Raw genomic sequence first — 288,358 nt, forward strand, 5'->3', positions numbered from 1 at the left:
TTCACTGATTTTAATCAGGACCATCAGTGGGATCATGGGTGTGCAATGGCTGTTTTGATCCCAGAAGATAGCATTTTGGATCTCTTTTCCAGATCTTCCAGCTCCTACATTCATCTTTATGCATTTCTACAATCTTCTCTAAGCATTAGAGCAAGTAATTTGAATCTCCCGTTCAGTGCTGAACATTTAATAGCCATTTTTATAAGCATCATTTGCAGCCATGAGTCTCTGCATTCACCACTGTTGATGGTAAAAAAGAAGTTGGGTCATTAACAATGGGAGTAGCATTTATCTGTATGCACATGTTCTGGTATCTTAGTCATTGTTGGTTGGCTGTGATGGGTTACATGACCAAGGCAACTCTTAAAAGAAAGCATTTAATTGGGGGCTTGCTTGCAGTTTCAGAGAGTCAGTCCATTGTCATTATGGCGGAGAACATGGTGTAAAGAATGGTACTGAAACAGTAGGTGAGGACTATATCCTGATGTGCAAGGAGAGAGAGAGAGAGGGGGAGGGAGGGAGGGAGGGAGGGAGGGAGAGAGAGAGGGAGAGAGAGAGAGAGAGATAGGGAGGGAGAGAGAGAGGGAGGGAGAGAGAGAGAGAAAGAGAGAGAGAGAGAGAGAGAGAGAGAGAGAGAGAGAGAGAGAGAGAGAGAGAGAGGGAGGGAGAGGGAGAGAGAGGACTGGGCCTGACATGGGCTTTTGAAAGCTCAATGCCCACCTCCTAGTGACATGCTTCCTCTAATAAAGCTACACCTACTCCAAAAAGGTCACAGCTCCTAAGCATTCTAATCCATCTTAAATAATGCCACTCTCTGATGACTAAGCATTCAAATATATGAACCTATGGGGTGAGGGCATTCTTATTCAAACCTTCACAGTTGGTGTCACATTAATTTCATTTAAAAAATAGATTTTTTTTCTGGATTTTTGCCACATTGGATAATAATGATATCAGGCCGCTTGATCTGAAAAATACAATTAGTGATCCATTTGTAATTTTTAAAAGATGCTAATTACTGAAAATAAATCTAACAACTTTAAACGTGAAGGTTTCCTAGAAAAATAAATGTGGCTCTGGAGATACTGCTAAACCTTTAAAAGCTCTTGCTGCTCTTGAAGAAGACTGGAGTTCCGTTCACCCAGGAATTTGGGTGGCAGATTAGTTGTATGAGCAGATATGGTTGAAAAGCAGTTGCATCACCAAAAGCCTACTGAAGCATGGGTAACAGCTAGAGAAACCTGAAAACCTGGAGCTCACTGCACAAACTGCAGGTAGCTCAACAGGTTGGAAAGAGTCTCTATCAGACAGCTTGGGAGTCCAGCCACTGCCAGTAGATCTCTGCCTCTTCCAGGAGGCTTATCTTACCTGAATCAATTCCTGGACATCTCTGCTGAACTGAATCTCTTCTATGCACCTCATCCAGAACCAGAGACTCTCTCAGCAGGTTTTTGCGTTTATATGTGTATGGGGAGGGAGGAGCCTAGGAATCTGGTCACTTTCAGGAACTTCCTAAAACAATAGACATGTTAATTTCCTAGCTTAAGGATCTCCCTGCAAGATGCACCTTTTCACCTGTTTACCAACCATCTTATTGTTTCCTCCCTTTTAACATTCTTTGACTTAAGGAGATTCCCTGCAGTATGGGACGTCACACATATGCACAACACAATCCCACCACACATACACCCCTGCTAGAACATACTACATCATAGGGAGCTTTGCTCCAAGATGGAATGTTATCTCTCTGAGGAAATTGATGTACAACTGTTGGGCCCTGACCCCCATTCCTTGAGTAGCTGTTGCCTTGCTTGCTGACCTTGATCAGATGTCCTCCCTATGCTAATACCCTGCTGGCTTCTTTCCTCCTAAAACAGCTTACCCGAGGTTCCTTGTTTGTGTATCCTGCTTTTGGTGTAAATAGCTAAGATGCAAGTATGTAATACATCTGTAGTGAACATCTGCACTCCCGGGTTCTCCTACTGTGCTGTAAGCCTGTATTTAAGGCCTCCTCCCTCCTTTAATAAATGGCATTCGGCATTCTACTGAGACGAATGACCTGCTGTTTTGTTTCTGCTTTAATCCTCAGCCCCTTGCTCGGACACGGTGAACAGGTGGTAGCACAGGCGCTACACACAACAGCATCACTCAGAATTAAAAGAGAGTCTGAAAGCTTTGCCCCATAAAATGAGCAGTGGTTTTATTGGGCACATGCAAAATTAAATAAAAAAAATGTGCCTAGCTAGTTAAATATAAATGACTGACTTTTTGACTTAACTTTAGTTTTTATCTTTCTAATTATAAATAAACTACTTTAGTTTTTATCTTTCTAATTATAAATAAACTAAAAAATTATAATTTGATATATTAAAGTATAAATGACAATACCACTCATGAATACAGTGTGAAATAATTATGTCATGCTGAATAACATCCACTATCTTGAACATTTGTTTTTGTTTAGTAATTGACTTTTTCTTAGCCTTTTTGAAAAGTACGTTATTATTTACTATATGCATTTTGTAATGCAATGTGCTCCTATTTAACCATGAACTGACTGAATCCTGAAACCCGTTGATCATGAACTTTGTATTTACTATTCCCATTATCCTAGCCTCTAATTACCACCATTCTACTATCTGACTCTTTGAACTCAATCGTCCTAGATTCCATATATGAGTTATAACACAGGGTGTCTTTGTGTACCTGGAAGACTTCACTTGACATAATATTTTATAGTTTCATCTATATTGTCATATTTTAAGCCCAAATAATATTACATAATGTACATATAAAACATTTTCTGCATTCCTTCATTGGTTGCTGGACACACATATTGATTCTATAGCTTGATTTTTTGAATAATGCTAAAATAGCCATGGGAATATAAACATTTCTTGATATACTGACTTCACACCTGTTTATTAACTAACCAATTGTGAGTCTTTTGGATCATGCTGTCTGCTTTTATATTCTTGAGGAAACTCTATATATCTCTCCATGACGTTGTAGTTTATATTCCCACCAAGTCTTCATGGGGCTCTTCTTCTCCAAATGTGTATCATCAATTCTATCTTTATGTTTGTTCTTGATGTTAACCATTTAGTAGGTGTGAAGTACCATCTCATTGTGATTTTCATTTAAATTTCTCTATTAGTGATATGTGAATTGATTAGTCTTAGAAAGAATGTATATCAAAACTCAAAACATGAAGTAATAAATCTGCCTGGCTAACAACATATATAAATGAAAAATTGAAACCCTATCCTACATTTGGAACAAGGGTTTTCACTCTCACTACCTATATGCAACATGGCACAACAAATCCAACTAAAACAACTGAGTAAAACAAAAATTAAATGGTCCAGATACAACAAGAACAAGTGAAATAAAGACTATTCACCAATTTCATGATTTTTGTGTCGTGAAACATCAAGGTTCCACAAAAAAAAGAAAAGAAACAGAATTAATAAATAAATACCTAAAGGTCCAGGATACAAAACCAGTAACAAAAAAACAGCAATAACAATAAGATTTTTCATGAAGGAAAGTGATCTGTAGATTCAGTGCAATCTTCATCAAAATTCCAATGTCATATTGCATATAAATAAGAAAAAGTCCAAATGGATTATAACCATAATATTATACTAGCAAAAGTAAGAAAGCATCACATTTTTTCTTCAAACCCACTACAAAGTAACGGAGGTCTGACTGAAAACCCAACAGCAAAGGACCAGAATAAGAATCCCATAAGCAAACCCACATCTGTGTGGCCAACTGGCTGTCCATCAAGTTTATAAGAATACAAAATGGAAAGGCACCATCTCCTCAACAAATGATTCCAGAGAAACCATGCACAGAGGAAGCTGGACCTTTATATCATACATACAGAACAATCCATTCAAAAGAGATTAAAGATTTAAACAGAAGATCTGAAACTATAAAACTACTCTAAGAAACAGCAAGGAGAAAACCATATGACATTAGTTTAGGAAGTGAGTTGTTGTTACTAGTAGTAGTAGTAGGAGTAGTAGTAGTAGTAGTAGTACTAGGCACCAAATATTAAACAAATATAGCAATAATAGGCAAATTTTATTATATTTTATACAGGAATGGAAACAAATAGCAGAATAGAGAGATTGTTTATAGATTATAAAAACATTTGGAAGCTATTTGTCTAAAAATGAATTGACATAAAAGATATATAAGAAACTGGACTCTATAAAATTAATAGTGTTCTTGTTTAAAAAATGGCCAAGGGACCTTAATAGACATTTTTTAAAGGAACCATATCACTGCTATTAAACCTTTTGTGATGAGCATTTGCATGGCCAGTTCCATTGATATTGTAACACACAGTTAATTTGGTCAAGCTGATAGCATTTGGTGTCAATAATGTCACTGCTCCTTTTTAAATCACCAGGTCTTTCCTCTGTCACATTCTCCAGTTCCAGACAGTATTTCAAGTCTGCCTTTTCATTAGAGTCCAGGGAGTCTGAGAATCTGTGATAGAATTTAAAAGAGATGAAGAAATGCTCTCAAATCTATGACAAAGTCATTTCTGGTCTTTTGAAGCTAATTTAGAGTAACCATCATTAAGAAGAACTTAGAGTTCTGATCTTTCCAGATGTTCAGGTTTTCCTCTGAGATCTTGACACACTTATTTCCAGGAATAAAATGAACTATTACAACAACAAAAGGCTTTGATGCCAAAAAACCAAAACAAAATGAAAACAAACCAAAATGAAAGTGCATATTCTGGCTTATCATTCTGGTTGGCCCAGAATTCACTGTGTTGTTTTTGGGAGGGGAGGGTGCAGGTCGGAGGGGCCATGAACTTGCCATGATCCTCCTGGCTCTGAATATGGACACTCCAGACATGCATTCTGAAGTCCTTCTCCAAAAGACGTAATTTTGCAAAAAGGAAAACTTCAGATAGAATAAAACATGTATAATTTAATATCACTTTTAATTTTTTAACTTTAGCAGATACTCTTGCATTCCGTGATTAGATGCATAAGCAGGAAACCATGTTAAGATGTTTGGAAAGTTGTTCTTTTCATTTGGTCCTACTACAGTTGTGAAGAATACTTTCTACCACTGAGAATGCAAGTTTTCCACATTATAACTGGGGAAAGCTTTTGTAAATCTATCTTAGAATCATATACTAATTTTGTTCCTTTTTATCTAAAAAACCATGAGATGAATAGAGAGGACAGATGTCTCTTTATTTTTAAACAAGATTTCACAGCACTGTAGAATAATTAAACTAATGAGACTGTGGAACTAGAAGAATAGATCTTATTGTAAGTAGTGAGTCTCTTCCTATAATAGTCATATCATTTGTTAAATTTATATCAGTGTTATTCAGAAAATATAGCTCTCATGGTAATGAGGACTTTATAGGTAACATTTTCTAAAAAGATCATTTTTAATTTATTAAGCTAGTAAAACTTAGTAAAATTGAAACCCATTGTACTGCAATTTGACTCAATTTGGTCAGTGTGTATTAGTTATTGTGCAATTCTGTAGGAGGACAGGAAAACAATGAGTAAAGTCCTGATTCCAAGGATCTCAAACTTTCATATAGGAAAAACCAATCAGTTTAAGAAATGTAATCAATGTGATACAAAAATTGGAAACACAGTGAGAGTTGCACAGATCACTTCCAAAACCTGATCTTGAGAGGCCACACAGGTACCCAAAACACCAGGTAAGCCCCCAACCACAGATTGCCAACATTTTCTCAGAGCCCACCCAGCCTTACCCTAACACTGTCTCCTTGTCACCATATCCCATCCCACAACTCTGACAGAAGCCCCCTGCTTTAGCAGAGGCTGCGCTTACTCCAAAAAGCCCAGAGGTCACTAAGGCCACCAGAACCCAAGTAGGCATCTTGCTGGACCAGAGGACATGGTGGCCACCAGAACCTCAGGCCGCAAAGGCCAGAAGACCAGAGAGGAAATAGAAAGCAAAGTGAAAAAGCACCCATCCAACAAAGACAAACTCAGAAATCAACACATAAACCTAAATTACCCCAAACCCAGATGTCTAGACACCAGCATAAGAACACAATCAACAACAGCCAGGGCAATATTAGACCACCAGAGCCCAGTTATCCTGCTACAACCAGCCCTAAACATTCCAACAGAGCTGAAGCACAAGAAAATGACCTTAAAACCAACTTTATGAGGAAGAAAGAGGTCCTTAAAGATGAAATGAATAAATCCTGTGAAGAAATCCAGGGAGGCCGGGCAGTGGTGGTGCATGCCTTTAATCCCAGCACTCAGGGGGCAGAGGCAGGTAGATCTTTGTGAGTTCAAGGCCAGCCTGGTCTACAGAGTGAGATCCAGGAAAGGTGCAAAGCTACACAGAGAAATTCTGTCTTGAAAAACCAAAAAAAAAAAAAAAAAAAGAAAGAAAGAAATCCAGGGAATGATAAAAGAAAAAAATGGAGGAAATAAAAAAAAAATCCCTAAAAGAAAGCCAGGAAAACACAAGCAATTGGGGGAAATGAAAATAAATTCATTTTTAAAAAGCCAAGAAAAAACAAACAGGTTAAGAAAATAAGTAGAACTTTTCAAGACCTGAAGATAGAAATAGAAACAATAACCAAAACACAAACTGAGGAAATTATGGAAATGAAAAATTTAAGAATGTGAACAAGAACTACAGATGTAAGCATCACCAACAGAATGCAAGAGATGGAAGAATCTAATGAGTAGAAGATACAATAGAAAAAATGGATTCATCAATTAAAGAAAATGTTAAATCTAAAAAATTCCTGACACAAAACATCCAGTAAATACGGGATACTATGGAAAAACCAAACCTAAGAATAGGAATAAAAGAAGGAGAAGAATCCCAGCTCAGACTTAGAAAATATTTTTTAACAAAACTACAGAAGAAAATTTTCCTGACCTTAAGAACAACATGTCTATTCAAGCTTCAAGAAGCTTACAGCACACCAAAAATATTGGACCAGAAAAGAAATTCCCCTCACCATATAATAATCAAAACATTAAACATACAGAACAAAGAAAGAATGTTAAAAGCAGCAAAGAACAAGGCCAAGTAACATACAAAGGCAGTCTTATTAGAACTACATCCAACTTCTCAACGGAGACTAAAAGCCAGACTGGCCTGGACAGATATCTTGCAAACTCCAAGAGACCACAGATGCCAGCCCAGACTAATATACCCCACAAAACTTTCAATCATCATAAGTGGAGAAAAGAAGACATTCCATAACAAAGTCAAATGTAAACAATATCTATCCATAAATCCAGCCCTACAGAAGTCACTAGAAGAAAAACTCCAACTTGAGGAGGTTAACTACACCCATGAAAAACACAGTAAATAAATAATTTCACACCAGGAAAGCCAAAAAAGGGAAACACACACACACACACACACACACACACACACACACACACACAAATATGCACACACAAACTACTAACAACAAAATAACAGGAATTAACTATCATTGGTCGTTGATAACTCTCAAAAATCAATAAATTTAATTCCCCAATAAAAAGAGGCAGACTCACAGAACAAATGAAAAAATGGGATCCATCCTCCTGCTGCATACAAGAAACACATCTCAATATCAAAAATAGACATTTCTTCATAAGAAAGAGTTGGAAAAAGAGTTTCCAAGCAAATAGACCTAAGAAACAAACTGGTGCAGCCATTATAATAGCTAAAAAAACAATTAGACTTCAAACCAAAATTAATCAAAGGAGACAGGGAAGGACACTTTGTACTCATCAAAGGAAAAATCCATCAAGATGATCTCTAAAGTCCTAACATCTATGCCACAAATATAAGGGAACCCACATTTGCAAAAGAAAAACTACTGAAGCTTAAATCATTCATCAACCCTCAAATATTCACAGTGGGACACTTCGATGGCCCATTCTCACCAACAGAAATCAATCCAGAGAAAAACTAAACAGAGAAATAATGGTGCTAACAGTCATTATGAATCAAATGGACCTAACAGATATCTACAGAACATTTTACCCAAACACAAAAGAATACACCTTCTTCTGAGAACTTCATGGAATGTCCTCAAAAATTGACCACATACTCAGGCACAAACAAGTCTCAACAGCTACAATAAAATTGAAATAACACCCTGCATCCTATTAGATCATCACAAATTAACACTGAATTTCAACAACAGATAGAGCAGAAATCCTATAAACTTATGGACACTGAACAACTCCCTATTGAATTACTGCTGGGTCAAAGCAGAAATAATGAGAAAATTAAAGACTTCCTAGAATTCAATGAAAATGAATAAACAATATGCCCAAAGTTATAGGATATAAAGAAAGCCATGCTAAGAGGAAAGTTCAAAGCACTAAGTGAATATATAAAGAAATTGGAGAGATCTTATACTAGCAACTTAACACCACACCTGAAAACTCTAGAACAAAAAGAAGTAAGCTCACTCAAGAGGAGTAAATGCCAAGAAATAATCAAACTCAGGGCTGAAATCAATAAAATAGAGACAAAGAGAATACAAAGAATCAATGAAATGAAGAGTTGGTTCTTTGAGAAATCAACAAGATAGACAAATCCTTATGTAAGCTATCTAAATGACACACAGAGAATATCCAAATGTAAAAAATCACAGATTAGAAGGGGGACATAACAGATGCCTAGGAAATCCAAAGAATCATTAGGTCATACTTTAGAAACCAAAATCCACAAAATTGGATAATCTAAAACAAATGGATAATTTTCTTGATAGATACCACTTACCAAAATTAAATGCAAGATCAGACAAACAACTTAAATAGACCTATAACCCCTAAAGAAATAGAAAAAGTCATTAATAGTCTTCCAACAAAAATCAGGCCAGAGCCAGATGGGTTTAGTGAAGAATTCTACCAGACTTTCAAAGAAAAATTAATGTCAATCCCCCTCAGATTAATCCACAAAATAGAAACAGAAGGAACAATACCCCATTTTATGAGGCCACAGTTACCCTGATACCCAAACCACACAAAGATTCAACAAAGAGAGAAAATTATAAATGAATTTCCTTAATGAACATAGATGCAAAACCACTCAATAAAACACTCACAAACCAATCCAACAACAAATCAAAAAGGTTATGCACCATGATGAAATAGACTTTCATCCCAGAGACGCAGGCAGGGATGATTCAAAATATGAAAATTAGGCAATGTGATCCACTATATAAACAAACTGAAAAAAATTATCATCTCAATAAATGCTGAAAAAAGCCTTTGACAAAATCTAACACCCCTTCATGATGAAAGTCTTGGAGAGATTAGGGACACAAGGGACATACCTAAACATAAAAAGGCAATTTACAACAAGCCTATAGCTAACATCAAATTAAATACAGAGAAACTTAAAGCAATCCCCCAAAATCAGAAGGAAGACAAGACTTACACTGTCTTCATATCTATTCAATATAGTAATTGAAATTCCAGTGGGAGCAATAAGAAAAATGAAGGAGATCGGGTATACAAGTAGAAAGGAAGAAGTTAAAATATTGATATATGCAAATGATATAGTAGTATACATAAGCAACCCAAAAAAATTCTACCAGGGAACACTTACGGTTGATTAACACCTTTAGTGAAGCAGCTGGGTACAAGATTTACTCAAAAGAAAAAAAAAAGTAACCCTCCTACATATAAATGACAAATGGATTGAGAAAGAAATAAGGGAAATAGCCCTTCACAACAGCCACAGATAACATAAAATATATTGGGCTAGTTCTAACCAAGCAAGTGAAAGTCTTATAGGACAAACACTTCAAGGCTTTGAAGAAAGAAATTGAAGAAGATATCAGAAGATGAAAAAGTCTCCTATGCTCATGGATCAGTAGTATTAACACAGTAAAAATGACCCTCCTACAAAAGTAATCTATAGATTGAATGAAATTTTCATCAAAATTCTAACACAATTCTTTACAGATCTTGAAAAGACAATACTCAACTTCATATGGAAAAACAAAAAACTCAGGATAGCAAAAACAATCCTGTACAATAAAAGAACATCTGGGGGTATCACCATCCCTAATTTCAAGTTGTACCACAAAGCTACAGTAATAAGAAACTACATGGTATTGGCACAAAAACAGACAGGCTGATCCATGGAATCAAATTGAAGACCTAGACATAAATTCACATACCAATGGACACCTGATTTTTGATAAAAAGCCAGAAATACACAATGGAAAAAACAACTTCAATAAATGGTGTTGGTCTAACTAAATGTCTGTAGCAAATTAATCAATATCTATCACACTGCACAAAACTCAAGCCCAAGTGGATCAAAGACCTCAACATAAAACCAAATACACTGAACTTGATAGAAGAGAAAGTAGGGAATAGCTTTGAAAACTTTGTTACAGGAGAAAACTTTCTGAAGAACACCAATAGCACAGACACTAAGATCAACACTTGGTAAATGAGAGCTCATGAAACTGAAAAACTTTTGTAAGGCAAAGGACACTGTCAATAGGACAAAGCAGGAGCCTACAGAAAGGAAAAGATTTTCACTAACTCTACATCTGACAGAGGGCTAATTACCAAAATATATAAAGAATTCAAGAAACTAGGCACCAACAAACCAAATAATCCAGTTAAAAAATGGGATACAAACCTAAACAGAGAATTTTCAACAGAGAAATCTCAAATGGCAGAGAAACACTTAAAGAAATATTCAACATCCTTAACGATCAGGGAAATGTAAATCAAAACTATTTTGAGATTCCATCTTATACCTGTCAGAATGGCTAAGATCAATAACATAAGTGACAGTTCATGCGGTTAAGGATGTGGAGCAAGGGGAACACTCTTCAGTTGCTGTTGGGAGTACAAACTTGTACAGTCACTACTCAAATCAATATGTCAGTTCCTCAGAAAATTGAGAATTGGTCTACCTCAAGACCCAGCTATACCACTCGTAGGCACATAACCAATGAAGCCTCATTCTACCACAAGGACACTTGCTCAACTTTATTCATAAAAGCCAGAAACTGAAAATATCATAGATGTCCTCAGCTGAAGAATGGATGAAGAAAATGTACATTACAAAATGGAGTATTATTAGGCTTTTAAAAACATTGACATCATGAAGTTTGCAGGCAAATGGGTGGAACTAGTAAACATCAACCTGGGTGAGGTAACCCAGACCCAGAAAAACAAGTATGGTATGGTATGTATTCACTTATAAGGTGATGTTAGCTGTTAAGTAAAAGTCAATCACGTTACAATCCACACACTCAGTGAGGCAAAGTAACAAAAAGGACTCAAGGCAGGACACATGGCTCTCCCTGGGAAGGAGATATAGAATATATTTTGAGAGTGTACTGGGGGAAGATGGGAATGGGAACAGGAGGAATTAGGCAGAGGCACTGAGAGGGACACACAGAGAGTATTGGGAGAGACAACTGGAACCAGGGGTCACTTGAGGTTTCTTCTTGATGTAGAAACCTAGTGCAGGGGAAGCTCCCTGGAATCTATGAGAGTAACCCTAGGGAAGTCTCCTGATAATGGGTTTATACGGAACCCAAACTGGCCATCTTCTACAACCAGGCAAGACTCCTTGCAGCAGGGCTGGGACATCAACACAGTCACAAAAGCTTACACCTACATTCTGCTCTGGCTGCAATATTGGCTGGGGCAATGGTGGCACCCAACTTGTGGGTGTGGCCAACCCATGACTGATCCAACTTAAGGTCTAAGGCAGGAGAGGGAGTCCATGCCTGACACTGCCTGGATGGCCAGGAACCAGAGGATGGATAGATCAGAGACCCGGGATAGAACCAAACACAACTGGAAAAAAAAATCAATGAAATGATTCCTAATGATATTCTGTTATACCCATAGATGGGTGCCTAGCCCAATTGTCATCAAAGGGTGTCATCCAGCAACTGGTAGGAGCAGATACAGAGACTCACAGCCAAACTCTAGGTGGAGCCAGAGGAACACTGCAGAAGATGGGGAGAAAAGACTGTAGAAGTCAGAGGGGTTGAGCACACCATGAGAACATGGCCCACAGAATCAACTAATCAGGGCTCATAGAGGCTCAGAGACAGAAGTAACAAACATGGACTCTGTATGGGTCTGAGCTAGGTCCTCTGTGTATAGCTTATGGTTGTTCAGCTTGGTGTTCTTGTGGGACTCCCGACAATGGGAGTGGGAGGTATCTCTCACTCTTGCCCACGATTAAGATCCTTTTCCTCTTACTGGGTTGCCTTGATATGAGACTTTGTGCCCAGTTTATTGTATCTTGTTTGGACATGTTCAGTGGATATATCCCTGGGAGGCATTTTATTTATTTATTTTTTTAAGGGAAATGGAGGAGGAGTTGATCTGAGGGAGAGAGGAGATGGGGAGGCAATTTGGATGAGTATATGAAGGGTAAACTGAGGTCAGGATGTAATGTATGAGAGAACAATAAAAGTTGAAAAAAAACAAAAACAGATCTATCGTTCTTTGAAAAGCACAACCACAGCATAAAATGTGGCTTATCTGTGCTCTCTCTAGACAACAGCTGAGGAAGTGCTTCATAATTCCTGCTGTCTGGGGTGCTTTCCTCTTGTCTTATCCAATATCATCTTGATCTCATTAAAAGTCCGTGGAGCAGAAAAATACACATGGGAAAAGAATGATCTTTAAAGTTGCTGTTTTCGTAATGCTCTTTCCTGGAAGTTAGCACAACTCTTTGTTAAAAAAACAAAACAAAACATTGTAACTTGTAATAATTAAAATAGAGCTTGACTTCTGAATTTTCATCCTTTTTGTAGCACAGTTTGCTGACTTCCTTAGGGCAGAGCTGCTAAGTACAGTAACTGTCAATCATCTTCCATGGCAACTATAAGGGGTTTTTTTTATCAGTTATTCTTATTTTGTTTCTTAGTAACTGTATCATTGTCTTTTTCCCTCTAAAATATATTAATGCCTTCAGTTTACAAGTTAATTATAATTTACTCAAAAACTGACTTGTTTCCAAAGCTTCCAGTTTCCCTACAGTTGTCACTACATAAGTAAGTATTTAAATAAGTTTGATTCAACACATTGCTCTCAAATGAAGTTTGGCAAAGACGAGCCAGTCAGGTTTCACATAGTTTCTCTGTTTTTTAAGATCAAGTTCACATTTGAAAAGGAAACGGAAAATCCACTCTGGGATCATTTTTGACAGGTTTCTTTTCTGTGGATGTCTCAAGAGCTTTAAAGATAAAACTGTTTTCAGTTTCTAAGATGTCATTTGACTCTGATTTGTGTGTGTGTGTGTGTGTGTGTGTGTGTGTGTGTATGTGTGTGTGTGTGTGTGTGAGTGGAATCTACCAAATTTTCAGGAAGCTACTGCATCATAACTTAAAATAAAAATTCAAACTTTTTGATCAAATTTCATACCAAAATACAAAATCAGTTTGCAGTGGGATGTTCTGTATGTAAAAGTGTCTCTCTGATTGGTTAATAAATAAAACACTAATTGGCCAGTAGCCAGGTAGGAAGTATAGGCGGGACAAGGAGAGAGGAGAATTCTGGGAAATGGAAGGCTGAGTCAGAGAGACCCTGCCAGCTGCCATCATGAGACGATGTTAAGATACTGGTAAGCCACGAGCCACATGGCAACTTATAGATTTATAGAAATGGGTTAATTTAAGATGTAAGAACTAGATAGCTAGAAGCCTGAGTCTATGTGTTTATTTTATAAGTGGGCTGCAGGACTGCCGGGACTTGGTGGGAGATGGAGAGAAACTCTCCAGCTACAAACAGTTAGTTAATGTAAAAATAATTGGCTGGTTTTGTTTTAATTTTTAACATTTATAATTATATGAAGAATTGCAATATCAAAAATTAAACTTATGATTATGTGTAGCTAGAGTTTTCCTGCCTGGCCCACAGTCAGGAAAAATTTCTCTCACCTGCCAGTCCCACAGCCACTCAGACCCGACCAAGTAAACACAGAGACTTATATTGGTTACAAACTGTATGGACATACCAGGCTTCTTGCTAACTGTTCTTACAGCTTAAATTAATCCATTTCCATAAATCTATACCTTGCCACGTGGCTCGTGGCTTACCGGCATCTTCACATGCTGTTTGTCATCGTGGCGGCTGGCAGTTTCTCTCACTCAGCCTTCCACTTCCCAGCTTTATTCTCCTCCTTGTCCCGCCTATACTTCCTGCCTGGCCACTGGCCAATCAGTGATTTATTTATTGACCAATCAGCAACACATTTGCCATACAGAACATCCCACAGCAATTATGTTTTTAAATTATGCCTAATATTTGCATTACTTCTTTGAGAATTTCATACATTGTATTTTATCATAGTAACCCCCTCACTATCTCCACCTACTCCACACCCTACTCCATACCTACCTTTTAAATTCAATATGTAAATTGTAGATCTATTCCTCTTTAGGTGGACTTGCTTCATCACAGACATCATGGAACCTAAACCTACTTTATATTTCAAGACACTATCTATAAAATTATAAAAATGTTTGTCTCACTAGTCTAGGACACAGGATGTGAACTGCAAGCCTACACAGATACATATCACATGCACTAACTACCTTTTTTAAGAATCCATCAAAACATGTTTCCAAGTAACAGTATCCAACACCGCAAGTAGAAAACCCAAACTCTAAGGTGATGTCTTACTTGGGTTTCAACTGTTTGATAAACACAGTGACCAAAAGCAACTTGGGGTGAAAAGGACTTATTTCAGCTTATAGTTGCAGTAAAAAGAAGTCAGGGAAGGAACACAAGGCAGGAACTGCCACAGAGATTGGGAAGGAACAGGACTTACTGACTTGGGCCCTCTGGCTTGCTGAGTCTGCTTTCCTACACAGCACAGGACCACCTGTCCAAGGATGGCATTGTTTACAGTGGGTTGAGTCTTTCCACATCAATCAACAATCAAGACTACAAGCCAAGTTAGCATGCACAGTATTTCAGTTGAAGTTCCCTCTTTGCAGATAACTCCAGCTTGTGTCAAGTTGACCATAAAACTAAACAAAACATGTGGAAAACAGGAGGAAGGAATTGCACCTTGCAGCTTGGAATTCTAGTTTTGAAAATTTTATGGCATACCTATGTCTTCATTTGTGAGTATGATTAATATTTAATTCTGTATTAAAAGTTATAAAAGTTAAAGGCCACATGATGAGTTGTATAATACACACATAAAGTCTCACATAATATATTCATGCCAGCTGTCTATTTTTCTCCTTATTTTAAGTATTATTTTGTTACCTACTGTAGAAATGAAGTCAGCCCTTTGTTATAAGAACAGCCACAGAACCCTGGAGGGCACTTCTGGAGAAAGACTCTTCTGGTTCTAGTGTTCTGAGGTTACTAAAGGCTTCATGGCCTCACAAACCCCATGAAGGTGGTTGAATTGGTTTCATCAACACCAGGCAAGAGTACAGGAGGGTTGCCACACTGAAGGGTGGGATTGGCAATCAGTAAGAAAGAATAGCCTCAAGTCCTAGGAGTTGTCCAGCACAGTTCCATTTCTGTGCACTGTGGAGGAATTCCTGTGCAGTCTGTCCTGCTGTTCGTCTCTACAAAGAACTTCAAATGTTCAAATCATGTAGGTGTGATCATGAGGGATGCCCTGCAAATGAAAAGCTTCATTTTGACACATTAAGTGATAATTGAATATGATCATGGGTTTCAAGTGTTTCGGTGTGGATCCTAACAAAATCTTCAATGTATCAATTAATGGTGTTTGATTTGTTTATTTCTGAGACAGGGTGTTCCTACGTAGCCCAGGCTGCTATTGAGCTAACAATCTCCTGAATTACCCATCTCAATATATGCATTCATTACAGGGGCAATAGTCCATACACCATTACTTTTGATTTATATTTACAAAGGTCACCTATTTTCCAACTTAAGAATAAACAATTTAGATGATTGAAAGTACAATGATTGAAGTGAAAATAACTATTTTTATAAATCATCTGAATGCTTTGTTGTAAAATCCAGGCTAAGGAAAGAATATATGTTAATGTTGATCTCAAAATAGGATCTACGTTAATTTTGAAATATCACCAAAATGGTACTAGGTAACATACATTTGTTTTATTTTTATACTTTTCACTTTGGGGATTATTTTTTTAACAAACACGTCTCTCTAATTAAAATTTAAACTTCGTCAGAGGAGAAATTGTGACTTATTTTGCCTTAAGTGGAAGCAGCCTGTTTAGTACTTGGCACAGAAACAAGCATCAAACAAATATTTGTTGACTGAATAAACAAATAGAAAATACATGAACAAACAAATATGTAATATATATACATATATATATATATGTATATATATATATGCCTTTTGTTTGGGAAATAATGTGACTTACTATGCATGATCATTTAATCTCAAGAAATTCGAACAGCTAATAAATAAACAGTACAAAAGTATATTTGGCACATTTATTGGAACCATGCAAAAAAAAAAAAAAATCTGTCCTAAAAGGTACTTAAGGTTTTAGTATAGGCCTCTAAGAATTGCCCATTCAGTTATTTTTAGAGTTGTTGGGTTTTTTTGTATTTTCTTTTACAGATGTGAAATTTAATATCTATGATTCTTTCACTTCACTTGCTTCTAAGCAATCATCCCATTTTGATAAACTTGAAGAAATTTCTTGGAATAAGTCCTTTAAGGCCCCAGACTCATTTTACTAGTGCTGGCTCATGATTTTGTTAAGAACTAATTCTAACATAAAAATACTATGAAGGAATATATGTTCACTTTCTCATCTTTATTGAAAATGTTCTTTAATTTTCTCCAATTGTTTTGCCAAAACAATTCTAGCAACACTTTGGACAGATCCATTCTTGGATTAGTTATGAAACTAATGACTGATATAACCATCCTTAGTTCAACGAAAGCACCACAAAATGGCTTTCTAATATGATTTACAAAATACACAAAAGGATAAATGTATGTTTAAGCTAGTGAATGTTGGTGTGGTACAATTAGTTGTTATTTTTATTTAAGATGAGTATAGGCTGAAACTTTGGAGTGTTAAAACACATGAACCTTCCAGCTGTGTGGATATTACAGGCAGGCAGAGCAAGGTGAGGTCAGAAAGACTGGAAAAGTCACTGCTTGTTTTTGTATAAAAATGACACAGAACACAAATAATTCCACCACTTACATCACACTGTACTGTAGCACCACAAAGCCAACTGTGAGGACTGCATAGATACAGGGTTCATTTTGTGTATTGATATCTTTAGTGCTCTGTTTTTAGGTTCAATTTATTTTAAATTCAACCATATTTCCACAAGTGTTTAAAAGTTGCAGGTCAGTATATGTCCTGTTCTGTTCATTTCTACTTCAATTATTAAAGGAGGGAGAAGTTATGTTTAGTGAATTATACTCAGGGCCCCGAGATTGCTTTGAATTCCTGCATTAGGATGTCATGGTGGGAACATGATTATCATGGATTGAGGATCAGTACACTGGAGATAAATGATGAATGGTCAAGTTGAAGGTGGGCAGTGAAAACAGTTGATGTAAGAGAACTCTTGGAGACTATGATATTTCACATTGCATTAAAGCTAGCCTTTCTATCACTTGTTCTTATGCTAATGACAATGTTTCCAAATTACGTATTAATGGTAATTAAGGTCCAAAGGTTAATATCTTTGGGAACCATTTACTCTGCCTTAAATCCTTAAGAAGCTCCAATAATACATTAGCAGAGCTTTTGTCTTTGTGATAAATTGATGTTATATGTTTGTTCTGGTAAAATAGAAAGCATTTCCACAATTTAATTGATAAATATTTAGGAAGGAATAAATTTTTCTGCTTTCCTTATTCCATGCTCTTTTAAAAGCAGAATCAAAGGTTTTCAAAAATTCAAGTCATCGCCATTAAAGCTTCCAGTTATTTTCATAATTGCTTTGGGTAAAAGTTATTTTAATGTAATACATAGATGTAGTTCTAATAAATAAAAAATAAAACTTATTGGAGCTTTTAAAAGTAAATTTCAACAACATGAAAAAAATTATTAGATACTACTGAGATTTCTACATACCAGAAAAAATGACATTTAAAGGTTACTGTAAAATATCCCACAATTAAAAGACTCATTAAAACAGAACAAGTTGTTATTCTAAGACCAAACATGGAAAAAAATTGAATGTGACACCATGCTGCATTAAAAACATTAGCACAGGGTAACACAAAATCAGCCAGCAGAGGTATGGACACAGAATTCCTGCTTCTCCTCTATTTATTGCTTTAAATATTTTATAAATATTTAGTGTGTGTGTGTGTGTGTGTGTGTGTGTGTGTGTGTGTGTGTGTGCATGTGCCTATTTGTGCATGCATGTGTGCACATATAGGCACACCCATGCCTCAGTGTGTACGGGTAGAGGACAACTTTTAGGACTCATTTCTCTCCTCCCATGCCATCCTCAGAAGCCAACTTACATCCCCACTTTTGGTGTCCAGCAATGCTTCTTGCTGGCTGATCTGATCAGCCCTCATTTATTTCTTTTTAAAATGTTGTTTTGTACAATTATTTGAAGTCATGATTGGATTTCTCTTTGTAAAAAACATAAGGAAATCATATTTTAAAAGGTAGTTTTCTTCTGTGTGCAATGACAATTATAAGGTATTCAGAACCTTGGCAAATATAAAGCACAAACAACATACTGTAAAGGTATAAAATAATTTACAAAATTAACTTCGTAAAATGTCTAGGACAATAATACTTTTGAGCAAAACAACAATGATGGTGCTCTATTTTCATTTAACAGCACATTTAAGGCAAATGTTGAATTACTTTAAAAATAATATGTGGTACTGTCTGATTTCTAAAACAAGATACAATAAAAATTAATATCTATGTCAATGAACTACATTATGATCACAGACTTTCTACAATTTCCTAGTTGTCTCAAGCTTAGTTTGTTGTGACTTAGTTGGTATCAACTGGAGTGTCTGGGCTATTTCTTAAAGTAGCTACATTTTCCCCATCATGACACTTGAAATAATTTAATATATTCACTTTAATAAGAAGCTCAGTAACACCAAACTATAGGGTTGTTTTAAATTTTAGTAGTATTTTTGGTGCATAAAGACATCTATGTGCAGTTGACATTCTAGTTTTCATGCTGTTGCTGAAAGAAAAATGTTGTCATCAAATAGTAACTGCCTAATTCATACCTGAAATTTGCTTTGTGTGGAAATGCTTCATAATTAAAAAATTCTACTGTTCATGTGCATCAAAATTAAATCTATTGCATGTCGTAGAATAAGCACAGATTTCTGATAGCACACAGACTTACTGAGTTTCTGCATCTAACTTCATCTGTTACCCTGGAAGCCACATATCACTAGGTCTCATGTTCTGCACTTCATCATCTATTTCAGCTGAAGAGTAGCATGCATGGAGTTTTAGGAGCTATTTCACACCTACACAAAGCCCTGAGCAGTGCACAACACTTCCAAGGTAAGTGCCTTTTTTTTTCTTTTCTCTTCCTCATTGTGGGCATATCTTGGCTAGTTGAGGATGAGTGATAAAATATGGAAGAAGTTACTGAGCAAATCCTTTCCATTGAGTGGCTCATGTACATTACAGGCAACACATTCATATTTTGAAGGCAACATTCAATGAGATCCAAACATTGGTTCAAAAACTGTATTTATACTTTGCAAGTTATAAATAGAGAAAGATTGTTCAAGGGAAAATTGAGAAAAAGAATAAATTGTTATATCTAGATGTAGAGTTTAATTTTGTAAAAATAAAGAAATATAACCTCCCCCCTTTTATTTCCCAGACAATGGGTGTTTGTGGACAATTAAGAGAAAAACACTCATTTGCACAGCAACTCACGTCAACAACAACAAAAAATAATTCAAAACAGATTGTCTAAGAGAAAGAGCCTTTCTTTGATGGGATCGATGATAATTAGAACTCTCCATTATATGCCCATGAAACTCTAGTAGGGTGCTACTTCATACATGGATCTAGGACAACTTGGTACACAGAATTAAACTTGTCAACCACCCATAGCATTTACTTTCTAGCAGACACACTCATTCAATGGCTCACATATACATACGTTAATATTAAAAACATACAGGGCTATAAAGCAAAAATTCATCCTAAAATTACATTTCTACAACAAAAGCAGTTTGGGATGTACACATGTAAATGTATCTGTATGGGGCGAATGTCTCTGTTATAGAAATGGATTTCCTTCTTGGAGTTGCTGATTAACATATGCTGTGATGGCCAACATTTCAAAAGGCGTGTCTTTAAGCAGATTTGTTTGATTATGTGCAAGAATTCTAAGGCATTGGAAGTATTTGTTTCATAGGACAAGATTTACCCTTGCCGTGATACACTCTTGATATATTTAACAAGTCTTTAGTTTTCTTTGCCTGCCGCATACAGGGAGGCATTCATAGTATACAGCAGGCATTTGGCTCAAAGGTCAGAAACTTGTTGTTGTTGCTGTTTTAATGTTTATGGAATAGCACCATAGGAAATATTTCAGAAACAAATCATTTGCCACCCAATATTGTATTTTTTAAACTGAATCTCAAGAAGAGAACAAAAAAAAGGAGAGATATTTCATGTCTCCCAAACTCCACTTCCACTTCATCTGATCATTTTTAAATACAGTAACAACATCAATAACAATAACCTTAACAATAATACATCAACACATTAACAATAAAGAAAGATCATAGCAGCAGTAGTAGTAACTGGAAGAGGAACCATCAGGTAGTCATTTGGAAGACGGCTGCACACACCTCATGGGAGTTTTTCTTAAAGGTTCATAAGACATAATGGGTTTCATGGATTTGGTGTGACTATTCAGCACTTCCTCAAAGAGAAATGAATTTACTAGTAAACTGGATATTTTCCAGTAATTAAATATGATATCAAGAGATTAACTGCTTACAGACACTACAGATATTTCAGACTTCTCAAGATACAGATTCAATGAAGTGGTCACAAAATCATTTGTGTGAAGAGGTTAAGCTGGCTGGCATTTGAAAATAATGAAGATGAAATATTCCAGTTTCCAAACATAAACACACACACACACACACACACACACACACACACACACACACACACACACACCTACATTTAAAGGACAAACCACCTTCCAAAGACCACTATTCCACATCTCCTTACATGGATTTGGTTTACATTGCATCTGACCTACCAAGTCTTAAGCAAATGTGCTAAGACCCAAGAAGTAGGTTTCCAAGTTTTGATCTGTTTGATCATTATATGTCCCCAGATCTTGAAAAAGTAGTCAAGAAATCACTCCAGAGACTCATAGCCCCTGAAGTAAACTGTCCAAAATATGAGGCATATATTTCAAGCTGTTAATCTTCCTTGAAACATGTGATAGCTGTCCAACACCTTTATTAATCATCAAGCATGACTTTCAAACATCCTTGCAATGCCAATCCAGTTTTCTGGAAAGTTCACTTTCATTCCAGAGATAACTCTAGTCTTGCAGTTCTCTTTTGTTCACTCATTATATAAAACATTTGTACTAATATTGTCAATTTTAAAAATGTCTTCTTTCCATATGCACATTCCTTTCTGTTCTGAGGGAGGATCTGCATTAGTTCTCGACATGCATGGTTTCTGGGTACCTTATACTTTTGTATCTTATATAAAATCCTTTCTTGTTGATAGTGTCATCAGTGTGAAAATGAATTAAAACTGCATCTCCAATTGAATAGATTTCTTCCGGTGGCTGAAAGAAGAAGCAAATGGAACATAAACCAAATGACCAGTAGACTGAGCCATTGTTTCATCAATGTCATGCACGTGCTCTAGTAATTCAATCCACCCAACAGCCCAGAACAGTGGTTCTGTTGCATCTCTTTTCACAAAGATGAGAAAACATGAGATTTAGGGAAGAAATGCAATACTGAAAATCTCATAAAAGATATTTTAGCCCACTACTAAACTCCAAAATTTCCAATAAGACTTGGTCTTCAAAACTTTAATCCACATTCCTTTGATTTATATGTAAACAAAGGAGATTACAGAACAGTGAAGAGATAGTCATTTCTTCAGTGGTTATTCTGAACTGGACCACTTGTGGAATCCAGATCTTCCATTTCTCCCTCTTTTATTGATCAAAAACATTCTAAGGATTTCTTTTGTTTCAAGTGTTACTTGGGTAGAAGTTTGATATTATTATTATTTAATTCCTAGATAAGTGTTGACACTCAGAAAGTTGGGTTTATTTTCATCTCATTTAAAATACACATTCAGAGTAGCTTCCATTTGACTGCAGTGAGTCCTGGGGGAAATAAAGAAAAACAAAAGTGTTTCTCATTCTAGTTTCTCACGTGGCCTCCTCACTACCTGTCCCTGAACTCCACCTGTGCATGTGGAGCAGTGATAGCTGGTCCCGGTGCTCTGACCGGAGGGATTGATAATAATACAGAATGAATAATTTTTTCAAGAATATTTTTCAATTTGTAAATGTTATATACACAAACCACTAATTAATGGGAATTTTCATTAATTGGCCATGGAATTCTGTTGGCATACTTACCCCAGAGCCACAGAATCTACCAAGACCCACAGCTTTTGAATTGAGACCATCAAAGATTTCAACATAATCATAGCCACAGTCAGCTTCTTCCTCTACTTCAAACATTTGGAAGGACAATTCAAGTCGAGAGCCTCGTTCTGACACTAGCAACCATTCACAATCAACTTGTCCTGGGTAGTTATTATCACCAAACTGAGCGTGGGAGTACAGGTCTCTGGGTTTGGGCTCTGCCTTCAATCGACCACCACACTCTGTCCAAGAAAAGTAAAAAGAAATGAATAAGCTTGGTGAGCTCCACAGTCCAGCCTCCATTTCAATGGGGTCTAAGCAAGTTCTGACTCCTGTTTCAACATCCAGTATTCAGGATGTGATTGTGATGGAGAGTCAGAAACTGTCCGGTGTACAGGCAGGAATGCCACAGTCTGTCTGTCTGGTTTATGAACTCAGCTTAAACATCTAACTAGCTATGAGACTATTGGCAAGAAAGATCATGCCTCTGATCCTTATTTTCCCAAAGGCAAAATACATATGATGATGGTACCAATTTTTGTGAGTTTTCAAAATATAGTAAAAAAAAGTCACTTGGAAGAGTACCTGTCAGATAATTGGCTAAATGGAATTATGGGAGATACACCTAATACTCTTTTTAATCTCAAATCATTATTTTCATGGAGAAAACTTAGAACTCAGTAACCAAAGGAATAAAAATAACTTGAAGAAATAGCAAAACATAAGATTCATGTGTGTATTTGCTGTATAGCACTGAACACTATATAATATTTTTGTATATATACAATAATATTTGAGTAGGAATATTACCTCACTTGATCAGCATAAAAAAAAAAACAATTCATCACAGAAGTTGTCCAGTTATAATTGGTGTATTTGCTATAATAAAATTTTAGTTTCATGCTTTAGAGAGATACAAATCAGCTCTTCTGTGTACTACCATAATCCCCCGTGGAAAATACATCAAGGAAATAGGGCTGTGAGAACCAAATCTCTTAGCTTGTCTAATTTAAAGTAAAGGGTGTTTCCAAAACTTTTTATAAGTTTATTGTGGTCATAGCCCCCAGTTTATTATAACAGCTATTAAAGAGAAGCCTCCAGAGGCTAAAATGGTCTGCCAACAAATTCACCCGTAAGCATAGTGATAGAGAATGAGACATGAAAAGTTTGGGGGAAAGTAAGGCGTTTGCCAACATGTGAGAGGTTTCCCAGTGTCTGTCACAACCCTCAGAACTAAGGCTAGGAAAATCTGCAAGGAATACATTTCTCCAAGACACTGGGTATGAAGACACATTCATAATACTGTCACCATTGGTCATAAGAAAACACGTAGTGAAGATGGACTGGGCAGCAGGAATGCTTAAGAGGCTTTTCACATTTGTGTTGGTGAAAATACAGCGTGCTTCGGTGCTTTCATTTTCTATTCACTTTGTGTGTGTGTGTGTGTGTGTGTGTGTGTGTGTGTGTGTGAAGATGCATGTGTGCACACACTGTGGAAGTCACAGGTAGACACCAGGTGTCTTTCTCAATCCTTCTCTATCTCATTTTCTTAACACAAGGTCTTTCACTGAGCCTGGATCTCACCAATTTGGCCAATTTGACCAGAATAGCTGGTCAGCAAATCCCAAGTGCTCTCTGTCTCCCAGTGCTTAATCAGAGAGCTGAGTACTACAATGCCTGCTATTCAACCTGAGTTCTGGGGTCCTGGGGATCTGGACTCAGGCCTTCATGCTTGAGAGGTAAGCAAATTACTCGAGCCAGAAATCTGCTCGGTAATGATTTTAGATTAATAATTCTGAAACTGCTGTGAGAATCCTGTATCTGCATGTGTGGTGTCAACCAATCCTTAGGCTTTATCCCAGTGCAGCCTAAACAACTCCCAGGAAATATTCTCTTCTACCATGTGATAGCACTTCAAAGTCATATTACCTAGGTCCAAAGAAAGTTCAGTCTCACTCTGTACAAAAATTCTATTATTTTTATTTTTTAATATATATTTATTTTACTTTACTTTTATGTTTTCTCTGGTGTTAAGGATTGAACAAAAGGCATTGCATGCAAAGTTTGTACCCTACCACTGAGCAGATGTAAAATTTAATGGTACAAGACTCATAGCTAAAAGCTATCTTAAAGGATTCATTTAAGCTATGTGAATACATAAAACTATTCAGGTGCTTTATTGGTAGCTACAAAAAAAAGAAGAAAAACAGCTTTAAAAAGTATTAATTTCTATCAGAAAAGGAAAGCGATACCTTTAAGACCAGTAAAACATCATGTGAAAAACACATTTGATTTGGGGCTCTAAGTGGCTCGGTAGTTAAGAGCACTGGCTGCTCTTCCAGATGACCTGGATTCAATTTCTAGCATCCACAAGGTGGCTCACAACCTTCTGTAACTCTAGTTTTAGGGCATCTGATGCCCTCTTCTGCCTTGCCCAGGCACCAGGCATGCATGTGGTACACATACATACATCGAGACAGGGTTTCTCTGTGTAGTTTTGATGCCTGTCCTGAATCTCGCTCTGTAGACCAGACTGGCCTCGAACTCACAGAGATCTACTTGCCTCTACCTCCCAGATGCTGGGATTAAAGGCATGCACTACCGCCGCCCCACAGGCATCTGATTTCAAGGAAGAATTATGTGAACCAGTGGGTTGAAGTTCCTGACTTTAATAACTACCTATTCTCAAAGTTTGATGCAACTGCTGGATTGACATTGCTTCCAAGTTTAAACCACTGTCAGCGCTTTAACAACAATGACCCCAGGGGTCAGGAAGAGCTGGGGCACTGGTGGCACAAGACATGGAGGGTGCTGATTTGGAGTGCCTGCCTCAGAGCTACTCCTCTGTCCTCCCCAGCTCGGATGGAGAGTCGAGGTAGGAGTGAACTAGTAGCACAAAATGTGGAAAGACACTTAAAGATTTATGAACAAAGTTTGCCAATGCCTGTTTTTACTGAAAGTCTTTTGACTTTAGGTTTGAGAGCATTCTAGAATGTTACAAAAAGGATTCATTCTTGCGCACCAAGTTTAGTCATTCCTTGATGCCCATAAATCTCTGTTCATACTAATAAATATAAAAATAACGTTCTTATCATTAAAACCATAGAGGAAGTGTTATCCACCGGGTGATAGCTTTAAAATAAATATTGGATATTATGTACACCGGTGGAGTCAAATTTATATTCCCTGAGAGAAACCCCACATCATAAAATTATATATATCATGAGGGCAATTCATTGCTTTTTTTTTTTTTTTTTTTTTTTTTTACTTCTCCTGGTTATTCAAAATCAAGTCAACATAGTATTTGACAATTACCTGGAAAATACTATTTGTATAGTTAAAATATTGTCAGTGAATAATTTATCAATAATTTAAAAAAATATCAAGCCTAAATGTATAAAACCAGTCTTCAGCATGCCAGCAATAGTTTAACAGTGCTTGTAGGGTCCCCACGGTGGCTTATCTGTACTTCTGAGAAATTGAAAATGGAGCTGAGTAGACTTGGGAAGAGATATTATGGGGTAGATTTCATTTCAATCTGCAAAGACGTATTTGTTTGTTTCCTGGTAAGCATTAAATTCCAGAAGACATCCTGGAGTTTGACCTATAAGTGCTTTTAGTGGCACTTTCTAATTCAGCTGAACTACTCCATGTCATTAAATCTCTCTGGAAAGGGCATGATAACATATTATTAGAATTTCAAATGTCGCTGACAAACCATAAAATATTCGGTACTAGAGAAAAATCATACAAAAAGTCAAAACCATGATTTAAATCCATTCTCTCTGTCTCTGTCTCTCTGTCTCTGTCTCTCTCTGTTCTCTGTCTGTCTGTCTGTCTCTCTCTCTGTCTGTCTCTCTCTCTCTCTGTCTCTCTCTCTCTCTCTCTCTCTGTCTCTCTGTCTCTGTCTCTCTCCCTCTCTGGAGACACACCATCTGATAGGAAACACATTTTTTCTGCAATTTTGTTTCTTTCAATTACCTGATTAAAACAAATCAAACTTGAACTTGAACCAAGTGTCAAAGGAAAATAAAGTTATCTTCCCAACAAAGTCCACATGTAAATGGACAGCACACTTTGTTAAAAAAAAAAAAAAACCTGCATTACAGCAACATTGCAATTGGCTGTTTTTAAAACTATTTTTGAAACAAAATTAGCATAGTGCATAAAAAATAAATTTACTTAGTCAAAATAAAGTGTTTTAGTTGAGGCCACAAACTTGTTGCGTTTGTCCTAGAAAGAGGGAAGCAATACAAAAATGCTTTGGCACACACGGTGAACTGAGCAGATGTGATCCTGGCTTGGGCTTCAGTTTACCCTATAATGTGAGCTGTCAACAGAGGGCATTTTCATTGTCCTTTTCCCATAAATCCCTGAGTTGGTTTTCTCTAAAGAATGCAAATACCAAAACAAGACGTTGATGGAAAGTTATGGAACAATTGGACTGTATAGAAATGATGATGCTCAAGAAGACGCACACAGCAGGTGCAGCAGAAGGCGGGTTTATGGAAAAGGGCCGTTTTGCAACAGCACAGAAGAAATCCAGCCAGAAAGTTCCAAGATCACACATTATTTGAGAGTCTAAGTATATAACTGACAGGACAGGCAAACATACTGCACACCAAGAATCGTATCGCATACCAAATACAAGTTAGCGGGGATTGACAATCTATTGGACAAAGAAATAAGCCCCAAAGTCCTTAAAAACACAAGTGCTAAGGCAAAAGCCAGCTGAAAACAACAGCAGCCATCCTGATCAGAGGGAGTGAGCAGAGGTGGGAGCAAAGACGCTAACGACAGCCGTCACTGACTTCTCTGTCACTTCGGCTGGCATGTAACTTTAGCTCCAGATTTCTCATAGTTGAAGTGACAGGGTCAAATGAATAACATCCAGAGCCCATTTCCACTCTAACCTTCTGAATGAGGTTAGTCATTGGATGCTTGAATAGATGGGAACTGAAAAGAGGATGAGAGAGGCCTGCCATTACATTTACATAATTTAAACACAGTGTCCGGTCTTCACCTGTTGCTTCCAGTAGTAATGACAGCTTGCTTTCATGTCTGTCTTAATTCTAGAGTTTTACATTGATAACATATTCTATAGAGGAGTAGATTAGCTTTAGAGGTGGTCAAAATGAGAGTATGTCTATGACATAATTGTTGCAAATTTTGTAAATTAATTATCGTCCACAAATTCAGTGTCTTCTGCACAGTGGAGACAGTGTTGCTGATCTCAGGTAGCTTGAGAGATTTGATGTAAATTGCAAACACGGCAAACAGTAAATAAAGAAGGGACAAGGGTAAAAGTCACAAACTACACCGGGGTGGGTGTCACAGGGATTGACAGCTGTCAATAAACTCAAGACGTGTGCACACACACACACACACACACACGCACACGCACACGCACACGCACACGCACACGCACACACACACACACACACACACACACACACACACACACACTTTATCATCAGGAAAATTCCAAAGAGCTAATGGGACACCAATTTTTCCACATCTTGACTATTTGACAAGTTAACAGGAATATATCTAAAATAGCAAACGTACAGAAAAATAATAGGAAATATCTATAGTCTTATTTTTCTGAAACCATAGTATTTATAACTGCATGAGGAATAATTAAATAGTATTATTAAGAATTGAATAGTTAATAATGTATAGCAAACCACTATTTTACAATTCCCTTTCTCACAGACTAAAGCACAAATCGACTAAGCAGTAAAATAAAAACACAGAATGCAAAATATTGTCCAGTGAAGTAGTTAACGCACATAGATTGCTAAAGGAAAATTGAGGACAACATGACAAATATTGTGTTAAAATTATTTTGGGAATGACTCTTCTATTGCACTATACAGTCTCAATCCTTCAATCCTCAGAAGGGCCACAAGGTGTCAGTATAAGCTCAATGACTTCACAAATAACTGATTTTTTTTTCCCCCCTTCAGAAACTCTGAAAGGAAACAAGTTATATTCTTTAGATTATTTTATGGACCATATATTTAAATTGGCCCCGGGGTGCAAATAATTTCATCTTACTTAATTTAGCTTTACATATTTATACTTTTCTAAAGTTAAACTTTTCCCTAAACAGCTAAAAATCAGGATTAGGGAAAAGAATCATATTGCATACCAAATGCAAGTTAGGGGGAATTGACAAGTTAGGGGGCAACCTGAGGCAAAGTAGAATCACCTGGAAGAAAGTCTCAGCGAGGGATCGTCTAGATCAAACTGACCCCTGGGACTGTCTGTGGCGGATTTCTTGGTTATGTTAATGCCTATGGGAAAACCCAGCTCAGCCGCACCTTTTCTAGACAAGGAATCCCGGCCTGACTAACCGTAGAGAGGGGGAAGGCTGTGCATGAATGAGTATGTATGCATTTATTATCGCTGTTGTTGAGTAGGAATGTAACTAGGGTCTTCAAGTTCCTGCTTTGACTTCTCAGGAATGACGGACTGCACCCTGGAATTGTGAGCCAATGTCTCCCCAAAGTCGCATTTTTTTGCGGGGGAGGTGTCACTGCCTTTCATCACAGCAACAGAAATGAAGCTAGGACACCAGCTACACTTACAACCTCATGTAATTCTATTAATTCTATCCATCAACCACATCTACATACCCAACCCAAAAGAGTAATAAAAGAAAGAGCAAAGTACAGCAACACGTGCCTGTGTGTGTGTGTTGAAAACCATTAGTTTATATGCAAATTTAAAAATGAATTTTAAGAAAGTATTTTCTCAGAAGAAAAGCATGAAGGTAAGTTGCTGACCTGTGGAATGGGTGGCCTGAAAGCCTTTTCTTTGAACAGAGGCATCAGAAATAAACCGAACAAACATCTGATTCCCGGTAGCCATGAGGGGATCTGGTATCTTGCTGCCACATAGTCGGCCAAGGATTGGTGACTTCTCTGTGTCTCCATCAAAAACTTCCAAGTGATCATATGCACATTCTTGATGTTGCTCAACTTCAAACTCATTAAAGGCCTATTTAAGAAGAAGGAAACTTTTTTTTTACTAGCAACAAAACATTCAGAAACTTCTCTAGAGGATAATAAAGTATGTCCATGGCAAACACAGGGATTAAGCCAGAGAACACGTCATTGAAAGGGGAGGTCACATGAGGGTAAAGACAAGAAGTCCATGTAACTGTTATGCTCTCTAGAGCTCAGGTATCCTACAAAGGCTGTATGTCACAGATTTCACCCCAAAGACACAAATTGGTCTGTGGTGGAGATATTAGAATAAATGAGTCAATGGGAGGCCTTTAGGTCATTAGGGACATGTCAGTTCCTTCAATCCCTCCTCTTCTTCCTGACCATGAGGTGAGCAATATTTATCCTATAAATCCCTTGAATCGTGAACTCCTATCATGAATTTCTCTGTCACAAACCAAATAATACAGCCCATCAGTCATGGACTCACACCTCAGTAACTATGGACCAAAATAACTTTTTCTCTTTAGAAGTTCATTACCTCAGCATTTTGTTAAGTTATGGAAAGCTGACTCACATGATCTGAAATTACTAAGCAAGCTAGCAACATATTCGACTGCTAGAACTGTTTTTAATTTTATAAATTTATAAAATAAACTTGCAAATAAATAAAAACATTGCACTCCACAACTAACCAGACTGGGCATTCAGAACAAAAGCTGTGGAGCTTTGCATTAAATTCTATATTTTCAGTACTGAAGCTCTTTCATATGTTTATCCACCACCAAAACCAAAAACTCTATGGCAGAATTAGAACTAGAAGAACCATTAGCTTTTCATCCTCTTTCATAACTGGTGACCATTGCCTGCATTTAGTCCTTCTGCACCTCTTTGTATTTTTCCCTTTTCTTTGTGTTATCTTTAACCCACATACAGATTTGTTTACATATATGCATATGTTATTGGCTAGATTCTACATATGAGAAAGCATGTGCTTTTTTTTCTTTCTTTCTGAGATTGTATGACAGAGCTTAAATATCCCACACTAAACTAGATTCCATTTTCTGCCTTTGGAAAAGAAAACATGAAATAAGCAATTATACTAAGTAGGAAGTAGGAGAAAGGAATGGAGTTACTGAAAAGATCAATAAGAGAAGAGAAAGGCGACAATCTCTCTCTATACCATCCCATTGCACCCTGTTTGAAAGATTAATAAAAATATGGATGAAAATGGCTTGTTTTGATCACCATGAGTCAAGAGCAATGCTCACTTCATGCAACCAAAAGCAGTAGAAAATACAAAAAGTAAGAACAACTGTAATGCTAAGAATCTCACTGGAAATCACTACTGTGTAGGAAAATGCAGTGAATGAGGAGTCAGTAGCAGACATTATTTATCCTGGAATGCAGTTTGCAAAGCAGGCATTCACCTAGAGGGGACATGCTATGAACTGAATTTAGCAATCTCTATAACCCAGGGCTTGAGTACAATAAAGTAGACATAGTGTATGGGATGCAGAAGAGCTCAGTTGGTGTCTAGATGCTTGATTACATCCGTCAATTCATTCATCTAACCACCGTCTCATGTTTATAGACAATCTCACCCTGAAATTTCTTGTTCATGTAGCCAATCAAACTTTCTGATTTCATGCCTCTCATGAGACATTATTCAATTAGCCTGTTACAACTGGGCACACGTCCACATTCTTAGTATCAGTGTGGAACTGGTAAGAAACCACTAAGAGAAAAATTGGCTCAACTGTAGTCAGATTCCTTATTAAGTGGGAAACTACTCCTCCAAATTGCAAGAACAATGTTACTGTAGGAGAATAAAACATTATTTAGAGAAATCAGCGTCTGAAAACCATTCCGTGTCGCACTGGTTACTTTTATGTCCACTCGACACAAACTAAAGTGATTTGGAAGAAGGACTCTCAGCTGAGAAAACGCTTGGACGTGACTTGACTGCAGGCAAATCTGTAGGACATTTTCTTGATTTCTGATTTCTTGATCTCTGGCCTTGAACTCAGAGATGATCTGCCTGCCTTTGCCTCCTGAGTGCTGGGATTAAAGGTGTGTTCCACCACCACTGGCTCAATTAATTTTTATGATAATGTCCATAACACATAATAAGGAAACTGGTTTATTTGATAAATAATGCTAAAAAAAAATTGGATATATGCATGGAAATAGAAAGTAAGCCTTAGCCCATTCCAGACAGACAGACAGACAGACACACACACACACACACACACACACACACACACACACAGTGGATCAAAACCAAAATGGCTCAAATGGATTAACCTGGAATTAAGTATCCTTGAGCAAAATATAGTAGAAAAATTCCATGGTAAGTCACATTTTCTCTGGAATTAAGCCAGTTTGGCTACTTATAGAAAGGACATTTTTTAAAGGTTCATATTTCTGGGATTGACTGAACTTGTAACTATTTTTGAAGATGAGATCTTTATGTAGATAATATAGGTAAAATGTAGTTAAAAGAGTATAGCTTCTACTGGCATTGAATAGTCATCCTTGGAAGAAGGTGAAGACAATCCACAGCGTCTCCCAATGAAATAAAGAGAAGTGATGTGAGCTGAGCTGAGGGCTCAGGGTAAGGGCACGTGCTGCACAGGCATGAGGACTTGAGTGCTAATAGCCAGAACACATTAAAAAACCAGATGCAGTAATGCACACATTATCCTCATGGGGGATATGTAGAGTAGAAGCAGGACAGTCTCCTATACCTTGCTTGCCAGGTAGCTCAGCACACACAGTAGCTAAGAGACTGTCTCAAAGAAGGCAGAAAGGCAAGGACTGATACCCACAGATGGTACTCTGATCTTCATACATGGACTGTGTGGCACATCTCCAAATCCACTTTCAAACACAAACAAGCACATACACATAATAACACATCAGGTATATTACACACACACACACACACACACACAAATAAACAACAACAACAACAAAAGTGTGTGAGGACACATCAACTTCAAAAAGGTAGGCATTTAAAAGACAAGAAGAGAGGCCAACCAGATACCCACATAGTAGGGTGCCAATTTGACCTTGGATGTTATATCTTCATAACTGTGAAGAAATCACATTAATTTTTAATATCTGAGTTATTCAATCTATGATATTTTGTTATGGCCACCCAACAGACTAACAGAGGTGTAAACTATAGTCCCGAGTTAAATATGAATACTACAAAAAATAGTAAAACCAACAAATAGTGCTTAATAATCTTTCCAATAGATAAAGAGAAATGAAGAAATAATTATTGAATCAATACAAATCATTCACATTATACTCAGGTCAGTGTCTTATTCAGTCACTATCAGAGATGTTTCCTCTTGCAGTAGATGGGAACAAATACCAAGATCCACAGCTAGAGAATGTGTAGACAGTGAGAGACCTGGGCAGAATACTCAGTACTCAATGAGATGTCTCCATCAAACCCCTCCCCTCAGAGCTCAGAGAACACTAAGGAAGAAGAGGCAGAAAGACTGGAAAAGCTAGAGGGGATGGAGGACACCAAGGAAACAAGGCCTTCTAAACAGGACCGAAATACTTGTGAACTTACACAGGCTAGAGCGGCATACATAGGGTATGCACAGGCCTGGGGGACATGGGTCCCAGCACTAGGAGGGAGTGTGGACACATGCCTCCCATGCATAACGCAGAAGCTATCTCAACTTAGCAACTGCTCACAAAAGAAAATTGAGATTTCTCCAGTGGAGTGTCACGGGGTATGCAACTACTCTTAAGGGCAGGACCCATGCCCAGCCCTGTAGTGGATTGTCAACACCAAAATGAATTCAGTGGAATTTTTTTCGAGTTTCTTTGTCTCATAATACTTTGTCAAGACATTTTTAACTGTACAGGTCTTTTGCATACATATTATAGTTTCTGGTTCTGTGTTTTTATGGGATTTCCCTGTATGGGAACATGAGTGTCTGCTCCTGTATGTATTTCTGTGATTTTTTTTCTTTGATTCTTTTTCTTCTGTTTGTTTTGTCCTATTCTGGCTTCTTTGTTTTTTTGCTTATTTTATTTTGTTATCATTTTCAGATGCCTGTTTTCTACTGAGAAAGAGAAAGAAGGAGTGAATTTGGATTGGAAGGAAAATAGGGGAGATCTGGGAGTGGGGGGAGGGAAAAGCATAATCAGAATATATTGTAAAAAACATATTTTCAAGAAAAGAAAAAATATCATTCAAGCTGAAATGCAAAACCAATCAAGTGACAAAAATTAAGAGGGCCCAAAAGCTGTGGGATAATATAAATTATGTCATTTCAATCACAGATAAAGAGACATGGTGTTACAGAAGAGTTAAGTGAAGAAATACTTGAATATAATGGCAGATGCCACAATACAGATGAAAGAAATTCAGAGAAGTTTGTAGAAAATGCATATCACAAAATAAGAGGAAGTTGTTCTCTCTTTGGAAGCTTCAGAGTTGGTCAGGTGAGGTTATCTGGTGGCTTTCTGTATTTCCCTGATCTCTCTAAGGCTTTAACTCAAATTTCTGGCTCCGTATTTTTTTATTTAATAAGACCATTTAGAAATTCTTCTACACCACTAGCTGAATGGCTTTCTATTAAGCCCATCTGGGTTCAAAGAACCATTTTGTTAATCAGCACCTTGGACAGGAGTAGGACAATAAGTTCAGTAGAACACAGTGCAGTAGAACACATGGTACAGTAGAACACACAGTGCAATAGAACACACAGTGCAGTAGAACATACAGTGCAGTAGAACATGCAGTGCAGTAGAACACACAGTGCAGTGCAGTAGAACACACAGTGCAGTAGAACATGCAGTGCAGTAGTACACACAGTGCAGTAGAACATGTAGTGCAGTAGAACACACAGTGCAGTAGAACACACAGTGCAGTGCAGTGGAACACACAGTGCAGTAGAACACACAGTGTAGTGGAACACACAGTGCATTGCAGTGGAACACACAGTGCAGTAGAACACACAGTGCAGTAGAACATACACTGCAGTAGAACACACAGTGCAGTAGAACATACAGTGCAGTAGAACACACAGTGCAGTGCAGTAGAACACACAGTGCAGTAGAACACAGTACAGTAGAACACGCAGTGCAGTAGAACACGCAGTGCAGTAGAACACACAGTGCAGTAGAACACACAGTGCAGTAGAACACACAGTGCAGTGCAGTAGAACATACAGCGCAGTAGAACATGCAGTGCAGTAGAACACACAGTGTAACAGAACATGTAGTGTAGTAGAACACACAGTGCAGTAGAACACACAGTGTAATAATAGAATATGCAGTGCAGTAGAACACACAATGCAGTAGGACACACAGTGCAGTGCAGTAGAACACACAGTGTAGTAGAACACACAGTGTAATAATAGAACATGCAGTGCAGTAGAACACAGTGCAGAAGAACACACAGTGCAGTAGAACACGCAGTGCAGTAGAACACACAGTGCAGTAGAACACGCAGTGCAGTAGAACATACAGTACAGTAGAACACATAGTGCAGTAGAACACACAGTGCAGTAGAACACAGTGCAGTAGAACACACAGTGCAGTGCAATAGAACACACAGTGCAGTGCAGTAGAACACACAGTGCAGTAGAACACCCAGTGCAGTAGAACATGCAGTGCAGTAGAACATGCAGTGCAGTAGAACACACAGTGTAACAGAACATGCAGTGCAGTAGAACACACAGTGCAGTAGAACACACAGTGCAGTAGAACACACAGTGTAATAATAGAACATGCAGTGCAGTAGAACACAGTGCAAAAGAACACACAGTGCAGTAGAACACACAGTGCAGTAGAACACATACTGCAGTGTCATGCTCAGCATCTGACAGTCCTTCAACAGAGTGGCTGAGAAATGATCATTCTGGAAGGTCTCTCATACATGTGGCAAGGGGAAAGAGCTCCATGATAGGAATATGACATTGTTGTCACCACCTCTGATTTCATTACAGTGCCACATTTATTTATAGATAAGACAAAATAGAAAGAGACTCACTGATGGGAAGAGTCTAAAGAGGTGAGTCTACAGTAAATATTTTAGCTGTATTGGCCCTGTGAAATATCTCAGATCAGTAGTCTCTTTCTTATCTACTTTCGCTCTTTAACATAGCACCTCCTAGATTGTGATCGAAGTCTTGTGAGCTACCTCTATGTCCACTCTGTAGGCAAATACTTACTTTGTGATATGCTTCATTTTTTAAATTTTCTTGGTGTTTTCAGAATCGATGCTGTATTAAATAAACCCTAACATGTACTATCATCAGGTAACTAGGTAAGACTTGACAAAAATGGGAGAGAAGAGTAACTTACAGTCATTATTTGAATTAGTCATACAGAGTAATATTTGGCACACTTACAAGGATAATATAAAGATCTAAGAGTTCTATTGTCAAGAGATAGATTGTGTAAATTAATATCCTACACACCACAAGGCAAAATTAATCTATTTTCTAAATGTATGCTTTGTCTATGAAGCAAATAGAATTGATACATTCAGAATAATACATTATACTTTTTTAGGTGGAAGATTAGCCTATTGTTTTCCAAATGAATTTCTGATTTTTTTTGACTCCTTCATTTATTCTCCCATTTGTAAATATAATTGCCAGGAACATTAGGCTGCAAATCCTAAAGTTTATAGCAATTTTACTAACACCTTGCAAAGAGGCCTTGGGATAACACAGCTTTCATCTTGACCTGGGAAATCAAGCATTTATTCTGTGTAAGTAGAAAGGAAAGCGTGGAAATTTGACTCCATTCAGCTAAAGAACATTCTTCCTCCTTCTCTTCAGGTTAGCCAGGAAAAGACGTTGACAATCAGCTGAATGAAAGGAAGGGGGTCACTTACTAATTTGATGCGGTGGCCAGGAATGGCACTGATCTCCCAGGTGCACTCTTTCCTGCTTGGATACTTGTCTGGCCAGTTGGGGCTGGTGATGAGGCCACTCGGGCTGTGGATCTTCTGTTCACACTCAGCTGTGCCAATAACAATAGTGTCAGTTGGTATGGGAATCCAGTGCACGATTGGGCCAGAAAACAAGCAGCCTATTTGTCCCCTGCTCTGCTGAAATATGTCCCTGCATGCTAGCAAACATCACACCAATCACTGTTACCATTTTCATCTGCTTTGGAAAATCTGTTGCTGAACATAATCAAGCAGTGTTTGCAGTCTGAATCATTGGAATTATATGTTTGCCACAAACCACGCAAGTGCCTAGAAGAAAAGCAACTTCTATTTTAAACTATTGGATCAGAAATTTCAGGCTTCAGTAAAGCAACATACGTTGAAAATCAACCATGTCAACACTGATCTCGGCAAAATACGTAGTATGTCACCACAAAGAAAAGTCAATAGGCTGCATCATTTTCCATTCTTTTTCTTCTACCAACAGAAAAACCACTTATAGATAATTAAGGTTATCAAACCGTTCTATGACTCATGTGTTTATATTTTCTCTCTCCTATAGTTAAACATATACTTGAATGCCTACACTACCATTTTAGCTAGAAAATAAGTTAACCTCCATGTCACTTGGTGGAATGAAGCACTAAGGTGAAGAATAAGGAAATTGCTGCTAACCCTGAAGGGAGCTCCTGAAGACACTCCAGTAAGTGTCCCAGTAAATTATCATCATACGTCATTATGTTTCTCACAGTTGGTGTCACTTTGGATCAGATCACTTGATATTGAGGAGATTCTTTCTTACATAGATAATACACTTGTTTCACTGCAGGACTCCTCTGAGTCTGTCCCCACACTGAATAAAGATAATTTCTGTTGCTGTTGTGACAGTTTCCTCCTTAGTCACTTCTCCTTGTCACTCTATGTTCTCACAGGAAGATTTAACTTTTCAACAGAAGAATACAAAAAGAAGAGAATAAGTATTATGCAGCAAGAAGGTAGCTCTAAAACCTCAATGGTAGAGCACATGCCTAGCATTCACGAGGCCCATCACTGCAAAAAGATGAAATTTTGGACTGAGTCCTGGCTTCCATTACCCATGTTTGGGTCTTCTCCCATGAAGTATAGCATCTGCAGGATCTACAACTGTCCACAGCAAAGTTGGATTCTCCCTGCTAAGCAGTGCAAGGCACATACCGTACAACAAACATCAGAAAACTCAGCCTCTTTCCTGTGGTTCATCCTGTACAGATGAACTACAATAGAGAGTATCTGGAAATCATTCCATCTAATAGGAAGTTTTCTATAAAATAAGTTCCAGAAAGCTACTGTCAGGAACAGATTTGAGCAGGGATTCCACACATAATCTGTAAAAGCTGTTTTCCCTTTCTTTGAATTACTTTACATGTCTATGAAATCACTGGGCCTTTTGTCCCAGTCTTTGATTTAACAGCATGCTCCACCAAGTTATAAACATCCCGTGCATAATGTAGAAAGCAAAAACCCTCGCTTGCATGTAATTCTGCACAATGCCATTATCTTAAAGGAAAAGAAAAAAAAAATGTCCCTGATATGTAATTCTGTCTGAAAGGAAGGTCCATATGGATATCATGTATCATTCTAAAACACACAGAAACCTCCTCGCGGGGCTGTGATTATAGACCAATTTTTCCAACCTACACAGACTAATGATGACAGTTACAAAAGCTGTCTTAATAGTTTTCCTTTTAAGAAAAGCTGGCCTCCAATCTAAGTAGGCAGTTCCACACCAGTGCCCCTAAGAAGAAAGAACTACATAACTGCCTCTTGTTCCCACCTAACTCACAGTAGCCCAAGTTAAAATCACTTAACTAAATCCTTGGGACAAAAAAAAAATCTAGTAAGTTATTGTTATCCTAGTATGCTTTTCCCCCTAAACTCTTGCTTAAAATTCCAAATGACACAGAATCTACCATTTGAGTTTGATACTTCTGATATTTAGAGGAGCATGACTCATGTCTCAAATGTATAACATATTCAGGGAGGGATATCACACCAAATGTAAACCATTTTGGAGGGGTTTATGTGTGGACAGTGTAATGAAGTCTTTCTACAAAGACCTGGAACCATGTGGTGCAGTTTCGTCCAGCAGATGGTACCGCAGTGGCTTCCCTGTTATATAAAGTTAAGTCAAATGTCATTGTATATGAAGTGCAAAACTTTAGCATCGTTTAATGAGGTGCCCAATAGCATCCTGTGAATCTCTAAACACCACACGCAGTTCCTTAGTTGTATCTTTTTTTTTAACTTTGGGTGGTCAGCAGCAGTATCATCCACTGATGTGATTAGCAGCATGGAAGCTGGGCTTTCCTCAATCCACGTGAGAGTTGCGATATCGTCAAGAGGAGATTATGTCTTCCCATACCTTCCTTGCAGTCATGTTTGTTCTCGTGCAATACAAATCCATTCCGGCACTGACACATGTAGCTTCCCATCGTGTTGACACACTCGTGCTGACAACCGCCATTATCCTTTGAGCACTCATCCTTGTCTAGCAAAGAAATAAAGCCCCATTTAGTGAGTAGTTTTTAAATGAAAGGATGTCAAAATAGATTCAGTTAGTTGTGGTGAACTCTGACAAAAGATAAAATGAGCTACACATTTCCTGGTTTCCAACATGAAATAAATACACACTTATGGTGCCGTTGTTTAACTTATCTCTTGCTTAGCTTGAAGATTGAGTTATGGACTGTGTTTCTGAAAAGTACTGGTACAGGGAGGGTGTGGACTGAGGGCTGAGAGTATTGGGGTTGGGGCATTTGGCAATCTCCTATGCTGGAATAGAAACTTCTGGTAGGAGAAAGATGGCCTTTTCCAGCTGATCTTACCATTCCAGCATCCATTACCAATTTTTCAGAAATTGTGAAATTGTGACTAGTCTGAATTAAGACAAAAGGTATAGGAAGGCAACATCACAACCATGACAGAAGCTAACCAAGTCTCCATGACAGGCGTGGAGTCACTCCTAAAAACTGCTCAGTAATATTGTGTGGTTGTTTGGGTTTTTTTTTTCATTAATTTTACAGATGTAATTAATTACTTTGAGTATTTCATAATATTCGAAGATAGAAAAAGGCATCTTTTGTCCATTCTAAACATGGGACTAAATTGATGTGTTTACAAGAGAGTGTTCTGGCAGATCTGTTTATTAATAAGGCCTCCCTTAAATGGCCTCTTGGTGTGTGAGAAGTAAGACAAAGGTTAGAGGAGAAATGAATAGAAACTTTTAGAAACAGCCAACACATTCACTCCAGAGAATGAAGCCAAGCTGGATTAGCAAGGAGTCAGCACCGCGAGAGCATCAGCTATCACAGGGTGTGACTGAGCTGTCATTCCAAGCCCAGAGTATCCATGTACATCAAACTGGAAGGTTGGTCCTGACGCATGTACAATGGCATATCACTCAGATGTTCCTTCCACACATGAGAATAAGAACGGCACAGTGCACTGCTTCCTCAGGTCAGGCTGAATACATAGTCTGCACTCACAGATGCTATGTCCAGCAAGAGCTAGTTTTTTCTGATTTCAATCTGATCAACACTTTCCCTAAAAAAGTGGCTGAGGGGAAATATATTCATCAATAATCTGAGAGCACTTTTAAAATACTTCACTTAATATTCATACATATTATATTTAGGTCAGATCCACCCCATTCCCTTCCCTCTTATTTCTCCTATATCCCATCACCATTTTCATTCCCAACTTCCTATGCTCTCTCTCATTTTAAATGCCCACTGAATCCACTTAATACCGCCAGTATGTTTATGAGTGTATGGACATCCACTGGAGTATGGGCACACTACCAGAGGCGGCATCCTTGGGAAAAGCTGACTAGCTGTCATCATTTGCCAACCACTCCCCAGGGCAGGTAGGGCTTTGGGACCACCTCCCTCCACTATGCTGGGACTTTGTCTGGCTTGAGTTATACAAGTCGTACACATTCTGTCACAGATGCTGTGAGCTCAGATGTACACCTGCCCTGTTTTGTGCAGAAAACAGTTTTTGTATACTTCTCCACCACCTCTAACCCTGACATTTCCAGTCCTTCTTCCTGGATGATCCCTGACTGTTGGAGTGGTTATAAGATGTCCCATAGAAATCAGGAAAGGAGTAAGGGTCCGTGGAAAATGTGGTTATCCAAGGAAGGAAAGTTAGAATGAAGGTGGTATAAAGGGAGGGAATGGGGAAAAATGGAGCAGAAAGTTTAAGTGAGTGTGAGATGGGAAAGCAGAGTACAGGACAGAGTATGAAGAGAGATCACTAACACTAAAGATCCTTGGAAAAAAACAGAAAAGGACTATTGTAGAAGCTTTCTAAAATATGTACACGCACACACATAAAAGGAGTTCAAATGGAATTACCCTACAATGAGAAACAATGGCTTTTCTAGACATGCATAGATTTATCAGACAGAAAATCCATTAACTTACAATTTTTTCAGACTAATTTCTTATAATTACCTAGAATTGATACATGAAAATGTGTTAATTTCTCTATCACAGCAGTGGCAGTAACCAAGGATGTTAATTTCTCTGGTAAGTTTCTTTTCTAAAACATACCTTTTATTCTTCCCCTTAAATATAAAAGCACACATTTAAAAGCTACAACTAAAAAGAACTAGAATATCTGTGATTATTTTATTAGGTATATCAGAACTAATAGTATGCATACACTATTTTACTGCACATATTAAAATTTGAATACATTTGTTTGTCTTTACTCCTGATGGATCCTTCCTTGTAAGAGAACTAAATTTTTAAATAGCTTTCCTTTCTAAGTAATATAGAATAAATAATAAAATTTATTTTTTCCTAATAAATATTAAGTTCTCTAGTAATTGTTATTGTAAAGCATATAAAATAACTGCATATATTATAATCTTGATTAGAATTTCACAATTAAATTAAATTAAAATTCATAACTTCTGAGTTTCAATAAAAATTTCAAACAAAGCCTTGATTAAAAAGAAACCTATCAATATGTACATTAGAGTAGCATGCATATTTAATTTCCTATAATGAGATAATTCAAAATTAATTCAATTATACTTTTATCTTATACTAGTATTCAACTAATTAAAATCTATGTAAACTGTAAAATTCTTTCGCTTTCAAAGAGGATAGTCCATGAAGTAATGCTTTACAGATTTAGGAACATTTTGAGTAACAGAAAAGCGTGTGATGGAGGAGTTTTTCTTCTGACAGTTTCTTTATATTTAATTCAGAGAAGTGTTCCTTGAGGACAATCGTACAACATCAGACTTCATAACATCTCTACCGTAACACAGTCACTTTAGGCACGTATAGACGGCAGCTGCCACGTTTGCACACACATTTGCTTCGCTACAGGCACAAAAGATGTGTAGGATTATACCCAGATCTCCACGCATAGTCTATAATCTACAACTTTTTAGATCATGAACTCATTAAACAACTTTAGGATAGAAAGGATTCTACAAGGTACATTTTCTGTCACTTATTTACACTTCCTACTGTCATGCAATTATCTCCATAATGCTACTGTGAGATCCTTCTTTCTAGTTTTGGGATAGTTCATGAAACTGTCTCAAGACTGGGAATTCTGAGACAGAACGTTTTCAGTGATTTGATTCCTATGGTCAATTTTTTCTACAGTATTTGTGAAAATATTTCCAGGACTATGCTTTAGCAAATCTCTAAATTAAAAAAAAACAAAAACAAAAACTTTCAATTTTGTAGAAAGCCTAGTATGCCTATAGTTTTCATACTTATCTTTTTAATAAATTTAGTTATACTGAACCACTTAACACACCATTATATACTATTGTATACACTATCATGCTCACAACACTATGAGAAATCTAGATTTTTTTTTTCAGTGCAAATACCCAGCAATCGAAAGGCACAAACTCCTGTAGTTTAGCATCTGAAAGATTGTCAGTCGGCCGTTCAGTCCCCTAACTCTTCATCTGCTGCCATCCCTTTTTTGCACCGTATGAGAACAGCTTTTGTCAAATACATCTTTACCTTCCTTCCTAGAGCAAACGTACTACGTAGCTAACAGAAAGACCCAGGAATCTAGGTGCACAGTAGATCTAATCACGCACACAAACCCAAAATGTTTTAAACCCAAATCTGACATATTTCTAAGAACTTTCATTGAACCCAAAAAAGAACATTGGTATTTTACTCTCTCTAATGATTATTGGGGACTTTACCAAGCGGCACCCTATCAAGGAAACAGAAAGCATCCTTTTCCCCTCATGTCCTAAGAGTGCTTACTGTAACACATTACCAATGCCAATTGTCAAGGTCATGGCTGACTCCTATGGTTAAGCAAATGGCTAGCAGACCAAGATAAAGTAAGGAGTAGATGCACTGTGACATGGGGCAATGGAATTAACTCCTCAGATGTCTCTATTCACAAATGAACACAATAGCAGAGTAGGGGCTGTAGTTGCCTTTTGATGTTCATTAGTCAGTATATTCAGCAACATCACTTCGACGTAATAATCTTGTCTAAACTTTTTTCAAAATTAACTAAAATTTATATATACTGGTTTTCACCAGAGGAATGATATCAACACTAATATCAGGGTTGCTTCTGGAACATAATTTTATCAAGGAACTTGCTTCATAGCGAATTAGCAATTATGGGTGCTGCCAAGGGATGTGGTCACTTCACAAAGCTCAGAGAGCAAATACGATTGTGTGTGCCGGATCTCGGGCTGTGTGCCTTCTTACATGCATGTTATAGGAGTGAAACAAAGGCAGTTTACCCGTCAATGCTGCTGTTCTTACAACATGTCTCTCCAACTTGTAAAGCCTTGCCTGGCCAAAAGTAACGATTTTAAATTTGTGAAGAATTTATACAGTAAAAGATACTTTGGAGTCAGGATCTGTTTAATAAATCTTTTAAACAATTTTTAGATAAAATGTACATCTAAAGTAATGTAAAAGATTCTAGATGCTTTGAATAGTTTACAGAATTCATTCATTTCATAAATTCAACTTTTATAATAAATATTTAGACAGAATTAAGGTAGGCAGAGTTATCTCCACCTAACCTCTAGATTGCTTAAAAACTTCAATGTATACAACATTTGCAAAATGGATGGGAATGAAATTATCTTCCTTTTATTAGACTAGGACATTAAAATTATACTTTGAATAATATAAGTCTTAAATGAGTGATTGAAAATAATTTTTAAAAGGTCATTAAATTTGAGCAAAAGGGTGGAAGAAGAACAAGGGAGCCAAGATCTCTTGCATTTTGAGTTCACTCTGACTTGGAACTCATGGAGCTTATGAACCATTAACTTCAATTACCCTGTACACTGCGAGGGAAAGCTGGACATTGTCAGTCTCATTCATTTTAAACTGAGAAAAGGTGGCATAAATAGACTTTAAATGAACTCAATCCAAATGGCACAATATTAAAACATAATTGGGATTCAGTTGTGTTAAACCGGTTATTAGCTACACAGGCACAATAGATTTCTATGGTAAGGTTTATTACAGCCCGTTTTTGAAGGTCAGAAGAACAGTTTTATAAAAAGTGAGTGAAACTGAGAAAATAAGATTTACTCATGTTTATATATTTGCAAAAATTAGGGAGTATTTTTATATTTCCACTTTTTATGTGAAAACGCACTTTTAATTAATTTAAGGTCCACTAACAGTCACAAACCATTAAATGTTAGTTATTGTTATATCTATATGAAACATAATTTAAATTACATTTCCATATTTTTATTGAAAGCTGTATAAAATTATACATGATATAAATTATATATTTTTATAAGTGCATTTTTCCATACTTACTATAATAATTTATGTATAAACAAGACAAAACTTGACTTTGATTTCAGCCTAATATATTAAAGAAATATAAAATGGGAAAAAATTTAGTGCTCAAATGAGCTCACATTCTCTGAGGTAATAAATATTATTTAGAAAATCTGCCAGTTTAGAGAAGTCTGGTGTCATTATTACCATATACATGTAGGGAATAGTCAGTATGTGAAAATGTTGTAGTCCTTGTACCAGAATTTGCTACAATATTTAAACTTCTATAAGAGCTATTATTTAGGGACAGCATTTCATCTGGGTCTGTATTATTAATATACTAACACTGAATTAATCAAGCTGTTCAACCTAGTCCAGGCATTCCACACACCTCTCACTTACAGAAAGCAATGAAGAAGTGATAGCAGTTAAAATCAATGCACACTGAAAGAGAGAAACTCACGTACATACAGCATGTGCACACTTATACCTGAGAAAAAATGTGCTTTAAAGCCCTTCTTGGATACAGTGTTGTCTGATTTGAATTCAATCCTCATGTTGTTGAAGTGGGAAGTGATCACTTCAGGTACGTCAGCTCCACAGAATTTGCCGTGCAGTTTAGACTCAGAGGAAAGGCCGCTCCAGATCTCCACAAAATCATATTTGCAAACCTGGACAAACATGGTTGTCATGATCACCAATTAGAGAGAGCCAGATGATTGACATTTGCGTTAGAAACCCACCATGGTTTTCATTCAGTAGCCCATGGTAGTCCTACTGGGATTAACACATACAAAACAAGTGCAGCAGGAGTCAACTGTGAGCAGAAAGCACAAAAGTTCTAGAAGTTCACTGTGGAAAACCTCCTGAAGTGGCACATGCCCGCGTCAATTTCCTTGTCTGATTCATAGTGTGTGTGTATCTTTTACAAAAATGCCGAAATACGAGGATGATTAAGATGAGCATTTGTCCAAAGGTGGTAGCGATGAAAAGAAGATAAGCTATGGTTGCTGCCCTCGTTTGATTTTTATTTTAAATTTCAGGATGAACTGTGACAGCATTTGTCAAGTCTTACCTAACACCAAAGACAAAAACATAAAATTCCGTGCTACATTTTTCCTGGAATGACCACTTTCAATAGAAGTCATCCTTTCCATTTTGGTGAATAAAAAAAAACAAAAAACAAAACAAAAAACAAAAACAAAAACAAAAACCCTATGTTCAGAGATTTTCAGAAAACATGTACAATGGTATACTTACTACAGGTGTTTGTACTTGACTAACAGTCTCAAGTTGGGTTAAGAATCCCGAAAGCATGATACCAAACAGCACTGATTGTAACTCCAAGGAATAGCTAGACAATTGGTGTGTAGTAATAAAATCCTGTCTTTAAAGCTTATTAGAAGGCTCTTGTTTCTTCATTTCCTGCAGGGTTAGGTACTGTAAGCTATTCTGTAGGACATCTACAGGACTGTAAACAAATGCTAAATCTCTTCAGTGGAATAAGCCATGGATTTGTTACAAAACGAAGTAAGATCATCTGATTTATTTACCTAGCATCAAGAAAATGCAAGAAGCCAACTGAATGCCAAGTATTCTTAAGCAATTTTATAGCCACTAGCAGATGTTTCCACAGTACACTTTTCCCAAGCTCTAACAGAGCATATTCTGCAGAATGTATCTTGCGTGAACAACTTTATTATATAAACGTATAATTAGCAAGGTTTAACAATGCATACGATTGAACCCTGGGGCATGATCTGTGCTTTGAAATATGTCAACTCAAATCACTAGAGTTTTTTGTGATATTAATTAGGTGCTAAATAAACAAAATGCTACTGGGAAGAATGAAGTAATTTTCTGCATACTTTTTTATACTGTGATGTTTGTTGAAAGAGAACTCCTTTTTAAAAGAATGTTTCAGATTCTGAGGTTTTTTTGCAATTGACTTTACAGCCAGATGTTCTGTGAATAGTGGCCATTACAATGTGAATAAGGCTTCCTAAAACACAAATCTGCATTGTACAAAACCACCTCTGTTCCTTCCTCCTGCACACAAGCTCCTTTGCTTCTCACACCATAAGTCAATTCCAAATGACTCCCCTGTCACAACTGATAACTGCAGCAATAATCATGATAGTAGAGCTGATTTAACACTCAGCCAATATCAACTCAAAGGCTGGGAGAGAAATCTCATTTCTGAAAAGTGTGGATCATATAAAAGCTTTTCTAAATGTATTATAAAATTAATGTTTTCATTTCAATATTACCCTGATTTGAGATAATTGTTAAAGAACATTATGGTGTCTGGGGATTAAATATGTTAAGAGGTTTAATTGATGCCTATCCTGTCATTATTCTTGGATATGACATTAGAAAATAATCATGGTGGTAGTGCACGCCTTTAATCCCAGCACTCGAGAGGCAGAGGCAGGTGGATCATTGTGAGTTCCAGGTCAGCCTGGTCTACAGAGCAAGATCCAGGAAAGGCACAAAGCTACACAGAGAAACCCTGTCTCAAAAAAACCAAATAATAATAATAATAATAATAATAATAATAATCTAAATAAATCTACTGATGTGTGTGTGTGTATGATCTTGTGTGTATCTCTAGGTGTGTATGCACATGTATAGGTCAGATGTCAACTCAGTTACCATTTCTCATGAGCTGTCCACTTCCTTTTCATGACCCAGTGTTTCATGACACCTGAGGTCCTCCTGTCTTAGAGTCCCCAGTGTTGGGACTACAGCGTGTGCCACTGTGTCCTGCTTTCTGGGCAGGTGCTGGCTATGGAACCTAGATTCTCATATTTGCATGACAGGGACTTCCCTAAATCAGCTCTCTCCTCATCCCAGCTGATCAACTTTTGTGACTCTACAGTTCCCCCAAATACCTACATTTACCTCCTGAAAGCCATCCTCCATGTTTAATTCAAAAACCCTGAAGGATTTTTTTAATGCATAAAGATACCTTTATCATTACAAGTTGCATTACTGAGGAAAAGGATATTTAAAAGAAAAAGAGAGGAATAGGGACAAAAAGAATCAAGAGTCAAAAATAAGTACACCAGAGAAGTTGTGTATAAAACCTGCAGAAAAACCCCAATAACAATGGCCTGGGGCACTTATACATTACATTTCTGATCCCAGGTTTTGCAAGTTTCAGTAGGCATACAGAAAAGGAAAGATAATTTTCATTAGTTAAATTTTCATTATACTCAGTGGAATTAAGTCATGTTGAATTAAATACAAATGTGGAAATAAAAATCAGAAGAAATGAATAAAAAAAGGTTTTAATAGAAAAATGAGATATCACAAGAAACAGGTACTTCTAACCATATCTCAAAAAATAATCCAGTGAAACCAAAAATCCAGCTGACATTTTCTAGCTGTTATCACTAAGCATTGATTTACAACTGAATTTGGTGTGTTTTTGGATTGCCCACAGACATTCCAAAGAAGTGATTTCTAGAGTTTCAATGCGGTCATGTGTTAAAAAACTGAGCCTTCAGTTTAGTAAGCTATATTTCGAAAAGAAATAATAATGCCACCTAAGTTTATATTTCCTTAGATTAAAATTAATATTTTGGTATGTGAACCATGAGCACAGTTCAAAATGAAAAAACTACATACATATGAAAATATATCAATTTCCAAAAGTAGAATATATTGCATTCTCATAAGTGGACACTTTGCTCTGATTTAATAATTGTTTGTTTTTCACTTATTATTTTTCTAGAAATATCTATGTTATACAGAAGCATATCCTAAATACTCTATAGTTATTTAGTTAATTGTGAGAATATTGGATATTAAGTTAACTGAAAATCCCTCAGGTAACTTTAATCTCCCATACAAATATAAATCTCACCCTACAGCAGAATCATAAGAACTTGCTGGAAAAAGCAGTGGAGTAAAGAGGAGGACATTTACATGAATGTATCACGTTCTCTTCCTCCTTTTGAGTTGGTCAGATTGACTTGGGCACTCTCAAAACATGGTAAAGATGGTGTAGACCTTGCTTACTTACTTCATTGCCTTCCAATTCGAAAAACTCAAACTTCACAGAGATTCTGTACTGACTCGGCGCGATCACTTGCCACACACAGTTTTTGTTGGGAGGGTACTCTTTGGGCCATCCGGGAGTGGTGATGGTGCCATTGAGCTTCGTAAGAAGTCCTCCGCAAGCAGCTAGAAGGGAAAAGGAAACAGTACTCCTCAATGAAGGTGCCTCTTCTCAGCACCTCCCCTTCAACACCCACCATATCAGCTAAATGTGAATCAGCTTCTAGCTGTCAACTCGAGAAGCTGCACTCTCAGGTTTTAGGTTTTAGCAAAAGAACTTTATCATCAAATCCCATTCATAAGCTGTTAACCAGAGGTTTGGGAATGAAGAAAATTATGGCTGAAGTACATTTTAAATCACTTCAAAGTTTGAGTGAATAATATGAAATCAGGTACAAGGTTTCTTCTCTTCTAAGTGAATGTAAAATATTTTACAGTATCTTGATGACTGAAAAGTTAAAATAAAATTATGTTTATGAAATTAATAAATTTGTAAGGAAAATATATAGAGATAGATGATAGATAACTGATTGGTTGATGATGGCTAAGTAGACAGAAATAGATGATTGAGATACACACACATGCATACATACATACATAGAAACACAGATGGTTATAAATAGATGTTGATGACAGATGATAGATAGATACTTAGATATGTAGATAGCTAGAGATGATAGATATATAGAGGGAGAGAGATGATGATGATAGATTTATAAAGAGATGGATAGATAGATGATAGAGAGATAACATAAAACATTCTGATAAAATAAGGCCAAACCCACGTTTTAAAATTCCCCAACTTTTTCCCAAGGCAAGTAAGACCATTTAGCCCACACTAGCAAAAAAGCTGAAAAAACAGAAAGAACATACTATTCCAAAGCATTTCAACAAGCACACACTGCACATAGCTCACAACTGATTCCTGGGATGTTCAACAGTGGTCTGAGATGACTGTTTTGTTTACATGCTTGGATAAACATAGGTATTGTGTATTTGCTACTGATTAGTAAATATTCAAAGTGACTGGTTCACTCATTTTTATTGGGTTTTTGATAAATGGCTATGAAGGAAAAGATTTATTTCTAGGAGTCATGTGTAAGGAATAGTGATATCAATCTTGGGCATGCAGCTGAGTGGTACAGGACCTGCCTATGACATGCCAGGCTTTGGCTTGAAGCTGCAGACAGCAATAAGAATCCTTAATAAGAGTCACTTCCCTTCAGGATTGGTACCAATGTGCTCTTTTAAAATACTTCACCTTCTTTTTAACTATGCCTCTTTCTGTATCTAGTGCAGAGAGGAGGCTGGTAGTTAAATATGTAGGATGGAGACTTAAAAGCCAAGTATAAATTCAAACTGTTAAAGAAATAAGGAGGCAGTGTCATTTAAAAAAAAAATAAGCCAGCAGGGGGCACAGCATCAAACATAAAGCAAATACTTATACCACTTATATATAATCACAGCAGATAGCAAAAGGCTCACTTTCAGAAGACTTACATTTTGGTAGTGAAACTCTGAATTATATGACTATAAATTGTAAATTCTGTGAAGATGAAACAATGGGGGGTCTTGAAAGATAAACTGATGGGAGGGAAGATCAGCCAATGCACTCTGCCTTTCCACAGAGGGATGAGGCCTGTATGAAATGGAAGAAGGAGGCTTGGGAAATGGCTCAGAGCTTAAGGGAACTTGTTGCTCTTGCAGAGGACCTAGATTGAGTTTCCAGCACCCAGATGGTGGCTCATAATCATCTGTAACTCCAACTCCAGAAGATCTAACATCCTCATCCATCTTCTGATGGTACCAGGTATGTAAGTGGTGCACATATATACATGGAGGCAAAATAGGTACATACATGCAATAAAATAAATGTTTTTAAAATGTAATGAAGAAGAATTAAAATGAAGCAGCTTTAAATAATTAAGAAAGGGACTATAGCCCCTGGTAACAAAATATTGTACGTAAATCCTCATGTGAGATTTCAATGAAGAAATGTCGGTAACTGTGACTAAGATGCCATTGTATAATAAATTTTAACTCAATAGATAAAAACAATAGATATAGGAATGTGTAGCTGATACATTCATGTACAAAGAATGGAAGAGAGTGAGGTGTGTACAGACACGAAGAGGGCTGGAGAGACACCTGAAGGGAGGATGAGGGACTGGGTGGAAGGAAGCATACAGAGCTGGATGGAGGTGAAAGGAGAAACACATACAGGTCCCATAACCAGAGGAGGAGAGGATAGATGCTAGTAACAAGAGAAGAGGTGAGAGTTTATGTCAAGGTAGAGAGAGAGAGAGAGAGAGAGAGAGAGAGAGAGAGAGAGAGAGAGAGAGAAAGAGAGTGGGGGTGGGGGAGACAGAGGCAGACACAGAGAGACAGAGGAGAAAGACAGAGGCAGACAGACAGAGAAGGAAAGAGACCGACAGAGAGACAGAGGCAGACAGATGGACAGACAGGAAGAGAGGGAGAGAGACAGAGAGCGAGGTCCCACCTTCACAGCTTCTTCTGTCTGGCCCCAGTTCATAGCCAGGCTCACAGGCACACTGGTAGCTGCCCAGCGTGTTAAGGCACCTCTGCTCACAGCCCCCTCGGTCAGGTTTGGCACATTCATCTTCTTCTATAAGGTGAAGAGAAATACAGAACAATTAGAGTGTTTAGTCTCTGTTAATGAGAATGTAAAACCTTTTAAAATGTGGTGTTTAATGGCTCTGAACAAAACAGACAACTCATTCCTCAACAAAGGGGTTCTAATGAGTAAGCCGTTGCTGTGCGACCTGTAGGAATGCATGGTGTGGCAACCTAAACCATAGAAGAAGAGAGGGACTAGAAATCTACCTGCTTCAGGGAGAACTGGAGGTCACCTTGTCTCGCACACAGTATGTGTTATTTCTGAACTTAAGGGAAAATGGGGATTACTAAATCCCAGAGACATTTTTGGAATTAAGTTGAAAAAGCACAGCATCCCTTACTGATTTCACAGTATAATTTGTTAAATATATCTCTTAGAAGCTGGAGACACACACAGCTGAGTGGCAGAATATATGGTTTGCATATGAGAAACCCTGGGCTTAATTACCAGCACACATACATACATGCACACTACACACACACATACATACCACATGCACACTACACACACACAAACCACATGCACACTACACATACACATACCACATGCACACTACACACACACATACCACATGCACACAAACATACACCACACAAAATCCTTAAACAAATACCATCAAGAAGTAGATTGAAGTAATTATAAATTTAAAACATAATGAAATTTAGTAGATGACTAGATCTTTTAACGCTTTGGTGTTTTTTATAGAGATATTTAGACTAAGAACATGTATTTACAGAAATATATGCACTGTTTATTGTATAAAATATGTGTATAATATGCATCAATTACATATAATGAATAAATATTAGTACATAATAAACTCTAGTCCAATTTTTCTCAGACTCATATAATGTACATTATTTTTAAATGTACAAAGACTAAAACAAGGTACACCATAATTTTATCCTTCATAAATAAACCAATGTGGGTTACACAAATACAAGCACCTCGCGGAGACATGTACCCGCAAAATATTAAGCACTTTGACAACTAAATGCATGATCAAAGAAATAATATGTTTCTACCATTGTGACAATTGGACAAAGCCAGAAAAATTCAGCATGTCAATGTATATTTTAATGAATTTATATAGCTAAAGTGACAACTCCCTCTGCCTTTCAATTTACACAGTCAATTTCTGAGCAACTCTTGCTGAAAATGAACTATGCTATTTAGATAATGGAAACACTTAGGTAACTATTGGTGAATTTTGGCATATGTAAATTAGCCAATTTATTTTATAAAAGCCCATGCAGAGAAAAACCTGTTCATTCTTCCTACTAGATATTTTCATTCAAATATAATACACTTCGAATAAGTGCATATAAATTTCTTACATGTAAATTTGATGGCACCCTTTGCACTAAAATATCTTTCATTTTTCCTATTAATGAGCACTGCCTACAGAACATAAGAACACACTTAACCTCCAATGAACTCCAATTCAGTCTGTCGAGACTCGAAGTTTAATTTACCCCTGAACTCTATCACCACCAACGACAACAAAAACCCCTCAAATTTGTAAGCTGTTGCAAGTTACCTTTAAAAAAGTTAGCGGCAAACCCTGCCTTGTTCACGGTCCCATCAGAAACAAACTTCATCCACAGGGTGTTGGAAGTGGATCTTATGTCTTCAGGCTTGTCATAACCACAGAACCGTCCTATCAAAGGGCTGTTCTCACTGGTTCCGTCGCGAACTTCTAGGTGGTCATAGGTACAGCTGTCATGTCTTTCAATCTACAATGGGGAGATCGTAAAAAAATAATCCGCTCATTAAGAGACGTTAGTGAGACAAGTGCAGTGGGAGGGTTGCTGTGTATCCTTAGTGGCACAGCACTGACTGGGTAATGTGAAAAATGACACAAAGGGAGACCCGTGAACACAATGACAGCAGCAGCTCTGCACACAGAGGAACTCAACCACTGATTAAAATCTGTGGAGTAGGGCATCAACATAAGCCTGAGTTACCAGAGGGAAATGCATTGATTAGTTGATGGATTGGGGATTGATAGAGCCGTACTGTGTAGCCCAGGTTATCTTGGAATTTTTTACATATTCCACTCTGGCTTCAAATTCAACATACTCACTACTTCATATTAAAAGTCGCACAGATGAAAATTTAGCAAGGTTAAAAAATCAAAGAATTTTAATGTTAGGTTGGCCACTGTTTTCAAAATCATGGTACTAACCAGGATGAAACCAACAGAGGCATTATTGAAAATTCAAAAATAATTGTTTCTGTGCTTAAGAAATGATCATTGATTTTTTTACACTGTTGACAACATTTACTGTGTTCTTTTAACTGGATACAATAAACTGCTTAAATTTTTTTAATTTGTAGAAAATTCACTGCTTATTTAATTACCATTGGAGTTTAAATACCTATGTGCACAAATGTATATTTCCTAAGGAAATGCATAAAATCAATAATTTTATGATATTTTCATCAGTACCCACTACAGATTTGACATTATTTATATACTAGATAATAGGTATCTGGTACTGACAAATTATCTAGAAATGTATCATCATAAATGTTTGTAATCGAGCCTCTTAGCAAATGGAGTTTTCCTCATGTATATAAATCTACAATATTCAGAAATGCTTCATCCCTTCCCAACACCAATCTCAGAGACATTATCAGTGAGTGGAATGCTGGTGTTTACATACTTTCCCAGGTTAAATCTGAGTGTAAAGCCCGTACAATGAATCTCCTCCGCCGATGCTAATTACAGCTGTACTTCATGGACTTGGGGTAACAACATCAATCACAGGTGGAAATTCAAGTTCTTCCATCGACATCATGTGCTCAAGATTTTCCAGCTATATTAGATTACTTTACTGACTGATATTTTGGGGGAGGGTATAAACATGACTAAAGTTAAAGACTGAATTAAGAAGATGGAGAGATGGCTCAGTGGTTAAAAGCACTTGATGCTCTTGCAAAGAACCCTGATTTAGCTACCAGCACCCACACAGCAGCTGGTAACTGTCTGTAACTCCAATTCCAGGGCACCCACCTCCCTCTTCTAACTTCCATAGGTTCCTACAACTTTGTGTGTGGTCCACGTATACTCCCAGGCTTACCACATACATCTAAGTTTAAAAGAATAAATATCTAAATCAAGTTCATGGATGTTAAACTAATAACCATAAGTTTCCATGAAAGAGAGGAGAAAGCCAATGATATACAAAAGCAAGAGAGAAAGAAAGAGAGAGAGAGAGAAGAAAAATGGCAGCTTTTTCTAGAGTTAAAGCCTAGACGATTCAAGAGCTGGGCACTACTAGATGCAATGTCATACACAATTGCCATAAAATGAATACGTTTTGATAATAGAATTGTTCATTGATTACAGACTTTGAGGTAACCAGAGCATAAGCTCTCCATGAATCTGGCAAGTTCATTACAAGGTAAACAGATCTAATATCCATAGAGACCACATTGAAAGTAAAAGTAAATGTTGAACATGTTTTCAAGAGCTGGTATTTGACTGGCCCTTGAAGAAGAACACACAAAGAAGGGATAACAAGTTCAGAGTCTCAGCGGGGCTCCGTGCTTCGTGTTCTGACTTAGAAAACTCCTACTTTCAACAGCTGCTGAGAGGAGAACCCAGAGAAAGGTGAGTGTTGTCTACTTAACGAGAACTAAAATAAAGTAAATTGTACCATAAGTATCAGGACTCACCACTCTTTCCACAGTTTCAAGGTGATTGCTTATAGTGGGACTTAGAGGAAGGCCAGACCCTGACTCAAACCTATCCAGCCACACAACACACAATACCTTGCTGCACTATATACATGCTCACACACACACACACACACACACACACACACACACGTGTGTGTGTGTGTGTGTGTTTACATTTGCATGTCCATGTTCAGGGCTAAATGATTAAATGATTGACAATAGCCAAAACGTGTAAATAATATCCACCAATTGATATATGAACAGACAAAGAAAATCAGACATGTAAATAGAATGAAACATTATTTGCTGTTGAAAGGAAAATCAATTTTGATATGCACTACATTATGGGTGAAATTTGAAGATCCTAGGGTAAGTGAAATAATCTAAAGGTAATTCTGAATTATTCTACTTACATGGGATACGAGATTACTCAGTTCATAGACAATGGGGAAATGGGTGTTATAAGGGGAATGAGGTAAAAGGAAATAGTAGTTGTCATTTACTGGCTGCACAATTTTACACTGCAAGATCAAACGGGGTATAGAAATTGGCTTCAAGGCCGGGCGGTGGTGGCCCACGCCTTTAATCCCAGCACTCAGGAGGCAGAGGCAGGCAGATCTTTGTGAGTTCGAGGCCAACCTGGGCCACAGAGTGAGTTCCAAGAAAGGCACAAAGCTAAACAGAGAAACCCTGTCTCGAAAAACCAAGAAAGAAAGAAAGAAAGAAATTGGCTTCAAAACGCTATGAAGAATTCTCTTTTTTATTCTTTATTTTTGAGATTAAAATTTAGGTACAGGATTTGTTCCTTCCCTTTCACCCTCCAAATCCTTTCATATACCCTTCCCAGCTCTCCTTCAAATTCATGGCCCCCTTTGCTCTGATTGTTATTGTGTGCATATATGTATGTACATATGTACTCACAAATATAACATGTTTAATCTGTATAATTTTGTCTATATGTTTCCAGGGCTGAATAGTACACCTTAAATGATTATGGGGGTGAATGTTGTATTATATATACTCTATTATAGTAAAACAATCTCATAAATGTCATAAGTAAATCAAGGTCTAAAGTATTAGTTCAATGTAATACAAGTAACACAATCACATGTTAGTATTTCAATCACAAATGATATAGTATTATAGATAATAATACACTTGGCAAAACATTAAAAGCATTTTTGCTTCCAAAAAATGGTAAAGTAAACTACAATTAATAATTAGCCAATTTATATTCTCAGTGGAACACCCCAAAACAGTAAGTAAATGACTAGCAGAAAAACAACCTAATTAACATCGTCCTATCCTGGATTACTAGTACATTCGCAGAGCATACTTATTTATTGTATGTAACTTACTTTTAGTAAGTTAAACATGAAAAGTGCTTAAAGAGACAAAATGTTTGCTTTCTGCCAGGCACAAGAGCAAGGCAAAAACTCACATGAGTGACTAAGAATGCTGAAACATATCGCAAGGATGGTTAAGGCTGTTACACATCTCTGGCTTACATAAGGGCAGTATCAGCCCACGGGGTGCGCAGCCATGCTGACAAGTACCTCAAACTTAATCCCACTTGAATTAATGCATGTGGGGATTTCAATCTAAACAAAACTAAGCTCGGAGTTTATTTTACTTCTTTCTGTTTTGTTGGCATTTCTTTGAAGCTGTTCCTGTAAACATTTCCAGTCTCCCATTTTCTTCTCTGCTATAGAACTGCATGCCAAAAGTCCTCAAATAAAATAGTACTAGAAGATCTTTTCCTGATAGTGCTGCTGATGAAAGGCGTTTCAGTGGTACAAATGAATCCCATATCGCATACAAACTTACTTTATTATGTTGGTGTTAAGAGGCAATATATTCAGTAGCAGAAGAGAAAACTCCCAGTGTTGGTCTGTTCAGGATACAATTAAAAACAAAAAAAGGCCATAGACCACAGACTGAATGGCTTTTAGGGAATATAACTGTGTTTCTCTCGTGTCTGGAAGCTGACAAGCTCATAGTTAAGGTACTGACAGATGCCTCAGTGATGATGTGTTTCTTAGAGGATGTGTACTCTCTGTGTCCTCTTTCTATACCTCTTCCACATGAGCCCTGAGCCCATTCATAAGACTCCCCACCTAATCACTCCTAATTAACCCAAATCTTAATATCAGCACGGAGGGGGTCTCAAGCTATGAATTTTGAGAGCACAAGCTTACAGATAGTCTCACTCTCAAAGTGATATGACTAGTGCGCCTCTCTAATATCTCTTCCGGTAGAAAGCTACATGAAGTTCATTAATAAAGAAACATGTCCAGTTTTTTCCATATTTAAATAATAAAGCAAGTAGCAAAATGAACAGAAAAGGTATGACACACACTGACTCCAAAGTACAAATGATGGCCTATGAGTGAGTGCTTCACAGCAGATGTCAATCAAATATAGGATAATTTTATCTCAGCAGCCCTTTACCTGAAGGAAAAATGTTACCTAGATAGTGAAAATACAAAACCAGAAGCACTTTTGAAAGGAGATAAAAACTAAGCTAAATGAATTTGGAACTGTTTCATTAGATACAACAACAACAAAAAAAATGAGAACCAATTAGCTTGTTTTCTATAATTACACATTTTCAATATAAAAGACAGAATATTTGTTGGAAAGTAGAGGAGATGGTGAACAGCCCTGTCTAGTTCCTGATTTCAGTGGGATTGCCTTAAGTGTGTCTCTGTTTACCATGATATTGGCTGTGGGTTTGTCACATGCTGCCTTTATGATATCAAGGTACATTCCGTCTGGTCCAATTCTCTCTAGGATTTTTATCACGAAGAATATTGGATATTATGAAAGGTGGTTTCTATATCTAATGAAATAATTGTGTGTTTTTTGTCCTTAAATCCATTTATGTGATTTATTATATCTAGTAACTTAGGTATATTGAACCATCCTTGCATCTCTGGGATAGGGCCAATTTGACCTGATCATAATGAATGGCTTTTGTTTAATAGTGTGCATGAATTTTACTGAGGATCTTTGAATCTTTATTCATCAGAGATATTGGCCTCTAGTTTTCTATTTTCATTGAGTTTTTACATGATTTTGATAGTAGGGTTATACCTTCATAGAAGGAGTTTAAAAGTGTTCCTTCTATCTCTATTTTTTTAAATAATTTAGGAAGTATTTGTTATAGTTCTTTGCAAATCAGGTGGAATTCTGCTGTGAATCCATCTGGACCTAAGCTTTTCTTAGTCAGGGCTGGTTTTTTTGTTTGTTTGTTTTGTTTTTTGTTTTAATTTCAATCTCCTTGTTAGTTATGGGCTTCCTTAAGTTGTTGACTTCTCCTTAGTTTAAGCATTGTGGTTTGGATGAATCTAGAAATTCATTTGTCTATTTTAGGTTTTCTATCTTAATGGGATGGAGGGGTTTTTTTTCTAATGTATTCTCTTATAACGTTATGAGTTTTTTTGGTGCATGTTAAATGCTTCTCTACTCATCTCTGAGTCTGTAAGTGCTGGAAGCCCCAGGTAGAGCAAAAGGACAAGAGAAGTAAACTAAAGGGATACAAATGGGCAAAGAAGTCAAATTATACCAATTTATAGATGGCATGATATTACACATAAAGAACCCAAATATTATGTCAGAAGATTACTAGAAATGATCAAAACTTTCAGCTAAGTAGCAGGATACAGCATCAACTTATAAAGCTCATTAGCCTTCAAACTATATGAATAAAAAACACACTAAGAAGGAGATCATAAACACATTCCCATTCATATTAGCCTCAAAATAATAAAACATCCAGAAATTAACTCAACCAAAAAAGTGAAAGAATTCTACAATGAAAAAAATGTAAATCTCTGAAGAAAGAGATTGAAAAAGGCATTGGAAAGTGAAAAGACATCCTATGTTCATGGATTGGTAGAATTAATACCATGAAGATGACCATTCTAGAAAAAACAATTTACAGATTCAGTGTAACCACAATCAACATTTCCATGGTATTCTTGGCAAAAATGGGGGGGGGGGCGGTGCTAAAACTCATTTGGAACTACAAAAGACCCAAGACAACCAAACTAATCCATAGCAAAACATATGACGGCAAAGGATTGGTACACCAGGTTTCAGGCTTTATTACAGAACTATAGTAATAAAAAGAACATGGTATGGCATAAAAGGAGAGACATAGATCAATGGGGAAAAAATACCCAAGCACAAGTTTACATAACTGCAGCCTTCTGATATTTGACAAGGATGCCAAGAACACACAGTGGAAAAAAGTTGACAAGGTCAAGAAACGGTTGTGGGGAAACTGAATGTCCATGGGTAGAAGAATAAAAGTAGACTTCTGTCTATATCTGGTAAAGGAATAATATCCAGAATATACAAAGAACTCAAAAAACAAAGACTCAAGAAAACAAATGATGCAGTAAAAAATGGCCTAGGTGTTTTAACAGAGTTCTAAAAGGAAGGAAGGAAGGAAGGAAGAGAAAGAGAAAGGAAGGAAGGAAGGAAGGAAGGAAGGAAGGAAGAAAGAAAGAAAGAAAGAAAGAAAGAAAGAAAGAAAGAAAGAAAGAAAGAAAGAAGTTTAACTAAGAAATATCTTAATAATTGTTCAACATCCTTAACAATTGGGCAAATTCAAATTACAACTACTCTGAGATTTCATCTCACCGTATTCTGATGGCTACATTCAAGGAAACCTCTAACAAGAAATGCTGGTGAACATGCAGGAAAAGGGAGCCTTTGTTTACTGTTGGTGGAACTGTAAATCGGTGCAGCCACTGTGGAAATTAGTGAGAATTCTCAAACGTTAAGTGTAAATCTATGATACAACCCAGCCATCCCACTCCTTGGCATATGACATCCTAGTACACAGATCGCTCAGCCATGTTCTTTGAAAGTCTATTCACAATAGCTAAAAGACAGAAACAACCTAAATGCCAATTAAGTTGATGAATGAATCATGGAAACTTTGGTATATGTAGACAATGAAATTCTAGTCAGCTGTAAAGACAATGAAATATCCAGGTAAATAAAATTAAAAATATTTTACTGAGTGAGTTAATCCAGGCCCAGAAAGATAAACATCACAAGTTCTTTCTCATCTGCAGACTGAGTTCTGAATCTTTACATCGGAGTGTATGAGCTTCAGTGACCTCAGACCAGGAAATTGAGGGCAGAGGTGGGAAGGGGGCGGGAGATGAGCTGCAGAGAGACAGGAAGTGCTATGAGTGGAGGTAAACGGGAATAAGGAGGAAGCAAGGAGGTTGAAGAGGACAGCAGATAACACCAAGAATGTTTGATAAAAACATAGGGAAACATTTATGAGTTTACTTTAGATATATTATAGATATGTATGTATTTAAGTGATGTTACACCATATGAAGTGATGATACTTCCCCCAAAAGTCATGCATCGTCTGACATAAATCCATGGAAACCTCCCACGAGTTCTTTTTCAGAGAAATACAAGAGACTCCCCAAGCAATATGACCTATTGCCATTGTCCTTGGTTGCCTTTCTGAACCTGGAGGTGAGACTATATTGCTGAAGACAACACATACCCAGGATTTGAAGGAACTGAACTGAGACTGACTTGAAAGCCTACTCCTAGAGGACTGGGTCTCAGGTATCAGAATGTGCTATGCAAGTTACCAAGAGAGAAGAATAATCAGTAGTTCTATCTAGCTGTAAAGTCTAAAAAATAACAATAAAAATCCGGCTAGCAAGATATTCTCAATGCTACAATAGTGGCACTTTTATCTCCGGGTAACCAGAGGCCTTTTAATTGTATTTAAGGTCCACTCAATAGGAAGGAATTCAGGCCTAAAACTATAAAGCTAGCCAGTTACCTGTGACTGGAGAGGTCATGGTCTTGAGAAGAAAACTGACTACCGTCTTTCTCCTTAAACCAATACAATTTCTGGCTATATTCTAAATGTTTGTCTTTATACCCATAGGTATGTGTAGATCTTAGCCCTCATCAAAGTTTATTTTTGCAACAAGTAGAGACTGTTACAGAAATCCACAACTGGTCAAAATGCAGAAACAAGTGACTATGCAGTGCCCAACTCTAACTGATATTTTGTCAATACAAGTCCTACACCTAAGACGAGGAGAATGTTTTATGAAAGAAGAGGCAGAAAGATTCTAAGAATCAGAATCCCAGGATGCCTGTGGCTAGATAGTGTCCCATAGGCACTACAGGAAAAATGCAGCTGTGAAATCACAATTTGATTGCCTAAACAAAACCAGCATAATGACAACATCAGTTGATATGCCAACATGGAGAGAGGACATTCCATATGGTCCCAACCCTTAATGAAGGCTGTGGTGGTCAAGGGCTGCTGAGAGAAGGAGAATCAGTTTCCTCAAGGAATAAGTTCCCACATAGGTTGCCCAATCCCAAATAGTTATCCCTAGATACATATGCGTACATAAAATTAATGCTAAATACCCCCTAGTAGATTGTGTATACATGTGTGCATATGTATGTATATATGTATATGTATGTATATGCATGTGTATGCAACAATCATAACTAAATAAGAGGTCATGAACTAGGGAGAGAGAGGGAAGAACATTGGAGTAGCTGGAAGAAAGAAAAGTAGTGATACAGACATATCACTTATGTTTCAAATGAAGGCCTCAAAAACTAAAATGAATAAATTTGAAAACAAAAGATACAATCTTTATCTTGGAAACATGGTATTTAAGCATTTTTGTTTCAATTTGATTTATTTTTATTTGATGTGTATGATTGTTTGCTTCCATTTAACACCACATGCATGCACGGTGCCTGTTTCTGACAGAAATCTGCAGTTAGAGAAAGCTATGATCTGACATTCCAGAAACCAAACGTGTGTCTAAACTCCAGCCCCAAAGAAATATATGTTTAAACAAAAATATATCCCCATAAACAGATAATTAAACAAATTAAATTAAGTGTCTTCTAGAACAGCTAATGTAACATGGTTGATCTTTTTATACTCACAGTATTGTAATTATGTTCTATAGAACTGTTGAGAACATGTGAATTAACACGTATGGATCCATTGCTCCTTGGCAAACACAATGTTGGTCTGTGAGATTCTAGTCACAAAATATTTTATCAACAAATCATTGCACAACCTTGTTTTAAGTGTATTTCTATTTCAGGATATTTTAATTTATATTGTCAATTCATTAACATGGAACTCACAGCCAACAACGCTATGACTCATGCCTGAATGAGGCTTATCTAACTCACATTCTCTTAGTAAGGCACATCACAGCTTGTAATGTGCCTGTTAGGTGCTGAGTATGTGCCTGTAAATGATCTAAATAGAATATTGATTTGAGGCTTCCATAATTTTTTTACTGAGTAGGAAAATTAGCAAGTAAACCAGAATCAACTGTGTGTTTCATTTTAATTGGTAAGGAATTCAGTGAATGACCCAGGCTTGGGCTCCTCCCCTAGGAGACTTAAGGTTGGACCAGACACCTACGCCTTTGCCCTTTCTGAATGTCTTAGAACTCGGGACGTCTAGTCTAACTTCAAACAGAAAACACACCAAGTCTTCCATAGTCTAAATTTAACTTACCCGTTTATTCTTAGTGCCTCCGCACTGAGACTCACATACTTTTCCTAAGAAAGGTTGCTTCAATTTAAACCACCGAACACCAGGCACTCTAACGTTTATATCCATACTTCCCATTATCACAGAGCCATTGGTGTTGAAGATACAGTGACTCACAACACAGGCAATGCTTCTATTCTTTGTGATCATATTTTAATGACAAACATAAACCAAACCCATAAATACATACAGGTCCTTAACTTAGATTCAAGTAGTCATAATTTCAGTGAACAAAATTGTGTGATTGTTTAGAGATAACTGTGGGTAAGGGAATGGTTTACTCTTATGGAGCTGCCAGGCACATATATTTTAAAGAAAGAAAGAAACAAAGATATGAGTAAGGGTAATGTCTAGAGACATAGAATCAGAGGAACACTGAAAGCAAAACCTGTCTTGTGGGAAAAGCTTCACAGTTGTGCAAAAGATAAGGAAGACCCTAAGAGTGGCTGTGAAGGAATGAGAAGGGGCATGGGTTGAATCACAGCAACTCAATCTGGATTTTATTTTAGACTCGAAACCCTTTGGGTGATCGTAAGTGATGTTGCAACCACACACTACACAGAATAGAGTTAAGGGGTGAGGTTCTCAACATGAGTTCCAAGCAAAAGGGCAGAGAAGTGGTTAGACATTTGGTATAAACCATGTTGTATTATTGTTTAAGTGAAGGAGTAGACTTGAGGGTACTATTTGGATGAGTGTTGATATCAAGTGTTAAAATGAATAATAAAAGGAGTGGGTTTAGTGTGTAATCGCGGTAGCGGGGGGCGGGACGCTCTGGTTTAGTCACTTAAGAAGCTTAACACATATTTAGATGTGTTCAGCACATACATGGAGGTGGAAACAATAGAAATAAGGTAAAATGAAGAAACAACATTAGAGATAGTAATAAAATGTTACATCTGCCAAAGTCAATCCCAAATGCACAGTGATCATTGCGTCATTCCTCCAATCAACAATAATTAAATGGCTAATATATATATACAGTTGTGAGTGCCTGAGATGAGAATATTTCTCTTTATACATCTTACTTTTGAACAGTTGCTACTACTAAATTATGCATCAACTTCTTAATTGATGAAAAATAAAACTGCAGAAGAGCTAAGCCACTCACTATTCCCAGATATCTCAGTGTTTATACACCATTTCTATAATAAGAGAATTTCATTGAACACATACTGAATTATGTGTTTAATGGTGGTTCATCTCTTAGTACTCAATATATCAGAAAATGGCAATAGGACTCTTACATATGTAAATTTTTTAAGATTTTTTAAAAAATTTTATGTAGATGTGTATAGTTCTGAGTTTATATATGTGTACCATATATATGAACCATGTATGCATGTTGCCTATGGAGGACAGGAGAGGGCATCAGATCCCCCAGAGAGAGACAGGTGATTGTGGGTCACCTTAAAAGTGCTATAGAACCAGACTTGGGTCCTCTGCAATATCAGCAAGTGTTCTTAACCACTGAGCCATCTCTCCAGCCCAAGGCGTACACATTTTAATCAGACACTTTAGTTCACTCTTCATTGTAAGCTAGTATAGTTGATCTATTATTAAAATAAAAATAACAAAATTCTTCTGTGAATCCATTTCAAACCAAGGTTTCCCAATTGCAGAGATGCCTGCAGTATAAAACACAACATCATGGTCAAAGCAGAAAGGGCTTATTTGTCTTGAAGAAAGGAGATATATGTGGGCAATAAAGTAGCAAGTGCAAGACAAGTATCAAAGATGAGTCACATAAGCCTGTGGGTGAGCTGGGAGAGGCTCTAAAGGCACAGATGTCTTCTAGATATCCCTGATGCTGTTGCCATGGGAACAAAGACATGACTACTGTCTCTGCCCTCAGTGCAAAGAATGCCTCACCAGTGACTGCATGGGTGCCTTCAGAAGGCTTGGACACTGGGTTAGGCTTCTTCTTGTCAGTAGAAAAGTACTCAGTCATGACAGCTGGATTTCCAACTCTTACTTGGACCCACCACACCCACTCGTTTCATTAGTTTGTCCCACATCACCTTGAACTCTCACTTTCTAGATTCTTTGGCTGATTGAAGCATGCCACAGAGACTTTAAAATTATCCCCTGTGTCTTCACTTGGAATTGCTTTCTTTCTTAGTTCTTATTTTACTACAGTTAAAGGAAGGGAGGAAGGAGGGAGGGAGGGAAGGAGGTAGATAGAGGGAGGGAGGGAGGGGAGGAAGGAAGGGGGAAGAAGAAGGGAGGGAGGAAGGAAAGAGATGGAGAAAGGGAGGGAGGAAGGAAGGGAGGGCGTATTAGCCATCTTGGTTAGTTTCATGGTCAGATTTTGGTCCATAATTCTGATTGGTCTTTGGTATATTCCGATTTTTTGTATGGGTATGTGTGTGTGATTATCAGCATGTGTATTCACATGTGGATGGGCACTTGTGTGTTGGGGTGTGTTTACATGTAGACACCAGAAGTTTTTGTCAGTGTCCTTTCCAACTTTTTTCCCACTTTATTTACTGAGGCAGAATCTCTTGCAATATCCAGAGTTTAGGGATTCTGTGTAGTCTAGCAAGTCAGTTTTCCTGGTGAATACCCATTCTCTCCTCCAGGCATGCTGGGATCACAGGTGGCCCCCCACACACCTGCCTAGCTTTTATGTGAGTTCTAGGGATGAGAACTCTGGTCCTCAGGGGGGTGCTTTATCCAATGAGCTATCTCTCAAAAGCATCGACAAATAATTTTTGATGAAGTTAAAAGCTTCTAAGAATGTTTATAACGTTATGTTTGATATAAATGATTTTTGCAATCATATAAGAACAAAATTGTTTTCTCCCTCATACTATAAAAAGAAACTCCAGAGGGGAAATAAAGGCTCTACAATTTAATGGGCCCTCCAAGAAGTCTACAATAGAAGCTCATGCATTTGCTTTTTTTTTAAAAAAAAAAAAAAAGGCTTCAAAAGCTATTGTCAACACTTCAAACATTCTAATTCAAATAGCACAGTTAATGTAAACTCACTTTAATCTTCTTGCAAATGTCTGTAACAAGTGGAAAGGGAAAAAAAATCAACCTTCTCTGCTTGATGTTACATTTTATAGGCTACCCTCTGCTTCTTCGCTGATTAAAAGGCTGATTCTCTGCCTCTCCGCTGACTTAATGGGGAGTCCTGTAAATGCCGCCAACATTTATAGAGCATATGCCCCATGAAGTTTCCCGAGAAGACTTTTTACCTCAAAGGCCTGAAAGGTCAGTCCAACATGGTAGCCCTCGGACACCATTATTTTCCACACACACTCTTTCATTGGCCGATAGTCATCTGGGTAATTGGGAGACTGAATCTGTCCTTCATTTTTTCGTATCTCACCTCCACAAATCGCTGAAGAAAGTAAAAAACAAGCAAGCAAATAAGCCCTGGCACGCCATTTCAGTTTACTTTTCTTCAAAGGCAGCATTGATGGCCAGTTCCTATGAGAATGCAAAGACCATGTTATAAAGAAAAATCAAAGCTGGACAGTGGTAATGCTGTGAAGATTACAGGATAAACACAGTCATGTGACTGTACACATGAGAGGATGACCAGACAAGGAGTCTAGAAGTTTTAATTGTTGTGATGTCTTAATCAGAACTAAAATCGCTTATTTTTGTTTTTACTTGTGGGATCATTGTGAGGGCATTGTGTGAGTTTGCTCTGTGATTCCCTGAGATACTTGCTTGGGTTTTCAAACACAGGTAAAATAGCTCATTAGCAAAGAAGCTTTACTCTAGGCAGAACCCCTGGGGTCTCTGACACTAGTTTGTGTGCCCTGTGTGCGGGCATCCCTGGTTCTGTCCAATAATCTGCTCCTCCCAAACCAGGAGGTGAATCGTGGAAATAAAATGTTCCCATTTACTCAACGTTTTAAGGGAAGTGGGAATCTCCTGTCCTGGAAACTATTTAATCTCCTGCAGTGGGGAGGGGCTTCTCTACCCAAAACCTGCCAAGAAGGGGCTGTTTTACAGCCAGGAAGCATGATGCAGGCTCATTGTCTTCAAGAAATACAGAGCAAAGCCTGTAATAAATTCCTCCTCACTTGCTGACTCTTCCATTTAGACAAAGCGTGCTTCAGAACTGTGCAAGTCACTCCCTGTGCGGTTTCCTAGAATGGAGTGTTTTACCACCACAAGGGTCAAACAGATTTTTAAAAACTCAGTACAAAAACAAATACTAATTTCTCTTAAGATTTCATAGCATCACAAACAAACTTCAGAATGTTTTGTCACGCCATTTCATTGCTGTATCACTTATACTAGAAAACCTGTTGCTCTTGCCTTTTAAGTTTATGGAGTTATTTTTATTAAAATCATCCTGTGAACATTACCATATTGGTTCAGAACATTATGTCATGGCAAAATAAGCTTTCCATATTGTTTTAATGAAACCAAAGGAAACAGCATTTCTGTTGAGAGACTGGGGGTGAAATGATGGCTGAAATTTAATGTGACTTGCCTTCATAGACAGCTGCAAACCCTTTTCCTACCCAGTTACTGCTGCTGCGAAATTCAATCCACATCCTGCTGTCTGTAGACGTAAGAACTCCAGCCACTTTGTCCCCACAGAATCTACCTAAAGGAAATAAAAAGATAAAGAGAAGCTCCTAAATATGAGTATGTACTATGCTCTGTTTGTGCTCCACACTTTAAATATATTTATATACAGATATAAATATATATAGATATAATTATATATAAGTACATATTCATATATATAAATTATATATACATGTATATGTATGCATATATATACATATACAGATACATCTGGCTCATATTTTTAGTGATTGAAGTCGTAACATTGGCCTAATAAAGGTGAAAAAATAAAGCAGTCTCTTTAGATCCACTTCAAAATTTTCAATAAACTGACACCAGTATCACTATCATAAAAAGAATTAAGAGTTAACCCCTAAACTTCATAAAAGATCACATGAGGCATCAAGGCAGTGCTATGACTCCATGGGAAACAGAAAAAGTCTCAAGTTGTTGTGAGAATTCAGAGCAATTACCAATCTGATCACTCCTATAAGAGTACAATTTGCTCCAGACACAAAGAGAAGTTTTTCCCCTCACCAAAGTAATGATAATACCTCAGAACAAAGAGTGTAAGATGCCCCTGGTATCTCACATTAACATATGCTCCATTAGAGGAAAAGCTATGATAGTCCAGGGTATTATAAGCAGAAAAGCATTATCGAATTTATTCTGAATGCGAATCATATTCTATATGCATGAGTTATTAACAGCAAATAAAGAAAGTAACCAAATCAGACCTTACTTGGCACATAACCCTTCCACCAATTCATTGCTCACTTCTTGTTACCCTGAGCTTCCATGTGAAACAAATGTTTAAACACACTATATATTACAACTCTATAATCATACTACATATATACATATGTATATACAATACTCTGTAATCACACCATATATATCACAACTCTATCATCATACTATATTGTTCTCCATTCTAATAATTATTTTTATTTTTAGATTAGCACACAGCTACTAAATATCCTTGTGGAATTTTTGAATAAGGTGTGCTTAGTAGCTTTTCCTTCTGTCTCATCTTACTCGTCCCTCCCACCACCCTTGATCTTCCTGTGTAAGCACACTCCTTTCAGTCTATTTTTCTTTCCTATAATCTCTGTGTCTTTATTCCAAACCTTGTTCTCCCCAGTTACCTAGTTTTACTTCTTTTCTATTTTTTAGGCTTTACTCACACTTAGCCACAATGTGTGAGCATGTATACACTGTAGGCTGGGTCAGCATATGAGAGAGACAGAAACTGTCAGCATTACTATGTAAGTTTATGTAGTGCCGGAAACAATCATATACATAAATTTAAAGTAAAACCTCACAGCTAATTTGAATAAAGAAAACTCATAGTAAGGGTCAACCAGTAAAGCAATGACTTCCAAAGCTGCCCATTAAATTCAAAAGATGAGACAAAGGACAGTGATGTGTTAGCTGTCGAAGGCATGTAAACTAGCAACAAGTCTGTCCAAATGTGTCCTGCAACTTGAGTTTCTTCAAACGCATCCTGGTGAGCTGAGTTTCTGCAACTCCTTTCCTGGTAAGTCCAAAGCTGTCTATCTGAGCCACTCCATTCAGAGCTAAGTCTTTCAAGAAATATTTAGGGAGAGATTTTCACAGGTTGTCCATGTCTCACTGACTGGGTCTGGTGGACCACTGGGCACTGAACCAGTGAAGCTGAGGGTGCCATCACACAAAGTGCTTTTCAGAGTGCAGATTTGGATCGGATTCTCCAACGTGAAGCCACCCAAGTGCTTCTGGGATTCCAGCTATACACACAACACATTATTTTATCTAGGTTGAGAAATTAGAAGCAGAGAACAGATGTTTTCACATCAGTTCAACTCTTTTTGGTTCTTGTTTTGAAATATTTCCACAGATGGCTCAGACTTATGAGGCTGTTAAAACGATGTCCAATCAGCAAGTTTTAGATGTTAAGAAAGAAGATCAGTCCTGAATTAAAGTTCAACTAAGCAAAGCTATGACTGAACGTGAAGGAAAGGCCACAGTCTTAAAGGAAGGAGACAAAAGCCGAGGAGCTGCTGACCTGTAGTTAGCTCACAGCTTCTCTCACCTATAAGCAGAAGTTCAGTGCTGAGAGCAGACAGTCATGGACACCAGTCTGAGCTGCAGCTCCTGACACAAACTAAAGATGCCCCTTCTCAGCCTCAAAAAGATTCTCCAAGAAACAAGACAGATGTCTATAGTAACTATAACAATGCCTGTCATAGTGAGCCAGCTAACGAACATGTACCTGGTGATTCACTCTGATGCCTTAGGAAAGAGACCACACATACACACACACACACACACACACACACACACACACACACACACACACACCATATACATATGTAATCTATCAAAACTATTATCCTTAAATTTCAAATGCAGAAATAAATGCTGGGTTGAATCATAATAAGCATAATCTTTGGGAAGCTATGCTCAATCATTGTGTTCAGATCCAATAATCTATTCCATATTTAAGTTACTTTAAATCATTGAATCAATCTATTCATCTATTTGTCCTTGAGCAGTTTTTGGTATGTTTGGAAAAAAACGTACAATTAAAAATGTAAACAAGTGCACTCATTTGGAGTCAAATCCTCGGATAACTCTTGGAAACACCATCTGCTTCTCCTCTGGATAGAATATATATGCAGCCCCAGAGAAGATGAGTTATCTCTTACCAAGGAGAGGCGACTTCCTCCAGTAACCATCTCTTACTTCAATGTAGTCATACCAGCACAAACTACTCTTGTAGAGGTCCATTGTGGTAAAATTTAAGACAATCTGCAAAACACAGGGAGTAAAAGTGACGTTTAGTTCACAGCTGTTTGATTCCAGGAGAAGCAAGACAATGAAAATAGACTCCTCTTTTCCTATATTCACATTGTCCATGTAATTAAAAACTTGGAACCACATTTTCTTATTTTTCTTAGTATTGTTTGCCTCTTTGTGTGTGTGGTGTGTGTGTGTGTGTGTACTCATGTGTATGAGTGCATGGAAGGGTGTGGGTAGTGCATGTGTATAGCACGTCTGTAGAAGTCAGAGGACTACCTCGAGTGTCAGTTCTCAGACATTGTCCATCTTTTTTTTTGGGGGGGGCGGGGAGGAAAGGTTTCTGAATGGCCTGGAACTTTGCCAAGTCAGTTAAACTGAAAAGAGCTTATAGAGAGACCTCTGTCTCTGTCTCTCATGGCACTTCTGCTGGATGTGATTGCCTTGTCTGACAGTTCACTCAACTTTGTAGTCTAGAGGTCTGAACTCAAGTGAGCACTCTAACAAGCCAGCCACATCCCAGCTGCATTCTTATTAATATGTAATAACAGTAACAGCAACTCACTTAAATCATTGGGAATCATAACCATTTTAGCAATTAACCTGAAAACTACGTCAATTTGAGCAGTCCTAAAACAAATAGGAACACTTATTCAAAAAGCTTATTTTAAATTTTTCCTAAGATAAATGATTTGAGCCATGAATAATTCCAATTTTCCATGAATGACTTCTTTTTAATAATTTATTTCAAAGACAACCATCAAGACAACTATAATTACGTTAAAAATAAACACCATGTGTTATATTCCCAGAACACAATATCTTTGTGTGTGTTGTAATGTTTAAATACAGCCCTAGCATTCAGATTTATTCCTCTGAGTGTAATTAAAGGCAGATGGCACTGTAGGTCTCCAGATCCAAGAAGATATAGGCGAAGGCTTCCGAGCTAGACAACCTTGTGCATGACTCTTTCTTCTCTTTGTTTGGAATGATGCTGCATTTTATAAAGATAATGCAAGAACAATTTCATAAAAAGATGATTTTTTTCTTATGTTTTCATAAGAGACTTCACTTTTCAAATCACTAACTTCTTTATTTTTACTTGGTCATATGAAATGTAGAATGGAATTAGGAAAAGACAGTTCTTCTATGATGTCTAATTCATTTGGAAATCATTTCGTGTACTCAAAAGCTCATTTCAACCCTCTTGCACTTTAAATACATCTAATTGGTTTACTGGTCACAATAATTTTATTCTTTAGAAACTGAAATGAATGTTAGCCAAAAGCAATAAATTATGAAATGCCTTAGTATAAAACTATAATCTGTAACAATATTCAAAGAAACTTTTAGTTATAGTAGAAAAGCTGGATAAGAGAATAGGAGAAAGAGCGAGAGAGAGAGAGAGAGAGAGAGAGAGAGAGAGAGAGAGAGAGAGAGTTTAGCCTTCCTGCATCCATATTCCAGAGCAGCCTGTCAACTCTGATGAAAATATATGTGCCTCTCTTTTCTTATTTTATTATTATTAATATTAATATTTAGATCTCTGTCATATTCTGATGAGAGAGAAGGGGAAAGGGTGTGGATTGGGGTGGGTGGGGAAGTGGGTAGGGTCCGAGAGTTTGGGGAGGGAAAACCGTGATCAGAGTACGTCATATGAAAAAAAAATCTATTTTCAATAAAAAATGAATATTAAGGAATGCTCATAGCACTAATCATGCAAGAAGTGCAAATTAAAACCACAGTGAGGCACTACATTACGCCTCTTAGAATAACTCTTTCAGAAAGACAGAAACCATCAGATAAAAAGAATACATATAAATGTGGCAAAAAAGAAACTCCGTATACTGATGGGAATGTAAATTGGTACAACCACTATGGAAAGTAATGACACTTTTTTAAGTAATTGAAATTTGAACGCTATAATATTCAAAAATCCTACTTCTATATATCAAAAGGCAATTAAGACAACTATTTTAGAGAAAAATAAGTAAAGGAAAGAAAAGAAGAAAATCACTCACTGGGTTAGAGGGTTAGCACGTTGGATAAAGAACTTGTAGCAAAACCACGAGGACTGGAGTTTGGGCCCCAGTACTCACTTAAATGCCAGGCAGCCATGGCAGCCCACCTGTCATCCTAGGGATTCCTGGGATACAAAGACAGGGAACATTTTGACCAAGCTGACTAGATAGATTACCCAACTGGCAAGCTAGAGAACAATGGAGGAAGACACTTCACATGAAAGTGCACATATGAATATACTCATGCTTCTTCTCATATACATGTGAACACAAGTGAACACACCCACACACATATACAACAAAAAGAGAAAATCAAGCACCAATTATAGTCAAAACGCACCGTGAGCTCACACCTTTGCAGTGTGAAGATTCAAGGTTCCTCTAAATAAGCCTTATACATCTTATGTCTAGGTACCATAATGATCACTGATGAAATTTTACTACAAAGTTGGTTTCAATGGTCTACATAGCTAGCTCATCTGTCATTTTTGTTTACTAAATGATAAAAATCTCCCCAAAATGAGGCAGTGGAAATGTGTTTCAAAGATGTAATCCATTTCCTGACATAACTTGGTTTTAATAAACTCACCCTTTGGTTTTTAATCTTCCCAATTTGCACGTTCTCTCATTTTTCTTTTCCTTTAATCAGCTCTATTACCCCAAATATTTTCAGGAAAAATTTTTTTTAATATCCCCCAAATGTCTAAGAGCAAAGTCCTGATCATCCTTTTCTTCCTCTCTCAGTCACTCTCTATATTTGATTATAAAACGGTCTTATTTCTGAATTATTCGAGCCACTTTCGCAAAGCATGTTCTATGCCACAGAACCTCAGACTCTTCTTCAGGTACAGCTGGAGAATAATTTCTGGACTTCCCACCTTAATTTGTATTTCACTTGTGCCTGCTAAAACAGAATGAGAGGGGACCGGTGATTTCACTATACTGCAATTATACTCCCCCGACAACTTCAATTCCACGGGACCCCGTGAGAACTCCTCTGTAAGATGTAGAGTAGAGACACAAGGAGATAACTGAGGTTCCTGTGTGGCCTCTCTTAAATTCAACTGGAAATTTTATAATCATGTGCAAATTGTTTTAATTCCCCGCTGGATGAGGAAAAGAAATCAGCTAAATTGGAAGTACATTTATCATCAACTTTCACTCCAAACTGAAAATTATGTGTTTGGACCACTAACAGTTAATATGTGAGATCTTAGAATGCTCTGCTCCCCCCCACACACACACACACAAAGATCCCCCCACACACACAGAGAGAGAGAGAGCTGAACAGGGGATAATTCCCAACAGAAGAGTTTCCTATCTTGTTTTTAATCTTCTAGTTTAAGAACCAAGCACCGTGGAGGAACAAAACCGGCCTGACACTAATATGAAACACAGAATCCTTTAGAAGTAGAAAATGTAATAAAGATAGGTTTTCTAAAATCAAATCCTAGGGTTATGACTATAGATCTGGGCCTTTAACTAATGCTGCTAGAAGAAGCCATGGTTGAATTACAAATCAAAAGCACTTGGTAAATACTGGTTTGCTTTGTATTATACTAGTTATGTATACATATTGCATCTTTAAAGAATGATAAATGAGAGCTGAATTAGAATAACCATTTCACTCTTGGTGGTAATAAGCATCAATTTGAAATTAATTACAGCTCCTTCGGAGCTCAGGATGGAGAAAGAAAGCCAAAGGAAGTTCTCGGGTTTCCTGGTCTGTGAGGAGTTTCATTTGCGAAGTTGAAGTGAAACCGTTGCAGCTGAGTTTGCTCATTAAAGACTCTGTTTGACAGTGCTGTGGAGTGAAGGCTTGAAGAAAGGCAGATGAGCTGCTCAAGAGTCTGAATATCTGCAAGTCTCCAGAGCAAGGATGAATGAATTCAGCACACTCAAAACAACACTGACCACTTACACAAATTCCATAGCACTGTTAAAAAGCCAATTACAACAGCATTTACGCTTTTGAGAGATAAAGAGAGGGAACCTAACCCATTTAGTCAACGTTATTAAATGGCTTTTGGGGAGAAAGATATTAGAATCAAAAGCAACAGGATAAAATAGATTACTGGACTCTGGCCAGAGGAAACCTAGGGAAATCTAATGCACTGTGTTTGTTGACTACATGATTTTTCTTAGCATAAAATTCAGAAGTCACAGATCAAATCAATAAACTGTATTCTATGGGCAAATCCTGTCTGAAGTGCATTTTCATAAATAAATAAGTAATTGTAACCATTCTCTACACTATTGTCTGTTCAGTTTGGGCACTTTATTGTCAGAAATGAAAGGTAAGACTATCTAATGTATGTCTTTGTAATTACAGAAGCTATTGACCATTAAGATTAAATTCAGATAAAACTGGCTTTATACTACAGGGGAAATATTCTATCTTCTCCTGAAATTAGAAGCTATTCTTCATAGTACATCAAGAAACTGGGGTTCAAGTTCAAGCCTTAGATTCTCAGATTTTCAGTTCACTTAAACTTACAGATGTTGAATAAAACTTTTGAAAAGGATGTCATCAGATCAAGTTTTCATTTGCATAATTAAATTGCAAAGTTTTAATTGAAGGTTGTGAAGTTAATACAACTAGGCAACCCTAAAGCCCTGTGAAATGTTCATGTGTGTATCATCATCGTGAACACTCAAGCATCCATCATAACATAAGCCTTAAAAGCAAAGGTAGCATCAAACACAACTATTCTAAAAAATATCAATAAAATTATCCCTAGTGATACTCTGCTCAACTCATATTTAGTGCCCTGTCCAGTTGTCTTCAGAGAGGTTTCTCCCAGCAGTAGATAGGAGAGGATACAGAGACCCACAGCTCAAGAAATAGTCTACATTAGAGGTTTCCATAAAGTCCCTCCCCTTGGAGAACTGGGAAACCCACAGAAGAGGGGGAGGAAAGATTATAGGAATAGAGCAGATGGGGGACATCAAGAGAACATGCCCCTTGGAAGTAAATAAGCAGGGCAAATATGGGCTCACAGAGAATGAAGTGGCAAGCCCAGGGTCTGCACCTTGACCTCTCTGCAGAGGCTGTTAGCTGGGTGTGTTTGTGGGACTCCTAAGTGTAGAAGCCATTGCATCTCTGACTCTTTTGCCTGCTCTTAGGACTCTTTTCTTCCTGTTCGGTTGTCTTATCCAGCCTCTGTGTGAATGTTTTTGCCTTGTCTTAATGTAGTTTTTTGTTGTTGTTGTTGTCATGTGTGATTGTTGTCTCTTGGAGGCCTGTTAATTTCTGAAGGGAAATGGAGGGGGAGTGGATCCAGAGGAGAGGGGAGATGGCAGGTAGCTGGAAGGAGTTGGGGGTAGGAAACTATGGTCGGGATGTACTGTAGGAGAGAAGAATCTATTTTTGGCAGAAAACAAAAAGGAAAGAAAAGTAGTGTAAATAAAGGAAAACATCAGTTCATTTGTCATAAGTCAACAATGCTGTGAAACATTTTTAAAAAAACATAAATTTTAAGTTTCTTAAGAAAACCAACCAATGACAGTGAGGGATGTAAAAGAACCTAAGAATGGATGAGAGACCTTGAAATCTTCATTGAAGTTTTTTTCCATACAGTTTAGGTTTCGTCAAGTAGTCAAATATCCCTTAAAGGTCAATTAAATGGCAGATGCGGGAAGGGAGTGGGGATTGGGTTATTAAAGCAATTCTTCTTCTTAAAACTGTATAATAATATTTGCATTTTAAATTTTTGACCTTACACTGCCTGGTATTAATTATGTGTTTTTTACACATCTCTCACCCCCACCCACTTCACTTCTTTAGCTAGTGAAATGACAACTTCTACATACAGTGAAATCTCTAAAACCGCTGCCTTCCCTTCGAGCTTTTACATGGAAAAGTGTTATTCTTTGTTTCCTAGATGACACAGTAGCTTCAGAATTTAGTGCCCTTTGGCTTTTACTTTGATGTTTCTCCAGTGTTTGCTGTGCTCTGTGGCTACATGCATTTTTAGTAAAGCCTGGCTACCATCAGCTCATGAGTGTCCGAGATTCAAGAACTCTGATGACCGTTTGCTGGCTCCCATTCATGATCTCAGACACGTTTACTCCTAACTAAAGAAATACTGGTTGTGAGTCCTTTTGTGCCCTGAAAAAGCTGCCCTGTGTTAGGATCCATTCCTTGAGGTGCACGCAGGTCTGCCCGGATGCCTCCTGTCCCCTTCCCATTTTCTGAAACTCTCCATATCCCAGTCTCTCTGAAAAGCTAGCATCGAGTCAGTCACCTTCAGACCTCCAATGAGATCTGAGTGCTACTACACACCCACCAGGAGCTGCATCTGCTTTCCTCTCTTATTTTTCAACATTTGTCAATGATATTACTGGGTTGCAAGATTGCAAAGTTATTGACAGCAAATTTTGTTTTACATACCAGAATATACATCCACTTGAATAGAATCAGAGATGAATGTATATACAGTCACTAAATTTACATGATGCCTTTGGCAATATAAATGCTGGACTGTGACTTGTCATACTGTATAAGGCACAGATGGATGATTAAAAATAAATGTTTGCAAAAGGAGAACACTTGAATGACGGCTTTTAAATGGGTGATACAGAAAGAGGGGGAAGACTATTCCAACTCTATCTGAGACATAAGCAATCTGCCCTTGTTCAAAGGTCAATCAATTACAAGTGACAAATAGATCAATACTGCCTTCTGCCTGGTCACCACAGCTAAATTCTGAACTGTGCATGCTTAACGGTTAAAACACCAAGAATCGGCTTAGACTGAATGGGAATCTCTTTACCTGGGGAGACTGGATCCTTAGAACATAGTTGTGAACTGATGGTCTTTGGTTTTGATTATGGGAAAATGTAATAAAATCCAACTTGCCATTCTACCCACTCTGAGTGTGTAGTCCTATAATATTAAGCTATCTTCACATTCTTTCATAATTATGACATTATTTTAAAATGAATATTTTCCCATGTAAAACCAATGTATGCATAATGTAGGAAATAAGAAGGACAAAATACAATCTATTTATGAGCTCCTCATTTAAAAATACTCATCAGTTTGACATATATCTGTGTGATTTTGTCTCTAGTGCATGTGATTTAAAAGTTAAACCATTTAGACATACAATGCTTAACTTGGGATTTCCTTTTCTCATTATATTGTGAATGTTTTCTTCAAATTCATGGTTGTTTGTCTTGTTTCATTTCCAACTTTTCACTGTCAGAATGTACACAGATCAACGTTCCAAGACTGTTATTAGTGATAATGCAGGTATTGCATCTTTCAGAATGTAGTACAAGTTGCCAAATGTCCCCATAGAGATGACTTCAGTTTCTTCCTCCTAGAATTTGAACCCTGTCAATCAGCTGATAATATAATTCTCTTCCATCTGTGAAGGTTTGAGAGGTGAGGTGTGAGATATCCCTGTGGTTCAAAGAGCATCTCCTTTATAGAGTGACAGCTAACGACTTCATGTGGTAATGAGTAGTTAGCTATACTTGTAACTCAGACGGGTTCCTGCTGCTTCTGTCATGTGCTTCTGTGATGTTCATCTTTACTGGGGGCATTTAACAGACCTGGTGTCTGAATAACACTAACATTCTCTTGAGCTTCTGGGCTGTAAGCGTCCATTTTAATTTGTATTTGTATTTTAAAACTTATGATAATATATGTTTGATTTTTTTTTTAATTTCTAATTCAGGTGCTTGGTACTTTTCTGTAAATTTAAAGAATCATATTTTCTTCATAAGAATGATATATGATACTACATAAAATTCTTATTTTACACATCGTTATAAATTATTTCAGGATTATTTATTGAAAAAATATTTTTTTCAAATTTATTTAAAAGTGTTCTTTATCTGGGCGTTGGTGGTGCATGCCTTTAATCCCAGCACTCGGGAGGCAGAGGCAGGCGGATCTCTGAGTTTGAGGCCAGCCTGGTCTACAAAGCGAGTTCCAGGATAGGTGTAAAGCTACACAGAGAAACCCTGTCTTGAAAAAAAAATGTTCTTTGTCATGTGAATGTATCAGAAGTGTCCAATGCCATCAGGCATAACTATTGCCCTTTTATTAGTCCATTGATAATAGAAGCTCTCTTGGCAATGCCACACACTCTAGATTTGAGAAGCTTCCTCGTGTCTGTCTACTAGGTTCAGATGCAATTCACTCAGCACCATTAACACTTTGGCCAGTGTCTCCTTGCTTATGCTAACATTCCACATCTTAAATAAACTTTAGGAAAAAAAAAAACTTGGTCTGGTTAGCCAACAAAAATCTATTGGGCTGGGCGGTGGTGGCGCACGCCTTTAATCCCAGCACTCGGGAGGCAGAGCCAGGCGGATCTCTGTGAGTTCGAGGCCAGCCTGGACTACCATGTGAGTCCCAGGAAAGGCGCAAAGCTACACAGAGAAACCCTGTCTCAAAAAACCAAAAAAAAAAAAAAAAAAAAAATCTATTGGAAAACTTGTTTGGAATTGTATTACATTTTTACATGAATTTGGAGAAAACTGTGCCTTTGTAACCCTACAGCGCTACATCCTGGAAAACACTGTGTTATTCTGCTTATTTGAGTTGCATAGTAAGGTCTTCTATTTCTAAATTTAATTAAGTATTAGTAACATTTTTATTTGAACACCTCTGGAGTTCTGGTTTAATTATTGCCTGATTTGTTTGAATTTTTCTTTAACATGAGGAAAAAACAGGCATGAGAATGTTTTAAAAAAAGGATATGTGCAATGCAAATAGTCCTAGTTAATTGGAAAGTGAGAGTTATGGCTGGAGAGGAGAGGGCATATTATTTATCTAATCTGGAAAGATAAGAAGGCTGGTAAAAGGAAGGTATCAAATAACAGAATCCGGATTTTAACACTCAAAGTTGTGAGGGAAGACATACAATTCATATATAAGAAGGATCAAGAAAGGAAAAGCAAAATTGGAGAACACATACATGTGCAGGTTAGATATAATAGCAACAATCACAATAATTATAACTGTAATTAGAATTGCAGGTAAGGAAAAATGTCAGTTTACAAGATGATTGACCACATAAAACAGAACATGTGCACACCAGCAATTAGTCAAAAGAAAGTGTAGGTGTCTCAGTATTAGACCAGAAGGTTTTAAAATTCACTTTATTTATCTGTTTGTCTGTTTCTTTCTTTATTTATTTGTGCTTTGAGACAGGGTCTCTTTATGTAACCTGAGCTGTCTTGAAACTCACAATGCGGATGAAGTTGGCCTTGTACTCTGCCTCCAAATGCTGGGATTAAAGGCATGCACCATCATGCCTGGCTTCAGAGTTTTACACTAAACCCTAACTAGAGACAGAAATCACCTATATAAGTAAAATCAGAAAAATCTATCATAAAGATATAATATCCTAAGCATGCAGTAGTCTATGTATATGTACAATAACATTTAAATGTACCTAAACATTTAAAAAAATAAAACTTGCGCGATTACTTTACTTGAAGACAACAAAAATATAAACGTTTAAAGTGCAATTAATACAATTACAAAACAATGTTAAACATTGGCACAACTCTGTATTATCAAATAGGCTAAAAGCAACAGTGAAGAATGGCAGCCATACAATTTAAAAGACCAATGAAACAAAAATTCTGCAGGCATCATTGAACACAGTATATTTTTAAAGCAGAGATTATTCTTTATAAATATTGGTATTGGCCAAGGTCACACCAGGCAGAAACTGTTTCATACAATGAAGATTAAAAGAGAAAGCAATAAGAAAAGAATGCTGGAAAGCATATTGTATAATTAGAAGGTAAGGGGCTGCTTAAAAATTTTAGGTTGAGAAAAACAATGAGGCAAAGTAATTTTAGTGTAATAATAACCAAAATATGCGGTATCTGGTTGCTGGGACTAAGATGAAATAGACTTGAGAGACACTGCAGTCTCCATTGTTTGTGTTGGAAAAACTATATTCTCAAAATGACTGATACAAACTTAGCAGTTCAGAAGGTATAAAAAAATCACATATTCCTGAAAATGAATTAATATTCTTCACTGCCTGTTTGTAACAATTTAATGTATCTATCTGTTATCATAAATAATATAAAGAAAAATAAGATAAAAGATAATACATTTGTTGATTTCTCTTGAGAAATTTTGGAAAACAGTTTTATTGGTAATCAAATAAGAACAGTGAATTAATTTTGAAAACTAATGGTATGAGGCGTTTCAAACAAGATTTGAGGGGGGAAATGCCAATTAGTCATTATTGTATTTTGATTAATTTTATTACTCTTGCTCCAAAACTTTTCAAATTCTAGAAGATCTTTTTAAAAACTATAGTCACTTGGATGACACAGACATATAATTGCAGCGTTTGTAAGCAAGAGGGTTACCATGATGTCAAGGCTAGCCTGTGCTACACAGTGAATGCCAGGCCAGACAAAGATACTTGCAAAACTATCCTAAAAAACCACAAAGAAAATAATTGTAAGTGTGGTTTTTATAACATGGAATGGGGCTCATTAAAATAAACTACACAGAAAGTGACCAAAACATATAACCTTATTACAACAGACATGTAATAATTAAAGAACAAATAACTATATGAACTATGAGGGCACTCACATAATGAGTCAGTAACTTTTTGTGAGAAAAATTATTTTTATTCCATAAGTACTTTTTCAAAGAATTTTTGCTGTGACTATCGTAAGACCCTGGACAGCTCCGTATCTATGCTATTTCTTAAAATTACCAAACGTCTCTAGGAAGAGCCAAAAATGCAACAGTTAATGGGGATGTTTAAGTAATTCTGTGTGAATTAAGGAGACAAATTTCAAACAATAACTTGTAGAGATTAAATTAAATTAATATTAATTATTAATTTAAATGTTAATAAATAATAAAACAGTCACTATTATGACAATTACAGGCATGAAGTTTGTTTTTTAACACAGAATCCAGGAATCAATACGTTCATTGATTCCACTTCTTACCTATTTTTAATTCAATAACCTAACAAGACTAATATAACAAAGAACTCTTACTTTCTTTTTTATTTTTATATATTTATTTTCATTCTTTTGCCTTAATATGCAGGCTATAATTTCCTAAGATCAATATTTTTTAAAAAATGGAAATATACTATAGTTCCATTTTCTACCTGTCTGAAAATAAATAATTTTTAAATTTCCATAATAAGAATGGAATTTTTAATAATAATTAGGAAATATCTTCTCTGCTTTCTTTGCCTGGGGTTTACTGTTTTTTTAAAATCATTAATAGAATTGTTCCCTGGGTCAAATGCACATTAACAGGTTGTATCTACACAGTACATATAGACACACAAGTACATTTATGTACACATACAAGCATCTGAATTTGTTTCTGCAACTAGAGCGGTAATTTTACGCCCCAAGTTTCATCTGACTTGGGGGAATAGGAATCCTTTTCTTCACTGTCCATATTAACATTGATGTTAGTAGATAGGATATTTTCTTTATGTGTCCTCTGAAAATAACTATTGGGAGGAACTCACAGATGAAGGCCATTTGATCCTGAGGTTTCTTTGTTTTTTTTAAAGAAATAAAAAAAATATTTAAAAATAACCACAATTGCACAATTTAAGTATGGACATGATGTTCAAAATACACACTTATGCTCATTTTGTTTCCAAATCATGTGTTTATGATCATCTCTTTAGAAAGTGTCTTTCTCCATTATTAATCTTTCTTGATCTCTTTTCATCTATTTTCCTTTTGAAAACCAGTCTCTTACTATTTGGAACTTTGTTCAGACTTCCTGCCATTTTATTTTCATTTTATTCTGTTAATTTCCTGCTAATTACTGCTTTAGCTGCATTTTATAGGCTTGGTATTCAAGATTTTTATTAGACTGTAGTTTCAAATAGTTTCTAGTTTTCCTTGTAAGTTCTTCTTGGCTAACGTGGACACTTTTTTTTTTAACATTTTAAAATATGGGAATTTAATTGTCTCATAGCTTTCAAGTGAATTTCATTGCATCTGATTACATGATTTATAATGTATCAACCATTCTAAAGCATTCTAAATATTTTAAATTAGGGTTTCCAGAAACTTCAAATTTGAGCAATTTCCATTTTAATTGAGTAGTTGAGTAATGAAACAAAAATAAAGCCGTGCCTGATAATACAATCCCAGCTATAGACTCAGCTGTGTGACAGGCTGAGGCAGAGGGATTATGAGTTAAAGGCCAGCCTGGACTACAGACTTAAAGACAGGTTGGGCAAGTTATAAAGACCCACCTCAAAATAAAAAACGGAAGAAAGCTGTAGCTGCACGTCATTGGTAAAGTGTGTGCCTAGCACATTTGAAGCTCTGGGTTCAATTTCCAGCATAGCAAAAATAATAATAATGAACAATAACGGTAAATAAACAACAAGCAACATACAGTTTAAAGCTTGGGAAATGTTTTACTTAGAGGAGGCTAGAGGGGACTCCTGACGGCATTGACTACCTTTTCTCCTGGGGTCACAGACACTCTCCAGATGCAGTGTGTGTAGGAAGGGTAGCCATTTGGGAATCCTGGGGAGGAAAGGTTGCCACTGGATTCTTGGAGGGTTTCTCCACATGCTGAAGGGGAAAAGGCATGAAATTATTTACTAATCATTATGAAAGCCATGAACACAATAAAAAGAGTGTTAGATAGTAATATGTATTTTTGTTTCTTTTCTTTTTCTTTCTTATTTTCTTTCTGTAACCAGTGCTGACCTCTAACGCCAGGCCTTCCAACTGCAGCCTCCAGCGTCCTGGGACTTCAGGAATGCATCACCATGCCCTACCCCAGACTGAGTACCCTGAGAAATGAATTTCTTTTTATGTCTCTCTTAGAGAACTTCAGCATGCTTACTGGTGTCACTAAAGATAACCATAAACCAGACAAGAAGCAATAAATAATTTAGCATATATAAAGTTGCCTTCATGGGAACTTCTCTCATTCATTCTTACAGCGGGCAATTTCAAGGACATCCACATTCATTCAAGCTGGAGAAGACCTATGTTTGTGTTACTGGAACCACAAGAAACTTTCCTTTCCTTTCTATGAATATAATCAATGTGAATGAAGTCTATATTTAACAGCAAATTGTGGCAACTTTAAATAGTAATTTCATAGCAAAATTATGTATTATGTTAATATTTTAAAATTCTTAAATGATAACTAGTAAATATCCAATAAAGATAACATAAAAATGTCATATACAATAATTCATAATAAAAAAGAAAAATATTATGAAGAGGCAGGAACAATGGCTCAATGATTAAGAACACTTGTTATTTTTGCAGAGGACATAGGTTAAGTCTACAGCACCCACACCGTGGCTCACAATCCTCTGAACTGCAGTTCATGGGTCTGATGCCCTCTTCTGGTCTTTGTGAGTACCAGGCTCTCACATGCATATGCATATATGTAGGCAAAACACTCACACACCTAAAATAAAAATAAATAAATCTTTAAGCATCATCACAGAAAATACTCATTTTCTAGAATGTCCTATAATATAGTTTCTCTGCTTTTTATTTTTCACTTCTTCACTAATACGTAAAGATTTCCAGAAGAGTGATTAAATAGTTTTCTCTTTCTAAGTTTGTATTATTCTTTGGAAATAGATAATCACATGAAATTGTAAATTGTCAGCAACAGCGTTTCAAGACTTGCTGTACACCAATGAACACAATCCCATTATTTTTCCCACGACTTTTGCAAGGGGCATGCAATGCACCCTGTGATTCTGGATGGATTTATTTGAGTCTTTAAGAATTTCTTCCCCGCTGGGCGGTGGTGGCACAAGCCTCTAATCCCAGCACTGGGGAGGCAGGGGCAGGCGGATCTCTGTGAGTTCGAGGCCAGCCTGATCTACAGAGTGAGTTCCAGGACAGTCAAGGCTGTTACACAGAGAAACCCTGTCTCAAAAAGAAAAGAATTTCTTCCCGACTTCAGCCAACCATCTTCACAACCTTCATTCAGTCATCTGAAAGCACAGTGTCTTCCCGCCCCGCCCCCCTCAAGGATGCTGCCCTCAAAGCTGAGACATTCCCTGGATCTCAGGCACAACTCTCAGCATGTGAAGTCTCATCTCATCAAATGCTCCATCAATTATAAATGACTCTGCATATCTTGTGTTAAATAAAGAAAGATAATGACTCTGAAAATGTAAAACAGAGCCATAAAACCTGTCTGCGACGATATAAATATTTATATCATCAGCAAAACAGATACTAAGTTTGCACAACAAAGTAGGAGTGAGCAGTGCTGCTTCTGACGAGCAAGACAGATAAAAAGAATCATAGAATAAAATGAAAACGCTCAAGGTCAGAAACACACAATTTAATATGGTTACTGAACAACCTAGGGTTCTTGAGACATGCTATGTTGCAAGGAGACCTAGAAGACTCTGTTAGCATTACACCATATGTTTCTAAGAAAGATGTGTTTAGATATTAAGTAACAATTGGGCAGTTGAATGTGTTTTATAAAAAAATTATATTTCTCCACTTTTTATAAAGAAATTCCATGGCAACTCAGAGCCTCTCCTAGTCAAAATGAAACGTAGGTTGTATTTCCTACAGTAGAATTAAAACAATAGAAAATCTGATCCACAAATCTATACAAACTATACTGTTCTGACTAAAAAAAAATAGATTCTCCTAAAATATAAACCAAAATATAACATAATTTTGAAGTTATCATTCTATAAATTACAGCTTGATTGCAATGGAAGAATGTAAAAGCCTTTCAGCTGAGGCTTTACTCAGCATTTGAAATCATTTTTCAATAAGCACCACTGTCTTCTGCTCACAGTCTCGACCTACCACTCCCTTGATTGATTTATGCTCAAATATAGAAATCAAACTTTGGCTGGTATGGTAGCTCACATCTGCAATCTCAGCTCTCTCGAGCCTGAGGCAGAAAAAGTACCTTGGGTTGGGTGCCAACCTAAGCTACAGAGTGACACCCTGTCTCAAAATAGCATCATTTAAAGAATGGGGGAGAAAATGACAGATGGTACGATTTATTCAAATACTCGTCCATTAACAACAAATACAGGGATGAGAAGACAATTTTAATTCCAATCTTGTTACTTAGTAATCTCAAAATAACAGCAAGTTTCAAAAGCTTTCAACCAGTTTTCTTGCCTGAGAAACATCTACATTGCTAATCAGGTCTCATACAGTTGTTTTGTTGGGGTAAAAGAAAAGGACATGACATTTTACATCTTACATACTTCCACTTATAATTAGGAAGACTGAGGGATGAGAGTATGGATGTATATGTGGGGATGACAGTGACTGCTTCAGTAATAATTGGGAAAATGAAAACAATGAACTATAATGAGATACATTTCTGTTGTAGTGCGGAGTATGAACCTGGGCCCTTGGGCATACAGGGCAAACACTCTATCACTGAGCTGTATCTTTTTTTAACGAGTGGCAAAGCTGGCCTTGAACTCATTCTGATCCCAGAAAAGATTTGAATTTGCAGTCTTCCAGCCTCAGCATCTCAGAATAGTTAGGATTGGAATATTGTGCAAAATCCCCCAAAAGACAAATATTATGATCAGTGTTCCAATAAAATCAAACATTAAAAATAAAAATCTTTATCATATGGCCCACTCACATTTGAATTAGATATTCCATATGCATCCTCCTTCAATATAAAAATTCTAATTTGATACTATAAAATGGAGTAGTTTTTAGAAATTATAGTCTCATCTCTTTTAATAATGAGGCTAAACTTGCAATGGACTATTTATTCTTCGACAAATAGTTGTCCTGTCAAATGTCTAAAGTTTCCAACAAATATCAAAATCTCCCTTTCTCCAAATTTTGTAGGAATAAATTTATATTTTTACTCAGGTAATAAAAAGAATAAGTCTCTAAATAATAAAATTTTATTTAACAACTTAGGGTCCCTTGATGCCTTTAAATTATCCATTTTCCTTCAAATTTTAAAATTTTGGATTTTTTTTAGATCATACATGTTTCTCAAAAAAAATGATGTTAATGGCTGCATACACAGCTGAGTGAGTGAAGCGCTTGCCTAGAGCTCTTGAAGCCCTGCCCACAAAAAACAACATGTGTGTAGACCTAACCCATGGGTGAGAGAGGCAGGAAGATCAAAGCTTCTGCCATCCTCAGCTGTGAAGCAAGTTTGAGGCTGTCTACAAGAGACGATGTTTGCATTTGTTCCCCCAGGGGATTCCCCTCCCATGTAGTGTTACTTGAGTCTATATTTGTATTTTCTTCCCTGTGTCTGCAACATCCGATACAGTAGCTTTCACATAGTGAAGCTGGCTCATTCATTCATATCAATGAGCACCTAATTTACAGCACGTTTTAACATCAATGAGTTCCTGGGAGATCTCATAGTCTAGTGTGGGAATTAACAGGTAAAGTAACAATTATGAGATTAAGATAAGAGGGCCACAGTCAGTGTTTCTGCAACCATGGGGAAATGGAGAGCAGGGATAGTTGACCTGGGAAGATTTAAAGAGTTGGCAATTTTCAACGCTCTCAATTGATTAAGATGTCAAAGGGAATGATGTCATAGTTCTAAGGGGAGAAGGGAACAGTGAGAGGCAAGTTGATAGCAGAAATGCCTTTGAAGAGGCTGAGAAGAGAAACAGGACAAGTTTGGAAGAAGATAGCTTGAAAGGGAAATTAACCTTTGTCTTCAAGATGTGAGAAGAATGATTTGCATTTTGAATGTCCCTTGGACAGCAGCATTGCTGGAGAACAGAAGATACAAAGATAATGGGAGAAGGTCAACTGAAGATTAGCTACTATTAATGCAGTGAGAGGCTTGAACCCAGATGTGAATGCACAGCTGCAGGCTAAGAGCAGGAATCCGAGAGCCAGATGACTGTGTAGAAATGGAGAGGAAGAAGAAAAGTGAGAATCTCTCTAGCATTCTGGTTTGGGCTATTGGGCAGGGTATGTTACTTCCCACTGAATGAGGAGAAGTGTTCTGGGTAGAAGAATAAATGACTCCATGAAAAAGTGGGAGAAGAATGAATGTTGTTGATATGTGTTGTCAATGTATTTTAGGTAAGAAGTTAGTGTGTGTGTGTGTGTGTGTGTTTGTATGTGTGCATGCATGCACACGCGTGTGCAATTACAAAATAATATTCTACCTGAATCTTGGAAAATCACAAAAGTACAAAAATGTATGAAATGGGAAAGGGGTTTTTGTTAACTTTAAGATTAAAAGTGTTAAAACCATTCAAAATTTGTAGTAATCAAATCACAAGTATATTAGAATGGCCTTCTATCCCTATAACTTCCACATAAATATAAGTCTGTATGCACATGCATTATACATGTATGCTCTTTGCATAAAAAATTAGAAACACATAAACTTGTGAACATATATTATTCATATATTTGTATTGGTGTATGAACACATAGGCCTTCTCACATGATAAAAGGCATTCAAAATATTCAAAAACTAATTAGGATATCTATTTTATATTTTTCATGACTTTCCTATGTTATTTGGTCCTAGGGTTCAGAGTACAGTACTTTCTCAAAGTCCCATATGGCAAAGATTTTATCCCATAGGATTCCTACTAGAAAATGGTCAGATCCTGAAGACATAGGTACTCATAGAAGAGGACCCCAGCCCCCTCTTCAGGGCAGAAGGTGTGCTCTGTCACACACTTCTGCTAGGAGGTCATGCCCTGCCACCATCTCAAAAGCCGTGAGGGCAGTTGACCATGGGCTGGAACCCCAATGTCAAAAATTAAATTCTTAATCTTCATTAAATGATTGTTTGAAGTATTTGTTATAGTAACAGAGATCTCAAATACTTCACTGACTTAGCTGAGGGAAATTCTCTAAGAAAATATCAGTGTTAATATTATAAGGAAAATGGTTATAGGATTACAGAAAAAAATGAAGACAAAATGCATGCAAAGAATATTACCTGTAACCAAAATCTTCAATTAATCATTTTAGAAAGAAAGTAAAATAACCCTAAGATTACAGAAATGAAGAGAATATATCTGAAAATAGGAGAATGATAAGAAAAGGGGCTCAGAGAGAGAAACAATTAGAGAAAATGCATAATTTACTAAGGTCAGGTATGCTGTAAGCCACATGTGCTAAACACACTTGCCTATGGACCAACTAGCAATTACTGGAATAAAGGTAAGGTGAAAATTAGCCACAGAGACCCAACCCTCCAGCCCTAAGTGGTCAATTTTTATCCTGACAGTATAGAAGACAAGGGGAATAATAATAGTAGTCAGCATTGTGTGTCCATTAAGAATTCTCAGTGCTTGGAAGAATAGCAAGCCATCAGGCCTTTGGGTGATAGAGCTTGGAAATCTCCCAATTGCAGTGTTGAGTGTCCCTAGCCTCCTGCCTCACAGCCCTCATCAGAATCTATGATACGGCCAAAAAATGAGTGTATTACATCGGCAGGGTTGTTGGGACGTAAAGAGTCACGTTCATTCTTCACGCTATAATACAAAGATTTTTCACCTGTCTCTAAAACTAAGAGCAAGAAATTGGAGTGAAAATAATTCTAAACTCTAAGAAACTCATCCTTTAAAAATCAAATTCTGCTGTTACATTAAGTTTTTTTATGATGAATATGCAATGGCTGTACAGAGGTAATTAAAGTGCCATGTACTAATGTGTGTGTGTGTGTGTGTGTGTGTGTGTGTGTGTGTGTGCTCATGAGCGTGTGTGTGTGTGTGTGTGTGTGTGTGTGTGTATAAATACAATAATGGATTACAAGGCATGGATTGAATATGTACTACTATAAAATCAGATTACATTAATTTGAAGAAATTAACAGTATATGCATTGTATATACTGTTTGAATATTTTAAACTATTTTCTGTATTTTGTATTCTGAAAGCAATGATGTTTGCAGCCAGCTTACTTGGAACTTGTCCTTTTAGAAGAGAGTACAATAATCATAGACCGAAAAGCCACAGCCTTGTGTATCCAACCACCTGCTTTACCTGAGTAGTGCTCACTTCAAGCATTTTTTTTTAACTCAACGAAATTGTCCTATAACATGTAGACAGACCTAATAGACCTTTGGAGGAAAACTGACTGGAAAAAAACAAATGTTCGTGTAAAAAGTAGCCAGATATTTTTTATTGGCTTTATTCACCAATACAGTTTTAACAAGAGAATAAGGCAAACTCAGTAAGATTGTGTAATTTGACACATGTCTTGTCCCTTGTGATACAAGAGCTGTGAGGGGCAACTCCCTTTTCACACAGCCTTAAAAACCCACAGCAGCTTGCATGAACAATTGATCTTACTGCGTTCATCAAAACTATCAGTTGTGCTTCATTTATGGAGTGTACCCTAGTGAACTCACAAGTGGAAGCTATATCTAATTATAATTCATATGAATAGGAATAACTTAAATATGTAAGGAGGACAGGCTGATAATCATAGTGTCACAAATTTACTTCCAATTCTTTTTTTTTTTTTTTTTTTTTTTTTTGGTTTTTCAAGACAGGGTTTCTCCGTGTAGTTTTGCGCCTTTCCTGGAACTCACTTGGTAGCCCAGGCTGGCCTCGAACTCACAGAGATCCGCCTGGCTCTGCCTCCCGAGTGCTGGGATTAAAGGCGTGCGCCACCACCGCCCGGCTACTTCCAATTCTTAATGATGTCTCTCTAATTCTACATTCAAATGCATCTCAAATGTGATTGCAAGTGTGATATATACATGCATGTTGTCTAGAGAAATATGCAAAGTAGTTTCGTACATAAACTACCCATTTTGACTGTTATTAACTATATAATATATCAAATGTCAAAAGGCTAATTAGGTTTGTCCACAAGCTTCTGTCACACTAGTGTCATTGTCTTCTAAAATCTTTGCTATGAAATTAATGACAAATATGAGAATAAAATAATGCCATATGCACATATGCAATTCCCATTTATGCTTTTATCAGCTTATTTCAGTATCTTGATTGAATCTAGGGCCTTGACATGCTAATTCAGTCTTCTACCACTGAGCTAAATCTCCAACTTGCATCTTTTTTTAAATGGGTGCCTCACCAAGTTTCCCAAGCTGACATTGAGCTACACCTCTGCCCAGACATGTTCTGACTTTGTGATTCTCTTGTTTCAGCCTCCTAATATCAGGGATTCCAGTCCTGTGCCACAAGATTATAAGACATTTTAAAGGGCATTCATTCAAATGTAAATCTTACTTAATGATCATGAAATAAATTAATTAATATGACATTATGTAGAATAATTTTTAGTACAAGTGAAAATTAGATAAGCAGATAGCTATGTTTATAATGAAAATATTAAATATTAAAGTTTGCTTTCAATATTGAATGATTAAGATACACAAGGTTATAAGTACAAATTTAAATTGTAACTATATAAATCTTTTGAGCATTTACTTTAATATATATTTTAAGAAACCTATATATTTAATATATATTTTAAGAAACCTATTACAACAATATTTGTATGAACACTCTTAAAATTTTCCTCCAGAAAATTTGATTTTGACAAATGAAACCTCTGGTCTTAGAAAAGGTCTAATAAACTTTATTGTTTCAAATCAGTGAATTAGTGTCATTAGCTCTACTGAATTATAAACCTCCTAGCCATTCCCTGGGATTAGTCAACCAATTCACTTTTTTCTTGCTTGTACTCTTGGGTTTTTTTTCCTTTTTTTATACTCTAGTTTTCAATTTTTTCAAAGAGTCTATGCCATATGTCCATGAGCACAATTTAATTTTGTAAATCAACCAACTTATACTCTCATATTTCCTAGAAAGAAAGCATCCATGACCAACTCCAGAAGCCATGGCAGACTTAATGTAAGAGCTCCTCAATAATTTAGTATATGAATAGTTTTTAATAAGTTTTGTCGTAAAATTTTGATTAATGTATCTATCAATCCTCAATTTTCTGCAAAAATTATTACTATAGAAGCCAACTGAAACTTTCCTGAGCTATGTGACTATCTGTGAGTTTAATCATCAGTCCAGTTCCCAGAAGTATATTCATCAAATCCATACTTGAGTAAGAGAGCCTTCAACAAGCAATCTGAGGAAAGCTTTCTAAGCATCAAACATGCTTCCTTGACAATGTTAGAGACTAAGATGAGATATACATGAGGTACATGCAATCTAAAACTTTCTAGTTTGGATTACAGAGGGTTCTTTCCTTGTTCCATCAAGGCACTGGTGTTCCATGATTCCATTAGGACATTTTTGGTGGGGATTCGGGGGTTGAGACAGGGTTTCTTTGTGTAACAGCTATGGCTGTCCTGGAACTTGCTCTGTAGACCAGGCTGGCCTTGAACTCATAGATATCTGCCTGCCTCTGCTTGTTGAGTGCTGGGATGAAAGGTGTGTGCCACCATACCCAGTGCATCAGTGCCTTCTAATTAAGAACTTTCATTAGGCATCCTATGCAATTTTATTTGACAGATCCCTAGTAACGTGGTTAACATTTACATTTTGTAATATATTTCTAAATCCTTACTAATAAAAATTTTAATTTATGTTCTATTGATAATGGTCTTTCAAATGCAGATAATTCAAAATCTGACTATGGAGGAGTACTGGAATATACATCCATATGAGTGTGTGGGTTCTACCCATGTAAATATAGAGAAGCCAAGAGGAAGACACCAGACATTTTCTTCTACCAATTTCCCTCCACCTATTGCCTTGAGACAAGGCCTTTCACTGTATCAGAAACTCCTGAGTGGATGGGCTGGCTGTCCTGCAAACTTGAATCCATCTGTCTCTTGTCCCTCCTCAATGCTGGGCCTATAGACACACACACACAGCTTGCTCAGACATTTACGTGAGTGCAGTCCTCTTACCTATCAAGCCCCTTTCGCATCTCCCAGAATCTGATTGTGAAAGTAAGACTATTCTTCTTAACGTTGGCAAGGACACAGCATTTGACTACAAAATTGTCTGACTATTTAATAACGGTCAGCAACTCTGTTTGGTGCTTTTCTGATGTCTGGCAGCTTCTTTCGTTTTACAGCTATACATATTCTAAAGGTTCTTTATATTCTTTTAAGTTGTTGAATTTGGAACATGCATGCTCTTTGTGAGCATAGAGACAGACAGGAGAGCCGTTGAGGAAACCTAGGCCTGATTATCTGGAGACGCTCAGGGACACATACAGGTCTCCTGTGTCTGTTGTTCAGTACCTGGGCATCGATACAGCTTTCTTGCTTGTGCAATATCTCCTTTGCTTAAGCGGGTCCGTTGACCAATTGCAGGGCGGATGCCATTGTCATCACGGGAAGGGAGGATAGTGTCCAGAAACATCCCCCTGAAAAAGCAGAAGCAAATCATACCTAAGTCACCAAATTAGAAGTCACATAGCCATAACAAACCTAAGGGCCACTTTCCCCAAATTTAATCAGCAGTTATAGCAGGGTGAACTTAAGGTGGGACTTGAGGCTTTCAAAACCCTCTAATCAGAGCAGGGAAAGGGTGTGTGAAGGTGTTTAGCTTCCAGAAAGTCAAGGATACTTTTTTTCCCCCCTTAGATGTGTGTTATATGTTTTTAAAAATAAGGTTTATTTGACAATAACCCACAAAGGATGTTGTGGCTTTTGTTTTATTCCCCCATATTGATCCAAGAATCCTTTAAATCACCAGATTGCAAAATAATTCTTACAAAAAATAAAAATAAAAAGGCCACCAGCGCAGGCAATTTTGAGGTTACCAAACAATGCGAGGGCAAAAAGTTAAAGTAAAATTTTAGTTAAAACTGAAGCTAGCTGTTCTTAGATTGTAAGTATTACTGCATCTTATGAGGAAAGAATAAGAGTAAACAATGACCAATTATACATTACAATGTGAATCAAATGCACATATCATTTAATTTTTTCAAGATAAAAATCAATAAGTGATTAAAAAAAAGTTATTGATGGCTTATTAAATATTAGCCACACATAGAGTTCTTCTAGACTCGAGGTTGTGGTGAGAACTTGCTATTTTCCTAATATACATAATTTAAAATTCTGACTGCAATGCACTAAAAATACACGCCAACGTTGCAATATAAATCAAACATTTATAACTCGGAAGAAATGGTGAATGGGCTGGGAAAGTCTTCAAAGGGGTTAGAAGTCTGGAGTGTATACATGAATTTTTAAGGAAAATCCAGAAACAATAGAAGATTTTTGTACTTTATCTTTTAAATTAATGAATGAAAATACTTTAAGTTGAGATAAGCAAAGAGATATTCCATCTCAAAATATGAAACTGAATATATTGCACTAGCATTGCAGGCCCTAGAACATCATTTTCAGCTCCACTTCCTCCTTCCACTAGAAAACATTTATGAAGCACAGTTCTCAGCCTGAGTTTATAACAGCAAATTAAACAAACTGGAGTTCTGCCCTTCGTAAAAGTAGTCTAATGTGAGAGGGATGTAAAGCAAAATTACAATCCTCCCACCCACCCTTGGTTTGACTCTTACTACCAGGACAACACAATCCAAAAGGCACTTGGGAGGCCTGAGAGGATGGAGGTCTGTGTGAGACTTGCTGGGACGCAAAATGGTGGAAGTCAAAAACTAAAAGTCAAACTAGCCTGTGACTTTGCGTTCCAACTTCTTGGGTTGACCGAGAAAGCAATGGAAAGGAAGAGCTCTCAGCTATAGCTGAACACCCTGTTCACAGCCGTGCTACCTGGGTCACCAGAAAGCAGAAGCAACTCCAGGGACCTAGCAGGCCGAGTGTCCACTGATGCGCATGTCTGTGTTCATGCGCGCGCGCAGCGCGCGCGCGCGCGCACACACACACACACACACACACACACACACACACACACACACACAAACACACTCGATAATATTATTCATCTGCATCGTGGAAATGAATCATGCTGTGATAAGTCTTAAGGAAATAATCCTAAACGTAACATACCAGTTACAAGGGAGAAAATACATATGATTTCAATTACAGAAAGTATCCGCAATAGTTCAATTCATAGAATTTGGCAACAAAGGGATACTGAAGTTGCTGGGAGGTTAAACGAAAAAAGGAAACAGAGCTGTCTAATAGGTACACCGTTTTTATTTTGAAATATAAATAGTTCTAGAGATGTGTTTTTTAACAATGAATATATTTAACACTATTAAAGCGAACACCTTAAAATGGATGAAATGATAAATTTTATTTGTATAGTTTTAACATAATTAAAAACAGTAACTTCAAATACTTTGGCAAAATTGTCACTTCCTGAAATTATTTGTTTAAATATATTATTAAGCAATATCTTTACAGATTCAAACTAAAATATTATGAATTAGATCAATCAGATAATTATCTTTCTAATGGCTAGATACTACCTCTTAAATATAGATTTTTTTATGAAAATGTATAAGATGGGTTTTATTGTTTGAGAATTTCATGTATGTATATAACGTGTTTTGGTCAAATCCACACCCATCCCCTCACCTCCAATTCCTCCCATACTTTCCCTCACTACTTTTCCTTCTCAATTTCATGTTCTCAGTAAGTCCAGTTAGCACTGTCAGAATGGACATGGGTTTAGTAGGGTGACCTCCTCGTCTAAGAACAGCTCATTAGATGCCACCCTCCTGGAAAAATGGCAGATCATCCCTCTCCAGCAGTCATCAACTGCCAACAGTTCTCAGGAGTCCTGAGACTCTGCCCCATTCCACGCAGGGATCTTCGCTGCTTTGACCTTGTGCAAGTGTGCATACAGTCACAGTGGCCAGGAGAGGCATAGGAGAGCTTTAAAGCAGTAAGAATATTCAAGGCTGACAGACCAAGACAACGTGGGAGAAACAGATCACAGGCAGCAAGCGCATTGCTGATTCATGGTGAAAGCTGCAAATAATGTATGAAGGACAGACGAAGGGGAAACAGACAGTCCAAACTTAAGATCCACCATCTACGAAGACTAAAAAGAATTTTGTTGTTACTGTTGTGCTCCACAGCGCCTCCCATATTCAAAAGAACTAAACCTCAGGTTAATTCTAAATAATTCAGCTTAGAGCCATGATAGAGAAGTCTTGTCTCAACTGAGACCCACACATCAATTTCTTACTTGTTTCTATGGAAAACTTAATTCAATTCCAAGTTCTAACCTTACAATAAAATTTTATAACTCTAATTTCAGCCCAGATTTCTGGGTGTATTTTTACCAAAACTTAAATTCCAATTCCAGGAACAATAAATATTTGAATGTTGCTCTGTTTAGCTAGATGTATCTGTGAATAAATGTGTCTATTGTATGTACTTTAGAAGAGAACCCTTTCCAAAGGCTGCTAATACTCAACCCCTTTTAAGGTTTAATTTTTCAATAAAGGAAGTTTTAAAATGCACTCCCGTTTAAGGGCTCAATAGCATACTGTCATTTAAATTTTCATTTGAAAAATAAACCTAGGAATAAATTTGACTTTGTTCTTTCTTTGTGACACTGTTTTTTTTAAAAAAAAACAAAAAACAAAAATAGATGCAAATGAACTGTGAAATGGACAGAGATGAATAACAACAGCAAAAAAAAAAAAAAAATCAGTGAGCAAATGGACATGCAATTCCAAAACGAGCATCAGTGATTTGGAATGGAGAGAGATGGAGGAACCTGGTGTTCAAATTTCAGCTTCCTTACCTGAGAGCTGTTTGCTCGGTAGAATCATCTTTAGGATGTAGATCAAAACCCAAACTAAATAAGAAAGTTATAACTGACACAATCGTAAGTAGATAGTTGGAGTGTAACTATCTATTGCAAACTGCATGAAAGTAAGATATCTTCCTAACATAGTCTTTGAGATTTCATCTACTGAAACCAAATCTGTGGTGTAAGTGGTTCAAAAAGTGAATGCACACAACCTAAAACACAGGTCAACATACGGTATGGCATTTCCATGCAACCTAAGAACCACATATTTGACTTGTGAATTCTCAAGTTTTATTAAATAATGTTTTGCCAATTTAACATGCTGAGTGGTTAGGTAATTGTTTTCACTGAATATTTAATAACTTGAGGATATAAAATTGCTTACACAATCTATAGCATTCTCAATATCACTTTCAGTTTATGCTTTTAGTAAGAACTATTAAAGTGTGTATTAAACATCTTTTACATGAATATCTGCTGTTACTATGAGTGTTCACCACTATTTCTCTGCTCGATTTTTTTTTTGGCCCCAGGGCAGTGATATTTGGAAGTGGTTCTAGCACTAAAGATAAACACAGCTTTGTGGGGAGTCACATAAAAAAAGGAATTAAAAGTCAAAAGGTATAACCTGAGACTCCAACCTTGAGAAGGTGTTCCTGGCGTAGTGCATGATACTGTCAAAATCATATCTTTCCCCAAGAGAGTTCACTTCTCCAGGCTCCATCTTCAGAAAATTGTACTCTTGACCTAAGAGTCCAGGAAAAACATCAGAGAAGACTTGTAAATGAAAGAAAACGGAACAGAAATCTAGGACCTACTTTGGGGATTTGCTGAGTGACTGGTGTTATTATTGCTTGTTTTTGTATACATATCCATTCCCATGCAAAAAAAAAGCAAAACCAGATGTCCTTACTCTATTGTCTAATTAGAACATGATCCTGGAGTGGAGCAATGACCTGATTTCTACAAAAGAAGATAAAAAAAAAGCATATTGTTCTTCCACATGCTCTATTCATCTCATACTATTTTTTTCTTTATTGCCGTTGGGGGTGCTACACAAATAATTAAAACTTTTAATAACTATTTTAACCATAGTCTAACATAAATTCAAATAATCAGGTCTTCGCACAAATTTCCTTTTTATCGTAGCCACCTACTTTGCATGTAAATTTAGAGCCAAAGTTTGTGCATTTTAGACATTGCTCTTGAAAAACCACCTAATCTCAAGCTTCTGAGTCACAGCGAGCACAAACAATTAATCTGCAATGTGGATATTTTCAGCCTGGAATCTTCCCTCTGTGGTAATTCCAGTCAATCAGGAAACTTCATCCAGTAACTGTTCTTTTTCCTGTCAGCCTGAATGCTTGATCAAAAACAGTATAATTTTCTAGCACTGCCTATATTTACTTATATATCTATTTTTATTATGCTCAGATTTCTTCCTTGCTTTGGTATCTCTCTATCTTGAATCAGAAATACACTTAGGAGAAGGGACTATTTTCAATTATATTGCCACCCTTATAAGTTTGTTTTGTTTTGTTTGGGTCCACATGATAAAAATGATTGACAGACAGAGGACAATACCAAGATGGTTAACAGCAAACCTCACATCTACTTGGTGCTTCCAAGAAGTTTCAGAAATATTACCTTGTCTTTATTTCACTCAATGATATAAATGTAAAATAAACACTGAAAACTTTTTCAAGTTTCTAGGTATTCCTCCTGGTCATATACATTTTCTTTGATTTTGGTCTGCTGATTACATCATTCTAGAAAAAAGATTTATTCGCCTGGTTCTGGGCATCATACACCACGAATTTGCTCTGAATTCATAGATGCTACTGCTGTCTTTCCGAAGACATTCTGTAAGTGTCACTTAAGTATTGCTTCTGTCCATCTTATATATGCAACCTTTTTTTTTTTTTGCTGTTCCCTCAAGTTGCCCTTAAATAGTGAAATCCACTACTAAAGGTTTGTCTTTAGATAGTCTTAGATACCCAATCTTATCACTCCTTTGCTACTAAAGAGGATCATCACAGGGTTTTTCCAATCCAGAATTAGGCTAAAAGAATTGTTTGTCCTTTTTCTTTCCCAAAAACATTGTGTTTATTCCCTGTGTCTTGTTCCTAGTACCAATGTTTGTATTGTTGCTTGGAATAAAGCTTTTGAAGATCTCCACTCATGTTCCCATTAAAGCATTTTTGAGACTATTTGCACATCTTCTTGCCCTTTCCTGCTCAAATACAGAGAAGCTACTTATGCCGCAGAAACCATTTGTGCAGGATTCTGCTAGTTCTCCAGGTCTTTTAGCTTCAGCCTCCCCACCCCAAGTTAAAGGTCCCACAGCAGGTAGAGCTTTCCAAATCAGAGTTTGTTTACAGTCCATGATGGTTTAAATGAGAATGGCCCCCAAAGGCTCGTATACTGGAACACTTGACCCTCAGTTGGTGGAATTGTTAGAAGAGTTGTGTCATTTGGGGTGGGTTTGTGAGGTTTTAAAAGTCTACATCATTCCCATTTAGCTCTTTCTTTCCTGCCACTTACAGATCAAGATGTAAGCGCTCAGCTACCGCTCCATTGCCAAAACTTTCTACCTGCTGCCCTCCATTGCCACGCCTTTCTGCCTGCTGCCCTGCTCTCTGCCATGATGACCATGCATTCCAACTCCAACCCTCTAAACAGTGAGCTCCAAATAAACTCTTGCTTCTATAGAGGGCCTTGGTCAGGATGTCTTACCACAGCGAAGAGAAAAGTAACTAGGACTCAGTCCTTCAATTATTCCCCAGTACAGGGCCAAGCATCCATTTCCAAGACCTGTACAGATGATTCTGATTCTTGGTTATCTAACCTCCATGGGCAATTAATAATTAATAACCAATCCTCCACTTATAATTTGCCATGGAGCAGCAGGACAGAGCTAAAAAGTGTTATGAGGTACTGCAGCCTAAATATTTCACCACCTTTTAAATTCACTGTTTCCTTCTTTTCTTTTCAGTTTTTCTCAATTCTAGCTTTGGTGACAACGGTTTTTATTCACCGAAAGTAACATTCATCATGCTTTGCTTAGACCCTGCAGTGTTTTCAAAGCGTGCCCCAGGATTCCCTTTTCACACATGCGCGTCTGTGTCTATCCACAGAGTTCACAGTGAGCTTTGGATTTTTCATAGCAGTATCTCAACAAACTAATGCTGTGGTAACTAGACTGAAACAGATGAGGAACAAAGACATAAATGCTACTTATTACAGAATGCCCTCAGAAATTCAACATTGTCCTTTAATTGACTGTGAATGAATGAGAAAATAAGACCCGTTATGACTCTATTGATGTTTAAAATACATAATACCACAAAATGCCAAACAAGACTTAGAAATTTTTTCAAATGAAATGTACTGGTATTTCTGAATATGAGAGTTGAAAGAAATATAAACTTTTACTCACTCACAAGTCTCTAAGAGAAAATTAGATTTTTACCATAAATTATATTTCAACGAGTGAAAATGTTTTTAAAAATCTTTCTTTAGTATACTCATGTCTAAGAAGAAAAATCTCCAAGAAACTATTAAGGTTATCTCGAGAATGACTCACTTCACTGGAATTTTCTCCAGAAATTATACCTGGCCCAGCACCAGTTCCTGTAGGTATAGTACATAATGGCAAGCCCTGAACCCTTTTTAAGTCTATACAGCATAAATCAAAGAACTAAGTATAAAAAATGTTTATTAAAATGATTAAGTCTTATCAGCTTATTGCTCAAGAGCTCATACCCATTCATGAAATGCATCCATATTTAAAATAAAATAGCTCTATCTTAGGAAAGAAAGCTGAGAAACAACAAGTTTTAATACAGTAAAATGTTGACTATACTACATTAAGAAAGGTTTGCATGGTTTAGAAATGTAAACTTGCAGATCCCCAAAGCTCTCACCTGGCTGGATATTCTCTCTTATGATGGTAACATGGTTGTCTCGGTCTGGGCGGGTGTGTTCATGCCAAAAGCCTATCACATGGCCCAGTTCATGAACAACGATTCCAAACTTGTCACAGTTCTTCCCAATAGAGATGGCCTGAGGGCCATTCCCCCGCCGACCAACATAGGAGCAGCATCTATAAAAAGTGGACAGCAGAGAAAGGACTTGTGAAGAGCAGACAACTAGACATGCCAGCATGGAACGCCCAGAAAACAACAATGATCTACTATAGAGCCCGCCACATCCTGAGTCAGGACAGTCTTTTATTAGTGAGTTTAAATTCTTGAATGATCAAACTCTCCCATAATTAAATGCCTGGCAGTTACCTTTATATTAGAAAGTAAGCTTTGACATGTTTTTACAGTGTTCAGAAGTTAGATCAGAGACAACTATGATAATGATGACATATAATGTTTATGAAAGATATGTTTACCCTTCAATATCTGCATTTACAATCACTACATTATCAGTGTAGTTATCTGCCAATAATCCAATACTACTTTATTTTAAATTAGAATTTGCTTTTATCCTTTAGAGAAAGAGAAAAAAATCTATCTGTGAAAGACATTGGATAATCAAAATATAAATTAAACTTCTTACTAAAGGAATTATTCTGAAACAGAGAAAATGCTTTTTTAAAAGTTAATTAAGGGGTTGGGGACATAGCTCATGGGTCAAGTGCATGCCACTGTAGATGTAAGGAACAGAGATCAGATTCTTAGAACCCACGGAAATGTCATGGGCCTAGAAACCAGTGTAATCCTAGCCTCTGACAGCAAACACCAGGAAATCACCAGAACAAGCTAGACAGAGATACAGATTATCCAATGGGCCACTCTGTGTTTCAGTTGAGAGACCATGACTCAATAATACAGTGGAAGAATCATTAAGGACAGTTCCCAACATCAACCCAGACATCTGTATGCACACACACACACACACACAAACTAAAGTAGATACAAATGTTAAATGGGGGGGGGGGCAGACAGGATGGATGAAAAGATCAAGATTTCCTCCAGTCCTGAATGTATGTGGTTGATTCCTAAGACCCACATGATAGAGAGAAAGAGGGCCCACTCTGGGATGTTGTTCACTGATCTCCAACTATGTGCCATGACATACACACCTACACAGATTAACACACACATGCACAAATAAAGGTGATATTACAAAAGTTAAGTATAGGTGAATTCCCTACAGTTAGTAGTTAACTGGAGGAGGAGGCTCAATCTCAATGTCTCCCCAAGATTCATAAATCTAAATGTAATCCCTAATGAGCTTTTGTTTAAAGTGTGGCTTTGAAAAAAATGGACATGAGTGCAGAGTACTTACTAGTTAGATTAAAGCCCTTAAGAAGAAAGCTCTAGCCACCTTCCACCTTTCTACCATATAAGGACACAGCATAAGCACCTTCATTTAACATCCAAAGAGTATTTTCACATCTCGATGTCTCCCCAAGATTCATAAGTCTAAATGCAATCCCTAATGAGCTTTTGTTTAAAGTGTGGCTTTGAAAAAAAAGTAGACAGGAGTGCAGAGTCCTTATTGGTTAGATTAAAGCCCTTAAGAAGAAAGCTCTAGCTACCTTCCACCTTTCTACCATCCATGTAAGGACACAGCATAAGCACCTTCATTTAACATCCAAAAAATATTCTCACAAATCCAGAAAGCTCACAGTGTATAAGCTACCTAGACCATGGTGCTCAGTAACATAGCACTGTGTGGACTGTGACAACTTATGAAGGAGAATCACGAACTGACAGCGGTTGCAAATGTTATTAGACTTTTATGACCTCTGTCTATGGATCGGTTTTTAATATTAGAATGCAATATTTTGTACAACTACTCAAGGAGTGCCCTTGATGGTCAGAGAGAATGTCAGACACTCGAGAACAACTTAGTGCACAGTTTCTTCAACTTATTAATGCTTTTACATACTTGATGTTTTTCATCCAGAATAAGGATCCATTTATCCATTTACACATGCTATGCATGCACATGTGTGTGTGTGTATGTGACAGACAATCTTGCATACATTTACAAGAGCAAGCACACACAAGATATCTGTTTTAAAGTAAGTTTTAAACAGTATTATTGTAGTCATAAGTGCAAATAAATTTCATCTGAACCATTAATAATTACAGTTTACATCCAAATAGTTTCTTGGACTATCCTCTACAGTAGACAATAGCAAATAGTTGTTCTTGAAGTTGGGAATCACAGGGCACTAGACACTGTCAAAGGCCTTTTTGGTTTATTAAGTTTTCAATACAATAAATTAATTACTCAAATGATGTGAAAGGATTTTATTCTTTCAATTTCACTCTTTTCAGTTGGACAGTCTTGTTAATTTTCTACAAATATAAATCTTTATGTAGTCCCTCATCCTCTTATTCTTTCCTACTTAATTACGTGAACTTCAAATGTCTCTACATTTTTAGTGCGTGCTAAGCCAATTTGAGATGTTAATTTATACTCATTATTTGTCAGTGCTATATCAACTAATTAAGGTTAATACATCAAGAACAGAAGCCTTGGATAACTGGTAGGGGGAACAGTGATATTAATGATTTATCTCCTTTACCCCATGTATGTTTTATAAATAATACATGCAATCCACACACAGATGCTTACTACATACTAAAAAGTAACTGCTCAAGTACTCAAAATTTACTTCATTTAGAAAATGATTGTTTTTTTCAAACTTTGGAGATTTAAACTAAAATATTTGCTGTTTTAAAGCAACTGTAAGAAGACAGAAATATCTGATGATTATATAGCAATTAAGCTACCCATGTTGAGTCATTCTTGCTGGTTATATCCAGAGAACACAGCACTCTGCAAAAGGAATTCTGAGGGACAGAAAGGCTGTCTATTTATTTAATCCTAAAACACCCTTTTTGGCATAATTGAACCCAGAGCAATTTCCCATAATAAGATGGGTTTCATAGTGGAAAGGAAAAACAGATTTCATAGTGCCTATTTCATAGTGCTATTATTTTCAATGGCCCTGGGAAATAAGAAAAATGTGGTACTTTGATCCTTGACTAACTAAAGCTCTTAGGAACAGGAGAATTCTAGACATTAAAGTTCATTAAATACATGCTTATACAAGTATAAGGCATGTGATGACAAGGTAACATGAAATTCAAAAATGCACGACTTAATCAACACACTGTCTTAGTCTCCAGTGAAATCAAGTTTGATGCTATTTTCTTCTATTTGGTTCTTCTCGTTTCATGTCTAATTCATTTGTCGTTTCTTACATCAAAGGTTAACCTGCCCTCTCAGAAAAAAAACAATTTCCACATATAAAAGAGTTTCATTTCACCTTAAATTATACAAAGTAACCAAAATCTCCTGTGCCTGGCTTTCGTTTAAGGTTTACATACCAAAATACCATAAAAGTTTTCTTTCTGTCGATCCATAACCTAGGGTTCCTTTTACCTTTTTGTGATTCCTTTTAAATTACTTCCAATTATTTCATTTAATCACTATATGATCTTCACTAAACTGACTCAATTTTTTAGTTAGTTTCTATTTTTAGAAAGTCCTAGACCACAAAATTTCAAGTGCCCCATTAAAATGTTAAATACAAGAGGTAGGGAGACTCCACTCATTTTATTCACTTACTTAGCACAAACATCCCAAGCAAGGTGCTTACAGAAGACAGTATATATTGCAGAGCTCTCTGAAATATCCACCCATCTTCCTCAGCTTCTCTACATCAATGAATAGTAAATATCTCACTGAGTATCTCCCCAGTTTAGTTCTTAATCAGTGGAAGAATAAATAAATAAACCACCTCTCCACACACTGGTTAACTCATCCTGGTGAAAACTGATGGCAATTTTAATCTTCTTTGGCTTTCTCAGTTCAAGGACCAACAGTAATCCCGAAGCCTCCCTTTCTTTCTAGTTGTCAATCCTCTTGGCTATACCTTTAAGCTAAGCCCAGAATCCATCCACCTCTCGTGGACTGCAATGCCAGTGCCCTTTTCTAATCTATCATTTCTTATGTGGCGTGTTGGGTTGTCCAGTAATTACTCTCCTGTTCTTTCTTACCTCACTTTCACCATGTTTCATTAACATCATGATAGTTTTTATATGTCAAGTCCGATTATGCCATTATTCAGCAACTCTGTGGTAAATTGTGTCCATGCTCAAAAATACTCATTCCCCATCTCTGGCTGATAATTACAAGTCCCTATTCCACTAATTCTGGGTTTCATTACATGGCTTACTCTGGACAATATCACAGAAGCCCAAACTGTCATTTCTGGAGAAGACAGTTAAGAGCCAACACGTGGCTGACCATGTGGTTACCATTTGGTCTGCCATAAGAAGAACTATGACCAGAGCGAGGCACTTCCATGAGACTCCACATAGGACTTAGACGGCCATATGTTAGTAAACAGCATTTGTTGCTCTAAGCAACCGAGCTAGAGGGGCCATTTGTTTTGATGCCTTCTAAATGATCTTCATACCCATAATCTTCCCACATATAGCTCATCTCTCACCACTGTCCATATTATCACTTCACTATATCCATACCCTGTGCTCTGCCTTGGACTGGAGTTAACTCATTCCTCCTTGTCTTTTCCTATCTATCCCGTCAGAAATTCAAACCTTCAAGAGAATCTCTCTTCTCTACTTTCTTCAAGTCTTTGCACAAATTTGACCTTCAATCTTCCCCATTTACCTTTCCTCTAAGAATTTATCGTGGGTTTTTTTTTCAGTTATTTTTTTTTCCTTTTATGCCTTTTCTAGAATCTGAGCATTTTAGGAGACCGGACTTCCACCAGCTCTAGCTCACAGAACAGAGTCTCAGATGTGGCAGAGCCTCCACAAATATTTCATGGGAAATGAGGTTACCTAAGTCAGGAAGGGGAGATGAGACTCCCGTGGTGACAGCAGGTAGAGTAGTGGTTAACAGGACTCTTTCTGAGGTTCACTCATCAACCTGGCTCTCCAGTTTTGCCTCAGTATAGTTCAAGAATTCATTTAAAACCAACTAATAGATTGTTTGTCATTAAATTAACTTGTCTCTGTTGTTTGCACACAAGAATCTGGGCGAGTACAATCTTCGAAGTGAAATTATTCTCTTGCAGAAAGAAAACACCTTCTGTTCAATACTGTAACCCAAAATATAGTATGAAAGTGGCACAGGATGGCAGAGACTCAAAATAAGCACAGGATAAACTCACTACTGTCTTAGTGCAAACAGTCAAAATTCAAATATTGAAATAAAACCTAGAAAGCAGTTAAACAAATTAACTTGGTAGTTGGTTTTTTTTAACAGCTGCTAAAGAGAATTAGGTAGACAAATATTACTGAAGAAGGTAATAGAGAAGTAGCAGAGATAAAGGACATTAGACTAAATTAATAAATTTAGTGACAAAAATTTCTCACAAAAACAAGTTAAATAATTTCCATTAAAAATACTTTACAGTTAATTGATAACTTTCTTATAATACTTACCACTATTATAACAGCCATTCATTGAAAATTGTAAGTTCTCAGATTAATTTTTTTCAAACATGAAAGGGAGATTAAATTAGTTCCTGCTGAAAATGGTTCAAAGACAATTACATTTATATATGGCACTCAGAAGTTGGATTTTCACAGGAGTAGCATATGGACTCCACAGGTTATAATAGGAATATATATATATATATATTGAAAAAGGAGGCTATGAATTTGAAAGCAAGTGGGGAAGGGTTTGGAGGGAGAAAATGGAAGGGAGAAATATAATTAAATCTCAATAAACAAAAATTTTTTAAATGTAAAATGTCTGATTTTTAGAAACACAGATGAGTTTTAATGATGTCTGGGTAATTTGCAACTCTTTATTTTGATGTAAAAGATAAATTCTCACAGTGTTTTACTGTTTAAGAAATGTATGAGGCTGAAATAATGGTGATATTATCTATACTTTCATGGTCACCTATATGTAAAACAATATGTGGGTGCCATGAGGGACACCAAGGTAAAGTGTATGCCCTAGTCCTTGACAAAGATAAATATATTACTTGAGCAAGCTGAAGTAAGGTAACTGTGACCACTGCATGTGGAGCAAAATCCCACTGTGGGCATCTAAAAATGGATGACTGCTGTGGGATGTATGGCAAATGTGTTGCTAATTAATCAATAAAACACTGATTGGCCGTTGGCTAGGCAGGAAGTATAGGCGGGGCAAAGAGGAGAATAAAGCTTGGAAGTGAAAGGCTGAGTCAGAGAGACACTGCCAGCCGCCACGATGACAAACAGCATGGGAAGATACCGGTAAGCCACGAGCCATGTGGCAAGGTATAGATTAATGGAAATGGATTAATTTGAGCTGTAGTTAGCAAGAAGCCTGCCACGGTCATACAGTTTGAAAGCAACATAAGTCTCTGTGTTTACTTGGTCGGGTCTGAGAGGCTGTGGGACTGGCAGGTGAAAGAGATTTGCCCTGACTGTGGGCCAGGCAGGAAAACTCTAGCTACAGATGACAACAAAGTCTGGGGAAAGAATAAGGCAATGGTGTTTCATCTTATTTCATTTAAAATTCATTTGCTATTTTATTTATTCAGTTTTACTTAGTTGCTAATTTTGAACTGTTAGGAATCAAACCCAGGGCCTTGCAGGGCAAGTGTTTCACAACTGAGAGACATTACTATCTCCTGATTATTTAATTGACAAATAGTAACTCTACACATCTGTGGGGACTAATGTGACATTTCCATGCATATATTAATGTTCATTTCTAGAACTAGAAACTAAGCAAAATGGAAGAATGAGCTAGTTTGAACTTGTTTGCCCAGGCTTCTCCTGTGGAATCTCTAGGAGCATCCATCTTCAACTCTCCCATTTTTCTCTTCTTTTTTTTATTTAAACTTTTTTATTTAAACAAATATTTATACCTTATATCTCGATATGTTTTCCATTCCTTCAATTTCTCTCATATGCAGCCTCCCCACATTCCTCCCCACTCAACTCTCTCCCTCCCTCCCTCTCTCTCTCTCTCTCTCTCTTTCTCTCTTTCTCTCACACACACACACACACACACACACACAGAGAGAGAGAGAGAGAGAGAGAGAGAGAGAGAGAGAGAGAGAGAGAGAGAACCAAAAGAAAATCAAAATAACAAACAAAAGATTAGTAAGACAGAAAATTCCCAAATCATCAGAGACAAAAAGTCTACAAAAATATCCTTGAGTTCATTTTGTGAGAGGGGAAGTGGACACAAGCTCCCATCCCTAACCAAGAAGCAGCTGTCTGCAATTGATATTCACTGGCAGAGAAAAAATGAGTCTCCTCCAGTGGAGTCTCACTGGGTATGTTAACTGCATCTCAGGATAGAGCCCCATGGACAGGAGCACTTGTCCATTATACCCCTTTTGAGGTCTCCACACCGTCACCATATGCTTTGTCATAGGAACGAATTGTCTTGTGCCGAGAGACATATTTTCATATTGTCTAATCTATTTTCTTCTTTTACATTCTAAACATAGCACCTACCTCAAAAGGGCATTTAAAAAAAACTATGAACAAAATCAAAAAGATGGTGAGTGGGGAAAATTGATCTGGAAGGATGAAAGTGAAATGAGAAACTTTAAAGAGAAAATAAAATGTATGTAAATATCAATGTATTACAAACAAAAGCAGAGCTACACTTTATAAAGTTGAAGAATGGGAAAGAGGAAAGATGTGTTGATCCATGTAACACAAATATTAAAAGGTCTTATTAATTTAAAAAAATCTGAAGCCAGATATTGGAGTGAAAGCTGAAAGATCAGAGAAACAGAACAAGCCACAGCCAACCTCACCTTACCAACTCCTCAGCCTCCAGAGCGAGACTTTCTGTTTCCTCATGCCTTATATACACCTTTCTGTGCCCTGCCATTTTACTTCCTTCCTAGTGCTGTGATTAAAGGCATGTGTGCTTCCCAAATACTTGGTAGCAAAGGCATGAGATCTCAAGTGCTGGGATTACAGGTATGTGCTACCATGCCTGGCTCTCTTCCCAGTGTGGCCTTGAACTCACAGAGATCCAGACGGATCTTTGCCTCCTGAGTGATAGGATTAAAGGTGTGTGCCACCACTGATCTTTCTAATTTAGTGACTGGCTCTGTCTTCTGATTCCCAGATAAGTTTATTATGGTACACAATATATTGGGGTACACAATATATCTCCACAACCCAAACACATTATGTATTTAGAAATATATGAACTGGGTTGTGATTGTTAAAAGTAGACAGTCAGAAGGAAGTACAGAGATCTGGATGTTTGAAATATGAAACAAATACAAGAACAAGAAAGCGCTTCAAAGGTAACTGAAAATTACCCTGCCAAAACTCAAGCAATTTGAAGGAAACATTACTCAATTACTGAACAATAGATAATACTTTATGGTACTATCCAAAAATATCTGGAGACAATGATGTTTAACTTTTCTTAACATCATTCAGGCCAAAATTGAAATCCATTACTTTTTAAAGTCAAATCATCTGGAAAACCATGGGAAAAGTGAAAATAATGTGATAGACTCCCTCCTATACTCACTGAAATTATGTAAGTTTCCCTTAAATAGGAAAGGGGGCATGATAGAGCGAGTATTTCCTCCAAAAGAATTAAGTAACCATTTTGACTTTTGTATATGAACACAGAGTACTTAGATAGTTAACACAGTTAGAAAAATACTTGTGTCAAGAAGAGTTTCAGGTAATAAATTCAAAATAAATGAAATAACATTAAAAAATCAACATTTTTGTTGAGAGCCTTTAACAAATATTTATTATTATTTTTTAGACCATTATATAATGAGAGAGTAAAAAAGAGTGAGGATCCAGGTGGGAGGGGACGTAGAGAGGACCTGCAAGGAATATGGGAAAGGAGAAAACTTAAGTAGAATATATTGTATGAAAAAACTCTATTTTCCATTGTAAAAAATTACATTAAAAAATAAAGAAATCTAGAGACTCTGAAGTGGTTTAACTACCCATGGCCATAATCATTGTTCTTTAGTTTAATAAAAGGACAGAAGTTTTGAAGTAAAAAAAGAGAAAAAAAGGAAAATCAACACTTTGTAATGGTGTGGATGTTCACGATGGTTGGGTTTCGTGGCCACAACATCTCTCTACTGACTGTTAGGAACATCATAAATGAGAAAGTCCAACCGTGTGTGCCTTCTGGTCAGAGGGAACCAAAAACAGACAGGACCACTACCAAGTACTGCTAGAAAACAAATCGAGCAATTTCTAGATAGAAATGGAAATTGATTCCAAACACAGGAGAAAAGTTTGAAGAATTCCAGGAGAGGACACTTTTATAGAGTTTTTTTTTTTTTTTTTATTGCTTCCTTAATCCTGTGTATATGTGGGTAGGGGGCATGCCCACAAGAGGGGGCAACGACAGAGGCTACAGGCATTGGATTCCCTAGAACTAGAGTTATAGGCATCTGCAGGTTGTGCTGATGTGTGTGCTAGGGACAAAACTTGGGTCCTCTGGAAGAGCAGTGACTTCCCTGAGCCACTGATTCATCCCTCCAATCCAAATAGAAGGACTTTGGAAGTGTTTGTCACTACTTGGAGTGCTGCTACTATTGTAGCTTGAAATATGAGATTTGGTGGGGACGTGAAGACAGACACAGCTTATGTGGCCCTTACTCTAAGTCCTCAATGTTTCTTGAAGGAAGTTGGGATTTTTCTTTTACAAGTCAGGCATAAAATGTTCTGGAATATAGCCGGGCGGTGGTGGCGCACGCCTTTAATCCCAGCACTCAGGAGGCAGAGCCAGGCGGATCTCTGTGAGTTCGAGGCCAGCCTGGGCTACCAAGTGAGTTCCAGGAAAGGCGCAAAGCTACACAGAGAAACCCTGTCTCAAAAAAAAAAAATGTTCTGGAATATAAATGAATATTCACTTATAAAGAGAAGAGTACCAGTTTTCCTATTAAAGAAGTTTAGAAAATACACTCAATTAGTTAAATAACAATTATGGCTATTGGTACTTCTGCTGTAGAAGTAACTACTAAAATATAATCTCAGTATTTACAGAACATTTTTAACTGAAAAATGTTTATATTTATTATTCATTGTGTCAAGGAGGAACTACACATGACTGGGTACACATGGAGAGATAAAGAGGTCAACTTGTAGGAGTTGATTTTCTGCTTACAGCATGTAGCTTTTGGAGACCACTTGAGCAACCAGGTCTGTTTGTACACACATTCACTCTCTGGGACATCTTGCCAACTTCCTAAAATTATTATCGATTTCAATGTAATAGTCTATAATAATTTCATATATGCATATAAATCGATCCAATTTACCTCCCACTTCCTCCCCAACTCCTACTGAATCCCCACACCTTCCTCTTTAAATGCTATGTCCTTGTTTTATTATTTCTTTTCCTAAAATAATCTTTAAGAAAGTATTTGTTATCTTGTAAGCACATTTGGGAAACACTATTGTAGGAAAAAACACCAAAGAATCTCAGAAAGTATAAAATCTTGCTCTCCTCAGCATGCTTGGAAGGCTCATGGTGGTAACGGTAAATTAAGACAGGAGAGCAGGTAGATTGGCCTAACGGTCTGAGATGCTACAGGGAGGAACTTGAGTCCCAACATAGGATCCAGCGACCAAATGACATGATGGTCAACCGTAGTAGAAACCAACTGCTTAGATTTCCCAGGGAGACTGGACATGGACAGTGCAGTTTCTGAACACAGAAGGCAGAATTCTAGAAAAACTGCTGTACCAAGAGAAATGACCTGCAAAGGGGTACACAGCCCAGTGATCATAAAATACCTTTGTCTGAATGCAAATTTTCTTATGCAAAACTCAGGCTGTCTCTTGGCCAACGCACGACGCAAACAGGAAGAAAGGGATCCTACCTATCAGCCTTCCCCTTTTAGTCTTCAAAACTGAAGTCCATTCTCTACTTACCCACAAGGCCTATAGGTGAACACAATGTAACTCTCTTCATCACTTCTCTCAGTGAAAGTCACACATGTGTGCTTTTCCCAGTGTCTCATGGCCTGCTTGAACATGGCTCGCTGGCTGCCTGGAAAAATTCATGACTTTAATAAAACAGTGTGGGCTTTCAGGGAGGCGTGTTTTGTGATGGCTCCCCCATCCTGGCTGGCAGTCAGGGCTCCAGCCAGCACTGAAGTCAACATTGCCTGGTTCACAGCACCACACATGAGTCATTGCTCAGAATCCACACTCATTTTATAATCAGAGGGTGAGACCCACTAGCTCTACAAATATGTGCAGACAGACTCTAGGGATGTGTGTGCATTCTTCCTGTCACCACAGAGACGCTGCCTTCCAAAGTAAATTTCAAACAGTATAAAATCCGGCACAATACTTTAGACCCTAAAATGAAAGACTAAAGATATTTTACTTCAAATTCAGAGATGTTACAAATTAGCAACCCAGGTTAAATGAGCCCATTTTTCCCCCCATGTTTGATAGTATACTTTCTATAGTAATACTCTATAAAAACACATGACCTATATAATAGATTTCCTTTAACACACACACACACACACACACACACACACAGACACACACACAGACACACACACACACAGACACACACAGACACACACACACACACACACACACACACACACACACACACACACACACTGGGAATGTCTTACCAGTAAAGTTTCCTCCTATGACATAAGGAATAACACCTCCAGGCCATATTCTTTCTGTTCTTGACGTAGCAGCTCTGGGAACTCGATTTTTCTCATTTTGCTCTAAGAATTTTGGAGGTGCTTTTGCTTTAGTGGTCTTATTTTGCTCCAAGCCTGTAGCGACATTTAAAACATCTGTCAAACAGAAGTCACCTGTCAGAGAATCATACTTCTCTTCAAGGATAAAAGTTCAACTATCTTATATATTATTTATTTTTTTAATTAAGAGATTTTCTATTCATTTTACATATCAATCACAGATTCCCCTGTTCTCCCTCCTCCCACCCCCAGCCTTCCCCCCCAAACCCCCCCACATTCCCACCTCCTCCAAGGCAAGGTCTCCCATGGGGAGTCAGCAGAGCCTGGTACTATAAATATGCCCAAACTGCATTAAAGGAAAATGGCAGTCATTTTATATACTTTAAAATATATAGAAATATTTAAGTATATCGTGCCCCAATATCATTTCTCAGTGCCCTATGGATGAGTCATGATGAATTTCCATATTTCAGGCAATAGGATATAGAAGTCTGGAAAGAGTATAAGGTCATGGAAAAATTGTCTTACACTGCTTATCTTATCAGCCCAGAAGCTGTTCATCACAGTTGATAAAACAGATACTGTTCCGTGAGAGAGCTCAGTTTTCAATATTACTTCTTTAAATTATTCTGGCCAAGTACTCAATCATTGAAATCCAGGTTGGTATTCCAATAGTACAAGGTAAAGCCATAAATGTTACATCATAGACATAGTTAAGAAAAATAAACTGCTGGCCATAGGCTCTCTCCATTCCTACCTTCTCTCTTCATCTCCAGCTATCAAGGGGAGCCAGCGGCTGCCACAACATAGTAACAGAGTAACAAAATGCTGCCTGTTTAAAGAAAACTCCAACTCAGGAGTCTTATTTTCCTTGTCTTTCTTGCAATTTTTCTTGCTGTGTTTGCTTTTCATGAATGTTCATGACTGTTCTTTTCATTCATCAATCAGCGTTGCTGTGATGCCCCTCACTATTAAATGCTCTATTGTGATAAATACTGAACATAGACCCAATGACCAAGTCTGGAGTATGTCTATCCCTTCAATGTCCTTAAGCAAACATACTGTCTTTGCTTATGAAGATCACTTCTGGAAAGCGTGTTCACTGATCATTGAATCATTAACCTATCAATTGAAGCAATATTAGGACATTAAACCTAAATAAAGGACTTTACAAAAAGGTTTCAGTGCTATGAATGGTAATAAGCTTAATATTATAGGCATTAACTAATTGTGAAACCAGAATAAAGTTTTTATGAAATATGTACATGCATATATAACATGTTAATATTATTTTGTTTTATTTTAGTGTTTTGGTTGTTGTTTTAAAATTTATTTATTTTCATGTATACAGATGTTTGCCTGCATGTATGTCTGTGCACTACATTTCTGCCTGATACCTGCGGAAGCCAGAAGTGGGCATCTGGTACTCTGGGACTGGAGTTTCAGTTCTGAGTTGCAATGTTGGTGCTGAGAATTGAATTGAGGTCCTCGGCATGAGCATCCAGTGCTCTTAAGGACTGAAGCAGTACTCTTAATTTGTTTTTTGTTTGATTGTGGTTTGTTTTAATTTGGGGGTTTGTTTGTATGTATGCTTGTTATTTGTTTGTTTGCTTGTTTTGAGACAGGGTCTCAGGTATTCCTAAAATCCATAGTGTAGCTCAGGCCACCTCTAGCTTATGGCAATACACCTTAGCCATGAACCACCATGCCTGGTCCAACTCTTTTCTAAACTGAAATATCTTTTTGTCAAAATAATAAAGATGGCTTTCATTTAGAAACAAATACCACTCTGATTTCTTTTTCATTTGACAAAAATTGAGGCAGCCCCATGGCCTATAAAGTATTTTGGTATGGTTCTTAATGAACTAAAAATAAATATCAACAATTATTTAATACTTATCATTTTATATAAGGAAAAGCGTAAGCTAAGTCAAGAGAACATTTCAGTTTTCTCCAACTTAAGTTCTAAATACCGGGCATGTATTATCAATTAACAAATTACAAAAGGGACTCTTTCTCAGTATATCCTTTACCTCCTTTACAGAATAGTGTCACCCTGATTTTAATAAACTGGATTTCTATGGATATCATTTTTACTGTACATCAAGTCAAGAGTCTGCAACTTTAAGCATTGATATACCAGAGCCAAGTCTTCTTATCCTGTCTATAAGTTGATAGAGAGCCCCTCGTTTCTTTGGTATGCCGTGGTCTCCAAATCCACCTAACAAATAAAGGAAACATATTAAGTCTAACGCTGCCAATCCTTCCAAATAAACAGTAGCAATACTGCTGGTTTCTGCTTGGTTGGGTTTTTATGTGGAATTAATGTGTTAGAAAACATTATCCAAGAATCTTCGTAGAGGGTAAAGTTTCTACAGGAGCACATGCTAGTAGCTAAGAATAAGGAGGTGGGAGAAACTCACCAGCAACCTAAATGACTTTATTTGGGCATCATGACAATTGAGTTATCTATTGATAATCTGAAACATTCTTCTTCTCTGTGGCCTTGACACCACCTGTTGCCACATAACTATGCTATGCAGAATGTCAGGAAGTCACAGAGCCCTATTGATGGCTTCCCAGCTATTTTCCCTATGTAAACTGAGTCTGTTCAGATGTCTTGCCCATAAGTGGAAATCAAAACACTAAAGGCCGGGCGGTGGTGGCGCACGCCTTTAATCCCAGCACTCGGGAGGCAGAGCCAGGCGGATCTCTGTGAGTTCGAGGCCAGCCTGGGCTACCAAGTGAGTTCCAGGAAAGGCGCAAAGCTACACAGAGAAACCCTGTCTCGAAAAACCAAAAAAAAAAAAAAAAAAAAAAAAAAACACTAAAAGAGCAGGCTTGCAGGGCAACTTTTGTTCCTAAACTTTGAAATAGCGGGTCAATTTTATAATACATTCAGCTATATCTTGAGAGTTATTTTCCCTAATTTATATAATCAAGAAAAAGTCACAAGGTCAGTACCCCAATGCAATGTTCAATTGTAAAATGTGTTACATTACATTATGTGATTTGCAAGATTTTTAAAAATAATGATAAAATGGCTCAAGGATGTTCCAGAACATAAGGAAGAAAAGAGGAGAGGATTAAGGAAATCTAACCTCTTAAAGGAGAAGCCAACGTCCTTATAAGGCAAACAGTGGGAGCAGGGGCTAGTAGTCTGCTTAATTATTTGCATTACATGGCCACATTTTTTTCTGTGCAGCTTGAGAAAAATTTTTAAAATTTTTCAGACATTTCAGAAAGATGAGATCACACTCAAATGTGCTCATTCCGAAGCAGTCACTTGAAACCCTTTTAAAGTATGGGTTCTTTTTTTCAGCAACCATGATATGGAAGCTTTAGTTATATTCTATGGGGCCAAAATGCATGTAACTAGATCTCTTAAAGTCACCTTATGAAAAATAAACACATATCTTGGCTACTATCAAGATAGTTCTACGGATGTGAATCATAGAATTGAAGGTGATGTTCTAAGCCTATGGAAGGAAATCGCACTTGGAAGAATAGTGGAGCAATTTTGAGTAATATTAAGAATAAATGAAATAAAGTTTAACAATAGAATAAACGGAATAAAGTTTGACACTGGAAGCTTACAAAACTTTAAAAGGGTTGTAATGTTGTCACTTGTTCCAGACTGCAATGGAAACACACAAATTAAGAGTTTATTTGTAAATATAACTCAGACATTTTGAAATTAGAAGAAGGGAAAAATAAGAACTCCATATAAAAAAAATCACAGGAAGCAAAATAATGGAGTAAAATCATAAAATACAGGACACTTAAATGATCTGAAACTCACCTCTAGAGTGCAAGTGACAACTGAGCTTTCTGTCCTGTGTGCTTGTCCACATGGACTTATAATGTTGCTATTATCAAAATCATATTGTGTTCTGTACTCTATAAAGAGATATTATTTTCTCTCCAACTATGTTGTCTCAAAGCCTACATTTAAATGAAATATCAACATTAAATGGTAGTGTTAAGTTTTTTTAATCACAGAAACTCAATGACTCCTAAACAGTATGGGAAGTGAGACCTAAGAAATGGCCTAAATAATACTTAGAGCGAAGGGTAACTTGAATAGAAACTCAAAACGTAGTTTAATGAACACAGGGTTTTGCAGAGTAGTGTCAGTTCTTTATCGTCCAGAATAAATTGCCCCATAAAAGTTGGAGGAAGAAGCATTCTGTGGAGGAAGGTGCTGTCCAAATTCCACGCTAAGCCTAGCAGAGCCTAGCAGAGGGGTCTTGGAAAGAGAGCCAAATATGACTAAATAGATATGAAAATGTCATGAGGAGACCTGCACCTTTCCTGGTGTGTGTGTGTGTAAGAGGTTAAAGAAAATTGATGCCTTTGAAAATCTGAGTTCACAGAGCAAGTTCTGTGGCCTTTAGTTGTGCAGTATTTGGAATGCACAGCCCAAAGTATGTACATATGTGAATCACATATAGTTCTCAAGATATCCTAGCATGAGTTATGAATATGTGATATAGATTACCTACGTATTTGTATTTGCATATGTACATACAGTGCTCCAGGTTTCAGGAAAGATTGTCACTCTATATAACAAAGGCCAAAATATAAGATTTTTTAGTGAATTCCTTAGGTCTTACCTTTTGTATTCCTCATGCAAGACTTTCCTTAGCTGCGATAATGGTATTTTAACTCAATAAGTCAATGCCCTTATTTTAGAAACTGCTTGCTAAAACATATAATATGGGAATGTGATGTGGCATTTTATACATATTTTCTGTAATTAATTTCAAAATGTTTTCACACATTTGCATGTGCATGTCTGCACACACACACACACACACACACAGCAAACTGTTAACATCGGCTGCATTTAGGAATCATACCACTGGCACCCTCTGCATTATCATACAGCTTTTCCATATGTTCGAAATTTTCTGAGACAAAAGCTTACTAAAACAAATGAGTTAGACAAAGAAATATTGATGCACAGTAAAATGTCTTAACTCTAAGACAGATTTACTTGCTGGATAGCAGAGAGGAATTGTACACATATTTACTATTACATAAGGCTAGGACAGTGGTTCTCAACCTTCCTAAGGCTGTGGCCCTTTAATACAGTTCCTCATGTTGTGGTGACCCCCCCAACCCAAAATTATTTTCATTGCTACTTCCTAACTTTAATTTTGCTACTGTTATGAATCAGTTAAGATCTGATATGCAGGATATCTGATATGTGACCCCTGTGAAAGGGTCATTTGACTACCCAAAAGGTCATGACCTATAGGTTGAGAATCACGGGGATAAGTAAGAGAACGTCAAACTAGCAAAGGGAGAAATTCAATAAGGTAAAAGGAATGCATCAAACCAATGTTTTACTGCCTGGTGTGGTAGCATTTGATTATAACAGCACCTGGGAGGTGAAGGGAGGAGAATCGGAAGTTGGAGGCCAGTGTGGACTGTATAGCAAGGGTGAAGCTAGTCTAGGCTGCATGAGACACTGCCTCAAAAATTAATAGATAACAAATAAATAATTAATTAATTATCAGCTATAACTAAAAAACAAAAGTTCATCCTTTTAGTCTTACCATCTCCTCCAAAATGAAACTCAGAATAAAAATCATACTAAGAAATTATAAAAGATATTTAAACCTTAAAAGACAATATTTTAAGACTCTGGGTTTCCATATAGGCATAATTCCAATGTGGTCAAAACAACTAATATTGAAATCACCTCCAGGGGTTTCCATAAAAGTTACTGGTGCAGAGCCAGGCATGGAACATAAGTACCAAATGGGTCATTAAATAAAATTATAAGTGAAAGCTACAATAAGATCCTAAACTTTAAACTATGTTTATTTCCATGTACAATGTCAAATTTGATGTGAGTTTTTAAGAGTATTCACAGAATTTCAAGTATATTGTTCCCCAAGTCAATGATAAATGTGTTGAAATAGTCAGCCATACCTGTGGTATGTCCAAGTTTGCCAAAGGGGCTCTGAGTCAGGTCGATGGTCCTGTCTATTTGAAAGATATTTAAGTCTTCATCATCTAAGGCAATGTCACCCCAAAACACAGCTAAAACAAAGAAGTAGGATCAAAGTGTAAAATATGTCAGCATAAAATGAATTCATATCAAGTTAACTATGGAACGTTGTGAAATGGCTGGGGAGCTGCCTCAGAAGTTAGAAGCACACACTGCTCTTGCACAGGACCTATATTTGTTTCCAGCAACTCCCTCAGGTACCTCAGAAACCCCTGTAACCCCCACTGATGGCCATTGCACTAAGGTGCAAGCTCCTCCCCTACACATGCAAACACATGATTAAAAACGAACCTTTTTGTTTGTTTGTTTGTTTTTTGTTTGTTTTTTGCTTTTTTGAGACAGGGTTTCTCTGTGTAGCTTTGCGCCTTTCCTGGATCTTGCTCTGTAGACCAGGCTGGCCTCAAACTCACAAAGATCCGCCTGCCTCTGCCTCCCGAGTGCTGGGATTAAAGGCATGCGCCACCACCACCCGGCCAAACCTTTTTTTTAAAGAGTACATTTTTAAAGATAATCCTACCTGGCTGGGTACATTAGACTTGTCACAGCATAAACCCATCCCCCGACTTTCTATTTTTGATGGAAAGGAATGAGTATTTTGTTTGGGTGAGCTGATCTACAGGGAGAAGCTGGTACCATGAGCCGATCTGCAGATTATTGAAAATGTAGTATGGATGCTTGCATTTTCTCTGGATGCCTGTGGCCCTGTGCAAGCCATCACCAACAGGTGGAAGCAGTAGGGAGGAAACGATGCTCCACCAGGACTCAACTCAGCGAGATTCAATTCAAAACTAGGAAGGAAGGCTGTACCAAGGCAGCCGCTACCTCAGCACACTCTGTTGCTCCTAAGGCATGTCTTTAAAAGACCAAACTGCCTCCGGGTATTTAGAAATGGATGTGCAATTTAAAAAACTAAGTTTTAAGTCAACATTTACTTAGGCAACAGCTACAGGCTATGTTATTAACGACTAATGAGTGATGGCTTGTCACTTCAGGAGCCTCAAAATCACTCCGTAACCCAGAACACACAGATTCTATCCAGGGCTTTGTGCTACTTAAAAAAAAAAAAAAAAAAAAAAAAAAAAAAAAAAAAAAAAAAAAAAAGCCAAAGATCTATAAACCATTGTGAAGGAATGGGGTCTCATTTATAACTAGCACGCAAATTTATCTTTTAAGCTCATAAATACTAACACAATAATGAAATGGATCCTTGTTCAAATCGAAACTAAGGCTTTGACTACGTTGTAGCAAAAGATGTCACAGTACTCTAACTTCAGGGTACTTGGCAGAGAACGAGTTTATCATGAAACAGTAAAACTCTGGAAAATGCCTAGAATTTCCAAGGTTATTTTTGATTTTGTTCTTTTATCTTTCTTTTCGTTTTAATACTGGTTTACAAATACTGCTTTTGTAGCTTTATATTTTCTTCTGTAAAACAAAAAAAGGGGGGGAAATGAAGATTTATGAAGTGATAAAAACAAAATTTCTGTCTCTTATTAGATTATAATCTTCATCTTTATGAATTTTAGCACTATAAAGAACTACTTAATAAAAAGTAGTGGACTTACCAAATTTCAACTCCCCTCCTAAAGATTATGACCTGTTTGGGGCTTCCCTCTTAGGCTAGGCATAATATACAATCAATTTAATTGACTGGCAAGTTTGGGTTCTTTACACAAAACTGGGAGGTAAGAAGGTCAGATTGATGTACAAATCAAGACGGAAGAAAACAGAACTCAGTTCAAGGTAGGTTATCAGCTCAAAATATGGATAATTCTTTCTTAACTTCAAACTCCCTTCTCAATGGCTGTCTCCCTCCATGCCACCAGTGCTGAACTCTGCCAACCGAATGACAATCTAATCAACACAGAGAGAGGCTTACTGTCACTTACGGTCATAGAAACAAAGTCACAGAGAGAGAGAGAACAGTTTACAACACTAAAAGCTTTGAGGCCAAAAATTAAATCCAGACTCTAAAATTGAATTCACTTCATACACATGCCACAGAAACCACCAAAAGTCATGCATCCCATGAAAGAAATAATCAACCTTAATTTATTTTTTTTATCAATCATAATGAAAGAACCATTGGTTTTCATTAAAATACATTTCACATTCAAGGTCTTCAGGTAAATTCAAGTTTACTATTCTTTAAAACACTGCCATTCTGTGTATGACTCAGGGAATAGTTGTGATCACAGGCAGTTAAAGTCAGCCTATCTCTCCCTTAATGCTGTAGTCCTGCAGACAACCAGAGAGCCCAAAGCGGGCCTTCTCTAATTGTGAATGAGAATCACAGAACCTACTCAAAACAAAACTTCAGGATTCAGTGGGTCTGGAGAAGAACCTCAGATTTCTACATTTAATAAACTCCCAGTTTCTGGGAATAGTTATCACAGTCATCATCTTTAATATTATTCATTTTTTTAATTCTGTAAGAATAAACTTTCAGACTGGCTGACTAGAAATTTGAGGCATTGTACTACTGAAATATCAATTTGTCTACATTTTACATAATAAATAGGTTTTCAGTAAGTTAAAAACATGAGTGTGTTTTTGGATTTTTATTTTCTTGTATGACATTTCATATGGGTAGACACAAATGCCCTGATGTGTTACACCAAAGACAGTCAACAATGTATGCATAAGACATGCAGCAGAAGCCATTACTTCTAGAAAGACAAAAAAAAAGAAAAAGAAAGAAAGAAAGAAAGAAAGAAAGAAAGAAAGAAAGAAAGAAAGAAAGAAAGAAAAGAAAAGAAAGAAGGAAAGAAAAGAAAGGAAAGAAAGAAAGAAAGAAAGAAAGAAAGAAAGAAAGAAAGAAAGAAAGAAAGAAAGAAAGAAAAAAAGCATGAGGCCAGATGATACTTAATTACAGACAAAACAGTTCTGGAGAACATAAACCCATTTTATTTGTCATCTTTTGCTCTAACTCATACCTATAGCTTCAGATACAGCTTGGCAGGCAGTTCTGAACGCTCCAGAAACTGGTCCAAGAGAAGACCAAGCACTTTCTTAGAAACAGTGAGTGAAGGAGCGCTTATGTACTGTAGGGATGCACGATAGACCCCAAACATCTTCAAATGCACATTAAACACACACACACACACACACACACACACACACACACACACACACACACCACACACCACACACCACATTACAATGTTAAAAATGCCCAGTTTCTCCACATGGCACAGATTTTGGGTTTTCTTGTGGTATCTCTAGTTAAATCGAAGTGTTGTTTTTCTGTATGTTAAAATATTCTGTGCAAGTCTTGGCCCATCAAGCTAGAGCATGACTATTTCTACTGTCTATTTAGCTTCTTCATCACAATCTGCTATAGATTTGATATTTTGGGGCAAAATGTTGTGGGAATATTACTTTAGGCAAAGATACGTTACACTCCTTTATGCTGTGGAATATTGTTTTAACAATGTAAAGGTGTGTTACGTTTGTTTCTGCTGTACTTCTTTAATTATGTAAAGATATGTTGCATTTGTTACACCGTGTCTGCCTAAGGCACCTGATTGGTCTAATAAAGAGCTGAATGACCAATAGCTAGGCAGGAGAGGGATGGGTGGGTCTGGTGGGCAGAGAGAGAATAAGCAGGAGGAGAAATGCAGACTTGAGAGAGAAAAGAAGAAGGAAAGAGAACAAGAGAGAAAAAGAGGGACATGCCCAGGGTCAGAAGCCAGGCAGCCACCAGCCAGACACAGGAAGTAGTGAAAGTAAGATGTACAGAAAGAAGGAAGGAAGAAAAGGAAGAAAGGAAGGAAGGAAAGGAAGGAAGGAAGGAAGGAAGGAAGGAAGGAAGGAAGGAAGGAAGGAAGGAAGGAAGGAAGGTAAAAAGCCACAAGGCAAAACATAGATAAAGAGAAATAGATTAAAATAGGAGCTAAGATAAGGCCAAGCATTCATAACTAATAAAAATCTCCATGTCATGATTTGGGAGCTGGTTGGTGGCCCAAGATGGAGCCTGGTACACAAAGAAATACATGAAATTCTAGATTCTACTTTGGAATTGTTTTCCTCTTCCTTTTCTCTATTTTAATCTTGTGATCTTGATTTTAAAGCATCATGAATTAAAGAGTAAAAGTATCAGTTATTATTAATTTGGCCTATTTAGCACAGCGAGTTGGCACTGATGAGATTAGAGCTGGAAGGAGTATGGGAAGCTGGTTATGGGATGACACTATGAAGTAAGTGCTTGAATGGGATTAAAGTATTTCCTATCTGTCTGGAATTCTTTTGAGATTCCTGTGGCCAAAAGGGAGCTGGAGCTAACTAGTGGGCCAGAACTAAATGTTGAACGGGCAATTTTGAAACTACATGCAAAACCACAGGTTTTGTTTTTCACCCTAAAGGTCATTTGTCTTCAATATCTTACAGAATTGGGGGTGGCAGGAGACCAGGATGGTTGTAGGGATTCTGCTGTGGTGCACTGAATAAGAATGTTTCATGGGATAATGTATAGTGAGACTGGACAAGCTAAACTGTGACTCTCCACACACTCTCTGTAAGGGGTCTTGAGCCACACAGCAGCAGTTATAGAGGTAAAAACAGAAGTTTCAGTTACAAATTATCGAATAGGACACCATTGAGATAGCTTGTAAAGGTACTTGACACCAGAACTGGTACCTGAGTTTCGTCCCCAGGGCCCACATGGCGGAAGGAGAAAATCAGTCTACTCCTTCAGGTTGTACTCTGACATCTACATGCACGCTGTGGAAATATCATGCATAAAAGCATACACAGAGAGAGAGAAGGGGGTGAGTTCAGAGAGAGAGAGAGAGAGAGAGAGAGAGAGAGCTAGCTCATACAGAGAGAGACAGCACACAGACCACACACACACACACACAAAGAGAGAGAACACACACATACAGACATACAGAGAGACAGACACAGACAGAAAGGAGGAAGGAAAAGCAACACAAAGAATAAATAAATAAATAAGTAAATAAATAAATACCAAATGTACTTAAAATGCTTAAACAAGAAAAAATCATATTTTGTCTACTTCATTTTCTTTATCTTTTAGTATTGATGGTAGTTTCCCAATGGGTAGTTTTAAGAAGGATTAGAGTTAGTGGTACCTAATACCTTTTAAAAACAGTATAAAATATGTATGGGTTTATAAACAGTGAACCCACAGAGTGAACCCACAGATTTTTCTGGGGACAAATCCAAAGCCTATTGTTAAAGAGATCACACAAATGGTATAGATGGGTGCCTTTACCAAGGTCAAAGCCTTTCAATCCACTGAGGAAAAATACTCTTACACAGAGTACCCCTAAAAAAAATCAATACAATTACTAGATTAACACCATAGTACTTACATCTGGTTGCTATTATACCTGAGAGCACAGTGAGGTAGACTAAGAGAGTCTGTGGGGCCTTACCAATGGAGAAAAGCCCCCTCCCAGAAAACCCCTCTTCCCAAATGTCCTATTCTGGTGTCTCCTCTCCCTCTATGTCCTGCGTCAGGGTGCTTACATCAACAGCAGGCGAGCACACAGAACTCCATAAGGATGCTTTCAATTATCTAATTTCTCGGTCTAGATTCAAAAATATTAATCACACCAGGAGGTGCCTGCTTCTCACTTTTATTCCTTTTTTAAAAAAAAAAATGTTTATTTTTAACTAACACGTAAGAACAAAACTGTACCTATTAATGGTATAGCATTGCAGGCTGATATCTGTACACATTAAATAATATTTAAACCAGGTTTAATATATCTATCTTCAAAATATTTATCCTTTTCACATTTATTTACCATTTGTGCGGGGGAGAGCATGCATGTGCCATGAAGCATGTGTGGAAGTCGGAGGACAATCGGCAAGGTTTGGGTTTTCAAGACAAAGTTCCACCCCAGCTAACAAGTCTTTGACCATTGATGGTTATACAGAGAGAGCAGGACAGTTTACTGTAAAGTTGTAGTCCCTGGTAGGTGGAACACACTCTAGTCGATGGCCACAAATCCAAGAGTATACCAGCACAAACTGGACTTGATGGGTTAAAAACCAAAAGTTGACTGGGCGGTGGTGGCGCACGCCTTTAATCCCAGCACTCGGGAGGCAGAGGCAGGAGGATCTCTGTGAGTTCAAGGCCAGACTGGTCTACAGAGTGAGATCCAGGCTCCAAAACTACACAGAGAAACCCTGCCTTGGAAAAAAACAAAAACAAAAAGTTGCATGGGTAGAGAAGTGGGAGGGTGGATCTGGAAAAGTTGGGGGAGGGATGAGTATGATCAAAACATATGACACGATATTCTAAAACAACTAAGTTTTAAAAATAAAAGTAAAAGAATTGGGTTTTCTCCTTGCCCTGTGCAAGTTCTTATCAGGACCATAGGCCTGGCAGCAAGCCTGATCCCCCACCCCACCTCAATACCCACTGATCCTACTCATCAGCCCCCATTTATCATTCTGTGAAACTAACACTTTCAAATTCTTTAGCTCTTATAAACGTGCATTATTTTTATCTGTAGTCAACCTGCTGAACCATGACAGAGCCTTGAGTCCTTATTGCCAGAAAAATATTAAGAGAGATTTCCAATACATTAAAACTGAAAATTGGAAGCTGAAGAGATATTTCAGTCCATAAAGAGCTTACTGCAATGGCATGAATAAATTATTCTGATCCAGGAATCAAAGCGGCATGGTGGCACACACTTGTAATGGCAGTGCTGGAGAGGCAGGAAGAGACAGAAAGGTTCTGGGCAGTGGCTAGCAAGTCAGCCTAGTCCTGCTCCCTGAGTCCCAGGCCAGAGATAAATACCTCCTAAGAATTATGTGGTAGTTTGAATGTAATTGCCCACATAAGCTCATAGATAGTAGCACTAGAGGGAGGTACGGTTTTATAAAGAGTACATATGGCTTTGTTGGAGGAAGTGTGTCACTGTGGAGGAAGGCTTGGTCTCCTATGCTCAAAATAAGGCCAGTGTCTCAGTTTACTTTCTGTTGCATGCAGATTAAGATTTAAAACTCTCAGCTCCAGCACCATGTCTGCCTGCACACTGCCATTTCCGGCCAAGATGATAATGGACTAAACCTCTGAACTGTAAACACCACAGATAAATGTTTTCCTTTATGAGAGTTGCCGTGGTCATGGCATCTCTTCACAGCAATAGAAATCCTAACTAAGACAAATGATAATGCCTAAAATTGTCCAGCACACACACACACACACACACACACACACACACACACACACACACAAGCCTACCTGCATACATGCAATACATCCCTATATACACATTCACAAACTACCTCCATGTATGTATATATATATACACACAAGCATATTCACACATCACATGTATAGAATATGAACAGACACACACACACACACACACCTAAAAAAACTGCAAATAGAAATATAACACAACTTGGAGAGAAGTTTCATGAAAAAGTGAGGTAGTTATGAGACATATTTGACAAATTTGCCTTACACAAAAAAATACTAGCTATTTAACCATTCTTCAAAAATAAACATTTCAAATTCCTTCAATATAAAGTATATTATTGAAGTATATTTTTACTATAATTTTATAGCATCTGTCTTTTGATTTTTATAATATATATATCATGAAAGGTAGCTATAGACTATGCATCCCTGTTCTTCTAACTACCCCACTTACAGGCTCGTGGAATACATGAGTGTCCTAGAAGTTGGTTTCCTTGAGATGCTGGGGATGTGGAGGGGAAGCCCCAAGAAGCAAGGGTAGCTAAGAGCACCTGCTGGCTCACTACTCGTTCTCCAACTCCGTTTAAACTTCTAGCTGTAATTGATAGTGGACGTAGGGAGGAAGGAGGGCATCATATAAAAGGCTGGCAAGACTGCTTTAGCTTACAATGAAAGCCTAATTGAAATTTCCTTAGACAAAGGCAACAGTAAAGTTTTGTAAGTTAACTGTTGTTACGTGATAGGCAACCACCCTACAAACTGCCAAGGAAAAGTAAGATTTGGCAAATGCTCCAATATATGTTTTAGAGACACGTTTAGAAGTGAAAAATAACTTCCTGTAAGTATTTTATGCTCAGAACAAGTTTTCCCCAAACAATTTATATGGAATTTAACATAAACTCCCAATAAGAAAAACAATTATCTCATTTTTGATGGGGGAATGTGTTTCCGTATGCTGCGAATATGTGTTTCTCTGATTGGTTAATAAATAAAGCCGCTTGGCCTATGGCAAGGCAGCTTAGAGGCAGGCGGGAAATTCAAAGAGAGAGACAGGAAGAAGGTGGGGAGAGACAGGAAGAAGGCAGGGAGAGACAGGGAGAAGGCAGAGAGAGACACCAGTAAGCTGCCCAAGGAGCAACATGTAATGGGACCGAGGTAAAGCCATGGAACATGTGGCGATGCATAGATTAATAGCTATAGGCTAATTTAAGATATAAGAGCTAGCAAAAGGCTTGAGCCATGGCCATGCAGTTTTAATTAATATAAGTGTCTATGTGTTTACTTGGGGAACGTGAGTAGGAGAGATTTGTCCAGACTGCCGGCCGGGACACAGGAAATCTTCCAGCTACACATTTTTTTGTTGTTGTTTGCAACAGTGTCTTCTAAAACTAGGGTAGTCTTGACTCCCCAGTTAGCCATGAATGACCTTGAACGCCTGATCCTCTGGCCTCTTTGTCTCAAATAATTACCTAAAAACTTTGCTTGATACAGTAAAAATAATAAAACATTTTATATTAGCTCCCAGAAATATACTTAGATTAGGGCCAGGAAAAATTTCCAGGTAACATGTGACTCAGGTAAGTCACCAGAAATGAAAATATCCATCCCACTCCATGTTTTATTTAAAACCATTTTGTGCCATGCCAGGGGTCATATGCCTGTGACCATAGTACTCAGGAGTTTGAGAGGCAAAAATTACAAGTTCAAAGCCATCATTGACTAAGAAGCAAGACCCTGCATGAAGAGAAAATAAACCATAAAATATCTGTGCCAGGCGGTTCTGGTACATGCCTTTAATCCCAGCACTTGGGAGGCAGAGCCAGGTAGATCTCTGTGAGTTTGAGGCCAGCCTGGGCTACAGAGTGAGATCCAGGACAGGCACCAAAACTACACAGAGAAACCCAGTCTCGAAAAACCAAAATCAGCATTTCCACTTTCATTGTGCATTTCCGCATAAACTCAACAAAATTATCTAATCATTGATTTTTAGGAATGTGCTATACTTAGGTGTTAGTACTGAAATTATTTATTCTGTCTTTCTTCCTAAACAGAATTAGAAGATGGATCCATGGACATGCATTTCACATGGCCAATATAATACGTCTTCCTCTACCAGTGGAAGAGATTTTTTTTGATGATTGATAGGGTGATGGAAGTATAATATAAAAAAATTATACTGTAGATTATTGATTATGACAGAGACAGAAACTATTCAAACACACTCTAGTGTTTGAAATTCCTTCAAACAACACGAATTTCTTTTTGTAGTTAAATGGCCCTCTTCCATTATTCATTAAATATAACTTCAATATAAAAGCAGATGTTGTATCTGAAAGGTGAAATAAAGGTATTTGCAACTGTGTTTGTGTATACCTCTATACTTAGATTAGATAGACAGATAGACAGATAGATAGATAGATAGATAGATGGATGGATGGATGGATGATGGATGGATGGATGGATGGATGGATGGGTGGGTGGGCAGGAGGGCAGGCAGACAGACAGACAGATGGATGATGAATGGATGGATGGATGGATGGATAAATCTACTCTGTCAACAAGGATTAATCTTCCAGAACATGGAGACATTTGGCAATAAAGTCACTTCTTATGCTAATTATCAGTAGCAGGGTGAGTTTGCATTGCTCCCACAAATCTAAAGGCAGAACACAGGCAGGGAGCTGTCTTTCTTTCTCAAATCAATGTTCTCTGTTTCCACATCATTTTACATTACAGATGTGATCAAATGCTACATTTTCAAATAAACATCTTTCTTTTCTAAGTCAGAAAGCAAAAATTTTCCCATAACAAAAGATCCATTGAAACCGCCTGTCAATCTGCATTTATAACCCACAATGCCTGTGGAAGAGGATTCTCGGGACATTTTTAAAATATCACCCATACCACAAATATTCATTTGGAACTCTCTGTCTCAAAACAGAAAAAAAAAAAACTGTCTGAAAGTACTTTGATCAAACAAATGTAAAAATAAATATTGAGACTTTTTGTGTGTGTATGGCCTAATATTTTCTCTCACAAGCCTTAAGAAAATAAATCATTGCAGCTCACAAGCTCTGCAAATCTACCATTTTTACACCATTCAAACACAGCTCATAATCAACCACTAACAAGAGTGGATTTATTTGTTTTTCCCACATCATATGCCTGGTAAGGACAAAGCAAACATCAGTTATTTTCTCTTACCCTAGTATTGTGACTATTGACATTTGTAGGCAGTGCAGGGTCAGCCCTGATAGTTCTTTTTTTAATTAAGTCTGTTTTCTAAGTACTAACACTAGTTCTTGAAGTAAATCTCAGTCTATGTTCCTGGAAGGAAAACCAGCTTATGCAAGTTTACTGTTTTCTATATACTAGTCCTGTTTTATTTACCAGCTCATACTCTTCCTACAAAGAGAAGTATTTCTTGTCTTTTCTCTTCTTTTTCTCATTCCACTTAGCTTATATTAAAGTGATAATTTGTGAAAATGTTTATTTCTAATCCTCCTAGTTATTATTCTCATATAAAAAGATTTCCTTTGGGTACAAGTCAAAGGCTAGAGATTTTTCTTCGGTTAATATCTCCCATTGCATAGCCACAAAACAATTCATGCTCAGTGAAGTCAACAGTCTGAAATTTAAAAGTACCCCGACACCCTAGGAACCTGATTCTGCACACTGACTTTCATTTCCTCTCTTCCTACAAACAGAATTTTAAAAATCTGGAGCCTAATGGAAGAGATTTAAAATTCACCAAAAGAAGTAAAAATGAAAAAGCTCTATAAAATGCTCTCTGCATCATTTTCAATGTTTTATGACTTTCTTTTAAATGTGACATAGAGTATAACTTTTGCAACTTTGAAATGTGCAGTACTTAATATTCAGAGTATAACCTTACCTGATAGGACGCCGTTTGAGTATGAGAGTATTCTGATATGTATTAATATTGCTGATGCTGAAAAAGTCCCTATGAACTACATTAACATCCACCAGGCAAGGTGTTCCTCTGCAGCAGCTGTGGTACAGTGCTATTCGGGCAGGTCTCTGCTTGGAACCACAGCCTGCTTTGCAGGATGGAATGTGTGTCTGCCATTGTGAATCAGTTTAAAAAAAAAAATGCTGTGGGAGACACAGGCATGAAGGGGGAACAATACTATAGTTTAAGTCAATTAAACATGCTGCCACACTGCCTTTTAAATATTTATGTCAATACTCATAGGCAAGTACTATTCTCAGCACTAATCAAAGAAGCCTCGCTTTCAATTAAGGGCAGTGAATGCAGAGGCCCACGGCTGCTCCTGGTGCTGGAAAGAAGTGACAGTTGAGTGTTCAGACGTAAATAGAACATTTCTACCACCCTGGGCCCTAAGGCTCAGATGACATCACTGAAGAGAAGACTGAAAGAATGTAACAGCCAGAATATAAGGAGGGAAGCTGCAAGTATGGTCTTACGGGCATGAACCTGCTGCCGCTGTGATCATGACCTTACAGCTGACCTGGTGGCCTGCCTGCACTAGGCCTATCCAAGACCTGTGAACAGCCAGTCACGGACAGGGGAGAGGATCAGGAGGTCCTGCCACTCCTTGCTGAATGACTTACTACTGATGGATTCTGGGGTATTCGTTATCTTCAGATATGTGGCCCCGGTGATCCCACTGGGCTCGATTGGTTACTTCCATACCCATGGTAACCCAGACAGTGCTGGCTAATCAGTGGGTCCCAAGCAAAACACAAAAAACATGAACATTAGGAAGAGACCTTTAGAAAAGAAGCAGGGCTCAGCTGGACGATGGAAATAAGATCATTTGGGCAGTGGGAGAAACAAGAACATTGGACGTTGTCGAAGAAGAAAGTTAATTTTTTTAAAAGGGCCAGAGGGATTGACTCTGCAAGTAAGGGTGAACGTTGCTGAATTTGAAGGCCTAAGTTCAAGCCCCTGAAGCTGCATCATAAAGAGAGAGAAGCGAGTCTTCCATGTTGTCCTCTGTCTCACACACACACATGCCATGGCACATACGCACATAATTAATTAGTTACAAGTGTGAAAAAAATCGACTAAAAAATACACCCCAATCTCTTATTGCTTATCAGATGATAGGTCTCCCCTTTATCTGGTAAACACAGCTTTTTTTTCCCTCAGAGTAGAGATGCCACTCCTTAAATTTACATAGTTCTTAATTGGAAACTTCACCTGTCAAACTTTCCACTGAAAGTCATCACAGTAAAGTTTCTAAGCCACAGAAGAGTCTCATGTGGGAACTGATGGAAAAAATGGCTGCTTCCTTTTCAAGGCAACAGAAACAAGAATATTGCCTATATTGACATGTAAAGATGATTTTTATTGGGAAATTAAAGATAGCTACAAAAAAGCCTTAGCTAAAGAATAACGGATTTAAGTACAACGTTAGCCCTGATAATAGTGAAACCACCAAAGACTCTACCTGTGCTCTGAACGTGATGTTGTTTTTTTTTTTTTAACACCTGTTTAATAATCTGCAAGTACTGCTTCAAGCCTTATCTGGGAAAGAATAGATGTTGACATCCAAAACATGAATGTCTCCTAAGTAAACAAAATCTTTTAAAATCACAAATCCTTAATATGTCATTCTAAAATTTACATATTTTGAGCTGTGATAGTAACTTTTAGTTAGCAAATATATCAATTAAAAATTTGGTTTATCCACTCCTGTAATCTCACTGCAGTATTGCTTAGTAATTAATGTTAACCATACCCTTTGTCTCAAATCTTATCAATACTTTAAACCCGAGGACTAAAAATAGAACTGTAATTTTCATCTTAAATAATTCATAGCACATCTTGTTAAATGAGTCCTCCTATATTCTTTTGAAAAGAAACTTTCAGATTTATATATTTGTCTCTTTTTCCTGGTAAAATATCCAAAACATTTCAACGTTTCTCTTGAGGAGGAAGAGTACCACATGACCTAAGGAAATTCCTTGTTAATTAATAAAGAGATTTCTGCCTCAATTTTGTCTTCTCTCACTCTGTGTGTGTTTGTGTTCATGTGTACACAGTGTATGCACACATGTGAGGGGGGGTATGTGAGCCCATGTGCAAGCTCTGAAAACAGATAACAATGTCGGGTGTCCTAATCTACCCATGATTTCCTTCATACAGAATCTGTCACTGAACCAGAAGTTATAACAAGCCACAGTGATGCTCTGGTCTCAGTCCCTTATAGCACTAAGCTTACAGATGTAGAAATAGCCTTATCTTGCTTTTTAAATAGGTTAGGGTAATAGTTCTCAACCTATAGATAATGAAGGTATTATATACAAGTACTTGACTTCCAGTGTTCTATATGCATTACTCTCTTTATAAACCTCTGAAATGTATTTTACCAAGCAGTCCCAAATATTGTAAAAGGCTCATTTGTATAATTTCACTTTAGTAATAACTTGTAGCTTAGGTAGGCTTTGCTAGCCATTCAGTCAATCTTGAATGGACCACTTAGTCTCCTACTCGTCATTCAGAAAGTCTTAGTCAGCCGAGGTGCTTGACGCCTACTTTAAATCATTGCAAGGAACATTAAAAATAAACCGCAGTGACAGAATTAGTCATGCCACCTTACAAATGCTCGCTGGGTAGGTGGTTTTACCAGTTCTGTACTTTCAGTGCTAATTACATCGAATCCTGAGTATTTCTGTATGAACACTGATGCACTTGGTGGCTTATTTTTCTCTGAGGCTGCCACTCTGTCAGCCTTTCACTTGCCACGTGGCAAGAACTCAAGAGGAATATGTTATAGAAGACAGGGACATTTCCAGAATGAAACCTCTAAACCAATATCTGTTTTTTGATGACTTAGTTGAAGTTAGGGCAGAATTAGAAGCACTGTCTTGTGTATGGGGTCCATGCCCCATGGTCCTCAGATATCCTTGAGAGCTCATAAGACAGAGAAATCATGAAAATAAAAATTCGAGTTCACAAAAAGAAGGATAATTGTGAAAGAGAGTGAACATTAGGATATTTATCCACCACGTGTCCAAAATGTATAAATGTCGTAAGAAAAGAGCTATACTCAGAAGGGCACATACTAAGTATGGAATTCATAATGAGGAAGTATTCTTATAGCAGTGTTTGATAGAATTAATTAATTCAGTATCTGAGGAAGACACACTCCTGCAAGTAGAGTAAGTAGAGAAAGTTGCCTTCAATAATAGCTTTGGGACTATCTTTTCCTAGCCTTTGAATCTAATCTTCTTTGGCTGACATATCATTTTGTTCTTCATATTAATATACTCAATCAACCAGGCTGGTCCTCTCCTTCTGTTTAGAAATCATACTATATTTTATGTTATATTTTAACTGTACAGAAAAGTATGACATTCATCTAGCTTTGCAAATGTGGGAAGGGAATTTTTTTGCAAAAATCTCCTTGAATTTATATTATTATACCAGCAAATATATTCTTCCAATTCCTTTAACCCATTGCTCTCCAAAGTAAGCAGCATTGTGTTCATAGTATTTATCATTACAACATATGTTTCCTTTATTATACAACTCTGGTGTGGATCTAGCAAAAATTATAGTATTGCTTCCTCTCTATGATTTAAAGTTCTGTTCAAATATCATCAACCTATGTATTTTATAATTAGATTATCTTCTCAATAGTAAATATATAATTGTCTGTTCATGATATAATTTCACTGTATTTTTGTTATTTAAGCTATTGTTTTATGTGACTCTTAATGTTTATTTGTATCTTTGAAATTTACATAGTATTCCAAGCAGTGGTGGTGCATGCCTTTACTCCCAGCACCTTTGGAAGCAGAGGCAGGAGAATCTCTGAATTCAAAGCCTTCCTGGTCCAGGGCTACACAGAGAAACCCTGCCATGAAAAAACAAGCAAGCCAAATAAAAGAGAAAGAAAGAAGCCAAATGAAAGAGAGAGAGAGAGAGAAAGAGAGAGAATGACATTTCCATAATATAATTAATCCTGCAATAAACATTATGTAAAGTATAAGAAGACCTTCTCTAGAATATATATCTAGGAGTCAATTTGGTCATATGATATATAGCTATAAAATGAATTAAAGACATTTTCTATATTTTTAATATAATTTATTTATAGAAACAGCTAAGGCAAAATAATAGAATATTCTATATTCCTACTATAAAATCCAACTGTCTAAGATAAAATGAAGATCACACACATATTCCAAGATATTTGAGAAACAACAAAATTATAATCTTATTATATATGCTCATTGAAATAAACCTTGAACTTAGAAAATTTGAATAAACTGTTTTCAATAATCTTATTATTGGCAGTGGTTGATAAGAGTTGTTATTGTGAAATATGTGTTATGAAACAACATGTAAATGGAAAACTATTACTTTGAAGAATCAGTTTTTTCTTATGATAGAAGGAGTTGTATTCCGTATTAAGTTAAGTAAAACATTGAATCTCAAATCTGAATTGGAATTATCACTGTAAATTTATGACAAATCTCATGTCTCATTTTTTACATATGTGTTTGCAGACATGGCTCAGTAGTAAATGTACCAGAGAACCAGAATTCAGTTCCCAGAATATATTTCAGGCAGCTAAAACCTTCCTGTAACTCCAGCTCCATGGGATCCAATACCTCTTCTAGCTTTCCTCAAGCACCTGCACACATATGACATACACAAAACACACATACAAACACGCACACACACATACACACCACACACACACAAATAAAACCAAGTTAAAAACACTTTTAAAGTTACATATATGTGTGTAGCTAGAGTTTTCCTGCCTGGCCCACAGTCAGGACAAATCTCTGACACCTGCCAGTCCCACAGCCGCTCAGACCCAACCAAGTAAACACAGAGACTTATATTGCTTACAAACTGTATAGTCGTGGCAGGCTTCTTGCTAACTGTTCTTACAGCTTAAATTAATCCATTTCTATTAATCTATATCTTACCATGTGGCTCGTGGCTTACTGGCATCTTCACATGATGCTGCTTGTCCTGGCGGCGGCTGGTAGTGTCTCTGACTCAGCCTTCCACTTCCCAGCTTTATTCTCCTCCTTGTCCCGCCTATACTTCCTGCCTAGCCACTGGCCATCAGTGATTTATTTATTGACCAATCAGCAACACACTTGACATACAGACCATCCCACAGCATATGTGTGTGTGTTTTCCAGTCTAATTAGAAACAGTGAACTGTCAGCACAATGGTAATAAACAGAACCATCACACAGAAAAACTTTTCAAGGGAGAAATTAGACTTTTTGAAAAGTAAGAAGTAATTTTCAGGCATGAAGCAGAAAATGACTAAGATGACCCACATAGCATCATCCCAGAAGGCAATGAAGATACCAAAGAATAAAATGTTACATTAGAGGATAAAGAAAAAAATTAAGTTACATTAGCTTAAAATTTGCATATCAATAAAGATTATAATTCACTAGATTGGAACACTTTATCAAATATGATTTAACGTATTGTTATTTTAATGCTAAAATATAATTGGGCACTTTTAGAGGATGCTGGGAGTTCATTTCCTTTGCAAAGAAATGAATTTTAAACAGCCCGTTGCCTGATAACTAGTATGGTGCACTGTTGTGTATTGTCTGCTCCTCCTGCCCTAGATGTTTCCTTCGGATGGTGTGCAGATGCCTCCCATGTGCCCTGGATGCTGACTTCTTACCTTCTTGTAACTGTCCCTGGTGTAGATTTCAGTGCAGAATGAATGGGATTTACTAATATATTCAATTTCAATACTTGTCATTCGATTTCATATAATGAACTTTATGATTTTCCCTTAGATTATATTTTTTTTATTTTTGTTACTTTTCATTTTTTAAAAAAACTTTTCTCATATAACATATATTGCTTGTTTTCCCCTCCCACAAATCCTCCCAAATCCTCTTCACCTCCCTACCCACCCCATTTTACATTCTTTTTTCTCCTCTCTTTCAAACAAACAAAAAATAGGAAGCAAAAAAATGAGAAATGCATACATGCGTGCGTGCATGTGCATGCACGAGTGCACACACACACACAAATTAAAATCAAAACAACAAAAAGACCAATAAAATAAAAAAACTACCTAAAAAAGCAAAATGAAACAATAGTCCACAAAAATACCATCGAGTTTTTGTGTTAGTCAACTATTCTTGGATATGGGGTATTGATCCACTCAGTGAAAGATTTTCCCTTTGCCAAAGGGATCAATGGCAGATAGCCTCTTAGCTAAAGCAGCATCCTGTGGATATTGTATACTTTTGAGTAATACTTAAGCAATACATCTCTATTTGAGATCCTAGAATAGTTTCTCGTATCTCCTAAAGTTATTTTTAAGATTATATATATATATATATATATATATATATATATATATATATATATATATATATATATATATTTGCATGTGTGCTGTCTATGTGCCCATGGAGGTTGGAAGGGGATGTGAGATCCTTTGGGGCTAGATTTATAGGTGTTTGTGAGCCTCATAATGTGGATGTTGGGCTATAAATTCATGTTCTCTGATTAAAGTGCTCTCAACTGGTAAGCCATCTCTCCAGCCCCTCTCCTAAAGATTTTTACAGCACCTTTCATAAATATCTTTAGATTACAATGAGCCATTTTAAAAATTTTTGTGACAAGTACTTTTTCAACATGAATAACTTTCTCTCTCATAGAAAGGCTGTATATCTTTCCCCCAGATATTTCAGATACTAACTCTATCATATATATATATATATATATATATATATATATATATATATATATATATATATATATGTATGTACCATTAATCAAATCTTTTGACTGTTTCATAATACCCAAGAGAAACAACTGAGTAGAAAGAGGATGCTTTGGGTCTACAATTTTAGAGTTTTCGGCTCATAATCATTGAACCAAATTTCTTTGGAGCCAGTAGTAACACAATACATCCAGAAAGAACCCTAGGGCAAAGGAGCCACTTGCCTCTTAACAACTGTGAAGCAAGGACGAGGCCAGGGTCCCAATAACCCTTCCACAGGCATGCACCCATTAGCTTAACTTCTCCCCATTGGTCCCCGCCTCCTAAGGAGTCCAACGCCTCCCAAAAGAATCTTAAATGCCAACAAAGCCTCTATTATATGAGTGTTTGGCACACTTCAGATTAACTCTATGGCACTTGTAATATATCTAAGCCTTTCATCCTGTTTCATTGGTGCATTAGCTTTTAATACCCCATAGTAAGATAATAATTGCTTCATTTAGAAGCTTTAATAGAATTAGTCTATTCGCCTACCTGTGTTTTCAGAATTTTCTCAATTATTTTAGGCAACATTTTTTCCATGTGAATTCGCAAAACAGTCAAGTACAAGAAGGATTTCTGGATATTGATTAGAATTGCATTAACCCTATAAATTAACTCATATGTAGTTATTTTAATGATATTTGATATTCATATCCATGATCATATTCAACATAATTTGTTTTTTTTATATCTTACTATGGAGGTATAGATTCCTACCCCAAAACCATATGTATGCCATTATTGAATTCATTTCTCAATAAAAATCTGCATTTTGTGACCATATTTAATACCAGCATTTTATATTATATTTTCCAAATGTCATATATATGTTAAAAGGAGGTTTTGTTTTGCTCTTGTGTTCATGAGACATATTGAATTGGTTCTAATAGACCTGCTGCCATTCAGTGAAAGCAAATTTTCTCATCTGAAAGTAGTGTTGTGTTGTGCTGTGTTGTGTTATTACGTTGTACTGTGCTGTGTTGTGTTGAGCTGTGCTATGTTGTGTTGTATTCATACCTTCTGCTTCGGGCACTCAGTATGAGTTCATGTATACTCCATTTTGGCTTCTTTGTTTAACAAACTTTCTAAAAGCTTGACACTGAACACAAGCACTGATAGAAGAAATATAAATTTTAAAGTTTTAATGAACAACAATTTTACAATTTTGAATGCAAAAACTTCTGATACTTTATCTACATGACTTTACCTCAAAGGTTTGGCAAAGGTATTACCACATGTAGCACCTGGATTTATGAAAGGAATTAGCCATGATAAGTTTCTCATAACTAACTTATTTTTAAAAAGTTGGAATCAATGTGATACCAACCTCATAAAATGAGCTAGCAGCCATAATTCTGTTTTTAGTCACTCACGTAATTTGTATATGAATGGGGATTTTTCTTAAGCAATTGGCAAAGGGTGTTGTAAATTTGTCTGGGCATGATATTCTACTTAAGGGCACACATTTTCCCTCCACAATAATCTATATGTTCTATACTTCCAAAGCTCCTATAAATGTGGAGAGAGAGGAGGGCGGATTATGACTGCAAGAGTCTTTTCCATAGTATTCTTCAAAGGATGCTTTGATGGACTGCCAGATACAAACTCAAGACTGAGGTATTTATCTCCAGATACTGGGAAAGCTGTTGACTGAAAGGCTGCAATTGTCAGGCTTCTTGGCTGAAATGCTGCTTCATCCATATCCAAACCACTTCCTAGAGTTCCTCAGCATCCAAAGAGTGGTCAAAAAGTGTCTCTGAGCTACCTCCACCCACACTGGAGCATCTTCAATGAGTTACCCGAGTAGCAGAGCTTGGAATTCATCTGAGACCTTCCCTGAGCCCACTGTTGCTCAATACGCTCTTCAGTCTAACCTGCTTCCTTTCTTTACCTCTTATAAATGGTTGCCTTGAAAAGTCTTCCTGATGGATACCTGCCATGTTGACTGCCATTGTAGTCTCCCTTCAGAATGGGCCAAACGCCAAGAGTTGGAACCAACATCGGTATGCATAAGACAACGCTGCTATATTTTAACAGTAGAGAGTTCAAACTGGCTCCAAAAGAAAACTGAGAATGAGATCTAGGACTTAGTCCTAAGAGTTAACAGAATGCCAAGGGACAGCTAGCTCTGCATGCTCACATTATCAGCTGTGACAAGGTCTGGTCCAACTAGGGAAATAGTGAGACGCTAATGCATGAAATGAAGAAATGACTGGGTTTTCCTAAAAAAAAAAAAAAAAAAAAATCCTGAACCTCCAGATTTCTTGGGATTCTGAGGCTGAAGAAGCCCACACCCCTATTAAAGAACCGTGTCCTTCCTATTTATCAGGATGGTACAGTGATTTTTTTTCTTGATAGAAATTGTGTATCAGTAAAGATTTGCCCTTATTGCCCTTTCTAGACATTAAGCCAATAGCTAGTGGTAAGTTGTAACATTAACTGGACCAAGTCGATCCTGAAACAGGAAATAAGACATGATGTTTTTTAGAATCCATAAAACCTGTCTACTTGTACCTATAGGAAATCTGAGAGTACTGAAGGACTCAATTCTTTTTTTTTTTTTTTTTTTTTTGGTTTTTCGAGACAGGGTTTCTCTGTGTAGCTTTGCGCCTTTCCTGGAACTCACTTGGTAGCCCAGGCTGGCCTCGAACTCAAAGAGATCCGCCTGGCTCTGCCTCCCGAGTGCTGGGATTAAAGGCGTGTGCCACCACCGCCAGGCAGGACTCAATTCTTTAAGCAAAGTATGAACTGGTTTAAGGGACATTTTCCTGGTGTATCACTGTCCCAGGATACAAGATGCAAAACATTTAGGAAGACACTGTAAGATGATACAAATGGCCTGCTGGGATAGTGCCTGTAAAAACTGATAAAGCATTGGTCCTTGTCAAGGAGAAATTTGATAACTCTTCCCCCAACCTAGTGTCACAGGATATATATGTATCCTCCTAAGCCTTTTAATTCATAGATAGATAGATAGATAGATAGATAGATAGATAGATAGATAGATAGATAGATAACATTTAGCTTACCAAGTAAAAGGCTCCTTGTAATATAATACATATCAGCCATGGAATGATTTCTCTTTCCTAGCCTCCATGTCATTGCCCCTCCTTCCCATTGTACACTTCTACTTCAGCATTCTTTCTTCAGTTTTAGTATTGCATGTGATCCCTTATCTTTTCTCCACCCACTTCCTGGAAAACTGGAAAATATTATCTTAAGCAAGATAACCCAGGACCAGAACAACAAATATGCCTTCTTTCATATGTGGATCATAGCCTCTAACTTTTGAATATGTGTATGCAAATGGAAGTAAACTTAGAAAGAGGCAAAGAAACCAGAAATGATATATATTAGGCCACCACTGATCCGATTTTATATATATATATATATATATATATATATATACATTTAAATAACATGCTAATTACACTAAGAGAATATTCAAGAAAGGAACATTGAATAGCAAAGAGGTCAAGACAAACATTCTAACTATTAAAATATTTATATAAATAATAGCATTCTCATGGCTTCTACGAAAACAAAAATTCTTCTAAAAGTTAATATCCTCTGCCATCATTCATTTGCTTGGAAAGAATAAGTACTGAAAATGAAAAGAGATACTCTTCAATACCATTTAAATATACCTTAAATATCTCAAGGAATTTCCTGCTGAAGTATATTGCCTATGGTCATATTTCAGTTAAACACTGGAGAAGATTCTCAAGAATCACTTTGAAAACCTCTGCCAATATGCATATTCATTTTCCTTCTGCAATACAGTAGGGTATCAAGGAATGAAAGTGTCCTTGAAATATGGTAATGTTTAACACTTTTAGGGTTTGGTCCTTCTAAAGTGAAGTCTCTGTAAACACCAGAATACATATAAATGTTAACAGGCAAATTTATTTCAAAAGTAGCTTTCTGTGCTTGTAGAACAATCATCAGTAAAAGGGGTTCCAAATCCTAGTATGTGAATGGAAGCCTTAGGTTTGTGTAAAATTGTACTTACAATACAGGTCATGAAAGTATAATTTGGAATAACAACCTATCAATGTCACGTAATAAGACTGTGCCCCCATGATAGCACACACACAAGCAAGATTCCTCAAAGGAACACTTAGTATTTTTCAACATTTCAATATGAAAGGGCTCACTGAGGTACAGTGACTAGTAGTTCTGAATTTGTGCTTTATTGTTTATTTTCATGACATCCAGAATGTCCTGAAAGAAAGTGAAAAGTAGACTTGAGCAATTTGTGTTAGGCCATCTCTAAAATAATAACAGGCACACATACACCAAATTATGATCTTCTTGGCTGTCACAAATTGCACTATTAAGTCATCCCTAAAATAATATTAACAAGCACACACACACACACACACACACACACACACACACACACACACACACACGCACACAATGGCTCTTACTGCTATAACAACTTAGATTCACTTACAGAAAGTAAGGACACTCCTGTAATGTTTTCTTCCTAGCTTAGCTTAGAACTGAAAATGGTGAGCTTAGAGCCCATTTAACTGTATACACCATATATGTGACATTTAAAAATGTGTTTACACAAATACTTAACATTTTATGTATTCTATCACCACTAAATAAAACGAGTAACCTCTACTGATAATCACCAGCTCAGAATCATGAGCTTTCCACGTGAAAGCTTGTTGACACATTCAAAGGGAAAGCTGAATAGCCAATGATAACACACTGATTGAATATTTCAGTATAATTAAACACAGACTTATGAGGAGTGGTTCAAGATATTTGGCCAACTATCAGTGCACAAATTAAAAAAAAATTAAACTGAACTCAGTTTTCTGGACTAGAATACAATTTAATATTGGCAAGGCAAATTTTCTAGGTTCAAAGGAAAAGGTCTATGATTATCAGAAATCTCTTCTAAAATATTGGAAGGGAATAGGAAACAAAAATAATATGACTGAAAATACCCAGAGGTATAAACTCAGGGGAGAAGGCAGTTTTCAAAGTATATTTTGAGTTTTGCTAAACACAAAATATCTCAGTGTGAAATTGTATTTTGCCAAACTAAAAACACTTACAGGTTCCCAAGTTTTAACACATAGGCATTTATATTCTTGCTTTTCACCACCCAGGCAGCAGTGAAAACAGCTTTCCAAAAACATGAGGGGTATTTCTTTCACCCAAGGCATTGCGCTTCTCGGCTGACGTCATGATGAGCATTGCCAAGATCACACATACGGAGGGATTGACTTTTCACATCAAACATGAACTACCACAACAATTTGAGCTCTGGGGTTGAAGTGGCAATTTGGTAGGATTCCTGATGACTAAATCTTGCTTCCTAATAAAAAACTGACAAGCCATATGTCACATCTTCCATTCCAACAAATCTCATCTCCCCTCCCAACAAATCTCATCTCCCCTCTTAGACCATAAATGTGACTGAATTGACTTGATTTTTTTTTCTCTTTGGTGGAAACCCAATGATTCCATGTTCACTATATCACTTAAATGTAAAACGTAAGTGTTTTAACAAATAAAACGGTCCTTACTCCCAAGAGAATAAAGACTGAGCGTAAATCTGATAGCTTTTCCCTTAGTCACTTGTTTAGTGACTGTTATTCTGAGAATGGGCGGTGTGAATTGGGGATTAGAACTGAGCTCAGAGGTGAAATTTGGAACCCATTGGCCTAGAAGCAGTTTGTTTACAAAAATTTTAATTTTTTGCATACATACTGGAATGGTTACTCTTATAATATTTCTTTGTGAAAAAAATGCTCAAAACAGACTCATAAATTTAGATCTATGCTTCTCATTTCGATAGGCTGTTGCAGAAAAATATACACGAAAATCAATTTTTCCCCATGAACAGAATCCCAAAACTAACATCAAGTAAAGCGCAAATACAGAGCTTTTCCCTGAGTGAATCTGTTCTGAGTCCTCTGTGAAACTGCTCCACCCCCCCCCTCACAAATAAGATAACTGAAACTCAGTAACATAAAGGGAACTCGTCTGAGATATAAAGAGACAAAATTCAGCACAAAACATTTATCACTATGTCAAAATAACTTGCAGATTATGCTTATGAAGAAACCATCCTCATTATAAGCAGATAACGGACAATGTGATATAAATTATATTCGTTGCATTTCATGTGTTGACTCTCCAGAGATATCCGGAGAGCCTTGTCATTACTTTACCCTTCTCTAGCCTCTTTTAGTGTGAATCATTCGGTTTTGTGGATTTGCCTCTCCCTGCCCTTCGTGTGTTTCATCTTTCCTAACACTACTTTCAGCATGATTTAAGGGCTCTCAGCACCTGCCTGAGCTAATCAGTAGCTATCTTACTGGCCTCTAGAACGAACAACTCTCCACCGAGAGATATCTTTCAGGAATATTCTCAGTCTTGCTAAGAAAAATCTAACGCATGCTTCTATCTTCACTGGTACTGCTTCCCCAAGTGTGAACCTTGGATAACATGCATGGAATTCACTGAATAGTCAGGAGAAAAAATGGTAACACTATAACCAAACACAATTTACCTGAATATATTCTATGAAGCTAGAAACATAAAAGTACAGTTATTTTCACTAGTCGGCTGGGTGATTCTTACAGGCCTTACAGCAGAGAAATACCACACACACACACACACACACACACACACACACACACACACACACACACACATACTTCTGAAAGTCTGAGTTTTTTCCTGTGCCTTACTCTTCTCAACCTTTCATTGCCCTATGACAAGTTTTGCTATAGCTTCCTTTTGTTCTTGGACCCCCCCTCCCAAGTTCAAACTCACGGTTTTTAATGGGTTACTATCATGACAGAGGTACATCTTAAGAGCCTGGTTGAGTGGGCATTACACATTGAATTTTTAGATGGTAACACTGTGGAATCGAGTGCAGTGCACATGTGCTTGTATTCATGAAGAGTACATAGCATCTTTTTTAGTGACTCTCAGCAGGAAATTTGAGTTCATTTGGGAACTATAGTAGCACACATCCATGCCGACATTAATAACACTGTCATTCTGCTGTGTGGGTCATTTCTCCTCCTAGTAATTACCTCCAAAGTCTCTGCCGACTCCTTTCCTGGTTCTCAGATGCAACAGGATGGGCCAATAAAGCTAGTATGTGAGTTTGTTAAGTTTTTATCCTAAGAACAGGCATAAATTCAAAGAAATAAAGTGACCTACTTAACACATGGCTTGCTGACAAAGACCTATGAGATGCTTGAGTTCCCACTTACTATAGGGTTTGAACATCTGTTCTATGGTGTTGAAACAGCCAGGAGTCTAACATCAGGTTCAGGGTATTGAGATAACCTTCTGTGAACAGTTTTGATAGGTTGAGTTGTTGGGTTTTTTTTTTTTTTGTTTTGTTTCGTTTTTAAATAAATATCTCATCAAAAGTCATGCAAACATTTCTACAAAGAAATACACCTTGGTCAACCACACAGCTATAGATTTCAATTATTCTAATTATAAAGGCAAAGTTAAAGACGAAATGAAAATCTAACTTGGGAATCTAAACAACTTGAGCATAACCAGATATTTATATACCAACATAATGCCATGTACCAAGAACAAAGAATGTAAGTGCTCAAACTACACAATGATAATTGGAATGGACAGATTTATTTGTTTTTGATTGTGCATTTAGAGTCTCTTTAAAATACACACCACAACCCCTGAAGGTATGAATTACAACATACGATTGTGAAAACATGTAATGACACACAAGAGTCACAACACATGAGAGTCAAGGTGGGACTAGAGCTGAGATTGGGATCTGTGGGATAATATTCAAGCCAAAACTCTTCTCTTGATTGTGCCTGAACACACACACACACACACACACACACACACGCACGCACATGCACGCACACACACACACACACACACACACACACACACACACGCAAACACACAAACACATTTCAAAGTTTTCACACCCTAGCCCCTGTATATCACCGTTCTGCTTCTCTAACAGTCTATTAGTGATTAACCTCAAGAACAAACTTGCTGCGTGCCATAAACATCAAAGTTAGTAGGGCACAACGCTTTTTATACAAACATCCGCTGAGTAGGACAGTTACTTTCCCAAGATTTTTTTTTAAATGATGCGAGTACGCCTCCGATAAACTGGATCACCAAATCGCAAAATATAATCAAACCCAGTCTGATTGCAAAGCCCAAATATTTAGCTATGATTACTTTTCTATTATCTTTCTCTGTAACAGCAATTCACTTTACTGTACATACCAAGACACATCTCCCCATTGAGTGGAAATATTATAGTGTTGTGATTTAGATGTGAAATGTCCCCTACAGACTCATAGCTTTGAATAGTTCTTCCTTAGCTGGTGTTGTGGTTTAGGAAAGCTGTGAAACCTTTTGTATGTGTCTGGCCAGTGGAGGAAGTGGGTCATGGTAGGGGGCAGTGGTTTAAAACCCGTCCCTTCTCCTTGTTCTCTGATTCTTCTTCGTCAGTGTAGAATGCAATGTGACTGGCCAATTTCCTACTCTTGCCTGTTGCTATGACCCTTCCTACCATAAGGGGCTGTTCCCCCTGGAACTGAAAGTGTAGGCTAAAATAAACACTCCTTTAGATTGCTTTTTTCAGAGTGTCTCATCTTAGCAACAGGAAAATAACTATGACCTACTCATATCACATTCAGCTTACATTTTGCCATGACGCACTGAAGAGGCCCAGTAGGAGTTAATATAACTCTAGCAAAAATATGCTTTATGTGAGACAGGCTGTTAAAGCTGCTGATATTTTCATAGGGTGCTGATAGCATGCCCATGCCTCCCCAGATAACTGTTGCATCTCATCAGGTTCATTGGAAACCCATGCAGAACCGCCATGAATCTGCAAACCAGTGAACCATTATCATGGAGCCACATCCCCTCCTACCTAGGCTCCATACACAGTCTTATCTATTGAGCTTGTACCTTACTTCTCACAGTGCATGATTAACTTCAGGCCTGAGACTGTTCCAGGCTTCCAGTGATATATGTGTTTCTTTCGTGCACCTGGATTGTTGTTGCTTGTTTATTATTCCTCCAGCCTCGTTACAAATATTTTAACAAGTACAGAATCAAAACTCAATTGCCCTCGAGCTACGAGGGAAATAAGATTTCCCCAATTAACCTTGACAGATAAAGCACATATGAAACATTACAACATAAGAGAGTAAAAACACAAGCCCAAGAAGAAAGCATTGTGCATATTGCACACTCTTCACCTGGAATATAGTTTATGGTCTCACAGTCTAGGCTGACCCAATATTTTTTTTTTTTTTTTTTTTTTTTTTGGTCTGTGATGACGGTGGATTCACATTCCTGCCTCCAGCTCCCAAGTGTTGAAGATTCCCCTTTGGCCTCCTTAACACTGAGATAATGGTTTTGTGCCACCACACCCAGCTTAGAATCATGAATCTTAACTCCTCAGTGCTTAGGTTCATCGAGAACTTTCTTTCTTTTGCTGTCACACTATGCTTAGCTAGGTTTTCCCCTCAGTTTTATTATCAAGTTCATGGTCATATTTTTCTCCATTTGTCTCTTTATAAGCCTATCCATATTTCCCACACTATCAAAACATCTTCTTTGGATGAAGTCAACTTGCTCAATATACATATATTATCCTTCTGCTATTATCAGATGTACAAATATTCTGAGTATTTCAGACAAATAGCTACACTGAACCTCTCACAAACATTCTTACAAGTCTCCTCTCCCTGTGTTTGTTGCCTCTCCCCATTATCACTAGGTACTTCTTGTGGTTCTTTGAAGATTTCTCATTCAAAGACAATTATTTGAATTAGAAATCTAAGTAAAGATTTCAAATAAGAGATAAGAAAAAAATCAACTTAGATTTGAAAGTCAAAATAAATGTCTAAATTAAGATTCCTAGGCACTGGAGTGAAATTTGAGATAGATAATTAGCCAAACACAAAGGGTTATTAGCAAAGATCTCTTTAAGAGAAGTAAAAATTGGAGAAAATATCATCTCTATTTCAAGTGTTTAGCTGCAGGATTACTTATTCCCTGAAGGCCTTTACAGTTCTCCAGTATGACTGACTTCAGTTACTTACAAAAGACACCACTTCAAAAACACTTTTTTCTTCACAAAAGTTGTTAAACAACAAAATTAGGAGAAATTGTTTTCTGGTGTTAAGGTATTCAAATGGCATTGTGTCCTTGTCTAAATTGAAAGCAATATAGTATCCATCTACAAAATTCTCAAAAAATTTAAACGTTTGAAAAAAAAAGGACTTCTGCATCCTCCTCATCTCTAAACTGTAACAAGGAACAAATGGAGGCCCCCATTTCTGAGGTGTTTTAAGGAGGAACAAATACCACTGCAGTCAACATCTCTGCAAATGGCAAACAACAACAAACCAGCTGGATGCAGCAGCATGAGGCGGTGTATAAATAGATGCTCCATGGAGAGAACACAGCCTGGAGAGGCAGGTAGAAGCTAGCTTCTGGTGCTGCAGCGCTGGCAAAGCAGAGCAGACTCCAGATGGAGAGGGGAAGCATGGGGGAACCCAAGTGTGTGGGTCCATCTGGCCCAACCTCACGGTTCCCGAAAACTGCGTGTTGGGTGAAAAGCTGTTCCGAACGATGACAATTAGAAACAAAGGACTATGTAGACTTTCCAGACCTGCCCCCCACCTTGATCTTCTAACATCCAAAGCCACTGTGCAGTGTCATGATGGGGAAGTCATTCATCCTTTCTCCAGGGGACTATGGCAACATGATGTCAAGACTAGTACCCAGTGCTGTGTATCACAAGACGACAATTGCTTTTAAAACATCATTCATCCTTTCTCCAGGGGACTATGACAACATGATGTCAACACTAGTACCCAGTGCTGTGTATCACAAGACGACAATTGCTTTTAAAACATCATTCTGACCTTCGTTTTGACTTTGCACTTTCAGATCTGAGAAACATTCTCCCAGAAGATAAATCTACTAGCATTATAATTAAGTAATCCTAAATATGAGAAGTTGGACATTAAAACAAAACCATAAGTATTGAAATTTATGCAGTATCCACTTTTCACTTACCACTTAAAAGTTCATCCTGCTCTCATAGGGAGAAACAGTCTGTGGACTATAAGATGAAAGATGAATATACTCCTTGTTTTTGTTTTGTTTTGTTTTCTGTAAATTAAAGGCTCCTTTGGCTTTTTGAAAACGTTGATTTTTGCACCCCAATGATATTCATAGTGAGAGGATAACACAGGAATGTTGGCAGAATCAACTCTACTGTGCCTTCCACTGACTCTTACTATATTAGAATCATGAAGATGATGAGTACGTATGTCCTTAGAAGACACTTGACAGCTGGAGACTACACCGCTTCTTTTCGTTCTTGTACAACTCTCAACCAATGTGTCCTCTGACAGCTTCAGGCATGAGGATAATGTATTCTGATTACTGTTGTTCCCCTACCCTCTCTTACCTTTTATAGTCCCCATCCTCCCTTCAAGTTCCTTTTCCTCATTCATACCATTCTGGGTCATTTTGTTCTGAGGTCACATGATTTTACACAGAGTCATCTGTGTACACATGGGTTTGGAGCTACCCATGGGAGCCTGGTGAGCTCCACACAAGTACGCAACTGAGATAATGCCGGCCACTCCCCCAGAAGCCATTAGCAGCCAACAGTTTGGCCTGGATGGTAGAACCCTGTGAGCCCTCCCCAGTCCATGACTAACTGGTGACAGGCCCTGTCCTGTGAACTAAAGACAGCCACAGCAGTGCTGAGATCAGACTGCATTGGCTGTCAGGCCCAGAAAACAGTATCTCACAGCCCTTCTCCCGGCTCTTACATTTTTTCTAGCCCTTCTTTCATGATATTCCCTGGGTCTTAGTGGAGTGGTATAGTCGTTCTGTTTAAGGCTGAATGCTCAGTCTTCACTTACTGCTAGCACCTTGAGCAGCCATCCATTTTGTTTGTTTGTTTGTTATTATTGTTTTTGTCCCTGTATTCACTTCTATTCATGAAAAGAGAAGCCTCTCTCGATAAGATTAACAGGAATATGTTGGAGGATATTTTATCACACTGTGTGAGGATGTATTGCTGTTTTACCTTGCCTGCCTAAGGTTTAATTGGTTTAATAAAGAGCTAAATGGACAATAGCTAGGCAGGAGAGAATAGGCAGGACTTCTGGAAAAAGAGAGGAACTCAGGATTAGATCTAGGCATGCAGAAGATGCCAGTGAGACATGGAGGGAGTCAAATATACAGAATGGAGGAGACAGAAAGAGCCACATGGCAAAACATAGATAAAAAGAAACAGGTTAATTTAAGTTAGAAGAGTTAGTTGGAAACACGCCTAAGCTAAGGCCAAGCTTTCATAATTAATAATAATTCTCTGTATCATTATTTGGGGGCTAGTGGTCTGAAGAAAGTCCAACTACAGTAAGATTTTGGCTTTGTTTCTTTGTTCACTTGCATTTAAAATCTATACTATCTGCCCATTTTCATGGATCTTCATAAAAAAAGCTGATAGCTGCAAGGTCATAAACTGGTAAACAATATCTGAAAATCTGGGATTTAAGACCATGTCTGTTTCTCCTCTTAAGTATATAAATCATTAATAAGAATATGTCGGCTAATGCAAAACTGATTATTCACTCACAAACAAGTTTCAAACCTAGAACGGTTCCTCTAAATGTTCCAACTAACTTCTTGAGATCTTGTAAGAAAGCTTACAGCCAGCTCTACTTGATAGGTAAGACCTCCTGACTGTAACAGGCCAAAGCATCGACAATAACTATAAAATATTACAGAAACTCAGCATATCCATTTAGACCTTTTCTAATCTAGTACCAGATCATTTCATATTTTCCTTGACCTGGAAAAAATTGTACAGCTTATTAGAATAATTTAATGAGCAAGAAATTCTTCCTTTTTAATCATATGAAAACTATTTTACCACAGGTTTTATGTGTGTAACTTCAAAAATACCAGACTTTTATCCTTAAGTCTTCAGAATGAACAATACACAAAATATGACAAATCAATTCTTTCATAACAAAAGTGTAACAATGAGAACAACCCTCCACAAAGCTGTAAGTGGGCATTCCACATCCACTATCCACTCCTTATTTTATACAATTTACATATGCTAATTTAATTATTAAAAAATTGAGAGGAAAGTTGCATGTGCATGAAATTTATAAGGACATTTTCCCCTAACAAGTATAATATATGCAACTCTAACAACAAAAATATAACAATTATTTATATAGCTTTTACATTTTATTATCTACCTAAGTAATCTGAAAAATACGTTAAAGTCCAAAGGAGAATTCCCTAGGTTCTACGCAAATATAATGCTTCCTTATGTAAGGAACTTGACTATCACAAATTTTATGGAATATGTTGGGGGTAGGGATGTTCTGAAACCAATACCCTAAGGATACCAAAGGACAACTGTATGTATAAAGTGGTACTCTGGCACTGAGCTTTATTTATTTTTTTAGATTTATTTTATGTATATGAATATCTTGCCCATATGACTGTCTGTGCAGGACCTGCCAGTCTGGTTTCTGAAGAAGAGGGCTTCAGATCACCTGTGTCTGAAGTTTCTGATGGTTGTAAGCCACCATATGAATTCTGAAAATTGAACCTGGGTCTCTGAAAGATCAGCAAGTACTCTTAATCAAGGAGCCATGTACTAGTTAGTTTTATTTCAACTTGACGCAAACTATATTCATTTAAGAGGAGGGAGTCTCAATTGAGAAAATATCTCCATAAGATTGGACTGTAGGTAAGCCTTTAGAGCATTCTTAATTAGTGGTTGATGCAGGAGGACCCAGGCCATTGTGGGTGCCTCCTCCCTGGGCAGGTGGTTCTGGGTTCTATAAGAAACAGGCTGAGCAAGTGAGCCATGGGGAGCAAGCCAGTAAGCAGCACTCCTTCATGACCTCCACACCAGCTGGTGCTTCCAAGTTCCCACTCAATTTGAGTTCCTGACTTGGCTTCCCTCAATGGACTGTGTGATCCAGGACATGTAAGCCAAAACTTCCTCCCCAAGTTGCTTTTCTTTAGAACAACAACACTGCTATAAAAAGAAAGAAAATAGATAAACAGAAATCAGCCAACTTGATGGAATAGACCAATGTTTTCAATAGAGTTCAAACTCTGGATTCCAGCAAGATGCTTGTACTGGTCAACAGTGTTGTACAGGAGATCTGAATATGGCATCCCATATGTTTAAGTGTGACTCAGAATGAGAAGAATCTTCGCTACTTACCAAATAGTCTTAAAGTCATGAGTAATTTAGCCAAGTCTCTCATAAATCTATTGTTTCACTAAAGTGAGTCACCCAGCAGTCTTTTTTTAAAAATTCTCTTCAAAAAAGCCACTGCCTACCCTTACTTGATAAGGTACAAAGAGCCCCATTAGAAATATAAACTGGTATTAACTACCCATGAGACAATCAAGACCAACAATACCTTGGTCTGGGTTATGTTGCATTTCTGCCCACACTCTGGGGTTCCTCACATGTCAGAAGACTTCCTCTATGACTAATGCCTCATTTCCAAGTCCTGATTTTCCATGATTTTGCTATTTCAATACCTTTCCATATTTCCTAGTCCCCTCACACCTTTCTTTCTTGGAAGGATTTTAACCAGTAACTTTGTTTTGTTAATGAATGTAGACTATTTGGATTATCATTTCATCTTGAAAGATGTTTGAGTTTATATAACATGTTTTTTAAGGACTTGGTCTGTTTATCAAAACTTCCACTTCTCCATTTAGAGAACTCTTGTAGACTTCTCATGTAATGATTCTGAGATCAGTAAATACACCCCTAACTTTCATTCCTGGTGTTTGTATCCTGTATGTGTTTTCTTTTCCCCTTGGTCTCTCTGTCTAGAATTTTATTGATTTCCCCGCCCCCAATGAGCCAGCTTTTAGTTCTATTGATTTTTCTGTCTGCATCTTTTAGATTTAAATGACTTTTGTATGATTGTCTTCCTTTTAGATTGTCACTTTAGATTTTCTCTTTTTATAAATCTGAAGATAAAAGCTCAAATTATTAACCTCAGAACATTTTCAATAGAATGATTAGTTATAAATTGACCCTGAACTTACTTAACATTATTCTTTAAGTTTAAAATATTGCCTAATACTCTCTGATATTTCTTTTGTGACCAATGAGTTGTTTATTGGGTCAGTTATTTACAACATTTACTTTTTCCAAATATTTATTATTTTCATATCACCTTTCTTCTATAAATTCCTACTTTTATTGTTTTATAGTTAAAGAATATACTTCAAAATATTTATTTTAATAAAATTGTATTGTGACTCCCAATGTGATCTATTGTGGAGAAGCCACATACTGTGTAAATGCTTAAAAAGAATATCTTCTATGCATTGTTAGGAAAATGTTCTAAACTGTGTGTTACATAGAGTTGATTGATAACACACATACACACACACACACACACACACACACACACACACACACACACGCATGCACATGCGCGTGCACACACACATGTCATATATATAACATACACTAAAAAAAAAGCCTGTACAAATTACTGTATTTTATAATGAGTTGATGTCTTTGTCATAAAAATACCTCCTTTGTCACTGGTAATCTCCTGTAGTCTGAAGTATGCTTTATTATATATTACTATTACTACTCTAGCTTTCAACCTAATTTGAGTTTAGATGATTTTTTCTTTTCAATTCTAAGCATCAAACCTAAGGCCTAGTATGTTCCAAACAAGTATTTGCCCACTGATCTCTAATACTGGGATCTTGATCTCTCTATTTTTAGTATACTAACGTGAGTGTTTCAAGTATATTATAGTAGCTATCAGGCAGTTTGGCCTTTCATATAAAACTTGAAACTCTTTGTTTTAGTGGTATAGTTTGAACATTTTTATTTATTATAGTTACTGATATCTTTGGATTTAGTATGTTGTTTTATTTCCACTTTGCATCCAATCTCATGTTTTATTATGTTTATTTTCCATCACTGCCCCAGCAAATTAGAACAGAGAGTTGGAAAGCTGGGATAGGGGCAGCTTTAGAATTAGATCTACTGTAGTCTATCCACTTGTCCCCATTTGCTTCCCAAATGCAAAATGCATCCACACTTTTACCAGTGTTCCCAAGAATATAAGTCCATTGCAGCATCAACTCAAAACATAAGAATTTCATCTAAACTGTGTGTAGCATGAATCTTAACAGTTCTTATTAATAAGATCAAACCTGAGGCCAGTTATTGGGGTCAATGCTGGTAGATCAGAGAGACAGAACAAGCCACAGCTATCTCACCTTGCTGGATCCTCAGCTGGTCTTGTTTCCTCAGACTGGATGCCTCTGAGTCCTCATCCAGAATGGGTCTCAGCTGAACTGCTTCTCTAAAGCCTGAAGCTTAACCAGCTAAAAGCTTAACCAGCCAAATGCCTCTAGTTTCTGGTCCTCACGCCTCATATATCTTTCTGCTTTCTACCACCACTCCCTGGGATTAAAGGCTGCTTTCTGGGATTAAAGGTGTGAGTTACCATGCCTGACTGTTTCCAATGCGGCCTTGAACTCACAGAGATCCAGAGGGATTTCTGTCTCTGGAATGCTAGGACTAAAGGCGTGTGCTAACATTTTCTAGCCTAAGTATCTTGTGGCTTTTCTGTTCTCTGACCCCAGATAAATTTATTAAGGTACACAATATTTTGGGGAACATAATACCACCACAACTGTGTCTGTTCAAATGTCCAGAATCAGTTCCAGTAGAATGGTGGTTCTCAACCTTTGGGTTGCAACCCTCTTGGGAGTCACATGTCAGATAATCTGCATATCAGACATTGACATTACAACTCTTAACAGTAGCAAGATTACAGCTATGAAGTGGCAGTGAAATAATTTTGTGGTTGGGGGGTCACCATAACGTGGGGAACTACGTTAGAGGGTGGCAGCATTAGAAAGGTTGAGAACCCCTGCAGTCAGTAGAAGGAAATGAACAGTAAAGCAAAGTCATGGGTCCAAAGCCATTGCAATACTGAAGTGAGAAAAAAGTATCTGCTCAAGGTCCTATAAAAGTCTCCTGTGGCTGCTGGATCCTTCTTGAGTGCTCTAAAGAGCTCACTACATCCTTCTTCTTACCAGAAAGGTATTACCTCTTTGTGTGTGAGTATTTTACTATGATTTTTTTTACCTATTAGGAGAATTCTAGATATCAAAAGCCTTTACTGCTTTTCAAGCTTTCCCTATTTCTGTCCAATCTGGTAGTTTTTAACTAGAATAAAGTTCTCATGAATTGTGTAAGTTTTACATTAAGGCTACAGGGTTGCACTATATTTGGCAAGACACTTCTCTATTGAGTCTTCCTTGGTAATCTTTTCTCCATATTTGGTTTCAGTTACAGTGACTGAGACCATTTTGGCACCACTCGCATTTCTGGAATCATGATATATTCAATGTCAGGATCTGTGAGTCATGTCCCAGATCACTCAAAGACTGTCTCATGTACCTAGTACCCTGATCTTGTGATGCTTCTGAGGTTTGTAGGAAGGGTCACACACTTAGCATCTTTTTCAAAGCATCCTTTTCTGACAGTGAGTCTTTAATTTTATAGTCTCTTAACCTCTGGGTAAACTGCAAACTTCTGAAATCACCAGTCCTTCTTTCTTCTTGTTTAACATTTTCACCTATAATTTATCTCACACCTCCCATGTGTTACCATAAGCAGTAGAAAAGTAAAATATTATGGATTAAATGTCTACATCAGAAAAAAACCCATATGTTAAAATCCCAACCCCCAGTGTGACTATATTAAGATTAAATTAAGTCATAAGAATGGAATCAGATCTGATGGGATTAATATCCTCAAAAGAAGAAAGATTTAGAAAAATAGCAGACTAAAAACTATGTTGGAACATGTAGTTTACAGTATCTGGGTACATATCCTTGTTGCCACTTTTACTCTACCATTAACCAAAAGTCCCACATGTCCACCCTAATGTTTCCTTTGCCTCCATTTGTCCCACTCCTATCTACATTCCTCTCCTCTCCTTCTCATCCGACAACCTACTGCTTATTACCAGTCTCCTGACTGACGTTGCTTACCTCCCCCCCATTTCTTTTTATTTTCCATGCATGTTAGCATATTGTACACAGTACCCTTGGTGTCCCTTTATTCCTTTATCTAGTCAGTATAGTTGGCCACAAGTGTCCATTTGTAGTTGCCGGCTATTCTGTTATCACAGTGGTTAAACTACTGGATAGTGACAGTTGCTGCAGACAGAACTTACTGCAGGGCAGACTGGATATACAGCCGCATTCCCAGAATATACAGTATAATATACATTGGACATACAGTTGCATTCCCAGAATATACAGTATAATATTCATTGGATATACAGCCGCATTCCTGGAATAGCAGGTAATGCATGAAAACAGCACCACAAGTGTACTGCAGACTAAACTCTCCTGAACACTGCAAGTACATACAGTGAAAGAACAAAGGTAACCTGAATTTAAAGAAAAGAAAGAAAGAAAACATATTTTAACCAATGGTCTAAGTCCAGATAGATCTCAGAGCAAAAACACAAGCAACATTAAAAAAAAAAAAAAAAAAAAACAGACAACTTGCCTTCTCCAACCATTACCAGACCCATACCAATCAACCCTCATGAATATCACTTAGACTAAACTCTATATGCAGAATTCAAAAGAGTGATTATAAATATGGTTTTAAAAAAAACAGCTCAAAGAGAGCTCTAATGTTTTTCCAAGAGAACATAGACAGCTAAATGAAATAAAGCAGGTCATTCTGTGGTCTGACAGTAGAATTTAAGGAAGAGATAGAAATAATGAAGAAAACCTGAACCAAAATGATGATGGAAATGAAAAGTAGAAGAGGAGAAAGTTCAGTGGAAAGTCTCCCAATGTAACAGATTGTGTGGAAGACAGACTATCAGGGTTTGAAGACAAACTAGAGGAATCACATAACTCATTCAAACTCATTGTTAATTTTTTCGATGTATGAACCAAACATGTAGGAATTCATACTTCATGAAAAGGTAAAACTTACGTATTATAAAGTATACAATGAGAAGAATTTCATGCAAAAGGCATAGAAAATATTTTAATAACATCAAAGAAGAAATTTTCACAAATCTAGGCAAAGAGGTGCATAAAACCCATCAGTAAGGACCAGAAATGAAACTCCTTGTGCCATACTATAGTTGAACGATTAAATGTACAGAACAAAGATTGCCATCAACAGTCTTTCCCAGTTATGAATCCTATAAATTACAATAATAGCAAAATATTCTCACAGATACAATGGTGTCATGAATGTTATGGGGACAACTAACTGCTTTCTAACTGGATTTAAGGCCTGATCCCCAAGAAGATACATGTCTCTGCTCCTGAAAATCTAGTCAAGAACTTGTGGTTGGGGAACTCACAGGCCCCAGGGTGAACCTAATACTACTATTCTATTAAATTGGCACAGTATCTCTACAACTTCATATTGATGCAGCTCCCAAACCTCATCAGAGGAATGTCTTTGTGTGGTAGAGGTTGGTTAGCACAGAAATTCGTAACTGGTCAAAGTGCCCAGAAAAGTGTCAGTGGAATGCTCAGCTACAAATAGCACATCTATATCACTCCCTCCCCAAGACTCGGAGACCATCCTGGAAGAGAGGATAGAAATACTGTAAAAGCCAGAGGTTGGGAAGGAATTTAGTCAAACAGGGTCTTCTGGATATGACAGGATCTCTATACCCAGGAACTCACATTAGCTGCGGTTACTTACATAAAACTTGCACAAGATGAACTCAGGCAATATTCTTGCATGGAAGAAGAGACTCATCCACCACCATCTACAACTAAGTAGCTATGACACTTGATAGTGTTGGGATGAGGGACAGTCAGTTTCCTTTATGAGTATGGCCCCTGGCAGGTCCAACATGCTCCAGTAGATGACTCTGCTCTCACGAGTATATGGACAGCACACATTGGATTCAATGAGTTATTTAAAAAATATTTTTGAAAAGATACAAAGTCGAGAGGAGGTGGAAGGTGTGGGTGGATCTGGGAGAAGTTAAGGTGAAGAGTAAAGGATGAATATCATCAAGACTACATTATGAACTCCTCAAAGAATTCATAAAGAATAGCATATTATTTCAGAAAGAAGAAGAAGACCAGAGAGATGCCTGCGTCCATCATTTAACCATACATAAAAGAAGTCTTATGAGCACATATAGAGATGGTGGCCACTCCAACCAAACAAAAAAGCCACAGAATGAATGTTTCCTTCTCCATGTTGATACTGGACTTCCTCACCTCCAGATCCCTGGAAATTATATTTGAGGTACAATCTATCTTGCCAGTAATATTTTGTTGTGTCACCTGAGGGGATTCGGAGGCTAATGTACCATGTAATCCAAGGTCCCTTTATCACTTATCTGGGTACCTGAAATAAAAATGAATTGCAGTGCAAAGATTAGCTGCATTATTCATTGAGTAGACTCAGCATGTATGCAATGATTTGCTAGTTATGAAATTGCTTAAAATCATTATTCTCTTCTATGATCTGTTTAGAAAGTGGCACAGACATGGAGCTGCAGGAATTTTGTTTAACCTGCTGAATTTTGGTCTTGATTTGATCTAATCATTTCTTACTATGCCACAATTATTACATTTTTCAAATGGGAACATTTATTTCATGTCATTTTATGTTGGAAGTATTACTGGTTTTGTTTGTTTGTTTGTTTTAGTGGAGCTCACAGTAAAGACAGAGTCTTAAGTCTCATATGAAATAATGTATTTAGGATTTTTAAATTTTTGAAATAATTAATGCCCATAAGGACTTTTGAAGTTGGGTTGTATTTTGTGTTATGAGAAGAACATGAGTCTTTGTGTATGAGCAGTAAAAGGTCATAATTTGAACTGATGTGTTTGGATATGAAGTTGTCTAAGGGTAAAATCATGGTTGTTAATTTCAGTTTTCAAATTGATGACATCTAGAATGGCCTAGGAGATGTCTTGCCTGTGTGAACTACCTAGATTAATTGATACGGGAAAGTCTTCCTATACTAAGACTCTGGACTACGTGTATAAGAAGGAGCAAGCCAGCTGACCACAATCACTCATTTCCTCCTCCTGACTATTGACACAGTGTGATCAACTGCTTCAAGCTTCTGTTGCCTTGAATCACCCACCATGATGGATTATATCTCACACTATGAGCCATGTTGATCCTTCCATCCTTAAGTTGCTTTTTAATCAGAGTATTTGGCCACAGTATCAGTATCAGTATCATATATACATTCATATAAATTGTATGTATGTATAATCAAGTAAATGAATAATATAACGTATCATAAGGGGTGGACTTACTTAGGGTTCATGGAGAAGGCTCATAAAAATGTATTATTTAAATTAAGACATGAATGGGAAGAATTAATAATCTAAGTAAATGAGCCAACAGAATTTAAACAAAGAAATGTAAAGTTTCTACAATAAGATTAGAGACCTACAATATGCGAGAGAGAAGATAAGGGATAAATAAGCAGAGATTTGAAGGTCAGATGAGGAGCTGGGATAACTGTAAGTATACTGGACATACAATTTCTAAGCAAGAGAGTGATAAAACTTGATATATAAGAATAATTTTATTAAAATACACTTTAGAACCTCTCTCCTTGTAATGTAGCCCAGAATCAACTGTTGAGGTCACCAAAAAGAACATCTCCAAATATAAAATGAGCCTCCAAAGGAGTATGTAAGTTTTTATTACATAGATATATCAGAAGGTAGCTTATTCCCAAAAAATTGAATCCATGAAGACTGAAGCAAACATTTATTTGAAACTGTTAAACTATGCATGGACAGGTACAAAGGGGTCAGTCCCCAAGAGGAAGGCAGACTAGCTGAACTTCATAATGTGATGGGCAGAAGCCAACATCGGTTGACACATTCAACAGCAATAAAACATTTTTAACTGTAAATGTGCTATTCCAAATAAACTACACTGGAAAAGTCAGAAATAAAAAGTTGCTCTAATCTGTTTGCTCCTTATTTATACAGCATATGCATTTTTCCATGGCTTTACATGGTGAGGTGAGTAATAAATAGTTTGTTTCACTTTTTCCAAAGACTAAATGTGGCTTAGGAAGACTAGAAGAAACAATTTCCAAGGAACCCCAGCCAGAACTTAAATCCATGATTGAGTTAATACTTCTAGACAAGATTGAATTTTTAAGGCAATAAGCAGTTTCATTTTAAAGAGGCATTACGGGAATTTAATCTACTCTTAAGGAAAGCTATAACAGAAGAATAAAACAATAAAAATGCGAAATGTCATGAAGATAAAATAATTGGTAAGCTTTCAAAATTTAGCACTCCCAAACTCTATGGAGATGCTAGCATCATAAAGAAAACTAATGGGTATAGTATATATCACATATATGCTACTAATAAGAATGGTCTTTCTTATCAAGGGAATAACTTTTAAGAAACAACAATCTCCTTTCATTATGCAAGCTTAAATTCCTTGTTTTGAATATTACTTTTTAAAGTTGCTAAATAGATTATAGAAGAAAATAATGCTTTTAAGCAACTGCATGAGCTAGCAAATCACTGCATATATGCTGAGTCTACTCAATGTATAATGCAGCTAATCTTTGCAGTGCAATTCATTTTTATTTCAGATACCCAGATAAATAATAAAGGGACCTTGGATGTCCTACTCACCTTTAATAACTGAATACTTAATTTTTCTGTTTCTTTTAACCTTTAAAGGAAATAATCTGTCAGTGAAAATATCTTCCCCAAATAAAATTACTGCTGTTGAGGACCATCGAGTAATGAGCCTTACATCTTGATTTCCTGATAAAATCTACAGAGTAGATGAGAAATCTAAGCTACTCATGAAACCAAAATATAACTCTCATTTACTTAGTAAGCTGATGATGGTGTGAATGTGCTTATTATAAATCATCCTGTGAGGATGAAACCATACTGAACCTTGCCTTATGTCCTGACTCATTCAATTTTCCAATTATTAAGTTTGTGAACGTGTGTGTGTGTGTGTGTGTGTGTGTGTGTGTGTGTGTGTGAGAGAGAGAGAGAGATAACTGCCCTATTGCACATGGAAAGTTGCCCAGCCAGATTATGTTCTGTGACACTGAGATAGGACATAAAATGAGCCTCAGTGCAATCATGGAGATTGACAAATCAGGCAATAACTCTCATACAAACCGAGCTGGTGAAACAACGTATTCCTAGAAGGACAGTTTCAGTGATGACAGTGTTCCAAAACAAGCCTTGGACAATAAAGAGTTAGCTAGGAGAAGGAGAGGAGCTAGAAGGAGGCCCTGCAGACAAGTGGGAAGCGAAAACACAGACATGTGAAGTGGCTGGATTTGTGCCGCAGCTGCAAGCGCCAAGGTTATCACAGTCATGAGATGTGGGAGGAGATACGGCTACAAAGAAACGTGAATGGACGTCCACAGGTGTTTCTAGTGGAGAAACAGAGCTTAATGGTCTGGAGAAAGTGACTGTGGTCATCTGTAAAACGGATTAACAATATATACGATCTTAAAAGGAATAAATAAATCAATTACTGAAAGTTAAAAAAAAAAATGGCCCAGCTTAGCATCTACCCAATCATATGCATTATGTTTATTGAATAGGGGAAAGAAAGTGAAAAAAACTAGATGTAGACCATGCAGCTGTGCTCTGGCCAGGACTTACACTCACACTGAAGGAACTAATCTGGATAGTGATATCCATATTATTTAGAAAAAAACCAAGAAACTAAATATTTAATAATTAATGTATATGGATACTGGTTGATAAAACTACTTCATATTTTTAAATTATTTAAAAATGCATTTTAGCACATTTTTAGGTTAACATTTAGCTATAGAAGTCCTAATATTTTGTTAGGTGAAATTAAAATACCTTAGCAACAATGAATTATGAAAATACATCTCCTGATCCATTCAGGAGCCTTATCTTAGGTTTTCTACTTGTGAATTTTAAGCCTTTCTGTACCCGTTTGTATGTTAGCTTCACAATTCCTTCCTTTGTGCTTTGAAATGACATTCCCTCTTTATTTTAGCTCTCGTCTGTGCTAAATTCAAATTCTTGCCTCCTTAACAGAACAAGGCCAATCTATGCTGAAAGGCATCAGAAGTGCCTTGACCAACAGCAGTAGACCATGCCTCAGTTTCATCAAACAGCAAAAATCCCCTTGAGCAAACGTCTTGTATTTAGAAGACAGAACACAAATGACACTAAGCAAACCAATTACATCTTTTCAAATGAAGGACCAAGAAGGCATCCATTTTCAGTTTTATATAACTTGGACAAAGAGCTAAAAGTATATAAAAATATATACGGAATACGTGTCCTCTCAGATGTAGATGTTATAAAGTGATCATGAACTCTTTCATATAACAAAATTGTGTCAAGTGCTGAGTTAATGCGTGCACAGAGTTAATAAAACAAGCATTCTGAAGAAACAGGATTGAACAAATTATGACATATTCAGCTGAATAGCAGGATATAGAACGCCAGGAAGATGACTCCAAAATGGTGATTGCTGATAGAACACAGGCAAGCTTTCCCTTGCTCAATACTGCTCTTAGTCGGGAAACTAGATAACAAAGGTTGGCCATGTGCATTTTGCTCTTTAGTGAATAGACAGCATAGGAAAATGAAAAGGTCACATGTCCACCTCATGTCTTTCCTAACCAAAACACAGGCAGGAACAACTCAGAAAGGAGGGGAAATCTCATGGTATTTTGCTTGGAATTATGTCTACTTTGGACATTTTTATATTAATGAATAACTTTATTTCATGGAACAAAGTAAGAATCAAACTTTTTTTTATATCACAAACTCAACCATCATAAAATTACCAGTCTCTGAGGCGTTTATGCCTGCCTGCCATAAGCATGCATTTATATACATATTATGTTGTGTGTATATAGAAGTTAGAATTCCTAATATCTTTACAAAAATCATGTAGCAAATACATTGGACACATTGATTAAAAATATATAATTATACACATAATTTTACATTAATGGAATTTCAAATTGTTTTAGCATACAGTCCAACTGAATTCTTGCTGAGGAAAAGTAAACACTGAATGAAATCACATACAATTTTGAAGAACCAAACTGGTTGGCCTATCTACCAGTTAAATATGTATTCTGTAGCAAATGGTAGTTCTAAATGATCTAGTTTTCACAGGACAGTTATGGCATCATGGAAATAGACAAAAGTGAAGAGAAGCTGATTTGGTGAGGAACATAGCTTTGTTTTTATGAACCGTGCTACATGTATATGAGAAGGACACATAAATGGGGGAGGGAATTCTAGCCAGAAGATGGATACATGAAGCTGCGGCTGGATGTTAAAATTACTGTGAGCATGGTTAGAAAGGCAGCAGAGAGATACTGATAGAAACCTGAATCCTATCATGAGAGACAGTAGTGTGATGAAAACTAGCATGGTGAGTGTGGACTAAAGAGAAGAGAATTCAAGGGAGGGAGAAGAAAGGAAACCAGGGGAATTAAAGAAAAAGAAATTCCAGCAGACAGCTGATTATAACAGCACTAGATTCTATTAGATCTAACACCATCTTTGACACTAAAGACTACGACATTTGAAAGTGGGAAAGGTAAGCAGATCTAGGGGGAAGTGCCCATACTTCACTCAATGCAGGGAAACATGGCTGGCTGTAACATATTGCATATACATGGTATAAGAGGCAAAGCAGCCGGGCAGTGGTGGCGTACGCCTTTAATCCCAGCACTCGGGAGGTAGAGCCAGGTGGATCTCTGTGAGTTCGAGGCCAGCCTGGGCTACCAAGTGAGTTCCAGGAAAGGCACAAAGCTAAACAGAGAAACCCTGTCTCAAAAACAAAAACAAAAAAAAAAGGCAAAGCAAAGGCCTTGAACTCTACACAAAGCAACACAGTCAATATCACTGTAAGTAAAGCAAGATGAACTCCCAATTATTTTAACTATTGATTTAAACACAGCAAACATTATTAAATTACTCAGTTCATAATGATACTTAAATACACTAATTTGGGGGCAGGAAAGCAGTTAAGACAAAGGACAAAGTGTGGTTCCTAGCATGCATGTTGGGCTGCTCACAACAACCCAGAAATCCAACTCTAGGAGATCTGAAGCCATTTTCTGGCATTCCCCAAGCACCTGAATGCCAACAAACAAACATGCATATAACAAAAAAAAAAAAATCTTGAAAATAAGTAAAGAAATATCTGTCCCTTTTAAACAGTGACAGTGAATGAAACTGTTGCTTTTAAAATTATGTGAAATGAAAAAAAAAAAAATATATCACTTGTCTTGCCTTTCCAACATGAAGTTTTCCTCTGGGGGACCAAATAGTAGAAGAGAGGAAATACTGCAGTAAAATTATTTAATATAAATTAAAATCAACGATGGAGTATTTTCCCCCAATGTTCATAGAATTGATAGGTCTAAGCATTAAGTACAAGTAGCTGTCAACGTTTTTAAAATCCTAAGACCAGACATTATGTATTTCCTGTTGCTGGAGTTGGAATCTGTATCTATATCCAACTGGCCACTTTGGGAGCTACAGAAGGCATAGGAACCTCCAAGTGCACCAAGCACCCAGGTCAGAAAACCATGGATTATGATGAGTTTCACCCTTTAAATCAGATTATAATCTCTCCCGTGGATCGATTATAAAGAAGTAAACTGGGGACTGGGGGGAGGGAGGATGCTTTAAAGGTAAGGATTTTAAGACTGGATTTTTAAATGAACAAAGCTAACCTATAGTATCCAGGATACTAGAACACAAAGAAGTTATAAAAACAAAGACAGTAGGGACATGCGGGAGGACTGGAGAAACCATTGAACAGGACAAGGCAGCTTGTGAACCACCATAAATGTCCCTTTTTGATTGCTGAGAATTGAACTTAGAGCCTCACACATGCTAGACAAGCACTCTATCACTGAGCTACAGTGTTAGCTACGTAAATACTCTTGATTTGGGTGGTAGTTACTCAAGTATTCAGCTGACACTTCACTAAGCTGTTTTTTTTTTTTAATTTCATTTCCTACATCTGAGCTTTATCATCTAATGATAGGGTTTAACAAAATAAGCACAGATTATGGGCACTTAATACCCCATTAAATTTCTATACACAGAGAGTGACACCAGACAAGTGCCTGTTACTCTTTTAGCACAGCTCCCCCAGTCTGTTCCTAAGGTAGCAAAGCATTAAAACTTTATATTTACTGTAGGATTTTGGCACCAAGTTATTTTAATGTGATCTATATACTGAATCTAACTTGAAAGGTGTGTGTGTCGACCTGTGACAGGCCTAAATTCTAATCACATTCCACTTCTTTTAGTTTTGAAACTAGCCTTTCTGATTTTCAGTTTCTATGTCTTAAAAGTAGAAAATATAACTGGAAAATGTTGCTTTTATAACAGGAAATATTTCATTTTAAGTGTCTAAGGGTATGTTAGGCATTCAAGAACCATTGCCTGCCATTTTTATTACGTAAAAAAAAGTTTCAAAATCTAAGATTCACTTCACCAAAATAAAATCCCAAATACTGATTATTCCCAGGGGTGGCTAATCTATATACAGCAAAGGACACCACAAGCCTCTTAATGTTTTCCACTTTCTTCTGGTGGCTTACACACATTTGAAACTAATGTGAAAATGCAATCGTCTCCTCAATACAGGAACTGTGCGTGGCTGTTTTGACAAACATGTTGAAGTGTAGCAGACTCCTTGAGGCCACTCACAGAAGGGGCCAATCGGAAATGAGATGGTGGTGCCCCGAGAATCCATTCAATGAAACAAACAAGGTGCTAGGGTAAGCACACGATACTGTAACATGGAAAACCCTTAATGACGTCTGACCATTTGCTGTCAAAGGGACCTCTCTATCCACTGCTATCAGGCCACTCGCACACCCGGCTGACCTTGGGTATGAGTTCATTGTGTGTGCTTGATAAGCACCACGTTCTGTACTTTTACAAGTCCTTAGAATGGCTACTGGACATAGAACCTCTTATCTCTACTATCTTCTTTGCCAGGGTGGAGTCATTATAAGTCATACATCAGAGGACAGCAGAATAATTTGGGGGAAATACTGGTATATTTTTTAAGAAAATATACTCTTATAAAGAGTATTTCCTAGAAGTCCTCTGCACTTAGAAGGGGAAGGTAAATCTACTATAAGAAGGAGATGTGCCGGGCAGTGGTGGTACACACCTTTAATCCTAGCACTCGGGAGGCAGAGGTAAGTGGATCTCTGTGAGTTCGAGGCCAGTGTGGTCTACAAAGCAAGTTCCAGGACAGACTCCAAAGCTACACAGAGAAACCCTGTCTCGAAAAACCCAATAATAATAATAATAATAATAATAATAATAATAATTATAATTATAATAATAATAAAAGAAGGGGGTGTATGTGACCCACAGGAATTTCCAATAATATACAAAGGAAAACAAATCAAAGATGCCTGTTGTAGCATGAACGATCTGAGAAGCAGGGAAACAGTCAAGTGCTCTGACTCCCACACTGTATGTTCAGAGTTCATGGTTTGGGGCAAGGAAGGTGTTGAGACCTAGCAAAGAAAGAATAAAGGACCAGGGCAGGCAACACTAGGAACTGAGGGAGTGAAGAGCCTTGGAGGGGACCTGCTTCACTGGGGTGCTGCGCCCTCGGAATAAATAGCACCACAAATCTAGGTAGACAGAAATCCGTATCAGCACTTCCAAGCCAAGTGTCCCTCAACTAATGAATCAGAAAAGGCACTCAGTACCGTGTCTACAACCTATGCAGGATAGGAAATACTTTTCCAGCTTTTGTTGCAATTGCTAAACTCTGTCACGTTGCCACAGAGTCACAAACTACATGAAATGAATGAGTTCAGGTGTTTCAGTAGAAATTTTCCCCTGAATAGAGTAATTTATTTTTTTTTCACTTCAAAAGCAAAATCAAATAAATAATAAAAAGAAATAAATTTGTCCCTAGTCCATAAAGACCTGTCTTTAGGGACTCAATTTTAATCTCATGTATCATGAGCAAAACTGTTCATCCATGAACCTTCCTCAGAGCTCTACTGCTTCTGCTTTTCTGCCAGGCACAGGGGACAACAGTGGCCTTGAATGCATTTAATTGACATCCCCTTTCCTCATTCAAAATGGAGATAAGTAGCTGAGATCCAGAGATTTCTGGGAGAATGCACCCAGGTTGTGATTTCTGACATTCCCCCTCTTAGCCCAATCCAGCTTAAAATAGTATTGGCTCCCTTTCATGGCCAAATTAGTAAAGCTGCCCTGACTGAAGTCCAGCCAAGTCCGCTCTTTCCTGGGATATTTACTAGGATAACTAACATTGTGACAAATGCATAATGAACAGTTAATGAGAAAATTCTACTTTCTGTTGAGAGACAAAGTCAGGTTGCCAAGTATCAAAGCACTCCGAATTTAATCACATAAATGGAATCAACTGCCTTCCACGGGTGGAAGAACGCTTTTCTGTGCTCCTGCCTTTTACTTCTTACCTTCTTTGCAGACATTACTTCATAAGTCCTGAGCAAAGACCAGGAGATATTCTTGGATTGATTTCTAGAAAGAGCTCAAACATCAAGAAACGGGGTGTCACGGGAACTCGGCTGCTTGTCTCGGAGTAGAGGCTAGATCTCCTGAACTTCCCTGAAGATACCACGATAGGTGTTATGTAATTGCTCATTGTACCTGGACATTTCCAAAAAAACACAGGAAATGTGGTCCCACATAAACTCTCTTCTCCTGAGGACCATCAGGAGGACAAAGAAGAAACTCATACAACAGTTATTACTCTTTTGCAGACAATAGAATATTAATTTCCCCTCTGAAGACTGTTTTCCTTCTGTGGCACACACTGAGGGAAGATTCCGATTTCATTAACTACAAGAGAAATCTGAGGGCAGTGGTGACTGGGGTTACACTGACCCCCCACATGTTCTATAGTTGTGGACAAAAGTGGGTTCTACCTGTTGTGAATTTATCACACACATCTTGGCACTCTTTCTACCATCAGGTTCTCGGTTTTAGAAAGTATATAAAGTTTGTTATTATTCTTGGTTCATGTGAACTGTGAATTAATCAGCAACTTTTAATGACTCAAATCCACTGCTTCAAAGGGGTTATTAAAATTCGGTATGATTTCAAGGTACCTTGATAAAAAAAAAATCAGACTTTTTTTTATAAGTTAGATCTGTTGTACTTTTCTACAAAGTAACTCCCAGTATTAACAATGAGACAGCACATTGAGCGAAGGATTAGGCAAGTAAATAGAAGTTACATAGCTAAGGGAACCTGGGATGATAGCTAGAGCTGGGTACTCCTGAGGCATGTGCTTGAAGGGCGTGGCAAAGCAGATGTGGCATGGTGTTAAGATTCTTGTGGAATATTTTGATATTCTAAGGAAATAAAAGAAGAGAATTTTTTTTTAAGCCAAGTTCTTATATAGACCAGAATGTTCTCCAAGAAGCCACACAGCTAACGTTGCCCTTGAATTGCCTTGACCTCCAAAGTGCTGGGCAAGCATTCCACCAACAGACTATATACCCGGCCCTCTCAAGGAGTATTTTTATTCAGTGACATTCATGTTTCTGACATACTAAACATATTCATCATTACTAGGCATTGCCTATGTTCTTCGTATGGCTATTCCTTTCCTTTCCATCTGAAAAGCTGGCTCTGCCGTTTGCTTTACAATCCCATTCTTTTCCAGTATCTAAGTCATGTATGTGCTCTCCCAGAGTACCGAGGACACCTTAAGATGACAATGGCTGACCTCTCTGTGTACTAGAGAGCTGTAGTCATGTGTTTAGGGAGTACACACCAGGGTACATGGTCCCTTCTGACCTGACTGTCTCCCCAGGTAAATTTCAAGCAATGAGAAACCAGAACTACAACCTCGCTATCCTTTCGTCTGAGCCTGTGGTCTGACCCAGAAGATGCTGGAGTTAGATAGATTCAATGATATCGCAATTGTTTGGATTAGAAGAAACATTCGATCTTTCCTAACTCTGACTTTTAATGATAACTGAGTGAAAGACAGAACGACATGACCAAGGCCGTGTAGCTGTAATGGAAACCTCAACTCTGTTTTCATTCTTATGCCACATGACCCCTTGAAAACTGACTCTGAAAACATCACATTCAGCACAAAACAAAGCCGCTTGCTTATCTCCAAACCAAGAAGTACAAACTATTTAAGAAAGATGGGAAAAATAAGAAGAGAATGAAGATTGAAATCAGTCAAATCTTCTGGGGTAGATTTTCTCAACTCCCAAACAACTGAGCTTTCAGGGGAGATAACTGTTTGCTGTGGAGAGTTTTCTGGAGCATTGTGAGATGGCTACATCTTCTGTTCACAAGATGCTAGTAGCAAACACCCCCACCTCCAGTAATTACAATTAAAAATGTCTTCAGACATTGACCTGTGTTCCCTGAGTGCAAAACTATTTCTAAGAACTACAGCTCCTGTTGAACCATCTAGCGAGACATGTCTTCTGCATTACTTCAAACAATCCATCAATCAATTAGCATGTATAGCACACTGGCTCCTAACCAATATTCTTTTATTAAATATAGAGGCCAAAGCCTGAAAGGCTTAATCCTCTTATGTTTTTATTAATCCTTTTAATTAAAAACAATGACGTTGTCACTTGGCCTATGGTTATAAATGTAACAGCTAGTGGAGAAAAAGGAAACCTAAAGGTAAATCTTCCAGTTTTAGAGAAAAAAAACCACACACTTCACGTTTTAGATATAAGGTTAATACTTTTTACTTCGCTTTACTTTAGACTTCATTAAAGCTCCTTTATGAATATCAAGCATAAGAATCATAAACTCAGTGTTAGATTGAGTCTAAGAAAATAAAAATTACTGAAAGCACAAACAAATGTATTTCCTTAACTTTGGCATATAAATTACAAAGCCTTTTTTCTTTCGTTTCAAGGGGAAATTTTTACACATTTCTCTGCTTTGGATTTTGGGATTGTCCTCCATCTTTCTCAATCCTGATTTATATTTTAGATACTTTGTTGTTTTCCTTACATTTTCTTTATTTTTTTCAGTTCTAGTATTTACTTCCAGAGTTCCGTTCCTGTAATTCATTTTTCAAAGCTATCATCATGAGCGTGAATACTCAAAGGACAGAACTACTACTCCCAATTTTTGATAAAGATGTTAAAAATTGATTTAAAAAATCCTTTTGAGTGTGAGCCTAGGCTTTAACGGCTGAGCTATTTCTTCAGCCCCAAATTGAGAAAATGTAAAGTAGAAAAGTCCTAGTAGACATCGTTTGGTACAGTAAGACTTTATCATGACGTAGGAGGTGGAGTCCAAGGCTACAGCAACCATGCTTTCTTTTTTATCATGTTGAAGAAAAGACAGAGCAGCACAGTAAAATTAGTGAGCTGGGTGTTCTCAGATTCTGGCTTCCAGTTCCTAGCTCTTCTATGACCCCCTTGGGTAGTAGTTGTCCATAGTCAGTTAAGAACTGAAACAAACAAACAAAAAACCCACAGTAACTGTGTCGTCTATGAGGTCCAGCAAAGGAAGGCATCTGTGAATCTTAGGTGATACCATTGTGATGGCTGTTTTTATTTCAACTTGAGACAATCTACAGTTATCTAAAGGGAGGGAACCTCAATTGAGAAAATGCCTCCAAAAAAGTAGGATGAGCAAGCCATGAGGAGCAATCCAATAAGCAGTACCCCTCCATAAACTGCATCAGCTTCTGCCTCCAAGTTCCTGCCCTGGCTGAGTTCCTGTCCTGACTTCCTTCAATGACAGACTACAATGTGTAAGCCAAACAAACCCTTTCCTCCCCAGCTTGCTTTCGGTCAAGATGTTTTGCCACAGCAGTAGAAACCCTAACAAGACAACCATAAGAAGGTGACAAAATCAGACAAATAAACAGTTGCCAGAGCTTCAGGTCCTTGAAAGAGTAGATCCTTGTATACTACCCTACCACCTTTCTAGTAAGAAAAAGCATTTAGCCACAAGAGTATAAATAAGTACAAATCATATCACATCCACATACCGGTCAGCTTGGTCATCTGAATACATTTACTCATGGTTTTAAATTCATTTAAGAGGGATGTTATTGTTCAAGTATGAAGATTTGACCAGGAATCTTTCCCATTCTGATTGCTACAGCTTCAGTACAGTCTTAACCTTGAATTTATGTATGAAAAATAAAAAAAGACAATGAGAAAGAGAGAGGCAGGTGCATGTGTTTGATATCTTCCATTCCATAGGTTCAAAATTTGTCTGAGAATCCAGGGCTCTGCCTGGCAACCCACACCTAAAGTCACCATGTCATTGATCCAATATGTGATCCATAAGTTTACATTTTCATTTAAGTTACATTGTTTAATGCTCCCTAAAAACCTCTTTAAATATTATTGAAATAATCCTTGTATTTATGATTCATATTTCTGATAATTAATATTGCATGAGTAAATATTTATTTTATTCGACACTCTGAAAATTTCACAGACAAAATACTGATAATTTTAATTCCAAATATCAGCAAACTGTATTACCAAAGTTGTAAAAATATTGCTACTGTATCTTGGAAACTTGCTATTTTATAAATAATAACAATTTGGGGGGAATGTTCCCATTTTCCCAGAGCGACCGTGTATGATTGTACTAATTACTCGGGTGCAGAGCTCTAGGTAACAGTGGAGGTGATTACTCCAAGGGCAATTTCAAAGCCGAGAAACCTGAAAGAGAAAGTGTCTTGCTCTACTCCTTCAGCTTCTGAAGGATACTTCACTGATAATCCATCCAAACACAGATGCAAGCTCCTGGTGACAGGCAGCCTCGCCTGAAGGCGGAGGTAGGTGCACAGAGCCTCTCTCTCAGCATACGAAGAAGCAGAGGAAGTGAGCAAAGGCCAGCACAGTCAGATGCTGTCCTGGCACCCAGATCCTAAACAAAATCCTGAGAGAAAAGCAGTTGCTATCCACACAACATCCTATGTTCCCAACGTTTCAGCGTTCACATATGTAAAAATCTTACAATCTGGCTGGGGGCACAACACAGTGGTACAGCATGTGCCTAATGAAAACAGGAACTAGTTTCAATCCCAAGCACTTCTAAATAGAAAATAACTTCTAAAATCATAGGATAAGGCCCATAAATAACTCTCTGATGACCACTCCTTTTCTGACTAGACATAAGAATGTATCAATGTCAGTCTTTTTGCATTGACAGAAACTTGAAACTTCAATGTGACTCATGAGCATCTTCCTAACTCGGTGTGAGGTGTGAGTGGAGCCTTTGAGGGAAACTATTTCTGAGATATCACGTGGCCATGAGAGGACTTAGATGTCTAAGTAAATCATGGCAAATAGTAGAAAGGAGAAGAGAAGACAAGAAAGAAAAGAAAGAAGAAAAGACAAATGGGAGCAAACGTCATGATTAATATTTTCATAAATGGGAAAGGGGAATCCAAGAAAAAAAAAAACAAACAGTCCCAGTTTTTAGCTTTTGGGGAATTAGAGAATACTGAACAATGTTCACACAAACACCAAGCTCTCTACGCCTCTCTTTCCACTGCAGGTTTCCAAAAGAGCCAGCCAATTACAAAGAATGCTGGCAAGTAAAAAGACTTAGAAATCATTTCAAATTATATATTCCTCTTGAATGTATGATATTTAAACTGTTAACAGCAAGATAAACATGTTCTTTGCCTCCTGTTACATATTCACTTTTTTCTTCCCCCAGCCCAGCCCAGCCCAGCCCAGTGTTCTTGGCGTGGGTCTCTTGGAGTGCACTCTTTCCTGGCGAGTGGCGGTCAGCATTTTTTTCAATCAGTCCTGACAAGCCACAGCAAAAATAAAGGAGTTTCTTTGTCTTTCTCATGCAACATCCTTTGCACCTAAAAATTTGTTGCTTTTTTTTTTTTCAATTTAGATAGATCTCTATGTATTTTTTTTTCTCCAACTGTTTGGTTTCTTTTCATACATTCCTTTCTATGCTTCTGTTCTTCTGTGAGTTACTCCATGTGAAACATGTGGCGGTGTGGCTTTGCAAAGTTAATTGAAAGTATGGCAAACTCAGCCAGAGACTTAAACCACAGAGCCGCCTCAGCTGAAGTGTGACCATACACACCTGTCAGCACTACCTGACGTTTCATTGCTCACTGGGGATCAATGACATGGCTCTCCTTTTTCTGGTCCAGCAGCTTAGAAATTCACCTTGTCTCACTATATAATATCAAGGGAAAGATGTCAAAATGCTTTGCAAGAAAGCCTGCCAGAAGGATATATAAGTAACATGATACTAATAAAGAAGGATTCGTAGGGTAAAAACTTGAGATCCAGAAACAATGTGGAAAATTTGACCAACCTTGGGAAGTAGTAAAAAGTCACAGGAACAGAGGAAATAAAGGGAAGAAAGAGGAAATTATAGAGGAAACCAGCAAGAGCTTGATGCTGGCACATGCCACAGTAACGAAAGTTGCTTTGCATACATATTTTGATACCGCTTCATGCATTCTGTATAGCCCACTCACCATATGTGAATTCCCTTTCTTCTTGATGAGTTTTTAAATAAAACCATGTAAAGGGGATAGTATATCTCTAAAATTATTGGATAAAATACACAGGTAATTTTCTTTTTTTCCAAATATCATGTCCAAAAGATTAACAACAATGAAAATCATCAGGTTTTCTAGTTAACAAAAGTTCTTCTGCAGATGTGCTCTCATTTGCTCCTACCACAATCCTGCTCCGTTCACAAGGGAGCATCTTCAAGACCATACCTAAGAGGTACAGAGACATGAACCTAAAGTATACCTAGACATTTTAATACAAAATGCCTGCTAGACCCAGTCCTTTCTGCTCTTAATATATTACTTGACAGACTCATTAAGGAAAGCAGACATGAGTAAAATGTTCATTTGTTTCACACTAGTATCTCAAATGCATTTAAAAGTCAGATCCAAGTAATTAGAAGAGATGAATTTGATGCACACCTTTCTTGCAGAATTTTTTTCCCTTCATACAGTCAAAATGTCTGAAATTATATATAAAAATTCTGGAGTCAAACTGCAAGAGAGAACATGTTACCAGATAGCTTACAAACCATTACATGATCACTTGCAAAGAGATTTGGAGTCTTGGGACTTCATGAAAGTAAAACTTGATGGTATTCTAATATTTCCTCTTCTAGCTCTGTTTTTAATGAAAATTATAATTAAATGTAAACATCAGAGCTTAATTAGTTTTTCTAAAGGAAACACCTTAATTCTGGTCCCAGGCATTGCAAGCAAACATCATTTCCACTCAACTACTCTTTATTTATCTTGACATTTCTAGGGACAGAATCCAGGGCCTTTACCCATGCCAGTCAAATGCTCTACTGCTAAGGAACATTCCTAGTCCTGTTTCCACTTAGAGCTGCACTCTCACCAAGGGACCCCGGATGCAATGAACTCACTCTGCAGCCCAGGCAGAGCTTAAAAGTGTCCTCTTCCGAACTCACCCTCTGAGCAGCTGGGATCACCAGCCTGTGCCATCAGGCTTGGCTGCTTTGACCTTGGGAAGTCTTTTCATGATTTGGACTTCATTGACTAACATTATTGCAGACACACAAAGCTACATTGAACAATGCTTAGCAATGATATTTCAGTTGCTGTGAAATTTGAAAGGAACCTAAAAGATAAAAATTTCCCACTTTTGTCTCTTCAGACATCAGGAAAGTGAAAAGCTTCATAATAACACAAAGGAAACAAAGATGAAGTGTGCCCTGTCTTTGAGTTATGCTTTCCAGCAGACAGAAAGGAAGCAAAGATACACGTCTAAATCTCAGGCCAACGGTACTTTTCCTGGGATTGATGATGACATTAAAAACACAGGGAGTGACCACCTCTATAGCTAACATTGTACACAGGGAGTGACCACCTCTATAGCTAACATTGTACAAACATCAGCCACTGAGGGATTTAGCCCCCCAAATTAGGAATTCACTTACATTGCCTCTGACCTCCCCTCATGAGAAGTCCAGGTGTTCCTTCTTGAACTTCAAGGGCTCGGGCGGCCCGGGCATTGACCCCACACTGCTTAGAGCAGTGGTCGGCCTGCAAGTAAGGAAGCACAGGAGTATCCCAGAGTGAGAGGTTTCAACAAGGCCTTCCTTCCGGAGGCACTAATTCTGCATCCATGCTTGGCCACAAGCCATTAGGGACCTCACTATCATCCCAACATAGACAGAGAGAGGGCAAGGATGCCTACAATAAATCACATTGTTCCAAAGAATGAATCCTAAGTGGGTTATAAACCCATTCTTCATGCTGCCTCCCAATTTAGAAGTTAACCTTTATGGCCATGATCTGTATCCCTGCATTAAACACGCTACTGGATTGTATAGAAAGTCAGTTAGCTGTCTATGCAGTATGAATTCTATAGCCTGTAAGTAACATTAAAATTAAATGATATCATAAGTAGGTATTTGAAAAACTTCCAATTAGAATATATTGGTTTTTGTTACTCTATCATGTCTTTACAAATCTAATATATGCTGATAGCTAAACTGGTTTAATGCAAATATGCTGTTCTATTATGAAGTGGAATAGGGTAGAATTAATATATACTGCTTAAAGCTTGAAGTAATGAACTAGAAGTGAGAGTATGCTCCTCATCAAGAGTTCCGACTGTCTGACTAGTCTAGTTCTGGGATGTTAGAGACACACCCGTTTAATAATCCCCAGTGTTGCAGGAAATGTGAATTCTTACTCAGGTTTAGATTACTTTATAAATATTGGTGTTTTGCCTGTGTGTCACGTGTGTGACTGGTGCCCAGGGGGCACGGAAGAGGGCACTGGATCCCCTAAAACTAGCGTTAAAGCTGGTTCATGGTTATAAGCCATCTTGTGGGTGCTGGGAATGGAACTGATGTCCTCCTCAAGAGCAGCAAGTACTCTGAACCACTGAGTCATCTCTCCAGCCCCAGGAAATGCAAAGCCTTGATACCTCTGGGGCTTAGCCAGCAAAACAAGGTTTGATTGCACATCACAAGCTAACCCCAGCAGTTTGAGGAAGCCACACACACTCAAAACACAAACTGGGGAAAGCAAAGCAAAAGCATGGGTTTAAGAGACCAAGACTCTACGTTCAGAGGTTTAACCCTATGGCTTCACCAAGGTCTACCACAATTAACTTGCTTCACTGGGTACATGGTTCTTAAACATGCTGGACTCATACACTGTTAATTGGTTAACTTTTTCGCACAATTTTGTTCAGCAAGAATTTAAAACTACTTGGTAGCTTGAAAACCCTTAAAAAGTTAGGACTCAGAAAAGGCTAACTTTTACTTTTCCTTCTTTCTAGCCTTTTCTTTCAGAGACTAGCCAAAGCCTGGATGTACATCCATCATCTCTGGGTCTCTTCTCCTCTGAAGCTTCACTCCAAAGCCTGGGTGTGCATCCATCATCTCTGGGTCTCTTCTCCTATGAAACTTCACTCCAAAGCCTGGGTGTGCATTCATTATCTCTGGGTCTCTTCTTCTCTGAAACTTCACTCCCGACTTCAGCTGTGCACCGCTTCAATGTCACTCCTGGAGCTGCCTACCTTCTGTCTTTTCTTCATCTCCTTCCTTTACACGGCTCCGGAGATTTACAGCTTCCATGCCCCACTGTCTTTCTTTTTTTCTTTTTTTTTTTTTTTTTTTTTTTTTGGTTTTTCGAGACAGGGTTTCTCTGTGTAGCTTTGCGCCTTTCCTGGGACTCACTTGGTAGCCCAGGCTGGCCTCGAACTCACAGAGATCCGCCTGGTTCTGCCTCCCGAGTGCTGGGATTAAAGGCGTGCGCCACCACCGCCCAGCGCCCCACTGTCTTTCTATAAACCCTAAATAAAATTGTCCTCGAGCCTTCAAAAAAATATAAGAGTGAAGGGGAAATCATTTTAGACAGTCCTGCACCATGCCACGCTAAACATCAGACCTCAAAAGAAAAGCTGTCTAATTTCTCTCTTCTTGCAAAAAAAAAAAAACCACAGATGGAGAATCTGTACTATGTTCATGGACCTTTTCTAGAGGCATTTCCTGCATTTCTATACTATGAAATCAACACATTCATCGAGATATGCCAATACATTAATGTGTATATAAATAAAAAACAAGGAAGAGTAGCCCCTTACAGTCCATACAGCATATAAATTCACAATCCATTTTAGTGCATTAAACTACACACACACACACACACACACACACACACACACACACACACACACACTGGTGCTTTAGTAGCACCAGAGTGAAAAATAAGTAAATTTTTAAAAAGTGGTGGAAAGATCCTCACAAAAACAGAAGTGTCAATAATCCTGTGGCCTTCTATTTTTCTTTAATAATATTCTTATTTTTTGATGAGAGACTAGGTGTATTATATAGTCATGTCTGGCCTGGTACTTGCTATGTATGTAGACCAGGCTGGCCTTGAGCTATCCAAATCTGCCTGCCGCTGCCCCTCAGGGGCTGGGATGAAAGGCTTGCGCCACCCCTTGCCGTCCAGTCTCTGACACTTTGACACTTGTGCCACAATCGCTGGGATGAAGGCTCACATATGAACGTGACGGCAGGCAGCAGAACCATTGATTCGAAGACCATCCGTGGGTCCCACTTCTCACTCTGCAGATGACTTTAATCTTACTCTGCCCGAACCTCCCTTTCTTTAGCTATCAGAAAGAAAGAAGAAAGAAAGAAAGAAAGAAAGAAAGAAAGAAAGAAAGAAAGAAAGAAAGAAAGAAAGAAAGAACCGCCAAAAACTATGTTGTGTTTTCCTCAACAATTGATCTTGAAATTGAAATAATTGTTGGAAAGTTGAAAGAATTATACAATAAGCCACACATTCCTTGCACGTGCATCTTAAACTGGAGTGTTTCTCCATTTGCTTCTTCGTGTATCTGTCTTATATGTATCAACCCACCTTGGTTTGGGCACATTTTGAAGTAAGTCACCAGCATCAACACACCCCCAAAATATTCCAGCACGCTGTCTGTTGTTCATTACAACCCTTTTTCCCTGTATTATCTAAACTCAAGTATTTAAAACACACCAGCATTAAATGTGCATTTTCCTATCTTTAGTTGTCTTCCAAACAAGGGAAGCTAGGAAGCTAAGATGGGACCCTAGTTAAAGGAGAACGAGTGTATTTCAAATATGGAAGGTGAAGACCTTCGCTCTCAGAGAGTCCCCTTGACCTGGAAAAGTTTCTAGAGCTTGTAGCTCCTTAAACTGTGTGTGTGTGTGTGTGTGTGTGTGTGTGGTAGCGCAGGGGGGAGGGGGAGGGGGGAGCCTCCCCCCCCCCCCCCCCCCGTGGTGGGAGAGAAGGGGAGAGCACTGTCCTGGCTGATGCTCTCTAGGATCCTATGGCCAAAGCATCTCTGTGATGAGAGTAGCTGAATCACTCTGCCTTGCACTACACAGGAAACCAGGCCAATTGCCCCCAAACTTGGAAGCTTCACTAATAAACGGTAATTGGCTTAATTGTCTGTTTATTGTCCTTAAGGCCACCCTGGATTTGCAGCTCAGATGCTTGTGTTTTTAAAGTGATTTTGAATAGCAATCCATATTTTTCAACATAGGGCCAAGCTCTAGTCACAAACTGGAGTGAGCTTTCTTACACTGTGGCCAGTTCCTTGCCAAATAAGATATTAACTCAGGGTAGATGTTTACTTAACAGTGGAGTTGTCTGTGTAGAAGAATTATCATTCCTGCTGAAATCTCTCTCTCTCTCTCTCTCTCTCTCTCTCTCTCTCTCTCTCTCTCTCTCTCTCTCCCTCCCTCCCTCCCTCTCTCTCTCTCTCTTTTTCTGTCTCTCTGCCTCCCTCTCTCTCTGCCTCTCTGTCTCTCTCTGTCTCTATCTCTCTGCCTCTGTCTCTGTCTCTCTCTGCCTCTGTCTGTCTCTCTCTCTCTCTCTCTCTGTCTGTGTCTCTCTGTCTCTCTGTCTCTCTCTCTCTCTCTCTCTCTCTCTCTCTCTCTCTCTCTCTCTCTCTTTCTCTTCAGAGCAAATCTTGGATGTGTTTGCTTACAACCTATTTTAAGAATTCCCCAAACTCAGCGCCCTTCACGGTCATTCTCAGGATCCACCTGGCCTACTCTGTGTCATCCAAGGATTCAGAGTACAAGAACAATTCCCACAGACATGAAGTTCATGCCCTTATGCCCTTGGCGGTGCCAGGCCTAATAAGGGTTTTGGTGTCTAAAAAAATGACCAGGATTTCTGCCAGAACCTGTTGAATGGTAGCAGCTCTCTGTGGGGAGGGAAAAGTCTAATGCCTCCCACAGCTCGGCACAGACGCTGTCATTATCCACGCTTGGTACCCTGGTGCAAGGGCAGTATCACTAGGTTTCTCTCATGTAACCCGGAGCTGGCTTGATCTTCATGTCCTCATGCGACCTTCTTGAAACAAGAGTACTCTGTGGGTCCGAATGACAGTACCAAGGGCATCCCCAGATACTCGCCAGTTCTTCTCATTCACATGTGCACTACTTTATTAAGCAGAAGTCCTATTTTGCAAGTAGACATATATTCTCCCTTTCCTGCGTATATTTTTAATGTAAGACTATTTCAGAGAACATATCCTCTTGATTATATATTATCTAAAACCTCAATAAAGTTACTTACGGAATATATTTATATAGGAGTGTGTGTGTGTGTATGTGTATGTGTGTGTGTGTGTGTGTGTAATTTACTTAGAAATAAAATATGTAAAAATAACAAAAACAAAAAAATGAGTAAGCTCAAAGCTTTTCCAAGTATGTACAAGTAAAATGCTGTGAGTAGAACCTTTGGTTTTCTGAAATAGTAAGATAAGACAACCCTATAAACATTGCACACTTACCAACAGATCACAACACAGGCAGAAAACTTCATCAAATGAATGTAGTGAATGCAAAAGGTAATTAGGTACTTTTGAAGTCTACATGTAATTTCTTACTTCTGCAGTAAACTATTAAATATGGTGGAGAATTGTGGAGATTTAACACGTTGCCTTTCTTATCATTTGGTAGTTGATCTACCAATTCGATAAATTGGGGATAAACTGAAATATAAATCCTGTATATAATGCCTCAGTTTAATTGACTACCCTGAGACAGCTGTCATTTTTCCTGACTGCAAATTAAGGGCAAGATGCAGGGCGGATGGGCTCAGTAAAATGGGACAGAGCCTGGGAACACAATATTAAAACATTTTCAACCAGACCTTCATGCCTAAGCAAGATCTGCTTTGACCTGTGTGTTTCTCAGTTGAGAAAATTATATATCATTTTATATGCTTTTAGTAGTTCTCTGTAATTAAGCCAATAGTTCTAAAGTAATCTATGTGAGCTGTCTCAGAGAGGAAAAATATCATTAAGAGGCATACAAGTGAACTCAGTTTTAAAAAGGCCCTCTCCCACTACCAACATAGGTAGGAACATGAAGACACTCGCTGTTTCTCTAGCATCTGAATCATGCTTAGCATACGTAGATACTTATTAAATGTTCACTAGATCAGTTAATGTAATTAGCTTTAGTTTCATGGAAGATTTTTATCACAGCAAACACTGAACATTATTTTTTAAATGATTTGGATTTGTTATTCAAATGAGATTATATATATATATATATATATATATATATATATATATATATATGGAAATTTGGCTAAAATCTTAGTTCAGAAATGGTTTGGAACGGACATGTGATTGTTCCACACTGTGTGTGGCATAATGATGACCTGAGTAGAAGTTTTGCTTGTGGACTATGAAGTAATTAAAGTTCTTCATTGATTAGAGAAGGAAAAAGGCAGGAACTCAGCCCCAGTGTCTTTTATTTATTATATGGTAAGATGAGGACCACTGTGGGACATACAATTCTAAACCTAATTAACTATGATGTCCTTACACAACTGTAAGTACAAACAGATACACTCTCTGGCATCTACACTGTATTCTTGTTATACATGTATTCATTCTCAGTACTAAAGTTTCTAAGCAAGATGCAGTACACATATTGTGAAATAGTACACAATAATACAATGTATAATAATATTTGCTTAGTCCTTCCTTCTCGGACTCCCAGACCACTAAGCTAAGAAAATATCTACATGGGACCTTACTTCAGGTAAAGCAAAGATTCTTGGACTAGTTAGGCACAAAAAAAAAATTCCTTTCAACATTGATCTCCAGTTCCAATCTGGACAGAAAGCCCTGCACTCTGGTCTATACTTCGGAGCCTATCACTTTAAGAAGCTCCTCCAGGCAGATTTAAAACCATGTGCATGGGTTGCAGAGACTGGGGGGGCTAACTAGAGAGGGAAGAAAAGCCAATCAAGTTTTGGAATGAGAAGTGTAAAGCAAGAAAGGATTGGGCCAGAACTAGCAGGCCTCCCAGAGTGATAATTAGGGGAGAAACTGAAGTCAGAGTTTCAATTCCCACAATCTAAATAAGATGATGCATTAAGACCAGGAAAACCCCCAGTAAACTTGATATTTGGGCCCATAAATTGTTAAGCCAAAGCAAGGTGTCTCTAGTAGAAAGACTATTGTTTTGTTTTCTGTCTATGGAAAAAATAGAGCGTTTAAGGACTCCCTTGACTTAAATGTCTCCATAGAAAAAAGAAATACTGTCGAACAGTTCCATGGATTCCAATACAATTGATCCTTAGGACACTGAAGTTGAAAAAATACATTTATATGGAAGAATACGAGTGTGGGTTATTTCATGTGAGCATGGGTGGGGCACTGAGTTGAACCATTCCCTTGAAAAGAAAGACATGACGATTCAGAAATGCGGGAACTTGACAAAAGTCAAACTGACCCTGGTTTCTATCTCTGTGGACAACCCAAAGTGAATCATCAAATGCTCTGGGTCAGAGAAGGTGTACACAGCATCAAAGCACAAGGAAGCACATGTATTCAGCCGTTAAGGTGGGAGGTGGGGACTGGAGAGATGGCTCAGTGGTTGGGAGTGCAGTCTGCTCTGGCCGATGACCCTAGTTTGATGCCAACACCCATTGGTGCAGCTCACCATTGCCCGAAACTCCAGCTCCAGGGGAATCTGACACATCTAGCCAATGTGGGCACTGAACTCATGTGCATACACCCACACACATACACAGAACTAAAAATAATAAAATAAATCTTTAAGTATTTTGTGTTTCATTAAATAGTAGCAGTATAGTCATGGGGATGTTACTTAAGCTTGACAAGTCCCCAAGTCTTTATAGGTAAAATTGGACAGTGGATAATAAATAACAAGAACTATTTCAAATGACTGATTGTTTGAAATAATATCTTACTAAATAACTTATTACTGAGTTGCATTACAATATAGCAGTAGTGTATATATAATGGAATTTGAATTACCTGATTTCCTTGAACACATTACTACAAACATTTGCTTTTATATTGTACATGCAAAAAGGTCCCACATCCTGGAATGTGCGGCTCCATTTAGCATCACAGGATGTAACCATTACTTTGTTTTAGGGACTCTGGTCACTCTGCTTAACGTTATAAAAGAAGAAACTAGGATTTAGAGACCAAATATGTATGTGTTATATCTTTCACCTGATGTTTAGAAAGTTCTTAAGTGAATTTTGACTTTGAGTATTTCCCATTTTCAATTTTGTTATGAAATTAGAGGAAGTAATATATCCTAACCATAAACAACCCAAGTGTGCTGAAAGAAGATCTGTTCTACCTCCTGCTCTTATCCTAACCTGGACCCTAAAATAACTCCTGCATCTGTGTGCCCTCTCGAGCTTTTTAATGCGGGTGCAAATCCTTTCCTTGTGAAAGTCATGTGCTTAGCAATGCTAACCTTGAGAAACTGGTTTCAAGCTCTCGGAAACTGACGCAAACAGGACTAGCAGCCCGTGGTTTCTCTCAGCTGGTGTTTGCACCCTATGATTGCTCCTGTCCTATGGACCACACCAGCACTGTGTTCTACACACTCTTCTGTTGTTTTCCCTAGAGTCAGTCGCTTCTCTACTTTATTCTCATCTCTGATTACAATCACTCTAGAAATTTACTGAGACCTTTGTCACCATGGACCAGAGCATGTGGTACTGGACTAAGAATGTGCTGTTGCTGTGCAATTGCAAGCAACCATTCTGCTTTCTTATGTCTCCATTTCTTCAAGAAGAAGAGGAGGAGGAGGAGGAAGGTGGCTCCCATTATTTATCTCTCATTGTTATTACAAAAACCAGATGAATACTCTTTCAGACAACAACTAAAAGTGTTTTATCACTGTGGTACACAGAAAAGATGGGTTTTGAGATATATAATCAGTGTTTGTTATAGCATGAGGCTCAGGTAAAGGCCTCAGAAAAAAAGTTGCCTATATTTTATCATAGCTCTACAGATTTTTCCATTCCAACTGGCTTCATTTTGGCTTATTTTTAAACAGTTTTAACAGTATCAGGCTCCTTATTGCTTCCACCTCATCTTCAATATCCAAAGCATTGCCATATTCCAGAACAAAAATCCTGGACCACTTCTATTCTTCACTGACAACCATCCTCTGCTGTGGGATGTATGGCAAATGTGTTGCTAATTAATCAATAAAACACCGATTGGCCATTGGCTGGGCAGGAAGTATAGGCGGGGCAAGGAGGAGAATAAAGCTGGGAAGTGGAAGGCTGAGTCAGAGAGAAACTGCCAGCCGCCACGATGAGAAACAGCTTGTGAAGATGCTGGTAAGCCACGAGCCATGTGGCAAGGTATAGATTAATGGAAATGGATTAATTTAAGCTGTAAGAACAGTTAGCAAGAAGCCTGCCACGGCCATACAGTTTGAAAGCAACATAAGTCTCTGTGTTTACTTGGTCGGGTCTGAGAGGCTGTGGGACTGGCAGGTGAAAGAGATTTGCCCTGACTGTGGGCCAGGCAGGAAAACTCTAGCTACAATCCTCCCACTGAAGAAGCCCAGTGTCACCACTATGAGTACCTATAATCTAAATTCAATCTCAGGCCCAGATTCCCCTACAAACTTGAAGCTCAAATGCCCAATTGTCTACCAAACCTCAGCATTCCCATTTATGACTCCCCCTTTTATAACCACACATTGGGGTTCAATAATTTGTTCAGGTGTTTCTGCCTTCAAACCCTATGGGCAGGATCTGAATGGTTCCTCCAACTCCACTGATGTCCTAATCGGCACCATATTTATGTGCTGTCTACTCACACTCAGCCTTTCTTGCCTCTGCCTCTGCCCTACCTTACATATATTTGTGGACACAAATGGAGCTTCAGAATCTAGCCTCTCCTCAGTCAAGTCTAATTTCCAGCCTTCTTTACCTGATTCATTACAGTTGGCATTAGCTGGTGCTTTATCTCATCCCTTTAAGGAGGCTACAGTTGGATAAGCAGGTGGTTCCAAGTTGGAAGCCCTAGTGTTTGAAAGCCATTAATTTCTTTAAAACTAAGATCATCTTTTAAGCAAGAATAATATTTGTCATAAAAGGTTGAAATTTGTACTTGATGCATGAAAGTTCTTTGGTAAATATAAATTACTAGAGAAATACTTAGCATTCATTGTAATCGAATCATTTCTAACTACTCAAAGTCAGTTCATTCCTATTTGTGAGGTATTTATAAGGAACACACACACACACACACATGCACACACACACACACATATACATATATATGCATACATATATACTCAAAACTGAAATGATCTCAAAAAACAATCATGCCATCAGAATTTCTGAGCCTTTTTTTGTTTTGTATGCGAGCAATGGCTGAAATGAATGTTTGCTGGTTTCTGAAGAAAACACAGAACACCTTTAAGGCGAACTCACAGCCATTAAACTGTAATTTTGGAAGTGACTCTGATTCTTCGATGGAATCATTCCATGGACAAGATGACAGGGGGGAAAAGAGAGTTAGACAAGCCCACAGAATTGACTCTCACGCACCTCCCTGTAACGTACACTAAAATTTGGACCTGAGTAGGAATATACTAAGTACAAAAAAAGATATTAATTGGCTTATAATAGTCCTTTCGTTGAGGAGTTACAATAATTAAGTTTAAAGTAATTTAAAATACCTTAACTTCTTCCTTGTAATTTAAGGAATACTTCACTTTTCTCCTAAATCTTTCAGTTGCCCACCAAAAATTTATCATATACCTGATAGGCTCTATTTTAAAATTATTTTTATTTTTTTTGACATCATAATAAAATCACATCATTTTCTCATTCACTTTCATTTCTCAAATACAAAGCAAATTAAAATCAAAGCCGTATACTGTTCTTACTTCCCCTAGCCTTTATAACATTGTTGCCATCTTTTATAACTTTACAATGCAATGGGTTTGGTGTGCTTTATACACTCAAGTATCCTCTAGGATCTATTGATTTTATTACATTTAGATTTTTTGCTAGTCTAGTTCTCTATATATGTGTATACGTAATAATGTATGTACCTGCATAAAAATGAACACACACACACACACACACACACACCTGTGTATGTGTGGAACAAGCATGCACACATCAAACCCTATAAAAAAGTCTTTGTGGTTCTTATCAGTTACGTGCACATCTCATTTTTACAATTATAATCTAAGCATTTATTCAAATGAATAATCCCATGCTGTAGTTGCATCATGAAATAATTAAATTTCCACACAGTCTTTATTATTTTTCTCTTAAGAATTTTAAGTTGATGCTGGTGTGGTGGTGCACGCCTTTAATACCAGCAGTAGGGATTCAGAGGCAGGACGATCTCTTGTGAGTTTGAGGCCAGCCTAGTCTACAAAGTGAGTTCTAGGACAGCTAGAGCTGTTACACAGGGAAACCCTGTCTCAGAAAAAAAAAGTCATTAAAAAAGTTTGCAATAATTTATCTCATTTCTCCAATTAAAACATTAAGGTTCCATGATTTCTTTCATAAGTTACAAAATATCCAGACCACTCTCATTCTTTTTCTATTTCTATTTCTTTTACTATTTCCTTCTCTATCATTAAGTTAAGAACACAAAAATATTTCTAAATATAAACTACTCAGTCTGTATAATACTATTTGTATATATGTTTTTACGCCAAAATAGATGGGGCAAAGCCCATGAGACCTCAACCCCACACCAAGAACTACAGGCCATCAGAGAATGCCTGCCTTCCCCAAGGAATATCACACCAATTGGTTACTCAATTCAAAGTAGTTAATTTTTAAAATATATTCCCTATGCTCTCTCCTAAAAATGTAACATAAGTTAGTCAACAATTTCTGTCATGTTGAACAGTGCTGGTGCTTCCAGACTTTCGCCTTTTAAAACAATGCTGTAATACTGACTGAACATCAGAGGAGCGAATATACATTCTAATAACTCAAGTTTTGTTCTGGAAATCAACTGGGTCATTTGGATCCTTTAGCTGGGGTTTTTCCTTTTAATTTGTTTAAATTTAGCTGATGGAATAGAAGAGTCCACACGTCTTCTTCTTACATACTTGGTTTTGGTTTACTCCCTCCTCGCTCCCTCTTCCATTTAAACCTCAGCACCCTAGTACTCTGTCACTCTATAATCATTTCAGTTGAGTTCTACTGTTGTAACTGTTTTGTTAGCGGTTCTTTCATATTTCCTAGGTATGAAAATTCCTAGAGGAAAAAATTCCTAGAGGAAAAAAAAAACTATAATGAACTCCAGATCAATGGCCACACGAAGACTGGCCCCATGTTACACAGAGGCAACAATGGAGGAGATGCAAGAATTTCAGGACAAGAGCATCATTGGGGCACACTGAGCAAAGCAAGCCAGTTTCCTTCGGGGCTCCTTTTCCAACATCCTGCTTCCTACGGACATTGATGAACAGATCTGATCTTTCATGTTCAAGACCCATGTTCACCCAGAAAAGAACATTTGTGTTTCAGAAGAAAAGAGAGAGAACAGTCTTAACTGAAAGAAACCACAATGGCATAATTCACCGGGCACTATAATTAATGTGTGAAGAGTAGAGTGTGGGTCAGTGAGTGACCTTTCTAATCAACCCCTATTCATGTACACAAGTTACTACCACTAACTCCACCTATTTGCATAATCTGCTTCCAATAGGTTGAATATGATAATTGGCATTATTTTAGGACTTCAGAATAGCATTATTCTATGAGGAGCTGAGGGCTATAATCCCTTAACCGAACATTCACAGCTATGTTTCCACGAATTAAAAGAACGAAATTTTCTTTGAGGCAACGTAAGTGAAAGGCAATGTTGAGAAATGTGACCAAATATGCAACTTAGTTGGGGTCGAAGTAAAATTACCAACAGGCATGGAGGCACATGTAATCCCAGCACTTTGGGGGCTAAGGCAAAATATCACAAGTCCCAAAAGTGAACCTGCATTATAGAATGAGATTCTATCGAAAATTAAAATTAAAATTAAAGTGGTAGTATCAAAAGTTCAAAGTGGTGGCTGATGAGATGTCTCAGCAGTTAAACCACTAGCTGCTCAAGACGAGCACAGGAGTTTGGCTCTCTAGAACCATGTAAGTGCCAGGGGATCATGGCAGCCCTCTGGCAATTGCAGCCTCAGAAGGCAAAGACCGGGGATCCATGGAACAAGCTGGCTAACTAGAATATCTATATCAACAAGCTCTGCATTTGATGGGAGGCCCTACATCAAAGAACAAGGCGAAGAGCAATAAAGAGTGATTCCTGACATAACATCCAGCCTCTACATGCACATGCACCCTCACATGCCCACACATGTTGACCTTCCCAAACAAGTAACAATGTTAGATACACTAGTTTGCAATCTCCCATAAGTTTCTCAATCCATAAGTTTTAAAAACAGATAGGTGAAATATTGTACATATTTACTATATATCCACATGTAATATAATCATAGTTATAATGTATGGTTGATAGGAAAATTGGAAACAAAAGAATAAAGCCAGTTTTAAATTAAAGACCTTGGTACTACTTGGTTCACATAATTATCGAGTTCAATTGTCCTCTGGGACTCAAAGGACAAAAAATAAAAAATTAAAAAATTAAAAAACAGAGAATGAGGCACACTACAGCTAGAAAGCCTGAGAGAATGAACTCCCAAAAATTAGGAGCTAAAATGTATAATGAAGAATGAAAGTTAAATTCATACCATCACTGAATACCTGTACAAAATGTGATTTTTCTAGAAACTTGAAATGAAGTATATGGAGAAAAAGCAAATGTCGCAGGTGTGTGTCCTGGAACAATAATGCTATAGTAGCTTGGAATGTGGATTTATTTTAAAAATAGTTCTCATTATTAGTGTGCTAGAACCAACAGAAGCAACAAAAAGTTTCCAAATTCAGTAAAAATGACAGATATAAAAATGAAATTCCCTAAGTATCTGAATGCAGCAAAATTGAAGATGAGAGAGAGAAAGAGAGAGGGAGAGAGGGAGGGAGGGAGGGAGGGAGGAGGGAAAGGAGAGGATACACAAACATGCTTCACCCCAGTATAGAATATTGGTAGATAAATTGTAATTATACATTACTAAGTGGAATTACATGAAGTTTAAAAATGCGAATTTAAAGTTGGCAGTACTCTTTAATCTGATAAACAGTGTCTGTCGTTTAAAAGACACAGTATGTGATATCTGATAAACAACTGAAAGTTCCTCTTTAAAGTTGAGAACAGGGCAAGCTAGAGTCACTTTCATACAACACCAGGAGAATGCCAGCACAGCAAGGGAAGTTAATCAACTAAAAGATCGGGGGGCACAAAGGAAGAAGCAAGACTGTGTGCTTATTTGCAACAACCTGATTCCATATGTGAGATGTATAAGGATAAATCATTAAAATTAATGAGAGGAACTGGGAACCCACCTCTAACCCAAGTACTTAGGAAGTAGAGGCAGTAGAATCTGAATTCAAGACCTTCCTCAGATACATGGAGAGAACAGGACCAGCCTGGGCTAAAGGAGGCTCTGTCTCAAAGTGCAAAACAAACAAATGACAGTTAAAAAAAAAAACCTAAAAGCCAAAGGAAAATTTAATTTAGTTCAGAAGAGACTGCTAGAGATCTGAAAGATGAGCAGTCCAGGCAGAGAGATAGAGATGGATCAGTGGTTAAAAGAACTTGCTGCTCTTCCAGAAGAACCAAGTTTAGCTTCCAGCACCCACCTTGGGCAGCTCACAACCATCTGTAACTTCAGTTCTGGGGGATTCAACTCCTTCTGTATGCTGTATGTACCTGCACTCACATGTCCCCACAGCCCTACACAGACACATGTGTATATACATAGTTAAAATGAAATAAATCTTAAATAAAATCAAATATGTTTCTACATAGCTTCAATAAATAGTTTAAAAGAGAAAAAAGAAAGCTATAATATAAAATAGAAAATCTGTCAATAAATCTATCAAAACTTACAAATGTAATAGTTAAACTACTTTTTAAAAATGTGTATAAGTATTATTTGTGTGTTCATATGTTTTGTTAACATGTATGTAAAGTTACCAAAGCATGTCTATGTACCTGTGTGTGGAGGCCAGTGATCAACTTGAGATGTCTCTCTCAGTTCCCGGCAGCCTTCTTGTCAGAGACTAGCTCTTTCTCAATGAACTTGAACCTTACTTACTTGAGGAAGCCAGCTAAGCTAGCCAATGAACTTTGGGCACCCAGCTGTCTCCACTTCCAGACTGCCCCACTCTACTGACTTCCTGGGAGCGTTGGGCATCCAAACGCAGCTTGTACAGTTGGCACTTTATCAACTGAACCAGCTCCTCAGCCCCTTAAAACTTATTAAATAGTATTAAAGAAGGCATGAACAATTACTAATTATGTATAATACTCATGTATTAAAATATTATCTTAAAAATGACTATTCCTAAATTAACCCATAATAATGTGACTCCAGTCAAATATAAAGATTCTCTCAATGTTAGTATGGAATATAGAACTCCATATATATCCAATACAGTCCTGAACACAGAGAGACCAAGCAAGAACAGCTATGAAGAATTGTGTGCAACTCAGAGGAATCCTAAATCTAAATTTATTTGTTTTCAAAACACAACCTTGATTTTTATATTGTTTCTTACTCTGCTTATCTTCCCCAGATCCCTTTCTCTTCTTCTTCCCTTCTTTCTCTTTTCTGAGTATGTATGGGCACATTTATGTGTGTGTATGTGTGTGCATGTGTATGAGTATGTGTGCATGTGTGTATGGAAAGCACATTAAGGTTGGCTGGCTTTCCATTGACCCGCAGGCATCTGCCTGTCTCTGCTCTCCCAGCACTGGGATTACAAGGGTGTACCATCACACTGCTTTGCGTGTGAATACTGGCAATAGAACCCAGGTCTTCAGGCTTGCGAGAACTTTTCCAACTGAGACAGGCCCAGAGCCCAGATCTTTTGGTCTTCACACTCTCATCCTCTATGACGTCTCTGGCCTCTTAAATCCAAACTTCCTCTTCTCTGACTCTCAGCACTCCCCAGTGCCAGCTTGCATTAGTGCATCCCTGCTCTTCACTAAGCCTGCAGTCGTGCTGTTCCCACTTGCCCTTCACCTACTACACAAGACTACTTACACTCTCGTGTATCTTGATACGACTGCAATCAAGCCAATAATCTGCTTTCAATCCTCAGTAACCCCCCTTCTCACTACAAACAGGATCAAGTTCAAAGTCTGGGTGTTCAGGATCCTTGACACCGTATCATCCGGAATGATTTCTTGCCAAAGCATAAACTTTTACACACCCTCTGTTCCATTCACATTGAACTAATTCCCACTTCCCGTACTTTCATAAAAGTCATGAACTTTCACAGCTCCAGCTTTTATCTCAGTTATTTGGCTCTAAATTATTGCTCCACCTTTTTACCAGGAAAAAAAAAAACTGCACAACGTCAAGATCCAGCTCAAATGTCACCCTTCATGAGAAGGCTTCTTTATAACAGATGTAGAGAATTCTGTCTTTAGTACTAACACAATATTTTGCTTATTGCATTTTGATATTTACAATTGAAGAGTTTAGTGTCCTGTTCCCCAGGTACGTAATGAAATCCCTGCAGGAAGGGCATGGAATTGTTTTGAATCCACCAAACACATTGCTGAAACATATCAGACACTCTATATTGTTTATGTTCATTTACATCACACAGCCTATCAGCTTACATAGACCTTGTGTATTTAATCCATACCTGTTTTATGAACTAGACATTACTATCCCTGTGTTACAACTAGAAGGACTGAAGTTCAAAAGCATTGTAAGTAGATCAAGTTAACATAATTTAACACCAGGAGCTATGATTTGTCCATCTGTCTCCCACACGATACCTAGTGCTCTTTATATTAAATTACACTACCTACATTCCTGCTGCTAATTTCTATCGGGCTTCTTAGCTACATAGTAAATTCAGGTCAGCCAGGGCTACATTAGACTCTGTCTGAAAAACAAAAGCAATAATATATATTTTAGTATGTTCCATAGTTTGTAAAATGCTTTAAGGCAGGAAAACTTTCTTAGTTTCTTTACCTATACCTCTTAATCACTCGGTTATGAGAACTGACATTAAATCGAGAATGTTGGAATTTTACTTTCTTCTGGCCATACTGTACCCACATGATATTCAAACCATCCTTCCCATGAAACAAATCCACTAGAATAAGTTTCCAGTCTGATGGTCACATGGCATCAACACTTTTAGAGAAATGGCTGGTTATACCCACAATTCCTTACTGTTCTTTGGGCAGGTAAGCACTTATTGGTGGACTTGAAAAGGAGAATGGAAAATTAGGCACAAGTTATTTTCAAGGCTACCACTTTTGTGATATAGTGTCTTATCATAAAGCTCTAGCTAGCCTGGATCCAGCTTAATAGACCAAAGTAGCTTCAAACTCACAGAGATCTACCTACCTCTGCCTCCTGAGTACTGGGTTTAATGGTGTGTGCCACCATGTTTGGCTTACAAGACTACTGTCTGACAAAGAGAGGAACCTGCAGGGCCTATGGCCACAGCCACCTGGTGGCCACCACAGGTAGGTTGGAACATTGAACCAGGGGCCCCACCAACAGTGAATCAGAAGTGGCATCCCTTTCTTTCTGTTCAATTGACAGGGTCCATCCAATTCTGCAACTTTCTGATACCATTGCAAAGAAGCTGTTCCCAATGTTAAGGACATTGGAATTCAGGAAGCATCGGGGCTCAAATGGTCTTAGACATTTCTATACCTTGGAGACCAAGACCAGCAAAACCCAGAGGGATCCCCTGCATGGCACATGGGTCCAGCAGCACAGCCAGTCCTCGTACCCACATTCCTGGATAACCAGGCCAATTTGTTTGTCAGTTACTAAGTCACAATCCAGATGAGTTTACACAAAGAAAGCGACAATTACATTTACTTTGCAAAGTCACAGTAGAACAGTTACAAATCAAACAAACAGTCTTTCATTTAATTTATTTTATCACATTTCTGTCTTTCTCATTTGTAAACAAAGAAAATGTGAACCATGTGCCTTTAAATCTACATAATAAGAGCACAGTGTAGAGTACAGAAATGTGTCCTATCTATTCCATAATATGGGGAGGGGAGTGTGACAAGGTGAAATCACAAAATCAAGTTGCTTAAGATAAAGTAATAGAAATCAAGATTGACTAATATAGACTATCCCCAAATAATTCCGTAAGTAATTACTAGTTACATCCCATCTATTGCCAGGTATCAAAGTCCACAGGGTACATACAGGAAGTACTCCTGTCACAGCCCTATTCTTCACATATCTTAAGTAAACAAAAAACAAATCCTCCCAAAATGTACAAGATCTGGGTGTCATAATTTTTGATAGTATCCATTTTTAAAATCTAAATTGAAATAACTTTAGCATATGATTATGTCAATATTATACACTCAAGCTACAGTTAGATTGCAATTTTGCTATTAGTGTGTATATAACCATGTAAATAAACTACTATCTATTTGCAAAAAAAAGAAAGTGAGGAGGTTGGAGAGCTGGCTCAGTCGGTAAAGCACTTCCTGTGAAAGCATGAGGAACAGAGTTCAGGCCTTAGCACCTATGTTAAAGCAGGCAAAGCTCTGGGCATGTTCGGTAATCCTAGCACTGAGATGTGGAGGCAGGAGGATTTCTAGGACTTGACAGCCAGCAAATCTAGCCACTCACTGAAGTCCAGGTTCAGTGAGAGACCATGTCTGAAAAACTAAGATGGAGACATGGAGAAGTGACTGAGGAAAACATCTGATGATGTTGAACCCTGGCTTCCACATGCATGCATGCACAAAGTCACACACAGACACAGACATCACACACAAGCACACATGCACAAACATACAACACATACAAGCACACACATACACACCACATGCACACACACACACACACACACACACACACACACACAAACACACCAGGTAAAGTGAGGACCCCAGGATTCCATTTTACTTCATGTTTCTGTGCCATGCTTCATTCATGGAAAATATTCAGTAAATGTCAAATGAATTAATGAACATTTGTAGCTGAGACCCATGTGCTCAAACTTAGCTCTTGGTAAACACAGGGTCGTGAATATTTAAGTGCAAGTCAATCCAGATGGCAAATAAAATCTAAACCAGAAACTACTGGGAGACTATGTAGCCAAGATTCTGTTCATGTACTAGTCAGTGTTAATCAAACGTTGCCAATATGTCTTGATGAGACTCGGGAGCATGTATGTTGGCGTTGGTTTCCTCTCACACTTTTCCAAACAAAAATATCTTTGGGGGTAAGGGATTTAACTTCTCAAGAAGCAAGGTTTAGACTACTTAGGAATGAATATATTTTCCTACACAGCAAGACAAAGAAAGATCTTTATCTCGCGAATGTTTTTATAAAGATCATCTTTGTAAAAATAAGTACTTGTGATTTAAAATATTCTGTGTCCTACGTACTTACACTGCCGTGCCCAAAAGTAATACAGCAGTAAGTTCCAGGCAAAGTAACATACACTTCACATGTATTTAATTCTCATAATAACATTATGATGCTCATATCATCTCCATTTTTGTATATCAGAAATTAAGCATAACAGAGTTGATAAAAAAAATCGCAAAAATCATAGTCACTATAGAAGATTCAGTATTGGAGTACATTTGTGTCTAATTCTATTTTTTTGTTGTTGTTGTTGTTTTTTTTTTTTTTTTTCGAGACAGGGTTTCTCTGTGTAGCTTTGCGCCTTTCCTGGAACTCACTTGGTAGCCCAGGCTGGCCTTGAACTCACAGAGATCCGCCTGGCTCTGCCTCCTGAGTGCTGGGATTAAAGGCGTGCACCACCACCGCCCGGCTGTGTCTAATTCTAAAGCCCCTCTTCTCTCTCTCTCTCTCTCTCTCTCTCTCTCTCTCTCTCTCTCTCTCTCTCTCTCTCTCTCTCTTATTTAGTGTGTGTGTGTGAACCCCTGTATAGGTCAGAGAACAACTCTCTGTAGTCAGTTTTCTCCTTCCACTATGTGGGCTCTGGGGGTTCAACTCAAGTCATCAGGGGTGGTGGTTTGGGTGAGAATGGCTCCCATAGGTATGGAGGTCACCAAGGAGTGACACTACTTGAAAGGAATAGGGGGTGTGGCCTTGTTGGAGGAAGTGTGTCTCGGGGTTGGGGGGATATCAGAAAGCCCATTCCAAGACCAGAGTCTTTTGCTTTCTACTGCCTGCAGATCCTGAGGTAGAACTCTCTCTGATACCGCTTCTCCAGCACCATGTCTGCCTGTGTGTCATAATAATTCCTGCTCTGATACCGCTTCTCCAGCACCATGTCTGCTTGTGTGTCATAATAATTCCTGCCGTGATGACAATGAACTAGTCCTCTGAAACTGTAAGTCAGCCCCAATTAAATGCTTTTCTTTGTAAGAGTTGCTGTATTGACAGTGTTTCTTCATAGTAATAGAACACTGAGTAAGACATCCTGCTTGGAAGTAAGTGCTTTTACCTGTGATCCATTGCACCAACCTCCTAGTTCTTAATAAATTGTTGTTCTGCTTTTGAAACCCTGAAAAATAATTTTGAAACCAAATCAAATTCACACAAAGTATTTACATATAATAAGAGAAAAAAGAGAAGGGGGATCAGACAATGTGGTTGTCCAGAGTTCTAGATGCAATTCTTGTCTGTCACAGTGTGGTGTAGTGTAAGTCATATTTAAATGCTTAGATATCTGTGCTACTCCAAAAAAAAAGCATGCAACAGAATGTTTGTTTTTGAAATTAAAGTTTTGTTTGTATTTGAAGTTTACATTATTTTGCTCTGAATTTCATAATCTCTGCTAAAGACTCGCAACCACTGTGGATGTTTTAATCCTAGAATTCCATGAAAGTGCTCTCAATAGTCAATATTTTTCACTGTGTTGACTACTGGTGACTACTTCAACCAGCCGACTGCCCACGGATGCCATTCCAAACATACATGTAAAGCAACACAACTTCCCAATCTGGTTCATTATTCCCACTCTTCATATTCCAGTCCTGGTAACTGACTGCCTGTTGGCCACATTTCACTCAGGCCCACATATATACAAATTGTTCTTCTGGACTGAAACAATTACCTATAAGGACAAATGCCTGCCAGTTTTTAGGTTTCAAAAGAATACAACAGTGAACAGGCTGTTGCTGTTGTTGTTGTTGCTTTACAAGATTTTGTCCTAAATCATTCACTTACTAAAACAAATAGAAATAGGAATTCTCCTTTCTAGAAAACATGATAATTTGGTAAAAGTAATATGTAATTTCTTTGAAGAAATTACCATCATCATAATACTTAAGATTTACATCAAATTCTTCAGACACTGGACTAGAATTCCAAGCAGTTTACCTGGCCTTACTATTCCTTAAAGTTTACAATCATGAAATCTTAGGTCTTTTATATATCAGGGTTGAAAAAGATAACTTTTTTAAAAAAATATCTTTACATAGCTTATTCATTTCCTCAAAGAAACTCACACACCATTGGTATATATAATAAATAGGATGAATCATTTTCATGAATGGCCAGCATCTGAAAGAATACTTTTCACACCCATTAAGGATTCACAATCGTGAGTTCAATTGACATTCAGTGAAAAATCTCAACTGTGAAGCAATGGAAAATATCAGCACCTGCATCTGCATGAGCAGCAGCTGGACACTAGTGACCGAACTCTGCCCAAACCCCTTCAAACTGACTTCACACATAGTAAACCTGCCGCCACAACGTATTATAAAAAATGTTAAATTTTGCATTGGTGTATGTGTACAGTGCTGGGGACTAAACCCAGGACTTTGTCCATGCTGGACAAAGGCTCCACCACCAAGTTACCTTTACAATTTAAACATAGGTGAGAAAAACACAACAGTATCTTCCTCCCGCACTCCCAAACACTCAAACATTTAACTCTACAGAGGCTATTCATAGCTATGTTTAGTTATTTTATACATGAGGGAGGTATTCCATTTCCGGCTCCTCACACACAGAGAATATGCTCTCAAAAGAGCTAGGGCCTTCAATTTTACTTCACTCAAGTGTGAAGTGTTGGTCTTATTCTGACCTATGGAGTGTAAGGCCTTGAAAGTTCAAAAACACTGAGGAAAAGATGCAACCTTGTGCTAACAAATCACAGCAGATGGATCGCTGTGGTAGAGTCGCCGCTCCTCAACTGACAGTCTCGTGATGTTTGTGTTGACTGTAGTTCCAGAGTATGGCGCCAGACAAAAGGAAGGGAAGGCATCTGAAATGTGGAAACCCGGGCTCCTTTCTCATCACTACCCCTGTGATAGGCCTGGCCACCAGTGAACCTTCCCTGGGTCTTAGTTTCCTCACATGTCCATAAGAGATTATGATGTTCATGAGATTGATGGGGACTTCTTCCACAAAGACAGGGGACTCCACACTTTTTTGTTTTTGTTTTTAAGACCAAGTCTTACTGTGTAACCTTGGGTGACCTGCTAGACCAAGATGGCCTTGAACTCACAGAGATGGTCCTTATCCTGTCTCCTGTCTTCTGGGATTAGGGGTGTGTGCCACCCCATCTGGCTAGACTTTGAGGATTGGTTTATTTGGAATTCTTTGGTGTGAAGATGTTATTGTGGCATGTGTCATGGCGACACATACAGAGTTGCTTGACTTCTATTCATTTGACTATTTTCCATTTGTTCGATGTTCCTCATTGGAGGCATCTTAAAGGTTTAATCTCTATGCCACAAAATATGTCATCTGCTGCCACACAAGAGGATGCAGTTTGACAAATGTGTCCTCAAGCAATATGGCTGTTGCTTGACATTATGTAGAGACTTGAGGTTGCTACGACCTCACTAGATATTATCATCTTATGTGACTACTGTTACATGAATTCTGTTACTTACTGAAATGATGTATATACACATATACAACATTATATTCATGTAAGTACATATGGCCACATACACCTGTCTTACAATACAATACTTACTAGAAAACACACACACACACAAATATATATACCTTCAACTGCTAAGCATTTGCCATCTCAAAACATGTTGGGGAAGAGGAACAGAATTCCATCTATCCAGGGTAGTCAGTCAACTGACCTGATGCCACAGAGGCTCCTGGCACAGCACAGGAACCAGCCATTATCCCAATAAACACTTCACCTCCAGTCAAAGCCAAAGACGGAGTTCAAAGAACTCTGATAGGAGCAAGCAGGCCAGTAGCCACTGGAGGTGACTCTGTGGTGCACGGTCCACATGCTGACAGCTCAACATCGATGAGAAATGCAAGGAATGAGCCAACTGTTACACCCTGTTGTCCTCCACCTCCGCCTCCCCCATCACACCAACTAAGCGTCATCCACAGAAACGTCAGCAGCACAGCAGATACCAAACTCTGATAGTAAATACATACACTGTTTATCTCAGGCTCCAGGATGACTCCACTCATTGGTAAAATACCAAAGTGTTAAACCACGTGGGAGTCTTTGTTTTAAATCTGAGTTAAATACTTTGTACAGTGTATGGGCACACACCATTAGATTTCGTCTGGAGGGACTTTTGACCTCATTACTAGCATTCAAGGAATTTTTTAAGTGTGATTGACAGCAAATATTTAGCTGAAACTACAAATGTAAATTGTGAGAGAAAAGGCTGATTAGAGCAAACGCTGCCTAGGTTCACTTTCTGGATTTCAATTAGCACCCAATTTACAGTGCTTCTTAATACAAAGATCTAGCTGAGCTTCTTGGAGTGACCTGATAGGACAAGCACGTGTTTTGTAAGAAGCCAGAGAAACAAGCAATCCATTAGGCCAAGATGCCTCAAAATCCAATAGTCAAAAACACGTCTCCAGGACTGAAAATGAATAGAACTAAATAAATAAACAAGAGAGCCCTTCTGGCATTCTGGAAAAGCATATCGTTCTGCGAAATTCATTTCATACCATTGAGGCTAGAAATAAGTTTTTAAACATTTTTTCTCTCAAAGTGATATTATTGAATAGGAAACTAAAGGAAATTAACTACTTAAACCCTATAACTAAATAGTTCTGCTATATCTAGACCAGAGGAGAAGATTCTCCCTCATCAAATGTTGATAATTCCACAACCTATTTCCAATGCTGGAATAAGAAAGAATTATAAGTGACTTCAAATATCTCCCAGAAAATGAAATCTTGAATCCCCTGGAATCTCTCTGGTCACATGAGCACTGGCCTAGCCTTGTTCTCAGCTCAAGATCATGCAGAAGGCATTCCTAGAGTGTGTGTGTGTGGGGGGGGGGGGGGTGACAACAGAGTCCCCAGTAGCACCATCACCCCAGACACCAGGTAGTTCCACCAGGATGTACCATGCCTCCTTTTAATGGATATCCATCTATGTTTTCTACCATTTCCTAAGAATGCTTATAGAAGAACCTAGTTTAAAACATTTTAGCAGAGGGACTAAGGCACTATTAAAACAGCAGATAATATACGCAATGGATAATGGGTAATCATCGGTTCTAGATTCGAGTCTCCACTTCAGTGTCATGGGGACCAACAGGCCAATAGGACATTTTCTGTAACTGTTAGTTGTGAATTTCACATTTACATAAGTCATGTTTGATGAGACACTCAAAAGTAGGGTTCATACCTGCACAATAAGGGAGGAAGACTTGGTTCCAACAGAAGAAATTACATTCATATTAGATTGTCATAGAGAAGTGAGCCATTATGGGAGCAAGAGTTGTTTTTATACATATCGATTTTTTTTTCATGAAGTCTTTCCTAAGCTCTTACACACTCTGAGTTACATTTAAGAGGAATTCTAAATGTAGATAGTAGGACTAAATATGTCCCTCCTTGAACAAATCATAAAAAGCCCATGAAACATTACAAGAAATAGCTAGGGATAAGGAAGAGGTGGAAGATGTCTGTAATAAAATAAAATCTATAAAATCACTGATGAAGAAGGAAGCCTGAAGAAATGGCTTAGTGGTTAAGAGCACTTGCTGCTTCTCCAGAGAACTTGGGTTTGATTCCCAGCGCCTACTTGAAGGTTCACAACCATTTGTAACTCTACTTTCAGAGTATCTATCACCCTCTACTGGCCTTTTCAGACAACAGGCAGACATATGGTGCATAGATTTACATGCAGCCAATAGGTAGTGTACCCATACACACACAAACACAGACATACACACACACAAACACACACATACACACAACAATAACAACAAACTAATGAGGGAAATTGAAAGGATACAAATAAATGGAAAGTTGCAAGGATATTGCTAAAATACACACATTACCCAAACAGATTAACATAATTAAATCAAAATATTAATGTCTTACTTCACTGAAATAAATAATTCTTCAATTTTGTAGAAAGCCACAAAAGACCTAGACTAGCCAACTCAGTCTTCAGCAAAGAGAAGAGCTGGAAGCATCACACTACCTCATTCCAGAATGTACCACAAAGCTCTAATACTTAGTCCAACATGGCACTGGCATTAAAAAAAATAGACATACAGAGCAAGATAACAAGACAGAGGGCCCAGAAATAGTCGTGTGCTTTTGGAGCCAAATGACATTCAACAGAAGCTCCCAAAACACACATTAGATTGTCATAGAAAAGTGAGCCATTATGGGGGCAATAGTTGTTTTTATACATATCAATTTGTGTATCAATTGTCTTAGAGACAAGCCTAAGCTGGGCCCTAACTTATTGTGTATGCTATGTAACCAAGAAACACCTTTATCTCCTGATCCTCTTACCCCAACCAGCAGGTGCTGAGATATCAGACATGTACCTTACACCAATCAAAAGACATGTTTCAATAAACAGTATTAGGAAAGCTATGTCTACATAAAGAATAAACTGAACCTGCATATTTCGGAAAATCAACCTCAAGGGGATTAAAAAAACATCAACATAAAGTCCCCAAACTGTAAAACTACTAGAAGAACAAAGAAGCCATTTTGTACCATTGATCCAAGCAAGGATTATTTTGGTCAAGGATGTAAAGATGCAGGCAATGAAGGAAAAAGTAGGCAAGTGAGATTATAGGAAACTAGAAAGACCCCTAACTGTAAGGAAGAAACAACCAAGTGAAGAGACAACTCACAGAAATGGAGAAATAATCTCAACTTTCACCTAAAACAAGCAGTTAATATCCTCAATATTTAAGGAAGCAGACAGCACAGAACCAAAACTGTCCGGTTGAATTTGGAATTTTCCAATCACACTGTATGGAGTCAAGAATGTGAAGAGTTCAGAACACCCTACCAACAAGGAATGGGTAGGGAAAGAAGGGAAGGGGGGAAGGAAGGGAAGGGGAGAGGAGGGGAGGGGAGGGAAAGGAAGGGAAGAGGAGAGGAGCAGAGGGGAGATGGAAAGGGGAAATTAGGCTTAAAAAAATGACCTGGTCTAAGAAAATACATTGAAGAAGAAATAATTTATCTTTCCCATACGTATTGCAGTAATTGCTACTTGTGAACCAGAGCATCCACTGGCCCTCCAGACAAAAGTAAAATAAGTGCTCATAGCAAATAAAGAATAGAATTTAAATATCCAGAACATAATGCTGTATCCAGCTGCCTTGTGAACCTTATTTTGGCCATTTCTGTGTTGGCTGGCACCAGAGGCCAGAAGAGAGAAAAAAAAATGTATTTTCAAGATCTGAGCCATGAAAGCTAAGACAGAAGGGACTGGCTAAGGCAGCAGCCCCTGGAAGTGGGTTTCAGATGTGAGAGCTTGGCAGTCTAGAGAGGCGCGGACTTCAGGGTAAATGTTTGGATATTTCAAATTGTGATCGAATAAAGTAGATGTGGAACTGAGCAAGTTCTGAAATGCTGTACCTAAGAGGATGCCCATCCAGCCAGAAAACACAACACCAAGAACAACAAAAATAGCTTGCCTAGAAATTAGAAATTATAAACTTATGAAAGTTTCCCCAAGACCTGGTGTACATGGAAACTAGGACCCTGGTCCTGAGGAAAAGCAGAAAGGGTTCCTTGAGATGCCAAAGGCTTGTTTTTTCCTGATGGTGCTTGCAGATGCTTCTCAAAGGGCGAGCTTGACCTCTTACCTCACTGACCTTTAAGAAAAAGAACCAACTACTCATGAATTTCAAGGTAGAAAACTGTTTCACACAAAGCTCACTTGTAAGGGCAGAAAGAACTTACTGCCAAACACTGGGCTTCATCCGTCAATCCTCTAAGTTTTTACTCTTCATTCCAAACACAATTTAGTCAGTCTCCATATTTTCATTTGCCTGAACATCCTTAATACCTTCTCAAGTATAAAGAAATGAACAGAAGGAAAAGAAGAAGGGAGGGAGGTGTCTTAGTTCAATTATTTCATCGGTCTCTGCTTCTACACATCCTTTCTACACAACTCTGGCAGATAAGCTTGTGGATTGAATTTTCCCAGACACTTCACAGATGTCAGTCCTCAGGTTAACACTTACTGGAGCAGCACTATGAAAGGAGACACACAGACACGTCATCCCTTGCTTTAAGACAAGCTCTCCTAGCCTCAGGCTCCCTTGTATCTCCATACACCCTTTTACACCCCAGAGAGTGAGAGCAACCTCACTGCACGTTAAGATGAGCAGATGACCTGCCGGTATAGTACAGTGAAGAGGTCAGCCGGACATCCCTTCATGTTGTTCTACCTGTCCGGTGAGTACACTTGAAGTCATGGTACACTAAACTACATATTTTCATTTATACCCGAAATGTCAATCAATTCAACCAAAAGATTACAAACTTCCTGTCTCTCCTATAGTCCTTCCAGTCTTGAAATCAGAACTCCTATAGGTAAACAATTGCATTCAACTTCATGAATGCATTAAGGATGGAATGATTTTTAACAAATTATGAGTGAGAATATTTTCCCTTGGGTACCATGTTTTTATCTTATTTGAAATAGAATTTTACAAATGAGACTCTGAACAGTCTTGTGTTGAGAATGTACTAGATTCCTAAGCATGGATCTGGTAATATATCTTTGTGATAAATATTTAAACTGCTTATGACCTCTGACTTCCAGGATGTAGATTTAAAATAAATGAAATTAAATTATTGGCCATGTCACCCACATGTGATAGGAAAGTCCTTTCCTTTACACCAGTCAGGATTACAGGAAAGCCTGGGCTCATTTCTGCGGTTTATGACTGTTGTTTGTCTGTTTGTGTTTCAAAGAAAGCCTCAGAAAGGAAAGGTGAAAAGGCAGCTGGGATGGAGTTCCAGGGTGATATGAGAAAGGCGTTTAACATCTTTCAGTCTCTGTTTTCCTGTCTGTGTAGGGGGAAGATTAACAAACTCCAGCACACTGCGATGTTGTGACCCCAGCGAGAACCGTACACTCAGCAAAGTTTCAACCCTTAATGCTGTTTGTCACTGTACCAGCAAGTCACTGCACAATGCAAGGAATATCAGGACGCCTGACAGTGACCTTCAGAAAGGACTTGATTCTCAGTCCTGGACCAGGCCCTGGAATCCACTCCATGAAGACAGAGCAAATGTGTTCTGGACCTGGAAAGAGCCTCTCTTGACTTTGGTTATCTTTCCCAACTGGTCTGCATCTCTTTTATTTCAGTAATCTTCTCTTGACTCTCGTTTGAGTCATGGTCATGTTTTCTCTGGTTATTTTAACTTTTGTTTGTCTTACACAGTACTAATAAAAGAGACGAGTTTTATCACTCTCTAGCAGAGTGATCAATTAAATGCTTTCATCTCAGTGTGTTAAAGGTGGGAGAGAACACTTGAAAAGAGCCCCCAGACTCTCTTCAGACTTCTTTGCCTCCTACACTGGCCATTCTTTCTTTCTCAGCATATGCAAACAGACATACACACTAACAGACACACAATCCAAGATAGGTCAAAAAAAAAAAAAAAGAAGAAGAAGAGCAATAATAATTCTGTTATTATTTTCTGTTTAAATTCCAAAATTCATATTCAAAAATAATGCTATAGCAAAGGGGAAATGAAAAGTCAATATTGCTCAAGTTGTCTTTTTCCCTCTCTTTCTGTGTTTATTTGCAAAGAATAATAAACACCCATGCTTAAGGTGTGCTGGAGCACATAGTACAGACATCTCACCTAGGTAGCATCACAATAGACAATTCTCTTACAATATTTTTGGACCTCTCCCATACCTAAAGACAAGCAAGAAATGCACACTTTCCAAGTTGCAGCATTACAACAAATACTCTACCTACCAGAAGTTACATTTGAGAAGTTGCTTAGCGTCTAGTCACCACTATAGCAGAAGAATTTCCTGAACCAAACCATCAAGCCCCGGGAATATGGGGAACCAGTGTTAACGGCACCAAGAGCGAATTTATTAACACCGAACGTAATCAGAATTCTGAGTTCAAGACACATATCCCCTGAATCTGCATAAAATGTTTACCATGAAAGATCTGACAACTTGCGAGCCCGACAAGGCAGTGTGTCATCCTAGGTAAGAATTTCCAGCATTTTCCTTCACTTGTGCACAGGTCTTCTTCAGGACCAAGAATGGTTGACTTGGGTTTACTTACCTACGGAAAGGAAGAAAATCCAACCACAGACCTACCAATCAGTCTTGGAATCTGGATACCCTTAGGTCTAGACATTCGCTATCTGGCCCACCCTTTCTCTGTGTGGAGGCCATACCTCTTGACCTGGGATAGACCTTGCCTTCAATTTCCCAAGGACACTGTTACTTTGGCCTGTTACAGTAACCTTCCCAAAGTTATTCTTGAGTCCATGCTGAACTGAGATTGCCTCTGCCACAATCCAACAGAACCTAGGCTAGGGAATCTCCAGACCTTGACTGGTGTTTCAGCCAGTGTTGAGCGACCTGGGGCACTGAGTTCACGTGGTCCCTAAGAACCACGTGCATGCCTGCGTGCGAAAATGCGTGGGGCTCCCACCACAGGCCAGACAGAAGAGGCCTGGTGGCACTGGGCAAGTGGAAGAGAAGGTGTTCCTGGACCCTCGCAGGGAGAGAGCCCTAGGCTTCAGACAGTGTCAATCAATCCCACACTGTCCCGATCGTGTTTTCAGGAAGGAAGACACAAACTTGAATGGTATAACAACTTGGTATAAATATTTATAGATTTGTTTTAAAATTGGAGAAACAAATAACTGGAATCTTATCGAGAATTGAGTTCTTCTAAGGTTGTCACAACACCTTTCTGGCTTGAAACTCACACTTAAAACTCCTGGTAAAACAAAGAGTGAAGATGTCCAGAGGTAACGATGCCATCCCCACCCACCTTTTGGAAAACTCTGCCCACTTGGTCTTGAACAGACGCTGGGGAACCGCGTCCTGGAACAGAGGAGGTCTTGTCCCCTCCTGATGCATTGAACCCGCTGCGTGTTGGCATTTAAAAACCCACAGAAGCCAGCTGTGTTTATGACTTGTTTAATTTCACAGTGGGTGGGGGAGGGATCTGAAACTCCGGGAACGGGACGTTTGCCTTAAAGGAGTGCTTGGCATCTGAGCCGACTAGCATAGAACTCCAGGGAACTTGGGCCGCGCAGGGTGGAGAGGGGAAGGAAAAAGGCGGGGGGAGAGGGGAGGAGCGGCGGAGGGGCTGGGGAGGGAGAGAAGGAAACAGGTGAGCTCCCACTGCTTCCAGAAGGAGAGTCCAGCACCTTGGTCCCCACCGTCCCAACTTAAGACAGTCACTTACCGGCTTTGCACGGGTCCTTGTAATCTATAGGCTCCGTTTTGTCCTCTTCGTTCCCATCAAAAGTGTAATCATAATCGAGGCTAGTGCAGACCCACAGCTCCCGGGAAAAAACAATACCCGAGACCACCAACCACAGGGGCATCCTCGGGGAGAGCGCTTGCAAACCCATCCTCCTCCCCCAGAGGAAAAGGAGGGGGACCAGACCCGGGAGGGCCCGCGTGGATCCGCGGGGTTCAAGGGACAGTGCTCTCCTCCCCACGGGGAGGCTCCTCGGGAAGACCTGAGTGTTCAGGTGTCCGGAGACATGCGGGTGTCTTCTGGACGGTCGAGAGGGCAAGCAGTGCCTGGCTCCCCCGGGTGCTGGGGGACTTGGCTGCGGGGACCCTGCGGGTGGGCGGAGGGCAGGTGAGGAGCTCGGCCCCGGGGCAGCCGCAGGCAACCCGGCTGGGTCCAGGTCGTCCTTGCAGCGGCCGAACTTTCCGCGATCGCGGCCGCGGCGACAGGCGCCCCGCGGGCTCAGCTGCCACCCGAGCTCGGGCTCCCGCGCCGCCGCGCCCCGGCCGCTGTCAGGACCCCGCGGCCGAGCGCGAGCTGCAGCCGCCTGCGCCCGCCGCCGCCACCACCACCGCCGCCGCCGCCGCCGCCGCCGCCGCCGCTTGGAGAAGATGAATCCGGTCTGCACATCAGCACTTCTGAACTGAAAGGGGAGACCGAGGAAGGGGGTGGGGGGCAGGCATTTCTACGCCACCAGACGTTAAAAGCCTGCAGAAGCCAGGGCAGCTCCTGACTGCCGGGAGAGCAAAGGGGTGTGAGGGTTTGGAGTGCCTCTCCCCCACCCCAACCCCGAGCTGTCTTTTTACCCTCTTCCTAACTTGAAAAAAAAAAAAAAAAAATCTTCGCAGCATCTAACCCAATCACTCGCATCCTGCTTACTTATTCATACAATCAGGGTCAGGATCCGGGCCACAGCCTCCTCTCTGACTTCGTTTGATAGCCTTATACAAACAAACACACAGAAGCGCGCTGACATTTCCATTTCTATTTTACTAAAGATAAAAAAAAAAAAATGTATTCCTCATCTGCCCTCCATGAACAGCAATTAATAGATGAGGTACGTGTCGATGCACAGCGCCAGACCGGGGGTGGCGCGAGGGATCGTGACAACTTCACAGCGAATCTCCCCAACCTGCCCCCACCCCACCCCACCCCACGCCACCCCCAGATAAATGGCAGGCAGTGTGTGTTTCTTTGCCTGACTGCTGGTTTAACCTTTCTACTTCCCCAAGAGTGGAGGAAAAGTCTCTGACCCTTGTCTATTTAGGTAAAAAATCAGAGTTCTGTTCAAAGTCAGTCTCCCAACCAACAAAGTTTTACTAAGAACCGGAGAAATTAATTTAAAAGAAAAGAAAAAAAAAAAAAAAAGATCGAGTTCCAGATCGCACCAGCAGGAAACGCTAAGCCCTCGCTGATGGGCTGGCGCGAGGGCTCACGTGGGCGCAGGAAGGGAAGTTGGAAGTAATAACTCGCCACGCAAATTTTCTGACAGTTCTGGCGCCCATGCCCAGCGCCTCCTAGTACCCTCCGGTTTCACTTGTTTGACTTCCTCCCTAGCACAGGGTGTGAGAGCCCGGCAGCTGGATCGGAGAGGTAAACCACACATCAGCCGAGCAGACTCAAGACAAACACAGGTTGTGGAACATTGGGGAAGGGGGAAAGAAGAAAAAAAAAGTCGCAGGAAATCTCTGCAAAAACCCCTGGTGTGAGCAATTCCAGGTTTCCCACATCTGTAAGTAGTTTCCAAAATAGGTGAGACGACTTTCCCCACCCCCAAGCTTCCGGGGGCCTGGCAAGCTGAGCTCTCCTTTTCTAACAAGATCCTGTACTGTCATTTGAGCCCAGACTTACAGTCTTCCGTGGCTTTTGTATCTTTATTTGAGGAACCTGCCCCCGTTCCAAGTTGCCATTTAGGCAAAAGTAAGGAGCCAGGCGCGCACCCCACCCCACCCCACACACACACATCACACACCCATTAGGATAGATTTGGAGATGTAACTAGTTCTATGCTTCCTACTGAAGAGCAAGCAGATAATCTTGAAGATTTTCTACTTGAAGCAAAAGGATAGGAGGATCCGCGGGTAAGGCAGCTGATTACTTCTCCTTGGCAAAGTTGGATTTTCTCAAAGACCACTACAGTGATGGCCTCTTTTTTCAAACATCTAACCCCATCATACAGAGCAGACCCGCAGGTTTAAAAAAATAAAAAAATGCTTGACTAAGGAGGTAAAGACACTGCTTTTGGAATTTCTTGCTGAGTCATGCTCAATATATTTTAACCCAACCCAAAAAGCTGTTTGTATAATTAATGCTGGTGTTGCTCCTGCAGGGCTAAACAAAAGTGCATCCTATATGGCCCGTCTCAGACCCAGAAATACAGATTTTCTTTAGAAGACCCTTGCCTTTGAATTGTTGACTGTGTCCGAATTTCCTGCCCTGGACTCACTAAATGCCTAGAAACATTTATCACATATTGGTTTTTCAGAGTCTGTACCTAGAGTGCACATCCTTGGCAAGAATGAACATGTTTCATCATTTATTGGGAGAGAAAATGGTACCATATGGGGACATCTGCCTTATTATTAATAGACAGTGATGTCTGTTAGATCTTCATCACAGACCTGTCACTGCTCAGTTTAAAATTTTCATAAATTTGGATGAGGGATGTAACTCAGTTGATAAGAGTGCTTGCTTAGTATGCACAACCCCCTGGGCCAGATCCTCATGATCACATAAAACAAGTGTAAACCTGGTGGAGGACTAGGAGTTCAAGGTCATCTTCAAATACATAAGGAGTTTAAGACCAGCCTGCAATACAAGAGACTGTTTCAAAAGTGAAATAAAATAATAAACAAAAATGTATCTATAATCCGGAGAATGGGTGGTTAACATACTAGAGCATCAGATCTTAGTATGGGAATGTTTATTTATGGTTTAAACGCTTGCAGACTATTTACTCGCATCACAGTATCCTGGGTGCCTCATATCCTGATGAACTTTGGTTTTTAAATTTTTATTTATCTATTCATTTATTTATTTATTGTATGTATAGGTAGGTAAGAGGACAATTTTGAGGACTTGGTTTGTGCGCACGTGAGAAAGAGAGAGAGAGAGAGAGAGAGAGAGAGAGAGAGAGAGAGAGAGAGAGAGAGAGAGAGAGAGAGAGAGGACAACTTTCAGGAGTCCTTTCTTGCCTTCCAGATTCTTGCCATCCACCTTGTAGACAGTCTCCTGTCTCCCAAGCATTAGCTGGCCCACTAGGTTCTGCAAATTCTCTGGTCTCTGCCTCCTACCCTGCTTCAGGAATGCTGAGTTACAGCATCCAGCATTTTATGTGGGTTTTGGGAATTGAACTCAGGTCTTCAGAAATACATTTACCAACTGAATCATCTGCCCAGTTTTGACATTTTAAATCTTAGACTTGGCTCTATTAGTAACAAATCAGCTAGGTTTAAACATCATTTATTTTTATAGATGAAAGCAGATTTTTTTTGTCCTGAACATGTAAAACGATCAATTTGGAAGACTAGGACTGTGATTGAAAAGCTGAATCTGAGTGTAGCCATAGACATGTGCAGTATCTGAATTCAATCTCTTCAGGAAGACGAAAAGGAGAAATCGATTTCTTCAGGGAAACTTGCTGACGTTGTCCTGGTGTCTACTGGTGGCTGTCCTTGACCACGATGGTACCTGCAATAACACCCAGTCCCTTGCAATAGTAGAAGTGACCCCCCCTAAAAGAGGCAAATTCCATAGCAAATTGTCATATTCGTTTTGCTATCATAGGAGTTAAAACTAAACTCCGTGTAAGGAATGCAAACTAGATATGTCTGTTTTATAATCTAGTCTATCAGTCAAAGGCTAAATGTGACTATTTATGACATCAAGTAACATGTGAGTACATTACCTTCATGTGTCTTGTAAAAAACAGAGCACAAAATAATAATCTTGTTGAAAGTAAGAAAATGGAACATACAATTCCTGCAAAATACATGATGTCTAGGAAAACTTAATGGACAAATTTTTTTCAAACTTCATTATAGAAGGAAAGGTGGGTTTCCTTCCCACTGTCTCATCTGAATTTAAAGTCACTAGACTGTAACTAGGGAGTTGAGTTCCCATAAAGACAGATTCCTAGGACACTGTCATAGCTGTGGGTCAAACACAGCCAATTTTGGCAGTTTTATGTTGCTTCTAATTTTAGAAAAAGAATGCTTTATGTTAATAGCGTTCTTCTTTTGGATGAAATGTTATATACTTCAGTCAAGCACCTTTCCATGAGAAGAAAACTCTTGGAACCTCCGTGAAATTTAGCCACTACAATTTCCTTCCTAAAACTTGTAAACTATGACTTTAAAAAAGTATTATTTTCATTTTGTGTGCTTTGTGTTTTGCTTGTATGTGTATCTGTGTACCATGTGCATTCCTGGTACCTGAGAAGGCCAAAAGAGAGCATCAGATCCCCAGGGAACTGGAGGTATCCCATGTGGGTGATGGGAATGGAACCAGGGTCCCCTGGAAGAGCAGTAAGGGCTCTAACTAAAGCTGAGCCACCTCTCCAGCCCCAACACTATGACTTTTATGTCATATTATTTTACATGTCACCATTACAGAATGACCCCAAATCTTTGAGTTCTGTTTTAGTTTACTCTTGGGCACACATTTTTAGGGCTTCTTTTTTGAAGTTCCTTCATGGTAGCAAAGATTAAAAGCAGAGCCTCGGGCAAGCCAGGTGGGTATCCTCCCAGTGAGCCATAACCCCAGTCCCTAACTATAACTAACTAGAGAGATCCTACATTCAGTCAACATCTGCCCATACTGTTAATAACAAATGCAATACAGTGATACAGTGTCAACTGAGAAAGAAGGGAGCATATGGCAATATTTGCTTCAGACTGAAAGGTTTTTTTTTAGGGGGAGGATGTTTGGAAACATCTTTATTTTTTTTATTCATTTAACATACCAACCACAGATCCCCCTCATCCTTCCTCCTGCTTTCATCCAGCCTTCCCCCTCCCCTGACCCACTCCCCATCCCCTCCTCCAAAAGGGTAAGGCCTCCCATGGGTAGTCAGCAAAGCCTGGTACATTCAGTTGAGACAGGACCAAGCCTCTCTCCCTTGCATCAAGGGTGTGCAGGACATACCATAGGTAATGGGCTCCAGAAAGCCAGCTCATGCACCAGGCAGAGATCCTGATCCCACTGCCAAGGGCCCCTCAAACAGACCAAGGTACACAACTGTCTCTCATATGCAGAGGGCCTAGTCCAGTCCCATGCAGGTCCACAGACGTTGGTCTAAAGTTCCTGAGTTCCCATGAGCTTGGTTCAGTTGTCTCTGTAGATTTCCCCATCATGATCCTGACCCCTGCTTGCTCATAAACTCCCTCTTCCCTTTTTGACTGGATTCCTGGAGCTCTGCCTGGTGCTTGGTTGTGGATCTCTGCATCTGCTTCCATCAGTTATTGGATGAAGGCTCTCTGATGACAGTTAGGGTATTTACCAATCTGATTATCGGGGTAGGCCAGTTCAGGCACCCTATCCTCTATTGCTAGTAGACTGAAAGTTCTTATTTGTTAAGGAAAAGGCTTGCACCTTCCCAGGGCAGAAAAAAGAGGTTTCTTGCTGCGGTGCATTCTGGACACTTGTTCATTTGTTTTTCCCCGATTTTTTTTCTTTTACTGAAAATAGATTTTTTTCTCACATAATATATCCTAATTATGATTCCCCTCTCTCTATACCTCCCAGTTCCTCCCGACCTCCCTTCCCATCCTGATATATTCACTTTCTGTCTCTTAGAAAACAAACAGGCTTCTAAGGGATAATAATCAAACAGAGTAAAATATAATAAAACAAAACAAAAACTAGTGCATTGGAATTGGGCATAAAAAACAAACAAACAAAACAGAAGGAAAGAAGCCCAAGAGAAGGCACAAGTAACAAAGACCCACTTGTTTGCAGAGTTAGGAATCCCATAAAAACACTAAACTGGAAGCCATAACGTATACACAGAGAACCTGGTGCAGTCCTGTGCAGGCTTTGTGTGCAGGCTTTGTGTGCAGGCTTTGTGCACAGTCTCTGTGAGTTCATATGAGCTGTGATCATGTTGACTTAGAGGGCTTTGTGTCCTCCATCCCCTCTGGCTCTTACATTCTTTCTGCCCCATCTTTCACTGGGTTCCCAAAGACCCTGTGGCAAGGATTTGACGGTGAATTCCCATTTAGGGCTGAGTGTTCAAAGGTCTCTCACACTGCATAATGTCTGGCTGTGGGTCTCTGTATTTGTTCCCATCTGCTGCAGGAAGAAGCTTCTTTGATGATATCTGAGCAAGACATTGATCTGTGAGTATAGCACAATGTCATTAGAAGTCATTTTACTGCGAGTTTTATTCATTTTTTTTTAAACTAACAATAGTATTTGGTTTTATCCTAAGTCCCTGGGCTATCTAAGTCTTGGGTTCTGGATATCCAAGCAATGTTAAGTATGGGCTCCATCTCATGGAGTAAGCCTTAAGTCAAATAAGATAGTAGCTGTTTATTCCCTTAAGGTTTGTGCCACCATTGCAGTAGCATATGTTGCAGGCAAGGCACCATTGTTGATCAAAGGGGTTGTGCCTGGGGTATCATGCAGGGTACTTTGCTGTACCAAAAACCATAGCATAGACAAATGGGTGAAGGCTCTGTGTAGGCACCAGTTCAACTTCTCCATGTTCAATGAGTTGTACAGGTATTGTCTTCCACAACGGGGCCTTGCTGTAAGTTTGTGGAGATCAGGCTATAGCCTTGGCAACAGCCTACATTGTTTAGGGATTTCCATGTGACCCCTTTGGTCAACAACACAATTAGATGTAACCCCGTCCTGGGACTAGAAGCTTCATTTGGTGACAAGAGATGAACAGTTGGGGATCTATTTGCCACATTATTTGGAGATTTAATATAGGTCATTTTTTTTTCTTTTTCTTTTTTTTATGTTTTTTTTTAATTTTTATTTTGCAATACAATTCAGTTCTACATATCAGCCACAGATTCCCTTGTTCTCCCCCCTCCCGCCCCCCTCACCTTCCCCCCAGCCCGCCCCCCATTCCAATCTCCTCCAGGGCAAAGCCTTCCCCACAGACTGAGATCAACCTGGTGGACTCAGTCCAGGTAGGTCCAGTCCCCTCCTCCCAGGCCGAGCCAAGGGACCCTGCATAGGCCCCAGGTTTCAAACAGCCGACTCATGCAATGAGCACAGGACCCGGTGGAGGCTACCTGGAAAACAGGACCCCAAGAAAGACACAGGGATCGCCCAATGACAGAGAAATGGAATGAGATCTACATGAACAGCCTGGTCATGAGTGGGGGTAGTGAAGGGCGAGGGTCGAGGGAAAGAGAGCTTGGGTGAGTGGGAGATCCCAGCTGGATCAACAACAGAGAGGGAGAACAAGGAATAGGAGACTATAGGTCACTTTTATACATACACACACACACACACACACACACACACACACACACACACACACACATATATATATATAAAGAAACTTCTACTGTATTCAGTTTCCACACAACCCCTCAAATGACCCTTTGTGTTACTCTTTCCCCGTATTCCCTTCATCCTCCTTACATCCCCCTCCCTACTTGATCCTCCTATTCTACATCCCCATCCATCCATAACTATCTATTCTATTTCTGCTTCCTGTCCCCCCCACCATACCTAACCACTATGATTCTGCAAATGTTGCTCAGCTATCACTGACTTAACAGCTAATATTTGAATATAAGCAAATATGCACTGTATTTGTCTTTTTTGAATCTGGGATACCTCACTCAGGATGGTTTTTTTTTTCTAGTTCCATCCAATTACCTGTGAATTTCATGATTTTATGTTTTAATGGCTGAGTACTCCATTGTATAAATGTGCCACATTTTCTTTATCCATTCTTCTGTTGTGTAAATACTCCATGAACATGTTTAAGCAAGTGTCTCTAGTAGGATGAAGCATCCTTTGGGTATATGCCAGAGTGGTATAGATAGATCTTGAGGTAGATCCTGGTTCCCATCTTCCTGAGGACCCACCACATTGATTTCCATAGTCCCTGTACATGTCTCCCTCCCACTAGCAATAAAAGATTGTTCCCCTTGCTCCACATCATCACCAGCATAAACTGTCACGTAGGTTGTTAATCTTAGCCATTCTGATGGGTATAAGATGGTTTCAGCTTGTATTTCCCTGATTGCTAAGTTGAACATTTGTTTCCTAACCATTTGAGTTTTCTCTGTTGAGAATTCTGTTTAAATCTGTACCCCTTTTTATTGGGTTATTTGTTTTTTATTATATATATATATATATATATATATATATATATATATATATATATATATATATATATATATATATATAGTTTTGATACTGGTTTTAACAGAGACCTCTAAAGTGAGAGTCTTTGGGTATTCCTTAGGAATTCTTGGTTCTGCCCTTCCTAGCTACCTTACTGTGGGAGACTGGGATGACTTACGGTTCTGGTTCTATTTCATTGTGATTACTTCAACAATTAAAATACAGACAGTGAACTTCCCAATAAAATATGCTACTACTTCATATATAGCTCCAATGCAATAAGAATTCAATAAAATAATGTCACCCTTTTAAAAGACAAAAGGCACAAATCGCATTGGGCCAGTTACATGTCAATCATTTGCCAATATTTTTATGGTCTTGATTTGAAGATGGAGAATAAGCATTAGAAGACCAAGTAACGCTTGAACACGTTCCTTTTTCCTCTTATCACTAACCTTCTGCTAGCTCTTCCAGTTGCCATTTACTGGGCTCCGTAGTTCTGCTAATGATACTTACAAACACTGATCACTAAGGAATGTGTCTGACAATGCCAATAGCCTTTGTCCTCCCACTGAGGTTCATGTCTCCTTGTTTCCTCATATTTAAGTCCTTTGTCTCCTAAGGAATATGAGTCACATCCTGTCAAGTGCCAGTCCCCACAAAATATTCTGCACATGCTGGATGAAAGTCAAACTTTTTTTCACTGACAAACAACAACAACAATAACAACAACAAAAATGAGTACCTGGGGGCCTTGGGCACCATGATATAGCTAGATTTTTAATATAAAAACATCTGCATATTTATAATAAAATATAGAGTCTGGAATTAGAAAGTTTGCTTTAATCCTTATCACTTTGTTAAATGTATAACACTTATTCTTTCTTAATTTCATTTCTTCCCCCATTAAAATAAAAGAGCTCAATCATGAGTTAATCAGATTTCCATCACTCTTTTAAAAAATACCTGAGGCAGTAAAATGGTAAAGAGAAAAGGGTTGTTTGGACTCATGGCTTTGGAAACGCCAGTCTTTGACTGGTTAGCTCTGTTACTTTTGGAGCTAATGGTGATGACGTATAACACAATAGAAGGGAATTTACTCACCCAAAAGCTGAGGAAACAGAACAGAGAAAGCTAAAGATATTAGCATCCCCTTCTCTCTTCTAAGGACACACAATGACCTATAGATATCCCCTGTAGCTAGAGTTTTCCTGCCTTGCCCACAGTCAGGACAAATCTTTGTCACCTGCCAGTCCCACAGCTGCTCAGACCCAACCAAGTAAACACAGAGACTTATATTGCTTACAAACTGTATGGCCATGGCAGGCTTGTTGCTAACTGTTCTTATAGCTTAAATTAATCCATTTCCATAAATCTATACCTTGCCACATGGCTTTTGGCTTACCAGCATCTTCACATGCTGTTTGTCATGGCGGCGGCTGGCAGTGACTCTCTGACTCAGCCTTCCACTTCCCAGCTTTATTCTCCTCCTTGTCCTGCCTATACTTCCTGCCTGGCCACTGGCCAATCAGTGATTTATTTATTGACCAATCAGCAACACACTTGACATACAGACCATCCCACAGCAATCCCCATATGTTCCACCATCTGCCTCTAATGTCATATTGAGCAAACTTTAACATATAGACCTTTATTAGACATTTAAGATCAATAAAACAACCCGTATGGCTACTGTGCAATGCAAATGTAGTGACTGGTTAAGACACTCTCTGTAGAGTCAAAGTGTGAGAGCGCAAAGGCTATTATGTCATCACCTATTTTCCTATTCCCAAATGATGCCTCTTCATAGGGTCACCAATAATCAATTCAGACACTGAAGGCAAATTCGTAATCAGTACTTATGAACAAACTGTCAAAAGCAAGTTTTTGTTTTTCAGATAAAAAGAAATACTGAGTGTGGGTTGAAATCTGAGAATGCTTAGAGTCGTAACAGATCCATTCATTCATTTCAGAATATCATCTCCCCTGTCTATTTCCTGCTCGTAGATAATGAACATCCAAATAATAACAAATCTATTGTTAATTTTATTGGTTTGCTTCTACGAAGCAAATCTCTGATAGCTTGGATTGCTCAAATCAAAGAGTTAATAAATAAATACACAGTGTCTTAAAAGGAAAGGAAGTTTAGAAACTAGCGTTGTTTACTAGCCTCCTAAATAAGCCCTTGCATAATTGCTTACCATATATTTAAAACTGTGTGACTTCATTTTTATGATGCATTGTAAAATCACCAAGTTATTTTATAACTGATTTAACTCTATTCATCATACACAGCTGCACTTGGACACTAGCTTCTCTGTGTTTCTAAACTCTCCATTATGTTCCTGGCTTAGTTCTGCATCCCAGCCAGATTTATTTTGTAAACTGCACTAGGCTTTTAGGTGGAAATAAGTAATGACCTTGGCCTTCATCTTCAGGCATTGTAACTCATTTTGGGGTGGCTTTTCCAACCACTAAAACACTAATTTTGCACTATAAAACCAAACCAATACAAAATGTCTGAAGTGTGCTCGTTTATACAACTATTGCTTTTCATCTTCAGAGCACTTTAACAACATTAATTTAAGGTCCTTAGAATGGATAGGTATCTGTGAGTTCGAGGCCAGCCTGGGCTACCAAGTGAGTTCCAGGAAAGGAGCAAAGCTACACAGAGAAACCCTGTCTCGAAAAACCAAAAAAAAAAAAAAAAAAAAAAAAAAAAAAAAAATGGATAGGTAGCATTTATTCTCAAGCAGCAACACTAGCTCTAAAAACCAGAGACGACGGAGCATCCTCAACTCAGAGGGGATGATTTTCTCCATGCTTTACTTCTCCCTCGCCTCTTGCAAAAAGGTTTCATTCAGTTTGACTCTGCGTTTGACAATCCAAGGTGGAAAAGAAGCCTTGTAAACTGAGCAGAGAACACTGGGAGAGTGATCCACTGACGTCACAGCAGTTCTAACTGTCTCCAGAGTTGTTGGAGCACCAGCTACCCATGCTGCTTTGCCAGTGTTCACAGGAGAGCTGAGCTGTCAAGAGCTAATTACCCAGCCAAGGTTTTGATCCTCAATTATCTAGCTATTTCAGATAGGCGTGGTGATTTGAATTTTTTGCTAGGGGGAAAGTGCTGTCATTTCTGGACAGTCTCCATAGTTTTCTAGTTTAGTTTGCATATATTCGATAAAAAGTTATAACTAGCACCATCTAGTCACTATCACTCCTACGAAATGCTGTCATTTGAGGTGGTGGGGACAATGGCAGAGTGCTGTCCCCACCTCTCTCTCTCTCTCTCTCTCTCTCTCTCTCTCTCTCTCTCTCTCTCTCTCTCTCTCATCTTCAGATTTCAGAAGGATTTGAACAAGTCTACTCACTTGTGTTTCAACATTTAAATTAAAAGGAATTCAATCCTGTTGCTAGAACAACTTCTAAGTACATCTCCCTTAGAAAAATAAAACACTAATACTGCCAAGAAGGAATTACAAGATTTGAATGTTTCTAGAGAACCCACTGAGTGAGTTGATTCTCTTTGCTTTCTTTAGTCTGTACCAACAATTGCTACCAGGAATGGAAATTGTCGTGCATTTGGCTTTAACATTAATGCAAGCTTTATGGCTTACTCTGAAAATTGCTAGACCACATGCAGAGAAACTGAAGCCGTGTGCTCTTAATTACTAGTAAAACAGGAAAGCAATTAGTAGTGCAATTAACTCAGTGTGTACAGGGAGAGTTTACTAGCCATTTTTATTCCCATGCCTTTGTCCATAGATACCCTAGTTCCCAGGACATGCCCTAAAGGAAAAATTCAATGAGCATGAAACAAAAAGTTATGTATGAAACAGAGAACATACACGCCAATCATGCTAATTATTCATTTTAACTGTCCCAATAATGGATCAGTTTCTAATTGTTTCTAATTTTTTTAACCTGTACATTATCTGGCTCTTAAGTCAAGATACTGCTTTGATCTCACACTCAGTTGTTACTAATATGTCATTTTTCCAAAGTGAATAATATGAAGATAAATTTTAATCTATCTAAATAGAGCTTATAGTGAAACTGGTTGTATTTTTCCTTCGAATATTAGCTACTATGGGCCACACGATGTCTGAAGTTTGCACGCATAAGATTCCTTGTGGCTTTTGAATTGTTATCAAATGCAATCAGAGTTTTTCTCAACTTTCACAAATTTATTTTTCCATGAGATTACTTGTTGTATCACTATGTTGTTACTCATTTCCAGGTATATTCACAAGAGAATTTAAACATTTGTCGATTTAAGAATTCTCCAGAGAACTCACCATGGGCACACTGGTCTAATTTCGTGGGAGGGATTTTTGTGTGTGTTCTCAGCATTGGTTTGTTTTCTTAATCGTCTACTTACGACAAGCAAAGAATAACTTTGGAAATTCTTCTTTGGATTTTGAACACTGGAAGACCCCTGGAAACTGCTTGAAGATGAAATTCGAGGAGTAAGATCAGCAAAGAACACTAATGCACATGAGAATGCAGAGGCTGTTAAGAGTAGCAGACAATTGCCCAGTTTTCTAGCCAAATGGTTAAAACTCTGAAGTACTGATCTTGTATGTGTTGAACTCCTACAGGGTTGATTGTGATGTTCATTAAATGCCTCTAACCCTCCCTAAAAGAAAGAAAATATGATCATAATGGAAGCTGTCAGCCTCATCTGTAAGGAAACCTTTGCTCAGGAGACTAGACCTCCCCTCAGAGCTGTTTCTTTCTTTCTCTCTAAGGTCTTTACAAGCAGCAGTGCCCTGAAACGCAGTCTCTCTCTCTCTCTCTCTCTCTCTCTCTCTCTCTCTCTCTCTCTCTCTCTCTCTCTCTCTCTCTCTCTCTCTCTCTCTGTGTGTGTGTGTGTGTGTGTGTGTGTGTGTGTGTGTGTGTGTGTGTGTTTGTATCTGTCTGCCGTCTGTCTATCTCTGGACATACCACACTGAATTCCCCATTTCATCTGCCCTGAAACTTAATTTCTAAGGCAGAAACAGCACAAGAGTCAGGCACTAAGTGGCACTACTGTGTTGCGGAGTTGGAGTTGTGGTTTCTAGTCGGCCCACTGTCTGAGGCATTCCCCAGATATACAGAGTGTGCTTTATGCAGAGAAAGGTCTGCTGCAGCTGTATCCTTGTCAGCTGATCAGGTTGTTCTGTTTTTGTTTTTGTTTTTGTTTTTAACAACCTGCAACCTCTAAACCTCTAGTGAGAACAATTATCAGCCAACATAAATTCCTTTACCCATTCTGAGTTCCTATAGGAACTATGGGGGGGGAAAAGACAGGAAAAAAATCTCAGCTACACTCAGAACACCTTTGCTTACCTGTTCTTGATTACAGTTTGAGATGGTATAAATAATTTAATAGGTGTAGAAATTCCGTCACTTATTAGCGTACCTTCCATCACTAAAGAATAAAAATGGAAGGAACAATGGTGGAAATCTCAATGGCAATAGGAAATCAATTTCAATGACAGTTACGTTGTTAGCATAAATCATCAGGACCATCGCAACTAGTATGGTCAGAGAGAAGCATCCTTCCTCTGTGTCTACGAGTATCTACACCTTCTTTATCCCTTGTAGTTCTGCAAGACTGGCAGGTAGCCGTAGGTATCTCAGCTATATTCCTGTCCTTTAGTTTTTCCAAGTTTCAAGGCCACAATCTGGACTTAATGACTGAGTTTTCATTTCTCAAAAGTTCTTCACAACAAGCAAATCTTAAATACCTCAGACCCAGCATAGCCTGTCATGAAAAGTAACGTTGCTCAGCTACGCATCACATGCAAAGAGGACGGATGAAGTTATCACTGCATTCAGATAACAGGGAACTAAGCAACAGCATCGATGTCCCCACTACTCAGGTCCAAGGAGTCATCACTTCATGCCATCTGGCTTGATCACTTTGAACTTCTCTGATTACTCAGAGAAAAATTCTTAACAGGTGCTATTCAAATGCTCTGTGGTGCTTGATTGCTGTTTGTTGTTCGATTGCTCTCTGAAGAACCTGACTCACAAAGTGAAACAATTCAATGAAGCCAATTCAATCATCCCATTTCCAGTTTAACTCTCGCAGCGCTTGGGCCATCAGAAAAAATGAAATTATGAAAACTGAAGGAAAATAGATGAAACTGGAAATCATTGTACTAGGTAAAATAATCCACACTCGGAAAAATAAATAGCACGTGTTCTTCCTCATACATAGATCCTAGGTTTTAACCTCTGTGTGTGTGTGTGTGTGTGTGTGTGTGTGTGTGCGTGCATGAATATAGGTCATGATCCAATAGATAGATCATGGGGGATTGGGTATGTTGAGGAAGGAGAAGAGAGTAAATAACACATGCTATATGAAAGAAGGAAAAGGGCCGCTCTGAGTCGAAGGATACAAGGAGGGGCAAAGGACTGAGGGAGGAGGAGCTAGAATCAGTAAAAGCAGTCATGTTTAAAAATGTCACAATGAAACTGAATGCTTGTGTGCTAATTTTAAAATATATATACACATATATCATACATTTATGCATGTATATGTTATATATAAAAGATCATGGGCTGTAATCTGAGAAAATGTGAACTTTCATAATATAGAAAGAGTCATCCATTAGATAATAGTTTGGCTAGCTTAGAAGTCCAAAAATGACTACACTGTTGCAAAACGAGGAGTAAAATTGTATGGATAGTTCATTCATAAAGCATGAGTGATGGTCCATCGTCATTGAGAACTAGACTGTGTTTAAAATCACTTAGGAGACACATCTATGGTCATCTGTGAAGGCATGTCCAGAGAGATTTAACTGAGACCGTGAAGCATATTACATGTGTAGGTATTATCATCCCTTAGGGTAGGGAGGAAGGAAGGAAAGAAGGAAGAAAAGAGGAGGGACTGGTACAAATTTAAACACAGTTCAATATTTCCTATTTCAGTTTTAGCCTATTCATCTTTTTATTAATACAATATTGGTAGAGATAAAAGTTGTGTGTAATTCCTTCACAATCAAAGAATAGTTAGTAAATGTTAATATATACTTTATAAATCACATGCATGACATGCTATCGCCTTTCTTGAGTAATTCAATATCTGTTTTTTCAGTTGGTAGCATGGAAAGATATACACAGCGGGACAATACCAGCAAGCTGAACAAAGAAAGAAAGACTTCCTTCTATCTACCTGCCAAGCACTATTCATCCAAAAGCATTTGCTATTTTCTCTATCACTTACTCAAGCTATGGCAAGAAAGCCTTTTCATACATTTTCATAATAGGTTTTAACACTTAAATCACAAGGGTTTTCTACTACCTTCATGAGTATTTCTGAGAGCCAAGAGCACTAACTGTTGAGGGAGTACAGCCAACTTAAACTCTAACCTCACCTCTGTTAAAAAGTCTTTTATTATTTTCCATCTTACACTTCTGAGTTGGGGGCCTCTGAAGAGAATGACCTCTCTATCAGTGAAACTTCTTAATTATACAAAGATGATGCTCTGTGATCTCAGGGGTTTCATTTTTATAAATATTTGCATTTTCCCCCTATCTTGAATAAAATTTGTTCATTTTGATCATTATATTTTTCTTAGGAAGTCATAGTCTTCACTCCATTTATTTTACCCAAATATTCTGATTTATGAAGATTTATGTGCACATACAATGTTTTGATAAGTTTACTTTTGCCCTATTCTATCCAAATTTTGAGTTTTTTAATTTCATTAGACTAGCCAAACTATTTTTCTACTTAATTAATCTTTTTTATAAATTCCTTCTATATCATAAGCTCATTTCAACCCCGGGTTCATTTCTGTAGGAATGGGAAACTTTGTGGTGATGTTGCAAACTTTTGGATTTCCATTGTAGAAAACAAAGGACATTCTGTTTTAAGCAAGGAGAAGCTTGCTCAGACTAGATACTTAGAAACATTTTTGGGGGCCTAAAGTAGCCTTGATTCTAGCCCAGGAGGGACCCCAGTAAACCACAACAAAACTGACTCACAAAATACCAAGATTTGATATAATTAAGGTAAGAGTGGATACCATCGCTATAAACCGTGACTACAAGAGCATATGCCTGAGCTCCCAGGCACAGATCTGGAAGCCCTTGCTTCACAGCATCACGAAACATAACTGTAGATGTCATTCACATCAGGAGAAGCCACCTCAGCAATGGGAAAATGCTTTCCCCTTCTTCATCTTCCAAAACTCTGCTGCCCAACGAGGCAGCCATCAGCCACATACAGCTGTTGAGCACTGGAAGTGTGGTTGATCCAAAAAGAGAAAGTGCTGTAAAAGTTTGTAATGTACAGCAGGTTTCAAGATGTGATGCCATACAATAAAAAATGTAAAATGCCTCAATCTTAAAGTATCATAATAATGATAAAATGATGTTTTCTATAGATATTGATATGCATATAGATAGAGAGTGTTAATGTTAAATGTTGGGTAAAATAAATACATCGTTAAGTTATTTTTAGCTTGTTTCTTTGTATTGGTTGTGATGTAATTATTGGAAGATTTTTAAAGTGATTTGTAAAGACAAGTTCTCACCATGTATCCCATGATCCTCCTGATTCAGCTTCCCAAGAGCTAAGATTATGAGTATGTGCTACCACAGCAGCTTGACTATGAGGAGATTAAACATTGCATAAGATAGCACTAGGGCACTGTTATACTAAAAATGTGATATAAATATATATATATATATATATATATATATATATATATATATATATATAAAATCTTACTATATACTATAGATAATTTTAAATAATTTTGATAATTTAATATATACATATATACAATCTACTGTAAACATATTCACAGGTACCTTGTTGCCCTTCCTTTTCCCTCTCTCCTCCTACTGATGCCTTCTTCTCAACCAGTCTCTTTCCCACTTCCATGTTTTATTTTTTGTGTGTGTGCAGACCTTGTGTGGGTAGCCATAGCTACTGTGTGTTTATTAATACATCATCCATGTTAAATCCAGAAAGCAGAATTTCATAGGACTCTTTCCCAACATATCTCTTAACCAAACCAATTCCCTACCAAATAATAATAACAATAATTATAATAATAATAATAATAAAAATAATAATGAGTTCCTAGAAACTGGGTTTAAGCTTCCTATCATTCAGGAGGCTCTCCATGAAAGCTGCAAATGATCTCAACCCTGTGAAATCACTATAGATTCTGAACAAAACAGTTCCTTTTTTTATGAGTAAATTGTTTCCTTATTAAAATTATGCTTTTAAAAGATATAAAATAAATGATTCTAACACTGAGTTACTTTGGAAAAATAATCAAGAGCAGCCTCATCTATGTGTTTTATTCTTTTTTTAATTTTTATTGAAAATAGAACCCTGTCTCAAAAAAAGAAAAAGAAAATAGATTCCTCTCTCATACAATACATCTTGACCACAGCCCCCCCCAATTCCAGCTGTCTCTCCCTGCACTCTCTGAATCCATCCCATCACCCCCACCTGATTCCTCCCACCCTTGTCCCCACCTGCCCCCAGTCCACCTTTGACATTCATTCTATTTCCTCTTCACAAGGAGGACCATGCGTCCCCTCTAAAGCCCTCTGCTTTACCTAACCTCTCTGGGTCTGTGGATTGTAGCTTTATTATCATTTACTTAACAACTAATATTCAATCATACATCAGTACATACTCTGTTTGTCTTTCTGGGTCTCAGTTACCTCAGTCAAGATGTTTTTTTTTTCTAGTTGCATCAATTCACCTGCAAATTTCATGATGAGTTTTTTTGTTGTTGTTGTTGTTGTTTTGTTTTAACAACTGAGTAATACTCCATTATGTAAATGTACCACATTTTCTTCATCTAATGTTTGATTGAGGAACATCTAGGTTGTTTCAAGTTTCTGGATATTATGAATAAAGCCACAATGAACATAGTTGTTAAAATGTCCTTGTGGTAGCATAAAGCATCCTTTGCCCAAGAGTGGTATAACTGGTCTTGAGGTAGATTGATTCCCAATTTTCTGAGTATTGCCATATTGATTTCCAAAATCAATATGTACAAGTTTGCACTCCCACCAGAAATGGAGTAGTGTTCCCCTTGCTCCATATCTTTGCCAGCATGAGCTGTCACTTGTGTTATTGATCTTACTATTCTGACAGGTGTAAGATGGAATCTCAGAATCATTTTGATTTGCATTTCCCTGATGGCTAAGGATGTTGAACATTTCTGTTAAGTGTTTCTCAGCCATTTGAGATTCTCTAATTAGATCTGTGCCCCATTCTTTAATTAGATTAGTTGTTGTTGTTGCTCTTGTTTAAATCTAGTTTCTTGAGTTCTTCATATATTTTGGAGATTAGTCCTCTACCAGATGTGGAGTTAGTAAAAGTATTTTCCCATTCTGTAGGCTGCTGTTTTGTCCTATTGATGGTGTCCTTTACCTTACAGAAACATCTCAGTTTTATGAGGTCCCATTTGTAAATTGTTGATCTTAATCCCAGCACTATCAGTGCTGTGTTTAGAAAGTTGTATCCCGTGCCTACGTGTTCAAGACTGTTCCCTACTTTCTCTTCTACCAGTTTCAGTGTGTCTTGTTTTATATTGAGGTCTTTGATCCATTTGGACTTGAGTTTTGTGCAGAGTGATAGATCAGTGTGAATACATACAGACATGCCATTTGACCAGCATCATTTGTTAAAGATGCTTTTTTTTCTCCAGTGTGTATTTATGGCTTCTTTATCAAAAATCAGGTATCCATAGGTGTGTACATTTATGTCTGGTTCTTTAATTCAATTCCATTGACCAACCTGTCTGTTTTTATGCCAATACCATGTGGTTTTTATTACTCTGTAGTACAACATGAAATCAGGGGTGGTGATACGTTCAGCAGTTCTTGAATTTTTTGTTCTTCTATATGAAGTTGAGAATTGTCCTTTCAAGATCTGTAAGAAATTGTGTTGGGATTTCGATGGACATTGTGTTCAATTGGTAGATTGCTTTTGATAGGATGGCCATTTTTACTATGTAAATACTACAGATCTATGAGCATGGGAGATCTTGCCATCTTCTGATATCTTCTTCAATTTCTTTTTCAAAGACTTGAAGGTTTTTATCAACAAATATTTCACTTGCTTGGTAAGTTACCCCAGGATATTTTATATTATTTGAGGCTACTGTGAAGGATGTTGTTTCCCTGATTTCTTTCTCATTCTGTTTGTCATTTATATATAGAAGGGCTACTGATTTTTTTTTTTTAGTTAATCTTGTATCCAGCCACTTTGCTGAAAGTATTTATCAGCTGTAGAAATCCCCTAGTGGATATTTTAGAGTCACTTATATATATACTACTGTATCATCTGCAAATAATGATACTTTAACTTCCTCCTTTCTAATTTGTATCCCCTTGATCTCCTTCAGTTGTCTTATTGCTCCTGCTAGAACTTCAAGTACTAAATTGAATAGATATAGAGTGGACAGCCTTGCCTTGTTCCTGATTTCAGTGGAATTGTTTTGAGTTTCTCTCCATTTAATTTCTTTTTAGTTATAGGCTTGCTGTAAATCTCAGGCAGTATCTTATAAGACCCATCTGTTTGGGTTTGGTTTAGTTTGGTTTGGGTGTTAGGATTGAACTCAGATCCTTGGATGTGTACCTACCACTGAGTTATACCCTCAGCCTGGTTTCTTGTGGTTTCAACTTTACTTTATTCATAGTAATGTGTTTAATAATACATAGCTTTTGCTCAAATACTCAAAATTCTTCATAAATTTTCTTTTTAATGTTCTAAATTTCTAGGTATCTGAGTCATACGTTTTCTTCCTTTTGGTTTTCCCTTTTCTTGATTGTGCTGTTTTTGTTTGATGTTTGAGTTTTGTTGTTTGTTTGTTTGTTCGTTTGGGGAAGTATTTTTTTGGGGGGAAGGGAATTGGAGACAAGGTTTCACTCACTAGCCCATCTAAGCTGGCCTCAGACTTCAGCAATCCTCCTGCCCCATCCTCTTCAGTACTTAGATTAAAAGTAAGACCTACCCACATCCAGCTAAATTGTCTTTTTGTTTTCCTTCCAATTGTGTGTCCAATTTTGTTCATTTTGTAGATTTTTATGTTTGGTATATATTAAGGTTTCCTTTGTGACTAAAGTACAACAAGCTATTCCAAAGTCCCTTAGGCATGGTACAGAATCATGTTTTCTGTGCTACAGCCAGAGAAATTTAAGTTGTGTGTGTTAGTGTGGCTATTCATATCAGTCAAACTGTCACTGCTCCGGGTCTGCCTTCCTTTGTTGCTGTTAGTTCATTTTGCTTTGTACTTATCCACAGTTGATTGTGAGCATATGGGTGAGATGTGGGGTTAAAACGCTTGCAAACAAATATGTGCAGTATAGGCTTGTTGCAGTGCAGTGAATGGGTGTGAGAGCTACTACCAATGGCTTCCTGAAATATGAGATGCACTGGGAAAGAATAGTGATGTTGAACCATTTTTCTATTATGTATTCAACACATACTTTAAATTTGGAAATGACCTTCTGTCATTTTTGCCTTGTTTTCAACTGGATGTTTTGAGATTTTTGTTGTTGTTGTTGTTTTGTTTTGTTTTTGTCGGAGCTGAGGACCGAACCACTGAGCTAAATCCCCAACCCTGAGATTTTTAAGATACTATATTTTTATAACTAATGAGTCTTCCCACATTTGCTGTTTTACTCTTTTATCTGTGTGATAATTTTTACATGCAAAAACTTCCTGTGTTTCTGGTCTCTATCAATCACTCTGGACTGTGTGATCTCATTTCACACTTAAGATCAGATGATGATGTACTTCAATGTCTGCGTTTCCTCTGGTCCTCCTAACTGAGTAAACCGGGAAATCAGTTTTCCTAAGTCACAATAAATATTCTTCCTTTCACAGTAACTCATGATTCAAGAGTCTACTTCGAAATGACAGATCTTAATCTTTAATATGTCTGTCTATATGATGCTGGCTCTGTGTGTTCTCATTCTTTTGTCTTCATGTCACATATGATTAATTTGTTATATATTACTAATACTGGAATATGTTTTTATTAACTTCTCCATCAGTATTATTTTATTAGTCCTCATGTCAAAAATACTTATAATTAGTGTGCCCATTGAACATCTAAAACAAAGGAAAAAGACTCTCGGGAAAACTTTCTAGAATGATTTGTGGAATTATGTAAATCTAAAGATTGAAATATCTATTCAGGAGCATATCTCCGCATTCACATATGCTCACTTATCTAAGGTTAGGTGTATTTTTATTATCAAAGCTGCTTTTAGGTATACTAACACTAGCTTGGGTGTCAACTTGACACACCTGGGAAACGGGACTGTCAGGTGAGGAGCTGCCTCCGTCAGATTGGTCTGTGGGCATGTCTGACAGGCATTTTCTTGATTGTTGCTAATAGATAGCGAGGCCCTCGCTCACTCTAGGCAGTGCCACTTCTGGGCAGGTGGGCCTGAGTTGTTAAGCAGGAAGCTTGGCTGTGGAGAAGTAGATGGAGGGCCAGTGAGCAGGTGTCCATCATGTTTGCTGTTTTAGTTCCTTCTTTTAGGTTCCTACCTTGAATTCCTGCCCTGGCTTCCCTCAGTGATGGAGTGAGTGTAACTTATAAGCTGAAGTAAACTCTTTCCTCCCTGAGTTGCTTTGATCCTGTTCTTTATCACAGCCGTAGAAAGCAAACGAGAACAGGTCACTTTTATTGAAAATAGATGAGGTGTTTTCCAACAATGGCTGGTAATATGTTCACATTTAAATTCCAGTCAGTGGACTCTGACTTCTCTTCATTAATAGTCATCACTAAATGAAGAAATTAGGCTCTAATACTCAACAAATTTCTCTTAAGACAACATGACTTTTGCCTTCTTTTGGCTAATATCCCTTAATAGGGGTTTAGCTCACCTAAATAAAAAAATTCAGTGAATTGAGATTTATAATTTTTTGAGACTAGTGTTTTTCATAATATGGAGTTGTTAGTACTTTTTCTTGACACCTGGATATATGTTCTGGAACATTCTATCATAGCACCACCAAAGAAAAGAAGACAGCACTTTTCCTCACTAGAAATGTGACCCACCGACTGGGAAAGAATAAACATTTTGGTTGTTTCTCACTATGCTGACATGCACGTCACGGATTCACATCAGCAGATGGGACCAGTGCAATGTTGCTAAGCAAGGTAGGCGCCACTCTGGGCTGACAGAATCCTGGCCGTCAAATTATAATGTTGCAGCAATGGCATTTGCTTGAAGGGTGATAAAGTACGATGTTTCACAACAAATGGCATGCCTTTTAAAAATACAACGCATTAGATTTAAGTTGCGGTATTTGGGGCCCATCAAGACAGTTGTGATTTAAAGCGTTAGTGCAGTCAATGGAGTATATACCAAGTGAAGTTGGGTGTTTGTATGCATTCTCGGTAGATGTCAGCATTGCTTTGGAATAGTCCTGTGCCAAGACCTGCGTTTTCATCAGGTTATAGGGTGTCTCTTTTATTCTAAATGCAGGGTCAAAAATTAGAAGCACGTCTCTAAAAGTGAGACATTACCTGGGTTATTCCTTTAAAAATAACAAATTGTATCTGAATGATTAAATTTCTGTTTGTGATAATACGGATATTTACTTTTCTTCTTTGGGAAGGACTTCGTACAATGTCTTACACGGCATTGTCTGAATTGAAAAGTAAGATGTTTTGAAAATGTATCCAACAAGACTCACAGAGCCTGATCCTACTTGCTAGTGATTCTGTGTGATTTGTTGCTGAGAGACAGTTAACATGTCATTTTATGGGGTGATTTAGATCGCCAAGCCCTGTGCATCATGATCCACAGGGTTCAAATTAATTATATGCAGACTTTTTATTGGACCGAGTTGCTAGAATTCCATGTAGGGAGGCTTAATTTAAAGAAGAGATGGAGGCCCCCATTAGCAGGGCATGTATGCTGAGGTCAATGTTCTGCTCATAATCATGAAACACTCATTAAATTAAATTATATCACTTTTGAATTTAACAAAAGTGAAACCTCCGTGAAGAGGTATGTGTTCTGGCTTACACTGCTCGCATTGTCTGCATGGTGGGCCACAGGAACGTGCTGGAATTTTTATGGAGACATAAGGCTTTTAAAAGATCCAATCACAAAGCCCAGACTACATGAATTTATAATTTCCGTGATAGCATATTATAAATTTGAAATAGTGACTATAACTTGAAATGTTACAGAGAAAATGTAATGTCTTAGAAAGCACACAGACATGTGTGTCTATTCATTCTAGAAGATATTTCTCGTAAGATGAAGGAACACACACATGCACACACATACCTGCACACATATGCACACATTTTCTGTTTACTCGGTTGCTTTAAGTGGTACAGTACCAGCTAGCAAAATCATTAACGTCCTTCTCTTTTGTGTAATAGTACAATTAAATGTTGGTAAATACCACTCATTTCTTCAGCAAATTATGCCAAAATAATTTTGTGATCTATTTTGCAGCTACTTTTTTAGGAAGACATTTTTGGGAACATGTAAAATCAGGTAGTTCGGTAGGGAAAGAAAAGCAGGAGCAGCTTCCATTAAATGCCACACAACATATGGAATCTCACTTGCACCTGGCACAAGCGCCTGGAAAAGAACAGGAGAAAGCCAGAAATTTACTCCAAACTTCTCCAGAAAACAGCTCCTTATGAGACAACCTTGAATATTTTCTCGCAAAAGAAGTATAATAAAATAAAAATGCAGAACACTCGAGCAAGCTACTCAGAGATGCCACGGCATGCTGCCATGGCCAACAGGAAGATATTTAAGCAGAAGCAATGGAAAAGCCACACCTTGCAGGTCCAAATTCCCACCAAAATTACTTTTCAAGTATCACTATTATTATTGTGTGTGTGTTTGCATACGAGGATGTGTTTGTGTGGAGGGGAGGAAGCGTACATGTGTATGCATGGGTGGAGATACGCAGTGTCTTCTACAACCACTTTCTGTTTGTCCATGTTGAGACAAGATCTCTCACTGACCCTGGAGGTCACCGATTCACTAGACTGTCCGAAGTAGCAAGACTCAAGGATCCTCCTGCCCCTGTTCCTATAGAGTTAGGATTACAGTCTGCCATGTTCCACTGTACCCAGTTTTTATGTGTGGGTGCTAAGGACCTTAACTCAGGTCCTGTTGTTTGTTCTGAAAGCATTTTACTCTCTGAATCATCTTCTACCCTCAAGTTTTATTTTGTTGACCAGTCAGAACTATATATATTTATAGAGCACAATGCAATGCTTTTATACATGTGTATTCACAGAATGAAGGGAACGAGCCATTTACCAAGCTGTCATCTCAAATACATTATCTTTTGAGGGTGTATGGAAAGCCAACTCTTCTCTGGGCTATTTTGAAATGCTCAATGAACTCTTACTGTCACAGTCAACCAGACCTTACTCCTGCTCCAACTGTAACTTTATGCCTGGTCACCAGTGTCTCCCCTGTCCTCACTCACACCTCAAGTAGCCTCATAAATACCTTCTTACTTTCTATGTCTATGAATTTAATATCTTTGGATTCACCATCCAAAAGAGATCACAGTCATAGCAAGGTCTTTTCTCCAAATATTCCTTTGCTAATGTAAGTGTCTTTCAAATTAAAGACATTCTCTGATGCTTTGATGTCCAGAGGCCTTCTAGATGTTAATAGCCAGATGACAGCAAATGCATTGGATGATTTGAATCACTGAGATGGAAACAGAGAGCATCAGACTAAGATATAACCTAAGGTATACTCTCCTAGTTCTTCCAATTTTACAGTCTAGAAAGGCTTAACCAAACCACAGACTGTATAAGACTGACCACACCTAAGCAAGGACTCCTGGTTATTTCCACATTCTTTTCATTGCTCCGTGAAACCCAGAGACTTATTGTAGACTTGCAATGTATAGATGAAATCCTACTGAACCACTCCATACAACTGGCTTAGCTTTCACTAGTTTATTTAATTAAAGTGTAAGGAAAACTATGAATTTGCCAATTATACTCTGGCTCAGACAAGCCAGTTTTGGAATATTTTACACTTCAGTAAAATGCCACAGTTTCATATTCATCTGAGATATTTGCTACACTACATTATATTTTTTAAAAAACTGAAGTGCGCAATATGGGGGAATTAAATAAATTTGAACTAGTCCTTTGTGCATACATACATAATCTATTATTTCAATAGAAATATCTCTTTCCTGAAAAATTAATCCATGTGATGACTTGTGACTACTTTATTCTCTAGACCACATGTCCATTATAAACATCCATGCCCAAAACAAAAACATGCTAGAATTTCCATGTGGGGACGGACTCCCATGTACAGTTTTACTGGAATGCCATCTTGTTTGGCAAGGGGCTCCTACAAAAACTGGATCCTGGAGGCAGTCTGTTGACAGGCCTGTATTTACACCAATGTTTCATGTCACATTTGCATATTCATACATGAGAGGGCATCTGAGATTTTAACTACACTGTATTATTGCCTGTAAAACAAGAATTTTAAAGCATTGTGAGTGAAACTCACTTGAAGTTTGACCATTTTTTCTTCCAGGCAACAAATCTCTTTGTTGATCAAATTTGCCAATTAAACTGACTCTTTTTCAGGTTGTGCTGCTCATAAGTAGAAGTTAATGCGAGAGTTGTATAGTGACTTTATCCCATAGTTATAGAATCTTTTCTTCACCATGAATACACTCTTAGGGTGGCCATGCTTTCTTGTGTCCCCTCATATGTTTTTACTTATTCCAATTGTTCATAATAATAAAAGCATCCATGATACTAACAAGGTGGCTTAATGGGTAAAGGTACTTGCCACCAATCAGACTTCCCAAATTTGATCTCTGGGACTCACATGGCGGAAGAAGGGGACCAACTACTGCAATTGTCCTCTGACCTTCACAAGCTGTGGTACGCATGTGTCCCCACCCTGACATGCGCACAAACTAAATATATAAAATGTCAAAATGTCAAAAAAATACCACTGTTGCTCTCAAAAGATTCTGTTTAGATGGCTATGTATGCAATTACCATAGAGATAATGCAACAAGAAAAATACACAGCCTTCACATACAGTCCCCCTATGAAAACAAAAGATAAGCTATGTAAAAGTTCTGTTTACAGATTGCTCTTTAAATCTGACCCAGCTACCATTTGAATGAAAACCCCTGTTTTTCTCTGCCTAACTGCTGCATTGCTGCTCTGAGTCACATTGTTTGGACTCCGATCCCACATGTTATTTAACCCAGAAAGGGTTCGCTTTGACCTTAGGAGCAGTTACCAGGGTGACAAAGTTGCTGTTGCTAATGATCATTTTCTTTACACTATAACAAAGCCCTTTGACTCTTCCCCAAACCAGCATGCAGTCATTTCAGCCCTTGAGTGTTACTGCAGACATGAAGCTGTTCTTTCCTTATCATAAAAGAACATCTGAGGGAGTTCTGACTTAAAAAAGGGGAGTCCAGAAACTGGCCAAGGGCTTTAGACACTAACGTTCACACAAAGTACAGGGAAAATAGACCTTTTACATCAGCCTTAAACACATTCATGCATCAGATTTTATACACTGTATTACTTGAGCTTATGATCATGAATTATGTAACTTGAAACTTGGACATCATCAAATTGTTAGAAGAGAACAAAGTCACACAACCACGTGTAATTGCGAGTTGTTTTATCAGTGATGTGGGACAGAGCAATATCTCTGTTGCTGCTGGATGTCGTATGGCTGCTGATAACTAAACAACAATGTCCTAACTAAGCGTAGGAAAAAGACATCGGTTCTATTTTCTCTGTCCAAGAGGCTCTGTCTTGTAAGTTTGTGGGCAAAACATTCATTTTCCTGTGCTTTCATAGAGAATTCCAAATAAATTGTAATTTACTACAAATTATCAGTGGTGTTGTATATCTTGTTTGTGTTCTGACAAATAAAGCTTGCTTGGAGGTCAGAGAGCAGAGCTAGCCACGAGTTAACCATAGAGGCCAGGCAGCGGTAGCACACGCCTTTCATCCCAGCACTTGGGAGAAGGAAGCAGGAAGATCAGGAGTTCAAGTCCACCCTGGGCTACACGAGATTGAACCAGTCTAAAAGAGAAACAGAGCCCAGTGGTGGTGGTGCACGCCTTTAATTCCAGCACTAGGGAGGGAGAGACAGGAATATAAGGTGGGTGGAGACAAGATCTTGGCCCCTCCATCCAGTCTGAGGAATCATACAGACAGAATCCTCCCATTGGGTCTGAGATTTCATAGAGTAAGAAGTCTCCAGTGGCTGCTGCTCTGCTTCTCCGATCTTCCAGCTTTCATCCTTGATATCTGACTCTGGGTTTTTATTTAATAAGGCTAATTAGGATCTCGATTCACAGTGGTTTTCAACATGTGTTTTATATATGTGTGTGTGTGTGTGTGTGTGTGTGTGTGTGCATTTGTGTATATGTCCATGTGTGTGTGTATGTGTGTGTGTGTGTGTGTGTGTGTGTCTTTGTCTGTCTCTGTATGTGTCTGTCTCTCTCTATATGTGTGTGACTGTGCCTGTGTCTATATGCATACAGAAAGTGAAAGGAAAACCACATTCACAACTGTGTGGTTCCCTCTACCCTAAGCACCACAGCAGCTTTGAGCAGAAAAAAATATCACTTCCCATCTAGACTAGAAAAAAACAAAGATCACAATGAAAAAAATTAGCAGTACGAATGTTACTGTGGAACAATATGGTAGGTGTATAAGTCCTTAGATAAGAACAAAAGGATTTCACAAATAGTTTTTCATCTTGCTTAAGAAAAGAATGATAAAATGTTGTCTTGACTAGTGCCAATTAATATAATACAAAAAAACTCAACGAGAGGCCTGTGTGATATTTCAGTTTGAAAAATTGAAAATCAAAAAGTTGAATTCTTTTCAACTGCTATTTTATTACAAGCAAAATACCCTTTGTGTCAAGCCCTGCAATGTAATCCACTAATAGACTAGAACCTCCATGTGCGCATGAAACTTAGTGAGTTACAAACTAGTAGGATCTCACATCACAGCACAGTGATGTCGCTGGTCAGCCTTTCTAAGTACAGAGAAATGAAGAGAGTCAAAGTAGACAGACAAACACACCACTGAAGGCTCTGCTGTGCCCTCATTCCCAGCATCACACAAATAAATGGTTTGGCTTCTTGCCAGTTGGTTTTCATTGCTGTGTAATATTGGACCAATAACATCTTCCCTATTCCTCAACCTTGATTTGATTAGACTGAATCCATGATTGCTTTAGTTTCCGTTTTGTTGCTGTGGTAAAGCATACTGACCAAAAACCCCTTACCAGGGCAAGTTTTGTTTGGCTTCCACTCCCAGGTCACAGTGGATCCCTGAAGGAAGTCAGAGCAGGCACTCAAGACAGAATTGAAACCAGCTGTCATGGAAGCATGCTGCTTGCTGGCTCCCTCACAGACGCATGCTCAGCTAGCTTTCTTATTCAGCCTAGGACCACCTGCCCAAGGAAGGGCATCACCCACAATAGCCTGGACCCTCCCAGGTCGATTAAGACAGTCAAGACAATCCCTCACAGACCTGTCCGCAAACTAACATGACAAAGACAATTGCTCAAGGCTTTCTTTCAAGTGATTCCAAGTGTTAAGTTGACAATTAATGCTGACTAGGACACTCATGAAGCTCCTTGTAGCTTAGGGAGTAAGGAGTCCTGACAGGATCAGCCTTCATTCTAATTTCTTAAGACTTACAAGTGTCTGTTTCTCATACGGTCTGCTTTGATCTGATTGCTTAACCTTCAAGAAGAATGTCCTATAATCTAATTCAGTCATAGATGGAAGTGGGGGGAGGGATAAATTCTTCCTTTTCTCAGAACAACTCAAAGACTCCAGTACAATGACTATCTGTGAGCCTCAAGGGCAAGCTACACCTAGTTCAGAAGAGTTGAATAACACATAATTAGTTGAGAATATGGCAATTTTAGGTTTCAATTATATATGATAATATTAATAATATATATAAAAATATTTGACAACCATTGCTTCATGTTACTGTGGACACTTATATGATTTGAAAGAGAAACGTCCCTCACAGGTCCATTTGTTTTAACATGAGTTTTCTAGCTAGAGGTGAAATTTTTGGAAAGTTGTGTAACCTTTGGAATGTACAGTCTAGCTGGAGAAAGGGAGTTGCTAGGTTATTGGACTTAAAGTTTGCATGTCAGCCTACTTCCTGTCCCACATTTTCTTTCTGTTCTGCCAAGACATGAGGAAGTGAGGAGTTTTGGGCGTGTTCCTGCTGGCTTGGAACCTTTCACCTCCATTCCTTCCTTGTCATGATCCCTTCAAGCCGTGAGCCATAATAAATCCTTCCTCATTAAATGGGCTCTGGTGTCTATTCTGTCAAGCTAGTGAGATAAGAACCTAATTTAGAAAATCAGAGCAGAGGTCACTCTTGTAAATTGACCATGGGGTTCCTGTGTCTTAGAAACTTGTTTTCAGGAAGGATGTAGAAGAGTTTGGAGCTGCTGATGTGGTAGAATTTCATAAGGAGAACCTCACAGGATATTCTCATGCGAGTCTGAAAGACCAGAATGATGACACAAAGACACGCTGGAAAGAGAGGTGTTTTTGTCTCTACGATTAAGTTTCATTCAGTACACTTTAGCAAGCTGGAGACTTTAAGTGGCAATTCTCAGCTTCTACGTAGAAGCTCTCATTAAGAAAATATCACTACTTAGTAGTAAATACATATTCACCTTACAGTTAACATTTTTTTTAAATCATGAGAGAATGTATTGGTTTCTGGCCATCCAGCTGATACAAACTGCTAAGCATGAAAGTGCTGTATTCATGTGAGTCTTTATGTTTGCAACTGGAAGACTTTAATTAAGACAAGTTCTAAAGCTTTCTCACAGTTCTCAAGAGTCTCAGGAAGGTATTATTGTTGTGGGATCAATAATTTAACTTTGTTCCAATAAGTTCTAGTATCAAAACATAGTAGAAAATAAATCTGTATCCCTTTTTTAAAAAATGTTTTCCAAGGCAAGCACATTAAATTTATTTATATTTTTTCCTTTCTCTGCAAGTGGTCAAACCCTAATATGACTAAATATTAGTGTATATTTGGAGCCAGAAGATTCCAAAATACTTAATTGATCCTGTGATAATAAAATGCATTTGTTTTTGTTTTGAACCAGAGGCTCACTATGCAGTCACGACTATTCTGAAAACTTGCCCTGTAGACCAAGTTAGCAATATGTGTATCTTCCCTCCAGAATGCTGGTGTGTGCCTGTGTCTGTCCTTGTCACAAACTGTTTGTGAAGGAGGCCCAGGTGAGGAGTGGGGAAAGGCAGACAGGAAGTGTCATAGACTGCAGCAATGTAAAATGTGAACCAAGTCTGTGTACTCTTCCCACTTCAACTCATCAAAACTTTCTTTTGTTTTTTCCCTAAAGAAAAATAAAATGACCTCATCTAATATCATCAAGAACTGATTCATATAGCATTATTTTTCAAATGTGATATGAAAGCTGGAGTCCAGATGCAGATGGAGATGCCACTACAGTATTTCACTGCCACTGCCAATGAGAGCAGTTACCTTTAAAGTATTTTTCATGCTAAGGTCTAGTCCAAAGTGTTAAGGTTTGTAAATTGGTAAATGTTACTTTTAAACCCATAATCTTTAGTCACTACTTGCTTATCAAACATCTTCAGTATGACCTAGATTAGTGATACAAATTAATTAGCATTATTTTACTCAAGTATTTGGCCATTACTCCCATGCTTTATTTCTTTGTAAAAATAAAGGCTATCTAAATAGCTTTTATTTTAAAAATAAAAGTAGCAAATAACCATGGTGATAATAAGTCAACAATGTGTTATTATAAGATTTTATGTATAAGTCATTTCCTTGAAGCTTGAAAGAATTAATCTTTCTTTGAAAAAGAAAACTAGTTGTTGGTGTCAGTGTCCCTTATGCTTTTTATAAATAGTTACATATTGATGTTATATATGTATCTTCCCAAAGAGGCACTGAATTAAAATTATTGTAGTAGATAGAATTTGAGATTCCAACTAAGCATCAAATTTAAACATACTTTTTAATTTCTTTTCCTGATCATATTTACATTCCACAACATTGCCTGTTAGCAAAGAAAGGGGACAAGAAAGAAGCATATAGCAGAACATTCTGTTGCTTAAGACTTCTAAACATGTAAATTTTTATCAATTCTCTGAAGAGTTTATATGGTAGTATTAGTATTTCTAGTATGAAATTTATTGTTGGTTGTTTTTACACTTTGCTCTTTGCTCCTTTGGGGGCCTGCCACCTAGCTTCCAAATAAATACACATGGAGACTTTTTATTTCTTATAAATGCCAGGCCTTAGCTTGGCTTGTTTCTGGGCAGCTTTCCTTAACTTAAATTATCCCATCTGCCTTTTGTCTCTGGGCTTTTATCTTTTTCAATATACCTTTCTTTACTTCTTACTCTGTGGTTTGCTGTGTAGCTGGGTGGCTGGCCCCTGAAGTCCTCCTCTCCTTCTCTTCTTGCTCCTCCCCCTTCTTCCAGATTTCTCCTCCTATTTATTCTCTCTGCCTGCCAGCCCTGCCTATCCTTTCTCCTGTCTTGCTATTGGCTGTACAGTTCTTTACTAGAACAACCAGGTGTTTTAGACTGCCAAAGTAACACACTTCACAGAGTTAAACAAATAAAACATAAAAGAATGCAACACATCTTTGCATCATTAAACAAATGTTCCACAACATAAATGAATATAACACAACTTAAAACAATATTCCACAGCAAAATCCATCTCCATCAAATAAATGATGAAATTAAAAACTACTGTTTTTAAAAAGAATCAGCCATTAAAGAAGAGTCTGGGACCACATGACCCAACCATTGGATTTTATCGCATATTTAATTCTTTTCTGATTGTCCTAAGAGATTTTTAAGAGAGAGACTCTTCCAGATTCATTTGATGAGGCCAGCAATACTGATACAAAAGCAGATCTACACACAAAAGCAACAAATTAAAACCAGACAAAGGAAAACATGTGCCAATATTCCTGATCAGCAGAGATGAAAAACTCAACAAAATACTAGCAACCAAGTCAACAGCACACCAAAAAAGATTATTTACCACAGTCAAGTGAAATTCTTATCAAATGTGCAGTGATCACTTTACACAAGCAATTCTATTACATGAACAAAATGAAGGGCAAAACTATATATAACCATTTCAATGAGTACACAAAAGGTATTTGATAGAATTCAACATTCCGTCATGGTAAAAATACTGAGATAATAAGCTACTGAAGAAAGGTACCTAACCCTAATAACCACGTAATAATCCCAGTGTGACTATTATATTGAGGCAAGAAAAGCTGAATGTTTTGGAGCAAGACAAAGACAATGCTCTTGTCATGTTTTTATCCAGTATAACACTAGAAATGCTATCCAGAGCAATAAGTAAAAGAAAGAAATGACATCCACATTTGAAAAAAAAAGAAAGGAAACCCCAGTTGCCACTGATTACATTTTACCTATGGAAAAACCCCAAATCAACAAAATACATTATAACTAATAAATTAACCCAGCAAATTTTCAGGACACAAAACCAGTATACAGAAATCAGTTGTATATCTATACAGTAGTAGCCACTTATCAGAAAAAAGAACATCAAGAACATGGCCTCATTAGAATATCTACAAACAATAAAATGCCTAGTAATAAACTTCAGAGAGAAAATGAATGCTTTCTATAGCAAAACTATAAGACACCAATGAGAGAATGTCCAGGGGACATACAAACACACAAATGGGAAGGTAACTCATGTTTGTGGATTATAAGAAACAATTCTATTAAAATCTCCATAACACCCAAAGTCTTCTACAGACAATGCAATTGCTATCAAAGTACTACTAACATTATTCATAGAAATAGGGATCATTCTGAAAAGAACAAAAGATTGAGTTTACAAAGCAATCTTGAGCAAAAATGAGCAAAGCAAGGGGCAGTGTGCTGCCTTCATCATGTACTACAAAACCGTTGTAATTGAAACCCGATTTTGGCAGAAAAATGACACAGAATTCAGTGGAACAGAGTGAAAAGCCTGGAAGTAAACCAAACAAACATGAATCCAGCTGACCATTGACAATGGTGCTGAAAATTCCCTCTGGAAGTTATAGTCTCTTCAATAATGGTGTTGGGAAAACTGGGTGTTCGCATGCTGAAAAGCGAAATTAAACTCCCACCTCGCACAGTACACAGAAAGCAGCTCAAATTTGACTTTTTAAAAATCCAATGAGGTGAGATTACTCATTGAGTGTGGACAATTCTCAGGTGTCACACGGCGAATAAAGGAAAAGACTTGACTTCTATAAATTGTCTTCTGATTAGTGCACACACACACACACACACACACACACACACACACACACACACGTAAAAACAAAATTTTAATTGATAGGAGACTTAAAAGTAAGAACTATAAGTCTAGAAATCCTAGAAGAAAACATAAGCAAAATTCTTGAACATACTAGCTTGGGCAAGAATTTGTCCCAAACATAGAAAACAAAAACAAATAGAACAACTGAAACACCAAAGTGAACTGCTTATGTGTAGCAAACTGTAAACAACCAACAAGCCAAACAGACCAAAAAAATAACCAATTAAATATGAGAAAAAATTTCCAAATCCTCTATCATGTAAGCAGTTAATATCTAGAAAATGTAAGGAACTGAAACAACCCAATAGGAAGAATGAAGAATTTGATTTAAAAATAGGCATTAACCCAGACAGATAATTCTCAAAGGAAGACACAAAAATGATCAGACATTTGTATGGAAAGTGCTCACCATCACCAACCCCCAGAAGACTGCAGACTGAAACCATAGTGAGATAAGACTTCACTCTCGTGGACATGGTGATGACAATAGGTAAAAACAGGAAGAAAATAGAACCTCACAAACTGTTTTGTGACACGTAAATTAGTGTGGAAAGCATGAGGTGGGTGGCTATTTCGAATTGTTATACAAAAAAAATCTGTGATATGAACAACTTACAAAGATGAAAGATTCATTTTGGCTCAATTCTAGATACCCATTCATGGTCACTTGATGTTGTACTTCTGGGTCTGTAACCAGGCAATACATCATCACAGAAAGCTGTGTGATGAGCAGAGGTTCTCAGTCTATGGCACACTACTAGAAAAAGGAGAAGGAGGAGGAGAAGGAGGGGGAGGAGAGGCTGGAGACAAGATATACTGCTCAAAGTCATTCCTCAAATGATTTACTTCCTCCACCTAGACATGCACAAGACTTGACCTGTCAACCATCAGTCATAGATGGTGGAAAGGCTCATAGCACCCTCTCCCTCTCTACTGAATTATTGGTTGTTAAAGGAAGGATTCTGAGGGAATGGGTCACCGTCTCCAGATGTGTACCTGCCTGACATGCCCACCAGGCTTTATCAGATAATTTCATACCTGTGGTCACTCAGAATGGGTCATAAAACAAAACAAAAACACATGAATATGGAAACAGAACCTGTAGAGGATAGAGTTACAGGGTAGAAGGGAAATATAGGAGGGAGAATAATGCATTGCATTATGTATAAACTTGTCAAAGAAGAAATTTTTAATGATTTTTAATTATTATTTTTTGCATCCCAACTGCAATTTTCCTTCTCTCCTCTCCTTCTAGTCCCTCCCCACCACCTCCCTCTTGACCTCCCTGACATCCACTCTTCCTCAGCTTCTATTCAGAAAAAGGCAGCCCTCCCATGAATATCAACCAAACACAGCATATCAAGTTGCAATAAGACTAGGCACCTCCCCTTGGATCAAGGCTCATACAAGGTGACCCAGTATGAGGGAAAAGGTCACAAAACCCAGCAAAAGAGTCAGCCCCTGCTCCCACTATTAGGAGTCCCACAAGAAGACCAAGCTACACAACTGTCACATCTATGCAGAGGGCCTAGGTCAGTCCCGTGCTGGCTCACTGATTGTCAATTCAGTCTCTGTGAGCCCCTATTTGCCCAGGTTAGTTGATTCTGTGGGTTTTCTTGTGGTGTCCTTGACCCCTCTGGCCCCTATAATCCTTCTCACTGTTCCACAGGATCTCCCAATTTAACTATTAAGAAAAACAAAACTTGTTTCAAGATCATTTGATTTCATCTGACCATGCTTTGAAAAGTCTCAAGGTGTGTTTAACTACTACAAGAGGGAATCATGGAAATACATCTATGTGTATTGATAGCTGTACCTGCTGGTATATTGTTTCTCCTTCAGACTTCTACGTACAAGACTATTTTCAACTCTTGCGGGCCACGTTTTTTGTCACCTCAACTCAGTGTCTTTGGAGACTGTCACAGCTGCACCTTTGCTTGTCTGTTTGACGGTGTTGCTGCAGAAACACAGCTCCGTGAGATTACTCCCTGCTCCCCAAGAATATGCATTATCATCACTGATTCTCACTCAAAATAATGCATCTACTAGCATCCTCACTCGGTCTCAACACTCCTAACACTTTTTTTTTTTGCAGCAAAAGAAAAGGTTTCACCTTGTAAAGCAAAAATAAAAATATTCTTTTCTTGAGACTAACAGGAAAAAAGGAGGAGGAGGGAGGAAGAAGAGGAAGGAAGAGGAGGAGGAGGAAGAGGAGGAGAAGGAGGAGGAGAAAGAGGAGGAAGAGAAAGAAAGAGAAGAGAAGAGAAGGAAAGAAAGAAAAGAAAGGAAAAAGATCAAGAAAGGACCCAGACAGTGGTGTCTGTCAGAGCAACACAGAGCTATATTCTCATCTAAGAGAAAGCCCAGGTAGAATTTCCTAGCACCTATAAATATTTCAGGGATCCTGGGAGCTAACACGTCCCCATGTCAGTTGGGAATGGGGATCAGTTTTAGCAGAATTAAAACAGTCCACATTTAATGATAGCCTTTGTCTTCATCGTGCAGATAAATGTGATGTTTTCAACAATAATAATAGTAATAATATCAAGTACCATTTAATGAATGCTTGCACTGGATGTTAAACCCCATTTAATCTGTACAATGGTACCAAAGAGGTGGGTTCTAAAGGTTTCTGATTTCCTAGATAAAAAAAGCCGAGGTTTCCAGTGTTTTGAGTAATAGCTCTAATCGTGTAGTGATACACAACTAGGCTGTGACCCAGACATACCCACTGCACAGTCTGTACCCTTCTCTTTTGCTGTGAGTGTAAGACAGGTTGAAGTTAACCTAGAGTGAAAAATTATTGAAAAGCAAGTATCCAAGTTAGTAAGGACAGATGCTGAGTGGTTGTCCCTTTATCTCGTGGTTGGGAGTTGAAGCTCAGGGGAAAATTTTCTGGAATAAATATAAAGTGGAGCTATTGCGTATGCAGAAATGATCATTTGCAATGAAGCTTTTGTACCAGTTTAACTGCATTTGCTGATCCCTACCCCCCCCCCGCCCCCGTGTGTGTGTGTGTGTGTGTGTGTGTGTGTGTGTGTGTGTGTGTTTAGGCTACTCAGTGTGCAACCAACCTCAGATTTGGCACTGATCCATCCTGGGCTGCCAATAGAGACCTGGCCGGAAAGTGAACTCCATTAATTAGAGTGCAGAGTCAAACATGGTTTTATTCAGAGGGCCAGACACAATTCAGAGGACAGACATGATGTCTTTCACGTTACAGAGAAAGGACTCTTAGAAGTTAAATAAAACCACCCCCTCAGTCATCTTTTAAAACTTATTGAGAAATGCTCCCAAACCATCTACATACAAAGGAGAGTGCTCCTTGGGCAGTGTTTGTATAATATTATTAATATATAACGCAAATCAGTCCTTTTTATAGTAGTTGTAATGGGATATAAATGAGAGGGGTAACAAGACCTATGTGGTGCTCACAAAAGGACAGGTGTGTGTAAGTAGAAGAGATCTTGACACATTCAAGGGGAGAGAGGGACATAAGTGTTTCTAAGTGTTTCTCTGATGTTCAGGGGGAGGTGATTGATTCCGGATACTCAACATTAATCCCAACTTAGTTTAAATGTATTCCAAAGATTTTATGTTTTTATGAAATATCAAATATGAAATGCAAAATACAGCATCTCTGTTTTGCTGTTGCCCATAGCACAGCATGGTCTGTTCGTTATGCAAGCCAGGCAAGAACAGCTCCAGGTGAGAGAACTCTGGGGGTGCAGAATGTTCTGGAAAACTGCAGCCATGTTCTTAGTGAGCAGGCACTGTTCCCAGGAACAGTGTTTTCCCCAAAAAGAGAGGTATGGCTCCTGGGAGAGAATATGGTAGGGAGGCTACGGGCTGCTTAGACATCTGGTCCTGTTTTCAGTAAGGCGTTTATTTGATGCATAAGATGTGAATGGGAGATATTTGTGTATCTAAATGCTTGTGAGAGAGATGCATATTGTGAAAAATAAAATCAGAATTCAAAGGACATTCAAATTTCTTCTTTACTTTCAGGAATAATTTGAATTCTTGTTATAATAACATTTCTGCAGCTCATGTTTTGAAACTTGGTCTGTTAAAAGAAAGTTTATTGACCTTCAACAATTTGCTTCAAGGTAATAAAACTCATCCATCCCATGCATGTCAGATTTGAAAAAAATATGAAGACAAAGAGGTGTGAAATTATTTAAATAGTTTCTTTTTTTTTTGGTTTTTTGAGACAGGTTTCCTCTGTGTAGTTTTAGTATCTGTCCTGGATCTTGCTCTGTAGACCAGGCTGGCCTTGAACTCACAGAGATCCACCTGGCTCTGCCTCCCGAGTGCTGGGATTAAAGGCGTGCGCCACCACTACCGAGCTTTAATAGTGTTTTAATAAGAACATGATTGTCAATATTGCTTTTTTTGAGACAGGGTTTTTCTATGTACCCCTCGCTGTCCTGGAACTTACTAGGTAGACCAGGCTGCCCTCAAACACACAGAAATCTGCCTGCCTCTGCCTCTCCTGAGTGCTGTGATTTAAGGTGTGTGCCACCATGCCTGGCATCATAGCCTTTTTAAATACAAATTTTCACACATATAAAAAAGAAAGATTTGAATGATGTATGCCATCTTAATCCAAAGGACATACTTTTTTATAGTGTGTTTGGTTCTTGTGTGTATGTATGAGGACATATGTGTGTGCTCTGTGTGTGTGTGTGTGTGTGTGTGTGTGTGTGTGTGTGTGTGCTATATGTGCATGTGTACGTACAGGTACATGCACCTACATGATACATGGACTATAGAGAAGGATATCAGGTGTCCTTCTGTGTCACACACTACCATATTTCCTTCAGAAAAGCTTCAACTGAGCCTGCAGCTAGGCAGTCAACCCTAGCTGCCCCCACACAGTACTGTGGTTACCAAGTGCGTGTTCAACATTGGTGCTTGGGATTTGAACTCAGGCCCTACGCTTTCTCAGTCAGTACTCTTACCCACTGAACCACCTCTGTGGCCCCCATAGTTTCTCTTAAAGCAGTAACTAACCAGAGTTAAAAAGATTGTCAAATAAGGCATCCAGAATTACATGTTCTGCTCTAGATGGATATCAGAGACTCTTTCTGTCCTAGAGACAACTGGGTTTGCAACAAAAACAGCTTAGGACAGCAAAGTGTCACTCTTTGAGATGACAGTTATTCTTCCTTGACAGCGAAGGCAGTGAATGCAGAGATCTACAGTGTCCTTGAGAGCTGTCATGCTTCTGATGAGCCATGCCATTCACTGAAGCTGAACAAAAAGCCAAAAGTCAAACCAGTCTTGAACAGTACTTAGCAGAGATCTTTCTTCTGGGGTTTTTGGAGGGAAGGGAAGAACAAGGATATGTCAAAATTTGAGAAACATCCATTCAGTAAGGACATTATATTAATAGGATCTGAATTTGTCTTTAGTGTTGAATGAGTCTGATTTTACATTTTAAAAAAAAGAGCAATAAGCCAACACACACAGGTCTGTGTAGTTAGAATATATTTCACTTATAAGCCGGGCGGTGGTGGTGGTGGTGGTGCATGCCTTTAATCCCAGCACTCGGGAGGCAGAGGCAGGTGGATCTCTGTGAGTTCAAGGCCAACCTGGTCTACAGAGCGAGATCCAGGACAGGCACCAAAACTACACAGAGAAACCCTGTCTCAAAAAACCAAAAAGGAAAAAAAAAAAAAAAAGAAGAAGAAGAAAAGCAAAATAAACAAAGGGAGATAATAAAACATCAGGTATCATACGCTTTGCCTTTTTCTTTGTCCCTGACAATTCCATACCAGAACACAATGGAATATGATCTGATCATATCTACTTCCCACTTCCCCATTTCAACTCTCCCCTTATCCTCAGCCCATCCCCCTCCCAACTTCCTGTCTTTTTTCTTTTTAATCTCATCAAATCTAGTTAGTGCTGCCAGTGTGTAACCATATGTGCACGGATATGAGGACATTTACTGGAGCATGAGAATCCTACCAGTGGGCACATCCTCAAAAAAGAGTGATTCTTCTTCCCCCAGCTACTGTCAGAACCAGGAAGGAAACTCCCTTCTATGGAGCTGGCCTCAAATCTATTCATCCAGTTCTTAACTCTGTGACACTTGGGCATCAATACTTCCCCAGGGAGCACCCCTTGCCTGTCATGTCAGGACCGCAGCTTGCAGGATCCAGGGCTGGGGCTCTGTTTGTCTGTCTGTCTGTCTGTCTGTTTGTTTGTTTGTATTTTCCTCCCTGAAGCCTGCAAAGCACTTCCCTGCCCTGAGAAAGCTGTCCTGGCCGGCAGGGGTGAAGTTTCCTGCTCTTTTGAGATTGGTTTCTCAGCCAACATAGGTGGTATCTTCAGCAACAGGGTTTTTCCCAGAGGGCAACCAAGACCAGGACCACAACCTGTGTTGTTTTAGAGACTTCTGAGGATCTCCTGAGGAAGAACTCATAGGGACATATCCCAGGCCTCACACTGTGATTTTCATTGAATGACTCATCTAGTCTCAAGCCACACTGTCTACTCAGGGTAATTCCTTTTGGAGTTTTATAAAGTTGGATTTCAAAATTAACTTACTAACTAGCGGATTTCATAAGGCTTTTTCACAGATCTTTAGTTTTGGCCAACCCATTACTTCCTCTCCCCCTCGCCTCATCTCACCCCTAATTAACCCTTTAATCCCTTAACTCTCCTCTACTCTTCATTTCATTTCACATATACTCTACTATCCTTGTGATCATTTTTCTACAGAAAATAGTTTTTTGCTTTTTTTTTTTAATACAATGTATTCTGTTTGTGGTTTTCCTTCTGTTTCTTCTCTTCCCAGCTCCTTCCCACCCCCTTGGATCCACACCCTTTCGGCATCCTGCTAGAAAACAAACAGGAATCTAAGGAGGAATAATAAAATACAACAAAACAAATAAAAACCAGTCTGAACAGGATGAAACAAACAGAAGAACAAGAGTCAAAGAAAAAGCATAAGAAACAAATATGCAAGGACACACATTCACATACACAGGAATCACACAGAAAACTAAAACCAGAAGCTGTAATAAAGGCCCTCTAAAGTACACCAGAAGGTGTATATACCTTACAGGTCAATTAGTTTTTCACACTGGCTTTCACATGGTTTTTATATGATGCACCCACCCTTCCTTTCAGGTAGCCCTCCCCTCCATTCCCCCGCCCTGGCCACTCAGGCCCAGTGTGCATCTCTCTACTTCCACTTTCCACACAGCCTACTGTCCCCTTCCCGGAAGTGCCTCCTTGCACAAGGTCCATCCCTGTTGTTTCTGCTGACTCACCTTGTCGCTTCCAGCAAGTGTGCTAATCCAAGGGCAAGATGCCCTGTGTACCAATAGAGCAGCATCGATGTCCAACAGCTTTAGAACTGTCCAGAGAAATAGTCTGAGCATTTATTTCTCACCAGTGACAAAGTATACTGATTTTCAAATACAACAGTTAAAATATTCTTAGAAATTTAAACATACTTACTCAACCCAAGCTTGCTAGGTAACACAACTTGCCGGGTTTCTTAAATGGTATTTTTTTCCCCTCTGTGTCATATAAAAAAATAAATAAATAAACATCAGAGACAGAAGAAATAGGCAAGAGGAAGTAAAGCTTCTACCAGAGAACACTGTAAGTGCCCCAGGCATTCTGCTGGATGCTTTCTAGAACTTGATTTAATCCTCCCAAAAGAAGCTCTGAACTTTATTAAATCCATTTCATGGTCAAATAAACTAAATTTGAGAAAAAGTTGCCTTATATGCATAAGGTCACACTATTTGAAATTGAAAGCATTTCAATGGGAATTCACTATAGATTTCAGAAGTCCTTTCTGAAATGTGTACAGGCCAGTCATGGAGAAGACACTGTTTGCTATCCATAGAAGGTCTTCAGGACTACAGAATAAGTGATCAATATCAGTATGATTTTCAATAGATGATACAGGTGCAAACTGAATCAGTGATTTAGATGGAATCAGTGTCTTTGGTTAAAAAGAAATTTCAGTAGTATCAACTTTTTGACTTTGTTTTTGAGACAAAATTGTTATATTGATCAAGAAAAAAGAAATGGTGATATAATACTATTATTTCTGTTATTGCTTATTTCTGCTTTATCGAATGACTTTATCAAATAAATTAGATTTGGAGTACCTATGATAATGGGAACAATTTTTGGTTATAGTTTTTAAAGATACATGCCAATATACTATTATGACAGCTGGACCATTATTCATTTTTAAATGACTCCTTAAACTATTTGATAATGGTCAAATATACCAATAAACCAATCTATTTCCTCACTAATGGAGATTTTATTACCAATTGTTGATATAGCTGCTGTCTTCCTTTGCTACAATGTATCAGATTGTTCTTTTCCATTGTCTTTGGTTTATAGTAATCTCTCCCCTTCTCCTCCTTTACCTTCTTCTACCTCTTCCACCTTCCTCAATCTGTCCATTCAATCCCCCACTCCCTCAGTTCCTTCCTCCACTCCTTCCTGCAGCTGAATTTTCACAACTCTGCCTACATCGAATTAACACCTGCAGCAGCCAGACATTGTCCTACGGCTAAACACACAGAACTATCTCTGGTCATGCTTTTCTTCTTTTTTATTCTAGCAAACCTCCTCTCCTCCTGAATCTTAGCTAAAACTCTCCATAAGAGCTTTCGAAACTCCAGAAACCTTGGTCCAAGTCTGGGTTGTGTCTCTTAGTCTTTAACAATAGGCAACAAATTTAATCCCTCTCATTCTGGATATTTGTGTACCTGCAGTATTAACATTTATAACACACACACACACACACACACACACACACACACACATATATTATATGTATATATATATTTCCCATGAATCTGTCAAGTAAGATCTTTCCTACTTGCGACTTTTATAATTAAAGGAACGTGAAACGCCTTCAAGAGAATAAAGCTTGATGGTCTCTCACTGCTTTCCCATGAGTTGCTTTGTCTTGCAAAGCCACAATGTCTAAGTGTACCTAAGTTAGGGACGTTGTTACCCGCTAATCGTGAGCGCTCCTGATTGTGGAAGGTAATATTTTAGTTGTGCTTGGGTCCTGTTCCTGTTGCCCGAGTCTGTGCCTTGAAAACAAAACAGTAGCTCAGACGAAGGGAGGTGAGGATAAGTATTGTCCTCACAGGGATGGCAGCCAGAGTTCAGCAAGTAGAGAGCGGACTAACGGCTTGTTTCCTCTTCTGTGAAAGTATGGGCTGTGGCCAAAGGAGCTCTGTTGAATTTTGCTTCCTGTATATACTCGGGTATCACTGTGTGAGCTACCTGGGGCCAAATGGTAGAAATGTATGCCAAGTGGACTCTCATACCAGGTTTGGAGGAAGGGAAAGCCGATCAAGTGAACTTCCCCCCTCCGTACCTTATTCCCACCCTTCACGAAACAAGAAGGAAGATTCATGCAACATACGTGGTACATGTACAGTGGGACACAAACCTAGTTTGCCAAAAAAGATGAATCAAAGAACAGCACTTATTGTTTTTGCCTTGTGTCCCTGTAAGAACCCCAGGCAGTCACAGTCAACAGGACTGAAGGAGTGCAATTTCCTGCCCTCCGCTGACAGCAGCACTCATTATGACTAATTTCCCAGCTCTCTCTTATCTCACCATCTAATAACATACCTGTAAACAGAGCCCTGTGTGCTCCCAGATTCACGGTTGGCTTCTGGACAATCCCTAGGGATTTACGAGGTAAAAAAGAACTCACAAATAAAATGGAAAGGAGAGTAGGAAGGAACTAAAGACGTATACAGAAACCTATCAGGGGAAAAAATCAGAGCAGGAAAAAGATAGGAGCCCGCAGAATGAGAGCTCCAGACAGTCAGCGAAGTTGAGAACTTTTGTTTAAAGTCTTGGCATCCACCAGCCAGTGGGCAAGGGAGCTTGAGAGGCACTGAAAATGTGGGGCAGGCCGCTTGCCCTCCTCATTCTGGCTGTCTTGATTTTTCATCTTTTCATCGGTACCTACCTTCGAAAGTAGGTATGGAGATTGAATAACGCAACACAAAGCACTTGGCATTGGACATGTTATGAAAACAAGTGCTATTATTGCGATGATGATAAAAGATGGATGATTATCTTGAGAAAAGTTTAATAAGAAACAATCTTTTGGAATTGAATAAATGGAAGTGGAAAATAAAAGAGTATAATATTAACTACAGAAAAATAGAAATGCGCCCTAGGTGGGAATAACAAAATACAAAATGTTTCCCAAGTACACTGCTGTGTTATTTATTTATTTATTTTTATCTAGAGAGGGGAATAAAATTGGGGCTTAGAAGCAAATCTAATAACCTAATATTTTTAAAGTGAAGAATTAAAAATAAGATAATTCTCTAGACCAGTGGTTCACAGCCTTCCTGATGCTGTGACCCTTTAATATAGTTCCTCAGGTTGTGGTGACCCCCAACCATAACATTAGTTTCATTGCTACTTCATAACTGTAATTTGCTACTGCCATGAATTGTGATGTAAATAAATATCTGTGTTTTCCAATGGTTTTAGGCAACTCCTGTGAAAGGATCGTTTGCAAAGGAGTCTCGACCCACAGGTCGAGAACCATTGCTCTAGATCTTAAGTTTGTATCAGAATATCTGAAGGAAGATAAATATGGAAGCAAATGTCAAACACAGGAGAACAGGGATATCCTGGAGACTTGTATTAGCCTGCCTGATTTCCTTCCCAATCAAACTCAAGGAAGCCGTGTTCACGGGACAATCTGTAAACAGCTTGATAGACACCAACTCTGACCAATCACTGCTAGCATTATTTTTAAAGGCAGGTCATCATTATCATCCTGAAGAGTGTGGCATTGCCACATGAGAAGTTTCCCATGACTGTGGTGACAGAAAGCCCTGGCAGAATCACCTGGCTGACATCCACGGTAGTAAGTCCCCTGTCCCCTGCAACGGAGTGGAGTAATTGTCTCATTTCAGTGAGCTAAAAGTCTCCTCTGCAAGATGGACCTGGAGTATGCAGTAAAAAACTTACTACAAGAGACTAAACTTTCACAAGAATTGCAGATGTCCATTTAGATAGATAGATAGACGATGATGATGATGATGATGATAGATAGATAGATAGATAGATAGATAGATAGATAGATAGATAGATAGATGATAGATAGATAGAATAAGATAGACAGACAGAGAGATAGGTAGGTAGAGAGATGATAGAGATAAGAAAGAACACAGAGGCAGGCGGTGGTGGCACACGCCTTTAATCCCAGCACTCAGGAGGCAGAAGCAGGAGGATCTCTGTGAGTCAAGGCCAGCCTGGTCTCAAAGCAAGTTCCAGGAAAGGAGCAAAGCTACACAGAGAAACCCTGTCTCGAAAAACCAAAAAAAAAAAGAAAAGAAAAGAAAAGAAAACAACACAACTTCTTTTCTTTTTTAATTATTGGTTTATTTATTGTGTCAGAGTGTTTTGCCTGGATGTACACCACTTTCTGGTAGAAGCCAGAAAAGGAAGTGGAATCTCCTAGAACTGTGTTACAGACAGTTGTAGGTGTTGGGAATCAAACCCCCATCCTCCATCCTTGCAAAGAGTACTTGGTGCTCTTAATTGCCAAGGCATCTCTCCTCCAACCCCAAAATGATACAGATCTTTACAAGTCAAGTTCCAATGAAGCCCCAGAATTGATAGTGTAGCAGAAATCAGAGACTTCGAACCAGACCAATGACTCCTTAATGAACACTTGCAAGATGTATGGATAAAGGGGTTTACTGCATGGCTCACTGTGTGTCACACTACAGCTTCCATGAGGAAACTGATTTTTCTTTCTCTTCTTTATTTTTCTCTTAAATTTTGTTTTATTTTTATCTTGGGGGGAGGTTGCAAGGGCAGAGGGAGGATACAAAGGGAGGTGAAAATGAATGAGATGGAGAGGCATGATGTGAAAGAAACAAAGAATAAAAAAAAAGAAAAATTTAAAAATAAATAAATAAAATTACGTGTACCTCCATCTATGCAAAATTAGCCATCATGGGAAATAAACGAATAAGGAATTTTCATGGCAATTGATAGATGAGACTGAGTAGAAATAAAGCAGAAGTAGATATTCTGTGGAACTGGGATATGCTGGAAGGTCTAGATGGACATCTAAATCATTGTTCTTTAGTATGTAATTTCTAAATAGGTCTAATTACCAAATTTGCAGTCTTTGTTATCTTGAATTCATGGAGGAATACATTCTACGTTCCTTGACACCTGGGATTCTTTAAGTTGCTGAAGAAAACTGTTTTCTCATGTGGAAATCGTTCTTTACTGTGGACATCAATGCCACACTTTATGTCTTTTTACATAGCTCTGTTATGATGTACAGAAGAAGGGCTCTCATGGATTCTCCAGGAAATTTTCTTATAAGAAAGAATGATCATAATAGTTGAAAGCAGATACTTTTCACTTAAGAATTGAAAACAAAATTGATATTCATGAATGCATAAAATGTACTTGACAAGAAAAAAAGCACTAATGTATCAAATATTTCCTACCCAAACTTGATTATGAGTGAAAGTCACATATATTTAATTTATTCACATATCTACAAACATTCTCTGTGTCTTACTAGAAAAAAAAGTTACATCAAGGCACTTATGCTTATCACAGAGTTCAACTAAAAAACTTAATCATTAAAACAGTTGAGTTTGACGATCAAATTCAATAAAGACATCATAATTAGGTTTTCTCTTTTTATTCTCATACATGCTATGCACATTTCCGCATGAAATTTTTAGCAGCTTACAAAACTTAAAAATACCCTGGGAATAATTTAATCATTTTATTTAAAAAGCTTTAGGAGTAGCACGAGCACCTTGCTTTAGTGTTATAGAAAAAAAGAAATTTCTAACAAGTATTCATTACTTGTTCTTTCTGAAATAGCATAAATTTCTTTCTATGTTTAGAAGTTAAATGAGTGGACCACATATTAATAAACTGGCTGACTAAAGATTGGCAAATGTAATAATCTTGCTAAATGCTGCTAAAGATAATTATTTGCAATGTTATTTAGTGAAAAGCTAAAGAGAAGTAAACAAAGAAGGTGTATTGTCTATACTTCTATTGCAAAGTAAAACCTGAGTGCTGAACTTTAATGGTAGATAACAAAAAACAAGCGGATGTTGGTGTGGACAGAGGAAAGATAGTAGTTTAATTTAATTTCTATCTAGATAAAAAAGTAAGCACCATGGTAATTCACAGACAATGTTAAAGGAAGGGAGTTTGGAAACTCTAAAAGTCTACACTCAATTTCCTCTTCAACTAATTTTATAGGCAGATTAGGAGGGCTGCTTCAAATGAAATTATGAAACCCAGAGCCAGATATTGGGGTAATAAATGAGAGATCAGGGAAGCAGAAAGAAGCCAGCCATGTTCTTACCACTTGGAAATCCTCAGCCAAAAAGAGACCTACTTCCTGTATACCACACCTATATGCCTTGCTGTCCCTGCCCTCTTACTTCCTCTCTCTGCCCAGTTATATCACTTCCTGTCTGTCTGTACATACCTCCAGACCCCCAGGGTTAGTGCTGGGATTAAAGGCATGTGCCACCATGCCTGGCTCTGTTCCCGGTGTGGCCTTAAATTCACAGAGATCCGGATGGATTTCTGCCTCCTGAATGCTAGGATTAAAGGCATGTGTTACCATTGCCTTACTTCTGCTTAATATAGTGGCTGGCTTTTTCCTCTGATCTTCAGATAAGCTTTATTAGAGTGCACAAATAAAATATCACCACAGCAAATATTCTATTAAGTGAGGTAGTCAGACTCAGATAAAATCTCATTTTCTTTCAAACATGGATCTTAATTGTTAGTGTTTATAAGTACATACATAAGGGAGTGTCAGAGTGGGTAAAGGCTCTGAAATTAGATAGCAAACCACGAGAGTGAAGAGGAAGAGGTGTGCAAGAAGGAGGAATGAGGAACGTGCAAAAGGACATGTGACAGGAAACCACACAGAGAACACAGAGGCGTTGGGGGAGATGAGGAGGGAGCCAACAATAATTTGTATAAAAATAACAAAAATAATAAGTAAATTAAAATAAATGAATACACATATAAACAAATGAAGAAGTAAATTTCAGGGATCTTTTGATCAACCTTATCCAATTCCTAAAATTCAAGAATTATTCCACTCATTTCAGCATCCTTAGTTCTTCAGAGAGTCTTTTGCTATAATTAGAGACTTATTGCAAACTGTGCAGAAATGGCCAAAGCATTAAACTTCTAGTGAGGATCTTGGAAAAGTAGTCCCAAATCTTATAACAGCAAAAGTAACAACTACCAAAATCCAAACATGTAAATCTAAAATTAGACATTTTGATTCATTTAGTGAAAATTAAACTTCAATGCAGCTAACTCTAAGTGGTGTATAAGCATCCATATGGTGCAGGAACTTTAACCAGGGGCTTATTAACCTAAGCTGATGCCCACACAAAGTGGTAGGAACAGCCGGGCAGCAGTGGCAAGTGCCTTTAATCCCAGCACTCGGGAGGCAGAGCCAGGCGGATCTCTGTGAGTTTGAGGCCAGCCTGGTCTACAGAGCGAGACCCAGAACAGGCACCAAAACCACACAGAGAAACTCTGTCTCGAAACCCTCCCCCCAAAAAAAAGAAGTGGTAGGAGCTTCCCAGCATCCAGTGAGGTACAGAAACACCCCTCACTGCAGATCCCCCACACCACTCAGGCAGCCTAATTTGGGTTGACAAGTATACAGGGGTATGTGTATTGCCTGACTTTGCTGAAGCACAATCCCAAGTGCCAGAAAACAATAACAAAACCCAAAAAACAGAACAAACACACACACACACACACACACACACACACACACACACACACACGGCTTCTCATCAAAGAGATTTACCTGAAATTTTATCTCTGATTTCACAAGGAAATTTCCACTATAAGCTTAACTTTTCCACAAACCTAAGATCATTACCACACACCTGGCCAGGGTAAAACCAACAGTAACTCAGTCAGAATGTTCTTAATAAATCTGAAAGGCCTTGAAAGCCTGTGCCTAACTGGTCAAAATCCAGCAATACTAATTCTTTTGAACCAATATATTTATTACAAAATTTGAATCCCAAGCAAATATTTCTTTTAAAAAAATCACTGATTTCCAAATGGAGGAGCTTCACTGCTCCCTCATGTTGGGGGATATTCATTCACAGTGTGGACCCCAAGTTTGCATTTGCATGAATTAAATAAAATTAACATTGGGTCAGAAGGCTGCATTAGCAACTAGTTGACAGAAAGTAATCATAGAGCCTCAGAGGGCATCTGGGAGAGATAGAGAGACACAGGAAGTAGTAGTGTGGAGTTAGGAGTGGCACAGGTTTTTCTGGTTTGTGGAAATGGAAGCACAGGTCTTCTGTGGACTCCCACAAGGAGACAGGGTTAGCTAGTTGCTACTCAGCCTATCTGAGCTCACTGGTTTTCACCCCAACCTTTGACTCTCGAATCTTATTCATAATTAGAATGATAGAGATTTAGTTACTTTTAGCAGTAGCAACAGGGCCAGTGCCTGCAGGAGCAGAATTCTCACCAGGCTGTGGCCTGAGTGGCCAGGCTGCTGCTAGAAGCAAGTCAGTAACTGTGGAGGTGCAATTGCTGGCTGGGATAGCAGTAGATTAAGGCACACTCACTGTGCTGAAGATAACACCTTCAGGCTCCCAGTGAATACAGTGCTTTGATTTCTATTGATATTTTTGATATTTACATTTTCTGAAGTCCAGCTTTGCCGCACAGAAAGCACAATGTGATAGCTAGAGCTCAATTTTATACAAAAGACACTTCTGTGATTCTAATTTGCTTGCTGTCATATGTCATTCTCGGGCTTTAGATTAATAAATGGTGTGAAGAATAGCTCTTCTTCAGTTCAGCTTTGGGCTTGTGGGAAATTTCATGAGCCTACAAAACCAGCTAACCCCTTTTCAAATCTTACAAACTATAACACAAACAGCCTTGACCAAAGGGTATTAGAAATAGGCATTTTTTTTTAAATCATCAGCAGATCCAATCCTTGTTGACTCTGGGAAACAGTTTAACTTCTCTCTCTACTGTGTGCAGCTTCTGCCTACTCCACTGGTTCACACTGACACTGGTTCCCAGTTCTTCAAATCCACACATTCTTTCTGACAAGTACATTCTCTCCATAACTAAATTTGCCTCCCTACTTTCTCTAGGGACACAATCTGTACTTTCCCATGACATAACTAGCTAGTTCAAGAACCAAAGGTCTACTGCACAGGTATACTTGCATGTAAGTAGTGGCTTTGATAGACAAGTATTAATCCAAAGAGCATCATCAACAGTCTGCAGGCCGTTCTCTCAGGGTTTTGAAAAACTTAATGTCTAAGCTTGTTAATTAGCAGTCATCACTCTTTGAAATGAATTTTAGTGGTATATCACAGATCAAAATAGCATTGAGATCTAATAGTGGGAAAATTTATCCCGATTACCCAAAATAGCAGAACCGCTTGCTACTAGGTGCTCAGATGGGTTTGCACAAGTCACATTTAGAGCAGCAAGACTCTTTATTATTCTAATCCCAGATTTGAATGACCATTGCTTTTGCTATGTCCCATGTGATGGCTTTGTTGCTTTTGCTTTCTCAGTCACTCTGTGCCAGCACCAGCACCCTGGATATCTTCCTGCTGTTTACCTAATTGCTCTCTGAGTGAATAAAGCCACCACCTGTTACCAAATACAACCATGCTCTCCATGGAGGATGTGACTGAAATGAATTGTGATGGGGTCGTGATCAGGACTCAGCTTCTCATCTGTATAAACACAAATCCATAACCCCTGCTCCTTTCGCTCAAAATAGAAGGGCTTTAACTCAACGACAACAATGGATTATTATCTTTCTCCATTCCCTTCTGTTCCATCACCGATCTTCTGAGAATACTCCGTGTCCAGATTGAGCAGATATAGTTCTCCCCCGACAGGATGAAATAATCTGCGTATCACATTTCTTCACCTTCATTACTAGTTTTGCTCAGCTCAGAAAATATAAAACTCACAAAAGAACATTTTGTTTCCATTTTTTAATATAATGAAGTAATTTAAAAGCTTTTCCAAAGTGTCAGCTCTTAAGACATGCATACAAGTGACATTACACAGATGGGGCAGGTTATATTTTTCTCTGGTGTCCCTGGGTACCAGGCACACATGTGTTGCACATGCACACTTGCAGTGTTGTGTGACAAAACTTTTCCTGGGGAGACACAATATACACATCTATTCACCACAGATAGGGAATGAAAGGACTGTCATTGTTCTCAACACAAAGAAGACTTATTTGCCCCAGAGGGACAAAGTGCAGGGGGGGGGGGTAGAGGTGGGGATAAGAGACAAAGAGAGGAGACAGAGGACAAGGGAGAAGGGAAAGGGATATTTGCCCCAAGGGACAAAGGTGGAGAAGAGACAGATATTGCACATAGGCAAATGGCAGTTTATAAAGGTAAAAGTGGAAAACCCGTGTTAGGATGATGTGTTTAATTTTGATTGGGCATATTAATCAAGGCAGCCAAATGGGGCTTTTGATTGTTGGACTTCAATACTTTGATAGCCTCAGCTGGAGGGATTGGCCAAATAAGTGAATAGACCTTGATGGCTAGCTTTAGAAATGCAATCTAAAGGTTTTCAGGAAGGAAGAGGAAATGGGGGAAGGACAAGGCCCGCCAGAGCCATGTTTGCCATGATTGGGGTGGCTAAAGCCCCCTCAGGGAACTCATGACACACCAAAGTACAGATACCACCAAAGTCCAACTTAGTGAACTAAGGAGTTTTACTAGGGTTATTTATGTTAGGGTCCACAGATCACCCCCGTAAAAGACCACCACTCACGTATGCAAAAGCAAGAGTGTTTATTTCTCAAGAGAATTCCTGCATGCAGGAGTCAGCCACACAACAAAAAAGCGACATCCCCAGAGAACCTTGCCAGAGAACCTTGCAAGCTCCTTTTATAGATGACCAGGAGGGGATTAGGTCATCCTAAACATGATTGGCCAGGCAAGCAGCAGCCACACTAATATGTTTCTGATTGGCTGGGGCTGTAAGTGCTGAATCATGCCCGGTATATAATATCTCCCTCACTGCCTAATCAGAAACTGAAACTGAGACCTAAACAGTAGCTGAAACTTAACTGTAACACAGGCCTAGTAGAGGCTGGGGCCAGGAGAATCCCACCATGGCGCTACCATGGCCTCTCAACTTACAGGAATATATGTTATGATACTGTATGCTATGCGGGAGGTCCTGGCGGAAGAGTCATAGTGCCCCACAGTGGGTGACAGACAGAGATGCCATGCAGACAGCACTCAGTGAAGAGTTTTACTCAGTGGGGGGGCCGGGGAGAGGGGAGAAAGAGAAAGAGAGAGAGAGAGAGAGAGAGAGAGAGAGAGAGAGAGAGAGAGAAGGGCTAGGAGTTCAAGAGGTGCTCATCTCATGGGAGGAAAGCAGAAGGAGACAGAGAAGGAAATGCAGAGTTTTTCCTTAAGAATAGGCTTTTACATCAGGGCATAGGGTGGTGCCAAAGGGCGGGATCAGAATATTAACAATATGGATTAGGGAGTACTTACAGGAGAAGAAAAGACCCAAGGAGAGCTACATCACCAACGCCCATGGCAGCATGAGTGACGGCTCACAGAAGGGAACCTGAAGTACACTGCACAGCCTGCAAGGCAGCTCAGCATGTTGGAAAGTGTCCTTTCCAGGTGCCTCAGTTGACCTCAACTGCTTCCAGACAGCTCTGCTCCTTCTTGCTTTTTCCAAGCAGCTAGTCTCTTCTCAAAGTCTCTGCAGTTTGGCTCTGCTGTGTCTGAGGCTTTTGTTGCTTATTCTGGATGGGAGGGGACTGGTGAATCTGGTCAGCTTCAGGAACTTCCTGAAGCTATTTTGAGTTGTTTACCTTCCTGCTTAAGGAGCTTCCTGCCTGACAGAATGTTTCAATCTCAGAAGAAACTGTGACACAACATGCAGAAAGAACAGCGATACACATAAAATTTTTAAAAAAAAATAATTTTTAAAAACATAAATGTAAAATGTGGCATTTAAATGATTCTCATGAAACAAACTCTAGAATTCCCTAGGTCAGAAAGCATTTGGAAATAATGCCATAGAATGCTAAAATATATATCATTTGACCCAAATATTCTATGTATTTTTTTCACAGTAGAATTCTAAGGAATATCTTAGCTGACATACAATGACTAATGGACAGTGGGAGAAATATATAAATAATATGGTTGATAAATACCTTTCTGGAGCTGGAGAGATGGCTCAGAGGTTAAGAGCATTTGATGATCTTGCAGAAGATCCAGGTCCTGCTCCCAGCACTGGAATTGGGTACTTTACAACTACCTGTAACTTCAGTTCCAGGGTATCTAATGCCCCTTATAGCTTTTGAAGGCATTGTACACAGACCGGTACAAAATTACAGATAAATTAAAGTAAAAAAGTTTAAAGAGCACATTTTTTTAAAAAAAAAAATTGTTATGCATTAAAAAATTATGACTATTCACATTTACGGTACATAAAGTCATATTGTTATTTCAAAAAAAAATTGAACCAATCAATCCATCTACTACCTCAAGCATTTGGAACCCTCCATGATGAGATTAAACATTTATGCTCCTAGTGATATTGAAATATAAGGCCTTCAGCTATTAGCTTCATTCATCAAGTTCTACAAAGGATACAAAACCCTAGAACTCTGAAGATGGCTCAGTGGAAAAGGTGCTCACTGAACACACGTGAGAACCAGAGTTTGGATTCCCAGAACCAACATTCATTCCAAATGTGTGAGACAGTCTGCCTGTAATCTTATGCTGAGGAAGGCCAGGGTGGAGACAGGTGAATCCCATAACAAGCTGGCTAGCTAGGCTAACCAGCTGAGTCAGCAAAAATCTGTGTCCAAGTGAGAGATCCTGCTTCAATATATCCAACGAGATGAAGACAATGTCAATCTCTAACTTTCACACTCACATTCACACATGTGTACCCACATATACACAAGCAGTAAGAGAAGAGGAGCAAGCTTGATACTTTTTGTCAGTTTCAAAACATTACTTTTGATGGTTTTTCTCTTACAATAACGAAGATAATATTTAATGAAGCTATTTCTAGAAGAGAAGACATGTTTGCAGTTTGTTTTCATCATATATTATTGTGGTTTGCACTTGTCTAGCGTGCTTAGGTATACACTTTCACACGTTATATTAATACAATGCACAGACCCAGTTCTGGATAAAATAACAATTACAGTATAAATGGTTCTCTTTTCTTCATTTTAAATTCTATTCTTTATAATCAACATAGTCAGTTTTGCATCTTAGACATACTTATCTAAAAAGGCTACTTGACATAGAGGAGAAAATTGTTTAAACTAACTACAGACCCCATTGTAGATGCTGTTATATGGTAGGAGCATCCTTTTCACAGAGACATTTACCAGAAATAGCTGTTTTAAGGCCTTTTAGTGCTATTTTTGTAGTTTTCAATTAATTTGTAATTGTATTACTATTTGAATACCTTAAGAATAATCGGGCATCTCTGCAAAGCTTTTAATTCTGCTTTATCCACAACAGAGCTTCACTCACCTAATCCAGAAATCATGCAAAATTTTCTGTGCTGCCTTGTAATTTACACACCATATCAAAAGGTAGAGGGCAAAAGGAAAACTCCTGTTTCAAAAGTAATATATTAAAATTACACTGAGAGTTGCAGGCCCGCAGGCAGGACTCCTGCAGGCAGGCCTGACTACCATAATCCCCCACCAGACCCTGTAACTTACAAGCCCCAGTCAACCCCCCAATTCACCTATCCTCCGAGACCACAGCTGCCCCATAAGACACAGACTTTGCAAGCTCCAATTGGACCAAGAAACGAGTCTTTGTCCTCCTAGCTGAATCACCCTAGCCTGTAGGCTTTAGGCCCGGGGCACAACCACTGCCCCCATATCCTACACATAACAGCCTCAGTTGCAGGTCACCAGTCATAACTCATGCAGGCAGGCCCAAGTACCACCATTCCCCAATGGACTCTGTAACCTACAAGCCCCAATCCACCCCCCAAACTCACCCATCCTCTGAGACCACAATAGTTCACTGAGACATAGATTCCACCAGCTCAAATTGGACCAACAGCTCAGACTGGACCAAGAGTGGCTCCCTGAGACACAGACACCAGACACCAGACATTGTTTACACCAATTAGAAGATATGGTGGGTAGATGCCAGTGCAAGAATACATTCAGCAACATCAAGACCAATATGGCACCACCAGAACCTAGTTGTTCTACATCAGCAAGAACTGAACATCCCAGTGTAGAAGAAGTGAAAGAAAATGATCTTAAAAATGACTTTAAGAAGATGATAGAGGCCTTTAAAGAGGAAATGAAAAATTCCCTTAAAGAAATGGAAGAAAAGACAAACAAAAAAGTGGAAGAAATCAATAAATCCTTAAAGAAAGCCAAGAAAAGCATGAAAAAGTAATTAAATAGGTGAAGGAAACAGTTCAAGACCTGAAAATTGAAATGGAAGCAATGAATAAGATGTAAACCAAGGGAATACTGGAAATATAGAAAGAAACAGGAACTACAGATGTAAGCATAACCAACAGAATACAAGAGATGGAAGAGAGACTCTCTGGAATGGAGGATACAACAGAGGAAACAGATTCATCAGTGAAAGAAAATACTAAAGCCAAAAAAGTCATAACACAAAACATCCAGGAAATCTGGAACACCATGAAAAATCCAAACCTAAGAAAAATAGGGATAGAAGAAAGAGAAGAATACCAGCTCAAAGGCACAGAAAATATATTAAACAAAATTATAGAAGAAAACTTTCCCAGTCTAAAGAAAGAAATGCCTATGAAGATACAAGAAGGTTACAGAACAACAAATAGACTGAAACCAAAGAAGAAGTCTTCTTGCCACATAATTAAACCACAAAACATACAGAATAAAGAAAATATATTAAGAGCATCAAAGGAAAAAGGCCAAGTAACATATAAAGGCAGACTCATCAGAATAACACCTGACTTCTCAATGGAGACTCTGAAAGCCAGAAGGTCCTGGAGAGACATTATGCAGACACTAAGAGATCAAGGATGCCAGCCCAAACTATTATACCCAGCAAAAGTCTCAATTAACATAGATGGAATAAACAAAGTATTCCATGACAAAACTAGATTTAAACAATACTTATCCACAAATCCAGTCCCACAGAAAAAACTAGAAGGAAAAATCCAACCCAAGGAAGTTAGATGCACCCATGAAAACACAGGCAATAGATAATCCCACACCAACAAATCCCAAAGAGGGGAAACACACAACACTACCACCAAAAAATAACAGGAATTAACAATAATTAATCATTAATAATCATTAATTAGTAATAATAATATCCCTTAATATCAATAGATTCAATTCATCTATAAGACACAGGCTAACAGAATGGATATGTAAACAGAATCCATCCTTCTGTTGCATACAAGAAATATACCTCAACTTCAAAGATAGACACTACCTCAGAGTAAAGGGCTGGGAAAAAAATCTTTCCAGTTAAATGGATTTAAGAAGCAAGCTGGTATAGCTATCCTAATATCTAACAAAATAGGCTTCAAATTAAAACTAATCAAAAGAGATCGAGAAGGACATTACATATTCATCATAGGAAAAATCCATCAAGATGAAGTCTCAGTTCTGAACATTTATGTCCCAAATACAAGGGTACCCACAAACGTTAAAGAAATATTACTAAAGCTTAAATCGCACATCAGACCCCACACACTAATAGTGGGAGAATTCAACTCCCCACTCTCACCAATGAACAGGTTTTCCAGACAGAAACTTAACAGCCAAATAAGAGACCTAACAAAGTTATGATGCAAATGGACTTAACAGACATCTACAGAACATTCAACCCAAACACAAGAGAATATACATTCTTCTTACTACCCCATGGAACCTTCTCTAAAGTTGACCACATACTCGGTCACAAAGCAAATCTCAACAGATACAAAAAAATTGGAATAACCTCCTGTATTTTATCAGACCACCAAAGCTAGAATTCAACAACAACACAAATTACAGAAAGCCTAAAAACTCATGGAAACTGACAATACTCAACTGGACCACCACTGGGTCAAGGAAGAAATAAAGAAATTAAAGACTTCCTAGAATTCAATAAAAACGAATGTACAACACATCCGATCTTATGGGACACTATGAAAGCAGTGCTAAGAAGAAAATTCATAGCACTAAATGCCTACATAAAGAAGTTGGAGAACTCTCACACCAGCGACTTAACAGCACACCTGAAAGCTCTAGAACAAAAAGAAGCAAACTCACCCAGGAGAAACAGGCACCAGGAAATAATCAAATTGAGTGCTGAAGTCAATAAAATAGAAACAAAGAGAACAATACAAAGAATGAATGAAACAAAGAGTTTGTTCTTTGAGAAAATCACCAAGATAGACAAACCCTTATTCAAACTAACTAAAAGGCAGAGGGAGAATATACAAGTTAACAAAATCAGAAATGAAAAGGGAGACAACTAACAGTGAGGAAATCCAAAGAATCAGCAGGTCGTACTTCAAAACATTTACACCACAAATTGGAAAATCTAAAAGAAATGGATAATTTTCTGGATAGGTACCATATACCCAAATTAAATCAACACCAGATAAACAATTTAAATAGACCTATAATTCCTATGGAAATAGAAACAGTCATTAAAAGTCTCCCAATGGAAAAAAAAAGCCCAGAACCAGATAGTTCCAGTGTAGAACTCTACCAGAATTTCAAAGAAGAGCTGATACCAATACTCCTCAAATTGTTCCACTCAACAGAAACAAAAGGAACATTGCCAAACTCTTTCTATGAGGCTACAGTTACCCTGATACCCAAACCACACAAAGATGCAACAAAGGAAGAGAATTACAGACCAATCTCCCTCATGAACATTGATGCAAAAATACACAATAAAATATTGGCAAACCAAATCCAAGAACACTTCAAAAAAATCATCCATCATGATCAAGTAAGCTTCATCCCAGAGATGTAGGGATGGTTCAACATACAAAAATATGTCAATGTAATCTATCCTATAAGCCAACTGAGAGAAAAAAAAACACACATGATCATCTTATTAGATTGTGAAAAAGCCTTTGACAAAATCCAACATCCCTTCATGACAAAGGTCTTGGAGAAATCTGGAATACAAGGAACAGACCTAAACATAGTAAATAAAATTTACAGTGAGCCAATATTAAATTAAATGGAGAGAAAGTCAAAGAGATTCCACTAAAATCAAGAACAAGACAAGGCTGTCCACTCTCCCCATATTTATTCAATGTAGTACTTCAAGTTCTAGCTAGAGCAATAAGACAAAAAAAAGGAGATCAAGGAGATACAAATTGGAAAGGAAGAAGTCAAACTTTCACTATTTGCAGACTATATGATAGTATACATAAGTGACCCCAAAAATTCTATCAGGGAATTCCTACAACTGATAAACAACTTCAGTAATGTGGCAGGATACAAGATTAACTCAAAAAAAATTAGTAGCCTTCCTATACACAAATGATAAACAGGCTGAGAAAGAAATTAGAGAACCATCACCCTTTACAGTATCCACAAATAATATAAAATATCTTGGGGATATTCTAACAAAATAAGTGAAAGACCTGTATGACAAGAACTTTAAGTCCTTGAAGAAAGAAATTGAAGAAGATATCAGAAAATGAAAAGCTCTCCCATGCTCATGAATAGGTAGAACCAACATAATAAAAATGGCAATCTTACCAAAAGCAATCTACAGATTCAATAAAATCCCCATCAAAATCCCAACACAATTTTTCACAGACCTCAAAAGAACAATATTCAACTTCATATGGAAAAACAGAAAACCCAGGATATCTAAAACAAGCCTTTACAATAAAGTAACTTTTGGAGGCATCACCATCTCTGACTTCAAGCTCTACTATGGAGCTATAGTAATAAAAACAGCTTGATATTGGCATAAAAACCAACATGTGGACCAATGGAATCAAACTGAAGACCCTGACATCAATCCACACACTTATGAACACCTGATTTTTGACAAAGAAGCCAAAACTGTACAATGGAAAAAAGGAAGCATCTTCAACAAATGATACTGGCATAAGATTGCAAACAGATCCATATCTATCACCAAACACAAAACTCAAATCCAAGTGGATCAAAGACCTTAACATAAATCCAGCTACACTGAACCTGGTAGAGGAGAACATGGGAAGAAGTCAAGAAAGCATTGGTATAGGAGACTTCCTAAACATAACACCAGTAGCATAGACTCTGAGAGCAAAACTTAATAAATGGGACTTCCTGAAACTGAGAAGCTTCTGTAAGGCTTCTGTATTGGCAGCCTACAAAAGGGAAAAGATCTTCACCAACCCCACATCTGACAAAGGGCTGATCTTCAAAATATATTAAAGAAACTAGACAGCAAATACCAAACAATCCAACTACAAATGGGCTACTGATCTAAACAGAGAATTCTCAACAGAAGAATCCCAAATGGCCGAAAGACATTTAAAGAATTGCTCAACATATTTAGTCGTTAGAGAAATACAAATCAAAACAACTCTGAGATATCATCGTACACCTGTCACAATAGCTAAGATCAAAAACACTGATGATAGCTTATGTTGGAGAGGATATGTAAGAAGGATGGGAGTGCAAACTTGTACTGCCACTTTGGAAATCAGTATGGTGGTTTCTCAGAAAATTGGAAATCAATCTACCTCAAGACCCAATGATACCTCCCTTTGGCGTATACCCAAGGGATGCTCAAGCATACCACAAGGACACTTGCTCAACTATGTTCATGACAGCATTATTCATAATATCCAGAACCTGGAAGAAACCTTGATGCCCCTCAACTGAAGAATGGATAAAGAAAATGTGGTACATATACACAATGGAGTGTTACCAGCTGTAAAAAACAATGACATCATGAAATTTGCAGGCAAATAGATATAATTAGAAAATATCATCCTTAGTGAGTTAACACAGACTCAGAAAGACAAACACTCTATGTACTCACTCATAAGTGGATACTAGACATAAAGCAAAGCATAATCAGACTACAAACCACAGCTCCAGAGAAACTAGAAAACAAGAAGGACCCTAAGAGGGATGTACAGATCACCTTGGGAAGGAGAAACAGAGGAGATCCCAATGAGTAAACTGGGGATGAGGGAGGCATGATAGAGGGTAGGGGATGGGACATGAAAACCTGAGGGAACAGGATGGTCGAGCTGGGAGAGGGACAGAGTGGGAGAGAAATGAAAGAGACATTATGGGATAAGGGAGAAACCTGGTGGTAGGAAAATTCCCAGGAATCCACTGGGATGACCCCAGATTAGACTACAAGCAATAGTGGTGAGGGTGCCTGAACTGGCCTACCTTGGTAATAAGATTGGTGAATACCCTAACTGTCATCATAGAGCCTTCATGCAGTAACTGATGGGAGCAGATGCAGAGATCCACAACCATGAACCAGGCCAAGCTCTGAAAGTTCAGTGGAAGAGAGGGAAGAGGGCTTATATGAGCAAGGGAGATCAAGATCATGATGGGGAAATCTACAGAGACAACCAAGCTCAAAGCAACTTAAAAAATTGAGACCGACAGCTGTGGGACTTGCATGGGACAGGACCAGACCCTCTGCATACAGGAGACAGTTGTGTAGCTGGGTCTGTTTCAGGGTGCTCAGGCAGTGGGATCAAGATCTATCCCTGCTGCATGAGCTAGCTTTCTGGAACCCATTACCTATGGTGGGACACCTTGCTCAGCCTTGATGCAGGGGGAGGGGCTTGGTCCTGTCTCCACTGAATGTACCTGTCTTGGCTGTCCCCTGATGGGAGGACTTACCCTGTTGGAGGAGCAGATGAGGGGTGGGGAGAGAAGGCGGGGGGGGGAGTGGGAGGAGGAATGAGAGGGGGATCTGTGGTTAGTATGTAAAATGAATTAATAATAATAATAATAATAATAATAATAATAATAAAGAAAAAGAAATTATACTGAAATTTTCACTTCAGAAGTTACAAACCCTGATGACATTGGGATAAGAGGCAACCGTAAAGAAGAAGAAGCAACACAGGTCAAAATGATTTATACAGAGATCGTGTAACAGTTAACACTGAACTTGGCTCCTGGATGATCAAACGCCTGCTATTGTCAGGCCAGGAGAGTGACCTTTTCACCTTTATAAGTCTCCATCTTTGTGAATTATTGTCAATTTCCTCACTATTAAGAAGGCATCCTCTTCCTCAGTGCCATTTTCTATATTTGTACGAGTAGATTAAAAACAAAGCTACTGGAGGTTGGCTATTTTGGTGGTACAAAGTGTACTTTGTGTGATAACTCCCTTTATATCTAAGGTCTAGACTCTGAGCGATTGTAGGAACAGGAGAGCTCAGACTAAACGTCCTAGAATTGTTCTTGTTTCTTCTGGCCTGTTCCAGGCTCATCCTGAACCATCACAGGAGTGTCAAAGAGCCAACCACACTGGAATGCAGCTGCTCCATTTATAGGAGAAGCAGTCATGCTCGTTATCATTTCTAGGAATTAACTCTTAAGATGTATTCGGCCTTCCACTCCCAGATCACAGAGAAAAGCAGAGTAGACAGAAACATTTGGAGCTCCAGCTGGGCATCTGCTGATGAAGTGAGGTCCCTGGTCATCCTAACATGGCTGGATTCCTGGGGTACCTGCTCTGGTTTAATAGTCTCCAGGGACTTTCTCTGCACTTCTGCCATGTCTGTGTTAGTTCATATATCTGTGGAATGCATCTTCTTTTCATTGTGTTTTTAGTCTTTATTTAATTGGCTCCTTATAACAAATCTCTGTTACCGATGAAGAAATCAAGGCTAATTGTTTTTAACTTTTCTGTGTAAGATGATGAAGATAGAGAGTTGAAAGGAAAAATGGTCCCACTTGAGTCCAGTCTCTGCTACTTCCTCCTCTGTGGTTGCATTTGAGTTTTACAGCCTTGGAGTGCCTGACTGGTTTCAGGACATCTTTGTTGCTAAGGAAAAACTCGGATATATAGTAAGGCTTCTTTGTTGCTAAGGAAAAACTCGGATATACAATAAGGCTTCTGTGAGTCCGAATTTCCTGAGGGCCTTTCCAGTTTTGTGAATTGGCATATAATTGGAAAAGCTGCCTGTACTACAGATCACATTACTCAAATGTTTTTCGCATAACAGGTCTACTATTTGCCAATTGATAAAGTCCTTATAAACACAAATTATAGTGCTTATATTTCAAAAACTTATCTAGAGGAGGCGATACTCCTTGAGAAAACTTAGCAGAGTCTTCTCTAGAAAACTAGCAATGGGGTGGTTTCTGAAACCACCTATAACTGCTAGTTAGTAATTGCAAGGAATTATTAGCATTGTTTACTTGTTTAGTTAGTATTGTATATCCTAAATATAAGGAGCAAAACAAGAAAGTGGAGAGAAAAATGAAATTGGTACATATATCTCTGTATCCTTTTCTAGTTTTAGTAGGGATGATTATAGCACAAAAATTAAAGGGAATCACAAGAAATAAAATCTATGATCCTGGAAGTAGAATAAGTCATATTTAAATTAATGTGTGATCCTCTGGCTAGCTTATAGATGATACAATGGACTTAAGTTGAGATCTATGAAACAGAGTAACTTCTGTAGCTAGGGGGTCACATATAACATAGAGGGAGGATAGGAGAAGCATTACATGATAAATATGGTACAGAGGCTTAAAAGTAATGTATGATTTGTATTCACCTCTCTGCTCATATTGTCAACCTAACTTCAATAACCCTTTTCATGATTTGGACGATTCAATGGTGCAGAGACAAGATCAATTACAATAAGCAAACATTTACAAACACCGTAAAAAAAAAAAAAAAGAACCATTAAGAAATATATAATACTAGACCCTAACACAAAAAACATTTAGAGATAAAGAAGGAACCATAATATACCATAAGACTCTATGTCCTACTTCAGAGACACATGCTCAATCATGCTCATTACCACTCTATTCACAATAGCTAAGAAATGGAAGCAGCCAAAATGCCTCCCACTGATGAATGGATAGTGAAACCAGCAGATTTATACAATAGGATTCTATTCACCTGTAAAAAAAAAATAAATCATGAAATTTGAAGGTAAATTTATGGAACTGGCAATTATGATGTGATGCAACCCAGACCCAGAAAGACAAAGGCTACATGTTCACTTTTATTTTGGGATCTTGGCTCCAAATCTTTAGATCTGTGTTTATTATTTGAAGTAACCACAGAATTCAGGAATGTAGAAAGGAACCATGGCAGTAGGAGGGCAGAAGGAGCTCTGGAGAGGGCGATAGTGGGCCATGGGTGCTATGACAGGGGAAGTGTGTAAGGAGGAGAGGCGTTTAACAAAGACAGGAAGAGGGAGGGTAATGCAGAGGTAGAGAGAAAGGAGAGATAAATAATACCAAGGATGTTCGAAAAGAAATAGGAAAGCATATTATCTTATAAACTAACTTAAACATACACAAACACACGTGTATATGTGTGTGTGTGTGTGTGTGTGTGTGTGTGTGTGTGTGTGTGTGTGTGTGTGCGTGTGTGTGCGCTGCAGTTATAGACATGGGAAAGAGCCATTTCAATTTTTGGTTAGGGTGGTCCAAGAGATTCCAAAAACAATATAGGCTATTATCATTGCCCCTGCTTGCCTCCTCAAACTGTTACTGAAGATACCATCTACTCTAGACACAGGACTTAGAGGAATTGATCTGGAATTAACCGGAATCCTTCCTGAATCCCCTGTCTCATTGCATCTGAAGATGCTGTGGCTCTTGGAATTCCGCTCCACTTGGAATCACCCTAGTACAAGTTTCAAGGAGAGACTCAATTTCTAACACACTGATTCTTCTCTTTGCGTGTGCCTTCGGTGTTTTCACTTACATTTATATTCCATTTCGTCACCACTTGTGGCTATTTGTCGATTTTTATTTAATCCTTTAATCCTGACATTTCCTGTTGTTTGCCATTTTAACCTTTCCTCACTTTTTAACATTTTCCTATTTTTAACATTATATCTTCCTGTATTTTTCAGAGAGGACTAACAGTGAGTTGATTTTTTTTCTTGATGATTACAGAAATAGTTTTCAGAGATATGTTCTTTATTTGAGCTTCATAATGTGATTCTTTCATTGTGTTTTGCCATTTCTCAACATCTTTTCATGGATTCTAGGGTGCCGTATTTTTTCTCTGTTTATCATGGCTAATACTAACCAGTCCAATTGCTCATTAGCTTCAAGTAGCACAAATTGTTATTACATTTCTACAGTCAGTCTCAAATTCATAACTGAAGAGAGCATCTTCGTACATGTTTCTCATTTACCATCTGCAGGTCTGCTGTATTTTGCTATCTTCTTCCTGCAACACACATGTGATGATTCCAACAAAAGTTGCAAGCCAACAGACAGGACCATAGCACATGCTCTGGAAGTTCTTCCTCTTTCCTGCCCTACCCCAGATATATTCCTATCGAAAATAGAATTCATAAAATAAAGGCTTACCAATATACTTCTTCCACTCACTCGTATTCCAACCTTATAGTTCTTCTTGGAGTCACTGTGCATGCTCAAAGTTGAGGAGTTAATTTGAAATTAACTGGATAAGATTTAGTACCTTTTTTTAGTGGTCTGAGAATTAGACCTTATATATTAGTTAAATAGATGTACTACTTTTTGATGTTAGATAAGTAAACTTTTCACACATATTTTAGTTGTCTCTTTATAAACTAAGATCTGGGTGTTCTGCCAGATGAAGTCTGTCAAAGCTTAACTCTATTTACTGTACTGGATCATCATTGTAGTCTTGGATGTTGTCCTGAATTCTTATCTTTTTTTCCTGTTTTTCCTGGAATTTATGAAAGGGATATTTCTAGCATGATAGAATTTACTTCAGACTCTCCCCTCTGTGCAAACATTGCAAATATCAACTTTACTTTTCTACCTAAGATTGATTTAAAAAAAAACCCGATAAACCAAATCATAACCCTCACAATAATAGACATGAAAACTCTAAGAGGTGTATAAATAATGACCAGTTCTACAGAGTTGTCCTCCATCAAACCATATGACAACCACATTGCTACTCAGCCACAGTGGTAAATATACTCATGTCAGTTTGTACCAAGGGATATCAGTAAACGTTTAGAGATGAAATAGGATGCATGTTGTCTTAGTTAGGTTTTTTTGTTTGTTGGTTTGTTTGTTTTTTTTATTGCTGTGAAGAGACAGCATGAACATGGTGACTCTTTTTTTTCTCTTTTTTTCTTTTCTTTTTATTAAGAGATTTTTCTATTCGTTTTACATATCAACCATGGGTTCCCCTGTCCTCCCTCTTCCCACCCTCCAGCCTTTTCCCCCTCAACCCATCCCACATTCCCTCCTCCTCCAAGGCAAGGTCTTGCCTAGGAAGTCAGCAGAGCCTGGTACATTCAGTTGAAGCAGGTCCAGTCCCTTCCTCCCTGCACCAAAGCTGAGCAAAGTGTCTCAGCATAGGCACTAGGTTCCAAAAGCCAGCTCATGCACTAAGGACAGGTCCTGGTCTCACTGCCTGGGGGCCAACAACTGTCTCGCTTATCCAGAGGGCCCAGTCCAGTACCATGGGGGCTCCTCAGCTATTGGTTCACAGTTCATGTGTTTCCACTAGTTTAGCTAGTTGTCTCTGTACTTTTTCCAATCATGATCTCAATATCCCTTGCTCATAGAATCCCTCCTCTCTGTCCTTGATTGGACTCCTGGAGCTCCGCCTGGGGCTTGGCCATGGATCTCTGCATCTGCTTCCATCAGTCACTGGATGAGAGTTCTATCATGACAAGTATGGTGTTTGGCCATCCAATCACCTGAGTAGATCAGCTCAGGCACCCTCTCGACCATGGCCAGTAGTCTATAGTAGAGTCATATTTGTGGATTTTTGGGGACCTCTCTAGCATTTGACTCTTCCTATTCCTGTGTTGTCTTCATTTATCGTGGTGTCTCTTTCCTTGTTCTCCCACTCTGTTCCTGATCCAGCTAGGACCTCCTGCTCCCCTAAGCTCTCTTTCCCCCAACCCTTGACCTCCATTACACCCCCTCACTCCCAGTTTGCTCATGTAGATCTCATCCATTTCTCCATTGCTGGGTGACCCCTATGTCTTTCCTAGGGTCCTCCTTACTAGGTAGCCTCCCTGGAGCTGTGGGCTGCAGTCTGGTTATCCTTTGCCTTACATCCAGTATCCACTTATGAGTGAGTACATACCATGTTTGTCTTTCTGAGTCTGGGTTACCTCACTCAGGATGATATTTTCTAGTTCTGTCCATTTGCCATGGCAACTCTCATAAAGGAAAACATTTAATTGGAGTGGCTTGCTTACAGTTTCAGATTTTCAGTCCGTTATCATCATGGTGGGGAGTGTGGCGGTGTGCAGGCAAATGTGGTGTTGGAGGAGTAGCTGAAGAGTCCTACATCATTCAGGCAACAGGAAGCCCACTGAGATACTGGGCTGTTTCCTGAGCTTAGGAAACCTCCAAGCCCACTCCACAGTGACTTCCTCCAATAAGGCCATACCCACTCCAACAAAGCCACACCTCCTAATAGTGCCACCCCCTATGAGATTATGGGGACCAATTACATTCAAATGACCACACATGTATATTTTAAAATTACATAAATAATCATAACTGAACTCTGAATTATCAAAAAGTGGAGTTTTAGTAGACAAAAAACAGTTGACTTCCAATTCCGTCACCAGCTGTATGACTTGAGCATATTTTTTTTTTAACTACTTGTAAAGCAATCTCAGTACTGCCTTGACAGCTTCAAGATAAAATCCACAGGAAACTGTTGCGTGTTACCCAGGATATACTAAGTACTCACCAAAGTCAGTTATTGTTATTATTAGGATCTAGGGCAAGTTTAGAATTGAGAGTGCCATTAAGATCCTTGACAATTTGGGCAGTTTTTCACCCTCAGATGGAAAACAAGCATTTTCTGAAGCACAAACAGAGAATAGAATTAAGTATGCTCTGTCCATTCATTATCGATTGCAGAGTAATCAGGTGGTCAGCTTTGGAGAGTGGGTGTACAACAGTGAGGAGTCCAGAGAAGACTATGTCACACTGAGGGACTCAGAGTGGCAAAACCGATTTGGCAAGCAGGCCAGCCTTTAGCTTGTGGGGCTACCATAGTATGGCAGCAGCCAAGTTTTTGCTGGAACCATTTTAAGGTGACACAGCTTTGTGACGTCTGGTATGATTCATGTGTCTACATATTTTTCTTGTTCTTACTGTGTAACTACAGGGAATACTGTGGTTAGGTGACACCTTTCATACCACATAATATTTTATCAACCCCTTGGACTGTTCCAAACTACACCGTGTCTACTGTGAACTTGACCCGCAGCCCAAGCAACAGTGTGATTGGTCTGGCGTGCTAAGTGGAAATCATCTTGCTTTTTAAAGAGTGCTTGGATAACACCAATCACTTGCATGGGATACAGCCCAGTAAGGTAAGCAAAAGAATAATGAATTTCAACTTTTAGCTCCAACTTTGATAGCTATTTATTGAACATCATGGGCTTTTTTCCACTCAAGGATTAAGTGACAAAATTGGTGACTATAAAGTGTATAATTTGAAAAAAAAATCAGTTAAATGAAAAGTGAAAGATAGTAAAAATAAAGCTTTATGAGAAAAAAGAATATGACTATAGAATGTGAATGCTACAGTTTTTATTTTCTTATCCCAGGGCCATTTTCATTAATTTCTGATATAAGAGATATTAAACAAACAAGGAAATTTTTAAATGATAGAATATAAACTGTAGTGGGTAGTCATTCCAGCTTTGATCTGGAAGTTCCAACCCCCATTGAGGCTTCAGTAACTGTCACGCCTACAAGGCGGGGCCAAGGAAGGACCCTGAAGACCCGAGATCCGGATGGGCCAGCGTTCTCTGTTCCTGGACCCTGGACGGTGGAGGCTGACACAGCACAGCTCCAGAGAACACCGCTGGACTGCTATATACCTTCCCCAGACCCTGCAACCTACCTATCCCTTAATTTGTAAGTTACGCCACTAATAAACTTTCCTTTTAACTACGTGAGTGGCCTTAATAATTTCACCAATAATAAACTGTTACTGATGATCACTAGTCAAGAGTAAATAACAATAAAGTTCATAAAAACAGAATTTTGGAAATGATTTAAACAAAGATCTGAAGTATACCTCAGCGTTTAAATGACAGGCCATTCCACGGTGAAATAAAGTTCAGAAATGCTGGATTATACAAAGCTACCTCTCTATTGCTGGACTTTCAGATGTTTCCAATGGCTTCTCGGTTTTTGAATAGCACTCTTCACTGTAAATCTTGAAGAGACAGAGTCTAAGAAGCTGAGTCAGAAGTGTGACTGTCAAATGAAACCTTTGTTTTATGGGATAGAATTGAAGTGCGGAGAAATTAGATAGCTGAGTATTGGCAGACACAAGGCTGGACAATCTAGTCCTTTTCAAAATTTCTTTTCTGCCTGATGTTTTATTCAACATGATGGTTAACAAATATTTTCTTCAGAGACGGTGTATAAACTAACAGGGCGCAACCCATTGCTTCACATTTTGTTTTCTAATCTATCTGAAACTGCTCCTGCAAAGCCCACAATGCCCACTGACATGGAAACGGATTCCACACGCCAGTGAACATCGCCATCTGCCCAGGCCAAATTGCCCCTTCTGCTGAGTTGAGTGGAAAGGTTAGCTTGTGCTCAGAACTGTGTGTGCTGGGGCAGCGCCCAGCTGAAAACCAAAATGGCACCGAGAAATGAGTATCTCAAAAAGAAACCTGCACGATGAACGTTCAGAGCCAATGAACGCTGAACTGATATCCTCGGTTCATACAGAGGATCGGGCGATTGAGAGAAAGATGCAATTCCCACTTGGTGCTGTTCGTGAACCCTTTGAGGAACACATTGTTGCTTCTATGCTAGGGAAAGTAGGCAAATGGAAATGCTTGGCAACACAAACCCTGCTGCCTGTTTATCTAAGGAAGTGAATCTAAATTGGACCAAACTGAAGTAAAAGAGAATAGGCACTCTGCTTGCCTTGATTGTTGAATCTGGAGTAAACAAACAGCATCTCAATCTGAAAGAGAAGATGTCAAAGGAAACCACGTGATCTATTCTGCTCTGTGCACTGAAAACCATTCTGGGTGCTGACAGCCTCCCAAACTGATCATGCGCCCCAGCCATTGATTTTTGACAGCAGAACCACAGACCATCCTTTACAGGTTTCCACGAAAGTTGTAAACATGTGCAGTCCTGCCAGTAAGCCGTCACTAAAACCCAAGCTGATGTTCTACTGGGGCCCAGAGAGATGGAGCGGTTGTCAGTTAGCTGATAAATACAGAATATAAAACGGTGACATGTGTTCACTTTGAAGATCTCACTCTATTTATCCTTTTATTTAAGAAATACAATGCATATGGCTCTGGGCACATTTTCAACAAAAAAATAATGTGCTGTAAGAATTGGGAAGTGAGTTTGCAATGAGTTGCAGTGAAAGCTTGAAGAAGATAAACTTTACCATTCACTCTGCACTTCAGCACATAATTCACAGACAGGTCAGGAGACTGGCGAGTCTCCTTGTTTTCTCAGATTATGCACCCTCTATGTCTTCTGACTTAGAAGCTAAGTCATGCAGTAGAAATTTCTGCTAAATATATACTATTCTAGAGATGGCTGCCAGTTCTGAAGACACTTCATCCTGAGTTGAAAAACTGGGAGGAGTACCCGCAACTCACTTCATTCCTACTCTTTGACACAGAGCAAACTGAGATGCACATGTTCCAGAATCTCACAGCATCTTTCTATGGGACCATTAATTCTGAGCACCCAGTAAATGAAGGGCAGATAAACCCATTACAGCAGCTTTACAACAGTGACTTCTTGTGATGAGAAAAGACTAAGAAAGGATACAAAAGAGAGAAACTCCCATTCAGTTCAAAGTTGGTGAAAATGCCCCAGCTCATGGCTTTCCTGGAAGAATTTATGATCTTAGGTGATTCCCCATTATCCTCTATCAAGTTTATTGGGAAGAGCTGACTGCTGTTGTGTAGGTCAACTGTAGAATCTAGAGATGGTCATGTACACAACTTAATGCAGTCACAGAAAACAAAGACATTAATCCATTAGTTTTCTTCCCAGTGGAAGTGCTTGAGAGTAGACTTCATAGTCTCCGATCTACTTAAGTTAGAAGCTGATCTCACAAGGCTTAGAAATTTTTGCACACAGTGATAACCCAGCCTTCCAAATTACATTTACAATGCCAAGTTCGTAGACATGGCTAGAAACTAAGCCGATGTAGCTTAGCATACAAAGTTTTCATGTTGGCATACAAGTGTTTTCAGGCTGTGTTGGTTTTACAGATGTTGAGTTTCTTTAGAGAAAAAAAAAAGACACCAAGTCTCCCTAGACAGTTTACGGAGCTTCTAGCATATCCGACTGTTCTTATATGGACAACGAGCCTCCTCAGGTGGTTTAGGCAGCTTCTGGAATACCAGACTGTTTTCTTCCTTCCTTTCTTTCTTTCTTTCTTTCTTTCTTTCTTTCTTTCTTTCTTTCTTTCTTTCTTTCTTTGTTTCTTGTTACATGCCTTATTTTTCTTTTTTTAAGAAAATGTTTTTATTCATTTTATATACCAATCAAAGATTCCTCTCTTCCCTCCTCCTGCCCTTCCAGCCTCCCCGTCTCAACACATCCCCCCACTCTCTCCTACAATAAGGTAAGGCCTCCCATAAGGAGGTACATTCAGTAGAGGCAGGTCCAAGCCCCTCCCCCTGCCTCAAGGCTGGGTGAAGTGTCCCATCATAGGTAATGGGCTCCCAAAAGCCTGCTCATGCACCAGGGATGGATTCTGATCCTACTTAAGCAGATCAAGCTACAGGACTGTCTCAAGCTCCAGAAATTCAGTTGAAGAGAGAGAAGAGGGATTCTATGAGCAAGGGGCATTAAGATCATGATGGTGAAACCCACAGAGACAACCAAACCAAACTAGTGGGAATTCATGGAATTTAGATCAACAGCTGTGGAGCCTTCACGGGACTGGACTAGGCCAGTTCTTTTCAATTCATTTTTTTATTGATTCTTTGTGGATTTCACATTGTGCATCCTGATCTGATCCACTTCCCCGTCCCTTAGCATCTGCCGTCGACCCTTGCCACCTCCCTCAGCAAAACAAAACAAAATGTAAAAGAAAAACCGCAAACCAAAAATAACAAACAACAAAACAAAAAATCAAACAAACTAACAAGAAGAAGAAGAAGAAGAAGAAGAAGAAGAAGAAGAAGAAGAAGAAGAAGAAGAAGAAGAAGAATCTCATCGTAGAATCTGTAGGGTGGCCCATTGAGTCACACGGATTACCCCTTAATCCATTCACCTTTACTTGCAAGTGTTCCTTGCCACAAGTCATTGGTCAGCTGGAAGCCTCTGACTTCTGCTACACCACTGCGAATGAGCTTCCACTGATGCAGTGCACCTCTTGGATATCCTGTTGTCCTGTGTTGTGGAAATCCTGCTGTTTTGGATCTTTGGGTTCCTCCCATTTACATGCTCCAACAGTTCATAGATGAGGTGGATGTTGGGGTGGGCTAACTCATAGCCCTGGATCAGGGTGCATGGTAGCTGGGTTGGTCAACCCACCAGCTTTCTCCCTCATTGTCTCTACCTGGGCGACCTCTCCAGCACTGCCTTGGTTAGCTGATCCATTGCAGCCTGCAGCAAGGAGCAGGGCCAGTCCACCTGCTCTCAGGTCCTCAGGTCAGCTCACCCACACTCAAACCACCAGGACCAGCTCTACTGCTTTGCCCAAGCGAGGTACAGGACCCCTCTCCCTATTGCTGTAGGGGGAATATGGGGGTCATCTCTTCTACTCTCACACCCTCAGAGCTGGCTCATCTGCATCTCTGACAACAGGGTCAGTTCTATTATGCTGCCCAGGCAGAAGGCAGGGTCCACTCTCCTGTGTGCTGCAGCTGGTGAGGGGCAGGGCTAGTTCTCTCACACTGATCCCCCCAGGGCCAGCTCTCTTGCCTGTCACAGGTAGCAAGGGGCAGAGGGGGGAAGACATCTTTCACTCACCCATGCCACCACATAACAGATGGGGGTGGGGTGGGGGGAGGCCAGTTCTGCTCTCATGCCCTCAAGGTCGGTTCCCCTACTTCCCTGACCACAGGATCAGTTCTAGTGTCCTGCACAGGCGAATTACATGCCTGTGGTGAGGGGTGGGGCCAACTTTCCTGAATTGGGGAGGGCTCTGTCCCCTGAGGGGGCAGGGCCCACTCTCCTGTTGCAGTATCCAATGAGGGGCAGGACCAGCTATCCCAAGGCCAGTGAAGGACAAGGCTGGCTCATCACAGCATAGTTCCAATGACCAGCCTGTGCTAAAACAGGTCACTGACACCATCACAGACCCCAGCTGCAGCAGGGCCACAGACCCAGACACGGCCCTAGGCAGAGGCCCAGCCTGGACATCTCCATGGTCCCAGGTGGCAGCACAGACCACACAGATCAGTAAGGCCCGAGCAGAGACCATTCTTATATAGCAAAAACTTGGATAAATTAAGGGCAAAGCATGAATTTATGGATCAGGTTTCTTCTTAAATATACATCGCCTTGAAACTGAAGCTAAAATAACCTCCACCAAATTTAGAAACTTAGACTTCATTTTACTCAAAATATTTGAATAATAGTTCAATATAGCTGGTGAGAGCAAAGCACAGCTGAATCCTTTCCTCCTTATGTAATTATCTAGTTACTGGGTGTGTGATGAAACCGTATCTTTAGGGGCATTCATCAAATGTCTACAGACAGTTAGGTAATGACTAGGTGAAGGAGTTTCTAGCAAAATGTATATTCCTTTCAAGGTTTAGGTGTCATGAAATGAAATTGAAAATATCAATGATAAAATACTCAGAAAACCTTTCAGCGACATTACATGTGTGCACATATACTAAAATGAGCTAACTGTATGCAAATTCATAGCAATGCGCACTATTCTGAAGTGCAAATTCATAGCAATGCACACTATTCTGAAGTCTACTTAGTTTCTGTGAGAGGCTAGAGGAGATGCATTACGGGTCTCCATGAAACTTTGCTCGCAAACTTTAAAAGAAGCACTCTGAAGAAGCCCCTTCCACTCTTGATTTTGTGTTTTATGAAAATATTTTCACTGTCCTCTGGGTTATTGTGTTATTATCCTTAACTATTCAAAATAAATACTGCAGTATCCCAGAAGAAAAGACTACACACACACACACACACACACACACACACACACACACACACACACACATAATTTGACTTTTTGAGACAGGGTTTCTCTGCATAGCTTTGGAGCCCATCCTCGAACTGACTCTGTAAACCAGGCTGGCTCCCAAGTGCCAGAATTAAAAGCGTTTGCCACCACCACCCAATCCGTATTCTTAATGTATACGGATTCCTTACTTTTTAGTGTCTCCCACAATGGGCATGACATGGTTCTTTAGTTAATTTTTGTTTGTTTGCATAGAACTTCATGCCCTGCTTTGAGGGGTTGCCCAAGTGACATTATTTTTCTCATTGCATGACTAGAGCAGCTTCAGAAAGGAAGGGAGTATTGTGGTTTATGGTTTGAGAGAATAGAGACTATCTTGATGGAGAAGTTGTGGGACAAACATGAAGCTTCTGGTGACTTGTATCCACAGTGAAGAAGCAGATGAAGGAGGATGCTGGTGCTCATCCAGTGACTTGTGTCCACAGTGAAGAAGCAGAGGAAAGAGGATGCTGGTGCTCATCCAGTGACTTGTGTCCACAGTGAAGAAGCAGAGGAAGGAGGTTACTGGTGCTCATCCAGTGACTTGTGTCCACAGTGAAGAAGCAGAGGAAGGGAGATGCTGGTGCTCAGCTTGCTCTCTTTCATCTTTTATCTTCATTTTCAATCAGGGACCCCAGTGCATGGGCGTGGTGCCACTCATGGTGAGTGGGTCTTCCCTCCTCAACTAAAGCTCTCTTGAAAGAGTCTTACGCATCTTGGGTATTTTTCTAAATCTCATTGAAGATGAAGATGAATCATCTCTGTGATATGATTACCCAGACAAACAATTGTCTGTGAAAAATACAAGTGAGCCATGATGTAACTTTCAATATTCTAGTATGTACATGCATCTTAAAACCACTAAAACTCAGGTAATATTAATTTTAATAATATACTTAACCCCAAAGTATTATTACATATCCACAGTAATCATTTTATCATAGACAGTATAAAAAGTGTTGAGATAGTTTACCTATTTCGATAAAAAAAATTTAGAAACCTGATATATATGTTATACTTAAAATGTACCCCATTTTCAACTATTAATACATTGATTTGCTCAGTCGTCATTTACAGCTAATGACTATTGACCATCTCAGAACAATTGTCTCTGCCCCACTCACCCACTAGCAGGCAATCTTATCTCTCTCAAATTTAGCAGAAAAGTCCTTTGAGATACTTCCAGTTTTATCTCCCATTTTAAGAACAGTTGTCTCAAAATCTTCATCCAAACAGCTGATCACTCACTGCCATACTTAAACCAAAGTTGCCTAAGTCAAGTTCACCAATAGTTATCTCCAGTGAAACCAGTGCTCACCAGAAGCCAGTACTCATACAGCCTGTCAAGTACCACACACAGAGGCTGGACCATTTTACCTTAAATCAAAGTAGTATTACTTAAGCCTGGGAAGAATGAGAAGAAGGGTAGAAAGAAGAAATCTGGATTTAGTCAATACATAGTGTATGCATGCATGCAACATCACACTGAATACCATTAAGGTACATGGTGAATATGTGGTGATAATCTATTTTTACAAGCAATTTAAAACAATAGTTCTTAAAAAAATTTAGTGTGTCTGTCTATTTAGACCCCAAATGAACACCATCAAACACCATCTCTGATATTTCAAGAAAATATAATGAATTATTCTTTAGGGAAAAAATCAATATTCACTTTTTTTTTCTCATCCATATATTTAACATAGCAGCACAGAACACAGAGAGCTGACTCTTTCCCTTTGCATGTTTCTCTCAAGTGGATCCAAGGATACCATGGCTGCCATGCTTTCCCTCCAGCCTCAGTGGACACACTGATCTGTCTCCTTTGTTGAGTTCACTGTTTTGTTTGTTCCAGGCATGCCAAGACTCAGCCCTTGATCCCTCTTTCACCTGGTGGTCATTTCCATTTCTTTCTCACTCTGTAGCTCATTCCAGTCTGAATCTCAGAAGGATCCCTCCGCTTCCACCTTCCTCGAGCTGGGATCTCAAGCATGGGCCACCCACTATCCTAGCTCCTTTCTTCCTTTGTGATCTTGTCCAGTTTCCTTGCTTTAAATATCGTTTATAGTAACTGACAAATACAGATTTCTGTCTTGAACTCCAAATTCACATATCCAAACTTCTACTTGGTGTTTAGTAAGGGCAACACATCCCAGATGAAATCCTATTCATTCTCCCAAATTTATGTCATCTATAGCTCCTCTTCCTGTATTAATAGTAGATACATGGTTCCCATTTCTAAGCCTGTGACTCCTTTCAAACTTGACTCTTCTTTCTCTCATACTCCTCATCCAATCAGAAAACACTGGCTTGATCTTGAAATACACTTAGAACTGATAAGTGTTTCACTGCCTCCAAATTTGCCAACCTATGTGAGCCATGCTCTCCTTTGACAGGAGGGTATAAGCAACTTGAGTTGGATAAGCAGCTTGAGTGGAGATGCTGCTAACTGCTATGCTTTTCTTTCTATAATCTGGCTCAAGAGTTCTTACAGGAAAAACGAAGGTATATACAATTGAAAAACTGGAGATGTCACCAGCAAGAAACCTGCTCCCAAAAACTTTGTAAAGAAAATATTTGTAGTAGGAAAATAAGAAAGTTATATTCCGTATATTAAAAATTAATGATTACTCTGTACAGCTAAAAATAGAGCAACAGCTGCTTAATTGGACTTATCACAAGCTCAACAGAAGGGAAATCATGCCTGGTACTGGAAATGTAGCCAACTCCCCGGGGCTAGTGAAGTCATAGGTTTTAGAGGAAAATCCAATAACACTACTTTTCTAGACAAGCATAATTCCTAACTGCATTCTAAAACTATTGCTTATATCTACAGCTAAGTGTGACTCTCACCCTCATTGAAGAAGCTTCTCTTTGCAGTAGACAAACGCAATTACTGAAAACCACAACTGGTTAAAAATACAGAAATCAACTGATGATAGGGTGCTTAGCCCCGGTGGATACATCTACTGTGAAACTCCTGCATCTAAGGCTCAGGAAACATCTCAAGAAAAGGGCTCATAAAATTTTAACAGCCAAAGGGACAGGAAGTCTGCTAAGACATTGTATCTCCTAGAAATGGCAAAACAATATGGCTGCCTAAACAAGATCCTAACAATGATGTCTACAGACATACTACCTAGGAAGGGGGGAATATCACAGGGCTTTATCCTTAGACAAAGAACTACAAGCAACTAACGATTGCTGGGAGAAAGAATTAGTTTTTCCCCTAATTGGTTATCCAGTACCAAGTAGTCAGCCCTGAAATAATATATAGGAAACACTAAATGGACAATATAGCCAGCAACTTACAACACACACACACACACACACACACACACACACACACACACACAAAACACATACACATTCAAAGGGGAAAAAAGGGGGATATTTTAAGAAGAAATATGGGAGGGATTAGAGGGTGGAAAGGTAAAGAAAAACATGATATCATGACATGATTATATTTTAATTAAAATAAAATTTAAAAAATTAAGTTCTAAAACATAAAAACTAAAGTTTTCAATGAATCTAATTATTAATGTAAGAATTTCTGTTTTGTATTTTACTTTGGATTTTTTTCAAGTTAAAAATTATTGCTGAAGTATTAATGATTGCCATAAAACAATGTATCATTATATATTTTAAATATATGTAGTAATAAAAATACAGAAAAATGAGCAAAAAGTTGATTATTCATTATCACGAAAGAAAAGAACAAAAAGTTTGGGCAAACACAATCGCACAAAAAAAAGTAAAAACAAAAGCCAGGCAGTGGTGGCGCACACCTTTGATCCCAGCACTCAGGAGGCAGAGCCTGGCAGATCTCTGTGAGTTTGAGGTCAGCCTGGTCTACAGGGCAAGATCCAGGACAGGCACCAAAACTACACAGAGAAACCATGTCTTGAAAAAAAAAAAACCAAAAAAAAGTAAATAGTCTAAATATGTCAATAATTATCATATACTTAAACTTACCGAGAAAAAGATTTTCAGATAAATTGTAGACACTCAATCACAAGTTGTTTGTAAGAAATTCCCATTAAATATCAGTAGAAACTACTTGGGGGTTTGTGAGAAAAGTAAACCTTAAGCCAAAAAGATTTAACTGTGTTTATCCAATAATACTAGAAATGTAGGAAAAGGCAGTCACAGACATCGTCTCAATAAAGTAGACAAAATATGTCAAACAAAGTTTGGTAAAGCTGCAGGGGAAACTGTCTACCAGTACAGTGTGAAAGTCTGTTAGTCATGTCTGGGCCAAACATGTAAACAAAGCAGCAAAGACAGAGAATGCTTACTTAGCACAAATGAAATATTTTACCTGAGAGGTATATGTAAACTCCTGATTCTCATTATCTGATCATACACAGACATTTTAAGCACTTAAGAAAATTGTTCAAATTGACCATGCAGAAGAACATGTGAATAGTACCAATACCTATCAGGAAAAAAATAGACTTCAAAGGATCCTGTACTCTAAATACAGGGCAATTTGCTAGGAACGATCGAAATAGGTGATATTTTGGTTTCCTGAGTATTTGAATATTACAAAAATGTGCTTATAATTAATGCATGTGTTAGAGTAATTTGGAGTGTGGATAATATACTTTAGATAATACAAGAATGCTACAACTAAAAACTGCAATGAAATTTGCTATACAAATGAAAATTATAACATTGATTACTTACGTTAATAAGAACAAAAAGACAAAACTAATCAGCTCTCCAATGTAATAAATAAGAGAAAAATCATGAAACTTGAAGCAATTTTAAAAGGAAAATATATGATCAGAAGTAAAATAAGCAAAAAACAGTATCTTACTATAGAAGGAGGCACACTCATTTTAAAATAAACCTTCGTGAGACTGACCGTAAAAAAAAAAAAAGATATACCTGGATAACACTGTGATTGAAAGAAAAGTTTGCTGATGAGAGAAATTTAGAAGAAACTATTGAATGTAATCATCAGGTCTAAACACATAGACTTAAACACTAAAATTAAGTGTTAATAGAAAAGTATAACAAGTGTAACCATGGTGTAGGGGCACTCTGGTGAAAGGAATACCAGATACAAGTGATATAAAAAGGAAAACAGAGAAAATGAAGAAAGGGCTTTAATTAGGGAAAGGAAAGGAGGAACAATCCAAAAGGAGAAGAGAGGAGGGTTAAATAACACTAAGGATGCTTGAAAAAGACACAGGGATTCATCATTTTGTACTGTGTACTAAAAATTACATGCTACCCATATAAGTATGTGTATGTATGTATACTATGTATGTATATACATGCATATATTTTTTGATGAAGTAATACCAATTAGTGATAATACTCCATCTAAGAACTATAAACTATCTAACAAATACCTCATTATCAAGCATAAGAAACTTCCTTTTGAGTTGTTGGTCTGGGGAGTTCCAGAAACTCCCAAAACAATACAGGCTATTGCTATTGTCCTTGGTCGATCCCCAGAAGTTGAAGGTTAAGTATCTATTGATAAAGACACAATGCATGCTGGACATAGAACTTGAGCTGAAGTCCTCATCCCTGAGGACTACCTTTCATAGTACAGGAAGGTACTACGTAAGCTGTTAAAGGGGAGAATCAAGCATAGTCTACCCAGCTGTGGTACCTATGAATCACAGCCATGACCATCATGGCAAGATACATATACTAAGAGTATACTAGTGGCACTTACATCTTGGAGATAGTCAACAATTGTCAAATTGGACTCAAGACTCACTTATCAGGAGGAAAATCAAGCCTGATAGCATCAACCTAGCCATTTACAAAATGTCCTGTGAGGTAGTAAATCTTAAAAGAGAACCCACTATCACAACTCTCCTAAACCAGCACAGATCCTAATTTACTCTAAATACTCACCCTTATACCCATAGGTAAAAGTAGATCTCTCCCCATCTTCAAAAGCTTCTTCTTACAGCAGAAGGAGACCATTACAGAAAGCCGTGACTAGCTAAGCACAGAGAACTGACTGTGTAGTGACCAGGCCCAAATGATCTATCTACAGAACAACTTCCTGCAACTAAGGCTCAGGATATATCACAACAGATGGAGCAGATTCTAAGATCCAGAGGACCAGGAAATTTACCATGACATTGTGTCTTCTATCTTTGACAGGTAAGTTTCATCCCTGAAATCCTGAAACGTGTCACCTAAAGAAGACCTGAACCTCAGTTGTCATCCCAATGTGGATGGGGGGAATCACTCAGAGCCCCACCCCTAGATGAAGATCTACAAACAATTAGCAACTACTGAGAAAGGGGGAGTTAGTCTTCCCCAGAAATGAGCCCCCTGATTGATTAAATAAAATTGACTTAAGAATAAGTAAACAACTTGAATTGTACTTGAAGCAATCAAATTCTTCTTGTAGAGAAATCACCAGCATCACATCTTTCAGGTTGTGTTACTAAGTCTTCAGTGACTAAAATCCATTCTTCTACAAACTAAAAGTGCTTCCCAATTGTTATAAGAAGAATAAAAAAGTGAAGTTTCTAAGCTTTATTTTATACCACTAACCATCTCCTGATTGATGGGGGAATGTCTTTTTGTATGCTATGAAAATATGTTGCTCTGATTGGTTGATAAATAAAGATGTGTGGCCAATGGTGAGGCAGAATAGGGTTAGGCGGGACATTCTAACTAGAGAAGAGGAAGGAGAAAGGCAGAACAGAGAGGACACTGCCAGCCGCTGCCGTGAGAAGAAAGATGTAAAGATACTGGTAAGCCATGAGCCACATGGTAAATTATAGATTTATTTAAGTTAATTTAAGTTAAATTTAAGATGTAAAGTTAATTTAAGATGTAAGATCTAGCTAGCAAGAAGCCTGAGCCAGTAGGTCACACAGTTTGTAATTAATATAAGCCTCTGTGTGTTCATTTGGGTCTGAGTGGCTGCGGGACTGTGGGACCATGAGGAATCAGGAGCTGGGTGGGCAAAGGAAAACTTTGAGCTATACCTGCTAGAGTGTGACATGGTCTAGATAGTGTTTTAACCTCCGGATTGCTGCCTGTGCATTTCACTGACCTGTCAGTCATCCTTGCACCCTGATGCACTTCTTTGAAACTTCCGCTTTATAAACTTTATAAACAGCTTAATTCTCTGAATTCCTTTCCCCCATCACTCCTCACCCCATCCCCCACATTGTTCATTCTTTCCAGATCTTTCTTAGCTCTTCTTACTGGTCTATTTTTTCCAGGGACATATTTGAAATTGTCAAGATTATTCAACTCCATTCAGTGTTTTTGCTAAGATCACAATGAACTTGGGAACTGATTTGTAAGTAGTTGGTCTTCCTTAATATGTGTGCTTTCACCTGGGACTTTGGGTTTACAACTGTATGTTCACTCTTGTTATTTCCCTTAATAAAGGTTCCTGGTCTTCAAAAAAAAAATTATAGACATAGAAATGGTGATAGACAAATTAAACTACAGGAAAACTGAAACCATTTGTTCATAAAAAAAATTTTTTTTTGGAAGGACCAAGAAATAATATCTAGCTGCAATTTGGAAAATAAATAAGGAACATTGGGTAACTATTACAGATTGTATGCTGAATTCCAATAAATAAATAGAAGCAAATGATACACAACTTATAAGAATAGGAACACTGGTTCCAAAAGTAACTTTATAATGCCAATAAAAATATGAAGTTTTCAACTTCTCAGTGACTAGGCAAGTTCATATCAAGACCACATTGAACTATATTTAATTTTGAAAACTTAAGAAGTTTGACAATAAAAATATTAGGGAAAAATAAATCAATGATGGTATTTATCTACTACTATTATACTACTTACATTTTAACTACTGCTACAAGTTAGTAACATTACTTTAAAAAATAATTTGGTATTACCTTATAAATTTTATTATGTATATATCCTCCACCCAGATAAATTTCTGACCTATATTTTACCAATGGGACGTGCAAAAAATATGTATAATGACGTACACATCTTTTCACTAGAACAGTAAGACCTGGAAACAATTCAAATAGCCATCGAAAAGGGAATGGGTCAATTTTAATCAGTTAGCTAGTGAGCCGGGGTCTGTTTTCAGCCCTCCTGTGTAGTAACAGATGGTCTGGAGCTTCTGACCCTGTTGGCTCCACCTCCTCAGAGCTGGGATTAGCACTCCCTGTTTAGGTAGTCCTGAGACCCACCTAGGGCTTTGTGCATGCTGTGCAAGCATTCAACTACCTGGGGCATTGCTCCCATCTCAATTTCAGTACATTGACAATGAAGCAGTTTTCAGATGTGACAATCAACGGACTACATCTATATGTACATATACAGTACTATAAGATCACATGAATTGTAATACTTACATGTTAAAAATGAAGACTTAAAGCATATCAGTAAATATTTCACAGAATTATTTTTATAAGGCAAGAGGCATACAAATATGAATTTCATAATGAGTCTGCTCTTAGAGTCTTTCATTGGGAATCTTAGTAGATAACATATATATAAGAAGTTTACAAATAGTCGCTCTTTGTGAGTTTTTATTAAAAAAGAAGGAGGAGAAGAAGAAGAAGAAGAAGAAGAAGAAGAAGAAGAAGAAGAAGAAGAAGAAGAAGAAGAACTTTACTAGCAACTAATTCTTCAGAGGTTAGGTCCCTAATAAGTCATTACATAATTTTAAATGAATTAAGTTAAAAATGGATCCCTACGTAGATCAATGATTATAATGTGGTATAAACTGAGTTCTACAGTTAACTACCTTAGATTTTATAAAAGTATAAATAAGTCATATCATTAGTTAAAATGTGTCATAATTATTAAATAAACACATGTAAAGCATCTTATCCCATTCTGAGATATGTTAAAAATAAAACATATCAAAGTCACTTAAAATTCAACCAAGTGCTAAGAGGAAGAGTGGGCTGCAGAGAAGAACTTAGAACTAGGCTTGCTGTGCTTTGATTTCTGACCCCTGGAACTCAGGCATAACTTTGCACAACTTATTCAGTTTCTCTGTGAAATTAGGATGATAACTAACATGGAACTGTTGTGAGGCTCAGCATGCTATAACAGACTCGATGAATATTAATTGCCAATATTAGTGAAAGTGCCAATATACTGAAGACACTGTTTCCTTGCTGACGGTTGTCGGCTCTCATCCTTCTTGCCACGTTCCATTTCGCCACCAGGAACCTGACTCTTCTTTCCTCCTCCAAAGTAAGCATGTCAGGGTTTCCCAGCTGACTGTGCACGGCAGCATGTTTAGGGTTTCCTTAATAAAGTCTCTGTCTGGGGCTTCAGTTAAAGGAATCTGGATAATCAAGAGAACAAATGACTTTTCTTAAAAGGCAACCCTTTCCAAACACTAAATTCTAGATGTGTGGGAAACAACTGCCCTACCTCTCTTCTCCTTTCAGTCATCCAAGTCTGAACATAAGCATCTAATTGTAAACTAATTCAGATCATCATAGGTCTTTGTCAACACAACAATAAAAACAACGTTTGGAAAAACAAGTATGATTTTTAAAAGACACATGTGACAGGATCCAACTTAACCTGTCTGAGTATCTGTCCTTCTCTGCAAGAACTTTCCAAAGGATCCTAACTCTTTTGCTCAGCTCCTCTTGAGCTCCAAACTTTGTAGTCTACACAGCAATAGGTTGTCTTTGGTGGGTGTAATTTCATAACATAATCTAATGTCAGTTATACTTACAAATTAGCCATTGTCTTCAACAAAAGCTCTGGAAGGGTAATGGCAGATGAGAAGAGAGGTTGAGTTTCCTAAGACAGCCAACTGGAGAATATACCTCACTATTCTTCAACAGGATTTAGCTGTCCAAGTGTCCAGATTAAGCAATGTATTTTTCTATTCTTTTTCTAAACACACCCTGATGTTCCCGAGGCAAATAAAATCTCATATTGTCAACCAAGATGTGACTTTTCAAATAAGCTTAGGTATTCTATTAAAAAGTACCACAAAAGAAATAGAAAAGAGTGAAGGAAGCCACCCAAAAACATTTTTAAATGTGGGATTTCTTATTGTGAGGGTGAAGAAAAATTTCTGTATCTACTTTGCACACATCAACATGTGCTATGAAATATTATTGACGTACTTGACAAATTCCCAAGTATAGCATCAGCCTTGCTAAAATACCCACTGGCACAACATTGCACTTCCAAATTTAGTAGTACAGCTGACAGCATTTTTCTCCTTGGTCTCTCAAAAAATGACCAGCCAAAATTCCACTGCATATATTTCCAAAGGTTCTGATGCTTATTTCTCTCTTTTTAGAAAGTAATTTCCCTAAGTGTGAAATCCAAAAATTCAGATGTCACCTTTAACCTTTAGCAGAATGGAAAAGTGTTTGAGTAACATTCCATTACACATTAAAATAATGATGCTGTTTGGAAAGACTATTGTGAAATAAATGTTATCTTGAGGGATAGAGAATCAAATACAGTGATTTGCAATAACAACTCAGAAATAAAAATATTTTGTTAGTCTTATGTAATTAAACCACTATCCCTTACCTAATGCAAAGGTTTCATCTTCTCCTCTTGAACTTTTTTTTAAAGCTAGACCACAAGAAAGTCTTTCAAGTTAGATTCAGCTTGAGTCTTCCAAGCCCTGTGGCCTCAGTATACCATGTCTTCAGCAATAGGAAATTGCCTCCAAATCTCTTGAATTTCAATTTTCATTGATTTTTTATATGTGTTATTTATTTTATGTGTGTGAGTGTTTTGCCCACATGTGTATGTACACACATGTGTGTTTGGTGTCCACAGATGTCAGAAGAGGGTGACTGATCCCCTCAAACTGGCATTTTAAACAGCTATAAGAAGGATCACTACGACAAGTATTTGAACTACATAGTTTTCAAAGATACCTCCGAGAATAAAGTCTCCAGGAGGCAAATGACCTTAAAACTAAAGCACTTTTTAACTATCAGTGTGATAGAAATTAAACTGATGTTGCTTAACATCTTAGCAACCTAAAGTTCTAAAGTAAATCTCACAATGGAAGAAAATGAGTAGGGGAATCCATTGACATTTGAATGTCAGCCTCCTGGTTCCTCCAACTGAATCACGTTTCCATTTCAGAATCTACACTGTCATGCTCGTGTTTAAATATAGTAACACAACACTGTGCCAAGAAGCAAGGGCAATGCGAAACCTAGAAAAATCCATAAACGCCAGTTGAGGGAAGAACTGAATTGCTTATAAATGTCAAACACGGTGTAGAGAGTAGTAATTAGAAAATAATCGCAAGAACATCTACTGTTTTCCTCACAAAGTTCAAAATGCACCCCGAAGCTAATGTGGTCAGAACACTGAAGGTTTATAGTGATGAAAACAGAACCCCTGTTTACGACCAAGTCCCACTGCATGCTCTGCGGTTGGTTCTGGTCCACATGCTCCTGAGATATAATGAAGGTAATTTTGACACCACAACCAAAGGTATGACATATGATTAGCTCTTGTGAGTAGACTGGTTCTCTTCCCACAGTATAGCCACCTGGGGGCACCTAGGAATCAACATCATAAGAGTACTGCCTGTGTCTCAGTCTAAGGTTTAGCTCTTTGAGGGCCTGAGTTATAACCTTATAGAAAATGTCCTGAATTGCAGCTCCAAGACAGACGAATACAAAATATTTAACACCGAATTCTGAAAAGTTTCCAGCTCCTTGTTCAATGTTTATTTTAGCATCATAGCTATCATAATGAATAATATTGACTTCCTACATTGAGTAAGCCTTATGTGCCATTTATAACTAAATGTTACTAATCGATACTTACCATTTGCTATACACAGAATTTATCCCTCCCCTCACATCCTTATTTTAATGCTCCAACTACCAATGCCTCTATATAAGGGCTTTTAAAGAAGAAGATGTTTAAAAATGTCAGAGATTCTACCATCCCTCCACTTAATATTTTTTTTTTAAGTTGGGTTGTGAGATGTTAGGTTTCCATGTGGCTTTCTGCCATGATCCTTAAACTAGTCTTCCTCTTTACCTCCTGCTTTCCCCCATACTCCCATACCTGTCTCTGATTAAGCCTTTCCATCCCCAGTAATCGACTTCACTACTCTCATTTCACCAAATAACTTTCTATCACCCCTCCATTAACGTGCCCCAAAGGTCCCTTTCTAAGTTTCTGTATTCCGTTTGTGCTCCAAATCAGATGCACAAAACGAAAGGCTTTTAATCTGGAATCCATACACGAGGGAGAACATGTAGCTTTTGTCTTTCTGGACCTGAGCTACTTTACTATAACTTTTCCAGTCCTATCCATTTACCTGTGAATTTCATGAACTCATTTTTCTCTAGAGCTGAGGAATAGACCATTGTAGACGTGACACATTTTTCTTATCCATTCACCTGCTGATGGACATCTGGGTTGAGTCTATTTCCTAGCCTTCATAAATAGAACAACAATGAATGTGGATGTGTAAGTGACCCCATAGTAGGATGGACAATTCAGTGGGTATATGCCCAAGAGTGGTAGAGCTGGGTCCTGTAGCAGTGCTATTTCTAGTTCTGTTTTATTTTTTGTTTGTTTGCTTGCTTGTTTTTTAATCAGCTTGCTTTCCAATGGGGCTACAGTACTTACCACTCAAACCAACAGTGTGTTCATTCTCTTTTTTAAAAAATCACAGTCACACCAACATTTATGGTTAAGTATTTGGATTCCTGATGGTGGCCATTCTGATTGGTTAGAGGTGGGATATTTTTAATTTGCATTTCTTGTTTAAAAAAAAAATGTGAGAAGAGAGATTGGAGAGAATACTGGGAGTTCAAATATTAAGCAGGGAAGGGTGTAGGAAGATGGAGGGAACAAAAGGGTAACAAAGGTGGGTAGGTGAGCTAGCTTGAATGAGAATGGTCCCCGTAAAGTCATGTGTTTGAATGCTTGATCACCAGTTAACAGAACTGTTTGGGAAGGATTAGGAGATGTGACCTTATTGATGGAGGTATGTCAATAGTGGTGGACTTTGAGTTTTCAAAACCCCACTCCAGTTCCTCTCTCTCTCTCTCTCTCTCTCTCTCTCTCTCTCTCTCTCTCTCTCTCTCTCCTCTGCCTGCTGTCTGTGGATCAGGATG

At 38.2% G+C, this 288,358-nt stretch overlaps 1 protein-coding gene across 1 annotated transcript; it reads right to left on the reverse strand.

The window, feature by feature from the left end:
• Positions 1-18,881: 18,881 nt before the first annotated feature.
• Tll1 (tolloid like 1) lies at positions 18,882-202,442 on the reverse strand. The gene is made up of 21 exons (XM_059244372.1): positions 202,065-202,442; positions 116,865-116,975; positions 113,062-113,142; positions 110,844-110,996; positions 110,122-110,239; positions 99,151-99,329; positions 95,866-95,971; positions 91,771-91,895; positions 82,060-82,175; positions 69,495-69,597; positions 66,725-66,841; positions 65,469-65,614; positions 52,522-52,717; positions 50,844-50,969; positions 48,309-48,469; positions 44,769-44,949; positions 38,878-39,003; positions 36,420-36,547; positions 29,378-29,591; positions 22,578-22,828; positions 18,882-21,764 (listed from the first exon to the last, which is right to left on the reverse strand). The coding sequence occupies exons 1-21, from the start codon at positions 202,231-202,233 to the stop codon at positions 21,630-21,632; spliced, it is 3,042 nt and encodes a 1,013-aa protein (XP_059100355.1). The 5' UTR covers positions 202,234-202,442; the 3' UTR covers positions 18,882-21,629.
• Between the last annotated feature and the right edge of the window lie 85,916 nt (positions 202,443-288,358).

The sequence above is a fragment of the Peromyscus eremicus genome, chromosome 17, assembly GCF_949786415.1.
Source record: "Peromyscus eremicus chromosome 17, PerEre_H2_v1, whole genome shotgun sequence".
NCBI classification, from domain to species: Eukaryota; Metazoa; Chordata; class Mammalia; order Rodentia; family Cricetidae; genus Peromyscus; species Peromyscus eremicus.

Excerpts from the sequence above, each read along its gene's own strand:
- Tll1 (XM_059244372.1), bottom strand. The coding sequence starts at position 202,233 with ATGGGTTTGCAAGCGCTCTCCCCGAGGATGCCCCTGTGGTTGGTGGTC. Across the intron at positions 29,592-36,419 it reads CTGGCCACCGCATCAAATTA|GCCTTTAATGAGTTTGAAGT; the intron begins GTAAGTGACCCC and ends CTTCTTAAATAG. Across the intron at positions 21,765-22,577 it reads GTAGATTCTGTGGCTCTGGG|CCACCGGAAGAAATCTATTC; the intron begins GTAAGTATGCCA and ends TTCTTCTTTCAG.